General features: G+C 42.8%; 7 protein-coding genes and 2 long non-coding RNA genes across 24 annotated transcripts; 5 read left to right on the plus strand and 4 right to left on the minus strand.

The window, feature by feature from the left end:
- Window positions 1-1,086: 1,086 nt before the first annotated feature.
- Window positions 1,087-1,871, minus strand: LOC128423518 (uncharacterized). Its single transcript, XR_008332781.1, has 2 exons — window positions 1,764-1,871; window positions 1,087-1,402 (listed from the first exon to the last, which is right to left on the minus strand). It is a non-coding gene; the product is annotated as an uncharacterized LOC128423518 (long non-coding RNA).
- Window positions 1,680-49,925, plus strand: ANKRD31 (ankyrin repeat domain 31). 9 transcript variants are annotated; one of them, XM_053408734.1, is made up of 24 exons: window positions 1,680-1,847; window positions 10,852-10,883; window positions 12,727-12,770; window positions 14,158-14,718; window positions 19,002-19,267; window positions 19,562-19,698; window positions 22,219-22,401; window positions 23,631-23,773; window positions 25,285-25,429; window positions 27,203-27,261; window positions 28,480-29,809; window positions 31,136-31,372; window positions 32,867-33,055; window positions 33,822-33,964; window positions 35,771-35,930; window positions 36,221-36,333; window positions 37,233-37,320; window positions 38,377-38,473; window positions 39,345-39,780; window positions 40,046-40,360; window positions 41,251-41,391; window positions 41,920-42,013; window positions 43,680-43,868; window positions 47,006-49,925. In XM_053408734.1, the coding sequence occupies exons 1-24, from the start codon at window positions 1,744-1,746 to the stop codon at window positions 47,155-47,157; spliced, it is 5,358 nt and encodes a 1,785-aa protein (XP_053264709.1). In that variant the 5' UTR covers window positions 1,680-1,743; the 3' UTR covers window positions 47,158-49,925. The 9 variants fall into 9 exon arrangements, with proteins under 9 accessions (XP_053264709.1, XP_053264710.1, XP_053264711.1 ...); XM_053408735.1 differs by having other exon boundaries at window positions 19,565-19,698; XM_053408736.1 differs by lacking the exon at window positions 47,006-49,925 and adding an exon at window positions 45,550-45,629.
- A 3,574-nt stretch (window positions 49,926-53,499) lies between these two features.
- Window positions 53,500-74,686, plus strand: GCNT4 (glucosaminyl (N-acetyl) transferase 4). 2 transcript variants are annotated; one of them, XM_053408752.1, is made up of 3 exons: window positions 53,500-54,350; window positions 65,700-65,885; window positions 71,855-74,686. In XM_053408752.1, exon 3 carries the CDS (start codon window positions 71,856-71,858, stop codon window positions 73,209-73,211), a length of 1,356 nt encoding a protein of 451 aa, XP_053264727.1. In that variant the 5' UTR covers window positions 53,500-54,350; window positions 65,700-65,885; window position 71,855; the 3' UTR covers window positions 73,212-74,686. The 2 variants fall into 2 exon arrangements, with proteins under 2 accessions (XP_053264727.1, XP_053264728.1); XM_053408753.1 differs by having other exon boundaries at window positions 53,500-53,741.
- A 30,064-nt stretch (window positions 74,687-104,750) lies between these two features.
- Window positions 104,751-136,694, plus strand: FAM169A (family with sequence similarity 169 member A). 5 transcript variants are annotated; one of them, XM_053408747.1, is made up of 14 exons: window positions 104,751-105,044; window positions 110,079-110,114; window positions 121,549-121,686; window positions 122,383-122,482; window positions 124,310-124,395; window positions 125,572-125,743; window positions 127,321-127,500; window positions 129,730-129,858; window positions 130,002-130,111; window positions 131,922-131,976; window positions 133,431-133,563; window positions 134,587-134,749; window positions 135,553-135,768; window positions 136,119-136,694. In XM_053408747.1, the coding sequence occupies exons 3-14, from the start codon at window positions 121,552-121,554 to the stop codon at window positions 136,620-136,622; spliced, it is 1,983 nt and encodes a 660-aa protein (XP_053264722.1). In that variant the 5' UTR covers window positions 104,751-105,044; window positions 110,079-110,114; window positions 121,549-121,551; the 3' UTR covers window positions 136,623-136,694. The 5 variants fall into 5 exon arrangements, with proteins under 5 accessions (XP_053264722.1, XP_053264725.1, XP_053264726.1 ...); XM_053408750.1 differs by having other exon boundaries at window positions 104,751-104,956; XM_053408749.1 differs by lacking the exon at window positions 104,751-105,044 and adding an exon at window positions 105,236-105,273.
- Window positions 136,695-142,350: 5,656 nt separating this feature from the next.
- Window positions 142,351-147,627, minus strand: NSA2 (NSA2 ribosome biogenesis factor). The gene is made up of 6 exons (XM_053409068.1): window positions 147,465-147,627; window positions 146,200-146,387; window positions 145,659-145,809; window positions 144,295-144,474; window positions 143,738-143,930; window positions 142,351-142,612 (listed from the first exon to the last, which is right to left on the minus strand). The coding sequence occupies exons 1-6, from the start codon at window positions 147,465-147,467 to the stop codon at window positions 142,545-142,547; spliced, it is 783 nt and encodes a 260-aa protein (XP_053265043.1). The 5' UTR covers window positions 147,468-147,627; the 3' UTR covers window positions 142,351-142,544.
- Window positions 147,628-147,804: 177 nt separating this feature from the next.
- GFM2 (GTP dependent ribosome recycling factor mitochondrial 2) lies at window positions 147,805-165,521 on the plus strand. 2 transcript variants are annotated; one of them, XM_053409064.1, is made up of 20 exons: window positions 147,805-148,231; window positions 149,257-149,344; window positions 149,827-149,872; window positions 150,380-150,477; window positions 151,308-151,433; window positions 153,642-153,730; window positions 154,480-154,568; window positions 156,220-156,280; window positions 156,423-156,608; window positions 157,238-157,318; window positions 158,552-158,700; window positions 159,063-159,203; window positions 159,294-159,393; window positions 159,869-160,058; window positions 161,254-161,330; window positions 162,403-162,541; window positions 162,641-162,826; window positions 163,754-163,869; window positions 164,696-164,878; window positions 165,291-165,521. In XM_053409064.1, exons 1-20 carry the CDS (start codon window positions 148,187-148,189, stop codon window positions 165,414-165,416), a joined length of 2,316 nt encoding a protein of 771 aa, XP_053265039.1. In that variant the 5' UTR covers window positions 147,805-148,186; the 3' UTR covers window positions 165,417-165,521. The 2 variants fall into 2 exon arrangements, with proteins under 2 accessions (XP_053265039.1, XP_053265038.1); XM_053409063.1 differs by having other exon boundaries at window positions 147,806-148,249.
- Window positions 165,522-166,554: 1,033 nt separating this feature from the next.
- Window positions 166,555-216,984, minus strand: HEXB (hexosaminidase subunit beta). Of its 2 annotated transcripts, none has more exons than XM_053409067.1 (14): window positions 216,883-216,984; window positions 182,151-182,302; window positions 178,808-178,873; window positions 176,767-176,813; window positions 176,059-176,169; window positions 174,749-174,850; window positions 173,330-173,459; window positions 172,151-172,331; window positions 169,921-170,007; window positions 169,602-169,674; window positions 168,450-168,624; window positions 167,802-167,892; window positions 166,931-167,035; window positions 166,555-166,805 (listed from the first exon to the last, which is right to left on the minus strand). In XM_053409067.1, the coding sequence occupies exons 5-14, from the start codon at window positions 176,065-176,067 to the stop codon at window positions 166,742-166,744; spliced, it is 1,017 nt and encodes a 338-aa protein (XP_053265042.1). In that variant the 5' UTR covers window positions 176,068-176,169; window positions 176,767-176,813; window positions 178,808-178,873; window positions 182,151-182,302; window positions 216,883-216,984; the 3' UTR covers window positions 166,555-166,741. The 2 variants fall into 2 exon arrangements, with proteins under 2 accessions (XP_053265042.1, XP_053265041.1); XM_053409066.1 differs by lacking the exon at window positions 216,883-216,984 and adding an exon at window positions 186,335-186,673.
- Window positions 216,960-230,580, plus strand: ENC1 (ectodermal-neural cortex 1). Its single transcript, XM_053409065.1, has 3 exons — window positions 216,960-217,060; window positions 223,634-225,435; window positions 229,273-230,580. The coding sequence occupies exon 2, from the start codon at window positions 223,646-223,648 to the stop codon at window positions 225,413-225,415; it is 1,770 nt and encodes a 589-aa protein (XP_053265040.1). The 5' UTR covers window positions 216,960-217,060; window positions 223,634-223,645; the 3' UTR covers window positions 225,416-225,435; window positions 229,273-230,580.
- A 4,372-nt stretch (window positions 230,581-234,952) lies between these two features.
- Window positions 234,953-268,784, minus strand: LOC128423649 (uncharacterized). The gene is made up of 3 exons (XR_008332812.1): window positions 268,730-268,784; window positions 253,125-253,276; window positions 234,953-235,039 (listed from the first exon to the last, which is right to left on the minus strand). It is a non-coding gene; the product is annotated as an uncharacterized LOC128423649 (long non-coding RNA).
- Between the last annotated feature and the right edge of the window lie 19,574 nt (window positions 268,785-288,358).

Raw genomic sequence — 288,358 nt, forward strand, 5'->3', positions numbered from 1 at the left:
GAAGGGGACGACAGAGGACGAGATAGTTGGACAGTGTTCTCGAAGCTACCAGCATGAGTTTGACCAAACTGCGGGAGGCTGTGTAAGACAGGAGTGCCTGGCGTGCTCTGGTCCACGAAGAGTCGGACACGACTAAACAACAACAACAAACAGTTTGATAGTTGTTTGGCAGACAGAAAATTAGTCTAATTTCCATGCCACTAAAGGCTCCACCTTCTAAGTTTCTGCCTTCCAAGTGCTCTAGAGTATCTAAAGGCAGGGAGATGATTATAGGTGTGGAACTGGTTTTATTTTAATTTATATATATATAGTTGGAACAAATGTAGGAAAAAGAAAGCCCTGAGTTAACCTGAGGGAAGCTGAAGTTCACAATCTGCATACAGTATACTAGGGAAGTCCATGTGTGGTTACCAGGCAAGGACTTTTCTACAAGTTTGCATGTATATTTGTTTTTTATACTGAAGAAAATAAAATATTTTACAAATAATACAAATGATGATTGCTCCAGGTTAAATGGATTAGGGTAAATGCTTGAAGTCCAAAGTATTTTGTTATGCATCCAGATTCTAGCAATAAAATCTGACATTAGGCCAATGCACACAATCTGTTTCTGAGTTTCTTTTTCAGTAATCCACCCATACTGAATTGAGGTGTGGTAAACCAGTGGCGTGAATCAGCTACGGCAAATATAAGCTGTTGACTGCATTTTCTCAAAAAAATGCATGGCACATGAAGAGATGACTTATGATTCATAAACCATCTCTTCACATAACCAGTTTGCCGTAGCTACAGCAAAGTTATGAATAAAAAAGCTTCTGTGCTTTTATGCAGAAACTGAGCAGGGGAATGATTTCAGGGCATAAATAAGAGGGATGTGGGGGGAAAGGCTTTGCCTGTTTAGGTCATGTAGCTGTTCAAGGAACAGAAGCTATGCTCCAAAACTGTGGCAACGTTTGATGCGCAGGGAACAGAAGATGAAAAGGAAAGCGTGGAAGTGATTTTTTTGAAATTAAAATACAAGGTACTGGCCTACATCCAGTTTACCTGCAAATCAGCCCTGTGTCCCTGAACGCATTTAACGCCCTATTAAATGCATACCTTTTTAATTGTATTTCAGCAGCGGAAGTTAAGATTCAGAAATCTTGCCAAGTGATCTCTCTCGGCTGGCAATCGTCCCCGTGTTCTGCCCAGCTAATGGGTAGCACTTTCTCATCTCTTACTCGTTTGTAATTTATTTGTTTTCGTTATAAGCGGCCGCCTTGCACAGCTACCTCTTTATCGTGTTTTTAATAGTCTTTTGGGAGCCGAGCAGAGTGACTGGGCAAACTCAGCCAGATGAGTGGGGTATAAAATCATCATCATCATCATCATCATCCCAAGTCCTTTCCTCCTGTAAGGTGCTCTGGAAAACAGCAACAACGACACGTAAAGTAACTAAATAAATACGTGTTTCCGGATGCCCTTTCGCTTGACACCCTCACCACCACCACCCCAATGCCCGCACGATACACGCTCCTTGCCTTAGTCAGGGACCAGGATCTTGCGCGAAGGACTACGACCCCCGAAATGCACCGGGCCTCCCCTCAGAGAGTCTCGAGGGGCGGAAGTGTTGCCTGAGGAGAAGGCGGCTTTCGGTGGGGCGGGGGCCCTGTGGTCGTCTGCAAGGAGGGGGAATTGGCTTCGGGCAAAGAGCAAAAGTCCCTGAGAGGGAGTTGGGGGGGGTGAGGGGCGTAAGTAGCAGCCATGTCGGAGGGAGGCGGCACCTGCGAGACCGACAGCGATGAGACGATAGTGGAGGGTTCTGTCCCTGAGAGCGACGGGGACGAAGAGGAGCTGCTTGCCAGGAGGTGACACACACACACACACACACACACACACACACACACACACACACACACACGTTACAATTAGTTGTGCAAACACTTAACAGAGGCGTCACAAGTCACCCTCTGGGGCTGACTGTAAGTGTTTGAATACTGGCAAAGGGCGTGTGGCTACTCAGAAGTAAGCCGCTCTGAGTTCAGTGGGGCTTGCTCATCTGGTATAGGATTACAGTTGGTCCTGTAATAAAGGCCTCACGTTGACCAGGATATGCCAGTTGCTTCTGTTACTCATTCAGATGCATGGTAAAATTAATGGTGTGTGTGGCCCTTCCGCCCATATAACCGTGCTAAATGACTGCCTACTCTCTCCTCCACATAACACCCCAAACTGAAAACAAAAGTCGCTTAAGGTCCTAAGCATACAACCACCCACCCCTGGGATTTCAATGTGCTTTTTTTAGGTCCCTTATTTGGAAACAGTCTTCAGTCAAACGGTTCAGGTAGGGTTCACTATAAAAATGGCAATTAAGGTTCACTGAAGGTGTGTCTTGCAATCCTTGCCTCCTCAAGTTCAGTTAACGAATATAAAAGAAGGAAAGGGTTTGTGAGATCAATGGTGTTGGGGGCATAGGCAGCCGGTGCAATCCCTCTCCCAACACCACACGTCACTATTTCACAAATAACAGTATGTCTTGTGAACAGGGCTTCTTTATCAAGCTCCTGAATCTATATGGGGTGGCAAAATCTCAGAGGTTTTTGGCAAGGCCTGAGCCACTAACCTCTCTCTTACCTTTACCACACTGCAGTGGAAATGTGCTCTAAATACCACATTTCCTTAAAACTTTCATATCAGTCTAGCTACCGGTAAGTTCTTGGCAGGAGTAAACCCAGCATATCCTCCCTTTTAAATAAATAAGTAAATGATATACAAATATTTGGTTCTCAAGAAACAGGAACATAGTTTTCTTTCTTTTCCCCCGTAAGATTTTATTAAAACTTTTTTTGTGATACAATAAAACAAAAGGAATGAACCTAGATAAAAACAAAGAGAAAAGAAAATTCAGAGTCCTGACTCTTAACCAGTGCTTTTTTCAGGGGGTGCGCAAGGGTACCAGCACCTCTTTTTTAGTTGTGTGGCACTTATTGTAATATCATCATGATGAGTACCAGCACCTATTTATCTAGGAAAAAAATCATTGCTCTTAACCCTTATCTCACACAAAAAACATAGTGGACCCTCCCAGCTCTCACCTGGGAGTTTTCCTGTCTTCTTCCAGTCACTCACCCTGGGAGGTCTTCCCTTCCCTGGCTCTTATCCAGGGTCCTTCCACCCATCCATAATCTTCAAGTGTGTGTAATCCTGAACCCCAATAACAGCCCAGAGCAGAGGACATCATAGTAAAGAGAGGGAGAGAGAAGAAAAAAGAAGAGACGTATACAGTGGTACCTCGGGTTAAGAACTTAATTCATTCCGGAGGTCTGTTCTTAACCTGAAACTGTTCTTAACCTGAAGCACCACTTTAGCTAATGGGGCCTCCTGCTGCTGCCGTGCCGCTGGAGCCCGATTTCTGTTCTTATCCTGAAGCAAAGTTCTTAACCTGAAGCACTATTTCTAGGTTAGTGGAGTGTGCAACCTGAAGCGTATATAACCCAAAGTACCACTGTATAAGAAGAAGAAAAAAGTAGAGAAAAAATATAAAGGACTTATGATTTTCCGTTTGTCAGTTACATAGAAGAAATTATTTATCCTGTGTTGTCTGCTTACATTCCCAATCTCCTGAGGTAGAATGTAAAATGCATCCAGTCAGATATCCAAATGATAATTTCAAAAACAAGAGCTTTCTTCAAACAAGGATTCCTGGGATTCAGACTAGGATAGTGGTATTTTAAGAATATCAGTGAATGGCAATTAATAACTAAATTACCTTTTAGTTTGTGCACAAGTAGTAAAGGGGTGGAATTTTTGTTTTATTTTTAAGTGTAACTTATGTGAGAATGTTCCAGGTTATTTTAAAGAAGTACATATTTGCATAGGATAGTGAGAACAGTTACATAAGTATGAATTTTACTAATCCTGAGGGTGTGGTTACTGAAGAATGTTGGATTATGTTAACTGAGGAATGTAATTAACTATGTTATCCATTTTCATAGAATCATAGAATTGTAGCATTGGAAAGGACCTGAGGGTTATCTAGTCCAACCCCCTGCAATATAGAAACCCTGCCCACACCCGTCCCTGGGTGGACTTGAGCCACCAACTTTCTTGTTAACAGCCAGATGCACTGACCCATTGCACCACTGGGGGGGTCATCATTTTTTCAAAAAGAAACAAGTTATGTACTTCATGCAAATATGAAACAAACAAATAAATTTGCTGCTTTGCATGAAAAGATATATATTTCATTTCTGTATGCCTTGTAAAACATGGAATTGTGTAGACTAGTGCCTGCTGTCCTGGTTTAGGTACTGTATCTATGCATGTCCTTTCATTAAATTACACTCTTGGAAATATCAGAGTTTGAAGACAGTGTGCAGGTGGACATTTGTTTGTTCTTATGTAAAAAACTGAGTCATAATTCCATTTAGAAGTGGCATTGATCCATTATTTGAATATTGAGCTAGATTTAGTTTATTAATGTCAAATCCAGATCCAGCAGAACTTTATTTTGACCAAATTCTGCTATTAGGATAAATATAGCATAGTTTTATGATAAATATAGCATACCTTGAATCATAGACTTGAATCATAAATTCATAGAGTTGCAAGGGACCCTTGGGATCATCTAGTCCAACTCCCTGCAATGCAGGAACATTCAGATGTGCCTTATGGGGATCAAACCTTCAACCATGGCATTCTCAGCAGCACGCTGTAATCAACAGAGCTACTATATGTGTTAAAATTCACATACTCATAGATTGGTTCATGATTAAAATATTTTAATTAGATTTTTTCTACTTTGATCACCTAATCAGGACCAACCCAAGGCAACTTGCTTCTTGAGGCAAATGCTAAAGATAGTGCCCTCTGCATTCTACATGCAGAAACCAATTGATAGGCAGTTCAATCTTACTTTATTATGAACTAACAAGGTGCGTGTTTTACTGCACTACAAGACAGCAGGCTACAATAGGGAGTGCAGGGCAGTATGTGGGGCACATGCAGCTCTTTCCTCCAACACTGTGGTGCTGCTTGCTCACTGCTCCACCTGGTGTCTTTTCACTTCCCACTCAAATGCTGTAAAGCAACAGCGGCACCATAGCTACTACCACCACCAACATGTATCATGTGAGCAGAGCAATACATATGTGATGCCTGATGGAATGCCTGCTCACCTCATTAGGGGTAGGGGTGCCAACTTAAATAAAATATTGGGGGGGCAGGTAAGCCCCGCCCTGCATAATTGATCATAACACTGGGCAACAATTTTTTACTTTTTGAATGTTGTCTAGATTTCTACAACTGATTTAGGGTATTTTTGCACTGCTGAATCAGGAAATGGCATCCGTTTCTCTCCATCAGGTCAGGTTTTTGTGCTATGTTGATTTGAAAAAAATCAAATCTTGTGACAAAATCAATTACATTTTTGTGGCATTATCAGCTGATTTTTGTCAACACATATCATCCTAAATATGTTTTTAAGAGAAAAAAATGTTTTCCCAACAACATATATTGATTACCTGATAGAAACATCGATTACTGTAAACTGAATGGTGGGAATTGATAAAGGTAAGTACACGTAAATTGCATGTTGCTTCACCTTTTTTCAAACATCAGGGCTTGAACTTCCGTTTCTTGGAACTCCTGGAATGCTCAGCGGCAGGGAGGTCTTTCTTCAGAGTCCAACAGTAGTCAGCCATCATGACTGCGTCCCAGCGACCCTGATACCTGGTCTCCATCTCTTTCATGTCCTGATGGAATCTCTCCCCCTGCTTGTCACTCATTGAACCCAGGTTCTCAGGAAACCGGTCCATATGTGAAAATAGGTAGTGCATCTTGATGCTCATGTTGCAGCCCAGGTTTCTGAAAGCAGTCAGCATGTTGTTGACAAGTTCTGCGTAGTTTCTGGCCTTATTGTTGCCAAGAAAGTTCTTCACTACCAGAACAAATGCCTTCCACGCTTCCAGTTCCACTTCGTTCATTGAGTTTCCGAACTCTGGATCTCTGATGAGCTGACAGATCTGAGGACCGTCAAAGATGCCAGCTTTCAACTTCTCCATGTTCAATCCTGGAAAAGCCTGGCACAAGTAAGTGAAGCAGTCACCATTCTTGTCCAGAGCCTTGGTGAACTGCTTGATTAAGCCGAGCTTGATGTGCAGCGGTGGGAAGAGTATTCTGTCTCTGTCCACCAGAGGGTCGTTGATGATGTTCCTTTCTTTGCAAGGTACCAATTCCTCCCGCACAGGCCAGTCCTTCTTCGTGTAATGCTGAGCACGGTCCCTACTATCCCACATGCACAGAAAACATGGGTACTTGGTGAAGTCAGATTGTTGTCCCAACAAAAAGTTCACCATCTTCAGGTCAACACAAATAAACCACTTATGCTGATCATAACCAATTTTCTCCAGCACATACTTCACCGCTTCATAGTTGTCCTTCAGTGAGAACTATGTGAGCCAGGGGTATAGAGGCAAACTGGTTGCCGTTGTGTAGCAGAACACATTTCAGTGATCGCTTGCTGCTGTCAATGAACAGTCTCCAATCTTTGGGTTCGTACTGTGGCACTCCAAGCTTGAGCAGAAACTGAGCAATATCTGCACAGTACACCAAGTCCTTCTCTTCCGAGAAAAAACGGAGGTACTCTTGATGCCTGTTGCGGAAGAAGCTGATGCGAGCACTGTCAGAGAGGAGGTTTTTTCCTTCAATCTGGATGCCAACAGTTCGGCAGAGTCCTTTGACAATTCTTCGTGGGACGGCTGCCCCATTAACTTAGTTTTGATCCCCCAACTTTATGCTTTGCTGCACCAATTTATGGAAGATTTCGAGGTTTTATGACTTCAAACTGATTCCTTTTCGACATAATCACCCAGAACTATCGGACCTGAATACTTCTTGTCATTAAAATAATCATTTCCAATCAAAACAATTATTTGACATGGCATTTTACCCCCACCAACTTCTTCTAAAATGCTCCACACAAGCGTACATGTGAACAAAAATGTAAAAAAACGACATGTGGCCATAGCTCAAAAACTTGACCTGATTGAGCAAAACCAATGTGATTTTTGGATTCAGCGCATCAGATTTGTCCTAAATCAACTGAAAAAACGCAGACAACAAATTTGTTGTTGACTAGTGTAATATGTAGTACATGCATACCATTTGAATGCCAATGTCCATCAACGTGGGGCAGCCCCCCCAATATTTTATTGCAAAGAGCAAAGGGACATCGACCCCAAGGAGTTGGCTCCTATGATTATGGGTATTTCCCATCATTGCTGTTTCTGATATGTTGGGAAACATCTCACTTGCCCAGTCCAGCAACAAGCAAGCATCACTACTGGTGGGTTGCTGGCTCAGTAGGATAGGAATGGTGGAGGGGGGAGGACCCTGGGGAGTGGTTGTGGGGGCTACTCACACCCATGGCACCTCCTGCCTGGGTTGGTTGTATAGCTGTCAACTTTTCCCTTTTGCGAGGAATCCTATTTGGAATAAGGGAATTTCCCTTAAAAAAAGGAAAATGTTGACAGCTATGGTTGGTTGTCTCAATCTAATGGTAGGGCTGGGGTTTTTTTAATTTAATGCATAAAAAAGTTAGCTGTGATCAATGTGTTGTAGCGGAAGAATAAGAACCTCCTCCCCCACAACTGAAAATAGTAGCAAAAGACACAGTGGAGAAATGGATCTAAAAGAGCAAGATTCAGGAGATACTACATTATATACCGTATTTTTCGCTCTATAAGACTCACCAGACCATAAAACGCACCTAGTTTTTGGAGGAGGAAAACAAGAAAAAAATATTCTGAGTCCCAGAAGCCAGAACAGCAAGAGGGATTGCTGCGCAGCGAAAGCAGCGATCCCTCTTGCTGTTCTGGCTCCTGGGATAGCTGCGCAGCCTGCATTCGCTCCATAAGACGCACACACATTTCCCCTTACTTTTTAGGAGGGAAAAAGTGAGTCTTATAGAGCAAAAAATACAGTATATAGGATAAGATAAATTCCTTTTAAATACAAGAGAGATAGCATCTCTTGTTCCAAGCTGGGGCAGGTTATTGTGTTCACCACTCAGGTGTGGCTTCTTTTAATAATAGAAATATTGAACAGGGAAGATTTATTACTATAGGTTCTGTATTAAATATCAGATGGTGTGACATCTGTTAATGTGTTCAAGGGTGTAAGCAGATGTTTTCTGCGTTACATCTGCCAGAAATTGCATCAGAATGAATGGATGTACTTACAAGCAGGGTTTAATTAAAATCAGAAAATTATGACATTAATCCAATAATTACAACTTTCATCTAAAAATCACCTGATCATCTAATTTTGCAATTTTTCATGCAATATAACTCATCAAATGGGTTGGGCTGTTGAAATCCTTTAGATTTTTCAGTTGCATAATTATGTTACTTAATCTTAATTACAGGTTGTTAAGTACAAAATGTACATTGTTCCAATCTGTCCTGGTTCCTTCAGTCTCCTCACCTGGTTGCTACTTATTCCTTCAAACCTTGCTAAGCTTCACTTAGACTTACAGTCTAAAGATGATGCTTTCTCATTTTTCTGTCTTGGTTTCCTTAACTGACAACTCTAATAAGTATTCTTCAAGTCATCAATATAATCTGATCTTCATAGAATCAAGGGAACCATGGCTTTCACAAATTGCCTGGTTGTAGCCCTTATCCACCCAAGAATTCCATGTTGGCCAGTGAGCAAGCTGGTGGAGGATGGATGGAACTCATGAGAGAGCCCTTCTCTGTCAGTCCACTTTGTTTCTGTTCTAGCCATGAGAGAAGAAAAGCCCCTTCCTATGCAAATTCATCTGAAAATGCACAGTGCTAACCTCTTAGCAGACTGATGACTTTTGTGGGTTTATTTCCAAGGCTGAATTAACAACCATGCAGAGACATAACAAAGAAAGATCTGCCATTGAAACCAAGAACTGTTTAGTTGAGATTCTTGCATTGCAGGGGGTTGTACTAGATGACCCTTCCAGCTCTACAATTCTATGATTATATATTATCTTCTTCCCGCTGAATGTTCTGGCTGCTGCTGTCACGGTCCCCTCCTCCTCCCGTTGATAGATGCTGTCTATGGCTTGTTGCCTGATGCAAGAGGTGGTTGCATTTCTTCCATCTCTGGTACTCCACTGTGGTGTGGTTCCTTTCCTTGCTCAATCACCTGCCCGCTCACTACCACCGCCACATCTTCCTGAAAAAGAAAGTGCTTGCAGCTGGATGCCTGTGATGGAAGCAAACAGTATAATGCTCCCACCTCAGTCAACTGGCTGTGGGCTGCTTCATTCCCCAACAGGTGGAGGAAGCAGTAGTTAAAGCATAAGCCAGCAAGGAGTAGCAGGATGATATTCTAGCATTTGCTTTGCTGGAATACTGTGGGCACACATACTCAGAGAGAGAGAGCTCAAAATGCATCCACAGTGCTTTGTGTTTCTTTTTATATTTTGCCCTTAAATGCTTGTTACAGAAGTGATAGAGAACAGTTCACTTCATATTTATAAAATGATTTCAATGGACATGAATAAGTACCTCACTCCTTTGCAGGAGTAAATAAAACCAGAATGCCTTATTTTTCTTTATCAGGTCTGAATCTTGCAAATTAATTTCTAGATATCACCATAACAGGCTATTTAGAAATAGAGAAGCTACATTTTCAAGGTCATGTGTTTAGGTCATGGAGCAGGAATTCTAATAGCTATCTCAGTGCTAGATGGCTTTTTGATTGCAACTTTGCCTTCAGTTTTGCCTTGAGCATGTGCCCTTTGTGGGTTGTTATTTTTTAACTGTTTCTGTATTCCTCCTCTGTATTCCTAATCACACACATTTTTTTCAGAAGGAAATTCACCATGCTAACCTGTTTCTCAGATACTGAGAAAAATATACGGACAAACTCAGTGCTTTTTGTCTTGTGGTGTGCACTGATATACAGTACCAGCACCTCCATCCCCCTCAGAGCCTTGCACCTTTCCCCCAAAGCCCAGGAAGCTTTTGCCTGGCTTAGGGAAGGAGGCATTATGTTCTGGCAGGGTCTGAGAGCCCTCCCACCTCCTTCCTAAAGCTTGCCCAGTTTTGGGAAGGAGGCAGGAGGGCTGCAGGATCCCTCACACCCCCCCCTTCTCAAAGCTTGGGAAGCTTCTGCCCAGCTTAGGAAGGGAGGTGCAATGCTCTGGCAGGGTCTGAGAGCCCTCCCTTGTAGGCTGAGTACTAGCACCTTTTTTCTAGAAAAAAAGCACTGGACAATCTACATCTTTCATTGAACAGCCCAAGCTTCAGGACTGTAGTCAGAGAGATGGCAAAGGAGGGCTCTCGGACCCTGCCAGAGCAATGTTTTGTTATCAGCAATAAAAAGATAATGATAGATTTGAGGCTTTAGTTTTTTTATTTGAGTAAGAAATAACATCATTTTTCTAAAGCCATACTGGTAATTTGCATGTGTCATTATATCAGCCACCTGTCACGCACCACCAAGTGCAGAATTGGATGGAAAAAAGTTAGAACTGATTATTTTTTTACAGCCCAATACTGTGCATGTTTGCTTGGTAGTAATGCCTACTATACTCATTGGGACTTACTCCCAAGTAAATGTGATTACAACTGTAGCCTTAGTCTCCCTGATTTCAACTTTTAAAGTTTTAGATAACATACGTATGTTTTGTTTTAGAAATAGTGCCTTTTAAGCACTTTAGAAATCCTGATGATTTCATGCATTTGTGTGCAACAAATTGTTTCCATACATTCATCATTATATCACCTGTAAATAAGTGTGAAGGATCTGAGTAAAACAGAGATTACAATCAAGCCTAAATCACCCAAACATGCAAAGTTAATTAATGTTATCTGTTCTTTTCCTTTCTAGAGCTATGATAAACTGTCCCATCAGTGTTACAGGTATTTGCCAACTTGATCATTCACCAGCTGCTACTGTACATGGATGATACAAGCTTTTTATCTGCATGTTTATGTAATGGAGAGTAACTTGTTTAAGTATAGTTATTACACACAAAATAGTTATTGCAGAAAATATCAAACAGATGCATCTATATACAGCACAGTAAGGAACTAAATGGCTTTTGGAGTTTCAGTCTCAGAAAGGAGTTTGTAATTGGCCTCCCACTGTTACTTTCTGTGCAGTGGTTTTACCTAATGCCTATTAGCGTGGTCACTTAGAACTTCACAAGGCAGTGCAGTCCATTAAGAGGAAGGTTACCTAAATCCATTGTGAAATGATTTCTTCCTCCCTCCCACCCTGCCCTCATATTGCATCCCATAATTCTGGATTTGAACTAAATTGCCAGAGCAGAAGACTCATATATAGATCACCTGGAGGTACCTGTTCCCATAAGCCCTATTCAGGTTAAATAGGGCTTAAACGAGGGAGGGGTTACATACACAACCCACCCCCAATATATACATCCATTTCAGGCCCACCATTTAGCACCATTTGAAGGAGGATTCTAAGTGCATTTGGGTGAATGTGCTTACAAACTTCCCTGCGATCAGGACCCTTGATAATGCAGAGCTCCTAATCAAGAGAAGAATTGTAAGCACACTCACTCGTAACATTCCCCCTTCAGACTTTCATGCCGAACATGGGAAGTTGTGAAGTGGAACAGGTGCATATGGGGACATTGGGAGAGCGCCATGAGCCAAACATCTAAATAGTGCTGTAGCTGCCTTAGGACAAAGAGAACATACTTTCAAGTTCATAATTACTTTCATTCAAGGTTAGATGTTAAGCAAAATAACATACAAAAGAATGTTGGTGAATAAAATGGGAAAGTCTGCAGTTTGTAAGTTTTATAATGGATTGCACAAAGTACTTCAAGACTTAATGAGATTCAACCATCTTTGGCTGCAGGAAGATCTTATTTCATATAGCTATATAAAAATGTACACACTGCCTTTTTAGTACACATATTTTGCACAAGACTGATTACTTCTATTAAAATCACAATGTAGAAAATAGCAACAATAGTAGAAATATAATAAACACAATATATCAAGCACACATTAAAGGTATGCCAGTGACATCAGCGAACTTGTGAAAGGTTCCTTTTGTTATCCCTTTCAAAATAGAAAAGCCATCCATCAGGTCCAAATTAGATGTTACATAGAAATTCCATGATTGACACTCTCCACGCCTTTTTCTTTCTTAAGAAATGAAAGTTCCAGTTTGCTTGGGGATCAGTCCTTGTGGGGAAGTCTAACCCTTTGCCCCTGTTGTCAGTGGTCAGATCCAAATCACCCTCCCCCCAGAAGGTGCTATTAGTCATAGAGGGGGAAATGTAGAGGCACATAAATTGTGCCTGTAAAGGGCAAACTAGACACATTTTTTTGGTTATGTAAATAGCAGCCACAGGCAAGCTTGAGCAGTCTTGGGGCCATAGAGAGTCCATAGTCCTGATGACAGTTACCTCTCTGAAGCTGTTATTTGTATTTCAAGGGATGCTCCCACTGGTGCAAGGGGAAGCTTCTGGATACAAGTTCTGCTTGTTAAGTTACAGATTAATTTTAGATGACACACTAGGTATAAAGTCAATAGAAGCTTTATTGTGAAGGGAGGCTATGCTTTCCTCATAGGTGGTCAGAAGCTCTTTTTCCTTCAGTTCCAGGATGGCTAAATTTGGTATTTACTGTTTTCCCTCAAAGACCATACTATGTTTTAAAGGATATTCAAAGTGATATGCGTTGAAAATAAAGTTTAAAATTCACTTATTTGCTGTTGTTTTAGGTTTAGATTCTGAAGTGGCTGGATTTCTGGAAACAGACAGAAATGTAGGTCTGTTAGTGTCTCCCTCCACCCAAATTGTAACTATATAATCTCTGTTTTTCAATTAATTTATGCCTCATGGAATTCCCCCTTCCCCCGTGAAAGCCTATGAACATGTTTTCTCCAGATATTTATTACATAAATAAATAAATAAATAAATAAATAAATAAATAACTCTAATCTTAACAAAGATGTCATTTCAAACATTCACTTTGAGCTTGAGCTTGAGCTTGCTGTTTTTATGCAAATTAACCAGCATGCCCATAGGATGTGTATAATGATACAGTGCAGAAGTTATTGTGATACAAATTATTACACCATACAAGATTGTGAAAGAATGTAACAGGTCAGACTTGCCAACAGAGTATGCTGAGTATTGAAAATGCACTTTTGTAATTTTCCTGCAGTAGCTCCATTGGTTCTATTATGAGCACTGAACTAGATGTGATATTAATTGCATGAATGAAATTAACACACAAAATTTTTCTTATGTAACTAGCAGCCTTGGAACCTTGGGGAAGGGAAGTTTAATGTGTTCAGCAGCACATTGGAGAAAGCAAGAAGATTATTGGAGCCCGCCATATTGGCTGTGCTGATGCTCTAGTAGTAGACCTCCAATTGTACTAAAGAAAACAGTTTTTCTTCAGCTTTTTTTACAGTGGGTTATATATGTTTTCTGGGTGGGTTCCCAGGCTAATAACAGGACCAGGCTTTTAATTTATTATTTGGTATTGTGTTGTGGTACTTTATGATGTGGAGCACTCTGATATTTTATGTAATTGGGCATATAGAAATATTTTTATCAATCAATTTATTTTTTGCATTTATACTTTCCCATTAACTCACTCCTCTGGGGAGTTTTCAACGTTATGAAAAATAGAAAATACAAGACAGAGAAAATTAAAATAAAATAAAATAAAACCAATTTTTAAGCAATACAAAGCCATCTAAAGGCCAGAGAATATACATAGCTTCAGCAGTACAACTGCATCAAATGCCTTCATGTCATAAGAAAAAATATAACAATGAATGAATGATACTGAGAAAAACATTTAAATGTAAAAGACTAATAACGAGTAAAAGTTGGCTGTAAGCTCCCTGGAAGCAGACTGAGGGATCATAAGAAACCATTAAAGTTTTTAGCAAAGTGTAGCAGGGTAAACCCTTTTTCTTTAAGTATCTTAAAACTATTATGTAAATATGCAGTCTAGAAAATTGTGCACTTTTGTCTCAGATTAAAAGAAATATAATAGAACTGGGGAAGGTAAAAAAACAGCTATTTAAAAAAGCTATTTTAAAAAGAGCTATGAAGAGGAAGCAGCATTTTCTTTGAAGAAAGCTTTGCAAATGTGTGCTTTTGAGTGTTAAATTAGCATATGTTTTTATCATTAGCTTCCAGAGACTTTAAATGTTGAAGTGTCTCCAGAAATAAGCCTTCTTTCTGGTATGGATGCAATAGAGGATTCAATTCCACAAGATACAGAGATGTCAGAGGTTTTTCAAATTGTCAGTAAGGAAGATATGACAGAAAACCATCCATTTCTTGAAACAGTGCAATCAAGTATAAGTGTAGATGAAACAATGGCTGTGGAATTTGAAGATTTGATGGAACCACTTGATGATTCTGAGACCCTCAAAATGCTTGACATATTGGAAAATCAGGATGGTGCTATTTCTATGGCTAGGTCTGTAAATAAGGAGAGCAATGCCCTGCCTGTAGAGCTTCTCACAGCACTGAACTCCTTGTCAGAATCTGCAGCAGCATCTGTCTGTCAGCCAGAAGGCAAGGGAAGTTGGTTCATCACCGCAGACAAACAACCGACACCAGACCAAACAGATGGTGATTGCACACAAATCACAGCTATAAATATAAAATCTCAGCTTCATATAAAACACCTTGAAGAAACAGAAGCTTTAATGGTGACCACATTGCCATATCCTTCAGAGGAACAAGTATGTATACTTTAAAGTTGAAATGTTGGTTTACAATTTATATTCACATTAATGTTTATTGAAATGTTAACTTGCTGTTTATATTCACAAAACCATCTTATACCCCAAATAAGCCTGTTGTTTGTGTATAATATTCCTAGGTAAGTGGTGTATGTTTTTATTACCTTGCCTCTCATTAAAGTTGCATACTGCCATTGTTAGGATAAGCAACGTCGCTTCTTCCCTGCTGTCTTGTACAACAGTGATACCTGCATTGTAAAGCCATCTTATTATAAGTTTACAGTTTGCTCAACCAGCCTTCTCTTTCTGTTTCTCCCTCTGCAATCCACTGTACCCCTGACAACCCTCTCCCTGGTGTGTGCGTGTGTGTGTGCGTGTGTGTGTGTGTGCATGCTCCTGAACAGTGAACAGCAATGGGGTATGGGGCTGCAGTGGGAAGGAAGAATAATCCCAAATCAGATGGAAGAATGTTATTTAAGTGAGAGCTTTGCTGACACAAGAGTCCTCTGGTTTTCAGGTGATTCCCTCTCTCACTGCAGCTTCATATGACATGGTCCACACTTGTACAGTACATGGAGCTGCAGGAAGGAAGCAGAAGAGCAGCTGCCTTCCACTATTATTTTTAATTATTATTTATTAAATTTATATATTGCCATTCATCTGAAGATCTTTTCTTAGCATCCGTCTCTATTGAGAGACAACAATGCGCCTCTAGGGGTGAGGTCAAACTGCTGGAGAATCACAGCACCTGCTGTGGTTGAAGACTGGTAACCAGAACATTTAGCACCAGCTTGGCTGCTGGAGTTGCAGGAAGGTGGCATACAAGACACGGTTCAACCATTTTACTTCATTCCAAATTTGTCTAGGGTTTACTCCTTAGCCTTTTATTTCCCTAAGATGCCCCACAAGGCAGCGGGTATCTGAGGATGGCTTATACCATTGGTCCATATAGCTCAGTATTGTCTACACTGATCGGCAGCATTGCTCCAGTGTTTCAGACTGAGGGTCTTCCAGCTCTACTTGGAAATGCTAGATATTGAACCTGGGACTTTTTGCATTTAAAACAAAGACATTGTAGTCCCTCTTACCAAATGAAGTGCCCTTCAGACCCATTTCCTCCCCAGAAGCTACTACAAGGAAGTCCCCACCAACCTCAAGTGCAACTGAAGGTTCTTTGGTGACCAGGACATTTCGTCTTTCTTGATAATTTGCCTTTGCATGTTTGTTTCTGGTATGTATGTGTGTATGAAGAAATGTAGGTTGTGCATCGTCACTAAACAAATCCATAGATTGATTACATTTCCTCTGTATATCAGTACCGACAACTTCCCATTTACATGCATTCAAGGCATATGTGACCATTCCTGTTGCACAAAAAGGCATAAAAACAGTGTAACAATCTGATGAGCCTTTGCAAATGCAATCCCATAAGCCCTTGTGCAAACTGGTGGTTTGGAGGGTGTTTGCTGGCTTTTTCAATGGTGTTCACGCAATTTCACTTAAACGTGTGGTGCCTCCGAACACAACCCCCGTGTAAATGGGGAGCTGTCTTTATATCAAAACACCAATTTCCAACCCCTCTCTTTTGAAAGAGTGTAAAAATATTTTTAAGGGTCTACTGAAACAGTAATTGAGGGAATAGGAATAGAGAACACCATTGCTCATTGGTTTGAAAACATGCCCCCTTGTGTATATAGTCAGCATGGCTTCTGCGTTAAATGATATTATTGTGTGATAAAAGGTAAAGGGACCCCTGACCATTAGATCCAGTCGTGACCGACTCTGGGGTTGCGGCGCTCATCTCGCTTTACTGGCCGAGGAAGCTGGCGTACAGCTTCCGGGTCATGTGGCCAGCATGACAAAGCCGCTTCTGGCGAACCAGAGCAGCGCTCGGAAACGCCGTTTACCTTCCCGCTGGAGCGGTACCCATTTATCTACTTGCACTTTGACATGCTTTCAAACTGCTAGTTTGGCAGGAGCTGGGACCGAGCAACAGAAGCTCACCCCGTCGCTGGGATTCGAACCGCTGACCTTCTGATCGGCAAGTCCTAGGCTCTGTGGTTTAACCCACAGCGTCCCTTGTTTGTACAATTGCAAACTGCTGTGTATACTGTGAAAAAAAATAACCCTTGTGTGTTTCATAGGGTGTGTGTATACACAGCCCCAGAACAGACAGATGAAACTACTTTTTCACACCGCACATAGTTGAACTATGAAACTTGCTCCCGCAAGAGGCAGTGATGGCCACCCACTTGTGTGGATTAGACATTTTTTAATGGAGGGTAAGACTATCAGTGACTACTACGCATGATAGCTGTGTTTTGCCTCCACTGTCATAGACACTATCCCCCTGAAGAGCTGTTGCTGGGAATCACAAGTGGAGAGAGTGCTGTTGCATCCAGGTCCTGGTTGTGGGATTTCCATAGGCCACTCTGAGAGCAGGATGCTGGGCTAGATGGGCCTTTGTTCAGATCCAGCAGAGCTCTTCTTACATGGTTACACTCAATGGAACAGCAATTACGCAGACTATAGGTATCAACAAGGAAAGAAGCATCAGAGATTTTCTCCCCTTGGTTGCTTCAGGGAATGAGGAAGATAAGTAGCAGCAGAGCACTCAGATTTCTGGAACTTACATCATTTACAAATGCGAAGTCTGATAACTGGTTTGTGCTAATTTTCATTGCATAGTTCTGTTAAAGAGTTCTAAAACAAGCTTAACTTGTTGATTTATGTTGCTTGAATTGGACAAGGTTGGTGGCATGACATTCAGTAGGATATATCAGCAAACACTGGTTAGGAGAAGGATGCAACGTTGCACAACATTTCCAGTTAGTAATAATTGATAATCAATTTTAACAGCCAGAACTGCTAGGCTTATGCCATAGGAGGAGTGCTTGCATCTAAGGCAGGCCCTTTAGATGTTGTTTGACTCTGATCATCGCTAACCACTGCCCATGCTAGCTGGGACTAATGGATGTTGGAATCCATCAACCTCTGGAGGGGTACAGGTTCCCCATTTCTGTTTCATTAGCATGCTCTTTTAAGTGACTGTAGCTCAACTGCATCTGTAGTTCTAAGGTGCCATAGCACCATTTGGTCGTACTAGAAGATAACTCAGAAACAGTAAAATGCAGTGGCTCACCTTCTAAGTGGAGTTAATAGTCAGAGCTATGTTGGACCTGTTTTAAAAGATTTTCACTGGCTACCAGCTTTGTTCCTGTCCACCCTTCGTCACCAGTATGGATTACCTTTGCAGAGAGTGGGACAAGGGGAGTACGACTTCTTCATCTCTCGTTGACATATGATACCATCAACCATGAAATCGTCCTGGTCCAGCTCCAGGAAATGGGAATTGGGGGCACTGTATTACAGTCATTCCAAACTTACCTTCAGGACTGAATCCAGAAAGTAGCATTGAGAGTGTGCCTTTTGACCCCCTGGCAGCTACATTATGGGGTAACCACATTAACTGCAATCAACATTAATGTCTAAGAGATTCTTACCTTCAGAAGATTCAACAGGAAAGCTGTTGTCAAATCTTGCAGATGTAGTCACAGTGCTAGAAACCCCTTATAGATAATAGTATCATTCTTACGCACGTTAAATAGTTATGTGAATAAAAAATAACTGAAAATTGCTACACCTTCTTCACAGTTTCAAAAGTTATTGTTCATAACATCTGTTTTTTGCATTAAATAATCATCTGCACTGAAGCTATATGCATACAGAGAAGTAGAAGATTCTTTCTATAAAATATTTTACCTTCTAAAGTAATTGGGTATATGAAGGAAATGCAATGTGATATTCTTCCCCCCCCCCCAAAGCCCCATCCAGCTCAAGGAAGAAACACAGGATTGTGTAACTAGAAAAAGCACCATTCTTCACATACATTGTATAGCTCAGTTATCTCTTTTCTTGTGAAGGAAATGACATCTAACCTTTATCAGAAAAATATAGGGGTTACGGTAAGAGGCTGTCTCATTATAATTTGACCAAACTTATGTTGCTTGTCCTGGAAGTTCTCTAAATTTCACAGTGAATTCATTGTTCATACTTTTAAAACAGAAGTTTAAATACATATAGCTGTACCCAGGGTTGCCATATTTCAGTGGGTTTTCCTGGACATTTTTCTGATTTACAAAAATTCCACCCAGACACTATTTCTGACGACGAATCCCAGATATGTCCGGGAAATCCTGGATGTATGGCAGCCCTAAGATGTACCAATATGTTTTACTGCCCTACTAATAATTTTGACCTCTTTTATAATTGTTATTTCACAGATTGGCTTTAGTCAGAATATGCACAAATTAGTCCATTCAGACCACCAGAATATTTCCTCTCGTGACAGACCAGCTGAAAAAGGAGATTCCATTTTAAAGGATAGCAGTTCATGTGAACAAACTATCCAGGTTGCTTCATGTACATTAAAGAATTCAGCACAAAAAAGGAAGAAGCTTACTCTAAATGATACTGATCCTACTTCTAGTTGTCAGTTTCTGGAAGGGATGCATCAGAATATACACAGTTTTGAGGCTCAAACAAGAGAGTAAGCTAATGGTTTTCAATATGATATAAATTTTTTACAGTGATTAATGGGAAAGCTTATATTAAATATAACATTTTTACCACTTTGAGATATTTTATATAATGTGTTATGGAAATGGAAATAATAAATAAGTATATCCTGAGGAGGTTAAAAAAAGTTTCCATGTGAAGTTTGAGTGAGACTAAATATACAGTTTTCCTTATCCTTTTCAAGAAAAATGTTTTAAAATATATATGGACATCATGCAGAGTATAGAGAAATGCATTTGGTAATTTAAAATGTTTTGTTTGTCAGCAGATCTGACACTAAAAATAAGGAAGATGACTGTTCACAGATGGGAACTGTATTATGCCACTTCTTGACTACAGATACAAATACCTGTACTAAAGTTGAGCAAGTGAGGAAAAGTCAGAGGATTGCCAAGAAAAGAAGTAAGCGGTTTTTTTTATCTTCTGTAGCCTGAAGGACATATCCTTCCCCCCTGCTAAATATGTCACTGTGGCAAAGTGTCCCAGTTCATGTTACCATTTCTGGGCATTAACAGAAGCTCTGCGTCCATTGCTATCAATTCTCTGTCTTGTACTGGGTTGGAAGAAACTATTGCAACCGAACGTGGAATTTAATTAGAGCAAGGGACACCTTCATTTTCTAAGTCTAAGCAAGGAGGCTTCACTGGCATTTCCCCTTACTCAAATCTAAAGGCCAAAGTACATGCAGTTTATGCTCTGCATCAAGCAAATGTTTAGTTTGGCCCTCAGTGTTAAGGTCATGTTCCTCAATATTACCTCAGGTTTGGAGTAGGGAATAAAATTTGATTCAGATAAAGGTGAACCTACCTAATTTGCGCTTTTTAAAACAATATGCGATCAAAAACGCCTTCTTTTGAAATTCACATTTCTCTTAATTTTGCAGTGTTGTTCTCCACTTTATGTGTACGATAATGCTATTACTAGGGTAAAGTGTACATAAAAAGCCATATACTGGTGTTAGTAATGTACAAAAACGAATTGCAAAACTGTGTGTATTGGGCAAAATTGTGCATATTAAGAGAAATTCACACTTAAATGTGAATGAATTTCAGTGAGGACATTTTAAATTTTGTTTTGCAAACTGATGTGGAAATGTGGAGAAAAGAACTTAAGGCTACAAAAATGAGAAACTGAAAGAAACCAAAATTGATTGATTTGTCCATCCCTATGCCAGATTCAATTTCACCACATCATCCTTATTGAGTAGAAAGCTTTTAGGGCTTGGGCATGCAGTTTGCTTCTTGGCCATTAGAGTCAGTTCCTATTAGTTTTAGAAGACATTTTTTAATTGGAGCTGCATCAGCATTTGAAATCCATGATCACTTGGTTGGGCATGAAGTATTCATAATGAGGGGGGAAAACATGTTTGCCTATATGAGTTGGCGCTGTGGGGAACTTTAGTTGGTTGGGAATTCTCCACTGTATCCATTTATATCACACACACACATTTTAAAATATTAAAAGTTGCATATTTATCATGTAGGATACACATACATACTAAAACAGCATTATGAGTCCGTTCTGCAAATACTACTACTGTCTTGGTTTGTACAATAAATCTGCAAGTATCAGGAAGTAGTAATTACAAGTTAAAAGCACAATCCACTGATACATGACTTCTTGTTATCCAGCAGAGGGCAATGGTTATAGTACTTAGTAACTTTGGATTGGCAATTGGAAGTTTTGCTTTAATTACCGTACATGTATTTATTTAGTATGTATGTGCATGTGCCATCTTGTAATTTTTTTTAATGTGTGGGGCAGCTTATAAATAAAATCAATGTATTTGCTAAAACAAATAAGCTTAATTTGTTGCCTGCTGTTCATTATACCCTTTCAAATGTTTGAAACATTGAGTTTAATATGCATATTGTGTTAAATATGCAACTCAGTTATGTGATATTAAATACATGAGTAACATTAGTTGATGAGTTAACTTTTGTATTTTGAATAAATTATTATTTATTTATTAAATTTCTGTACTGCTCTTCATCTGAAGATCACAGGGCAGTTTGCAATATAAAAACACAAAAATGCATACTGTAATAATAAACCATAACAATAACCCCAATAGGTAAATGTCTTCCTTCCTTCAACTTTTATTCAAGAAAACAAAATGGCTTTGTTTACTGTTCCTTTCCATTCAGAATGTTATTAACAATTCAGTTCTAGGCATGTCTAATCAGAATTGAGCCCCAATGAGAGGTAAGGTTTTGCACTGTATTTTTTATATATATATATTTTAATTGGAAATTGTATTTTTATCATTTACGTGTAAGCCACCTTGAGTGAGTTTTACTCATAACCAGAAACACTTTAAATAATATTTATAAGAAAAATACTCCTTGGGTAAGTGAGTATAAAATAATCATTTTTATTCTTTTATTTATTACTCCTACTATACCACAAAGGTCTCAAGGGAATTTACATTTATGTAGATTGCAGCATGTCTCCATTGTCTGGTATAGGCTATTTTTGCAGCCATAACACTGTATGTAGTTTGTTCACAATCCCTCTTAAGATATTTTGTCTATGGCATTAGGGACATGGAATTCAGCTCTGTTACAACTTCAGATATATTTCTGTAATTAATGATACATTAGACCAGAGCTTTCCAAACTTTTCATGTTGGTCACACACTTTTTAGACATGCATCATTTTGCGACACAGTAATTCAGTTTTACTAGCAAACTAGAGGTTAAACGAACCCCTTTCCAGCCCTGGCAGGAGTGCAGTAAGCATTTGCATGGCACATCTACGCCCTGCAGCCAACACACTAACATGTCACAACCTACAGTTTGGAAAGCTCTGCATTAAACCATGATTGACAGGAACAGATTAATACGATTAGATTAGACAACACTAAGCAACCTGCAATATTTTTTGCTTATTGCATCCTTTTGTTTCGTGTATATTTCTCAGGGAGGCAAGCCACTTGGAACAGTTCCTCTAACTCCTCGTATAACTACATTTCACTATCCAAAATCAATAGAAGAGACAGATTTGGTCAGACATTATTGCACAGAGCTGCTGTGGAAGATGACCTAAATGGTTTACGTGCAATGATAAAAGCTGGTGGAAATGTAAATACTCAGGATTGTGCAGGTGAGCAGAATCTCCAATGTGAATTTCATCCAATGATGAAATAATAATGTGTAATAATAAACTTGAGCAAGGCACAACTTAATGCTAAGCATGTTTACTTATCATGTGTTCTGTGATATGCTAGTTTTACAGTATAAGTAAGTGCTTAGGGCTGGGCCTGTAATTTGTGTTAACTACCATTTTGTGAAATGGTAGTTAACACAAATCATCTCCTGCTCATTCCAGGAGAAAAGGGGGAAACTCTGGGAAATTGAAACCAAACATAACTGTGCATGAGTTCTGGTTAGTGCATGAAGGGGTTCAGATCAGAGAGCTGTGTTCCTAGACTCAACTAGGTCATGCCCCCACCTCCGATGAGGGAGGAAATGAAGCTTCTTCTCTTTCCTTTCCTCACCCTCTTTGTGCCATGTACCAGACCAGGAAGGACATGTCTGAGCTTGCTGCAATCTCAGATCTCATACTTGAAACTATAGTCTGTATTGTGTACCTAAGTGTATTCTACCTGTGTTCACCTAGCTGCTGCTTGGATCAGCACATGAATCATACCTTTGGATTTTGTAAGTAAAACCTTAAGTAAAAGTTAAGTAAAGTAAAGTTAAGTAAAAACTTAACAGTGTGTGGTCTGTTAATTTTCTCATTGCTTTCCTGATGGGCATGTGGAAATATGCCTTCAGCAGCTCCTGCCTATCCTTCAACCTCCGGAATTTGAAGGAGAAATGTGGGAGGGGGTGTCTGAATGCTAGGATGTTTACAAAGCACTGTTCGAAAGCACCATGGTTTGCTCTGAAGTCCTAATAATCAGGGCTTTAAAGGGAAGCATCACCTGATATCACTATGAGATCAGGTCATTGACGGTGGGCGGCCCCAGCCACCTGTCAGCTTCAGTCTGTCCGCAGTTGGGGAGATAAAGATTTGGCCCTCTGGCCAGAAAACTTCCTTCACTTTATTTGCACAGACCTTTTGGTCTGTGCTTGAATGTCTCTCACAGAATTAACTGTCTGTTGGCACCTTTAGCCACCGTAGAAGTTCTAAGATATACAATAGGTTGCTAGTGTTCCATTCATCCCCTTTCCACTACCTAAATCCTCAAAAACCACTCGTAGTCTCCAGGAGGGGAATGTTTTCTGGCCAGAGGGAAATGCAAGTCATTAGAAAATAATCCTATAAAATATATGGCCTAAATTCTAAGAAAGGAACACAAAAAAATAAGTATTTTTTTGATGCCACAGGTTGGACTCCACTGCATGACGCCAGTCTGGCTGGATTTTGGTGGACAACAAATGAGCTTTTAAAAGCAGGAGCTGATGTTAACTGTAAAGGAAGTGAAAAAATAACACCATTACACGATGCAGTTAAAGGTGGTCACTATAAGGTAATGCTTCTGTATTTGAAAATACTTTGCAAATTATCTTCTACAAAAAGCCACAAGGAAAGCCATTGTTTTTCCTTCTTAAAGGCACAGATGCTATTGTTTTGGGGTGCTGCTGCAGTGGAAGCTGCCTACCATGAAAAACCATGTGACAAGGACCAGGAGGCAGAGATTAAAATAGGGAAAACAAAGATTTAGAGGCCTGGTCTGGTCCATTTGTTTTTATATATGTATTGGTTTGTCTGCAAAAAAAAATTAGAGGGTAGCCCATCCCCAAATAATTTCTGGGTATGGAAAGTAGTTATAAAGAAGCTTTGTTATCTCCTGTTTTGAGCTCTTGACTTGCACCATCTAGTGGAAAAAAGAAAGAAATAACTGTTTGTCTTGATTTTTCAAATGCTTGAGAAGGTCCAAGAGTTCTCGTATGCAATAAAACTTCTGCAAGATTTGCCATCATTTCTGTTTGAAGATCTGTTTAGCTGTGGAGAGTCCTTATCTGTCTAAAGCTGTTCCCAAGTACTAGGAGTCTTTAGTTCGCTTCATTATATTTAAGAAATGCCCTTTCCTTTCCTTTCCTATCCTATCCTGTCACAATTGGCATTCCTTCTTTCTTTGCATGTATTTTGCTAATTTTATTATAATTAACTGTACTGTACTTAGAAGATTGGGGGGTTATTTATTTTAGACATTCAGTAAGACATCTGTGGAATGTAAACATAGACTAAATTGATCCTGTTTGTCTCTTCTAAAAGAGCTTACATATTCCATTAGTCTTCTGAGGTGGTATTCAACTGAGTTTCACCCAGAGTAAACCCACTGAAATTACTTGACCTAACTTAGTCATATTCATTAATTTCAGTGGGTGTCCTCTGAGTAAAACTCGGAATACCACTTCTGATTTGTAGATTTCTTAAACAATCTACCATATTTTACAAAAATTGTGTGAGTTTATTTATGACAGTGTTGTAACCACTCCTTTTTTGGTTTTTGCTGACAGTGGCAACGATGTTTAAATTTGATTTTAGGGATCTAACAAGTCAGAATGCTGCACAAGCTTAGTGGTGTCCAGAGCCATGGAATGTTGAGAATGTCAGTCTTCAGGGACACCCCCCTTCCAAGTACATAGTAATAAAGTGCTCAGGCTCTAAAACCAACTCCTTTCACATTATAAGTGCAGTGCAGGAAGGTTTCATGAAGATGAAACAAAAGCCTGTGTGTTTTTTGCTGAAACTTCCTCCTCTCTTCATCAAGTTTAATAAGCACTCTTGTTCCAGGCTGTCTGAGCCCCAGACAGAACCATTTCCGTTAGGGGCTGAGGATGAGCTGCAACATTTTGTTGCAGGGTCCTACTTGCTCATATTATATTTGTAACTGCTGTATAAAATTGCAATGAGCATCAGCGACTTTGACTTTTAGTTGCTGTGGAGCGACACCTGTGGCTGTTCTGTATGATGAGTGAGATACGGAAAGTGTGAAAGCGTTAGGAACAAATGTCGAAGCATCTTTACCTCTAGGTGGCAGAGTTACTACTTTGGTATGGAGCTGATCCACTGTTCAAAAATGAGAGAGGGAAGAGTGCTTTAGAAGAAGCAACTGACATGCCTATGAGGAAACTACTTGCAAGTTTTATAGCTAAATCTAGAAGAAGGTCAGCATCAGGTAAGAAAGAGCTATATTTAGACTGACACTCATTCACAAAGGAACTACGAGAAATGTTTTTACTCCAAATTTGAGATTTGTTCTGTATGCAGATAGGACTTTGTCAACATAGCTTCGCCAGAGCACTGGAATATAACAAAATGACATATGTATACAGTATTTGTGTTTTGGATTAATTAAACAGGAATTGCTGTCAAGTGACACAGTCAATTTTACAATATATAGGGCATGCATTCTTGCAAACTTCAGTGGAAGCAAGATTTTTTTCTTAGCATTTTTAATGTTACAAATCTAGTAATGTTTTCTTTGAATTTTGTTCCTCTATGGCAAGCATCAAGCTGTATCACACAGCTCCTCCAGATATGAGTAGCACTTCCAATTTTTGGTAAATAAAAAAAAATCTGATCTCAAATTCATATTCATGGAATAAAAAAAGCTGATGTAAAATTGTTGAACAAATCTTGAACCATGATGAAGTTCTGAAATTGGTGTGTGTATTGAAGGTAGCTAGAATCATACATTGTAAGTGTGAAGCAGCTGTAACATTTTATTTTGATCTGTGCAACTTTGTAACATGTGTGAAGATCTGACACATTTGATTCATTTGTTCTTTGAAAGCTCAGCAATGATTGGCAGAATGATAACACTAGAGCAAAACATGGCATCCACATTCAACAAATAGCCCCCAAAACTCCCCTCCTTCTGAGTCTTGAATGTCCACAGATAGAATGGCTACCAACAGGCAGTTTCCAAGCCTGAGAGTCACAAAGGTCATCTTGCATGGTGAGGGTCATTGTGCAGCAGCAACAAAGTGGGGCAGCCAGCAATTTAACAAAGCCATGGGAATATTTAAGACTGAGGGCTTTAATTCAATAACATCCTGAGCTCCACCCTTTGTACAGCTGTTGGTCATCTGAGCTAACACAGTTCAGGCCTACTCATGAGGAGCAGCCTGCCTCTCAGATGGGTACTGTGCCATATAGTCATTGCCCTGTCTTGGAGCTTCATGAGGCAGCATCAGGATTTGGAGGTGGCTCATTCTTAATCTCCACTTCTGAGTTCTGGTCTTGCTGTGCCAATGTCCAGGGGTCCCCAGTGCCAAAGGACCTGGGCTCAGCATCACTGTCATCACATCCTGTCTATTCCTCTGTTACAGTCTTCAGAGAGGGCTCTGGGTCCTCTTTCACAGAAGCCTCCTGCTATGGGAGCATGACAAATGTCCATGTCAGAAGAGTTCAGCCGGGGTAGGATAATTACAGTGGGACAGAGTTATATTTTTCAGCCAGACTAATTTGCTGGGTCTCTTCCCATTCTGCTCTTTCTTGCTGTGTTGCCTCCTTTGATCAGAGGTTGTGTAAGAACCAACCCAGATTGTGCATGTGCTACTTAGTTCTTCCATAATGAAATTATTGTTGTTTAAGAAGAGGTTTGACAGAACCTTTGGGTGACAGCTGATGCAATATTTAAGAACAAAGCTCAGAGACCAGCCTACTTCCATTTTTGCAATGAAAATGACTGGTGTACAGCACATATCAGTGACCTGCATGGTCATTCAGCTGTCAGTTAATATCTCTATCCCAACTTCAGACAAGCTATCAGCTGTTTCACATTTAAAAAAAATAAAAAATACCAGACACTCATTAATTCATAATTTTATAAATGTATTTTTTAAGAGGAAAACTTGGAGAGGACTTTTTCTAACAGTTTTTGTGTGTCATTAAAAATCAGGCTTAAAAAAGCAGATCCAAATATTTTCCTTGAATGTATTTTTAGCTGAAAGAGTTCTAGAAGACCCAGTGAGTGACCAAAGTAGAATTGAGAGCCAGCCTAAGGTAAAAGTTAAAATGAATTTTCAATACAAGTGAGTAGTGAAATATAATAGTCAAGTAATAGTCAAGGTATTTTATTGCAGAGGTTTTCTGAAGTGCTCTTCAAGGTCCTAACCATAATAATTAATTTCTAACTAGTAATATCAAATGCATTGAACCAGAGACACTGCCAAATTGGAGGGTATTTTCTGTCACTCCACCCCAACCCCTGACCTGGCTGCTCTGCTCTCCTTGGAAGGAGAAGGGGATGCCACTTACCTTAAATGTATGAGGCAGCCAAAGGTTGTTTAATTCTTTATTATTACTCTTTGAAAGGAAGGATTCTAACCACTTAAATCAGCGTGAATGTCTCTACACCCATTGCCCCTACCTATACTTCTTAGAAGAGCTTCAGTTCTGGAGGCAGCATGGCGCTGAAGCCGTTCCAGAAGTGTGGCTAGAAGGAAGCAGCCAACCACAGTTTCTGGAGCTGAAGCCCTTCTAGGAAGGCCTTTTTATAAAATTTAGGCAGAGGGAATGGGCATCAAGAGATCTGCACTGTGGTGAGCTATGCAAGCCTCTCTTTAAAAGGTTAAAAAATAATAATAAAAATACAGGGGGGAACCCTTGGCTACCTTGTACAATGGTACCTCAGGTTAAGAACTTAATTTGTTCTGGAGGTCCGTTCTTAACCTGAAACTGTTCTTAACCTGAAGCACCACTTTAGCAAATGGGGCCTCCCGCTGCCGCTGTGCCACCACCGCGCAATTTCTGTTCTCATCCTGAAGCAAAGTTCTTAACCCAAAGTTCTTAATCCAACTACTTCTGGGTTAGCGGAGTCTGTAACCTGAAGTATCTGTAACCTGAAGTGTCTGTAACCTGAAGTGTCTGTAATCTGAGGTACCACTGTATATTTAAAGTGAGCAATAGCCCCACTTTCCTCTCCTCTCCCAAGGAATAAGCCTCCTCAGCTTGCTTGTGGGTCCCCTTAGCTGCATGGGGTCCTCTAATTGCCACAGGGCTACAAAGTTGAACCCTTTTGTCTTGATCCAGCGGCACTACGGCATTTATTTAACATAGTGTGGAACTGATTTTTGATTGTCCTGCGGTAACTCACAATCTTTTCTTTTCCCTATTGTTATCAAAACCCATTCATGTGAATAAATATTGGGTGGGGACTAGGAAATATATCCTGGCCATTATTTCTGTTTCTCTTCTCTTATCACTGTTTTGCTTTTCCAGGCAAAAACATGCTCAGGTGAAAGAGTTCACCATACATCTAAGGAAAATACTAAGGTACTAAAGCAACAGAGGGTAAAGTCAGAACCAAGTAAGAGAAAAAGGACTTCACAAAGAAATTATGCTTCCAAAATGTGCAATAGTTGTTCACTAGTGAACGCTACAACATTTGAAGGTACGTGTCTGGTTTCAAAGGCAAAGCAGTCAGTTAGGGGAAGACCACCATCTTTGGGAGCATCAGGTGACAAAAGAAGAATAAATGGCCAGAGGAAGGACATTCAGAATGGTCCTGCAACTGATCCTACATTGGTCTCAAAAAGAGACGTTGGATCTTCAGAGTATCACCAGTATAATTTGAACAGAAGTTGTGAAGCTGAAGAAGACTGTAACATAGCAATGGGGTCAGAAATTCAGCGAGAGAGTGACTCTAATAATAGTATTGATGACTGTCCATCAGAAAGAAAAGAGGCTCTTAAAAGCACTGAACTGGCAGGAGCAACAAAAGATCAAGCAACTAATTCCCATACTGTCACATCACTGAATCCTGTTGAAGAAGAATCTGCTTTAGCTTCTGAAACTGAGGTAGTAAATGAACCTAATTTGGATTCTACACACTTCTTATGCAAAGACATCAGTTTGCCTTTGCAGGAGGAAAGCCAGTATGCAATGAAACATAATAAAGAGTCTAATAGTCTTAAAGTTGTTACTTTAGAGGACAACCTTCATACTGCTGAAAAGAAGCTTGTCTGGACAGTAAGAGAGAGCATCATTATTCTTGCTTCTGAGAAAAATAGATCACTAGACCAGTATATGCATTCTGAAAACTCTGTAGATCAGATTAATCTGGACAACCATAGTTTGGGGCATGAACTGGGTGTGAAAGAGCCTTTATCTATAGCTGAATCTACCTGTTTAGAAGAAAACCCATTTGAGTCAAAAATCCCAACCATCTCAATGTTGCAAGAAATTGAACTTCTCAGTGATTCAGATTGTACAGTCCTTTCTGAAGAATGCAGTTTAAATGTAGGCCAAAACCCAGGTGAAAACACCTCTAGAGCTGATGGAATCTGTAATGAACAAGCAGTTCATGTTTGTATGGAGCTATCCTCAACAATTTCACAGAGTATTAATAGAGCTGGTGTTTCTGAAAGTCCCGGCACTTGCAGCGTCAGTGAGCAAAGATTTTTAACTCCTCCTGTGCATGAGGGCATTATGATGGGAAGAGCAGAAGGAAATGCTGGGAAATGTTGCTTTGAGAGAACAGGAAATGGTAGTAGGACTGAGAACAACACAGTCCTCCCTTTACAGATGCTGGACAAAGACCCATTCCAAGGTAATCCATTCAGAGAAGATAGAGAGATTGCTGAAAATGCAATGATACAAAAGGAGAGGTGGAGAGAGAAAAATAGACATACGTCTTTCCATTGTGATTATTTTTAGTGCAGCATTAACTTTTTTATTTACTGTTGATTGAGGTAGTTTTATTATATTTTTATCAATAGTTGATAATCTGAACCCTTGACATTATTAATTGAAGGGCCATGTAAAAAGGATTCAAATTAATCTAATTATTTCATTTATTTATTTTAATAATTCATAAATTACAGTAGTTTCTAAGCAGGAAATTAAAATATATCCCTGATTCAACAGTGAAAAAGAGTATTTAAAGAGTCTTTAAAATGCATAAATTGCACTGTTGGCTGGTAAGAAGGGATTGTGGGGCAAAAGGTACCCCAGTTACCATCCCCAAATAGCTGATAGGTGCACTTATGACTTTCAAAGAAAGTTTAAAGTTCCCCTGTGAAACCTGAAGGCAATTAGTCTTGCGAGCATGGTGAGGCTAATTCCTGTCCATTTCACAGATCATCTTCATAAGATTCCTTGTAGTAAGATATGGTAGTAATTTTTTTAATGATTTTCTGCAATGAGTTAAATTAGTAACCTACTCTACATTAGGGTTACCACTGCATGTGAAAACAGTTGGCCCCAAATGGCTTAATACTGAGCACCTTAGTCAAAATTATGGCATTCTAAATTAGCACAATGAAACGTTTGCCTGGTTCGCACCTCACATTAAATCATTGTTAAAATCAATGGGTTTAACATGAACAAACAGCATGCAAGTGCTTCACTCCTGTGCCTCCATACTTTCTGGAAACAAGCCATGGTCTGATTTGTCACGTCGTTTCAACTCAGGCTTGTGGTTTGTTTCCCCAAAACAAAGCATGAACAGTAAGCCAAGAACTAGGTTTAGTTTCTTCTCATAGTTTGGAGAGAAACAAGCCATGAGGTCAGGTTTGGGTAGCATGAAAAGCCTTGTTTCCCAGCAGGAGCCGGGGAGGAGTAAAGCATCCACAATTCCAGCAGTAGGCACCAGTATGTTGCTCAGCCACATAAACCATAGTTTATTTTAACTACAGCTTAATGTGATGCACGAAACAAGCTATTGCTACACAATCTTTTGTTTCAGAGCAAGCAATAGAAATGTTAATAGATTTTTATAGAAGCATTTTGTAATAATTTTCTGTGGAATCTTAAAAAGTTTGGTGAATATTTCAAGAGCAGCAGGCAGCTCATACTAATCATGTCTGTAATAATATACTTTATGGTATTTTCATTAACATTCTTCATGGAGACACTGCACTTTTTTATTCAACAGATAAATCACTACAAACTCAGATCCTTGGAAAATGTTACAGTGAGAAGAATGATAAAGAAAATTCAAACAATACTCCAGATGTATCTTTACAGTCAAATGAATTAAAAACTATCCAAAGTAAAAGAATGGAATATATATCCATTGAGGATTGTCAAAATGCACATTTGTGTTCTAGCAATAGTGCAACTCCTTTACAGTTTAATTCGACTGAGGAGCAGCAAATCCCACATTCATTAGGTAAGACAGGTATGGTTAACCTGTGGCCGTCTCGATGTTGCTGAACTACAACTCCCAACTTCCCATTGGCTGTACTGATTGGGGTTGATGGGAATTGTAGTTCGGCCATATCTAAATAAGAAGAGGTTAACCACCCCTCAGGTAAGCAGTTAATAACATTGCAGAAGTGAATGTTGTGGTTGAATTGAGTCAGATTTCCCCTGTCACTTTGAGATTGTTCAGACATACCTTGGCCTCCAAAAGAACATCTGAGGCGTAGCTGGGAGAGGACTAAAAGCAGGGGCAGCATGTCCCATTTCACCAAGGCAAAATGGGAAGGTGTCACTCCCATCACAGCCTCATTTACCTGGGTCGTGCAGTGGCACCCATGAAGTGGAGATGATGGTGGTGGGTTCCGGCAACTTCTCACAAAATCTTGCCGACTGCATGAGATACCATGAGATCTTGGTGGAAGCCGCCGCCACCACGTCCCTGCCAAGGCAGGGCAGCCATGGGGACACTTTCTCTTGGGCTTCCACTGCCTGAGGTGGCTGCCTCAGCTTGCCTCAGGGGTGGGCCAGCCCTGACTCAAAGCTCATACAGTCCTTCCTTTCTTCCTTCACTAGTTTAAGATTCTAAGTTAATGGAATGTCCCACATATATTTGAAATTGGAATCTCCTTGACCTTTTACATATAAGCACAGGTATGTTGGGTGGGAGTTTTCCTGATGTTTCAATTTTATCTTAAACGTCCTAAGTTATAATGGATAAAACAAATCACTCTGTAATACTGTTAAGTCTTCTAAAGTTACTTCTCCACATTTGTTGTATGAAGTATTTACATTTGTGCCTTGCTTGGATTCATTCTCTTTTAAATCGTTGCTCGTCTCCATTTTCTCCCCAATTTTTTTTATCTGTAAGGTACACATGATAAGGCTACAGTGGTACCTTGGGTTAAGTACTTAATTCGTTCTGGAGCTCCGTTCTTAACCTGAAACTGTTCTTAACCTGAAGCACCACTTTAGCTAATGGGGCCTCCTGCTGCCGCTGCGCTGCCAGAGCACGATTTCTGTTCTCACCCTGAAGCAAAGTTCTTAACCTGAGGTACTATTTCTGGGTTAGCGGAGTCTGCAACCTGAAGCGTATGTAACCTGAGGTACCACTGTATATGAACTCATGGTTATTATATATATATACATATATATATATACACACACACACACACGCACACACACATATATGCATAGATATTATCTGATAACAGAAGATTGAAGAAGACAGACTAATGTTATGTAAACTTTAGGAGACATAATTGTTTTAAGTTTACACAGCTGAAGTTCAAAAGGTTGTTAATGTTGACACTGATGTGTGAATATTTTACACCAGTGTCTTTGAAAGCATGTTTTGGCAAGTGGTATTCCTTTAAAAAGTATTGGCCAGCATCTAGCATTTGGTGTAGCAGTGCCCCTCAAAATACCTTATGTAATTATTAATGAGTGCAAAATATGTCTTTAGACTCTTCACATTCTAGTGAAAAGGAGAAACAAGCTTCTAATCAGCTGCTGTGTACCATAAAACCAAGAATAAACAAAGCAAATGCCAAAGGAGAAACTTGTTTGCATTTGGCTGCCAAAAAAGGAGATTTGTCTTTAGTGAAATCTTTAATAGCATCTGGAGCATGTGTAAATCAGAAAGATAATGCAGGTGTGGTATTCTTAATTTATAGTTTAAATGTTTTCTGCTATGCTGTGACCCTAGAATCATCTCTCTCTCTCTCTCTCTCTCTCTCTCTCTCTCTCTCTCTCATCAAATTCTCTTCTTCACAGCCAACAACAACATCCAAACAAGGAAGCTTCATGGTTATATAGGATTAATATTATGCTCCATGGAGAAATATATATATACTGATATATACATATGGACACACACACACTGTATTCGAACAGATGTCTAGTAGATGAATAGGTGTGCAAATATGTAAAGTGGCCTGGATCTAAAGCACTTTTATAGTTGGAAAAAAGAAATTTGGGTGGGACTTTGAATTGCTTTCTATGAACAGATCATAACCAGCCTTCAAAACTCCTTTCAAATTCAAAGTCCTCTTGGGCACCTGGAACAAGCTGTACAGTTATTTGGATCCAGGCCAATGTAGTAAAATTATTACATATTATTAGATGTGGCAACATGATAATGGGGCTTTTCTTCAGTAGCTCCCCAATTGTGGGGTGCAAATAGCTTTAGACACCAGGCTCAAACTTCCCACTTCACCCAGGCTTTTGACTAATTAAAAAATTAAACTGTGTATGAGGGTCATTGTTTAGTTTGTTATTATGCTACATATTTTTGTGTTTTTATACATAAACCACCCTGTGATCCTTGAACGATGAATGGTATCTTGATAACAACAACAGCAACATTAGGTAAAGGCTCATGCATCTTACAGACTCATATCTAACTCTGGGTTTACTAGGCTGGACAGCAATTCATGAAGCTTCCAATAAGGGCTTTACTGAGATTATCGAAGAGCTGCTCAAAGCTGGTGCTGATGTGAATTCTAAAAGCCTGGATGGTGTTTTTCCAATTCATGATGCTGTTTCAGGCAACCATTTTGAGGTAATGTAGTGCTAACCAGCCTCTCTCTCGTCCACCCTCTATTTACCAGTGTGGCGATCACACAGGGTCCCCGGATGTTTGACGGTCTATTGATCCCTGTGCCACCACTGTGCTCGCTTTCCCGCTGCCACCAACCCGTTACTCTCGGGTACACACTGAGTCCAGACAGTTGTTAAAATTAAACCAAATAAACAAGTTTATTTTATAAGTATTAACAAGTTTATGGTTTCTCAGATAATTTTCTTGTCAGTTTCTTAACTTTAGTTTCTTTAGCGGCCTAGACCTTCCTAATACCTTCTGACTGATTGTATCAACTGTTTGACTGACTCCTCTTAACAGATTCTCTCACTCTCTCACATCAGACTAGCCCAACCCACAGACTTATCCTCCCTCTCTCTTCTCTAACCCCAGACTGACTTCTCAACAACTCTATCTCCTCCCCTTGGGTTCCTATTGGTTAGTCATTTTACACTTAGTTAACCCTTTCCTTATGAACCCAGTATGATGTCACAGACTTGGAGGGCAAACGTCACAACCAGCTTCAAAGCGTGTTTCAAATCCTAATTAAGAAGGACCTAATTGAATTAATAAAGGGTTTGCCAACATAACAACCATAGGGTTCACATGTTCCTGCAGAGGCCTTCATTAGAGCCCCCTGTGCCTCCTCCACCTCACTGAAACTCGCCTTGACAGAAGCATTCTGTTGTAGTCCATAGACAAGGTTGTGGTATGCACTTGGTTGCGATGTTTGTGTGTAGTGCCTACATCAGTTTCTCTGGTTTACAAGTAGGCCCAGAGGCCCCAAAATATTAGCAGCCTCTGATATAGAAAGCACCTTGTTTGAAGGGCTTTTGATGTCTATGGCCTGGGTAGGGATGGGGAAGAAATTAGGTTTGCTTGGTATTTTTGCATTTTAATGAGAGCTATCTAATTTGCAAACTGATACAGAAACTGAAACATGAGTATCGTTTTAAATTCATCACTTCTCTGAATTTTGTGACAGTTGCCCAACCAAACAATGTGTACATAAATGCTTATATTAGTGGAAAGTGTGTTTAAAATGCATGTATTAGTGAAAACAATATATAAATTGCATATATTAGTGAACACCTCATATAAATTTTTATCTTGAGGAAACTGCTTGCATAGTATTGGCATATGTATAAGCCAATACTACACTTAAATGTGTTTATCAGGAGAAATATGCACTAACATGACTAGTTTTCATGAAGTTTTTTTTTGGGGGGGAGTGCTGCAGAACTGAGTGTGGAGTGTGGACTATAGTATTCAAAAAATGAGAAATGGGAGAACTGAAATTGTCAGATTTATCCATCCCTAAGCCTGTCTCTGCATTTAGCCTTTGATAGAATAGGTAGTGACAAAACAGAGTCCAACTTAGGTTTTGCTTCTGGATTCTTTTATTTTCCCAGCATCTCTTGGAGTTACTCCCTTTGTACCAATTTATTGACTATCACAAATCCTTTCCTCTTCTTCTAATTTCCTCATCGTTTTTCAGTTAGCAACATATATGCAACAATGTATATTCTTGTTTTAAACTGGTTTTTTACTATAATGTTATTGCTGGGGTTTTTTTTGTAAACTGTTTTGAGGTTTTATTACCCTGAAGTGGTATATAAATGTTGTAAAATAAAATAAATACAATTTTAAAACGAATCGGAAAAAGGAAGCTGAATGTCTGTTTCTGATCTTAACATTTGGCCAGTCTCTGGACTATTGTAAGAGCAGAAGAACACGAAACAATGGTAACTAGACCATAGGAGTGAATAATTAAGAAATGTGTTGCAGGCAGCACAGTGTCTACTACTTCATGGTGCAAACCCAAATGAGATGGACGACTGTGGGAACAATGCCCTGGATGAAGCCACCTGTGACAAAATGAAAGAACTCCTTAAATCTTATGGTGCTACTGAGACCAAAGAGGCTCATCAGATGACTGATGTGCTTGGTATGTCCCTTCCATCATATTAACTGCAACTTCCTTTATCCTTTTAAAAAGCATCCAATAGCACGATAAGCTTCCTGAAGTTACTTGTTTTCCAGCACCCTGGTCCTATTGTAATTAATTCTCCATTTTAGTGTGTCTTAAGTGGATTTGATTTTCAGAAGAAGGTATCAAATGGCACAACCAGATTTCCCCCCCCCCGTACTTAATATATGTGTACTCAAGCTGATACTATGTTGATTTGGTACATTCATAACTTATTTTGAAACTATAATAATTATTTCTTGATTTAGGCGAAAAAGAGTTACACACTTCGAGGTCTAGAAAAATCCGTAGTAGTTGCAGTGGCTGTGAAGAGGATAACATGGTTTCACAGCTCAATTCAGCTAAACAGAGCTGTGACACAGTGAGTATAGATAGTTGAGCAGTTTTGTTTCCATGCGTTAGCATCAAATGTGGCCTGTATGAAGTTGCTGAATCGTGAATTATGTTTGTGTTATGTGAAGTTTCTGTACACCTTTTGGCCAAAAAGGCCCCAAAGGCAGCTCATAAAACTTATAAACACAAAATCCAAACAATACAATAAGATACAACGTACACAAGATTTAAATAGTAATATTTCAATAACATATTTAAAAGAAAGGAAATAAAACCCAAAGAAATCTCCCACTCCATGAAAGCAACCCCTGCCCATGCCAAAAGAGAGCAGGAAGAACCTGACTCCTTCTTTCCCCTTTGGCAGCCGTTACCCACTCAGGGAGATACAGAACAGCTCGCCCCTGACTGTTCTGAGCACAGTCTTTTTCTTGCATCAGGACTTCCTAGGCAGCAGCAGCTTATAAGAGTTCCAGGCAAAGCTGATTAAAAAAAAAGCCTTTCTGCACGCACAAGGTGTATTTCACTTAAACAAAGGATATTCTGCACCTCATGTTACTGTGTTGCACAAGAAAAGTGGAACTTATTTGAAAACTACTCTTCCACTTGTAGTTGTGTTGTTTTTGCCAGCATAACTATTATAGAATCTATGTATCATTGCACGTCATGAACTCTTCCCCTGGTGCTTGCACTTCTGCTTTTTGCTGATGGTTCTTTGGATCAGACCACATGTTTTACAGACAGGAGCAGCACAAACCTTCATAACATTAAATCACTGTACACCTTTCTCTCTTTGTAAGTTGTGTGCACCTATCCGTCCAACACAGCTGGCTCAGGTAAAATACCTGGCCACTTTCCAAGTCCTCGTGTTTTAGTTCAGTTCCAGACTGCCTGTCTTTAATAAAGCGAACAATGATTTGCATTTGACAGCACGAGTCCATCAACGAAGTATTGCAGAATATAGAAGAGAAACAGGATAGACTTTTGCTCTTTGAATTAAGAAGCCAAAGAGATGCAGGTGTGGATAAATTGTATAACCCATGAAAGATTGGCTAAATGTGTGTTCCATTGTTATGTCGGAGTAACAATTTTTTTGTAACTCCAAAGCTGCGTCTTGGATTCATGTTCATAGATGCTGGAAAGACACCCCTTGTAAAAACTGGTGAACCTACTACATTGAACAGGAGCAAACTTCTGAAGCTTGGGACTCGAACTGGAGCAATTGGGGGCTGCCTCAATATGATCCATTCCCAATCCTGTGTTGTCCTGAATTGTCCCAATTCAGTTCAGGATCCAGTGTATAACTCTAATGGAGATACAGGAAGCAAAGGGCATGGTCCCTAAAGACAGCTTTCCTTAAGAAGAGGTGCCACCATTGGGTGCTGCCTCATTGGCACAGGGTGGCAGTTCCTGCTTCATTGAGGTCCATCTACCTTCCTCATTTTAATATTTAGGAGGAATTTAAAAATATTCCTGTTCACTCAGATGTTTAATGACTGAAAGCTACTGAAGGATGCTGTTCCTGCCAGCCTTGAAATGGTTAGCTGTCAAGGTACAGTCTTACCTTGGAAGTCGAACGGAATCCATTCTGGAAGTCTGTTTGACTTTTAAAACATTCAGAAACCAAAGTGTGGCTTCTGATTGGCTGCAGGAAGCTCCTGCAGCCAATCAGAAGCCATGGAAGCCCCATCGGACATTCGGGTTTCAAAGAACGTTCACAAAACGTCCGAGTACCAAGGCATTTGGGATCCAAGGTACGACTGTATTGGATTGTTAATTTTTTTTAATTGTTTCATTGTGCTAGTTTATTAGTTACTGTCCTCAGCTCCTTTGGGTGTGAGGACAGAATAGAAATAAATTAATATTCTCTGTGATATTGGCATGGATTTTGTATTGCATACAAAATTGTATATGGTTGTAAAGCAATTTGTAGGATGAAATTTGCTTTAAAAAGCTCAAGAGTAGACAATACTAGCTGATTTCTCTGTCACATTGTTTTAACTGCCACATTTTTATTGCCTCTTGCAAATTATCAAAAGGATATTAACTTACTAAATCTGTAAATGTTGAACAGATCTATATATCCAAGATCTATCTCAGATACAGAACATTCTGAATGCTGTACTTGCCAAACAGAAATCAGAAAGGGATGATCTTGCTAAGAAATACAGGTAGGCAGAAGAAAAACTGTACGTTTTTCTTTCCTTTTCTTTACAAAATAGAGCATGGAATTATTATTTTTTACTTTGAAGTAAAGCAAAATTGTAGTATACTACCAACATTCTCAGACCCTTCATAGTTTTAAACCTTGTATACTTCCCATTAAGTTAAATCAATCCTGGTTCTACAAAAAGTAGTAAAGATTTGGTGCTGCTTTGGCATCTGTTTTTAGCTGTTGTGAGAATTATGCTTTTATTTATTTGTATTGTTTTAAATAAAAATCAATATGACTAAAATATTTCAGAATAGGATTCTGCCTTTTAAAAAATGTTTGCTACCTTCATTTAGGGTAGTTTAAAAATGCTTTTGTTATTCATTATTAGGGAAGCTTGAGAAATTTGTTATTTGCAGATTTTGATACAAACTGACCTGATCCACTTGAATGAATCTGAACTCTGTTACTCTTTTTTTTATTTTGCACATCTCTGAATATTGTGGTGCAGTTCTCAGCTTTAAAAACATGCAAAATGGAGAAGCATGCAAAATGTGTATACTTTAGGATAGAATACATTTTGGCATATATATTTGTGAGAAAGTATGTTTTGGAATACACATTTTAATGCAGATTCTTTTTTTTAAAAAATCTGCTTTTTTTAAAAAAACATGCATTTTTTTAAAATCTACATATTAATGCAGAAAGAGATGTGATGGGCTTACGAATGAACACATATGAGACTAACCTGGAATGGAAAGAGATGGATCTGATCATTATGCTTAGAGGCATGCCATATTCTTGAATGGAATGGGTGGTTCATTTTAAACAATATGTATTTTTCATGGAAGTTCAATTGACTGTTCAATTGTTTTTAAATTTGATTTCAGAGCTTCTGCAGAATCTTTTAAACAGGGAGCCCTAAGGGAACAGATAGCAAAGCTTGTTTCCAGACAAAAAAGTCTTTTGCTCATGGCACAGAAGCAGAAAGAACTAGGCCAGAAAATACAAAATTATAAGAATGCAAAAAAGGAGGCTTCACATTCAGCAAAATGTGTCCCAAGCACACATGGCTCTTGTGAACGCAACAACACAGAAGATGATCCATCTGGGAGAAGAGCACCCTCCTCTGATATAGCTATAGGCCTTGAAAACAGTTGGGTCACAGACAATATTTATTTAGATCAAGAATCCAGCCAGTATCCAAACATGTCTTTGAATATGTCAGGAGGGAATGGAAAAGAAAAAAGGCAAAAAGGACTTGGTCCCAAAAAAACAGCATCTAAAAACAAACCCAAGGAATATAACGTTGAGGAGTTAACAAAGGTAACACATGTGAAGTATGTTAGATCATACTATAAGCCATACTATAGATCAGCCAACATTGCCTTCAGAACATGTAGTTTGCCTTATTCAACAAACACACATAGAATATACTGATCATACATCAGTGGCATTACAGAGAAGCAAATTCCCAAGAATGTGTACACTAAATAGTTCAGCTGCTAAAAGTACTGTTGTCAATAATATTATTATTATTATTCAGCAAACCACTGAAAGTCAACATGTTTTCTCTAATGTGTCTTCACAGCAATACTCAAACGTAAGTGAGGATTTGCAGATGCAACCAGAATTAGAATCTACACACAGCTATCTCGCTACTCATCAGAAAAACATCCCAAAAAACAGACACTCGCTTAATGCTAATTTAGAGCCTGCAGGGATATTTTCTCATGCGCTATCACAAAGCAGAATCAGCCCAAGTTCTTCTCAATGTTCTAACAGTCAGAATTCTGAAAAACAATTAAACTTCAAAGCAAGCAGATGGAAGAAAAATCAGCTATTGGATCTGCTCAAACTGGGAAAGATTAAGTCTGGAGATGATGTTCTAGAATTCACAGTACAGGTAGATTGTTCAGTTGCAAAGCAATGTAAATATCAATGCAAAATGTATTTTAAAAAATGCAGAGTAATCTTAGCAAAAGCTAATTGATCATTAGAAGCAACAAATAATCCTGTGACATGTTAAAGCTAACAAATTTATTATGGCATAAGGTTTAATATAGGAAGTGTTATCTGACATTGCACGTATACAAATATGGTTGGGGGTGAATTGTGAGGTCAGGAGGAAATTATGCCTAAATAACGTTGTAATGATTTTGCCTGCTCCATTACCGCATTGTTCAGGCAACATATATGTTATAATACGATCAGGACCTGGTTCAAATTCTAGCATTAAAAATAAGTATTCAGAGTTTATTTTCTGGCTTCTCTTCCCCTCCACCCTGATTCAGCTGGGTGCTAAGAGTGCTCTTTTGCCCTGTATTATCAAAAATAAGCAGGAACACAAATAAAGGCTGGCCTATGCCATTTGATTGTGCTGTGTCCTAGCTTAGTGTCAGAAGAGGGTGTGGGGCAATACACAGATGCAACTAAGTCCCAACATGCATTGCTTGCAAAGAAATGCAGTGCTATAGTGCCTGTATTTTCTCTATCCTCTGGCCTTCCCTTGCAGCACTATGATGGCAGCAGACGTACAGCAAACTGCAGTTTTTCCAGTCAGCTGCTTAGCTGGGGACAATTTCTGCTTATTACAGCAAGCAAGTGGACGAGGGGGAAATTGCGAGGCCGGTATGATAGAATTAGCAAGCAGCTACCAATGACAAAATAGTTGGAGCACATCATGGTGATCTTCAGCTCAGACAATTACATAGTCTAAGAGGTGCTAGTGGTTCAAAGTGTAGGGGATTATAATTCTTAATTGTTTTGTGTTCCTTGTTTTTGTTTTTAATTTAGGATTCCAAACATAAAGCCAGCCTTTTGGGAAATGGTAAAGTCAGAGCTGACAATAACTCAGTTTACCAAAATCTAGTTCAATGGATTAAAGCACTACTAGGAAGTGACATTTCTGTAAGCTGGAAATATGTATACAACAAGGTAGGCTCATTACATTTTCTGTCACCTATTAAAATTTAATATTAGTGTGAAGTTTGTTGCATGAAAGTGAGCAGTGTAATGGTAGTTTGTCTGAGCACAGACAGGCAGGCAATGTCAGGAGTGAGTCAGCAATAAATCACATGGTGTAAATGAAGTTAACTCTTTATTAGAAGAAGCAGGATCTGCTCAGGTGGCCAGGCCTAATGAGCACAGCAACTGGTTGTTTATTATTATCATAATTATCACATTCTGTACAATTCATTCATTATTATTTTTAAGTAAAACTGTCATCAACTAAAAAGTGTATTTTTAAAAAATAAGCAAGAAAAAGAAGGGGGGAAAGCCGCAAAGCATTATAGTCCTGTGTAGTCTTCTGCATTTGACTTTGGCTTTTTGTTTTTCCATACTCGACTTGCAGGAAATGTACAAAGTAGATATATTACTTTGACATGGGCTCAATAGTTCTTGATGCATTTTTTAAAATGAAGTAAATAACATCTTCAGTGACATATATTTGCCTTTATACAGGTCACATACTGTGGAACTCTGTTGTCAAAAATTATTGCTGAAGTTCATGTTTCTGAGGAACCAGAGTTAACAGTGCAACAAAATAAGCTATTTGGTATGTGCTGACTAAAATGTGAATTCCATTTAGATGAAAATGCCCCCCAAAAGGACAGGGTTTATAAATCCTCAGACTTCTACTGCACACCTTTTCTATCTTTAATCACAAATTATGGACATAACAGCATTTTTTAGTAGAGCCATGCATGTGCCTCAGAAATGCTAACAAGACAAGTTTTCTCTGTTGGAAATGTTATGGTTTGCTGTGATTCTCTCCTGAGCGAAGCTAGTGAGTTAACCTACATGGGTTGGAGAACCCGTAAGTGCTAAGAGTTAATGGCTTAATTAAACTTGTCTTTGCTGGAAGTTTTGTTAATTTAATCCAGTGTTTGTGTGGCTGAGGGAAACAGCATTCTGCAGAAGTACTGTCCTCTAGTTGTTTTTGGGAATAAGAAATATTGGCTTCAGTCAAAACTGTTTATATACACACAAGGAAGACACTATTGCAGATTAAAATATCTATTACCAACTTGTGCTTAGAGGTATAACATTGGGTAAGGGAATATTCTGATACAAATTAGTAACTATTTATGAACTCCAAGTTATAACTTCTATTTATAAACAATACTATGAAAGAAATCTTTTAAAATGATGTCCAGGTGATATATGATCCCAGTATTGATAAGCAAAATGAATAAATGGGGCTGCTCTATTTTCTAGAAATGTCAAAAATAGTGAGGGGATTTCTGCCATATGGAGTGAACCTCACACCCAGCAATTTCTGGGAGGAAAGATATATTTCTTATTGGACAGATATATTTCTCTTGGCTTGCACATTCCCCATGACTTCTTGACATACACAAGAACAAAGCCACCCCTTGCCTAATGCACCAATTAGGAACAAATTGTCAGGCCTGGCCCTAAGTTTTTTAATAGGCCGAACACAAGTCCAACACAAGCAGGTGCTGATATGATAAGCCTGTGGTAGATGTGAAGGGCTGGGAGCTTGATAACAGATGAGACAAGCAAGAACCAAGGACCAGAGGCAGGAAGATGTAACTGTGGACAGGATGAAAGTCACATCCTGCCCAGAGGATATGATTAAATGGTTAATGAATGCCAAAGATAACCAAAATACAGGATCAGTCAGGGAACAGAAGTACCGGTATATCCATGATAAAGCAAACAAGTTGCTCAGACTGAGGAGTTGGCTTGGAAGAAAAGGTTTATAGGGTCTGGTATGTTTCCATTTCCTGCCAACCTAGCAGTTCGAAAGCACATCAAAGTGCAAGTAGATAAATAGGTACTGCTCCGGCGGGAAGGTAAACAGTGTTTTTGTACACTGCTCTGGTTTGCCAGAAGCGGCTTAGTCATGCTGGCCACATGACCCGGAAGCTGTACGCCGGATCCCTCAGCCAGTAAAGCAAGATGAGCACTGCAACCCCAGAGTCGGCCACGACTGGACCTAATGGTCAGGGGTCCCTTTACCTTTACCTTTATGTTTCCATTAGCTTTTGAGGTCAGCTGATCAGGCTGTATGATCAACTGATAGCATCCAGACTAGCACTGTCACCTAGAGGACACCCTTGATGCACAGAACCTGGCCCTCCCCTGAGGAACTAGAATGCTGGTGGCACAGGAACGATGGAATGTATTGGAGACTCTGGTTCAAGACTTCCCTTGGCTGGCATGTTACACAGATAATTTTTATCTTTTTCAACCAGGGAGAAACTCTACAAGATGCAAACACAGCCGAGGTGCTGAGTACTGCTGTTTTAGTGATAAGGCTGCTTCCTCTCAGAATGCAGAGAATATAAGGCAGGAAACTGCACCCTTTCCTCAGGAAGAAATGGAAATCTCTCTGTCCTCTGAAACAGAAGCTGAGGAAATAATGACAGCAGTCAGTGAAACAAGTAAGTAAAATAAGACCACATGCAATCCTGTTTTGTCACAAGTTTGTTGCAAGTAGAATTTTGGTCGTAGGACTATTGCAAACTCTTGGTCTTGGCACAAAAAATAAGATTAGTTTGCTGTTGAATTGTACCCTTTTTCTTTCTGCAAAGCGTGCATTTTCTGTTTACTGCTTCAGAGCCTGTGCTATTAGACTATGGTTGTCTTTAAATATTCTGTGGTTTTTCCTAATTCAGTGTAGTCTAACTGTGAAAGACACTTTACAAAGCCCTGCCTTCTACATTTATCTGATTTGCTGTATAATATAACAAATATATGTAGGACGTTGTATATCTTATGAATCCACATACATATTGGATAATCGGGAATGAACAGCAAAGCCAAAATAGAACATTTAATTATCTAAACATATGGTTGCAACCTGCATCCTCTTAGAGATACTGAACATATATAACACATCTGCAGTGAATCTTCCAAAATAAAGCTTATTGCTCTTTAAATAACCCATACTAAGGATATGCATTTATTGATGGAGTGTTAAATGCTTTTGATACTGAAAGATTTAATCAGGATTTAGTTCTTAAAATGGGGAGAGCATATGGATAGTGACATACAATATTTGTTTTAACTGAGAATCTTCAGGGCATTATTGTTTTTTAAAACATCTGTCTGAGCAGAGTTTTTCGGCCTCCTCATAAGCAGCTTCCCTAAGGGTAACCTACTACGTTGCTTTTTGTAGCTAGAGGTGCTCACACTCATGTAAACTGAAGTGTGCAAACATAATATGAGAACTGTATGTTTCAGTTTTCCCAGAGAAGATGCTGTTTTGTAAGAACTGTAGAAACAGATCCAGACAATCCTATTTCTTTACTTAGAAGAGAGAGGTCTTCCATCTTAGAAAAATTGTAACCATTATGGTGGATGAATGTGTGTTTATTGTTTATTTTTTTTAAGTGTTGCATGCCATCCAAATCCCTGAGTGGTGGGAGATTCCAGGGGTTTCAGGCACTTATCCGGGGTTTGTATTTCTGTTTGGAAATGAGGCACAATGGAGACAGCAGTGTCTTCATGATATATGGTTTATTACACATACTGTATATACAACCTGGGGACGCAGGTGGCGCTGTGGGTAAAAGCCTCAGCGCCTAGGGCTTGCTGATCGAAAGGTCGGCGGTTCGAATCCCCGCGGCGGGGTGCGCTCCCGTTGCTCGGTCCCAGCGCCTGCCAACCTAGCAGTTCGAAAGCACCCCCAGGTGCAAGTAGATAAATAGGGACCGCTTACTGGCGGGAAGGTAAACGGTGTTTCCGTGTGCTGCGCTGGCTCGCCAGATGCAGCTTTGTCACGCTGGCCACGTGACCCGGAAGTGTCTCCGGACAGCGCTGGCCCCTGGCCTCTTAAGTGAGATGGGCGCACAACCCCAGAGTCTGTCAAGACTGGCCCGTACGGGCAGGGGTACCTTTACCTTTACCTTTATATACAACCTGAGCATGCGATGGAGGGGTTCGCAGCATCAACACCCCAAAAGAGTCTAATTTCTCCCATACCTGCAGCCTTGGATTCAAACATAACTCAAATATTGCTCTCAAGCGTTGCCCTCATTTTCTCTCCAGTTTGCTGCTTTACTTCTAAGTTACATCACTGCAAACTCTCAGCTCTCTCCTTTGTCTTTTTCTAACTACTAGGCAATCACCTCAACAGGAAACTAAGCTGGCTTATATTTTAACATTTGCTGGATCCAGGGATTAGAAGGGTCTCTGCACAGTGCACACAGACTACTTCCCCCCACCCTAAACTCATAACAAAAACCTCTTTAAAATTTGCTATATGATTCGACTTCAGTTGTGTTGGTACTTCAGTGTAGATTTGTATTCCTGTTTACTAGGTGACTGCTTATATTATTTGATATTTATTTGTTTGCTTTTTTGAAATTTATATACCACCGTTCATCGAAAGACCACAGGGAGATTTCCAACATAGAACATACAATAATAAATTATATATATGAAAACAGAACATAATAGCCATACAAGAATAATAATTACTGCTTTTTTTCTGGGGGTACTCAAGGGTGCACAGTACTTCCCCACGCCCACCCCCAGAAGAAAAGGCACTGGTTAAAAGTGCAGCTCTTACTGTAACTACTTCATGGTGAGTACCAGCACCCTTTTTTCTAGTGGAAAAGCACAGATAACAATATATAGTAATAAATAATACATAATGGTGCACAGTGCTTTTTTGGTTAAAAAAATGAGGTGCCAGTACTTAAATTGATAAAAGTGTCATGGGTGCCCACACAAAATGGCTGCCATGGGCAGCAAAAAAAGAGGTGCCAGGACTCCATGCCAATGAGTACTGTCACAGAAAGCAGAGGTGAAACTAGGTTTTGTTTCACCTGGATCAAAGACCCAGTTTGGCACACCCACCCACGCACATTTGCACACACGCACACACATAGGCTGGGAGCCTCCAATTACTTCGCATTTTCAGGACTGAATCCTGGATTGCAGATATGTTCTGCTATGTTCTGATGTGCCATGACTCAAATGAAACAAATCATTTTTTTGGTATCTTGGTTTGAATACTTTGTCCTTTTAATTTAGAGAAAAATGTGTTTCGGAGAATGAATAGTTAAATTGATTTTTGGGGGTAGGAAAACAAAATGCAAATGTAAAAAAAAGTTTTCCTTACAGTTTAAAATATTTTGTGCGTTTGGTTTTTTGTCGATGGATGTGCAGGTGTAAACAATACATGAATTCAGCAATTATGTCATGGTATGGCTTTATTGCTAAATAAAGAGGTATGGAGTCAATCTGATCTGAAAATCATACTTGGATTCTCTTACGTGGAAGCTCTTTCACTGTCCTTAAATGTGCAGAAAATAATTGATTTTTTTTAAGAGAGGAGGAGGAAAATATCACTCTGCACATGTGCTATGACACACTTTCCTAAATAAGTGCTGTACAAGTCCTATTGTCATGAAAACGGCAAAGTAAAAAATTGCAGTCCCCCCCAGTCAAAATGTTGCGAGCTAGCACTGGTTGTCTTAAATATCTCACCACTTAAGAAATTGGGGGTTTAAAGCATTCCTTATACTTCATGCTAGATATTTTAATTTAGTGCATTTCATCTTTCTAACAGTGGTTCCCTACCACCTTGATTCCTCAACACCATCCAGGAGATTTCTACAGTTCAACAGCAGAGTGCTAATAAAGGATGAAGAATTTATGCCAGGTCATATAATGGATCAGTACTGGAACTTCTATGTCCATTGTGAGGGTTTTGGATTTTAAACAAAAAAATAGATAAAATGTTTTCCTTCTCTATCTAGTAAAATTTAATGAGCTTGGGGAAGAGGATTGCGTTGTGTTTTTTGAGTTTTGTTATTGCACCAAATCTTTGTTAGCATCACTTTTAAAACACAAAGGGAACCTTGTTGTGTCCCAACAGATGTAAACTGTTTGAGAGCTTTTAGTAGGAGACCAGGTGGGGGGGAAAAGATTATGGGTATAGATAAGGTTGCGAACGGCTGTGTGGTTACAGTTGCTATGCACTTTGACCTTGATATGCCTCATTATGGAAAGGAAAAGTCTGATGTGGATGAGATGGCTGAAATAAAAAAAATGGTCAGGATGGCACCTGTTATTACTGAAGCACAGACTGACAGAAAATTAAGAGCATTTCAGGTGAAACAGGTGGTGAGTTGTGGCCTGAGCTCCAGCCTCTGGGTCACCAATGAAAGTTTAGTCTGGTTATCTTAGGCAAGGTTGAATCAAATTGTCAGCATCTGCCAATTTTGATATGTCAGCCCTAATTAAAGGACAGGGAATAAATGATTATCTCTAAAGAGTCCTACACTGTTGTTGTTTTTCAATGGAAGACTCTTTCAGACTCAGAATCTAATTCTAAGAAAGCAAACCTTACAATACGGGCCTGAAAATTGTGCTCACCTCTGTTTATACACACCCACACAGCCAATAAAGGATAATTGGTTTCAGTTACTTTTGTGGCTAATGTTTGCTGTTAGTGAAAGTTTTTGTAATGCAACCTGAAATCTCATTTTCCCTCAAACTTCCATTTGTAGCAGGATGAAGCTGTCTTATTTACATTTCCTATCATGGAGCCATATTTAGCTCTTTTATAAGGGGACAAATCTTAAACAGCTTTCAATGGAGCTCCACAACTAAGTTACAACATTTTGAACCTCCATTTGAATCCCATCTGTGTGAACACACCATACAGTGAAGATTTAGAGAGCTTTCTTTTTCTTTTAATTTAAAGGAAGTAATTCCTTTGGGAATTTTTCACATGGAGCTGGTCCCAGTGTAAAGCTATTCATGGTATTGTGCGGTCTCTCTCCCCTTCCATGTCTTACAGAAAGTTGCTAGGATTAGCTGTGATTAGTGTTGGTGACACGTAACATAGCTGTGGTTAAGGGCTGTTGGAGAATTAGTATGAGAGCAGGGGAGGCTTTAGAGAAGAAAGTGTTTCACAACCTCCTCCCAATATCCTAGTCACCATAAAGTGATTGCAGTCTTTGCACTGGCCCAGTGAGATATAAAAACCCCCACACTTATTGGATTACATAAAATATCAGTATTTTATGAAATGCAGTATTTTGAAATACACAGAGGTGAAGGCTTAATTATCAGTGTCATTCAGAAATATCCACGGGCATTCAAATACAAGGCGAAAATACTTTTTAATCATTTTGATTATAATCTCTTTGAGCTTTTAAACCCGGGAGCTACTTTATACTGTGCAGTATCTTCTGGGGGAGGGATGGTGTTTGTCTTACATGTGAATTATTTCCTACTTCTTTGCTAGGGTATCTGTAGCAGATACAGCTGCCATAGCCAGAGTTGAAAATGTTTTGGGGCTCTTTCATGTCAGATTAAACAACATTTTAAAGATGCAGGATGAGATTCCTTGTTAACTCATTTTGCTGAATTGCTATCAGCCACATATGGAAGAGTTTCTCTACTGATTATCTGATTGGCATATAAGCTGGTGTACGGAAGTGACTGTTGACTGGCTTAGGCAAAAAAGATATTGGAGATAATAGAGAACAAAGTCTGTGGTAAGGAAAGTTAACAAAGTCAACACTTTGTTAGAAAGAGCGTCTAAGGTTTCAGATGTCCAAAACTGTCATGTAACAAAAAAGTAAACTAGTTTGATGAGTAAGGTACTTAAAACAATGCTATTTTAGTTGAATCTTATTTTTTTGGCCATTCAGCTCCTGTTGCGCTTTATTTACACTGTACTCTTGTTATAACGAACATATTGCATTACTGGTTGAAAGAGAGCAGTGATTCATATTCATCTTTTGTTGCAGGAGAATATTGTACTGCCGATGAAATGTACAAAAGATTTATCTGAATATTAGATTTACTTCACTGTTCACTCAATTTGTTGTTTATGTTGTTTTCTTTGATGTAAGGCACCTAATAAATTAGGAACATGCCAACTGCAAGGCCTTGTTGCTGCATTTTGGATTAGCTTTGTTCCTACAGGAGAACATAAAATCAAGATTTGACATGATGAGTATGAAGTAAAAGCTTTGGCTCGTAAGCTGGCTTTTCGGTACTAAAAAAGACAGACACCATTTGTTAAATATTGTTTCTTCTGTATTTGATTTACTAAAGTTTAAAATGTAATTACGTTACCTTCTCTTTTCTTTCTGAAAGGAAAAGGGGAAACTTTATTGTATAAATTTAGTAGATCGGTACAAGATTTTATGGTATGAGTGGCTGCTGTTCTGGTGGGGGATAAAATTCAGATTCAGAATATAGGAGACATGTGACTGTGTCTTAGTATGTAGAGTAGCAGTCTCTTAGCACCATGGTCCAGGATTTGTTGTTACAACTCTGACAGTGTTGATTAGTGAGACTGTTTTTCAACAGTGTCACTGTAACCACAAAATCCACTAAGTTCTAGATTTCCTTTATTAGGGGGGAAATCTAATTGACTTAATGTCTTTGTGATTTCTATTTTTATTGTGTAAGCTGCTTTGAGACACCCTAGTGCAAAAATGCAATAAATAATAAATACTGAAAAAGCATTTTTGTAATCAGTTTATTATCGCTGATCATTCAGAACACATTGTTCTCTCTTTCTTGATCACCTAGTACTCTGTTACCTGTAACTGATACACTGGAAACAAATAAAACTAGGCCGGTATCTAATACTTCCTTAAAACCAAAGTGCCTGTTTGGGCATACTATTCTACTGTACTACATTGACTATTAAAAATTATTCATGAAACATCTGAACGTATAAAGTGCCCATTGGGTGGGCAAGCTTTTTCTGTTGAGGGCCACATTTTTCAGGGGAAATCTGTTGGGGGCCACAGCCAGTGGTAGGAAGGGCCAAAACCAAAAGTGAACAGGGCCACCTCTTCTCTTTTTCTGCCATCTACTTTTTCTCTCTGACATCCCCCTTTCTCCATGTCCAGTCAGGCTCTCCAGGCCAGGGACAGATCACCTTTGCAAGAGATATGAACTGATTGCTTACAGATGACTTTTTAAATTACGCCAAGATATAAATAATGCTTGTCGCTGGTCTATCCAGTCCTGTACTTGTCTATCCTTTAACTAGCTCTCTAAGGGTGGTGCTCACATTACTGTCTTGGAGCACAGTGAGATTGTTTTTTCTTTCTTTTCTGGTGCATTTCACATCTCTCTGCCTCCAGCTGTTCATATCAGCATGGCTTCATTGGTGACAATTTCATTTCTGTTGGTGTACACACCAGGGGGTGTTTATGGGCAGGGATATCTTTACCTCATGCAAAGGTGTTCGTTCACACCTTGGCTAGAGGCAGATTAGAAGCTGCTTAAGAACTGCAGCCATGGTGAAGCTAGTTTGAGAAACAACTCATCAAACAGTATTATTTTATTGAAAAGTACAGGATACATAAGCATTTTTTACAATGTCATGTGAACACATTCAAAACCCAGCACTGGAAATGCAAAAGTGCACAGTGTGAACACAGCTTAGATCTCAGAGAAGAGATGAAGAGAAGAGATGAGCCAGCCATACTACTTAAATCCCTTGTTTGCTAGCGGCACCAGGGCTTGATTTTCTCCTGGACATGATATTGGTGGAAGTGGGGAGTCTGACTTCAGTTATACAAATGCAGCCTGAATTTAAGACCTGATCTTACATACCAGTATTTCTGCATCAAAAAAAATCTCATGTTGAAGCCTGTGAGAAGCTCTCTTTTATGAGCTTCAGTGTGCTGATGCTCAGTCTCTGTGCATGCAATGCAATGCACCCTCAAGCTTCTACCCATTTACTGAAGGGGGGGAAATACAGAAAGGGCAAGATTCAATGACATTACACTGCATGTGCATCCTGCCTCCTAGCAAAGTGGCATTTATAGGATTATCTAATTTTAGCCTCACAGCAACCGTGAAGACATATACACATTTAACTGTGGGAGTAAGCGCCATTGAGTGCAGTGGGAACAGGAAGCTGCCTTATACTGAGTCAGACTTATTAAACTAGCTCAATATTGCCCACACTGGCTGGCAGCAGCTCACCCCAGCCGGATGGGTGGGGTATAAATAATAAATTATTATTATTATTATTATTATTCTCCCAGCCTTACCTGGAGATGCCAGGGATTGGACCTGGGGCCTTTGGCATGCAAAGCAGATGCTTTACCACTGAGCTATGGAGTTTCAAAGTGATGCTGATGCTGCCAACTTCTGAGTTGACAGACAACATATGGCCCAGGGGTCAGCAAACTTTTTCAGCAGGGGGCTGGTCCACTGTCCCTCAGACCTTGTGGAGGGGGGTCGAACTATATTTTGGAGGGGGAAAAAATGAATGAATTCCTATGCCCCACAAACAACCCAGAGATGCATTTTAAATAAAAGCACACATTCTACTCATGTAAAAGCACACTGATTCCCAGACCATCTGTGGGCCGGATTTAGAAGGCGATTGAGCCGGATCTGGCCCCCGGGCCTTAGTTTGCCTACCCATGATATATGCTGTTACATCCACTACATCTTGGGTAAGGGAAAAAGCACTTCTGCTCACGAGAGGCTTAAATGCCCAACAGAGATGATAGGAAACCATTCAAGGATTTATTTTATTTTTCACGTGTTTCACTGCTCTCCCAGCTTGCATAAAAAGACCATTAAATTGTTTTTTTAAATGAATATTATAATGTGGACATAGTAAACCACATTTTATCACTCCTTCAGTAATTAAAAACCTCAGCACAAGCCCAATCAAAACAAATTATCGGTTGCTGCCAGTCTAGACAATATGCGTGATTGAGGCTGCATGCCATCAAAAGCTTTCCGAAATAATAAAAAAGGAACATTGTACTTGCTACCAAGCGCTTACAAAGTATCAGCTCTGGGGGCGGAAGGTCTCCCAGGAAGGAAAGAGGGAGCGATAACACGCCTCCTTATCATTTGTATGGGTATGTGGACAAATCCCAAGTTCCACTTTTCGTGACGAACAACATTTGCCTATGAAGTACGACGTCCTCTGGGAGGAACAGATTAAAAAGTCCAGCTTTGCATACACACACACGGAGGGCAATGGAATACTGGAAACTTTCCAAATTTGCAACTAGTGCAATTGGAAACAAGCAAGCTGATTAAAACACTCAAATAATTACTGCGCGCTCCCCCCGCCCGCGGCCACAGAGCAAAAGTTGGAGGGGCGAGAGGGGATTAACTGAGTGAGGCGACATAGCCAGCCCTCGGGATCTGCCAGCGCCTGGGTTGGATTTCCTCGCCCTCTTTCCTACTCCGCAGCCGCCGCGCGCGGCCCCTTGGAGTCTCCCAAAGTCGCCTAACCGAAACCTCGGCAGCCTTAGCGCTCTGCTTTCCCAATGGGTCCGGAGCAGTCCCGAAAGAGCGCCGGATAGCAGCGCAGGATGGATGTTCCGGAGGAGGCGCGGCGCGCTTCCCCGCCCTTTCCAAACACATAAACAACAAGGCTGGTTGGGATGGGAACGAGCTCGATATGGAGATTCGTTCCCAACCTCGGTCCCTGCCTATCTAGGTCGCCTAGACAGCAAAGAGAAAACACTTCCTGGAGGTGAAGCAGAAGCTTTAGGGGTTCGATGCCACCCAGGCTGTGGGCAGGGGGTTGGACTGGATGACCCTCGGGTGCCTTCCAGGCCGGCTCTAAACGTCTGTGATTATAACACTGCAGGAAGAAGAGGAAGACTGGCTTTAATATATAAAAAGAGAACTGTGCTCATCCTTGCGACACGTTTCCTTTATTTCGACATTTCGAGTTGGACTGGAACAGCCCTGCTCCTCCGGGCCAGCCAGGGAAGGCCCAGAGGGCTCCTCCCGCCTTTCCCTTCCCGTTTTTCCCCGTTACAGAAACAGGGGAGGGCAAAGGTTCGCGACAAAGTTCTCCAGCGCGCTTGCGGGACGCCGTAAGGGCTCCGTCCGAGCTCGGTAAGGAGCCTCTGGGTGGGGAGAAGGAACGGTGAGGAGCCCGCTGGGTGTTGTCGGCGGCGGAGTCTTCCTGGCTCGAGAAAAAGGGGTCACGCTGCGGCTGTTTTGGTTTCTCTTGGGCTGAGCGGGCGGCAGCGTCGCTCCACGCTCAGGAGGAAGGAGGTCCCGGGCTCGGCAGCGCCCCCTCCTCCTCCTCCTCCGACCACGTCATGGGGTCCTCTCCTTAGCGGGAGCAACAGTTCCCGCGCACTCCGTCTCCCACAGACACGCTCGCTCGCTCGCGCCCGGGTGGGTGGGTGGGGGAGGGCAGCGAGGAGAAGGAAAACTGCGCGGCGGCAGCGGCGACGGCTCTGGGTGCGCGGCCACTAAGCCAGAGGCAAACATCTGCCTGACTTCACAGCAGCCGCTGGCACCGCCGGGACAGACAGGGCCGGTGCGCTCTCGTAAGTGGCGCGTTCGCTGCTCAGGAAGGGAAATAAACTTTTAGATGTCGTCGTTGTTTGCCCGCCTTTCTTGCCTTGCTGTGAGGCAGCGGGAGGCGAGTGCCCTGAGGAAGCCGCTCGGAGTGCGGGGCGGCGGCACTGAGGGAAGGGCAGAGGGAGGAACTGGAACTGTTTGCCTCAAGAAGGAAGCGGCAAAGGGCGGGCGAGGAAGCGCGCGCGAGGTCCTCGCGGTTGGCTTTGGGGCTCGGGAGAAGGCGAAGCCTCTCAGCCCCTTCATTCCTCCCGCGGCAGAGCTCGGCGCCGCCAACTTGTGCAGGGACGACGCCCGGGAAGCCCCATGTCCTCGGGACAAGCAGGCACGTACAGGAGGAGGGCGACTTCCGAGTAATTTCTGCCAAGTGCCTGTGCAGTTGATCGCGCGTGCCTGCCGTTCGCTTCCCCCGCTGGCTAACAACAACCCCGCGTGGAGTTGAGGCGGAGCTCTGGCAAAGAAAGCGAGGGCCGGCCGGCTAGCCCCTCCCTGAGATCTCGCTCGGATGGTTGCTCACATTCCTTCCCCTCTCAGTCTGGCATGCGAGTCTCAGTTCTTGCAGAGGAGAGAGCAGACAGGTAAGGCTGGGGCGCTTCACGTGACCGCAGGAGATGCTGCTTTCCCTTCCAGAAGCTTGCACAAGTTTCGCGTCACTCCCATCTTGCATTGTGCAAGCATCCGGCTAGCATCAAACTGAAACTTTGGCGTCCTGGGAGGGCCAGACCCGAGAGGTTGCTTGAAGTAGAGTCGTCCACTGTGGGATGAAGGGAAGCTTGCTGCCGTTCAAAGGCCAGAGGCCCTTGATTTTATTAACGAAATGATGGGCAGACAATCAACAGGTGCAGCTCCTACTGTATATTTGTGCTTAGAAAAAGAACTCCAGTTCTTGCTGATTCTTTATTGGTTTCTCCTGCGGTTGCTAAAGTTGCAAGTCCTCAATCTTTAAAAAGAGTCAATCTCTTAAATTTTAAGGGGTACTCAAGGGAGTTCCACTTGGCACTTTGGGTGGGGGTGGGGGGTACTGAACTTAAGTGTGCAATGCTACAAGCTTTCCAGCACCTGAGCACGGTCACACCAATCCTCTGCCAACCTGTGTAAGGATTGTGTTGACAAATTGCAGACCATGTCCTACTAAGATGGCAACTTTGCATTTATTGTGCATGCAGTAACAGACAATAAGAAGACAGGTCTCTGCCCCAAGGAGTTCACAGTCTAAAATTTAACCTAGGGGAAAAACCTAGAGAATTGGCTTAGAGCTAAAATATTGTTAATGTGTGTCTTTGGAGATTGTGAGCAGTTCTCTCGATGGAAAAGGTAATCCTGCGAAGGGTGCTCCATAAAGAGAACAAAACCCAAAGGGCTAATACTTCATAGCACAGTGGATGAGAGCACTCTAGTAGCAATGAATTCCCGATTTTTGTTTATCCGCCCCCCCCAAAAAAACTTGTGTGAAAGTTCTGCACTAGATCGGGTCACAAACTAGAGGTTTTGTGCTACCACCATAAGGTGCTGGGATGAGGTCAGGATCTCCCTGGTTCAAAATCTCAGCCCATGAGCTCACTAGATTGTTTCTCAGCCTCAGCCCCTTCCCCAAATTATGGTGATCGTATTGCAGGATTGATGTATGGATTACTGAGATAATGTACATCAAGTCTTCTGAAGAGGCTAAATATTGTTACTGTTATTTAAAATGTCATAAATAGAGGTGTCACCAAATTAAATAACCTTCCAGCACATATATACAGGGGAAGCCCCCCCCCATTTATGCATGTTCAATATGTGTGCGACCGCACATACATGCATTGCATCAAACTTGGAAGTGACCCAAAAAGGTCACAAAAACATCACAAAAGGGATTGTGTTTCAAATATATTTCACTTAAACTTATTATGTTGCCTGATTAATTTGGGGACAGCTTTTTTGTTTAGTTTTTAAGTTGATGAATTCATCAGTTCAACTTCACAGTGTGAAAACATAGTGAGGATTTTTGTTTATGGCTCATAGAAGATGATGGCCCATTTCATATGTTATGATCCACATGTTCAATGAGCACATGTGAAAGGGCAGGTTCTGGCCGCTGTCTACACCTGTTAACTGAATGTGTGAACAGGACTTCCACACATAGTGCTTTATGTACAATGAGCCTGTTCTGGAATTCAGTGAAAACACAAATGGGGAGCGAGTGGACCCTGCTGTCATTTCCACCCCTTCCCATCCATTGGTGCATTAATTACATATGAAAAGACTATTGTGTCTAAGTCTGTAATCCTATAATCATGTGCACACTGGCTAGGAAGAAAACCTATTTTCACTGAGTGGGTCACGTTTCAAAGTACCGTACATATCTGCATTTTCCAGTTTTATAAATTTCATGATTTTTGACCTCTTGATCCAAGTAGCAGTTGTCTGCCCCACGGCAGTAGTTTGTTGTTGTTTTTAGTAGAGGAGTTCTGGAGTTCTGAAGGCAAAGTCCTCCTTGTCGTAAGATAATCAAAGGCACAGGGTAATGACGTTTCTTGTTGAAAGAGCTTGACCCCTGGGCTTTCTGCGTAGTGTATTGTGAGTAAAGTAACGTTCAGGGGAACTAAATAAAGAAAAGAAAAAAGGTATGCCTAGCTGTTGAGAAAAGGTAGCTGTTGTGTCATCTTTTTAAAAGCTGTTTCTGAACGAGTGGAAGATGTTGTAGACAAGTTGCACAATGGAGTTGAATTAGAAGCCTCCTAATTGTGAGAATGAATTAGGAAAAAGCCAGAAAAAACTGCTTATATAAATGGTGAGATTATGGTCTTGGAGGCTTTTAGTGTGATATTTATAAGACATGTTGGAAAGAACAAAAGTGTGCCTTGGTGTATGATAGGCATATGGACTAGTTACTTAGCTGCAATCCTATGAATATTTAAGTGGGAGAAACCCCCCACTGAGCACAGCAGGGCGTAAAGGTAAAGGGACCCCTGACCATTAGGTCCAGTCGTGACCGACTCTGGGGTTGCGGCGCTCATCTCGCTTTATTGGCCGAGGGTGCCGGCGTACAGCTTCCGGGTCATGTGGCCAGCATGACTAAGCTGCTTCTGGCGAACCAGAGCAGCGCACAGAAATGCCATTTACCTTCCCACTGGAGCGGTACCTATTTATCTACTTGCACTTTTGACGTGCTTTCGAACTGCTAGGAGCAGGGACTGAGCAACGGGAGCTCACCCCGTTGCAGGGATTCGAACCACCGACCTTCTGATCGGCAAGTCCTAGGCTCTGTGGTTTAACCCACAGCACCAACCGTGTTACTTAGCTGCAATCCTATGGATATTTAAGTGGGAGAAACCCCCCACTGAGCACAGCAGGGCTTACTTCTGAGTAAACACTGTTAGAGTTATGCTAGAGAGGTCCTTCTGACATCGAGGTTCTGTAATTCTCAAATACAACAGCAAAAGAAATGGCAGCATGCCATCAGGCAGGGTGCTACACAGAATTGCAGTAAATATTGTCCCTTGCCTAAAAGCACTAACATAGAAGATTACCATTGCAAGAGTTAGATTTAGGTAGGTAACTGTGTTGGTCTGACACTGTTGAAATATATAAAAAAGGGAAAAAAATGTCCAGTAGCACCTTAGAGACCAACTAAGTTTGTTCTTGGTATGCACACAAAAGCTTATACCAAGAACAAACTTAGTTCATCTCTACATTGCAAGAGTTTGTTATTTAGGTTTGGGCACAGTGAGACTTTGCTGTAATGGACAGCACTCCCCCTCTCACACTATCCAGTGCAGTCCCCTCTTTTCTCCCAAAAGCTGCCCACAATGGTCGGGGAACCCTTTGGAATAGTATATGCGGTATTGTGCAGAGGGCAGCAGTAGGTAGGCGGAGTGGGTGGATTGGCAACAAAAAATGGATGCCCTGCCCTGCTTCACACTTTCCACTACTGCACCACCAACAATGGATCACACAGACTAGGCTTTGCAATTTCCTGTAAAATGACACTGGTTTATGTCCTTCTCCAGTGGTTGCAAGTTATTACCCAAGTGGCATTTTTAACTTGGTGTGGTTCAATGGATTGAATTTTAGACTTGGGAACCCTGGACTCATTAGGTAGTCTTTACCTAGACAGCTTCAGATTCCCACCTACAATTTTGCTATGTTGAGAGCATAGACAAGTCAACAACTGCAATGTGCTTTTGAATATCAAGAGTACTTTGCAACATAAATGATTTGGCATTGAAATATTTTTCCTATCTGGAACTTAAAGTTAACTTTTCTGATGAACGGTCCCTATAATAAAAGGGCAGGGGTGGTGTTGTGTTTTTTAACGCACCATGAACTGAACATCCAAGACTGTCACCTAAGTCTAATTAATTACTGCTGTTAACCATAATTGATTCAATTAATCACTTCCTGGCTTTTGAAACTTCAGAATTTTAATTGTAACTTGTCACTTGGAAAGGATGCATGCAATCTTTGTTAGAATAATTTTCACACAGGTACAAATTCATATACACCACCAGCTTTACTTTGTCACTAGAAGATGAACCATGGAATTAAAAAACAACAATCCTGCACTGTATATCACTAGTATTTCAGTGACTTCGGCTAAGTAACTGAATTATAAACCTTTGCTTTGCTCCCATTCTTTCATTTTCAAGTGACTCCACTGTGTACATGAAGCTGCTTCACTGGTCTGTCGCTAGTCCAGCAATATCTGTTTGTAACTGAATCTCCAGGGTCTATCTCAGCTCAGAAGCCTGACATCTTTTTAACAGGAATTGCCAGGGATTTAACATGGATCCTTGTGCATTCAAAGCATGTCCTACCACTGAGCTGTGGATTGCTTCTTAATGCCCCTATAGCTGTGCTTTTAATAGCAGCTTAATGTGCACACATTAGCAGGTGATAAAGTTTCTCCATGTTGTTAAAAAGCTTTGCCTGATGATTTTGCACATCAAACACAAGAGCAGATTAGGTTGTTTTTCTTCTTCTGCTCAATTCCTAGCTATGAACAAAAGTAGAAAAAGATTTCAGTTCATTTGTGGTAAGTGGTAAGATGTACCTGGATACTTCTTGTATGATAATTTGAACTTTAAGTAAATCTTAATTACTGTAAACCTCATCTTAAAAAAGAACTGCTATTATAGCCCATAACTAGGTGCTAATTACATTTTTGCTGTTGTCTGCTAACATTCCTGTGTTCTGACCTGCAGCACTGACACACTCAGTTTCCATTGCCAAATCTTTTTTTTTTCAAAGTAAGAATTGAGCTGAATAAAGTTGCACACAGTCTTTGTAAGCAAAGAACCTAAATTTGCAGGAAAGTCATATTTGTCATTTGCAGATCTTAACTGTATTCTTTGGCTTTGCACTATTTTAAATCTGTATGCTTAACAATCTAGGGTTGCAGTCCTGTACAGTGGTACCTCGGTTTACAAACTTAATCTGTTCCGGAAGTCTGTTCTTAAACCGAGGCGTGCTTTCCCTAATGAGCCCTCCCGCTGCCGGTGCCCTTCCACTGTTCAGATTCTGTTCTTAGACCGAGGTAAAGTTCTCAAACTGGGACACTATTTCCGGTTTAGCAGGGTTTGTAAGCTGAATCGTTCTTAAACCGGACTGTTCTTAAACCGAGGTACCACTGTACATACTTCCCTAGGAATAAGTCCCTGTGACCTCAGTGGAACATACTTCTGGGTAGACATGCATAGAATAGCACTGCCGGGATGGCATTAATGTAGTTACCACTTTTTGAGAACCAGAAGATTTCTCTGACATAGTGGTGTGTGAATGGAGGAGAGGGAGTAGCATAGTATTACGCAAAGCTGTAGCTACAGGGGTGGGAGGGCTATATCTGGGTTTTTTGCCCCAGGTGAAGCCTCCAAAGGGGTGCCATTGAGGCTCCCAACTTGTGTGTGTGTACGCAAATGTGTGTGGTGTGTGTGCCAAACTGGGTCTTCGACCCGGGTGAAATAAAGCCTGGTTTCACCCCTGGTATTATGCCTCACATTGAACAGGAGGGCTTTTGAGAGTGAGGATGGAACCACACATTGCAAGGGAAACAGGATTCCAAAAGTGGAGCAAGCAAGAGGTGGGTGCTTAATCCTTTCCCCATCTGCTGATTGTATGTTGCGAATGCTTGCCAAGCAATTTTTAATCTCCTGTTCTCAAGCTGGGATTCCAAAACTAGAGACAAACCTGACTGATGGGGGGGGGGGAAATCAGCCAGTGGTGGGGGTTGTGCAGGTACAAGAGAGTACAGATTCACATCCACTCCAGACATTTAGAGCACAGTGGCAACCCCCAAAGAATCCTGCAGTTTGCTAAAGGTGTGTGGAACTGTAGCTCTGTGGGAAGTAAACTATGGTTCTAAGGTTCTTTGGGAAGCTATGTGCTTTATATGTATGGTATTAAGGGCAGTTCGAAAGCACATCAAAGTGCAAGTAGATAAATAAGTACTGCTCCGGTGGGAAGGTAAACGGCTTTTCCGTGCACTGCTCTGGTTTGCCAGAAGCGGCGGCTTAGTCATGCTGGCCACATGACCCGGAAGCTATACGCCGGCTCCCTCGGCCAATAAAGTGAGATGAGCGCCGCAACCCCAGAGTCGGCCACAACTGGACCTAATGGTCAGGGGTCCCTTTACCTTTACCTTTATTAAGGGCTGTAGAATAGACAGAGGGCCTTCTTGGTACTGGCACCCGCCCTGTGGAGCCCCATCAGATGTCAAGGAAATAAACAACTATCTGACCTGAAGGCAGCCTTGTTTAGGGAAGTTTTTAATGTTTGATGTTTTATTGTGTTTTTAATATTCTGTTGGGAGCTGACCAGCCAGATGGGTGGGGTATAAAATAATAATAGTAATCATAATTTTATTTATTATGTAGCCAGCTAATTCCCACTCCTAGTAGACCTATTGAGATTAATGGACTCATAAGTTAGTCATTTCCATTAATTTCAATAGGTCTGCTCTGAGTAGGACTAACATTGGCTACAAGTGTGAGAACCTTTAGATTGTAAATAAACCGTCCTTCACTTGCTGACACTTCCACAGAAATGACTCCCTCCTTTTTTGGCAAATATGAATTAAATTTGCAGGCGTGTCTGTCTCTCTTAAGGAGAGGGTTTTATGGGCAATTTGCTCTGTACATGTGTGACTGCGTTATACACCCCCACCCACCCCCAATGTACACACGCAGTGTGTTATGGTAATGCTGGCGCAAACCTTATGGGCGCAGCTCCTGCATGTGAAAGAGTATCCATAGGGTGGAAGAGAACCGTCAGCGTGTTTGCCTGCTCCTTTCCATTGACTGACCACACCATGTATTTAAAGCACTGTTATGCCACTTTCAACAATTCTTTGCTTCCCCCAAAGAATTATGGGAACTGCAGTTTCTTAAGGCTGCTGAGAGTTATTAGGAGGTCTCTCACAGAACTACAGTTCCCAGCATCCTTAACCAACTGCAGTTGCCAGTATTCTTTGGGGGAAGCCTATGAAGTGGTAAAGGTAAAGGTAAAGGGACCCCTGACCATTAGGTCCAGTCGTGACCGACTCTGGGGTTGCAGCGCTCATCTCGCTTTATTGGCCGAGGAAGCCGGCGTACAGCTTCCGGGTCATGTGGCCGGCATGACTAAGCCGCTTCTGGCAAACCAGAGCAGCGCACGGAAACGCCGTTTACCTTCCTGCCGGAGTGGTACCTATTTATCTACTTGCACTTTGACATGCTTTTGAACTGCTAAGTTGGCAGGAGCAGGAACCGAGCAACGGGAGGTCACCCCGTCATGGGGATTCGAACAGCCAACCTTCTGATCGGCAAGTCCTAGGCTCTGTGCTTTAACCTACAGCGCCACCTGCATCCCCATGAAGTGGTTAAGCATGGGTGGAGAGCTAGATAAGGATATGAATACACCCACAGGCCTCCTATTCCTTTTAATCGCTCTGCCAAGGTTCAAGTGTGCATTTAGGTGAGGGTGAGAGAAAAATGCAGTCTTCCATATGCCCTGTGATCAGTCTCTGTGCCCATTTGTCAGGGGATCAGGTCCTTTGTCAGTTTGTTTAATTTATAATGTTGGGACAATTCTAAATATTAAAAACCTTCTTTCCTTCTGTTTGTAAACCGAGTGAACAAGTAGGACCTTCAATAAAATGTTGCAGGGTGGCATCTTCAAATATCTGAAGGTCTGTCCCATGGGAAGCAAGCAAGCTTGTTTTCTGATGATCTAGGGGGTAGGACCCAAACTCATGTATTCAAATGAAAGGAGATTCCAACTAAACATTGGGAAGAACTTTATGATGGTAAGAACTGTTCGACAGTGGGAACGGACTGCCTCCTTCATTAGAGAAGTTTTTAAACAGATGTTGGATGGCCGTTTGTCAGGGATTCTTTAGCTGTGATTCCCGCATTGTTGGGGGATGGACTAGATCACCCTTGGGATCCCTTCCAACTCTCCAGTTCTATGATTCAATGAATCCTCTTGCTTTGGGTTGCAGCCAGAGAGCCACACTGCCTTTCAGGATACTTCATTCCATTACCAGCCCCCTCTGGTTTTCCACATCACAAAGAATCTGCCAGTATTCTGTGACCATTAAGTATTCTTAGTCCTCATCAGGCTGATTTTGAGCCACTTCCCCAATTTTTAAAAATATTTTTGCAAATGTTAGGGTTTCTCAATAACCTCCCTTAAGTGTGCGGATGTTGCTATTTTGGCAACGCAAAAAAAAAAAAGGCATTTGGAGAATAGAGTTCACTGTTCCTATATATGATTGGCTGTCTGAAGGAATTAAGGGATATGTTGCAGAAGAAAATTCTTAACTGTTAATTAGTTGATTATCTGAATGAAATTGCCCAGTTGATCATTTGAAGGAATCAAGGGACAACTTAATCATTAATAATGGAAATGAACCAAGAGACTGTTGTAGCCATGCAGTAATCTTTTCCTATAGCTAATTGAATATTGCAAATTGATTTATGATCATGAAGGTTTAATTAGATTTGAGTAGTGGAAACAAGAAAATAGATTCATATTTTGTCTCAAGGAGGCGGAAAACTGGAAAGCAATTGCAGGCAATGATGTAAATTATAGTTCTTAATTTAAAGGAAATAAAGAAATTTTGCAACCAGGATGATATTTTAAAAATGTTTTTAAATATTTTTTGCTGATATTTTTAAGTATTTCTTGTAAACTGCTTTATATTACAATCAAGTGGCATATAAAGTTTGTTGAAATAAAATAGGCACACAACATGGTTTCTTCCTGCTTTTCTTATACCCCCATAACTTACGTTTTCTGTTACTCTTCTTCTTTTTTATTTTTTGTGTGTTTTAAGCACGAAACAAATAATAAACATTTAAAAAAATAATAATGCAATGTTAAATTTAAAAGTTAAGATTTAATGTTAGCATGGTGTCAGCTTGTGCAAGTAACTGTGACAGAAGGAAACTTTAGTCTAAGACAAGCCAGATACTTTTTTTTATTTGTCTAGGGAAGGGTGAAGGAAAAAAATCTAAAAGCTGTCTTATGCAACATAATCCATCATGCTCCTTGAAACACCAAAACAAAGATACTAATGATAGGCTGCCAGGTTGAAATTCCAGTGCAAGTCGCAGAGAAGTTAAAGTATCCAAAAAAATAGATGCTTGTTTTTAAAAGGCATAAATGTTATGTGGTATTGACCAAATGATGAGGAAGCAGTATTTTTCAAGGCTGCAGTGTGTACACGCTATCCTAAGAGTAAGCTTCATTACACTCAGTGAGACTTATGAGTAGATGTGCGCAATTCAGAAAGTAGAAAACTGGACTGAATGAAAAGTTACAGTTGCTGGAAACTTTAGAAGTGTGTTCTACACTGTTATACAAAGCTAATGAAAACAGAGAACACTGAGGTATTGCCTAAAGCATCGCAGCACCACCCCAAGCATGTTTACTCAGAAGGAGTGACTCCCACTGACTTCAGTTGGACCCTGTTAAGTGTGTTTAGGGTTGCAGCCTTCTTGGCTGATAATTAGTTGGAGATTTTACAATCCATAGTGTTCCCACAATGGCTGACCATATGCCCATGGAAAGCCAGCAAGCTGGACAGGAGTGCAACAGCACTCTGACCACATGCCATTCCCAGCAACTGGTATTCAAAGATAGCTTTGACTTCCATGAATTTGTCCAATCCCTTTTTAAATCATCCAAGTTGCTGGTTATCGCTGACCTACTGTGGGAGCAAGTTCCATAGTTTAGCTGCAGTGCATGAAGAAGTACTTTCTTTTATATACAGTGGTACCTCGGGTTACATACGCTTCAGGTTACACACTCCGCTAACGCAGAAATAGTGCTTCAGGATGAGAACAGAAATTGTGCTCTGGCGGCAGCAGGAGGCCCCATTAGCTAAAGTGGTGCTTCAGGTTAAGAACAGTTTCAGGCTAAGAACGGACCTACGGAACGAATTAAGTACTTAACCCGAGGTACCACTGTATCCTGAATCTTCCAACGTGGATGTCCACGATTTCTAGCGTTTCGAAAGGGAGAAAAACGTTACTCTACCCACTTTCTTCATAATTTTCTAAACTTCTGTTATGTCACTTTTCCCTCACCTTTTCTCAAACTGAGAAGCCCCAACCCTGCAGCCTTTCCTCATAGGAGAGTTGCGCCATCTTATTATTTTGTTTGCCCTTTTCCAAACTCTTTCCAATTCCACAGTACTGCTTTTTGATGTTGGACAACCAGAACTGTACACAGAACTCCAAATGGGGCCACACCATAGATTGGTATAATGCCATTATGATATTGGCAGTTTTATTGTCAATTCCTTTCCTAATGATCCCTAGCATGGACTTCGTCTTTTTCACAGCTACCACACACTGGGTCAACATCTTCATCGGCTATCCAGTCTGACCTCAAGGTCTCGTTCCTGGTCAGTCATCGCCAGTTCAGACCCCATGAACATGTGACCTTAAGGTTTTTTGCCCCAACATGCATCACTTTACACCTGTTTACATTGAATTCCATTTGCCATCGTACTGCCCATTCACTCAATTTGGAGAGGTCCTTTTGAAGCTCTTTTTACCACCTCCTTTTGTTTTAATGATAAGGGACGTGGGTGGCGCTGTTGGTTAAACCACAGAGCCTAGGACTTGCCGATCAGAAGGTCGGCGGTTCGAATCCCCATGACGGGGTGACCTCCCATTGCTCGGTTCCTGCTCCTGCCAACTTAGCAGTTCAAAAGCACGTCAAAGTGCAAGTAGATAAATAGGTACCGCTCTGGCGGGAAGGTAAACGGCGTTTCCGTGTGCTGCTCTGGTTCGCCAGAAGTGGCTTAGTCATGCTGGCCACATGACCCGGAAGCTGTACTCCGGCTCCCTCGGCCAATAAAGCGAGATGAGTGCCGCCACCCCAGAGTCGGTCACGACTGGACCTAACGGTCAGGGGTCCCTTTACCTTTACCTTTGTTTTAATGACCCCGAACAATTTAGTATCGTCAGCAAATATGGTGACCTCACTACTCACTCCTAACTCTAGATCATTTATGAACAAGTTAAAGTTGCAATGCCAATCCTTGAAGGACTCTCTCTCTATCTCTCCATTTGGAGAACTGTCCATTTGTTCCTACTCTCTGCTTCCTGCTACTTAACCAATAACTGATTCACAAAAGGACTTCTATTATTCCATGATAGCTAAGCTTACTCAGGAGTCTTTGATGTTCCTTGTTGAAAGCTTTTTGAAAGTCGAAGCACACCTTGCCTCATCACATTCCGTGTGCTACTTCATGTAAAAACACAGAAATGTCTTTGTTGCACCATACAGTAAAATGTAGGCCAGAGCCATTGTCCACATGATGTATTTATGTATTTGAAGTCTAAAAGCTATTTCCCAAAGTAGAGTTCACAGTGGCATTCAAAATTCAGATTGTTATGTCAGTGCAGGAAACTATTTTAAGACATCTTAACCCCCTTTTTCTTTGACCTTGACAGAAAGAAGTGTTTTTCCTTCATACTTGCATAGAATGGCTGCATACTTGAAAAGAGAGATTGGTCTAGAGCAGAGCTGATACAAATATGGGAAAGAACTATTTGGATGTAACCCATCAGTTTACATGGTGACTGCAAAGTATCCTACAACCCAGCACAAAGGGAACAGGATACAGAGAGATACAAAAGGTAGGTCTACAAATGTGGTGGGTCTAAACTCTCTAGAATCCTCTTTGAAACTGAAGTTGGGATATTCAAACATCAGACAGCTTTCCGGGTCGTGTGGCCAGAATGACTATACCACTTCTGGTGCAACGGGTCACTGTGACGAGTGCCCAGCGCGCATGAAAGACTGTTTACCTTCCCGCCGCAGCGGTACCTATTTATCTACTTGAACTGGTATGCTTTTGAACTGCTAGGTTGGAAGAAGCTGGGACAGAGCAACAGAAGCTCACCCCGTCACATGGATTCGAACAAAAATTCCCGGGTGCCAGGATAGCACCTGATGTTTCCAACATCTGGAGGTGCATGCCTGGGGATCCTTGGATCTTGACTGTTTTCCCACGATAGCAACACATCCTATAGAATTCTCTCTGTTATATTTTATGTGCACAATCAGAATGAATTTCAGGAGCCAAATAGCTGTATTGAAAAATATGAGTTTCAAGTCGTCTGGCCCCAAAATGGCAACTAAGCATTATGTTTTGGTGAGGTTAACCCTGGTTTAAGGAGCCATTTGGCACCTAGCTGAGTTTCTAACACTGCTTCTGACTGCTGCATGTTGCTTTTCTTGAAATGAAACCAGCATGTCCAGATTCATGACAGCAGGAATAAACCTGTTTGGGGGTGACTCAGAGATGTTTGGAAACAACAGGAAGGCGAGCTAACAGGTTTGAATTTTGTTGGCCCATTGTGAGTAAACACGCAATTAGGAGAGGAAAGTAGCTATGTGGAGGCTTCTTGTTAACTGATAGTTAGCTTTATAAGCAGAACCCCTTATAGTGCTGGTATATTGCCTTTACATGGAAGTTTCCTGTGTCCAGTTATGCATTGGGAACTCCAGAATGCTTACAGCCTGTGCAGTGAGCCATTCATGCAGGGAGGAAAGAGTGTATGACTCAATTTCCTTTGTTCTGTATAAATCCTAACAGGGAAAGGCCAAACTATAGGCTTCCTCAGTCCTTGGTAAACTTGCACGACTACAGCACAAGCGTATTAGTCATGCCCTTGAAATGAATAAAATTGGGTAGGCCAAAGAAGCAAAAGAACCATAATGGTAATAATGAAATTGGAAGATGACATGCTTAGCTCTAGAGTTGTGAGGCTTTCCTGTTACTATTGTCAACCCCTGAGTGTCAGTGTTGAGACCTTATAAGGGCTAAAGGTGATTTGTAGGCAACAGAATGTAAAAAGTGAGATAAGCCCAGTCCTAGCTTGAAACAAGGCCTTGTGTATGTACTGTATATATGCAGAAGCATCTCCAGGTAATTAGGTATCTCCGTAGACCTGGAATAAACAAGACAAATTTATAATTTTTAGGAAGGATTTGGTAATCCTTTAGCACTTCTTCTCCTCTCCCATATAAATTGCATTCTAAATGTGGCAGGGAGAAAAGACATGAAACTTTTTTTTTTTTTTTGGAAGCATGATGGAAATCCATAAAACTGCTATAGACACAAGCCACATGAAATTTGCAGTAGATTTGCTTTAATCATTGTAGTTATTTCATGCTCTCCTTTTCCTGAAATAAGGACAAGTTAATTATTGCTCGTTTCTATAAACAAGAGATTCATGAAGCCTTCTCTCTCTCTCTCTCTCTTTCACACACACACACACACACACACACACACACACGCACGGATAACCTGTACATTTGCACAAAATGTTTGGTGCTTCATTTGTGGGGGTGTGCAACTACAAGAAATCTTGCCTGGTACCAGTTGGGCTATTTAAAGATTTGTGACTCAGCTGAGGTGATAATTTGATTAAAATACTTTAATGTCACTTAGCACCTCTTGCCCAGAAAAGTATCTAAGGTGTAAATGCCTGTTTACATCATGCAGTGTGTTTCAAACTTACGTGAGAAACCAGATGGAATCCTTCAAAGAATGAGAGCCATCTTATAGCCCAACCCTACGTAGGTCTACTCAAAGTAAGCCCTATTTTGTTCAGTGAGGATTACTTACAAGTAAACGTGCTTTCAGCCCAACCCTACAAATGTCTATTTAGAATATGGCCTACTGTGCATGGTGGGGTTTACTCACAGGTAAATGAGAATACAGTGGTACCTCTGGTTGCGAACAGGATCCATCCCGGAGGCCTGTTCGCAACATGAAAAGAACACAACCCACAGTGGCACGTTTCACTGCTTCTGCGCATGTGCGTGACGTCATTTTGTGCTTCTGCGCATGCGCGAGCAGTGAAACCTGGAAGCAACCCTTTCCAGTACTTCCGGGTCGCCGCGGGACGTAACCTGAAAGAACGTAACATGAAGCAGACGTAACATGAGGTATGACTGTAGGATTGCATTCTTAGGCTTCAATCCTATCCTTCCTTACCTGGGAATAAGCTCTATTGAGCACATTTATCTTCTGAGTTTATTCAACATGTAAGGTGGGCTAGTCCACCTCCAAAATCTCTTTCCTATTGACCTCCACAAGTTGGGGGCAACTTTGCAAATGAGGAAAAGATAAGAAGAGTCTTGCTCCATCTGGTCCAGCATCCCATTCTCACAATGGCTGACTTGATGCCTATGGGAAACCCACAAGCAGGACCTGAGTGCAACAGCCCCTTCCCTTCCTCTAATTCCCAGCACATGGCATTCAGAGGCACGCTGCCTCTTTACAGTCAAGGTAGAACATAGTCATTGTGGCTAGTAGTCTTATTTTCCATGAATTTGCTTTATCCTTCTATGGATCCACCCAAGTTGGTGGCCATCAGTACATCTTGTGGTAGCAAATTCCATAGTTTAACTATGTGATTTATGAAGAAGTGCTTCCTTTTATCTGCCCTGAATCTATCAACGTTCATCTCTATCCACATGCATAATCACACCAAAGAAGAGGCAAGTGACACATTCTAGTCAGGCAAAAACACTTGGGGTCAAGTGAGGGGGAGAGTCCAAAAGGCCAGACAGAGAGGTCTAGAGGGCCATATTTGCCTCCACCCTGCACACCTGAGGTTCCTCATTCCTGTACTAAACACAGAAGATTCTGATGCAAACCAGAAAACTAGTGCCTCTCATTTTGAAAGGCCAAGTGCTAAGTAGCCCTAGGATCAAGAACAGTGTAGACCCTCATTCTGTGGCTGATTAGATATTGTGAGTTTGGAGTTAGCATGATCTCATGCATCACATGAAACCTTTTGAGAAATGGCAGCTAAATCATTATGGTTTTTCAGTACACCAGGGTTTCTGAAGATGGTGCTGTGTTTAGAATATTTTGCCTCGTAGTTAAAACTCAGCCTTCTGGGGTTTAGAAAACGAGGTGGTCTGCTAGTCCACATGATGTTAGCTACAAGCAAATATATGGCTATATCCAACACTTATTCTGGAGCTATTCAGAAATTATGTTGGTTCACTGTTTATGTATTCATCAGTCTGTTTGAGGGCAGAGCTCTCAATTTGTAATGGGTTTTGCATAATAAAGACTGTACAATGCACCCACTGTACAGTATTTGCTGAACAAGGCATCGTCTTGCCAATCTCTGTGCATGTGTATCCTCTGCTGACGGTGTGTTTCTGAACTGTCTCTTTCAACAAATCTGTGAGGAGCCAACCCAGCTGCCTGGTGTTTCCCTCGCTGCTGACTGCATGCCCAGGCACTTGATGTGAGAGGACTCCTTTTCACAAGAAAAGGAATTCTTGAGGCTCCAGCCTTTATGCATAGTTCCATTTAAAAGCAGAGGGTTTGGCATCCTCAGTATGTTTCATCTAACAATAAATGTTTCCCGGCAATGTTGCTGCTAAAAGCAATATATTTGGGTGTGGATCACTTCATGCCTTTGTTTTCTTGTTTACAATAACAAAATTACTGAGTTTTAGGAACACCCAGTGTTGTGTTGTCCCCCACCCCACAAATACTTCATGAAGTTGAAATATTGGCACAATTTTGTTTTATTTATTTATTGAATTTACCATATATACCGCACTATACTTGCAAGTATACCATTCATCTGTTGCCCCACATGGCTGTTTTTACAAAGCAGTTATCTGTTAATGCTGTGATGTCCTTCAGCAACAAATACCCCTGAACTTATAGAAAAATAATATATGGGATACAGCAATTTCTGAGCGTCTCACCTGACACAGAAGGGCAATTAAAGGCATAATTAATAGAGACAGCTTCCAAGAAACATGGACCCCTTTCTTTAACGATGATAATGTCAAAAATCAAAACCTTCTTATACCAACTGCTCAGTTTTCTCAGTGGATGGGTTACATTAAGTAATATGTTTGATGTTGAGCATGTAAGTGTATATCTAGAGACAATGGATAAAACAAAAACCAGCAGATGTGCTGCTGGATAAGTGTTTAATGGTTCTTGTATTTGTTAAAAACAACAACCAAAAATTGTTTTTGAAATATGCAGGTTGGCACATAAAAAGGAAAAGTCTTATTATTAAGGAAATGGAGAAGAAAAGTAAACCCAGATCAAAACTGTACAAAAGCACAGTATGTTAAAAATCGCAGGGTTTTAAAATACTGCAGTGGAGGGAAAACACAACAAATAACAACTGTAATCTTCACTAATCAATTTATATAGCAGGAATAGCCAATGTGCTGCCCCCCCCCGATGTTTTAGACTACCACCAGCCCCAGTCAGCATGGCCAATGTACTGGCTTTTCTACCAGGGATGGAGAACCTGTAGCCCCTCCAGGAACTGTTGGATTCCAACTCCCATCAGCCCCAGCCATCATGGTCAGCAGTGATGGGATTGTGGGGGCCATCCCTGATGTATCCACAAAAAGTAATGGTAGACGTGTTTGCCATTAAAAGCATCTTCAGATGCAGTGTGGGGGGTGGCAGATGTTCCTGTGAGGTGCTGTGCAGATTTCAGGTTGCCTCTTGTGAAAGAGAAATGCATTGTGGCCATTTTAGTTGGTCTACTAAGGGTATTGCGCTAATACGGATTTTGATTATTCACCATTCTTCTTTGTGAAGAGCTGGCCTATTTTACCCATTTCTTTTGAAGTTTTATTCAATGCATCAGCAAAATCCTTTGTGCTACCTATGTAGATGTTCCCCCAAACTGGGAAAATTTTAACTGTGACATTCAGCCTCCAGAGTACCAAATCTCATTCTCTTTCTTGCTTGTCCGGCAATAGCACCAGCATCACTGTTGAGAGGGGTCTCAGGAGGCTCCCTGTCAAGTGTAACTTTGCTGTTTCATCACCGAGAAGGACAGGGCAGGGAGGAGCCACAGTGAGGGATGGAGTGTGGCTGTTCCTCACGCTTAGGACAGCCTGGTTTCTGCTTCAGTCTGTCAAATCAGTGAGCACTTCACTAGTTCAGCATAGTAGCCCCAGCAGATGTGGGTGGCGCTGTGGTCTAAACCACTGAGCCTCTTGGGCTTGCTGATCGGAAGGTTGGTGGTTCGAATTCCCGCAATGGAGTAAGCACCCATTTCTCTGTCCCAACTCCTGCCAACCTAGCAGTTCGAAAGCATGCCAGTGCAAGTAGATAAATAGGTACCACTGTGGTGGGAAGGTAAACAGTGTTTCCGTGCACTCCGGCTTTCATCACGGTGTTCTGTTGTGCCAGAAGTGGTTTAGCCATGCTGGCGACACAACCTGGAAAGCTATCTGTGGACAAACGCCGGCTCCCTTAGCCTGAAAGCAAGATGAGCGCCGCAACCCCATAGTTGCCTTTGACTGGATTTAACTGTCCAGGGGTCCTTTACCTTTTTACCTTTTTAGTAACCCCAGCAGTAATTATGACAGCTGATACTTCATTTCATTTACTGGTCGGACTTGGGATTCAGGAAACAAAGTTTTGTGTAAAGTTAATGAATCATATTTAATTGGTGATGGTTTGAGATGATCGTAAGGAACTGTAGAAGCATCCCATTAGAGCTGCAGTCTTGTCAGTGTTTGTCTCATATGTGAAAAGTATAGAATTGTGTTTAATTCCCTGCCTGTATCTTCTTTCTTTTCACAGGATGAAGAGACATAAATGCTCCTCTAATTATCCAACAAGACGGCATCTCTTGATCTTGTTTTTAACAGCGTGGCTGCTCTTGCTGCTGAAACTTCTCAGAGTTGAGTTGTTCCTTCACAAAAATATTTATTTTGTAGAACCTTTTTTAAGCACCTCATCATTTGTGAAAAACAAATACACATTTCCCCAAAAAGACACCCAGTATGAGATTAACTGTTCCTCCATATACAATCAGGATCCTGTGGAGATTGGGAAAACTTTAGAGATAAGGAGACAATCCATTATCGATTTAGATGATGAAGATGTTGTAACAATGACTAGTAACTGTCAGCTGTACCGTGCAATTAGAGGATATCACCTAAAGCCCGTCTCTCTGGAAGAGGAAAAATTCCCATTAGCTTATTCTCTGGTTGTTCATAAAGATGCAATAATGGTTGAGAGGCTCATCCATACAATATACAGCAGTCAAAATGTTTACTGTATCCATTATGACAAAAAGTCCTCTAGCACTTTTAAGAATGCTTTGGATAATCTGGCCAAATGTTTCCCCAATATTTTCATTGCGTCCAGATTGGAGGTGGTGGAATATGCCCATATTTCAAGGCTCCAGGCAGATTTGAATTGCTTATCTGATTTGCTTAAGTCCTCCATCCCATGGAAGTATGTAATCAATTTATGTGGCCAAGATTTCCCTCTGAGATCAAACTTTGAGCTGGTGTCTGAATTTAAGAAGTTAAATGAAGGAAACATGCTGGAGACAACCAAACCCAGTAGCAGTAAAAAGGAACGATTTACCTATCACTATGAACTTCAGAAAATGCCTTATGACATGAAGATGCCTGTGAAAACCAATATCTCTAAGGACCCGCCACCCCACAATATTGAAGTTTTTGTAGGCAGTGCCTATTTTGTATTATGTCGAGCTTTTGTACAGCATGTCCTAGAAAGTTCCATTGCTCAAGATTTTTTTGAATGGTCAAAGGACACTTATTCGCCTGATGAACATTTCTGGGCAACCCTTGTTCGTGTTCCTGGAGCACCTGGAGGGATTTCAAGGACAGCTCAGGATATCTCAGATCTTCAGAGCAAAACTCGTTTAGTAAAATGGAATTACCTTGAAGACCATTTCTACCCTCCCTGTACTGGTACACATCTCCGTAGTGTGTGCATCTATGCAGCTGCAGAATTGAGGTGGCTTATAAACTATGGGCACTGGTTTGCTAACAAATTCGACTCAAAAGTGGACCCGGTTTTAATAAAATGTTTGGCAGAAATGCTTGCAGACCAGCAGAAAGAATGGGTTGAGTTGTCTTCTGAAAAACTTTTTATGCACAGGACATTTACAGATTTCTCATAGCAATACAGCATACCTATGGTTGGACTTCTGCTATTTTTTAAAATGTGGAATTGCTGGATCGAGCCATATCACTCCTTGGAATACCTCCTGAAAGCATCTCTCTGATCTGTCTCAGTGGAATTCTAGTACACTGCTAATACGTGCAATTAAATGCAAGGCTTGTTTAGATCCTTGGAGTAGAGGTAGGATTGTGGGAAGTGAGAGGCACTCTACAGCAATTCAAAAGACCATGAAGGGCCCTGGCTTAATCCGGTGGTTCTCAATACTTTTGAACTCGGCACCCCTTTACAAATTTACTCTGCTTTCTGCCACAGGGAAACCCAAACCGTTGACCAACACAAGATGGTTCTTGCATGTTGTCATATGTGTGCATGTTGCATACAAGGATCTATAGACAAGGAGTACCAATCCAAATCCAGCATTAGAAGAAAAAAGAAGAGGACAACTCTGACCATGCCTACTCCAGACTATGCGCAGGGATGCATAGGTGAAACAAAGCAACCACTATTTCCAAATCAGGTTAGGATGGTGATGTACAGTAGAACAGTCACATCCACAAATTGAATGAAGCTCAGTCCCCTGCTAGGGCCATTCAACCCACCCAGGTCTTTGCTATTGCCTGTAGGAATAAGCGCCACATCTTTCTCTTAAATTCACCCCCTCCAGGAGGAGCCCACCTCATAGGTTGAAAAATGCTGGCTCAACCCATATAAGGCACTGTGTCAGATTCTGCTCATGATTATGCCTATACTGAGCCTTCATTATCTTTTACTTTGTGTGGTCATTTGACTATTCCTATGCAAAGTGATTGTAAAATGTTACCAAATCAATTGCCTCTTTGTTAAACTTCTGTGCCATGCCTTTGATTGATAATGTTATTATTTAAGCTGTTATGTCCTTCGAAGCCGGCTGAGTAGCTTTGGAATAGTGTTTCCTGGTGCTCGTGCTCCTTGTGAGCATGCTATCTACAAGGTGGTCAAAAAAGATGCACACCACAGTACAGTGGTACCTCTGGTTATGAACTTAATTCGTTCTGGAGGTCTGTTCTTAACCTGAGGTACCACTTTAGCTAATGGAGCCTCCCACTGCCGCCACACAATTTCTGTTCTCACCCTGGGGCAAAGTACTTAACCCGAGGTACTACTTCCGGGTTAGCGGAGTCTGTAACCTGAAGTGTTTGTAACCCGAGGTGTTTGTAACCTGCATTACCACTGTATAGTACAGTAAAATGTTTAAATCGTAGTCTAGCAGTGAGGTTCTTGTGGTGAGCATCTCTTTGAGCCAACTTGTATATATATAATTCAGCATGCATCTTCCCTGTGCAATAATAATTCTTGCCCAGAACTTGTACACGTGTTTTATTTCACGACATGATATACTTGTAACTGTTCATGTATGGGGGATACAGGTATCTCTCTTCTAGCTTCTGCCACCATTGCTGGAAATCCAGCATGCAAGCTGCAGTTTGACTTTTAAATGTACCGTATTTTTCGCTCTATAAGACGCACCAGACCACAAGACGCACCTAGTTTTTGGAGGAGGAAAACAAGGAAAAAAAATATTCTGAATCTCAGAAGCCAGAACAGCAAGAGGGATCGCTGCACAGTGAAAGCAGCAATCCCTCTTGCTGTTCTGGCTTCTGGGATAGCTGCGCAGCCTGCATTCGCTCCATAAGATGCACACACATTTCCCTTTACTTTTTAGGAGGGAAAAAGTGAGTCTTATAGAGCAAAAAATATGGTAATTCCCTTACTAGCGCTGTTACTGTTACTGAGATTCGATGCGTGAGATACGGTACCACTGTCATGGGCATCTGTTAAGACGGTGCATGGGAGCATCGCTGATGACAAGATTCACTTCTTAGCCAAGCCTGTGAAAATCTTGTTAGGAGTTCTTAGGGTTTATTTTATTTTTGCGTACTGTTTTTATACAGAGTGCTTATATAGTCAAAAGTTGCAAACAGGAGCAAGGATTCCTTCTCCCCTGCTTTATCTTTGTTTCTTTGAAAGATATACGCTCCCCTCTCAATTTTACCTGTCTCATCAAAGTATCCTCCCTCCATCAAAGTTACTTCTTTCTCCATTGTGTTCATTTAGGTTTCTTGGATAAACTTAATAGCCTTGTACTATGTTTCCTGTAATGTAGGTGCAGGATCTGGTCTAGAAAAAGCATAGCAATAAGGATGAAGCTACTCTCATTTTTAACAGCAATAATAATTTATCTATAACAGGCATAGGCAAACTCGGCCCTCGAGATGCTTTGAGACTACAATTCCCATCATCCCTGATCACTGGTCCTGTTAGCTAGGGATGATGGGAGCTGTAGTCCCAAAACATCTGGAGAGCTGAGTTTGCCTATGCCTGATCTAGATTCTCCTACAAAAAACCCTCTTGTTTTTCTTTAAAACTTACTTGTAAAGAACATATAAATGAATGTTCACATAAATGTTTTGAAACCCCCACCCAATATGGATAGTGACAAAAATAAAAAAATATGCATAAGACAATCAGGAAATGAAATCTACAGCACAGGGAATAAAATAAGTTGTCATACAAGTAAATTATACCATTTATGGATCAATGGTAAATAAGGCATGGTCTGGTGGACACTTCGAAAATAAGGCCTCCAAGAACCAGTGTATGTTACAGAACAATGTGTACAATCTGAATTCCCTCAACATTTTAAAAAGTGTGCTTGAGAGATAGATAGCTTGCCTGAGAGCAATAATAAATCAGATGGACCCCTAGCTGGAACTGGGGTTTTCCCTTTAAGGTGAAACCTTTCTGTGTATTTTCTTTATCATAATTTTATTTTGGAGTGATTATTAGGGTTTAAAAGCCAAATTAATACAGTTTTCATCTGCTTGTGCCATAATTTTGTGTAGCAGTTACTCGATGAGTAATGGTTCATTCTGTCCACTCTTCTTCCAACCCTCCAGGTAGAATATGGTAGCTATTAAAGTACAGTCAATGATGATATTGTTACTGAGATTGAGACAGATCCAGAGCTGTACTGCAACAGACTGGGGTGTTTGTAAACCTTGGAAGGTATGGAAACCAAACCACCAGGAGCTGGAACATATTCCTTATGAAGAAGAAAAGCGACTATAGAGGTACATGAAAAAGATTTGCAAAATTATGTGTGGTGTGGAGAAACTGTGAGAGTTTTCTCCTATACTAGATTTTGAACCCGGTTGAAACCGATTGGCAGGAGAATCAGGATAGACAAAGGAAATTAGGTTTTTGACATGGCACCTAATTAATTTATGGAACTTGCTGCCACAATATGATGTCATGGTCAGTAGTTTAGTTGCCTTTGAAAGGGGATTAGACAGATAAATGAACATAAGTCTATCAGTGTCTATAAAGATCCATGATGGCTATGTGCACTTTTTAAGAGGAAATAAAGTATGCCAATGAATACCAGGTGCTTCAAGCAAAATCAGGAGAGGACAGTTTCTTGCTTGACACCTAAGCCTAGTCATTGTAGAAAATGAGGTGCTGGAATAGATGACTTGGGCTAATTCAGCAGGGATCTTGCAGAGTACAACTATGTATAGTGTTACTTACTGGATAACACAAGAGAGAGAGAGAGTACCTTCACAGGAGCGACTTCTGCTACAGTGTCTTAGGTATGCTTCATATGGATAATAAGCCGGGTGGAGAAATACATGCCACGCCAGCAATTTATTCAAACGGTTTGCCACTGCACACAATGAGCTCACTGTACGAAGCTTTCAGTTTTCAAGAAGCCTCCTGTTACACACTGCTCTTTGCAGGGCCACTCTTGCCCTCCTTCTGTGGCACTGATAGGTTAGAATCTGAGAAACATTTCTGTGTGCGCGTTTTTCATGATAAATTGAAGAGGAGGAGGTTAGGTGTACCTTCTCCATGCACCAAATCTCAGCCATTCACATGGCATGAGTTGAACCCAGCTGCCAAGTGACTTGCTGGGGTTGTATTTGGGGAAAGGGGGCACTTTTAATCCTCCCCCCTTTTAATTTCTCTTGAAGACGAATAACCTTTTGCACTCAGAGCAGTTGCCTGCGTCTGAGGCACATCCCTTGCACCATTAAGCCTACTTGGAGGGAAAAGGCAGCAAGCAGCCTCCAAGTAATGGTGCCTACCCTTTGCACAAACAGATCAAGAGGAAATGGAGAGCAGCAGAAAAGGTCATTTCCTCTCTTTCAGAGGGAAAAATGGGTAAGGGTGGTTTTAGTCGTGCACTCTACAAAACAGGTAAAGTACCATGTTTATTGGATTATTTAAATAAAACAAATCATTGACTTCATAAAAAAGTATTCCTTTGTCTCCTCTGTGTCCCTTCCTGAACTCCAGAACTAACAAAATAAACGCAGAGGGTTGCCCACAAAAGGCATATTATTTTGTACACATGGAGCTAGATGTCCGCTGTGTGGCTCATGCAGCAAATGCACTGCAGGTGTATTTGCACCTATAAGCCATTGCCTCTATAGAGTGGTCCGTCTTACCTTTGTGAAGCCTTCTGCTCAAATAATCCTGCTAGGCTAAGTGGAAATTGTATGCACCCCTCAAAACTTATTCCATAGCCCCTCTTCTATTTTCATGCTTTGTTTTCTGAGAGTCCCCTAAAGAATTTAGTGCAGCAGGTGCATAGACATAACACAACTTTTACTTTAACTCAAACTTTGGATAAATCAACCAGTATAGTTTTCAGGAATTGCTCAGGAGATGGTGAAAGCTATTCATTGCGCAGATGACGACAATCAGGGCTATTCTGCAGGAATTGTGACAAATGGTGGCAACTTTGAAAATAACACACCTAGTTCTTTCTAAGGAGTGTTTTTGTATGTGAGGTGAAGATAAAATGTCAAGCTTCTGAGAATTTTTATGGTGAGAACATCTTGCTGTTGTGCAGCATTTGGTGAACGTTGGCCTTGTTCAGGATTTTACCTGGATATTATTGTGGGAAATAATTGTAAATGCCAAAATAAATCTGATGTGAATGTGATGTTGCCTACAAATGTGAGTTGATTTCTCCTCTTGGCTCTTTATACAGGCATAGATAATGGGAGCCCCCACAAACTCAGTGTTTTGTGCTTTCCCAGAATCTACTACTTAACACTCAAATACTCACCCATAAGGTTCCTATCACACTGGAAATCTCAAAGGCCTATAAATAATGCTAATTCTAAGCTTTTTTGTTTCACTTTTAAATGCACAAGTGAAAAACACAACTAATGGGTAGATAGCACTCCATTCACCCCTTGCTCTCCCTTGCATTTTTCTGTTAGTTGCCTCTGAGAGCTAACTCAGAGGGGGTAACTCACAGTGGGGTCCATTGGCCGCCACCTCTATTAATTCATTCAGTTGGGGAAATTCCTGGATTGAGCTGGCTTGCAGCCACATTGGTGGCCAGTCCTTCTATAAGCCAGCCATTCATTACAGGATAATGCCGTTAAACAGATCTGCACAGTTTGAATACTGTGTACAGCTCTGGTCACCTTGCCTCAAAAAGGGCATTGTGAGGTTGTGAAAAGGTTCAGAAAAGGGCAACCGAAAAGGTCAAGGAGATGGAGCCAGTCCCGTAAAAAGGAAGGTTGCAAACATTTGGGTTTTTTTAGTTTAAACAGAAAAGGTGATTAAGAAGTAACTTGAAAGAAGTATATAAAGCAATGCATAGATAGAGAAAAGGTTTTATCTCTTATGGTGCTAGAGCTTGTGAACATCCAATGAAGATGAAAGATTCAGGACAGATGAAAGCACAGTGGTACCTTGGGTTACAGACGCTTCAGGTTACAGACGCTTCAGGTTACAGACTCCGCTAACCCAGAAATAGTACCTCGGTTTAAGAACTTTGCTTCAGGATGAGAACAGAAATCGCACGGCAGTGGCAGCGGGAGGCCCCATTAGCTAAAGTGGTGCTTCAGGTTAAGAACAGTTTCAGGTTAAGAACGGACCTCCGGAATGAATTAAGTTCTTAACCCGAGGTACCACTGTACTTATTCACACAGTGCCTAGTTAAACTATGGAACTCACCAACTTTAAATGATTCAACAAATTCATGGAGGTAAAGGCTATCAGTGGCTGCTGAGCAGGGTGGTTATCTTCTGCCTTCGCGGCTGGAAGCACTATGCTTCTGAATACCAGTTGCTGGAAACCACAGGAGAGGAGAGAGCTGTTGTCCTCAGGTCCTTCTTGCCAGCTTCCCACAGGTACCTGGTTGACCACTGTTGACCAACAGGATACTTGACTAGATGGGCCATTGGCCTGATCCAGCAGGCTCTCCTTACGTTCTTACGATATCACAATTGAAACCACGGTCAACTTTTGGCTAACGTGGAACTTCCCCTTTTTTAGAAATGAATCCAGAAGCTTGAATAACAGATGTATGGAACACCCCTTCATTTACTTTGCCCACTGGCTGCTGCCATCCTCTGAATACAACCCAACTGAGTGTCACAAAAGTTAATGTCAAATTCTCATTAACACCATCAGTTTCAACATTTAGTACTTAAAAGCTTCAGTCCAAATGGAAAACAAATTGGGATATTCATACTTCCTTTCCATGAAGTGAAAGAAAGCTTTTGGCAACCAAAGTATCACTTATGACAGAAAAAAGGATTTCATATATTTTATAATGGAACTAAAATATGCCTAGCATGGTGAGGGAGAAGAAAATGGAATTTTAGTATTTACTTTGCTTTGGGAATGAAAGAGTTTTTAAACAGATAGTAAAAGAGAACTACACAAATATTAGCACTGAAAATATTAGGATTGAATTGTCACCTTGGTTTAAGAAAATCTATTGAAGACTACTGTATTAGAGTGTTTTATTTGAATAAGAAAATTGGTCTGATGAGATGAAAGGCATTTCTTGTGCATTAATGGTGTAACTTTGCTTTTTAATCCCATGATGACATTAATATTGATGCTTTGGAACGTCTTTAAGAGCATAAATGAAATGGCTAAGACTTTAGTAAGGCAAACCTGACAATCTAACCCTCTTCTTTCTTATGTGGTATTTAAGGTTTTGTGGCTTGGGAAGACCTTTGAAAACACAGTTGCCACTGAAGGTTCAGAAACAAGACAGTTTATTGTTAGGAAAGGAAGTGCTCAGTTAAATCATTGTTCTTTTGTGCCACAGACTAATATGCTCCTAACCTTCCAACATCCTCTTCCTGACTTTCACTTCAGACTTCCCAGATTCAAAACAATGCCCCTGAAAATAGCAACTTCCACCACTATTTCAAACTGTATAATATAGAGTAAGACAGGCTTCTTAAACTATGTTTCATGGAGCTGATAACTCCTAATTTTCATAACTGGATTTTGCTCCTGTGCAAAGCTAACTTGTAAAGATTTGGAGTTAATTCTTTCATGTTGAGAGATGAAGGCTTGGCTCAAACTTTCAAAATCTGAGTTCAATACAAAGGAGTAGGGAGTGGGAAGTCTAATTTCCATTAGTTCTTTCCTTCAATGACAGCCTCTATACCAGGGATCACCAATCTAAGGCCCATGGGCCAGAAGCAGCCCACGGAGGTTGTTTGACCGGTCCACGAGCCGCCCCCGTACCAAGGTGCCCGATTGTGTGCTGTGCTAAACCGGCGCAGCGCGGCGCAGGGACTCGCTTACGTGGTACCGGAAATCACATCTGCGCAGATGCAGACACTCCAAAAATCACAATTGGCACACAATCCAGCCCACAGAGGAATCTCTGCGGGACCGATCCAGCCCAGGCAAGATAAACTTGCTGCAAGATAAACCCAGGCAAGATAAACCCTGCTCTACACCATTCCTGAAGGTTCCCCATCCCTCAGAAACTGTTTTGTTTTTTGGTGGAGCGATGCTGCAGTGCTGTGGAAAGAAGGGGATGAATGAGCTCTATTCTGGGAGAGGAACCATACTTGTGATGGCTAGAATTCAATCCCGTTATGGATAATATTGTTGCAGGTACATACCGTATTTTTCGCTCCATAAGACGCACCAGACCATAAGGCGCACCTAGTTTTTGGAGGAGGAAAACAAGAAAAAAAAATCTGAATCGCTGAAGCCAGGGATCTGGCTTCTGGGATAGCCGCACCAAGCCTCTTCAGGGCAGCGGGATGAAGGCTCCCTCTGCCCGGAAGGGGCTAAGGCAGAAGCCAGGACAGCAAGCAGGATCGCTGCACAGCGATCCCTCTTGCTGTCCTGGCTTATGGGATAGCCGCGTGCAGCCTCTCCCGGGCTGCGGGGTGAAGGCTCCCCCTGCCCGAAGAGGCTGCGTGTGGCTAAGGCAGAAGCCAGGAGAGGGCTTTGCTGAAGGGGCACTGTGCAGAGAGTGAGAGCTGCGCAGCGCCGCTTCAGTCAAGCAGGAGGAGAAACAGAAGGAGCCCCTTCTGTTCCTCCTCCCGCTTCGCAGGAGGGGCGCTGTGCAGAGAGGGAGAGCTGCGCAACACCCCTTCAGTGAAGCGGGAGGAGGAACAGAAGGGGCTCCGTTCCTCCTCCCACTTCGCTGAAGGGGCGCTGCGCAGCGCTCCCTCTCTATTCGCAGTGCCATTCGCTCCATAAGACACACTAACATTTTCCCTTACTTTTTAGGAGGAAAAAAGTGTGTCTTATGCAGCGAAAAATACAGTAAATTCCAAGCACTTAGAGATTAGAGGTTCCTCTGGCGCTGGTTTCCTTGGAGTGATGGTCCCTAGAGACCCTGGTCCATTTATGATATATGGTTTTATTTACACATACAGTATATACAAAATTTGATAACTAACATGTAGGAACAGCGTTTGACAGTGCCATTTAATATTTGACAGTTGACACAGTTAAGCAGCAGCATCACAGAAACAAGTGGATTCAGAATCCTGCTTGTCATCAGTCAGACATGTTTTGTGAATTAATTAAAACGTATAGATACTTAAAGTGTCCAAGAATTCCTTCACTTTCTCTGAAGTCAAAAGCCAAACCATACATCTATATCAACCCTACTTGTTTCCCTCCTTTCCCCTCTCTCTCTTTATAGAGCTTCATAGTTAAGCATTTAAATTGCTGTTCATTATATCATTTTAATAAACGCTATCTTTTTTGGAAAAAGCTCTGATTTGTCTCCATTGCTCCCCCATACACTTTTTGTGAGGGCACTTCTCTACCCAGGCAAAATGATTTGAATGTTACTCATGCTTAGCTCCTCTGTGTTTTGACCATCTATGCAGTAGCAGTCAAAGATATTCATCAGTATCTGACAGCATCTAACAGCAGAAATGCAGTAGCAATCAGTATTTGACAACTCAGTATGCTAGAATGTGGTACGCTCCATATGTCATTCATTGATTACTGAGCTGGATTTTGAAGTATGACATGAAATTTCAGTTTCAACATTTCAATTCTGAGATGAAGATTTGACATTTAAAAAAAACCAAAACCCAAGCATGTTCCATGTATTTTGTAAAATTTTGTGACACTCAAACACTGGCTATGTGCATCCCATTCTACATTCTTGATCTATCTGCTTGCCTTTAGTTTCATAATCTTCTCTATTTCCCAGTCTAAGCTTCTTTCTCTTCTGAACAGATTTCCCAGCTGTAACCTTGGCTTGGCTAACCTCTGGCTTTGGTCCACTGCCCCTTTCATTAACGGCTTCTGTCCATTCACTCCCACCAAAATACTTACTATGTGACATACCTAGGGTCCTACTCACTGCAGCAGGTAAGAGAGGATAGGGGGAGAAATTGTGGCTGCTGGGTTTCCTGCTTTTGGGGAGGGTTTAAAGGTCCAGCAATGCTTTCTGATCAGCAGCCTGACCCTTTGACCCTTTTGTTGCCTTTGCATCCTTTTTTCCTGAGCCAATAGTGCTGACTGACCACCACTCCCTCCAATTACTTTCCACCTTCTGTGACTGTGGAGCTTCTCTGACTCAGAGTTCCTAGCCCAACATAACAGGAAACCCTTGAAACAGTTTTGTTAGAGATGACACAAAACAAGCAAAGTTTCGCCAAGTCCCTGAGCTCATGACAGCTTGAAGTGCTGGGATGTTCGTGGCAGAGTTCTATTGTTTGGCCTTGTGCTAATTAAATAAAAAAAAATTAAAAGATTAAAAGATTCTTAGTGTGAGTTCACACAAACATGCTTGTCACTCAGTGACTGAAATTCTTAGTGCTACTGCTGCACCTAGGGAACCTGGCATCACATATATTAATAACTTTCTATGAATAATCTCTCACTTCCATGGTTTTTAATAGCAACATTTCACACATTCAGCTGTGTGAATCACTGGGTGTTGGGCAATCAGGTGATGAAATCTTGAGCGGTGTATACAAAAGTCGGCAAAGGAAGCTCTCACCACTAAATATTGTATAAAAAAACAAAAACAAAATGAAGATCTCTCAGCAGCTCGTATGTTTTGCGTGTCCCTGCGTCTCCCACACAGGATCTATAGCTTTCCATGAATAAACACTTGATTCCTGCATTGCAGGACTTTGGATTAGATTACCCTTGGGGTCCCTTCCAACTCTACCATTCTGTGATTCTCTGATTCTGTGACTTGATTCATTCTTTTTAATGCACACTTCCTCAAGTGACACACACTTTGTACATAATGGAACAGCTAATGGGATGTTTATTTTGGGAAGCAAAAAGTTTGTCTTGCTTCAATAATGTATGTGAATGAATTATCTTTGGACATCAGCCTTGGGAAAGCCAGCCTGTCACATCGCCATGTCACTATGAGGTTCTTTCTGTGCTCTTTAATAACACCCACCCCATATTTTCCTCTTGTTCTTAGTGCATCCAAAGTGGTGTTATTCATTCCATTTTGGACTCTACAACTGCAGTGCTTCATGTGGACATTGTTTTCCCTTTTGTGAATGGCCCTACTGCAAGATCTTCTCGTCCTGATTTGACATGACAACACTAATTCACTCTCAACAGCACCTTTTATGATTTATCCAAGATTATTCTCAAGCAAGACTTTAGGAGATCCCACAGCTGCTTGTCTTGTTTGAGAGGGAATTGACCCTTGTTTCCCAAAGATGAACTAGACCAGGCAAAAACCTGTTTTATGCTTTAGTAAGGTCTGAATGAGGCCACCCCCAAGACACTAAGCAGGTGTGGTCAGTACCTGAATGGCCGCCTGCCTGGGAGGGAACTGCATGCATGTTCCTTAGGGTTCAATAACAGAATAAAGGAGGAATACAAATATAAGGCAGCTGCTCATTATATTGTTATGAGTTTGTGGGTTGTGGGCAGAAACCCCACAATTCCTGGAACCAGTAAAGGGTTAAAATTATAAGGTTGCAGTAAGGTTCTTAAGATTCCACAAGCCATTCCCCCTATTTTTTGCATTTGTTGTAACAAGCAGGGCTATGTTACATGTTATATGTGAAAACTCTCAATTAGGTAAATATTTGATTTCTTTTTTTATTTTTATGTTGAAAGGACTTGCAACCAATTAATCATCCTTGGCTATGTTTGATATGGGAACCAAGGGAAAACCAATACCTTCTGAAATTAGGTAAACAAATATACAATGAATATATTAGGCTGCATACACATTGTTGTATTTTTACTCTGGCTCACTGGAATTTGAATCATTGTGTGCACAACTTTACACACAATGCAGAGATATCCTGCTGTTTCATAAGAAATACTGCTGATCTGTGTATTTTGCCTCGAACCAGCTTCAGTCTGAAAGGAAAACCTAAACCACATTCACCCTGCAGTTAATCTGAGGTGTGTACATTCTGAGACATTCATTGTGCATACGCAGATGACTGCATCATGAACAGGAGTTCTGTACATTGTGAGGGGTGGAGAAACAAGCAGGTAATCTGCAGACATATCTGGCCCCTCCCTGGTGTGTACAACAGTGTGTATAGAGGATTGCAGCCTTTGACCTCTCTCCCTGCCACCTTTGGGCCCTGTTTGTGTTAAAAGAAGGAAGTGTCGCACTCAGTGGTGCAGCAGAAGGAGAACAAGGGGGAGAATTTCCCCTGGCCTTCATGCCCTCCCATGTCTGTTTAGCCCCTCAAGGCCTTTACACTGCTGGTGTTGCATAAAATGCTTGCAAATATGGAGAGAGAGAGAAGGTTAGAGGATCACTGCTTTCAAAGCGCCTGATAGGCTGAAATTAGAGAAGGCACAACAGATACATTTATTTGGAGAACGTATAATAAACATCCATTAGGCTTCTGCTTTTAATGTGTATGAAAATCCGGCAAAAGCTTATTAAAATGTTGCCTGAGGCATTTTCAGGGCACCTTCAGTCTGGAAGGATTATTACGCACTGCTAAACTAGGGTAATAATTTCTCTCGGATTGTCAGGCCATGTAGGAGAAACATAAGCTGTGCACAGAAGGGTTGTAAATGTCAAGGCTGGCCTGGAATTGCCCTTTCAAACCAAAGGCAACTCACAAGTTACATGATGCATGAAACGCGTGGTTGCCTTTAATACGTGCCTGGTCTTTTTTTAGCAGAATATTTTGTGAGGGGTTTAATAAGGATTGGGGCTATGGCATATGGGCATGGGAAGGGCAGACACTCTAATCCTTTCTCCATGTTGTAGTCCTCATGAAAATCCTGCTCCCCTTCAAAACTGCTACTTGGTGCTGGAGGGAAGCAAATAGCAGCTTTGAAATGGGGGGGGGGGGGTTCCATTATGGCTGCAGTAGGGTGGTGAGTTTGAAAGGGTTAATGGCACTCCTTGCATTCTCAGCTTTGTGTGTGTTATAAAACTTAGGACAGATGGGTGGATGAACTGCACACACTGATTAGTTTGCATATCTTTGCATTTTGTGTTGTTAGCTTTCCTTTTTTAAAGCCAATCTTTGTTAAGAGCTACAGAGGGAAAATTTCAAAATGATTTACAGTAAGCCTGCAAGTTATGTTGAGGGCTTAAAGGTAAAGGGACCTCTGACCGTTAAGTCCAGTCGCGGACGACTCTGGGGTTGTAGTGCTCATCTCGCTTTACTGGCTGAGGGAGCTGGCGTTTGTCCGCAGACAACTTCCGGGTCATGTGGCCAGCATGACTAAGCTGCTTCTGGCGAAACCAGAGCAGCGCATGGAAATGCCGTTTACCTTCCCGCTGGAGTGGTACCTATTTATCTACTTGCACTTTGATGTGCTTTCGAACTGCTAGGTTGGCAGGAGCTGGGACCGAGCAACGGGAGCTCACCCCATCGTGGGGATTCGAACTGCTGACTTCCGATCGGCAAGCCCTAGGCTCTGTGGTTTAGACCACAGCACCACCTGCATCTCAACTGTTGAGGGCTTACTGTATATTAACATACAAATGCATTGACAGTTCCTTCAAAATTATGTCAGGATTAGATAAAGCAAGGGCACTGCAGAAGAATATCACAATCAGGGAGAAAATAGGTATTGTAGCAGGATGAGACTTTCCAGCTCTAATCTGCTGTTTGTGTTTGTGTGTGTGTATCTAGTAATAATGGGCTGCATGTCCCCCCCCCCATGCATTAAACTGTGTACAATTCATGCTTTCATGAGCAAATGGAAACACTTGAATGGTTGCATTGTCCATTGATCATTACACATTTTTTAAAAGCGAAAGAGAAGTGGCAAGCTTCAAGACAAATGCCAGCTTCCAGAAAACAATTTAATGATTCTGCTAATGGCTCTGGAGTTTGGCACACAAACGCTCCAAGCAGAATCCCTCACTCCTTCGTGGAAAACTGCATTAGAAATTCAAAACTAGTTGAATTCAAAACTCTTGAGATATTTTTTGTTATGCACATAATTGGTTCAGTGTGTCTAAACAGGCCCTGTGATTGTGTTCACAGATTCTGTCTAACTTTAGTTTTCATTCTGAACTTTTTTTTTAATGAACACTAAGGCTATGTTCACATACATTAGTGGCTTAAAACTCAGCGAAGTCGCTCACCACCGCTCGCATTGTTTCAAGCTGCATTTGAATATTCCTGTCCAAACCAGAGAGGGGGCAGTGATAAAAATGCTAATACTACTACTACTAATAATAATTTATTTATACCCCGCCCATCTGGCTCAGTTTCCCCAGCCACTCTGGGCAGCTTCCAATCGAGTGTTAAAAACAATACAGCATTAAATATTAAAAACTTCCCTAAACAGGGCTGCCTTCAGATGTCTTTTAAAGATAAGATAGCTGCTTATTTCCTTCACATCTGAAGGGAGGGCGTTCCACAGGGCGGGCGCCACTACCGAGAAGGCCCTCTGCCTGGTTCCCTGTAACCTCACTTCTCGCAATGAGGGAATCGCCAGAAGGCCCTCGGCGCTGAATCTCAGTGTCCGGGCAGAACGATGGGGGTGGAGATGCTCCTTCAGGTATACAGGACCAAGGCCGTTTAGGGCTTTAAAGGTCAGCACCAGCACTTTGAATTGTGCTCAGAAACGTACTGGGAGCCAATGCAGATCTCTCAGGACCAGTGTTATGTGGTCCTGGCGGCCACTCGCAGTCACCAGTCTAGCTGCCGCATTCTGGATTAGTTGCAGTTTCCAGGTCACCTTCAAAGGTAGCCCCACATAGAGCGCATTGCAGTAGTCCAAGCGGGAGATAACTAGAGTATGCACCACTCTGGCAAGACAGTCCGCGGGCAGGTAGGGTCTCAGCCTGCGTACCAGGTGGAGCTGGTAGACAGCCACCCTGGACACAGAATTGACCTGTGCCTCCATGGACAGCTGTAAGTCTAAATGACTCGCAGGCTGTGCACCTGGTCCTTAAGGGGCACAGTTACCCCATTAAGACAGTGATGTCTTAACCCCATACGTATTACCCCTGTTTGGTTTCTCTTTGCCTGCAACCCCTCCCTAAAACTCCTATTCACGAAGCTGTGCACTGTGCATGTGCATATGGAACAGCTGTCTCAAATGTACACACTTCAGCTTACCTGCGACGTGAATGTGGCTCACGTTTTCAAACTGGATGTAAGCTGATTTAAGGAAAAGGTATCAAACAGCAGCATTTCTCGAGAAACTACAGCACAAATATGGATTGCAGCTGATGTCACGAGTACACAGCTTCAAACTCCAGCAGTGGGACCACACTATAATGTGTACACAGCCTAAGAAGGCTACATATTTGCTAACTTACTTTCAAAAGGTATTGATCTTTCCTTGGTCTTCATCTTTTCCTCAGACATGCTATGTACAGCCTGGATTAACAGACTGTAAAGCCTCCAAACATTTACCTAATTACTTAAGAGTACTCACTTATTTGTTCCAGGATAACCCTGTTAGTCTGTAGCAAGAAATGCAAAAGAAGGAGAGGTCCAACCTTAAAGACCTGAGTGCAATCCTATGTGTTTTTTGGTCCAAACTAAGTTCCATTGTAGCTGGTGGGATTAAGGCAATTTCTTGAACTACAGTGGTACCTTGGGTTAAGAACTTAATTCGTTCTGGAGGTCTGTTCTTAACCTGAAACTGTTCTTAACCTGAAGCACCACTTTAGCTAATGGGGCCTCCTCCTGCTGCCGCGCTACTGGAACAAGATTTCTGTTCTCATCCTGAAGCTAAGTTCTTAACCTGAGGTACTATTTCTGGGTTAGCAGAGTATGTAACCTCAAAGCGTCTGTAACCTGAAGCGTATGTAACCCGAGGTACCACTGTAATCTCCAGGAAACGACCTGCAGGCAACAGCTAATTGGAACGGGAGTGGGGCAAGAGATTAAAAGTGCTATTCCTTGCTATTCAGTGCCATTGTGGTTTCTTTGATCCTAAGTAGTCACAATATAATAACTACTTTTGTGGAAAGCTCTACCTAACCAACAATGTGTAGAAAAGTAACATGAATTTATGTGGGTTTTAATGTCTTAAACTAGATGGGAGCTGGTTCATGCTACTACCACTTTGGGTAAAGTATAAAATTATGCTATACCAACAGGCAATTAATTAGCAAAGAAACTGAAGTAACAAACAATATCTACCGCTTTTCATCATATTTTGCATGTGATACTGCTTTGAAAAGAAGGCCAGAATTTCTTCAAATCAAATCAAGCATATACAGCAAAGTTTAGGAGGCTGTGCATTGGAATGCGGGTTCTTAGGTGATTTGGCTTTCAGGTTCCTAAACTTTAGGGGCTTAGAGTTACCCCCCTAGTTCAGGGGCTTAGGGTTCACAGTTCCTACTTTTCTCCCTGACACCCTCAAACCCTGAACAAAATCCACATTGTCCTGCTCTTCCCCCTACTGCTCAATGACCCTCTATTCTTCAGAGATGCACAAAAATGGGAATGCAGCTGTGGTTAGAAAAATTACCCAAAATCTGCTTTAGCGTGAACATCTAAAATGTCACACAATAGTGAGCAAGCTCTTGAGAAGTTCTGGAGGACATGTTCTCTGACTCTTTTTCATTGCCCTGAGGAAAGCTCACTCTGTACTGTGGGTCCTAATGGGTACAAATGAAGGCATAAGGACTCCATCCACTGGCTGAGGCTGATGGGAGTTGGAAGTCTCAAATATCTGGAAAGCAGCAGTTTGTGGGAAGCTGGTGTAGATTAATGGTTTCCTTGTAGGCAACAGAGACTGAGAAAAACTCTGCCATGCTTCTGAAGGAACAGCTTTCTATTTGAATTTGTGAGCGTTAAAGGGAGGGAATTATTCTCCTGGCAGAATCTGCAGCTTTTCTTGCTAATGTGGTTGCATCTGTTGACACAGGCCTGCAGGTTTACATAAGGAAGGTAGGCTGCTTCACCTAATTGTCTAACTTCAGAGTAGGCCTGTGTTTTGTTTTGTTTTTCAAGAGAAGTGGTTTGAAGAGTGTGGCTTTTCATATAATGTTTTAAAGAGGTTTTCTCCCTTTGTGTTCTTCTTTGGAACAGGTGGGAGAAGTTGCCTTGCTGGGTAAAAGATAATAAATAATCTGTTTGTTCATTTCTTTCTGGAATTTCTTTAAAAGACTGTGGGAATTGCTCACTCATGCTCAAAAGAGCCGCCAGTGTGCAGCCCTCAAAGAAGAAGAAGAAGAGTTTGGATTTGATATCCCGCTTTATCACTACTCAAAGGAGTCTCAAAGTGGCTAACATTCTCCTTTCCCTTCCTCCCCCACAACAAACACTCTGTGAGGTGAGTGGGACTAAGGCACTTCAGAGAAGTGTGACCGGCCCAAGGTCATCCAGCAGCTGCATGCGGAGGAGCGGAGACGCGAACCCGTTTCACCAGATTACGAGTCTACCGCTCTTAACCACTACACCACACTGGAAGGGAGTGGAAGTGTAGGTGCTCCTCTCAATGAACTGAACTTTTGAAAGGGGGGGTATGGAATCTCGCCCAGCCAGAGAGCCTACATTCCCTTGTGGACCAGCCTTCCAAGAGCCATATCATGCCAGAGGCAAAAGTGGGAGTAGCAAAGGATATGACTTTTACTGTCCAACAGGCTACATTCCAGCCAGGCAGAAGCTTGAGATTTCTACGTTCTGCATTAGCAAGACTCATTATTACAGTTAATAACACATCTAGCCAGGCAAAAGCACCTGAGGAAGGTGCGGAGCATAGGTGGGGAAGGGTGTGGTCTGGGCAGAGAGGCCTGGATAAGGCCACATTTGGCTCCAGTCCAGATGCCCTCACATCCCTGCATAAATAAATAAGTAAAACTCTATAATTACTGTTCACTCATCAAGGCAGTGGGTGGGGTTTGCAATCCTGGGCTTCCTGTGCCAGGGTGACACCCCCTTTTTGGTTGCTGGCTGTTGCTCCGCCCCCTCCCTTGGTACCCAATTGGCTGCCGGCTGTGGGGTGGAGCAAGGACCAGGTATTGCAGGGCTCCAGCCGACCCATCTCTCCCATTTTATCCCATACATCTGTTGTCGTGTCTCATTATTTATGCGTTGGCTCCCAGGCCAGGGGGGGGGGTTAGTGCATGGGCTCGCAGTCTCTTCCCTTTCTTGAGAGAAAAGGGGTTGCCTTTGTCTAGTTACATTCTATGAACTTGTATGAACATGCTGCACTTCAGTGGTGTATGTGTGGATTTCTAGGAAGCATTTTAAATCATAAGGGAAAAAATATATTCTAAGGTTATGTGAGTGGGTGGAGAGACTTGTGTCCTGTGGCACAATAGTGGCACGGGAACCATGAACTACAGTGGTACCTTGGGTTACAGACGCTTCAGGTTATAGACGCTTCAGGTTACAGACTCTGCTGACCCAGAAACTTTGCTTCAGGATGAGAACAGAAATCGTGCTGCGGCAGCAGCGGGAGGCCCCAATAGCTGAAGTGGTACCTCAGGTTAAGAACAGTTTCAGGTTAAGAATGGACCTCCGGAATGAATTAAGTTCTTAACCCGAGGTACCACTGTAGCTGCTTGTTGGTCTCCATTTACATTAAGCCCAGCCAGTGTGGCCAATGGTCATGGAAGATGAGAGCTATCGACCGGCAATGGACACGTCCAGACTGTCACTATTTCACTTGGGATTCAGTCGCATCCTGGCAAATTCAGGCTGCATATTAAAGGCATGATACACACTATATATTTAAAGCACATTTACCCCCTCAAAGAGTTCTGGGCACTGAAGTTTACCCCCTACAGATCCCAGCGACGCTTAAATTACAGGGCCCAGAATTCTTTGAGGAGGGGGAGTGCTTTTAATGTGCTCTAAAGATATAGTGTGTGTGCAGCCTAAAGCTGAGGGGGAGGTCATGTGCCAGAAGCCAGCTTTCCCTAAGGATTGAACATTTTGCGCCAAGTAATTGGAAATTGCACTGAAATAGCATAATTCTTGAACAATGCTGTATAACCTCGCCTCAAACAAATCAGGATGAATGCTCACTAAACAGGTCATATGGACAGGGGCAGAGGAAGGGGTGTGTGGTGGGTGCAGGCTGCCATGGGCGTCACCACTGGGGTGTGTGTGACAAAATGCTGGGCGGCACTCACCGCGGGGCCTGCAGCGCACCCGAGCCACATGTCTCTCCTGAGAGCCACACGTCTCTCCTGGCTTGGGCACCCACAGGCTCCCCGCTACCCCAAACGATCCACCCTCCGCCTCTCCCCACTGGCAGAGGAAGAGGAGTGCGGGGGGAGCACACCACCCCCGGCAGCACAATCCCCAGAGTGCAATCACGGCAGACCCCCCCTGTGGACGGTGTGCCACACCCCCGGGACATGCACCAGCCCTGCCCCCGCCTGCTCTCCGCCCCCCCTGGTGCCGGAGCATGAAGCTCCGCCACTGCCTCCCCCCCAGCTGTAGGGCGGCTGAGGTGGAGGAGGCAGGCAGACTCCTTGGAGGCCCTGCGGAGCATCCTGCCCCAGCTGGCCACGACCCCAGGTTCCGGATTGGCTTGCTTTGCCACTGTGTATAGACTTGACCAAAACCTGGGGCACCAGAGGCTCCCTATTCCTGGGCCTTCAAATGTAAGCAGAAGCATTCAACTAAACAGCCGCAAAAGCTTTCAGGCAGGGCTCCGTCATGGAAGAAATAAGAACCTGAGATGAGTGAGTTCTTGTCCAAGAGCTCTTGAGAAACTGCTACGACTCGAACCCGTCAGAGCAGATTGTTAGAGGGTCACTGGGTCATGCAGTATTCTGGCTGGGAGGTCATATCAGTGCAGGAAAACAAATGTGTACCCTGGTTTTTTAAAAAAATTATCCTCCTTGTATACAAACATAAGTTATTTGTAGTTTTGCCAAAGGCGAGCAGATAACAAATAAAGCAATACTACAGCACAAGCCCTAGAATGAAGGGGGAATTATAGTTTTAGAATTTGAGACAATATTTCTACAGATTTCATTTGCAGTATGTTTCATAATGGAATTTGTTTCCAGTGCCCTTAGTAGCAATATACAAACAGTGCAATGAACATTTCCAGGGAGATCTTGGCACCCTTTGGTGTCCTTTCTTGAGGACACGCAGAATGCTTAGCAGTTGTTGTGGAAAATGAGCGTTACTGAGTTTCAGCCTAATATCTGATAACAAGAACAGCAATAGATTATTTATTGTCTGATACATTCAGGTGTTGGTTTGTGCGGCTGTCTTGCTCGCAGTTTGGCATTGTTGATGTGTGGTTTTTCAGATATCTATATATTAGTAAAGATAATGGGAGCATCGCACCATTGAATGCAAGTTTAATTCAAAGCTGGAGGTTTTTTTTTAATCATAGCTGGAGAAAATAAAAAACCTTTGGAAAGAGTTGAGAAGAGGATTGATCACATTATTTCACAAAGGAAAGGAAATATGCAGGAAGCAGGGGAGGAAACTGTATAACATATAGCACTGAGTAAAAGCTGCGCTTGCAGAAAAGGGTTATCTATGGATACACATTTAATAATGATTAGGAAATTATTATAATGCATTCCTACACATGTTTATTTGAAATTAGGCAGGGCTTAATCTGTGTCACTCCCAGAAATCTATCTCGAGATCTAAACTCAGCTGTTATTGAAATCGCTGGCCATGCATGTTTGCAATCAAGCAAAGTGGCTATTCCTAATAGGAGCATTGTATCGATGTGTCTCTGCATGTAAATAATTAGAGCTAATTGCTTCAGCAGCCTGCTCCACCTCTCCTTTCCACACTCGCCTCTTCCCTAGATGGGAAGGTGAGGAGATTGCCATCAGTTTCCATGGATTAAAGGAGAAAACGCCCTGTGCATTCAGGATCTTTAGTAAGAAGTTCAGCCCAGCAATCACTTCTCTGCGGTCATTCACCTGGACTTAGGAATGGCAGCCCCTGAGATGCAAAACCAAAGACAACCACTAGCCCCTAATACAAATTTAGGGAGAGGGATGTGTGGGCGTAGTAGCAGATAACCCTTAACTAGCTCTCTCTTGATCCAGTTTTTCACACAACCCAGTATTTGCCTACTGAACCCTTAAAGCAGGGGTTGCCACTGGGGGTGTCTGCAGGTGTCAGTGTGCCTGCTGGCAAAAATGTCTCAGTAAATATAGAAACCCCACAATGCAGGACTATTTGTTCTTCTTGCTCAGTTCACTCCCACTTCCCTTCTTGCAGTTCTTTTATAATAAATTAAGCAAATACACACAATATTTTTGTCACCTTTTTTTGAACAGCTAAGTTGACACACCTGTTTATTTTACACTAGGGTTGGGTCTAAGTTTTACTGACACTGGAATAAATGGGCCTAGTTTGGTCTTGTCATTCTTTTTTCAATTGGGTAAATCTGAGTATGACTGATGTTGGAAACCACATAGTAAGGAACCTGACATTTTGCCTGGTTCACATACTGTATTTAAAACACTAATTTATTTGTTATTGTAATTGCTCCCAATTGTTTGGACCAATCACTAAGTGGAAGCTCAAAAGATGTATCTTCCAGTGCCAGTGGTGTAGAGTGGGTTGCTAGCGCCCAGGGCCATGCAGAGGGGGTAGGAGGGAGGGAAATGAGGTCCGCATCACCCAGAAGATCACAGCCGCAGAGATAAGAAGAGTCATTCTGGAGAAGTCACTTCCTGGTTCACATGGAAAAGCTGTTTTCAATGGAGCCCAGCAACGGAAGCACACAGCTGTATTGAAGCAGTGCCACGTGTCAAATTTTTGCTCCCCTAACAAATTTTTGCACCCAGGACAACTGCCCCTGTGGCCGCGTTCTCATGCTACACCACTGTCCAGTATTGCTCTAGGGCTCTCGTCATTTTTAAGCTAATGTTTATAATTAGCTGTGTTTTCCTAATGCTTGGTTTACACACTGAATTTTATTTATCTGTTCTTAAAAATGCTTTATATTGCTGTATTATATTATATTATAGTTATATATTCAAAATATTTTTATTGAAACTTTTAGTTCAGCGTAAAAAAACACAAAAAAATGGAATATGCCATAAATAAACTAAAGGTTTGGTCACATTGTTCAATAAAATTTTATTGAAAGGCATCTGTTATGTTGGAAACCACCCCAGAGATCACTGTGTGTGTGAGATGAAGAGCGGTCTAAAAATCTGGTAAATTAAAAATAAATACATAAATAATATAGCCGCTTCCTTAAGATCAGCTTTTTAGATGGGACAATGATGTGGTAAAGGCTAGAGATAATTAAGTTAAACATGAGCTCCTATGCAAATCAGGTTCGAAAACAGGCTGTATGGGAAATTCATCCAGAAGACAAAATGTATATCGAGGAGTTAGTGATTCTAACATGGTTACCCTTCCTGCCTCTGTTCCTTACCCCTCCCTCGCAGCAGTTAAGTTTTTGAAGGTGTGAGAATAGTCTTTGATGTCCTAATCAGTTGGGAGGAGGTGAAGCCCCCCCCCCCCGCCTTAATCAGTCTGGGAGGATAGTGCTGGAAAACTTATTTGATGTTGGAAATGGTTAAAGTGAGGCACTGGGAGGAGGTGGCTACCTAGAAAATCTGGATGGTTTGGGCCGAGTTTTTCAGAAGCTCATTCACGGACTGATGCAAACTGAGGCCACCTGGGGGAGTCACTTCACCACTTCTTGAGGGCTTCCAAGTGGCAGGTAGAAGTGCATGCTTAGTATGTTTATACTGTTGTACCTTGGTTCTCGAACATTTTGGTTCCTGAAGACTGCAAACCCGGAAGTGAGTGTTCTAGTTTGCAAATGTTTTTTGGAAGCCGAACGTCCGACGCGGCTTCCAATTGAGTGCAGGAAGCTCCTGCAGCCAATTGGAAGCTGCGCCTTGATTTTCAAATGTTTTCAGAAGTCAAATGGACTTCTTCTTCTCACTCACTTGTGTTTTGTATTGCTTCTGAATCTCTTTTAAAAGAACCACCTTGCATTTGGCAAGACACAGGCATGTTCTTAGAAAAGTTATTCCACAAAATGAGTAGGAGTTGTTCAAGAACATGGTATTAAACGAGCTGGACGGTGACCTAAATATCTAAAGTATGGTAGCAGAGGAATTTGTACACTCTGACAGTGTCTCAAGAAACATCACAGAAAGACTGCTTTTATATTTACCTCCATCCCTTTAATTACCAAGATGCCGGCTATGATTAGGTACAAGGTACATTCCCAATTGTACGTTACAGCCTTGCGAAAGGCTGGGCTGAATGCGAAAGGCTGGACTGGATTAATCCCTAGCCGGAGTTAAGATTGCCGGAAGAAATATCAACAACCTCAGATATGCAGATGACACAACCATGATGGCAGAAAGTAAGGAGGAATTAAAGAACCTTTTATTGAGGGTGAAAGAGGAGAGCACAAAATATGGTCTGAAGCTCAACATCAAAAAAAACTAAGAACATGGCCACTGGTCCCATCATCTCCTGGCAAATAGAAGGGGAAGAAATGGAGGCAGTGAGAGATTTTACTTTCTTGGGTTCCATGATCACTGCAGATGGTGACAGCAGCCACGAAATTAAAAGATGCCTGCTTCTTGGGAGAAAAGCAATGACAAACCTAGATAGCATCTTAAAAAGTAGAGACATCACCTTGCCAACAAAGGTCCGTATAGTAAAAGCTATGGTTTCCCCAGTAGTGATGTATGGAAGTGAAAGCTGGACCATAAAGAAAGCTGATCGCCGAAGAATTGATGCTTTTGAATTATGGTGCTGGAGGAGACTCTTGAGAGTCCCATGGACTGCAAGAAGATCAAACCTCTCCATTCTGGAGGAAATCAGTCCTGAGTGCTCACTGGAAGGACAGATCCTGAAGCTGAGGCTCCAATACTTTGGCCACCTCATGAGAAGAGAAGACTCCCTGGAAAAGACCTTGATGTTGGGAAAGATGGAAGGCATAAGGAGAAGGGGGCGACAGAGGACGAGATGGTTGGACAGTGTTCTCGAAGCTACCAGCATGAGTTTGACCAAACTGCGGGAGGCAGTGGAAGACAGAAGTGCCAGGCATGCTCTGGTCCATGGGGTCACGAAGAGTCGGACACGACTAAACGACTAAACAACAACAACACATTCCCAAGAAGTGTTATACAATACTGATAATCTTTCTAACTTACTTTCGGCATTTATTTAATCTGCAGATTTACTTACGGCATAAATTGGGTCCATGCTGCACATCTGAAACCCGGGAAGTTTAAAATATACATATTACTAATTGAGTATTTCCAAACAGAGAAACACACAATGCATCACAAGCAGGTGATTAAAGTATTCTTTTTTTATTTCAGCATGTGAAACTATATCTATCTATTTATCATTTTGGTATTAAGGGAAATCATTATGGAGTTGTTAATAGAATCACAATATAATGTTACGATCTACTGCCATGCGTCCAATAACCCATCTACAGATCCTAATCCTGTTTTCTCATATATGAAAAGAAAATGTAATTCACAGGTATGCAATTCTAACACAAGGCATCACAATGGCTGTTGACAACTTTAAATAATACTGGAAAAAAATTCACAAGCAGCATTCCAAAGAGAATAAGATGCCACATATAACCAAATACAGAGGGTTGAATAGAAGGCCGGCTCTGTTGTTAGGCAGGGAACCCTGTCCCATTCCAGACAACACTCCCTCTGTAGCCTGGAGGTCCTCCTGGATCCTTTGCTGCTGCTTGAGGCTCAGGTGACCTGGGTGGCGCAGAATGCCTTCCCATCAGTTTTGGCTGGTGGTCCAGGTGCGCCCCTAACTTCTGCTGCCTATGCTCCAGTAACCTCTGGGTGTCTTGAAGTTGTTTGCTCTGGCAAATTTTATCCATTCACAAGAAGTGAGCCAAAATGAGCGAAAAGTGCCCAGAGAAACAAAGCTCAGGGGAGTTAAACTTCAAGAGGAGGGGAACAGGTCCATCATTCATGTACTGCTTTTACTATTAAAGTAGGACAAGTAATACTGCTGCTTTCTGGTATCATGAGCAAGATAGATATTATTATTATTGTTGTTATTATTTATTATTATTAGGGACGCGGGTGGCGCTGTGGGTCTCGTAATCTGGGGAACCGGGTTCGCGTCTCCACTCCTCCACATGCAGCTGCTGGGTGACCTTGGGCCAGTCACACTTCTCTGAAGTCTCTCAGCCCCACTCACCTCACAGAGTGTTTGTTGTGGGGGAGGAAGGGAAAGGAGAATGTTAGCCACTTTGAGACTCCTTAAAGGGAGTGAAAGGCGGGATATCAAATCCAAACTCTTCTTCTTCTTCTTCTTCTTCTTCTTCTTAAAAGCCCCAGCGCCTAGGGCTTGCCGATCGAAAGGTCGGCGGTTCGAATCCCCGCGGCGGGGTGCGCTCCCGCTGCTCGGTCCCAGCGCCTGCCAACCTAGCAGTTCGAAAGCACCCCTGGGTGCAAGTACATAAATAGGGACCGCTTACCAGCGGGAAGGTAAACGGCGTTCCGTGTGCTGCGCTGGCTCGCCAGATGCAGCTTGTCACACTGGCCACGTGACCCGGAAGTGTCTGCAGACAGCGCTGGCTCCCGGCCTATAGAGTGAGATGAGCGCACAACCCTAGAGTCTGTCAAGACTGGCCCGTACGGGCAGGGGTACCTTTACCTTTTTTATTTATTATTATTATTTATATACTGCCCTATATACTGGAGGTCTCAGGACGGATCACATAAAAAGATACCAAGATTTGTGCAAAATGTTCCACCTGCTCTACAAAGGGCAAGATGACACCACCCTCTTCTAACCTTAAGCTGTCTGGACTTGTTGAATTTGCATAAGGTTGTTTCCAGACACCCTATTTATTGAGCACTAGCAGGCCTCACACCCACATTGCTTAGGAATTGTAAGAAGCCAAAGTATTTGTGGTTTTGAAACCAGTTGGTAATCCAGTGGTTTTGAAAGGTTCAGTCTGCCTGCCATCTTGATTCAAAATGATGTCCAACTACATCCACACATAGATGAAAACCTGTTCCTTGGTCTCAGGAAACAACATGCAAAATTTGGTTATGATATCTTATGACGTGTCCAAATGCATAGCAAACAAACAAAGAACTTTCCAAAATGTATAGGATCAAGTGTTACCGCAAAATTTCCAGTTTTCCCTTCCGTTTCCTTGTGGCAAAAAATATATTATCTTTGGGGAAAGTGGGTTTGTGGCGCAATAGCGCCCAGTTGACTATAACTGAGCAAACCGGATTTGCTGGTGACTGAATCCGATCCAAAAATAGTGACGGTCTGGGAAGCACCCTAAGAATGGGGCTGTGCATTTTAAAAATATATATAAGCAAGGCTTTTTTTCCAGCTGGAACTCAGTTCTGGCATCTTTCAGGTGGGCACCATTGCCATTATAAGAGAACAAGGGAAGCGTTGGGGGTGCTTTTTCTAGAAAAATAGCACTGTATATAAGGATTAGGAAGTAGAATGCTTTAACTCAGGCTTCCTCAACCTTGGCCCTCCAGATGTTTTTGGCCTACAACTCTCATGATCCCTAGCTAGCAGGACAAGTGGTCAGGGAGTCAGGGATGATGGGAATTGTAGTCTCAAAACATCTGGAGGGCCCGAGGTTAAGGAATCCTGCTTTAACTGGTAATCGTAGAAAAGAAGACATGTGCACCATCTGCAGACCAACTTGATTATTGCAAGTGATTCACAAAAACCAAATGCTAAATCCTAAGGAGCGCCTTACATGACAAAGCACTGCTCATTCCTTATGTCAATTATTTTCCTTATCAATATAAGTTAATATATTTTTGTTAGTTAAATAATAATTCAGTTTTCGAATGGTGGTGCATAGTATGATGGCCTAAGATCGTGTAGCTTAGCTGAGCTATGACAGTTGACTGGAAGTTATTGTTGCTGTTCTGGTGTCTTCTTTAAGCTCTCTTTAAAGTTCTAATTTCCAAAAGCACAGTGAACCAAAAACTGCCTTGAGCTTTTTAGATGAAAGATGGGTTATAATAAATAAATAGGAGGAGGAATAAGGCTGCAAGCTAACTTGAAAGAAGGCATTCTGGCCCATTCCTGTCTCTTTAATATCTGGACATCAGACCAGTATTAGTAGTATCATGCTCACATGCACTCCATGCCAATTTAGGCCAATATCATGCAACCAACAAAGCGGGAACTAGTCCCTAAAGCTTTTATCACAATATATCTGTAGTGGTCCGTATAGTTAAAGCTATGGTTTTCCCAGTAGTGATGTATGGAAGTGAGAGCTGGACCATAAAGAAGGCTTATCGCCAAAGAATTGATGCTTTTGAATTATGGTGCTGGAGGAGACTCTTGAGAGTCCCATGGACTGCAAGAAGATCAAACCTCTCCATTCTTAAGGAAATCAGCCCTGAGTGCTCACTGGAAGGACAGATCCTGAAGCTGAGGCTCCAATACTTTGGCCACCTCATGAGAAGAGAAGACTCCCTGGAAAAGACCCTGATGTTGGGAAAGATGGAGGGCACAAAGAGAAGGGGATGACAGAGGACGAGATGGTTGGACAGTGTTCTCGAAGCTACCAGCATGAGTCTGACCAAACTGCGGGAGGCAGTGGAGGAGTGCCTGGCGTGCTCTGGTCCATGGGGTCACGAAGAGTCGGACACGACTAAACGACTAAACAACAACAACAAACAAAGTGTAGCATTGGATCCAACAGAAGCAGCAACCAGGTTGCCATGGTTCACTTGGATCACTTCTTGGATAGGCTTTCAAATAATCCTCTGATGGATGCATACGCCACTCAAAAGCGTCTGTGAACTCAAATTAACCCTAATGGGCAGGAAGTTCAATGCACATTAATTCTGCCAGTGAAGAAGAGTTGTTAATCTGATAGCTCCACCTTGTGGCCAGAAGTTTTAAGCACAGAATTGAATTAATTTTTTCCTGCTGACCTTAACGTGCGCTGGAAATTGATATGGCCAAGCGGAGCAATCAGAATACCATTTATCTTATTATGTGACCCACCTCAACATTCATTGGGTGAGATCCAATTAAATCGTATTCAGAGCAGACCCATCAAAACCCATGAAGTTTAACATCATTGATTTTAAAGCACTTACTCTATTGCTTAATTGAATGGTCAGCCACTGCTGAGTTTGTTGAAAACATGCTCAGATCTCACTTTGGGTTTTATGAATCACCCCTGATGGGATGATGATGATGATGATGATGATTTTTTGCATTTATAGGTCGCCTTTCAGAATTGCCTGCCCATGTCAAGGCAGCTCCCAACATACCCAAACACACACACACACACGTCTTTGTTTTTGTTTTTTCCCAGACCTTCCTAGGCAGGCTGAAAGCTATACATATGGGATCAACAAGCATATAAATGTCTTGCTGGTAGATGCTCATGAGGTTGGAAGTTAGAACGGACTGACTCAGTGTCAGTTAGCATTTCTCAGTTCAGAAAGTATTGATCTGATGTGTAGAAATCTTTCCTATTCTGATTAATTCAAGAGGGTTCTGGAAGTTTCTGAAAGCTGCTCTGTATGAAAGATGCTTCATGATTGTTTGGGTTATACCTTCAGAGAAGCTGAGTACAGCTGGCTTGAACTGTACTCTTATATCTTATATCTTCTCTTATATCTTCCAATTAAAGTCATGCCGACTATAAATATAGGCCACAAGGAGCCTGGGTTTTACTTTCTCTTTCTCTCGCTCTTCCTTCTGGTGTGGTATTCTGTACATAGTATGCCTGGTGTTAAGGTTTAGTCTTGTTATAAGTTTACAGGTTTTTGTAAGTGCTGCGACTGGATTCTTATGGACTGTGCCAATCCTGAATGTACTGGATTTGTGACTATTATGCTTATTTACCTTCAGTAGCAAGTAAAGCACTGCTGGATGAAATACAATTGCCTCTGGTCCATTTTTGGGCACTCTGCATCGTGTTTAAGTTTTTTCCTCCTCAGAAGAAGCTGGGGCAACACTCAGGACCGTGATTGCCACATGCTGGCAGCAGGATCATGAACAGCCCCGAGACATGAGCTTTCACACACCTTAAACACACAAAAACAGTAGGTGGTATTGTCTTTCTTCAAACCTGAGGTATAAGACTGCATGGAGTTCTCATCTAGCACATCTGTTTATCTATTTTCCTCTGAACAGAAAGATAGCAAGTCGTGAAGAACAGTTTGGATCTTTGGAATGGAATCTGAGTATAGGTGAATGAGTCGTGTTTGTGTATGGCTGCAAAAGAATGATAAAGTAAGTGGCATGGTATAGGTATGAATGGAATGTGGTATGTGTGTGAAGGCCTAGCATATCTCTGGGAAAGTGAAATTTTAAAAAGGCTCAGCATTACCAAAACCCATGTGATTAGTATATGTGTGGATGCTCAAATCATTTTGACAGCTAATTTGTGTGCTAGTTCCTTTATTTTCCATGAACACTTGCTGAAGACTTAATAGTCAAGATCAGGCACCCCCAAACTCAGCCCTCCAGATGTTTTGGGACTACAACTCCCATCATCCCTAGCTAACAGCACCAGTGGTCAGGGATGATGGGAATTGTAGTCCCAAAACATCTGGAGGGCCGAGTTTGGGGATGTCTGGTCAAGATGATCGCCACCTTTAAATATTTGAAGGGCTGAGGCATAGGTTCTGTACACATTGCCATTGCTGCAGCTCCAGTGTGCTCCCTCTGCTGGTCTTTGAAACCAAGTACACATGATGTTACCCACCAACCAACCATATGTATCCTGCAATTTCTCAAGAAATATTGTTTGATGCGTTTCCCCTCAAACCAGCTTTCATCCAATTTGAAAACACAAGCTGAAGTTAACGTGTTTGCATTTCACACATCTGTTTTACATGTCAATGCATGAACATGTGATGGGTTGACTGAATTAGGAGTTCGGTTGAGGTGTCTGTCTGTGTGTGTGTGTGTGTGTGTGTGTGCAAGTACAGTGAAACAAATCAGATAATGGTGTGTACAGCAGTGTAAAACATGACTTGAAATGCAGTGGGGGGGGAGCAATCTCACAAGCATTGTGTACGTGCCTGTAGCTGAAGGGGCAAATTTGTCTTGTTGTTCCAGATGGTGGGGCCTGAACCAAAGGTCAAAATTACAAGAAAGAGAACTGGCTAAATGCTAGGAAAAACTTCTGCTTGGCAGTAGAACACTGTCCTGAAAAAAGTTGTTCACAATGCTTAGAAATTCTGAATACACACTTCATAGAGAATGAACTCTGAGTGTGCATGTATATTCATCAGGGCAACATCATAAGGAACAAGGTAGCATAAAATACTCAAATAGGGCAATGCTTTCTTTAAAGGTCCATATGGAAGTTGGGAAGTCATACATTTAATCTGATAACACTTTGAGGTGTAGTGCACTAATACCATTAAATAAATAAAAAATTGACTTTGGATCAACAAAGCCTTCTTAATCAATTTATAAACTAAGTAACAAATCATGTACGCCTCAGCTGCTTTGCAACCATAGGCTGAGCTCTATTTTGAAAATATATTTGCAAATAAGTAACTAGGAACCAACTTCAGCTTCATGGGGAGGTGTGCTTGTGTTGGACACAGCGAAGAAGGTGGGACACCTTTGTGACACCTTAATCAGAAGAAGACAGGTGGTGCTTACCTGGGTACAATTCCACAAAATGCAAAGCTAAAGATAAAGGCGTATAACTTTGAAAGGGACTGCCCCTGATCTGGAACAAGATCCTATTAATATATCTTTACTTATTTATCTTTACAAAATTCTTAAGACGGTTCTCTAGAATTATAGTTTATTTCACATTTTCAGGGACGTAAAACTACGAAACAGATTGGGGAACCTTTGGCCCTTCAGGGACTCATTTGTATGTCATTTAATGTGAATAGCAAGCTTCCTCGACCTCCATGAAGTCTCCATGGTCCATATGATGCTCTCCTCCAAATCACTGCCTTCCCACACTTCCCCCTCCCTCAATCTGTATTTGTTTATATCCTCTCCTTTCTGGAGTATCCCTGGTATATTACTGTATTTATTGTAACTGAGGCTCATGCATATTTACTAGGGAGTCAACTCCATTGCATTCAGCGGGATTTACCTGACTTCTGAGTAAAAATGGAGAATCAAGCTGCAAGTCCCAGCGGTTCCATTTAATTTACTCCACAATAAGCATGTATGGATTGCAGATTTACCAGGACCTAATCCCACTGAGCAAAGTGATATTTACTTCTGTGCAAATGCACTGGGAGACATTGCAAAACACAGTCAAAGACCTGCAGTCCAGGAGCCTAGATGATTAAATACACTGTTTCTTAATAAATAAAACGGAGACTTTCCTTCTGTGTTATCCTATGCCAGTTTTATGGCTTATTTACAATACATGGACCATCACTAATGCCTGCCCTTTCTTTTCTTCATTGCAGTAACATACATGAACCTCCCTTCTTCCAGCTCCAAACTCCCCTTTGTTGTAAAATCATCTTTCCAATCAATTTCTAAGCATTTGCCTACTGCACGTTCAACAAAGGCTGTCATTGACGTTATAGCCCTCGCTACTCTGCCATACCCAAACAAGAGATCGCGATGCCGCCAACCCTCTCCAAATGTCTTTCTCCATCTCTGCGTTTCTTTGCCGCCTGCCCATCACTGGCAGCTATCAGTCATTTTGTTCTCTGGAATATTTGCAGCGACTGCTGTAGTGAAGCACGGCTGCAGCAATAGATTGGGGGCCTTTTGGAAGGAAAGGTAGGTGGTGTGTTGTGCCAACGTTACCCTTCATTTTGCATTCATAAATCCTTCGCCCAGCTGTGCCGTCTTTGGAGCACGACAAAAGGAAGGCTTGAGTTGATTTTACGCACAAGGTCTCGTTTGTCCCCGGATTTCTTTTGTTGTTGGAGCAGCGGCGGTGGCGGCAGCAGCAGCAGCACCAGCTTCTTGCCGGCTGGGCGATGCACTGAGGAGGGAGAGCTGCAAGCGCGCTGGAGTGGGTGCAGCTGAAAGCTCCAGACGTTGCAGAATGAGTGCGTCAGAAACAGGGAGAGGAGAGGCGAGCGCGGCAGGGGGAGGGACGCCGATGATGCTATCAGGCGCCCAGTAGCAACGGCGAGAGGAGCAGAAGGTGAGCCTAGGTGGACTCCTAGCCGGCCCAGCCACCGCCGCCACCCCCGGTCCGTTTTGCAGCCCCGGAGGAGGTAGATTTGCCCGAGGTGAGTGAGTGCAGAATGCAGGGGGCGTGATAGGAGATGGGGCAGCCTTCGGCTGATGACAACCTGCTCCCCACTCTCCCTAGTAATCCAGGCCTGGCAAGCACCGGATCCAGGATTCATAGTTGTTGCTAGGCAGCCCGGGTGGGAGTGGTGGTCAGCCCTAGGGCTCGGGGTCTCTCCTCCTTCTCCTCGAAAGGAAGTGACTGCGCCTGTCGTCGCGTAAAGCCAGGTAGGCGAGGGGAGCGGAGACCCGGCCGCTGGTGTGTGCGCGCGTCCCTCTTTCCCTGCGCTCCCCCTTGGCGTGCGCTCTAAGCCCACCCTCTCCATGTTCTCTAGGCCTTCCTGCGCTGCGCCTGCATATATCCGAGTGCCTGCGTCCCTCGGGTGCCCGAAGGAACCTGGGCGCAGCACGGGGGGCTTCCGACCCCCACCGCACCCTCTAGGGACGACCAAAGGTGCCTCCTCACACCGGCGCCCCGTCCGCCCCCTCCGGCTTTTCGCCCGCCCACGTCTCCTCTCCGGAGCGCGGCGTGCGCCTTGCAGCCTTTTCTTGCCGGCCTCAGCTGTGGAGAATGAATTAAACCCGCGCTCCGGGCGCAGCGCTGGGCGTGGGGTCACTGAGGGCGGCGGCAAAGGTAACGGGCGCATGGGATTTCGAGGGGTTCAAGTGTAATCCGGAGGGAAAAAATAATACTGTAATCGTTAATTGGCAAGGTTCCCTTTTCCGTTCCGGCGGCTTGGCGCCCCTCCCCCTTCTGCCTTTTCTTACTGTGATACTGTATGTAGGCCAATAATTGTGGTGGGAGGGTTGTTGGTGCGCGTTATTCTTGCCCAGTGCTCGTTTTAAGCCTGTTGGAGGGAAGGGGTGGTGGACTCTGAGGAGGTATTTGCAAACATCTGTGCATTTTTAAAATGTCGGTGTGAGAGAGGTTTGCTTTTTCTGGATTGTTTACGTCGGGGGTGGGTCGGTTTCAGGGTTGTGAGGTCTGTTTCTGCAAGAAATTCAAAGTAATGTACACTTAGTGTGAACGGTGGAGTCAGCAGCTGTGTATTTTACAGTATTGGGTTTCCCTTTACCATAAGGTCCCCGGGGTGGGTAATAGCAACTGAAAAAATAAACAATTACTGTATATACCAAATAAAACAGTTAGCAACCATAAAGACAAGTGTAAGGACAATGAAAAACACTTCCATGCATAAAACAATTACATATATAAAATTAGTTCCAGTGCAGACTGGGATGTAAAGATATTCAACTTCAAAGGCTTGGTGAAAAAAGGTCTTGAGTAGGTGCCAAACACACACACACATACACAAAAACAAAAACCAGAGACTGCCTGTTTAATATGGAATGGGAAGGCTTTCCAAAGGCTGCTGCCACATTAAAGGCTTGATTCCTATATCCCAAGAAAGGAACCTCCTGATAACATGGTATCCACAGGGGGCCTTCTCCTGCAGAGCAGTGATCAGTTGGGTATTATAAGTGAAGTGGTGAGACTATCTTTTCGTTTTCCTGGTTCCCAGCTATGTAGGGCTTTGTACCCCAGTACTTGGCAGCATGTCCTGTAAGCTATACACTGAGGAAAAAAGTACTGTATATGAGTACAATCTACATCTCAGTTACTACAGATCAGGGACTTACTTAAACATAGGACTCTTAAAGCTGGCCAGTAGAACTGCACAAAGACCTAGTCAGAGGCAAACACATTTCATTCATTCAGCCTTTATTGGCATAATAGCAAACACTTAATAATCAAATTTTATAGGAGAGGAACTTAGAACAAGACTAGCCATGCCAGGGAAATATATATTTTCACTTGCGTTAAATTATACGGAGTAAGAAGTAACTTTTATCAACTGCAAATCACCTAGAGTTGTAGATCCTGATGATCTACCTTTTACCTATCCTGGTTTACATGAAAGTATTCGGCAGGATCTTTTAACAAGTCACAGGTTAACTTTGGGATTTATATAGGGCTCATAGCAGGCATGTCCAAAGTCCATTTTGGGGGCCAACTTTGGGGTGAAATTATAAAAAAAAAGCTCAACAACGTAAATCCTAAAAAAAGCTCAACAACATTGGTTGGCTCTCGTGCATGTTCACTTCATCAAATCTGGCCCTCTTTGAAAAAAGTTTGGGCACCCTGTCATATAGGAATGGGTAGTCTTGCACATGGTTACAGCACAGTCCAATCCAACTTAGAGACAAATCTGGTCGGCTTCATTCCCAGGCAAGTAAGTTCAGGAGTGCAGTTTAAATTTAGGTTAATTACCAGGAGTGGTGATTCCCAAAGTGTGTGCTGGAGAGTTTCTAGGGAGGTCTGAGCTCTTGGGGCTGTGTGTGTGTGTGTTTGTAGTAGCAAGTTTATTAAATCTTTGCTGTAGTACGCTCAGCTGTTCTTGAGGGATTTCATATCTGATTCTAGCAAGATGTTTTTGTGTGCCATGTTGCTTTTGCTGGTGTAAATAAATTAAGGTGTGCTACTAACAATAGACATGATCGTGTCCCTCGTGTGCCTGCCTTTGTGCATATTGCTGTGAAGGGAAGCACCATGCAGAGGCATTATAAATTAAGAATGTGTTTCCAAAGTGGCCTGCCTTGAGCTTCTCCAATTTGTGTGGTGGTGAGCGACTACTTATAGTACAGTATGTCTAATACCCCATGCTCCCCTGGGTTGATTTCAAGGGTGACAAACAATTTGTGTCCCATCCTCCCTCACAAAGTTCTCTGATGCCATAGAATCCCTCACACCCTTCTGCTCATGGATCTTGTACGTGCCCTTTGTCACTTTATCAACTTGCCTCAGCCAAATCATCTGTTTCACATTATGTCTCAAAGTTGAGGAGCCTCATAATTCTTACCGCCTTGGGGAATTGGTTTCTGACTAAGTTGGACAACTTATGCACCATGGCAAAATTCTGTTTTGAATCCTAGGAATTACCGGGGCTCTTAATTGAGAATTACTTTAGCATGCATCCATCTCTGTTCCCCAGACTTTGGGACCTGGATGGATGCAAACTGATTTCATACCAGGGCATTGGCTGTTTCAGATTGCATTGCAATTACTGGCAGTGCTGCAATGAAGACCTGTCCTCTTGTACAGTGGTACCTCGGGTTAAGTACTTAATTCGTTCCGGAGGTCCGTTCTTAACCTGAAACTGTTATGAACCTGAAGCACCACTTTAGCTAATGGGGCCTTCTGCTGCTGCTGTGCCGCCGGAACATGATTTCTGTCCTCATCCTGAAGCAAAGTTCTTAACCCAAGGTACTATTTCTGGGTTAGCAGAGTCTGTAACCTGAAGTGTATGTAACCCGAGGTACCACTGTATTCTCTAAAGCACCATGGCACCGCCTGCTGACACCATTTTAAAGCATGTGAATGGCATTAGAGTAGGGGCTTAGATGAGCAACAACTTACCCTTAAAAGAGAACTGCTGTTGAGAAGCTCAGGAGAGGCATTTCCTTCTCCCACTAAGAACCTTGCTCTAGGAAGGGGCCAGATGCAGAAGAAGGGAGGATTTGAGGAGGTGTTGCATCTCCCTCTTCTGCACAGTTACTAAAGGAGCCTGAGCCCTTTCCTCATTTGCACCCAATCACCCTAGTTCTAGAGGACATTCTCAGTCTGTGTGGGTGTGCCAGAGAAGCCTGCTTGGTTGGGGAGGGGGGACTTGAAAATTGTGGGTAGGAAGGAAGGACTTGTTCTCCTCCTCTCCAGATTTCCCAACCGCCACCAAATGGCCATTTGGGGAAATGCAAAAAAACTCCTACCCGCTATGAGATATTTTGCTTGTTTTGGAAGCAGTGAAATGCTCTCTAGGATAATAATTTTATCTACTCAAAATGTTTAGTATGGATTTATGTGTGCAAGACAAAATACTGCTGGAGAGAAGGTTAATTCCTCAGAATTCTGTAGACTTGAGTCCTAGATGATACTGCCATGTCCTTGAGAAGAGCTAAGGGAGCCTTAGCTGCAGCTTGCCACCTCTTCCTGGTGACCTTTGATCTAGTTTGGAGATATTAGAAGCAAGCACCCTGTATCTGCTGTCCTTTTGATATGGCTGACCCCTTGCGGTGGAGCTTTCCGCCTCTCTTCTCAAAGGACTGACGCAGATACCCTAGGGGAGCATAGCGCGCAGCAGTGTGCAGCTCCCTCTCTCTAGGGATGGTATATTTTCAATTTTGCATGTACAGAATTTAAGGCATTTACAAGGCTGCAGTTCTATGCATGCTTACCTAGAAATGAGCTCCATTACGTAGAGTGGGCCTTATTGTGGAGTAAACATCTGTAGAGTTCCCTTAATATGCCAACTTGTACAATTTTATGTGCTAAGTTATAAACGATGCAAGGCTTGGGGAAACCCAGCCAGATGGGCGGGGTATAAATAATAAATTATTATATTATTTGGCATTGTTGAAGTTTTACTGCTTTAGGGATGATAATAAAATAAATATTGCATACATTCAAAATTTGCTCTCAAAATCTCTAGCCTGGCAGTGCAAATTAGAACCAGTAGCCTTCAACATTTTCAGATCTGGCATCCAGTTTCATCCAGAACGTGCATTGGAGACGGGGAGTCCCACTTCCCACCAGACATACCTCCTTCAGGAATGTGTTCCACAGTTAGGCTGCACCACAGAAAAGACCCTTTCTTTGTACTTCTAAAGATGGAATGCAGAGTAGGGTGTGGGGGACAGTTCTCTTGTTGCTACTCCAGTGAAATCAGGATGCAATTCAGTTGTGGGTCCTAATCTACCAGTTTACGACCAGTGCCCTAGAATAGCTCCTGCTGCAAGGGAAGATCAGCATCAGGGGACAAACTGGCTTCCAATCTTGTTGTCATGGAATGCCTCATATTGCTCAGAACTTTGCAAACCAATGAGCTAGAAAACAAAGCTCATTGTTAGGAAGTGTGAGTCTTAAGCTGTCTTAATAGGTCTAGCTGAATAACTTTGACAAGAGGTATGTCATACCTCCATTCAACTCAGTAAAATTCACCTCTGGATCCTAATAATTCTGTTTTTCTTTTTCCCAGCATAAACTGTCTGACCGCATCAAATCCCCAGGGACTGTGAGTATTTGTTAGCATTTACTACTCTCTTACTTTCTCTAATCTGTTTATATCCAGCCTCCATTGTGTGGGGAACAACAATTGCTAAAAATAATAAAATAAATGGCTGTACAAGAGAGGTACCCCATGCTTGGCAAAATACCAAGCATTTTTGTAAACTGGTCATTTATCTGTCTGGCAGCTTTGTGCAGCGTGGGTGTGTGGTACAAAATCTGCTAAGGTTATATGCAGAACAAGGGCTGTTTATATCTGGAAAAAAAGTACCGGTATATAAAAGTTTTCAAAAAATAAAAGGGCCTCATTGCAAAAGTTGCCGCCATTTGAATTCTAAGCTTGCTTCCTTGGAAGCAAACCCCTCTGGAGCATATTGAAATTTCCTTTGCGGTGGGCTGGGAACTGTGATTCCAATTCAGATGTGCTCTGGATGTTTGCAATGGAAGCCAGCTGTTAGGCAGCACTGACAGATTGACTGGCACTCCCTGTGTATTTATTACATTTCTATCCCAGCCTTCCTCCCTGAAGAACCTATAATGTATAGAATCAAGGCACTTAATGGCCCTGAATCTCTGGAGCAGTGCTTGTAGCTTGAGGGTGGAAGGTGGGTATAGTGGGGAGACCACTGTTTTGGAACCTAATATAAATTAGCTTAAGGAAATTCACAGAAGGATAACTTCCAGTCCCCTGAAAAGTTTTGAAGTAGGGCCAGGGGACCTTCCTGAACGATGTGGTGGGGCAGCGGGGAATTGTGTGAAGGTGGGCAGAGCGTCACATCTGCATCCTGTCAGTCTCCTCAGCCCATCGGGGGCTTTTCGCAATGCACGGATGGCAATGGCATAAGGAGAGCATGTGAAACTTCCTGTGAATTTCCTTAGTACAGCAGCTTTTCTTAGGATCCAAGCCACAGTTTTTAAAACAAGGATAAATATGCAGTTATGCTTAAAAACAAAAACACAACTATAACAAGCAGGTTGCCTGTCTAAGCCTTGAAGGAGATGCAGAAGTTGCATCTGAACAAACATTCAGTTTGTATCAGCTGAACTGTCAATGGGGGCTACCAGGCGCACCTTGTGGGTGAGGAATGTGGTGTGAGCTCTCTTTTATATTATAGAATCATAGAGTTGGAAGGGACCATGAGGGTCATCTAGTCCAACCCCCCTGCAATGCAGGACTCGTTTGTCCGAGTTGAACCCACAACCCTGAGATTAAGAGTCTCGTGCTGTATCTACTGAGCTGTCCCGGCTGGATATGTTTGTCTTCATCCTTCTCTTGGTTGTTGCTCCCAGTTAAAAGTATCCTGACAAACGTTAGTTCAGGTACACATGTGTGCATCGGCTGGAACACTAAAGATTGCCAGGCTCCTTTGGAAGTGCAAGAGGAGGTGCGTGGCATGGGGCTGCTACCCATGAAGTGTTTCTTGATTGCGCCATTGATCGTGACGTAGCGTGATGGCAAAGACCATTTTGACCATGTAAAGTTGACAAGTGACGAAAGCATTTGTTTTCAGATGGCTGCAGCCAGCAGCATATTTGAGCAGCAGGAGCTTAAGAACTTTTCTGGACACTCTTGTTTTTGCACCTGAGATGATTGCATCGCAATGGTAGTTTCGGCTGGTTTGGTATCATCCTAGCAAATTAACGCTGTTGAAGTCCATGTGTCCCTGATGTTGCCTTGGTGGAGGATGGAGAGGGGTGTGTGAGTGTGTATGCAAACTAGCCTACTGTGCAGAGGTAGAATTCACATCCATTGCTTTGCAAGCTTTTGCCTCTGGCTGCACCCCTTGCCATGTGGCCCTCTGAAACACACTAAGAAAGAAAGCGGCCCTCAGCTTGAAAAACGGTTCCGCACCATAGTGCTACACCAGCATCACAACATAGAGTTCAAAGAATTTGGAAGCTTGGCTTTGATGTTGCTTGATATTGGCAAGCACAGTTGACAACCATTATCTGAATTGATATACTTTTAATGCACAGCGTTCTTCCCTTTCCTGTGCCTTTAAAGGGGCTCAGTTTAAAGGAGGCATATCTGTAGAAGTTCTGACCCTGGAAAGATCCCTGTGTTCCTATCAATTCCTGGCCCTGTTAACCTGCCTTTGTGGTATTCAAGGCATTTAAACTATTCTGAAGACTGAAAGAGCTGTGTGCTTTCATGAGAGTAATTAATTCTGGTTACCACATGATTGTTGTTTCTCATATAAACTCTACGTCGAGAATGGAGAAAATTGTATACAGTATATATGTATATAAATCTTATAACTCATTTAAATCAATCTTGTGTTTTTGTTATTTTAGGTTTCACATATGTGCTCCAGATACCTTTAATCTGTTTCACAACTGACATAAGTATCCTTGCACAATATTTTGTGGGATCATGAAACCAGTATTGTGTTTTTAAGTTGTATGTTATATACCGCCTTGCAATATTTTATACCAAAGTGCGGTTTATAAATATTTAAATAATGATAAACTACTTTGGGTGACGTTAGATTGTCCCATCTTGATTAATTTTGCCTTGTAAAATTCGACCTGTTGATTTTATAATGCTAAAAACACTCAAAGCAGCACATTTCAAATATTGGCCAATTTAAATTGGATTAAAATATCTATCAGGATATTTAACCTGGTGCACTGATGAGATGAGCCAGCAGAACTTTTTACTTCCCTGTGCCATTTTCTAACACATGTGGCAGTTCTTAGGCAGAGCATTCCCAGGGGGGCCAATTGCCTTGAGTTAGACTTTGATCTGACAGAAGGTCATTGTTCTGCTTGAGCCGTAAAAAGATGTCAATTTTTGATTTTGACCCATATGGTTTCTGCTTGAAAGCCTTATGGTTTCCCAGAGATGGCTTGTCTGTAGCTTACAAGCTGTGTGAAAGTTCATTAGGGCAGTTTTGTATCCTCCACAATGTAAAAGTCCTGTGAGCTCTTGTTCTCCCACTGTGTGTGATTATAAATTGCTAGCTTTCACGGTGGCCGAAGGAAGTTTGGAAATGTGGTGGGAAATAATGCTAAAGGATCAGAAGGAATGAATCAAATAAGATGTTACCGGTATTTCTCTGTGGATTTTTCACCTCATCTTGATGACGTAGATAACACTTGTGTGTAGGGCTGGGCGATACTGGTTTTCAACAATGTGATATATCACTAGCTAAACACCACACTATATTGATGTATCGCAATGTATGAAATAAGGAAGGAGCGGGGTGGGGTAAATTCTATTGGGGAAACCTTCCGGCATGTGGGATTTGGCTGATAATGCAGAATCTTTAGCTGGACCCTGAATTTCAGGAGTTTTGATTGGGGCAGTTGGTGTATTCTACACTGTAGAAGTTAGCTCCTCTCCTCCAGTGTCATGACCCAACAATGTGATCCGACCCCCAACAATGCTGCTCTTAGCTTAAAAAACAAATTGTGGTTGGTCAGACTTCCTGCTGTCTCATCTAGTTTGGCTCTGAAATATGCCATTTAGTTGGTTCACGATTCATTTCCCCTTGGTTGCTGCTGAGTAAACGTTTGACCCTTGCCCCTTTTATTTTTCCTTTTGCAATTCACCATGATATATATTTGTAGCGTTACATGTCAGAGGCTTTTTCTACCAAACTTTGTTTTTCAGAAGAACAACAAACTCTTCTTAAAAAAATGAAACCTTCATGTGAGCCAGAAGCATGGCAGCTGCTGTTTCTCAGGTTTCATAAATAGTTGTGCCTTGACATAATTTAAAATCTGTTGAAACTGAGGGCAAGGAGGAGCAGGAACCAGGTCTTCATTAATTTCCCTTTGAATTCAGATCGGAAGCTATGACTTGTCTCACTTTCTAATACAGAGCAGTGTAAGCTCCTTGGGAAGAGATTACAAATAATATGGTTGGTGCATTAATCTGGTCTTCTTGGTGGATGTTGACAACCTATTTTTAAATCTGACAAACAAGACGGTGGAAAGTAATCTTGTTGTAGCATTCAGCTGTATGAAGAAGATCTTACTCTGTAGGGAAGATCTTACTCTGCCCCATCCCATGATTTTTCGTGTCTACACAAAAGTGCCGGAATAGGTTGCCTGGGGATTTGTGATTAGGTGATATCAGTGTACTGAGGACCTTCCTCCGTTATCTTCTGAGCCAGGTGAGGTGGTGTGAAGGGCCTTCAGTGGGAAAGTGGGCTATAAATTTATGAATTATTAAGTAAATAGGATGCTGGTGGTAGTAAGTGATGTAGGAACCAGAGAAGGGCATATCTTCCAGCAAGTTTGAGAGTAAAGGCTTAAAAGTTAGGCTGAGAATGAGAACTTTAAAATTTTGGGAATGTAGGGGTGGTCCCTCCCCGACTTATGTTTTGTTTCAGGTGCCTCCTGAGACATATTCTTGAGTCATGACACAATCATGGTACATCAGTGGTGGGTTGATTCTTCTTTACCTTGTTCTGTGATCCTTCCCCAATGCCAGCTCATCGTTGCTTTCTGGGAGGATATAATGCAGCAAAAGGGAGGTGAAAATAAACCCAAACATTTGTAGTATTCCATATTGTTACGTAAATAACGAATGAATGAATGAATGAATGAATAATTGTAAATTGAATATAAGGAATGAAATGTGAATTAGAGATAAATATGTAATATCAAACAGCAGTGGGGAAAACTATGGAACGTAACTATGACTAGGAGTGGGAAGTCAACTTTTTGGAAAAATTGTATTAAATTTGATGTAATTTGGCATTGATTTGTTTTTTTAAAAAATGGAAAACAAATATTATTTGGCTAAATAAATAAATAAATAAATAGTTAGTTAGTTATGAGTTTTCAGCAGGGAGTAGGCGATATGTACTGATTGCAAATGAAGCAGTGTGACTGCCACAAAACTTTTGCAGGGTTGCATAAGCTTAGTTGTACTGTACTGCATAGGACCATAGCCTTGCCTGCCAGAGCTAGGGGTCTTTTTATTAAGGGCATCTATACCCCCTCCTTCCTCTAGCTCTCTCTGTTCAATGAATGGTCAAGTTTAGTACTTCAGCAGCCTTCAATTATACTGTACTACAAATCCCACACCCATATATGTTTATCATAGAATCCCAGAACTGTTGAGTTGGAAGGGACCCTGAGGATCATCTAGTCCAACCCCCTTTTGCTCAGACCACAACTCCGAGATTAAGAGTCTCATGCTCTGCTGATGGAGCTGTCCCAGGGCAAAGCGTTTATTTACTATGCTTACACCCTGGTTTTCTGGTATGATGGAACTCAAGACGGGATTCATAGGGGCTGCCAGGCTGTCTCTTGTCCTGCTTAGCTTTAGCAAAGTTGCTGCATCATGCACCTTGAGAAACTACTCTGTTATGAGACCATTTAGAGCTTTGAAGAGAGTTAACTATACTGGACAAGTTATTGGCTTAGTTGCTTAGAATGTACACATTCCCAACACTTCCTGGCAGTTGCATGCTGCAGTGGAAGACAGATAATAGTGCCTATCTTCCGTTATTGACTGTGTCAGTGAGGTACCCCAAAGTTCCTCCAAACACAGCTGGAAAACCACTTTTCTAGGCTGAGCAGTCTTTGAGCATGCTGTATTTATTATATTTCTTTCATTTTCTCGTGTGATACTGAACTGCAGTGGGAGTAAGATAAATGACTAGGCAACTCCCATTTATTTTCAGTGACAGCAGTTTGGTCATGAATGGGCTGCCTGTGAGTTGCGCTTGTTGAACTGCGTTCACAGTTTTTTAAAAAAAGATTTTGTGGCAATTAATATAATGCACTTAAAATTAAAAATTTAAGCTAAGATGAGCTGGAATCTGCAGCCTGTTCGGCAAATTACGGATCATGTTTCCACAATTTCTTCCTTTTGCAAACTGTTCTGCGGTTGCTGCTGTCTTGCACAATTGTCATAGATGAAACGGATTTGTAAAAATGTTACATGGAAGAAGAAGAAAAATACGAGGCACTACACTTCTGTAAAACAAGAAAATCCTTAATAAAAAATATTTTAAAAAAAATAGAAGAGGAAAGGATGCTTGAATCTCCCAACCTGAACAAATGTTATTTAGGCCTCTCTGCTCTCAGACTTCAGCATTTATTATTACTCATACAGATGTTGCAGCCTTATGGGCTAGTCTTGTGTCCCTCAAAGCTGAATTCTGTGCTTGTCACATTCTGCCCTTTCCCCCTCTTGTTCAGCCACAGCCCTGGTTTTTTCCCCTAGGTAAATCCCTTTAGCTCATCATTGTATAGCTCATCATTGTATTACAGGATATTCCTGTAATCAGCCATATTGACATTGAAAATGCTGAAGTGAATCAGGGTGCCCATACTTGCTTATTTTGTGCTGCATTGAATTCAGTCTAAGAAGCCACAACAATGGCACATTCTGTTAGTGATGGACGTGCTGCTTGTAGCGTAGTCACTTTGCACGGCCACGGAGTGTGTGGAAGGTCTGTAGCTATTACAGTGAAAGCAGGCACGACTTCGGGGTCTTAGCACAAAGAACCTTTTAATGCTGTTATGTAAGCGCTCATGGTGGCGTCTCTCTCTCTCCTCTTAACGGTGTGATAAAAATGAGAGTGCCTGCTTGTTTCATACAAAAGCGCCGTACTCCTAATTAAATAATGGGTTGTGTTTGGGATTTATTGGAATTATTGTCTCTTCCCTTTTCAAATTTCCGTTCTGTATGAATGGCTGCGACAATTTGTGTTGCTTAAGGCTACATTGCGTTTGTTCAGGCAGCCAGAATATTCACTGACCGATCGGGTAGTTATCTCATGAACAGAGCACAACCCCGAGCGCATGACGAGGATTTGATCTGACAGTTTTACTGTCATGCAATGCAAAGAGGTTTTAAAGCAAGAGGAAGGAGAAGCAGCCATCTGGGTGTTGTAGGAGGAATCTGGGCTGTCCTCAGTTGTCAGAAATGATGCAAGATGCTTTCCAGCATACACAGCTGCTTCTGTCTAGCTCATCTGTCTGTCTCTGTCTGTCTGTCTGTCTGTCTATCCATCCATCTATCTATCTGTATCTGTATCTCTCTATCTCTATCTGTATCTCACTATCTCTATCTCTCCATCTATCATCTATCATCCATCCATCCATCTGGCTATCTAGCTATCATCTATCATGGATCATTGTTGGCATCCATCTGTCTCGAGAGACAATGGAAGAATGCACCTTTGGGGGTAAAGTCAAATTGTTAGGAGACTTACAGCGCCTGCTGTGGCTGTAGAGGCTAGTACTAAAGAGACATGTTTTATTGCAGCTGGGGAAGATGAAGGCATCTGGTTTCACTGTTACAGATGCACCATGGCATTTCTTCTCTCCTATCAGAGAGAGTGAGAGAGCGCTAATTTTAATATTCTCCATATTTTAAAGGCTTATTATGTAACCTCAAAAGAAAGCTAAGCAGTGACAGATACGCATCAATATGGACCATACGTCGGCTTTTGAATCCAGACTTACATTTTTACTTTCATAAGTCCTTGGTATATTTACAAACAGGCATAAAAATCACAGATTAAATTTGTTAATTGCAGTGAGTTCACTTTTGTAATGGATGGTGTTCAGGACTGGAAAAACCCTGTTTAAAGTAAAGCAGTATCTATTAAGACTATTGATGATCATGACAATGAAACACCTTTCCTAGAAAGGTGTGTGTGTTGTCTGGTCAATCTTTTTTGTCTCACCAAATCCTGGAAGCAAAGCCAGTGTATTTGACCTGAGAATAGTGAAAGACTGAAATGAGAGAACTTAACAATTTTTTACACTAGGTATTGGAATGAAATATATGACAGGAATTCATTTGGATTTTCTGGTTCTGTGAAGGAAGCAGAAGCTGAGGAAGAACTATTGACTTGTGTTCCTGAAATGCAAATGCAAACTTCTGGTTCATTAAAGGTAAAGGTAAAGGTACCCCTGCCCGTACAGGCCAGTCTTGCCAGACTCTAGGGTTGTGCGCTCATCTCACTCTATAGGCCGGGAGCCAGCGCTGTCTGGAGACACTTCCGGGTCACGTGGCCAGTGTGACAAAGCTGCATCTGGCAAGCCAGCGCAGCACACAGAACGCCGTTTACCTTCCCGCTGGTAAGCGGTCCCTATTTATCTACTTGCACCGGGGGTGCTTTCGAACTGCTAGGTTGGCAGGCGCTGGGACCGAACGACGGGAGCGCACCCCGCTGCGGGGATTCGAACCGATGAACCATGCGATCAGCAAGTCCTAGGCGCTGAGGTTTTACCCACAGCGCCACCCGCGTCCCTGGTTCATTACAAGCACACAAATGAAGCACAACATTTTTCTTCTCCTGGAACATTTCCGTAATTGAAAATGAAGCCAGAGTGCAGCAGTTAAGCAGTTGCTGCTGCTCGTTTTCTGCTTCAGTTCTGCTTTATTCTAAAAATGTCAGGAATGATGATGACCTAGAGGGTTTTGGATGGGGCAGGTGGTTCACATATTTCACTGTTGTGTAAGCCTGATGGAAACTTCCACTGTAACACGCAGGTTCTTACCCTCTCCCACTTTTTTTATTGGATGTCCTTTAGTTTGGTTGTACACAGTGCAGAGTGATTTTCATTTGCTTCCAGTTCTTCAGCTGCACTGTTCTACTCTAGTGAACTTCAGCCTTGAGCGTTTAGGTTTAGAGTACAGTTTTGAAAATACGTGACCGAGTTACACTACTCAAACTGAGCAGGTCTTAACGCTGCAAGCAGCCAGACTGTTTGGGCACCATTCCTTTAGCTGCTCTATTCTCTTCAGAAGAAGGGCAGGGTGTTACGAATAAAATGTCATGAAGCTGTTAATCTGCCTCCCAGGCTTCATACCATCACTAGTTCCTGGTGCTATGTGATGCAAACGATTTCCTCCTTAATCCTACCTTAATTGTCTTTTTATAGAAATGGGCCTACATAGGATTTGGGTCATCCTTAGCAGCCGTGTCATTTTCCTAAATGCAAAGCTGCCATTGTAGTTTCTGCCTTCAGCTGGAGTTGGGAGAAGTAGCTTCTGGTATCCGCCAAAGCTTTGTGTGAACCATTTGTCCATAATAAGTGTATACGCACATTATGCACTGTAAGCAAGGGCATATATGCTGCCTAAAAATGTTCTTTGCGTAGCTTACATTATCAATGAAATATCAAAATTACAGCTGTACTAGGTGTAGGCACTGTGTTAACCATAATAACAATTTCCCCTGCTTAAGTGTACCACGTGTGGGAGTGAGCTACCAGGAAAACAGGATATTACAAGTGTTGTCTATGGCGTATCGTATGCAGACTTTTGCTGAGGTTTTATTCCTCCTTGCTTTTGATACAGAAAAATAGGGGTGGTTGGCTTTTGCTGCCCTACTCCCCAAGGGACAGAGTCCCCTAAATCCATGATGGGTTAGAGATGAATAGATGGAGGCAGTGAAAGCAAGGCAGATCTTTTATTTTTCTGTTGCAACTGAGTTCCCTCCCCTCCTAGCAAGGAGGCAAGAGAGACCCAGAACCGCGAAGAAACATCCCTTTTAAGGGTTTACATTTTGGTGTGGAGAAAAAGGACACACCCCCTCTACAAAGAGTCAGAAATTACATCTCACATAAGGTGGGGTTACTGTGGCTCAGGCAGGCCAAGGTGTGATATTCCTGAAGATTAACAAGTTTTACATCGTTCCAGACAGTTTACACAAAACACCAGCATTTGATAAGACAACCAGAATGCAGGTCAGACATCCCTCAATGCAGAGCATGTGGGCAAACGATGACAATTAATACAAAGGAGGTTCATAGATCTAGGAGGGAAATCCCTTCTGCCTCCGTGTTCTCAGGCAAGGGGGATTAAGGAGGCAGAGGAAATACTTACGTGTCTTTAGGAGAGCCAAGATGGCTTTTGGATTGCTCTCCTGTACTATTTTAGACATGTGGTTTATATACTTACGTATGTGTGTTTACCTTGTGCAATTATCAACATTCTATATTTGAGACCTTGGAATTCCTATAACTATTTCATTTTGGGGAGCTGCATAAATTCAGCCAGCTTTGAGAAATGACAAAAGAATTGTTCTGCTGAGCTGTTTCACTTGAGCGGATATAGTAACAGTGAACTGCAAATCTCGTCAGTACATGTGTGAGGATAGCGTTTTTATTTCCCCGCCCCAGTATAAAATCATGGAATTGTAGAGTTAGAAGGTACCCTGAAGGTCATCTAATCTAACCCACTGCTAATCAGGAACCTCACAGTGCTTCTCATCAAGGCTTGGAAATTTGAATTTATTTAAAGTAGCTAAGTGTTTCCTTACCACCTCTCTTCCTGCCTTGGGCTGCAGCTCCCTCCCCGCATCATTTATTCTCTTACCACTAGCTTTAGGCACTGCTTTCCTTTTGGGTGAAGATAGAGGCAAAGTAGGTGTTGAGCAGTTCTCAGTATGCATCCTTTGAATCTCATTTGCCTTGTGATTGCCTGTCTGCTCTGTTTGGAGAGGTCCTTATTTGAAGGTCTTTGAAGTTTGCTTGGATTTTCACCATCCTGGATTATTCGGAGTCCTCCACAAATTTGGGCGCTTAAAAAGGTAAAGGGTAAAGGGACCCCTGACCATTAGGTCCAGTTGTGGCCTACTCTGGGGTTGCGGCACTCATCTCGCTTTATTGGCTGAGGGAGCCGGCGTACAGCTTCTGGGTCATGTGGCCAGCATGACTAGCCACTTCTGGCGAACCAGAGCAGTGCACGGAAATGCCGTTTACCTTCCCGCCGGGGCGGTACCTATTTATCTACTTGCACTGTGTGCTTTCGAACTGCTAGGTTGGCAGGAGCAGGGACCAAGCAATAGGAGCTCACCCCGTCACAGGGATTCGAACTGCCGACCTTCTGATCGGCAAGTCCTAGGCTCTGTGGTTTAACCCACAGCGCCACCTGCTTACTTTGACTTAATTATGAGGAAATTGAATAACAACAGTCCCAGTGCAGATCCTTGGGAGACTTCGCTTCTTACTTTTCTCCATTGTGAGGCTGTATTTACTCTTGCTGCCTGGTTGCTGGTTAAACAAAAGGAAGCAATCAGTGCACATCCTCTTATCATTTTTGTGTTAATTTCATTAGTTTTAATTGCCATGAGCTCCGGATATAAAAATGTAAACAAATCTTCCCTCTGTTGAGTTTACTAGTAAATACAGTGATTAGTGTTAAATACTAATCACTGCTGGTTAGGGACTTCATAAAATGCTTTTTGAAAGCCTAAGTAGCCTGATTGCAGCCAGCATGTTTGTCCATGGTGGAACATGAGGCACAAAATATTGAAAGGAAAAATAATGTCACAAATGAATTTTTGCAGTTCATATATATGTGAGTAGGCGTGCTTGTATTTGCTGGACTAGATTGGGATATAATTGAGGTCCTCTCCTAAATTTTGTGGCCTTAGAGTTGAAATCAAATAAAAGTTGGATTCTTGTGATTTAGTTGTCTGCCTGCGATAGCAATAAAACATGTCCTCTGTTTCAAGGGGATGGCCTTCCCTGTGGACTTACTGGAAAACTACAGTCATGAAGACCTGGAAAGTTCTGGAGAAGATTATATGTCTGATCTCAGGTGTGGGGATCCAGAAAACCCAGAGTTCCTGTCTCTTGCCAGTAACGTCAAAGTAAGATTTGAGAATTAGCTTGGCATCTTGGTGTTTTATATGTGGACTTTAGCTGTACATTTATAATGGCTTTCAATACTCTGTTACTCAGAGCCTTTTACTCTCCCAGTATTTGTCAGATGGGGTATATATGGCCTGTGTCACAGGCATTGTGTGTTCTGGATCAGCCTTTCCCAGCTTTTGGTCCCCAGATGTTGTTGGACCTCAACTCCCAGCATCCCTGACCACTGGTCCTGCTGGATCTAGGGATGATGGGATTTATAGTCCAACAACACCTTGGGACCGAAGGTTGAGAAAGGCTGTTTTGGAGGCACTGAGGGCCCAGTCTGTTTGTTTTTTTAAAAAGACCAATGTCATAGGAGAATCAAGGAGATGGACCCCCCCCCCATCCATCACTCACAATTTCCAACTTTTTGTTTTGCTTTTCTCTTTGTAATTTAATGCCACAGCTAAATCTTTCATTCTTGGATCCTGGCATGTCCTTGGTAAATTGATATGCAGCAAAGCAGAGGGAGAGACCATGTCTGGTTGGGTTCTTTCTTTAAAAAAACCTTTCACAACTGCAGCAGAACAAATGAGTCTATTGTCTCTGCTGTAGCATATTTTAATGTGTGACTGTGCTAACAATTTTACAGCAGAAGAAGAACATGAAAAGATGATAATGTTTTTCTTCTCCTTCCTGCCCCTACTCCGCAGATCCCAATTCGTCTATCCACAATAGGCTTCGTCCCCCTTTATGGCGGAGAGGAAAGGCACAAAGTCCTTGCTTTGTTTGCGCCAGAGGATTCGCTCACAGGTTTCACTTAAATTTTTGTTTCAGTATTGTAGTGTTCTGCTCTGAGTCTTTTTATTTTTACTATGCTTACTTATTTCTTGACCTTGCTCCTGAATCTCTCTGTAATTGTGCATTTCAGAACCATAATAACTTTAGTTGGTACTGATGCCAGGGTGCGGAGCAGATGACTAGGCTGTGTAATGTGTGGTCTGTAGGAAAGACCTGCAACCTGTCCGTCAGTGTTGCCTTGTGGGCACTGACAGATTATACAACCTAAGGAGGTTATCCCAGAGAACATCCCAGGCTGTTGGATGGAATAGTGCTCCTATGCCCCCTTCACTGTTATTTTGGAAGCAGGAGCAGATTGCCATTACTGAATGGAAACAAAGAGCCTGAGGTTCAGATGTAACAACGAACCGTGGTTGGATGTTACAAGTATGAGCCTTGATGCGTTCCCTCTCCACCCAAGAACAGAAGAGGTTTAAAGTTTCTGTTCCTGGATGTTTCAAACCATGGTGTCCCTTTTTCACCCAACCCACAGTTTTCCAAGTTCGGACAGAACAGGAAACTGCCCTTAAGAGCAAGCCAAGAAAAGGAGCTTTGAATCTCTTTTCCTTGCACACCGAAGCGAAGAGGTAGCAATCTGGCTCATCCTCATAACCGGCCATGGTTTGTTGTTGCAGCTTGAAGTAGGGCCTGTGTCCATCAATGCTACTGTAAAGGCCAGCTAGCTTCTCTTCTCCCCACACTGCCCCTCCTGCTGAACCCTTTTGGCTAAGGCTTAATAAGTGGCGAGGACTGAAACGTAATGCATTGAACAAGTGTTCACTGTGAATAAAAATAACCCTTAGAGCGCAATCCCAATGCTCCTAATGATGAGGGTTTATGGAGGAGGTCAAGGATTAGGATTAGGTACATAGGTACCTCTCCACCTGCAGAGAGGACCGCTGCTTGAAGGGGAGCTGGACCAGCAGGGAGGAAGCTACTGCTAGCAGTAGCAAGCAAGAAGACTCACAAAACAACAGGATGGAGGTAGAGCTTTGGCATCTTTGGATTCCAATCCCCCAAGAGGTCCAATCCCTCAGTCCCTCAGCTGCAGCAGCCAGGATCTGGCATTGCCAAAAGGAAGACCCGTCCCCCACTTCTGCTGTGGCTGGCATAAGCCTGTCAGAGCTGATGCAGAAATTGGCTCATCACTCCTCCCAAATACGTCCTCTATTAAAGTAGCAGTTTGGGACCAGTCTACTTGGAAGATTGGCCTATTCCATATATGCAGCCTTGACATCTTTGGTTCGCAGGACGATTACAGATGCGCCAGAATACTTGTTCCACACAAGAAATTTATATTTTTGTGTGACCCCCCCCTCCTCACACATCCTCTCTAGCTGGACAGAGAGCAAAGAGTGGAAGTTTGTCGGCTTGACTTCTGCACAGTGATAAGAAATGATATCATCCCATCACGTGACCCTCTGCAATAGCGGCAGTGGAAAATACTGACACCTTCACTATACTCATTCTAGCACTTGCTTAGAATATTTTTGGTTAAGCAAGTCTCTCCAGATATACAAAAGTTACATGTGTTTTATGTTTTTGGTTTTTTAAAGCTACGGTTGATTTTAACCAGATTTGAATATTTTAAAATACCTGTTTTAAACTGTTCTTTGGCAACCGTTTTAATTTTTGGAAACTTCTTAGAGATAAATTACAACTAACAGGTGTAGATTAAAAAACAACAACAACTGTAGTAGCATTGTTATACCTACTTTTATGCAACTTCACACTTACTCAACATAATTAAGACCATCGCCACCATTGTCCTAGCTTCATATTTCTCTTTTCTCATTCAAGCTGTTGCCCTTTTCCTTGCTGATCAGTGGTGGCCTGTTGATGATATTGTGAGAACATCTGATCCTTCCAGAGAAGGACTTTTGCAGGTACGTAAAGCTTTTGTTCTGTTAAGTGTGTGTGTAATCTGAGAAGCCATCTAATCCAAACAGAGATACTGCGTAATGTATTCAGAGTGTCTAATTCATATTTACTTGGAACAGAATTGGTATGTGTTGCATGCACAGAGATGTGCAGGCAGTGCTTTCTATAATTCTGATTATGTTTTCGGGTTGTGGCGCAAGCGACTTGTATGTGTCGCAGGAAGCTGACTCTTTTTTTAAAAAGCATGTATACACTACAAATTTAAGATGGCTCAGCTGATAAACAGCTTTTTCCTCAGCAAATCCTGGCAGATAATATTTTTGAGTGAGTGGTCAGGCTCCCTCACGTAATCAACAGCCCTCTCCCCGGACCTCCAGGTCCCATAGTCTCATGAAAAAAGTGACAGTAGCTTAACCATGAGCACTGTTTTGCTGGAAAGGTAGGATACAAATTTAACAACTGACAAATAAATTAACACTTTAATGTGGGTCTGCCCTATAATCAGGTGTTCCTCTAATTCCTGGCTTTATGGTGTATGTATTATGTTTATGAAGAATTGATGCTTTTGAATTATGGTGCTGGAGGAGACTCTTGAGAGTCCCATGGACTGCAAGAAGATCAAACCTATCCATTCTTAAGGAGATCAGCCCTGAGTGCTCACTGGAAGGACAGATTGTGAAGCTGAGGCTCCAATACTTTGGCCACCTCATGAGAAGAGAAGACTCCCTGGAAAAAACCCTGATGTTGGGAAAGATGGAGGGCACAAGGAGAAGGGGACGACAGAGGACGAGATGGTTGGACAGTGTTCTCGAAACTACAAACATGAGTATGACCAAACTGCGGGAGGCACTGGAAGACAGAAGTGCCTGGCGTGCTCTGGTCCATGGGGTCACGAAGAGTCAGACACGACTAAACGACTAAACAACAACAATTATGTTTATATTATCTAAAGTATTACAGTTCTCTCGAGTTAGTTTACAAATGAAGATAAAAACAAACGGAATAACCGTGTCATAACCACAAAACCCAAACATATTTTTAGAAAAAAATTAATCTACCCCTCTTTGCTACCTTGAAAGTAGGGATGTGGATTTCAGCAAAATTTAGCCACATGGCCTTTTTGGAACAATATTTTCTTCTTCTTCAATCATAGTCGTATTCTTTCTATGTGTTTACTATAGGTGAACTCCATTGGAGAGAGAGTGGTCCTCTATGTGCTAAATAGATTAATTTATCGCAAGCAAGAAATGGAGAAAAATGAATGCCCATTCCTCTGTCATGGTAGCCATGATTATGCGAAAATACTATGGAAGAAAGGAGAGGCAATTGGTTTTTATTCTGTTAAGCTTCCAGGTAAGATTTCCCTTTTAAAATAAAATCACAAAATGCCGTTTAATGCAAGGCAGAGAGAAACAAAGTCCATAGTTTTACATTGTTTGAGAACCATGCTTGTAGTCTTCTTGCATTTTTACGTTCAGGGTGATAAGTGGTAGTGGCAAGGGAGGCCATGCATAAACTGAAAACCATAACATTATAAAAGCAGCATAAAATAGAAAGCAGAATTAAAATGGTATCTATGAAACTTGGGAAAACAATGAGGTCTTTGCCGGACACTGAAAGGACAGTAAAGTTCATTTTAAAACATAACAGTAAAAAAAAAATAATACTTATTTTAACATCTTGCCAATCTAATTCCACAAATAAACCTGCAATGGATGTCTGCGAAAATAATTGCACTTGCTGTATTTGGGGGGCCGAATGGATTATGTTATATAGCCTTGATGTCTGTTGGAAACTTGATACTTGGGCAGATGGGTTTCTAGCCTGCTGTAGCTAACCACATCTTAGGGGAAAGCAGTAAGCAGATGGCAGTCTTTTTGTGTGTTTGTTCCTGTTGATACTTTGACCTTTGTGAACGGAATACACTATTTCAAAGTATATTTGAAGTTTACAGTTGGTCTCAGGGATTTGTAGCCTGTTGTTGTTTTCAAATTGTTCCTCTTGGTGGGTAGGAAAGTGATTGCTATAAAATCATCCAAATAAGTTGGCATGCCCAAGTATGCCCCCTTGCCATCACCTGAGACTAGAAGTAGTGAGGATAAGGTTCTGCAGTAAGTTACTTTCAATACTGTTTGTCCAACCTTGCCACCCCTAATTGCATCCCAGGTTTGTTATGTTAGCCTGGCACTGCCAGAATCAAGAGAAATGGGGTAAGAACAGAAAGGTAAAAGTTGATACTTGCCAGTGTTAATGTAGGACTAGCAGCAATCACAGGGATGCGGGTGGCGCTGCGGTCTAAACCATTGGGTTGAGCTCCTGTTGCTCTGTCCCGGCTCCTCCCTACCTAGCAGTTTGAAAGCACGCCAGTGCAAGTAGATAAATAGGTGGCAGGAAAGTAAACGGCGTTTCCCTGCGCTCTGGCTTCCATCATGGTGTCCTGTTGTGCCAGAAGCGGTTTAGTTATGCTGGCCACATGACCCGGAAAGCTGTCTGTGGACAAACGCCAGATCCTTCGGCCTGAAAGCGAGATGAGCGCCGCAACCCCATAGTTGCCTTTGACTGGACTTAACCGTCCAGGGGTCCTTTTACTAACAGCAATGTTTTAGATACAACTTGAACCCAAAGGGCAAAAGAAAAGTAATGAGCTGATCAAAGTAGAAGTTATATGCCTGGGCAGCAGGGAAGATTTTTCTTTTTTGTGGGGTGGGGTTTAGAGAAGAAGGTGCAAAGAGAAAATAGAACATTTTTGAGGTGCATAACCAAAAATATACCATAAGTTGCTAAGTTCATAAGCTGCCCAGATAATGATTTTGGGGATGTTACAGAAATGCATGCAGGACAGAGAGAAAGGGTTGCTTAGTTGTCTTTCAAGAACACCTTGGACACAGCAACAGAATGAATGCCAATCAGAGCTGCTGTTATGATTGCAGGAAGCATATGTGGTGCCTTTCTGACCCAGAGCTACCAGCTTCCGGTCCTTGATACAATGTTTGTGAGGAAGAAACATCGAGGGAAAGATTTTGGGCTCCTGATGCTGGAAGATTTTGTGGATTCTTTCACAGAAGATGCTCTTGGCCTGCGGTTCCCACTCACGTCTTTTATGCTTGTTGGTAAGCCCTTCCATTAGTCTCATTGCATCAAACCATACTGATATGGATAATGTATTTTTTTAGTTTCTAGGGTTCTGCTTAAAGGGCCATCCAATTATATCCAAACAGAGAAAGAAACTTCCTTGATCTCAGGAACCACAGTGCCAAATTGGCGACGGTATCTTCAGAGGTGTCCAAATCAGCACTGTTTGAAATGGTTCTGACCAGCATCTTGATTCAAAATGGTGTCAGAAGATTTCTGAACATAGGATAAAACCTGCTCCTCCCATCTTGGGAACAGTCATGCCAAACTGGCTGACGATATCGTCAGAGGCATCCCAATTGGCCCAGTTTGGAACTGTGTGTTGCGCCCAAGAGACCTGGGCCCCTTAGAGTTGGTGCCTGTGGTGGGAAGAAAGCATGAAGTACACAGACAAGGAAGAAGAGAGAAAAGCCCAAGATACAGCAGTTCTCTTAGACAAATGAAATATATTCTGTATCATGATTGGGAAGTCCGTGGCCCTCCAGGTGATGTTGAATTCCCAGCTTCCATCAGCCCAAGCCAGCATGTCTAGTCCAGCAACAACAGAAAGGCCACAAGTTCTCCATCCTTGTACTGAATGTTCCCTCCCTTCCTTGAACCAGCTACAGCCATCAAACACCCCATTTCCTTCTGCAGTCATTACTGTGGGTTCTACATTTTTGAGTCCCAGTGGCTAGTTTGACCTGTGGAAATACTGAATGGGAATATTGGTTTTGGGCCTCATATAATTTCTCTGCTCATAACTTTCAAGCAGCATAGGAATCAAGTATACATCAGAATCGGGCACATGCCTCAAAACGGTATCTGCACACAACTTGGGGAGTTGCTATGAAGATAGGTTTTTACATAAATGTTTCATACCTCAGTTACTGGATCGGATCTTTTGCATTCCTGTTGGCTTTACTTCAATTAGACTTGGCTGTATCCTTTTGCATACTTCAAAGACCTGACCAGGCAATTAAGATAAGACATGCAGTCTGCCACGAAGAGCTGTTCTGAAAGTTTAGGGTCTGAAATCCCTTGGGTGTGCCAATAGAAGAGAAAGAATTGCAGATATGCTTACTGCTCCCCAGGTTCAGGTTCCCAAAAGTTATTTAAACTGGTGGCATTTCATAGATGCTGAAGCTCCTGTTACTTTAGCATTGCTTTCAGTTACCATATTGGCCTGAATATAAGCCACACCCAAATATAAGCCACACCTTTAAAATGGGAGGGGGGAAAGAAAAAATACCCTAATATAAGCCACTCCCTTCCTCGCTGCTCCTGGCTGCATACTGGGGGTGGGGGTGGGGGTGGGGTGGCACGCTTTGTTGCCTTCCCCCTTCCTTGCTCTCTCCCTTCCCAGCCTTGTGGGGAGCAGGGGGGTGGGGCTACGCATGGGCCGGACGCCGCTTTGCTGAGCACCGTAAGGTCGTGAATATAAGCCGCACTTTAACTTTTCACGGTCGGAATTTGGGGGGGGAAGTGAGGCTTATATTCAGGCCAATACGGTATATAGTGCTAACAGCCTTGTACCCTGTATTGCTTGGGCATTCTAAAAGGCAAACAAAAATCTGCAGTTTTGAAATTGGTGGTTAAAATCTGTAGTTTTGAAAGGTCCCATCTGCCACCTTGTTTCAAAACGACATCCAATTGTATCCAAACATAGATGAAAACCTGCTCCTTGATACCAGGAACTATCATGCAAAATTGGGTTAAAATCAAAGTAGATTTGAAAGGTTCAGTCCACCATCTTGATTCCGCATAGCATCCAGTTTTATCCAATCCTAGTGAGAAGCTAACTCCTTGAGACCAGGTACCGTCATGCAAAGCTCAGTTACGATAAATTAAGAGATATCCAAATGTATAGTGAACAAACAACTTTCCAAAAGATTCATTAGTTAAAAGGTGCCTTCTTAGCTGTTCATGAAGGCAAAAAACACAGATGATTTACAGATATAGGCTGCTAAATGCTTATTGGAAAACTAATTGTGCTTATTTACACGAGACAGCTGGTGTGGTGTTGCAAATAGTAATAAATAAATAAATAAATAAATATTTTTAAAAATTCAAAATATTCTTATGTAGGGCAATTATACTGTCTGTGACAGAGCTGACACTTCCTTGGAGAAGTCTTTAAAATAAGTTTGTCGTCATGGTGAGGAGGAAAAGTATTTTGTAAAGGAATTATGCAAGTACTGAACCCATTTTGTTAATATTTTTCCCAGCTTGCCAGAAGTACTTTGAACGGTATCCAGGGGATCATGACCTTCTGTGGGAAATTGAAGGCACTGGCAACATTCACCAGCGGAAAACTGTAGCTAGCATTTTGCAGAGAGAAAGTTTCAAATGCATAGGTATGATGGCATGGTTTAAGCATGGCTGGGGGAGGGGAGGGGATGAGGTGCTGAAAAATACACGGTTGCTGATGTGGACCTTGAAGAGAGGCTGTTTTAAATTGCTGTTTGCATATTCTTTTTCTGAATTTTTCCAAGAACAGAAGGCTCACAGAAAGAAAACAGTGGTTCTCAGGCTGATGAAAGTTTTCTGCAGACTGCCATGAACACCACAAGTGAGCAGGCATCTGAGCCCAGGGAAACACAGTTAAGTGTAGGTACACAAGCTGTTTTCTCTGTTTTAGTTTGGAACATGTGTGTCCCCTTTATTTTTAACTTCTGAGCAGTTTTACTGAAGTGGGAAGAAACATCAGGGAACACTAAAAAGCAAGTTTGCTTCGGGTTGGGTGCTCTGCCCCTCCTCCCAAATTTACTTCAACTACATTTGGTGATATTCTTCTTCTATAATTAAAAATTAATGTTTGGAAAGGATATGTGAAGTGCTTCCGCTGTTCTTAGAGGTAACAGGTGCTGCATGTGTAAGCGTGTGACAGGCTTTTTACATTTTTGCCCCCTCATAAAACATTGTCGTTCATGTGATGTTGTTCAGCAGCATGTGTATGTTTAAAGCCTTTTACCTAGCCAGTCAGTTTAAGGATTACTTTGTTCTGTTTTTAATGGTTCTATGTTTGGTTGTGTATAACAAAACACAGAACCATTAAAAATAGAAAAAAGTAATCCTTAAACTGACTGGCTAGGTAAAAGACTTTAAACATACACATAGACATTCAGTCGTACCTTGGAAGTCAAATGGAATCCGTTCTGGAAGTCTGTTCGATTTCCAAAATGTTTGGAAACCAAGGTGCGGCTTCCGATTGCCTGCAGGAAGCTCCTGCAGGTAATTGGAAGCTGTGCCGGACATTTGACATGCAAAGAACGTTCGCAAACTGGAACACTCACTTCTGGATTTGAGGCGTTCGGGAGTCAGAACGTACAAGTGCCAAGGCATTCAGCTTCCAAGGTACGACTGTACATACATACATACATAACTTGATTTGTATATTGCCTTCTCATAGTTCAAACCATGCTCAAGGCAGCTTACAACATGGAAAAAATACATAATTTCAAACATAACAAGAGTAGTCATAAACTAAAACATCAGAAAGTACACAACCAAATTAAACAATTTCCGCATACATCATAATAAGATCGAAAACAAAGATACAAAAAATAAACATCAATAATAGCAACAACTTCCCCTAAACAATTTCACAGCCCAAGAGTCTGCAGAGGGCTGTTGCCCCAAGGTCCAATCTAACCTATCCAGATGGCACATACTTAGTCAAACCACCTCAAGGTGCTGCTAGACAAGCAGCACTTCACAAAGAACAAGGGCTTGTGGTCTAAAATAGACCTAGAGAAAGGGAAATAATGGAGGGATGGGAATGTACGGGAAAGAATGGGATTATATAAAATACACATACTTCAGCTTAATTACGATGTAAGGTATAGAGACTGGGGGGCGGTGAGGGAGCAGCAGTTTCTAAAGGATCAGGAAAAGAAATACAGGGCGAGGGATGTGGAAGTGGAACAATGAACAGAAATGAGATTAGGATAGAGACTGAGAAAAAGGGGGTTTGTGGGTGCCATGAAGTTTGCCAAAAAGTGTCTCTGGCAGAACCCAGAGTTCAAGCAGTCCTGGCACACACAGACTCTTCAGGGACCTTTGGCTGTTGCCACAGAGCAGCCACCTGGGCAGAGGTGAATTGGGTGAAGGCTTTGCCTTAGGTAGGTGGTGGAGGGGAAACTTTGACTCCCTTTCATAAGCTTGCCTGTGAAAAGAAGGAAGCAGCTGGCACAGCTTGCGCTTTTCAGGGTGGTACACATGAAAAGGGTAAGATAATACTGTCGTGTATCCTAAGTATTTCACGCAGACAACAAAGGGAATTAACTTTTTTCAAAATCCAGATGGTGTGTATAATTGAATAATAATACGAATGCAAGAAAATGTGCCAATAATGTCATAAGGATCTTCAGTAGTGTGTCATTTATTTATTTTTAAGTTTGTTGTTTCTCTCTTCCAGGCTGATGCTCATAAAAACAAAGATGGCTTAGAAGTATTTGAAGGCACATCTGAAGGTAAAAGAAGTCTAGCTTGCATGATTTCTGTTAGAACTTTCTTGCAGTCCACAATATGCTCCATCACCACCTAAGCTTTGTGTTCTTCACTTTTAACTAATGCCTACCAAAGAGAGATTTCTTTTTTAAGAAGTCAAAAACCATGCATGGAAAAAATTGGCACATTTTAACTTACTTTAATGGAGCCCTGGGTGGTGGGGGAGGAGGGAAATTAAGTAAAGCGCTTAGTAACTTGTGTATTCCTAAATTTTTTTTAATCGTATAAAGCACAAAATGCAAATGAGTTGAGTACAATCCAAATAAGAACCAAGATTCAGAATACTTAATTAAATTGCTCAATAGGAAATAGAGTAGTTTATGATCCAGAAAATAAAAATATATAAACTGATTCCAAAACATTTCTACTTAATCTGGAATATCTGTTATGAGTGCACATCTTGATTGTTTTTCAGGTTCCAAAAAGTTGTTACAAATTGTTCCAATTATAACACAAATCCTTAGTTTCCTAATACACTCCCAATCGTCTCTGACCTTCACTAAATGAATGAGTTTAGCCAGGTAGAGGATTTGCCAAATAGGCTCCAATCAGCCCTCTACTTTAGGCCATTTACTTGATTCCACTTGCTGCACCTTGAACTCGCTGCTGTCAAAACAGTACGTAAAAGTGAAGGTTTATTTCAAAGATAAAATGACCTGGGAATAACTCCCATAGAACTCAGTGGAGTTTGCTTCTTAGTGCACAGTATATTCATAGGAGTGCAGTGTGGAACTTGCACAGTCATGGGAATAAGAAAGTTCACCCTCTTTGAATTTTGTGGTTTACATATGAAGACTTAATAACAATCTTCTGTTCATTAGCAGGTCTTCAAACTGGGTAAATACAACCTCAGGTGAACAACAGCACATAACATATTACACCGTCTCATGATTTATTTAACAGAATTCAAGCCAAAATGGAAAAACTATAAGTACACCCTTACTGTTTCCATAGGAATTAAGGGACTAAGCAGCAGATAGGTGCTGCTGATCAAATGCCCTTGCTTAATTGATCATCAGCAAGTCTGCCCTTATACACAGAGTAAAGATTCTTAATTTGAAGAATGCTCAGATGATAGTGTTACCTCTCTATTGCATTTGCTTTGGAGAATGGGCAGTTCTTTATGATGCTTCCCTCTGAACCTGCAAAGGCATATGTAAAATCTTTGTTCCTGTGGATGTCACTGAAGGAGGAGCCACTGCCTATACCAAAAAGTAAAAAGCCTAAGAAAATGTGCTTCAAATTCCTAGGAACCAGCACTTGATTTTTTAGATGGCTACACAAAACTGTAAAATACTTGATTTCTAGCGCCACCAGAACAAGGTTAGCGCAGGCTGGGTTTCTAGGCATGTTCAAGCTTTGTGACATTATTTACCTGTATTCAGATCTGAGTGTGTGGGGTTTTTCTTCCCCTCAGAACTTAATGCTGCTCAGCTTTCTACACGATCACGAGGCAATAATCTCAAACGTCCAAAGTTGGGGAAAAGGTTCCAAGAGCCTGAAATGGTTGAAGATGAAGATATAAGTGTTTTTCAAACACCAGAAAGCAGGTATACTTATGTGTGTGTGTATGTGTTGTATAAGAAATGTAAGGTCTCTGTTGTATTGAATTGTACAAAGGAATAGATAATATACTTGGGTAGTTGTAGATGGATTGAAATCTTGGTATGTGATTGTCATTATTATTATTATTATTATTATTACTACTACTACTCATACTATTTATTTATTCAGTTGATTATTTCCCTTTACCCAGGAGAGTTTCAACTATTTAAAGTACAGTATTAAAAACAGTTTAAAACAAAGGAAATTTGTTACAAGGAAAGGCTTGTTAATGTTTATTTTTTATTCCTCATCATCAACCTATCAGAACTAAAAGAGACTCTGCATGCCAGATAAAGTTTTTGACCCTGATTTTTCACCCATCTGACAATGTAATCTTATACATGACTGCTTGACATTAAGTCTCGTTGCGGTCAATAGGAATGGAGCCTTTACCCAATTTAGTGTGTATAGGGTTGTAGCCTCACTGAGCAAGGTCTGCTTGCTAGAGGGAGTTAGGATTGTGTTGAGGTGTTTTCCAGTGGAGAAGAGCAGTAGAAAAGAGCTCATTTAGCAAGGTGGGAAACTCCACTGTGGAAGCCGTTATTTCACCTGCAGAAAGCTCCACATGCTTGGCCTACCACCATTGGTGTTATGTCCCAAAAACAGGTGTTTCGGGGGCAGTATAGGAGAGAGGCAGCCTTGGATCTGCTGGATCCATTCCCCTTTCATTCTCTGAAGAAGCCACGGGATCAGGCTCCTTCATCCATGGCAGCGTTGGCATCAATAATTTCTGCTCATAGGAACAAATGCAGTAAATTGATTTCTATAAAGTGTCATTTGAAATGAAATACTTCCTTGATTTTTAAAAATGTTTCGTTCGATGAAGTTACTGGTTGGGTTTGTCTCTATGTCACACTGTTTTATTATCCGCTGCCTAATTTCATCTGCGTCCCTCACACTAAAAGTGTGCATTTCAATATTACATATACCTTGAGTATTTCACATTCAATGTTCTTGTTGCTGCACAGACTAGAACCTGATGCACGTGTATCTGAAAGTTCGGAAGTGGTGATGGAGATGGAAGAAAATGTGGTTGAAAGTGAGCAGGAGGTGTTAGTTGAAAACCAGAAACAACCAGCCCAAGAAGCGCCACAGATGTGTCCTGCATCTGAGAAGCAAGAGGATAAAGAGGTGTGATTTGAATATATTAAGAACAATTTGTCTGTTTGAGGCACTAACAACCCTTTTTCTGCCAAGTATGACAGAGGAGGAAGCCATGGGCTTCTGCCTGCTATTGCCTTCTCTGCTTGGACAGAAGACTTTGTATGCACTGAGATAAGCATCTAGAAAAATCTAGGGTACATATGACCCCCTCATGGTGTCAAGTTTATATATTAATCTAAACTCTGGAAAGGATGTGCAAGGTAGCTTTACTTGGAAGGGACGCGGGTGGTGTTGTGGGTTAAACCACAGAGCCTAGGACTTGCCGATCAGAAGGTCGGCGGTTCGAATCCCCACGACGGGGGGAGCTCCCGTTGCTCGGTCCCTGCTTCTGCCAACCTAGCAGTTTGAAAGCACGTCAAAGTGCAAGTAGATAAACAGGTACCGCTCCAGCAGGAAGGTAAACAGCGTTTCCGTGTGCTGCTCTGGTTCGCCAGAAGCGGCTTAGTCATGCTGGCCACATGACCCGGAAGCTGTACGCCGGCTCCCTTGGCCAATAAAGCGAGATGAGCGCCGCAACCCCAGAGTCGGCTACGACTGGACCTAATGGTCAAGGGTCCCTTTACCTTTACCTAGCTTTACTTGTAACAAGTGGAAAAGGAGTTGACTGAATGATGCGTGCATCCAACCAGGAAGCAATATTTTTTTCTTTTGTTGTTTTTTATCCTTTTTATAATTTGAGACTCTTGTCGCTGATGTATTGAATTCTGTTGTTAACGTTACATGATAAAAGTGGCTTTGCGCCATTTTAATGTGTACATGCCATTTTATAGGAAATGGAAGTGGAGCCACTCAATGGAGAGCTCGTGGAAGATGCTATCAAGGTCTCAATAGTGGCTGAAGGACAAACAGGAAGTGAAGCGGTGGATGGAGAGTCAAAGCTGCAGTTGGAAAATCCCGAGGAAACAACCCTAACCTTACTTGTCCCATTAATCCTTGATTCGTCAGTAAAATCCACTGAAGACAGTGATGACAACGTTTCTGATAAGGTGAGGGGAAATATATAAGCGATGCTTAAGAGTTTCTTCTCTGCCATGTTGGTACAATCATTGGCAATATTATAAAAAAATTAATAATAATTAAATCCAGCCCATTGGAATGTAGCATGCCGTACAAGGGAAGCTTTTAATGTTTAACAGACTACTGTATTTTAATACTTTGTTGGAAGGTGCCCAGAGTGGCTGGGGAAACCCAGCCAGATGGGCGGGGTATAAATAATAAATTATTATTATTATTATTACAAAGTTAAGAATCTCATCTGTGGCCCTCAGAATATTGTCAAAATGTTTCCTCGACTTTGACTTAAAATGGCTAACAAGAGTTTGTTTTTCTCCATTAGGTTGACAGTGTGGCAGATGCAGAACTTCCACCCGAAGAGGAACAACAAGCAACGCAAAGGAAAAGGACCCTTGTTCCAAATGCAGATCCCGTCGCTGCAGCCGAGAAGGAAGAACCCTCCAACAACGGCCTTTCGAACTCTGTAGCAACCACTGAGGCTCTGGAAGATACCATTTCTGAGAATGTGTCTCCTAACACAACTTCCTCTGTGGAGGAGCAGAGTGAAGAAGGAGGCTCTGACACTCCAGAGGCCCCCGTTGTTCTAGGCCAGGGCGCTTTAATGATGGTTGAACTGGAGGATATCTCGTACTCGCATCACCCAGAAGGGCAAAAGAACCAACTGGATGAACAGTCTGAAGAGTCAGCTGAGCCCACCTCTGAGAAAGCCGCAGACAGCAGTTCAGAGGATGTGGAAATTGAAGTGCCCGTAGTGGATAGGCGGACCTTAAGAAGGAAGGCCAAAGGATACAAAGGACCACCCAAGAAAAAAGGAAAGCTCATTTGAAAAGGGAAGAGGAGCATTGTTTCCACCCAGCTGGATCACTTTCCGTATTTTTCTTAAAAAACAAAACAAAAACAAACAAAAACAAAATATGAAACTACATGGAACACCAGAACACACGTGTATTCAAACACTGAAATCACTCTGCATTTCCCGGTTCAGTTATTCGTTTTGTGTGTTTAACCACTATAAGAGGAGAACAAATTTGGAGGTAAACGGTTAGTCTTTTAAAAAAATAGTAGGACCTATTTTAGCCCAGTTCGTTTAGCCACAAAAAAAGCTTTCCATCAGGCCACGGTAGAGTTGTGGAGAGGCCAAACAAATTACACGACAAATTGTAAATTACCAAGCCTTCTGATGTGGCTTTTGATTCGTAAGCCATTATTTACAACAGCTGTTCCCCTAGAAGTAAGTAAGTGCCACCTATTTGTCCTGTATGTTCTTATTATGTGTACTTCTCCGGTTCTAGCTTAGAGAACATGCTGTGAATCTGCCCCTTATGGTGTGGAAGTAGACACACCCTGGTAACTTCAGAGTTAACTTTCATAGGCTTATTGGGAACAGAAGCTATGACTAGTTATTTTTCAAGCCGGGAGCATTATTTTGTAGCGAATTAAAATCCTGTTTTAACACAATTAGTTGTGAGAGTTGTTCCCTGTTGCATCTTTGGCTCTTCACGGATGCTATATCCACTTTCATTAAGTCAAGCGTCAGCCACTCCCAGCTATGGATCAGATAATCCTGAATTCTGTTTTATATTGGGAGTCTTCTTGTTATTTCACATTGTGAATAAAGCAGATTGTTTTAACTAACGAAGCTTCTAAAATAACAGATGGAAACTGAAGAGTAATTAAGAGTTAACGGTAAGATAAGAACCTCAGATTTGTACGGTTACACCTTTTTATAAGTAGCGGCAATTGGTAAGGTTCGTAAAAAAATGTTACGTTTTAAATTTGAAGCAATTTCTTTTTTAGTGTTTATTAATAAAAAGGTTCACTTGAATAGCGTGGAAAGATTTTGATTTCAATGTGCTGAGGATTGGTCTGTTTTGGCTTTCTGATTGTACAGAATTTCTGGCTATTTTCTAATAGCTCAGTTGACTGGTAGGGCTTTTTTATTTTTTAAAAAACTTCTTTTTCTTGTCTTGACAAAAGTGCTGGGTTGTTGTTTTTTTAAAGCATGTCATGAGAAGGTTTGGGACATGCACAGAATTGCCAAGTTGAGTGGGTTTTTCAGGGTGTTCTTTTTTCTACCAATGTACATTCTGTATTGTGGATTAGGAGTGTATGTTCAGAAATATTAGTTGTTTATAAACAATATATTCAAGTGAACCTTCAGCATTTTTAATGTTTGATTAAATACTTTCTTACAAAGCACATTAAAAACTGTTTAAGGCTTGTCTCTTGTAGTACTAAGCTTTTTTTGTAAAATACAACATCATGACAATTTAAGAATTGTCTGCAGCTTCTGCCACGTCACTAGGACTGGAGTTTTTGAGGGTGATGATGGGGTGGGTTTAGAACCTTGTGTACAGAGTTTTAACAAATATAGGCTATGAATGTTAGGTGTGTTGGGCTAAGCATTATTAAAGTAAACATTTTGTGGGACTTTACATTTCTTGCTCTGTAAATCAAAACTGCGTTTTGTGAGGTGACTCAAGTCTGTATCCCTGTCATGGCTTCTGGATTACAGTGATAACAGTTTTAAGTGTGCTTTTAAATTGGTGTGCGTTCTCCCCAAATCAGACATTGGTCCTTCTGCATTTAAAGCTATGGAACTTTGCTAGTGAAGTCAAATTTTTGTCTTCATTCTGCAACTTCAACTGGTCTGTGGTGGCATCTTACTGCAAATGTATATTTCTTCAGTTAGAGCTCAGCTTCTCCACACTACTTGGGTGTGTTTTAAGGTACCATAATATTCATGGAAGTGGGTCCAGGAGCGGTTGCTTTGTGCATAAACCGGAGTAGCAAGTTTTTTTCTTTTTATGCAAACATAGGAAAGACTTGCCCATCTGCCATAGCCTATCAGGACTCATTGTTAAAACCGTGTCTATGGAAGACAATCTTACTCGGCTATAAGTGATTGCCAAAGAAGAAAGAAGAAGAAGAGCCTATCATATGTTAATTAGCCGTGAGTGATTCTTGTTTGCATGCATTTGACCAAGATAAGAATATCTCAAACCATGCTTTGTTGATAAACTAAACACATAAGTCAGCCTTTGTGAACCCGTTGCTCTCCATATGTTTTGGATGACAGCACCATTGGTCCCAGCTGGCTGTGGCAAATGGGAGTTGCCTTCCAAAACATCTGGAAGACACCAGGATCTCAGAAGTTGTGAAGACCCTCTATGGATAATGTGTACCTTGCAGTTACAGCTTCTCCTTCTTGCAGAGCCACATCTGGATGGTCTCAGTCTAGTAAGCACCACAACTAGATATGTGTTCCTTTTCACCAGCTTATATTTTTTAAAAATGTACCTATTGCTACAGAGTACATCAAATTACTAGAACTATGCTGAAAGGATCAGTTAAGAACAGGTCTGTAAAGTTGAAAGAAGGCTGTGTGACTGAAAGTTTATGCAACATTGAAGAACAAGTGCTTGAAGTTTATTTACTTGTTCAGCACTGAAGTTTTGTAGACAACCATAGAAGACTTAAGACTCTTTGAAAGGAAGAAAAGGATCAATTCTTCACTGAAGGTCAGAGCAAATGTGACTACAAAACATGTGGACCATTGCATACAATTCAAACACAGTATTAATCACTTTTTAAGTTGTAGGAGATGGCCAAAAGAATGTTAGTGTGTGGACTCAACTTTGTTTTTAGCTGTGCAGTTCTGCTGGATCTCACTACTACATGTTTGAATGTCTTACTGTTTCTCCTAATGTCTGAAATGTGCTTTACATCCCATGCTCACTTCACCATTTTCAGAAGGTTTTATTTCATGCAGAACTGCTTTGCTTCTGAATCTGTTGCATGAAATAATGTAGGACCTCATCTTGTGTTAGGAATAAAATGTTTTGCCCTTTTAGCTCAACATAAGCTTTTTTGCTGTTTCTTTGTTTCTCAGCGCTGCTATCTCGGTACACAAACAAAAGCAGTACAGTGGTACCTCGGGTTACAAACACTTTGGGTTACATATTCCGCTAACCCAGTAGTAGTACCTCAGGTTAAGAACTTTACCTCAGGATGAGAACAGAAATCACGTGGCGGCAGCAGTGAGAGGCCTCATTAGCTAAAGTGGTACCTCAGGTTAAGAGCGGACCTCCAGAACAAATTAAGTTCGTAACCACAGGTACCACTGTACATAGTTCAGGTTTCAGCTCCTTGTTTTCAGTACTGTTGCAGAATTGTCTTCAGTTTAAGGGAATCGTCACAAACATGGCATTAATTGTTGTTCTGTCAATCTCTTCATGTGATGCTGTTGTACAGTAGCGTTATTTGGTGTCTTTCAGTTTGACCCTTCTTAGTATATATTGTGTTTCAGCAGTAATTAAAATTGTTTTGTAATTTTCTCATTGGTTTCAGTGGCTTGAGGTCTTCTCTCTTCTAAACGTTAATGTGCTTTTTATTCTCACCTATGTATGTAATGTATACCCGCAAAATAGCTTATACAGTGGTAGTCTCAGAAAGCCAGGGTTTCCCAAACTTGGGTCTCCAGCTGTTTTTGGTCTACAATTCGCATCATCCCTGACTGCTGGTCCTGTTAGCTGGGGATGGTGGGAGTTGTAGCCCAAATGCAACTGGGAAACCCTGCAGTAACTAACAGGATGCCCTTCAGATTGGACACCCATCAGCCATAGCCGGCATGACTGACAGCTGCTGGGTACCATATTGAGTGCTCATCCAGGAGGCAGTAGCTGCTGCCTGTTGCAAGTTGTAGACTGGCACTGTTTGTGTTAGTCTACATCATGGCATCTACATCATGTTAAACACTGGATCAAATAACCTGTGCTGAATGGAAAGAGTTCTAATGAATCCCAAGTAGGGCTGCATATGATTTCTGTCAATACCTTGTGATAAGTTCATTGATATGAGAAAAAGGACATCTAAACAAACCACTTGTATAAACCGATGTGCTAGGGTAGAAATTGTACTCCAGTTACTACTACTAGGAGTTATGATACTGGTCATCTTCTACTACCCCACTAATAAGACAACACACAACCTCCCCAAATATTTCCTTGTATAAAATAATGTTGGCTGTTTCTTGTCCCCAGGCAGCCAGTGCAACTTCAAAATCCAGTTGGGAAATACCTTTTTTAAGGACCAATCAAAATGTCCACAACATGGTTGGCAAGTGAGGTCTCCAGGACTCTTGATGAGGCAAGTTGTTACACAAAAGCAAATGGCTGGGGAGGGGGGAACCTAGGCTCTTATGTTATAACCATGAGGTTAGCATGTACTATAGACTCAGTTCCAAGATGGAGACTGCTTATTCTTAGCCAGACTAAAAATCTTAAAATGCCTTCTGTAAGCTTTTAAGCTTAATCTTTGTTTAACGTGCAGCTAGTGGATTATTTATTTTAAATAGTTACACAAGCCACAGGTATCAGTGTTCCACCTGCACTTCCATATGCGCAATATTCATGCATCACACAAGCACTTGGATATATGGTAGTGCATATGGCAAAGGTAGGTAAACACTTACCTGTAGTCCACCTCAAACTATTTAGCTAACTACAAAACACACTTTATGTACCCACTTCTGTTCTTTTTCTTAATCGTCTGAAGCCATGCTGTGTATGCTTCCACCTACTGAAGTTTGGATACTGACTAGCTGTAAGAGGTTTCTTGGTTCTGGTGCCAGGTCTATGGGATGGTTTATAGGGAGGACTGTAGTGGTCCATTGCAACTTGGCTGTTTTTAATTGAGCTCAAAGGCTGTCATGAAAGTCTGTTGGGTGCGTTCTCTGCTCTGCCATTTAGATCTGTCTTGCTGCTTTTGAAACCATTAATGCTGATGTTATTTAACTGCATTTGTATTTTTTACTGTTTCTTTTATTATGAGCTTCTTTGTTTCAGTACGAATTTTTATTCTGTATCCTACTGTACAAGATATAGGGCTATTATGCTAGACAGTTTTGCTAAAGTTAGACAAGTGGAACTTTGAAATGCATTTAAACTTTAGGCCTTGTTAAATGTGCTGTAACACTTTTCACTTCACTGTTCCACACAAACTACTGCTTGATCTTTGCTTTGACATTTGGCATTTCTGTACCTATTAGCCTTTGAGTAGCATTTTCAAAGAATTCTATCTTTGGCACATTTCTAATTTTCTTAAAATTAGGAATAGGTAGCAGATGTGTTTCTTTCCTACTTCATTTATGTGGGAAAGGACTATGCACATTACCAGCATGAAGGGGAGACGTTTGTATGGTTCCTCTATTGAGGGCAAATCTTAGGACAAAAAAAGATTTTCTTGGGCTGAAGGAGCCCTGCATGTTTCTGATGCCAAACATATATGGCCAGGACAACAGGCACATGTCTGCCTGCAATCCATCTTCATGCATTCACAAACACTGACAGTAATGTGAATCCCCCCCCCCACTTTGTGTTTCCCATATCAACTTCACTTGTCTTTGAAGTCTTAAGTATCTGATATTACTGTCCCTTCTGTTCTATTCTGACCTCTACTCATGTGTTTACCAAGAGTAGTCTCCTAGAATTTATCTAACTGCTAAATGCAGAATAAGCCACTTCCAACAAGTCAAATACTTGTAGTGATTGGGATTAGCTACTTTGGGCCCACAATGGTTTCCTTTTATTGATTGTAAGGTTCAGTGAAAAACAGTTCTTAGAATCCATTTCTTGACTTCGCATACTGATGCTTTGACACAACAAGTTCTTTATCTGCAAATGTTTTGAGGAAGTCATGGTTCTCCTTGGAAAAGTAACTGTGTGTATCCAAGACTGTAAGATGCCACTTAGACAAGCAGAACTGCGTTAATGCACCCATCATTTTCTGGATTGTTGGTTACTTGTGCATATTTTCCTGAAATGGGAAAGAACTATATTAGCACTTACTAAAGTGAGAATAAGCTGCACTTATGTTCCTAGAAATGGCACATGCTCATGCATTTATTTTCCGCACAGCAATTGTAATGTAGGAGGTGAAATAGCATCTGGCAGAGTTCTCCCTCTACCCAAGGCTAGGACAGAGGCATGGCCTATTGGCTAGTCAACCTTGGTCCTTGGTCTACAGTGGAGATGAGAAGTTTCCACTGTTCACTCCCTCTCATGGGAATAGGCCTCATCTCAGAGATGCAAAAGGTGCAGATGTCAAGTTGTGCAGAAGTGTTAGTGGTCCACAGCACTAAACCACCCTCTCACAAAATAATGAAAAGGAATTCCGTCTCCACAGATGTGGATATGTTTTATCAAATACACAAATAGAAACCTTAAAAGGCCTTAAAGGCAAGCTTAAAGGCAAGGAGGCAGCACTTAAAAATGAAACAAAGAAAAGATAAGAAATTTAAACAGAGGACCTAGGGAAATAAGCTGTTTTGAGAGGAATAAGTTGGAAGAAAAGGGAACTTCAAATTTCACATCCTAAAGGGGGAGAGCTCTGTTATCACTGAACTAACCCATTATCTAGTTAGCCTGATTCTGTGGCTGTTATCCAGCAGACATAGCCACCTGTGAGTGCACCTTTCCACCAAGCTCAAAGATAATAAGGCTTCATACTGAATGGCTAATTAAGTCAGGTCTTGATGTAAGAGTTGGGGCCTACAATTAGCTATGGACAATGCAGTTTAATGTAACATGTAACAAGATGCTAGTCTTATTTAGACTAGAAATAAGACTAGTTCATTCACAATGTAGTTTCAGGCCAAATTAACGATACCACAAGACATGTAAAAATATATTCTGACTTTGACTGAGAGAACTGTACATGGGAGTGGGGGGGTTAAAATATTCTGTATCCTTCATGCTGGTGTTGGGCAGTTAGGCAAGAAGGCAGAATATAATTTTGTTCTCCTATTGCAGGTCTGAGGAAAATCACTCATCTCAAGGTACTGTTTGCATTGAGAGGAAACTCCCCCTCCCTATTGATGCAATAAAAAACCCTACACATAAGTTTAACATTAAGATTGGTAACTGATATTCCAATACTTACCCCAGACGACCTTGCCTCCTTGTGTCACGAGACCAAGCTCACTCACATTCACCTCGATGACGGTACCTTTTGTAATTACCCCCAAAGATGTATACAGAGGAGAAGAGGGATTCTTTTTTACACCAAGAATAGGTAGGCAAAAGGTGGCTTTAAGTTCAGGATGTGTTACGTGGGCCTTCTTGAATCGTAAACCCTGTTAGGTAACAAAAGATTGCTGTAACACTAAATAGAGATGAAAACATAACTAGCCATGATGGTGCTTCAATAATCAAATCAACAGTGCAGAAAATTAGAGGCATCTCTGTTAGACGTTTGGTATTAAATGCTAACTTTTTAGTGTGTGTATTACTGTAAATTACTCTGCTATCCAATACCTGCGAATAACAAAAGGTTTTACTGGCTATCTAGTTCTGAAGTGTAGATAAGACTATCAGTTCAAAGAAAAAGGTTCTATTACAACATTGTTGAAACTGCTAATGTTTTCTCCACTCAAGGATGATAATCGTGAAGTGAGCAACAACTTATGTAAAGAATAATCAATCAATCAAATCATTTACCATTGGCCGGATGAAACGTTCATATTTAGGTGGCTTTCGGGTAAAGCCATCCCCAACAAAACACACTTTAGTAACCATTCTCTTCCAAGCCTTCTTCTTTCTCTTTCCTGTACGGATCACCTTGAGCACTTCTGTTTCTCCCTGAGCACGAACCTTGGGTACAGGAACCTCCCATTTCCCCTGCAAAGAAACAGCAAGAAATGGTTAGAGTGCTAAAGTCGGAGAACAACTAGAATGAACAACATGCTGTCTTAACTAGTCAAGACCAACTACTTGTTAAAAATTGACTGCCATCTGATAACATGAAAAAAATAATAATATAGTTGTGCAGGTGTGTAGGGATATTGCCGAGTGGACAGTGGGGTCCGGAGGGAGCACACTTTCCACCAGCAGGCAGCCACGTCTGCCTGCACGCGTGACCCTGGGGTGCAGGGAAAACCCCCCCTCAGACAAGCCACGGCTGTCGGAACATCGTCCCGTGTCTGACCTTTTGCGGTCTCAGCAGTGTCCTGTCTGTAACCTTTTTCCTTAGAGACCTTTTGTCTCCATTCGTCATACACTGTGCAAGGGGAAAATGACGCTGTGGAACAGCTCATAGTGACCTGGGTTTTGGAGCCGAGAGAAGCACAGCATGTATTACAGTTCTTTTGCCTTCTCCAAAGTTCAGTGCAACAGAGTGCTGCTACCCTCTTCACTCTCACCTGCACAGGGGGTGATTTTTAAAAATGTTGTACAGTGCTTTAGCTTCTACCTGCTCTAGATCTCTGTGAAATGTCTACCTTGCAGAGAAAGGAATTACACTGCTACTGCATGTTGAAACTTGTTTGGGGGGGGGGTCATCTCTGGCAAGGTGCAAGTCCATAGCTAGGGACATTTCCCCTTCTGCAATGCAATACAATGCACTGCCCCTTGCCCCTCATCTGCTCTGGAGCACTAGGCTGTGTGCATGACCCTACCATGGGGAGAAGTCCCACTGAATGAGTTTGCACAACACTGGATTTTACCCAGAAACCTAGACCAACTAGGTCTTGATACAACCACATGCAACCTTTTTTTTTAAAAAAAAAACCCCACACATTCATGAGTAGAAGTTAAATCAGCTTTTGGAGTATGATATGCAGCAGAGAGTTGCTAAACTGCAAGTATACTGCATGCAGTATATTAGCGCAAGTCATAGATTTGTCTTGGCAAGTCCAATAATTCCTCACTGGATATACACAGGAGAGTTTGCCTGGTTAAAACTGAAAACGGAGAACAGTATGTGTGTACTTCATACCCTGAACAGATACCAGAGCCACCACCTTGAAAATCAGTATTTTTACAGCTTGACAAATAGTGATAACCTGAACTTCTGCAATACTTACAGCTTTCTCTTTTCGCTTCTGTTTAATCATGTTGGAGAGAACTTTAGCTCGGGACTGACCCTCTCTGTCCAGCAGATATGCTGGCACAGCTCCTTCTGGGGTCTTGTCATCATTTTTCTGCTTGGTATTTCTCTTTTCATGCATCTTAATACTAGATAAATAGAATGTGCACAAATTATTTTTTTAAAAAATTGAAACGCAAAGTTTCAGGTGGGAATCAAAGGCAACTGAAAATAGTTACATCAACACATGCTTTATACTAGTCACAATGTTTTTCCTAACCAAGAACATGACTAAATCAGCAGAACAAGCTATGCAAAATTAATGTCACCTGAAGACTAACGGTTGTCTGAGATAGTTACACAGTGCTTAAAAAGAAGAAAGTGTACATTTTGGCATAGGTTTATAAAAGCCCAGTAACAGGCAAACAGTAAGTTTAAAGGAGTAATCAATAGTTTGTCTTCCAGTGGAGCTAGTTCTGAACTATATTAGTTTTTCACTATACCAAAGAAGTTTAGTTGAACAAAAAAAGCCCACTCACGTCTTTTTCATCTGTATCTTCTCTGCATGGCGCTGTTTATGATAAAGCTTAGCTTTCAGTCCAATCATTTTCTTAGCTTTTTTTGAGCGTTCATGAGCCTCACGGCCCTCTTTCTTCCTCTTTCTCTCATGGTAATCCAAACGATAACCATATCGCTTCCGATGTAACTCTATGTACTCGTTTTGTGGCTGCAAAGTGCAAGGAAATTAAATGTTCAGAAGTTGTTTTTTTTAATGTCAACAGTAAACATTTTAAAGAGCTTTGTTTTCTATATATATAAAACAACCATATATATATATATATATATATATATATATATATATAAACATATAACCATGAAATACTTTGTGAAAGTTGTATTTACTATTACCACTTTCACTTCAGAAACGTTTCAGTAAGAAAAATCCCTTATTCATCCTAATAAGTTTCAATTATTTCAATGTGATTGTACCACTGTGCACTGTTATTTTAGCTTATTATGTTTTTATTGAGACCTGAAATTACCCAGGGTTCAAGGGTCAAAGACTGCCCATAGAAATTGATGCAGTAGACAATAATAAAAATGAAACCGGTTTAACTACTTTGTCAGTTGGTGTAAGAAATCCTGCTTATTTTTACTTGGCTATCCATCCCGTTGAGTTCGATAGGATTATCTATTTATTTATACTGCTTCTATGCTGCTTAGTATATTAAAAATATATATACCTCTTAAGCAGTGTACAGAAAACCAAAACAAATGACCACTACAAAAGTAGTTAACATACAAAAATCCTAAAAATAGCAATGTACTAATGTAACTACCGGTAAGTCACCCCTCTGCTCTTGGTTTTTTCTCCAGGGAAGCAGCCTTAGCTATAGCGTAATGAGAGATGTGCCTTGTCTACGTTATAATAATGAGCATAAGCTGTTTGCATTTTGATGCGTTTTAAAGTTAAATAAGGACGTAAGGGCCCAATTGTATCAAACCAAAGGCCCATCTAGTCCAGCAAGGCCAACAAGATGCCTATAAGGAAGCCCACAAGCGGGTATTCAGAGGCAGGCTGCCCTCCAACAGCGGAGAGCGGAACATAAGCCAGCACGGCTAGCCTTATCCTCAGTGAATGGGCCTCGCTTTCGTTTAATGATAAGCAAACAAACAGCTTTAAACCGGTGTCGCACGTCTTAATGTAAGGCGGAGACTGATAAATCTAAAGGAAGAGGTCGCTGGCCCCCGCCCTCCCTCGAAGAAGCCCTTCGGAGCCGAGCCCGCCGCTCCTGCTACTCACCATGGCGCCGCGGTGCCTCGGAATGGACTAGACTCGGCGCGGGACTCTCGGCGACTCTCCTTCCCGGCCGCCGAACCCGAAAGAAAAAGGAGAGTTCCACCGCGAAGCGGCCCCGGCTCGCAACCCGTTCCGCTTCCTGGCGTTCCGCTTCCAACGAAGGAGACCCAGGTGTCGGGCGTCCCCCCGGTGCCGATCGCGCGCTTCTTCTCCCCACCCGCTGCTCTGCTCAGTTTGGAGTCCGGGAAAATGGACAGAGGCTGATTTGCGAAATCCAAGGACTTCTTTTTTTAAAATAAAGGCCTTCCGGAACGGAATAGTAAGGAGGGCGGACTAGAAAGGTGAGCATCCGGCGGAAGTAGCGCGTGTGGCACGCTGAGACTAAACCGGAAGTTTCTAGGAGTGCTCAATGAGTCCTTTTCTGCTCTTCTCGGAGGTTTTGCTTTATTCTCAAGAGCGAAGCGATGGGCGGCGGTGAGGCAGAATTTCACGCAATAGTAACCTGACGGAGGCGGCGTTTTGGCTGCCGAATAGCCGCTTCTTAAAAGGAATGTTTGGACTGTTTAATTACCAAAAAGAAAGAAACAAAAGCCGGTTTTAATTCGGTGCCTGTTTGTGTTGAGGAGAACTTGGCCATCGATTTCAATATTCTTTTTAAAGCGCTTGCCTCAACTCTGCGCCGTTACCCGTAGCAGTTGCTTATGTGACCAGGATACTAGATAGATATGCTGCGAGATACAAGGAAATTGTTACTGGGTCCCCTCAAAGTGGTATGTTTACACAGTGTGGTAAGTCCCCCCCCCCATCGATTATTTTTTTAAAAAAACTAGAAAGTATGTTAATAGCCAGTGTTACACAGATAGTATTATGTAGGCTGTTTTTGCATTTATTTCTATTTATTAAGCACCTCCCAGAAAATATCTCAAGGTGACATGAACAATAAAAGCAATTAAAAATTCCATTTGTCAACAGCATATGCAATATTTCAATTTCAGATTGAATAAATAAATTTCACTTAAAAGCCTTATTGGATAAATGAAGGTCTTCAGTAGGTACCAAAAAGAGAATACATAAATAGTGCCTGTCTGATGTGTAATGGAAAGAAGTTACAAAGGGTGCAACCACACAAAAGGCTGTTTCTGTACTGGACAGACCTTCTGATGAGATGGTATCCACAGGAGGTCCTGTACTGCAGGGGGCAATGATTAATTGCATATATAAGGTCTGAGGATACCATAAGATATCCTGGCCCCAAACTGCATAGGGCTTTGTATCCCAAAAACAACACATTGATCTTAGTTTGGTAGCTAATTGGCAGCCAGTACAATTTATTCCATAGTAGACTTATAATATGTTGCGGCTTCTGGTCCAACCTCAAGGGCAGCTTCACATGCAGCCCAATTCAGTAATCCAAACTGGAGGTTACCAGTGCATGGATGATGGCTGTCCTGGCCCACAAACAGCTGTAACTGTGTTACCAGCTGAAGCTGTTAAAACTCAATTATAGCTGCTGAGGACACCTGGGCCTCTATTGCCAGGTGGATCTATGAACCTGCTTTTTCAGGAAGAGTATGTAATTAGTCAAGCTTACAAGTTTTTTTGCTGGATGTTAACATTCTACGTTTGCTTGACCTAGGCTGTATCTGTGATTTATGCTTAAGATATCTAAAACTAGCTAGCTAGTTCTAGCTGGAAAAATCAGCATTGGTCTTCTGACAGTGACATGTATTGTGTAGATAAAATTATTTTGGTGAGGTGTGTTGGCTTTCTCTAATTGTGATTTTCCCTTTTGAAGTGTATGTATTGCAGAAAATCAAGAATTATAGCTGTAAAATGCTTCAAAGGTTCTTTGACTCTTCAGAGAAGTTACAGTTATCCAGCAGGTAATTCCTTCCTCCACTCCCAGCTTACATTTTCTGTACAGATCTACTATAATATGATAAAAAGGAATGAGATGTACTTATGAAAATATGCTTCTGTCCATAACTGTTACATGCCAGTATTATTGTTGCTGTATGTAAAGGTTCTGTGTGTGGAATTATTTTTGTAGCTGATAATAGGAACATAGGGAACTGCTTTATACCAAGTCAGACGATCTGTCTAACTCGGTATTGTCTACAGAGTTATCCAGGTTTTCTCATGGGGGTGAGAAGACACCCTTCAGAGTTGTCAGGGTTGATAATCACATCAGCCAGAGAAAAAAGTGTGTGTGTGTGTGTGTGTGTGTGTGTGTGTGTGATCCTCATGTTCAGTAGTAGACGCAAGTGCAGGAGGATCTCTGATTGGTACTTATGCTTGTGCTGTGAAACATAACTTTTACTCATTGGAAACATTATAAATGCTCTGGCTGCTTCTCTTTTAACAGGTGAAGTAAAATCTTTGTGCTCTATTATCACTCCACCTGCCTCTAAGTAAGTAATTAATTTTCATATATTCTATTTTTCCTATTTATTTTTTGCCCTTCACACATTGGTATTAAGGTAGGCTACAATAAAATGCAACAGAAAAGAATTCATTCAGTAAAACCACAAGAAATAGTGTACTAAAAAAGGGCTGGGAACCAGGCCAAGCAGCTGGATGTGGCCCTCCAGGTCTCTCTATTTGGCCCTTGCAACTCTCTGTAGGCCAAGCCCCTGTCCAGCCGTGCTCCATGCTCTCTTTGTGTTTTGTCTGGCTGGAATGTCATTGAACTATAATGCCTCTTACTTGCCCAGATGAAGAAATGCGTGTGTAGAAACCTCTACACTGCTCTGCCTGTTTGTGCCTCTGATCCTACTCACCACTGGAATGCAGCCCCTAGGGTTTAAAGACTGTTCATGTACAGATGAGCAAAGTTATTTTTTATGTATTATTTGTAAAGTTATAATTGCCTTAAATACTTGGGTGCTAAATGGGAATTCTTTGCTTTTCTTAAACAGAATCCGCAACATTGGCATCATGGCTCACATAGATGCAGGAAAAACAACTACCACCGAAAGGATGCTGTATTATTCTGGGTACATAAGAAACCTAGGAGGTTAGTTAACAAAATCTGCTATGGTTCATTCTTAGAGAGGGAGAACACACATATAAAGTATTGAACCACTCAAGCCTCTGCCACAGGTTAAGTTGGCTGTCACCTTTCTTGTGCTGGTGCAGACTGGGCAGTCTCCTATCCTTCTACTTGCCTAGTTGTCATTTTATTTTTCCCTTTCTGGGGTCCCTTTCCAGGGTTCCTGAGTAATAATCCTGGTGCTTTCCCTATGAGGTCTGCTCACTGCCCTGTCCCATGTTTGGCACAGGAAGAGTTTCTGGGCATGTCCATGGAGGTTACGGGGCTCTGTTTGCAGGTGTCTTTTTTGGGTTTTTTTGTTCTTTGTATTTCTGTTCTTTGTGTGTAGGAGGATCTGTTCTGCTTGTTGTATGGGCCTCTGCACTGATACTAAGGTTTGGCTTAATTTATCATTTGCATTTTTAAAATGCAGCCTTGCACACATACAAAGTGAGGTTTTGACCGTGGCATTAAGGATGAGCTATTTACTTGCGTTGCCCCTGCCATGACTTTCTTGCAATGCATTCTACCTCTCCCACCTGTCCAGCACCTTGCATGGTTCACCTATCCATTCAATGTTTCCGTGCTTCTGTTTCCGTTGGTGCAGGAATACTGCTGCCCTTATACAAGGCCACGTACTTGGCATCCTAACCAGCTTTCCCGGTCTTTGACATTAGATAGGAGAACTGGGCCTTAGGCATTTTGTTTTATAGCTTTTCCCCTGTGATACATTGCATTCTGATAAAATGAATCAAGAGCTAAGATCATTTTACAGCGGCCAAACTGAAAAAAGCTAAATTCTTTTTATTAATCAGATGTTGATGATGGTGACACAGTCACAGATTTCATGGCACAGGAGCGAGAACGTGGCATTACCATTCAATCTGCTGCTGTAACTTTCGATTGGAAGGGCTACAGAATAAATCTGATAGACACACCAGGTATGTTATTTTGTTGTTATGTTATTTTGAGTGAGTCAAGGCAATCGTGACCAAGTAACCTCAGATGGCATTGAAAACGTGTAGCTTTGAAAATTTTGATGAAGTCTTGAAAACGTCCACTTTTCAATTAATGTACTTATATAGTGAGTGTAATTCTCCTGGGAATTTCCCCTGTGTCGTGTCAATTAAAAAGAATAGGAGCTCTGCAAGAATGTAAAAGTTCTCTATCTGCTGGAGAAATTCCTGCTGACTATGGTCTGTTACTATAAAAACCCTCACATCATTAAGCAAGTTGCTTTCATAATGTAACTGGCTAAATCCACAAAGGCCATATGCTTGTTCTTGGATCATCTGTTTGATGCATGTTGTGTTTATAATTTTGTCTATTTCAGGATCAGAGTCCAGGAAAACTTGGGTAGACATAAGTTTTTAACAGACATTTAAAAGCATTACTGTCTGTGGCTCTTTTCAGAGAGTGGGTGCTATCACCAAGTGACAATCCACTGGACATGGAATGACATGTAGGGTTTTCTTAGAAAATCTTAACTATCAGTTTGGTCTGTACCATGGGAGGTAGTCTGCTAAGTACCATTGTGGCAAGTTGTTTAGGATTTTAAATGTCAGCAACAAAACTTTGAACTTAGCTTGGCAGCTAATAGGCAGCCAGTGCAGATCTTTCAACCCACTAAGCACTGCAGTAGCTGCATTTTGCATCAGCTGCAGCTTCTGAACCAGACACAAAGGTAGTTCCACATACAGTGTGTTACGGTAGTGTAATTGCGAGGTTACCAGTGACACAATTTGGCCTTAAATTCCAAGGTACTTCATGTCCTGGTGGATATCAGTGCTGCAGAAGCTTGTTTGGAGTGGATGTGTCTGGTTCTTGATAAATCACACAGAGGCAAAGTTCATTAGCAAAAGAAGAAATTTTACTAAAGGTTTTCCAACTTCGTTACAAAAAGAAAAAAACCCTTCAGAAGGGTTAGAAAACAAAATTAAGAATGAGAAACCAGCCCACTGAGCTCACAGATTTATCTGTCTGGTTCAGCGTAACCTTGAGATAACAGAACATAAATCAGAATATCTCCAGCTGCCTCAGCAGAAAAGAACAGAACTTTCCAGAATGAACCAATATTTCCCAGTTTGTGCCCTCAAAGACTTTAGTCACAACAACCAGTGCATGGACCATACTGGCTATGCTATCTCTGTGCAGGTAATGTGTAAGCCACTGAATTCACCAGGCTAGTGACAGTGATTTACAGTGGTACCTCAGGTTAAGTACTTAATTCGTTCCGGAGGTCCGTTCTTAGCCTGAAACTGTTCTTAACCTGAAGCACGGCTTTAGCTAATGGGCCCTCCTGCTGCTGCGCCGCCAGAGCCCGATTTATGTTCTTATCCTGAAGCAAAGTTCTTAACCTGAAGCACTATTTCTGGGTTAGCGGAGTGTGTAACCTGAAGCGTATGTAACCTGAAGTGTATGTAACCCGAGGTACCACTGTATTTAGGATCACCCCTAAGCTAGACTTCTGCTCTTTCAGATGCAGTGCAAACCCACCCAGAACTGTTACACAACTCAATTCTAGGAACTTGGAACTACCCACCATAGGATCTCAGTCTTATTAGTTACTTTCCGTCCTGTGACTGCACCCAAAGACTGGTTTAGGACATGCATGGCCTTTCCTGATTCAGATGTTACAGAGAAATAGATCTGATATTGTCAGCATGCTGGTGACACTTTCCCTAAGATTGCCTATAAATATTAAATTGGGGGAAAATCCTCCCCTTTGGCACTCTGCAGATCAGCTAACAGAGGGCTCAGGTGTCTCTGGAACTGACCCTGTAAATAGGAGCAAAGCCACTATAAAACGGTGCCCTCCCATTTCACAAAGATGATCCAGGAGGAGACAGTGATAAGCTGGGTCAAAAGCTGCTGAGAGATCCTGGAGAATCAATAGGATCACGCGCCTGCTGTTGCTCTCTATTGAAGTTCCTCCACCAGGGTGTCCCCAAACCAGGCCTGGGTGCAGCCTGGAATGGGTGTAGATCATCAGTTTCATCCAAGAGGGTCTGTTGTGGTTTTAGACTGAGTGCCTATTCATCACAAACCAGTAAAAAGTTATTAGGTGAAGACATGCTGCCTTTCTAATATTGTTAAAGCGTTACTATTCTTATGACCTCTGTTACTTCTCTGTGCAAATTGTATGTTAGGTCATGTGGACTTTACAGTGGAGGTGGAACGTTCACTGAGAGTGCTGGATGGAGCAGTGGCTGTATTTGATGCCTCGGCTGGTGTGGAAGTAAGAATGACCACAGTGTGCTGTGACTTTACCTCACTTTAGTCCTGTTTCTATAGCCATGATTTTAACTGATGAGAATTTAAGGCCTAGATGCTCACTTCCACCAGCAAATGCTTGCCTCACATTATAAGGAGAGCGTATGTCATCAGATGGAGGTAAAGGCAGGACAAGAGCCTTTTGGGGGTGGTTAGTGATCTGCTGCCCATGTGTCAAAGCTGCCCCCATTTCTGCAAAATGCAAGCCCCACAGCTATGAACGTTTATCCTGAGGATCTAATCTGAGGATCCAAAATGGCAGCATCTGCATGATAGCATAAGAAATGCTGTGTTGGACTAGCATTCTTTCCAGTAGAAGCTAGTGAGATGCCTCTTGAAGTATGCAAGAAGAGCATGTTCCCTTGTTTGCCCAACAAGTACCGTACCCAGAGGTTTTAATGACATACTGATTTCAGTGACATATATTGCAGATTGACTATGGTTGTTTTTTTAAAAGAGCTCCAGTTCTTTGAAGGTGCCTGCCAGCTGCCAACCAAGTCCCCCGCTCCATTCCTCATCCATCTCATTTGCCACTCAGTCTCTTGACTTCTCCACATCTTGTCTCATCTGTCTTACTGCAAACCTCCTTAGTAGGAGCCACGGCCATTTTGATGCCTCATACATTGCAAGTGTTAAAGAAGCGTTTACACAATTGTAGGTGACATCAGGCACCCGTTTCGCCGAAAGGATTGACACTTTCCATTTTTGCCTTAGGCTCAGTCTTTGACAGTGTGGAGACAAGCAGACAAGCACCACATACCACGGATTTGCTTCTTAAACAAGATGGACAAAAATGGAGCAAGGTACTAAGATGTCTATTTCTTTCCAGGGTTGGTGAAGCAAGGAAAGGCTGATCAATTGTATTATATTTTAGGGTGGTTTCTGATTATACAAGATTCGTGTGACTTAACAACACATGAACGTTAACTGTGCAGTGGTTGCTTTAATTCCTTTTACAGTGGTACCTCGGGTTAAGTACTTAATTCGTTCCGCAGGTCCGTTCTTAACCTGAAACTGTTCTTAACCTGAGGTACCACTTTAGCTAATGGGGCCGCCACGCTGCAGGAGCACGATTTCTGTTCTCATCCTGAAGCAAAGTTCTTAACCCGAGGTACTATTTCTGGGTTAGCGGAGTCTGTAACCTGAAGCGTCTGTAAACTGAAGCGTATGTAACCCGAGGTATCACTGTACGTGAAATTTACAAAAATGCTCACTTGCCTGGTTGCTTGGGATGCTTCCTGGTCATCAGACAGGGTAACTTTACAATGTTTATTTGATTTATCATTTGATTCTACAAATAGATATAAGTATGTATGAAAAGGTGAGCTTGAAAAAATAATGGTGTGCGTTAAAAAAACCTCTGGATATTTGCAAGACAGTTTTAAAATATTCAGATAAGGAAGTTAAATGCTTGCAAAATATGTACTTAATCTGCATATCTGACACCCTGGTCCTATCATGTTTGTGGAAAATCCCAACTAGCGTACATATGGTCCCATCAATTCAGGTCTTCAGAAAGGCTCTAAGGTCCAGTTTGTTTTGAGTTGCTTTCTCTTGGACTGAGATGGGCTTAGCTGTTTTTAAATAGGCTTTGTGTTGGCTGAAATTTTTTTAAGGTGCTTATGCTGGTTGTTAACTGCATTTGGTTTTATTGTTGTCAGATTCAATTTTGGTATTGCGTTTTATACATTAGAAGCTGGTTTGTGAAAGTTTGACCTTAACAGGCAACCTAGAGATTTCTTTAAAAGATTGAGCTGCTTGAGATGCAGTGTCTCAAATGTTTATGGCAGCCTGCCTTGCAAACAGAACTCCCTGATGGTGACTGTTAGTCTGTTCATTTATTGCCCTGGTTTTCCTGTGTGTCTAGCAGCTTCTCACGTGCCAGAGTGGTACATGTGACTGTGTACATGGGCACAATTTCTGCACCGTGACTTTACCTGATGGCTCCAGGTTATCACCTCTATTATTAAATGGGAGTTGGGCAGCAGCTTGTTCCTATTAGCCAGTATAGTAAGCTGCTGCCCAACCAGTAGCTGTGGCTGCTGATGCTCAGGCCTAGGTTCTGCTTCTTTGTTAGTACAGCTACATGTTGTGGTGGATGTGCTGGGTTTGATGGGCCTTCCTGCTAGTTATTAGCATGTGGTTTCTTGCACTCTAACTTAATGAACCATTAGGCTCACAAGTGCATATTATTTAAAGATGAATTCTTTGGTATGTGGCTAAAAAAATCAGACTGTTCAGTGAGTTGGGAGGGTTGTTATTGAACTTGAGATTTCCACATTTGGATCCTTTCTCAGATGTTTAGTTTTTTGGCGTGTTTTTAAGCTAAAACACTGCGTTTTTATTTAGTTCCCTATCTTACGTCTCAGGTGGGGTTTTTTGGTTGGGAGGAGTGACATATTGGATAAAGATAAGGACGTGATTTTCTCTCTAAGAGTAATAATTTGTCTTTAGTTTCACCTATGCAGTTGAGAGTATCAGGCAGAAGTTGAAGGCTAAGCCTCTGCTTTTACAGGTAATGTAAAAAAAACTTTTACTTTTAAACAATTAGCATTAGTTACAAATCATGATGCATTTTAACTTTGGTGTTTCCTTCATACTACTATATCTAATTGGGTTTATTTATTTTTTTGTTCTCTCCTTCCCGCTGCATCCAGTTGCCAATTGGAGAAGGAAAGAACTTTAGGGGAATAGTTGACGTGATGACCATGAACCAAATTATTTGGAGAGCTGCAACTGAGTTTGATGATGGAAAGAATTTTGAACAGAAACCCTTGGAAGAAACTGATGATCCTGACTTGCTAAGGGATGCCAGGGATGCAAGAAATGCCTTAATAGAACAAGTAAAGTTCTAAAGTAAATACGATATGAAACAGTTGAGACCTTTGATTAATGCAAATATGTCTGAAAACCAAAAGTCAAGTGACTGATACTGTTGGCCATACGAGTTGAGATTCTGATAAAATTGTATATTGGGATGTTTTAAATACTGATACACTAGATACTTTAATTATCAGATTTTGTACATTTGACTACTGGGAGAGATAAAACTTCTATATTTCCATTTATACATACTGCATTTTAATTTGCAGATTTGTACACTCCTACACAATTTTGAATTTTGGTTCACTATAAACAATGTTCCCTGTTTAGTTAGTATAAGCAATGTTGTGGTATCGGCAGCCTTGTCATTCTCCAAGGAAAACCTGAACTGCCTGTGGGAGTTTCTTCCCCCCTTTGCCCAACCCTTGTTCTCTCGGGGTTGGGGATAAAAAGGCTAAAAATTTAAAAGCAGAATTAGGGAAGTTTATATTTTCACTTTGCTGAATACTCTAAAATTCTATATTTTTAGATTTCGTATATTCTTTTACGTGCCAATTGGTGATTTACAGGTGGTCAAACAGACATTTGGTGGACTAACTTGAATAGTGTGTAATGGCAGTAGTGTAGATTTTTTTTCTCTCTTCATAAGGTTGCAGACCTGGATGATGAATTTGCTGAGCTGGTCCTTGGGGATTTCAGTGAGAATTTTGATGCCTTGCCAGCTGATAAGGTACATGGCTCTGGGGGTTGTTTATTATATAACTGCATATTATTACAGTTTTATTGTGTTTGTACATAACAGGATAGAGTGCCTTTTTCCTGCATGTGTGATGCAACCAAATTATTAACGCTTGGTAGAGAATGCTAGGATACTGTGGCAAACCTGCAGGAATCTGATTTGGTAAGGGGAGTGATGAGATGGCAGCAGGCAGGGAAGGAAGGAAGACGAGAGTAAAGCTGTTGTGAATCAGTAGGTGCATGACATGTATTGACAGTATTTAGAAATAGTTAATAAAAGGGTACTGCCCCCCTGCAGTTGACGGGATAGTTATCTTCTGCTCCATGTCAGTATTTTAGTCCAGACCAAATATTGATACAAGCCAACATGCAGAGCTGCACAACTAGTTCATTGAGTCCAGGGGAACTTTGAACTGTCAGGCTGCAAACAGTTGCCTGCACCGCTTCCATACAGTCCCATGACTTTTGAAAGTTTCACAAGCAGCTTGGGACACAGTGGATGCGGCTAGGGCCCACTGTGCAAATAAAAATAGTTTTTAAAAAGATATTGGGTGCACTTAGGTCTTTGGGCATACCTTGGCAGCACTGGGGTTCATAATGTTAAGCTGCATGTCTTACTGGTATTAAAACATTTTTTATTTTTAATAAGGAAGGCAATTCTTTCTAGAAACTGCATGGTTTTATGGGAAGACCTGATCGTAAAATGTTTTAAAATGATATCCTACTAATATGTTCTGTTTATAATGGGAAACAATCCTTAGGTTGAAGCAAGAGCCACAAGCCATAAAACCAAATGGCAGCTACAAAGCCATAGAAAGGATAGGTTTTTTTTTGTGGGCAGCAATATTATAAACCCCGAGGGTCAAGGGTATATTCAGGAAGGTGCTTGCAATGCCTGCAAGGTGAAGTCTGAGGAATATGGCCAGAAAGCCTATTCCATAGCACTCATCGGTTGCTTTGATTTTTAGGGTGGCTTGAGAAAAGAATATGCCCTAAAAGAAATTTTCTGAGGTCTTTGATAAATATCACATAATGCATATCAAGCAGAAGCCCATAACTTAAGTATTTTTTCATTAGGACCTGGAATAATGTATATGATAAACACCTTATGACCAAAACAAAATACCATCCAAAGGTGCAACTCAGTTAATGCTTGAGCTGTATACTCTTCCTTTGACTCTTAAGTAGATCATTGTTAAAATTATGAATCTTTGTGCCTCTGTAGTTGCATTCTGCTGTACGAAGAGTAACCCTAGCACAGAAAGCTGTACCTGTGTTCTGTGGAAGTGCACTGAAAAACAAAGGTGTTCAGCCATTATTGGATGGTGTCACCAGGTATTTGCCTGCACCGGATGAACGCAGCTACGACTTTGTGTGAGTAAGAAGATGACGCGTTTTAATAAGTTTAAGCATGTGTTAGAAAAGCCATGAAAAAGAAACCGTTTATTAGCATCTTATGGGAGATTACAAATAGGCCGGGTTCTTGGGAAGGAGAGAGAGGCTCTAGTGAGGCACAGACCTAGGAAGCATGCACAGACCACACATTGTAAGTAGCAGCTGGTGTGCTGCAATGTGCACTCATAGCCTAGGACTTGGTAATTCTTATGCAGATTCCTAAAAGCTCGGCTAAACTAGTACCAATAAACAGATTATTCGTATAGCCAGAGAAAATGCCCTATTTTTTATCATCCAAAATATCCATTAATGTTATATTTTTCCTTCACTACTTTTTGCAGGCAGTGGTATAAAGATGACCTGTGTGCTCTAGCATTTAAAGTTATTCATGACAAACAACGTGGGCCGTTGGTTTTCTTCCGTATTTACTCTGGCACAATGAAGCCTCAGTCAGCTGTCTATAATATTAGCAAAAACTGCACGTGAGTAAAAAAGGGTGAGGAAAGGATTGTGAGTGTAACTGTTCAGATTCCTCAGTAGGAGTAGCATTTAATCTGAGCCATTCCTTGCAGGGAGAGAATGAGTCGCCTGCTTCTGCCTTTCGCTGATCAGCAAATAGAAATCTCTTCGCTAACGGCTGGCAATATTGCCCTCACAGTTGGATTGAAACAGGTGAAGAAATATGAATCCCAAACATTTTTGAAAAATTGCGTCAACTTTAATGTAGAGAATTACATTTTGCTGATTGCCAATATTACTGGGAAAAAGTGAAACCAATTCTCTAGTGACTTCTTTATTTTTTAACGACATAAGTTTTTTGTTGGTTCTGTTAGGGAATCTCTCTGCAGCTATAACCTGACTAGCAAAGGGTTCACTTTGTAGTAAGGAACAATGTGTTAAACATCAAAGAAGCTTTTGTCGCAGTTTTTTCAATTTGGTTCTCTCTACTGGCAAAGAAAAACAATTAGAGAAGGTGAGTTGAAGCAAACCCAAAAAGTTGCTCTAATTGCTGTCATCCCAAATTGGTTTGTCTTTTGCCTGGGAAAAGACCGCCTTCGGCAGTTGGCTAATTTTCTGTGCTTTTTAATGATGAAAACCAATTACATGTTGACAAACGGCATGCCATGTGCTTTTTGGCATCCCCCAGAGTGCCACTGGCGACACCATTGTTTCGTCAAAGGCTTCAGCAATGGCTGCAGCTCAACAAGCTGGAAGAAATGTGGGGTCAAAGCACGGTCGAAGCAGCGAAGTAGAGAATCTTATCTTGGCCGGCATTGAGATTCCAGAGCCAGTCTTCTTTTGTACCATAGAGCCGCCTTCCATGGCCAGGCAACCAGGTATGAGGCAATTACTGAAAGTGCTAATAGTGTACTCTTAATTCATACGTAGTCCTGACGAAATGGAACGTTCTGTGGTTTCTCAATATGCACAATGTGTTCAAGAAGACATATTAAAAAGGCCCAGTCTTCTCATTTAGATCCAGGATGAGGGAGGGGATGAATATGCTTTGCCAGTTTATAAAAAGTTCTTTAAAGTACAGTCGTACCTTGGATCTTGAATGGCTTAGTTGCTGAATGTTTTGGTTCCTGAATGATCGAAAACCGGGAGTATTCTGGTTTTTGAATGTTTTTTTGGAAGCTGAATGTCTGATGGGGCTTCCACAGCTTATGATTGGCTGCAGGAGCTTCCTGCAGCCAATCACAAGCCGTGCTTCGGTTTCTGAACATTCTGGAAGTTGAACGGACTTCTGGAACAGATTCTGTTCTACTTCCAAGGGAAGGCTGTATTGACTAAAATGCCTAATTCAGAGTCTAGGACAGAGCTTTCCTAACTTTTCATGCCTGTGACACACATTTTAGACATGCATCATTTCGCGACACAGTAATTTAGTTTTACTAGCAAACTGGAGGTTAAATGAACCCCTTTCAAGCCCTGGGAGTGTTCACACAGCACACACTGCAACTGGTACACTAATGTGTCGCGACACACAGTTTGGAAGGCTCTGGTCTAGGAACAAGTTCTGTACTCCTAAGCATGAATGTGATTGGCAGCTCCTTGTGTGACAAAAGATTTCTTGAAATGGATTCAGGGGTTTCAAAACCAGCTTATGATGGACTGGTTTTGCCAGTCGATGGACTACGATGCAACAGAGTGTTCAAAGGGGAAGTGAGGGAGAGAGAAATTATCATTGGGACCATAAGCATTTGAATTATTTTCCTTCCATCACATTGGTGGAATTTTGATCTATCTTTTGTTGGAAGCTAGAATCTTTTAGTACAGCAGTACAGAAACATTAATAGGTTGATTACAGCTAAAGATACTTTAGCTATATTTGGAAGGCTTTGCTATTCCTATATATTGCTCTTTACTCCAACCTTCCTTTGATGGAAGGGGAGCAGGAACACAGCAACACAGCTGCCTCTTCCCTATCCTACCTTTAATGTCCACATATTATTTAAATTCTCAGCAGAGTCTACTTAAACCCCAATTGTGCTCTTCATATTTGATATATAGTCAATACTTTTATTTTAGATCTAGATAATGCCTTGGCTTGCCTGCAACGTGAGGATCCAAGTTTGAAAGTCAAGATAGATTCAGACACTGGGCAGGTAAGGCCTTTGGTGCCAATTACTAAACTTCTCCCAATATTATAACGTCGATGCTTCCTTGACTGTGTTTTTAATGTCTATGGATGCAACAACTATTGCGCTGTCTTAGGCTAATTCAAGTCTGTAATGTAGATATATCCTAAGTGCCATGGCTTTCCAATGAGAAATGTTGGGAATTTGTTTTCTGTAACAGTATTATTTTCCCTTCTCATAAATAAGCAGTTCTGCTGCTTCTGTGGAAGCCATTATGATTCAACTGGTTTAAAACCAATTTGGGTTTGTATTACTAAGATGTGATTTAAAAATAGAAACAAAAATGGAGGTTTAACAAGCAAGTATTAGTGTTACAAATTTTACAACTTTACTTTTTATAGCTGTGACCTTTTACCTGTAAACTGCCCACAGCTTGACTTGGCACCAGTTTACTTCATTGGGAAGTTGTTTAGATATGTTAAGAGGCCATAAGTTTATAACATGTGATAATATTTCTTTAAATATTGAGAAGAATATAAATGAAGCCACATGAATGCTACCAGTGTAAAGGATATTCTGAGGGTTCTTTTGCCTTGTTTTGTGGCATAAAAAACATGTATCTCAAACTGGTAACTTTAATACTGACCTGCATTCTGTTTTAGATTATGAAGCTGTCCTTATTTATTCTGTTTTTAAATCCAGAAAATTTTATAAACTCGTATATTCCCTTTATATTATGTCACTTTTTCACAAGCCTTTAATTCTCCAACCCATAGTTCATTTCTGGCTTGCAAATTGAAATTTTGGATTTGCCATATACTTTTCATATACTTTTGAGATCTGTTAATGAACAATATAGTTTAAGCTAATCTATTTTGCAGAGTTCTCCCACTATTCTCAGTTGAGTTAAATGAACCAATGTAGGCCGAAGTCACTGAAAAATGCAATCTGCTTCCTGCTGTGTTGCTGTTCCCCTTGATCTAGGTTTTTCTTAAAATCTCATCTGAATTATCCTTTTTGAAAGAAGATAAAAGTAGCTCACCTCTGTACCCCATGACTTTGATGTAACTGTTAAGAATACTTTCACATTTTTTGCCAGACTATCCTCTGTGGCATGGGAGAGCTGCACATTGAGATCATTCAGGACCGAATCAGACGTGAACATAAACTTGAGACCTATCTGGGACCTCTTCAGATAGCTTACCGAGAAACAATCCAAAACTCTGCTAAGGCTATAGGTAAAGTAACTGTCATCTTGGACCTGCAAGTGAACGACTTAAAATTTTGTTGGCAAGAAGTTCAGTGTGATCTGTGGGATTTCCATTATTTTGTCACAGACACGCTGGACAGAACTGTAGGAGAGAAACGGCACCAGGTGACTGTAGAATTGGGAGTGAGACCGTGGGCGGGAGAAACATCAGCAACAGCACCGGTCATTGAGTATGCAGAGAACGTCTGTGACTCGCTCCAGCCAGATCTTCGTGAAGCTATAGCAAACGGAATCCATACATCGTACCTTCAAGGTAAGAGCCACCTCAATCCTTATTTTGAATTTATTAGAATTGTTGTTTTCTGAGTGCCTAGCCCAAGCAAAGACATTTTGTGAAATGGATCCAACATAATGATCAGAATCTTCCTCCCCATCTGCACCCCACTTGCCTGTCCCTACCCCCTTCCTTCTGGGTTTGATTATGAGTTGTTATGAAGAAAATACTGCAAAAAGTAAGTGTTCTGAAATTTGTATGTGAAAATCTTTTAAGTTTCTTTTTTTTAAACAAATAAACTAAACACATATGGCAGTGTGGCCTGGACTCTGAGCTCTGCAACCCTGATAATTCTGTGAGAGAGATTTTAAAGTATGTTTAGCAGTAACCATGGATAAAAGTTGCCTGAGGTAGCTCAATCCAGTCAGTTGATGGATGAATCATGGCAGTCAGTTCTGGTTTCTGATCAGAGTTGGTGTTCTCTTGGAGGTGCAACAAGTTAGCACAGCCTGACTAAATATTGAATTATTCATACCTATTATTTTCCCATTCCATGGGTTAGTAGAAAATTGGAAACGGTAAATTAATGCAAGTATATTCCTCTATTTTGTTTGATTACTCAGTTTCTTTCTTTTTAAAGAAAAAGAACAAAGCTTGTGTGTCTGGTGCCGTTTGCCAGGGTTGTCTTTACCTAATGATAGGTAGATTATCATTAGTGATGACTGGGGTGCTTTTACTTTTTCGAGGCTAGTAAGACGACCAAAACAAGAGATTCCCTGCCATTCAGTGTAGACAGCATTGAGTTTGATGACCAATGGCTTAACTCAGAGTAATGCAGATTTCTGTGTTCTTGGCTACTATCAGTGTCAACTAAATGTTATGCAGACATTAAGAAATGTCCTTTTCCTAGCTTCCTAAGAAATGTTCGTTTGGTGTTAATGCATTCTTTGTATTTTCATGTTGTAGGACCACTGCTGGGGTTTCCAGTTCAAGATGTAGTAGCGACGGTACATGCAGTGACTGTAAACTCCGATACATCTCTGACGATGGTTTCTGCTTGTGTTTCCCGTTGCATGCAAAAGGTATAAGCCCAACTGTCTTTCTGAGGTCATTTGCAGCAGTCTTCATTCAAAGTAACAGAATTACAGAGGGGTTAAAGAGTCTCCCTTAATTGTATTGTCCAGTGGTTCCCAAATGGTGGTCTGAGGACCCCAGGCGCTCCATGGTACCATTCACATAACAAAAACTACCATAGACATATTGAAACTTTCCAAAGTAGGGGGTCCATGGCTTGGCTTTTGAAAAACAGGGGGTCTGCAGTACTTAGCTAATTGGGAACCACTAGTATAGTCTGTTGGTGGCATCTTCAGGATCGTAATATGCCCATTTTCAAATGTACAGGAGGCCCACACTTTATACAGGGGCTACATTCCAGGGGTCCATGTGAAAAGGCAAAATCATGTAAAGTCAGGAAGACCCCTGGAAACCACGGCTCAAGCACCCCTACCTGTCCAGAGCAGGCCTTGTCCCTCCTTGCTTACTGCATCCTTCCCAGAGCCTGCTGAGCAAGGCTTTGTCTGCCACAGAAAGAGTTTTGAAAGCCTTGCTTAGCAGCTTCTGGAGGCTCTTGTGAGATCTCGCACAGCCCCTTCCAATGGTTTCTTCCTTCTGTTTATTTTTTGATGACACGCACAAGGCTGCGATGGCATAAGTAAATTGCGTGTTAAGTTCCAGGCCTATTGTATATTCAATTCCATTATTTAATTGCTTTACTTCTGTTTATATTCTCATGCACAACCAGCAAAGGTGTGATTACAAATTAATTATGTGATATGTTAGTGTCATGTATATTGATGACTGTGCTGAATAAGCATTTGCCTTTAAGAATGTTCTTATTCTGCTTGTTAGGCTCTGAAGAAAGCTGATAAACAAGTGCTGGAGCCTCTCATGAACCTGGAAATAACAGTGGGCAAAGATCACCTTGGTGCCGTACTGGGTGACCTTGCACAGAGAAGAGGCAGCATTCAGGAAATTCAGGGTCGCCAAGACAACCAAGTTGTAATTGCATCTGTTCCATTGGCTGAAATGATGGTATGTGCGTAAGGTGCTCAAAACGGATGCTGCATATTTATTTTGTTTTGTGTTATCAGGGTGTTTTGCAGCTCTGTTGAACAAAGCAAGGCATGCCTACACTACAAGTGTGAACTTTAACTACTGTTGCTTTTCATGAAAAGTAGGAACCATAATTTTTGATGGTGCTAGGATTTCTGTATAAAGTTGTCTTATTCTGTGGTAGACCGATGGTTATCCATCTTGCTAGTTCATACTGTCCAGTTTGATTGGACTGCAGTTAAACCAGAGCGGGGGCTGCTTTTCTAGGAATTAAACTACTTAATGGTTCCAGTGGAATGATTTTTTTTAAAAAAAATAAGGTAGTAGTTGTGTAACCTAGTATGGATCAACTTTCATAAAAGTAATTATTATCTATTGGTTTTTGTTGTAGGGTTATTCAACAGCTTTGCGCTCTTTGACATCTGGCTCTGCGACGTTTACATTGGAATTGGCAAGCTACCAAGTGATGAGCCTCCCAGAGCAAGCTGCTCTGCTTAAGAGGAGTGGTTTGCAGTAGTATCAGCATGGAGGAACAAGGAATTGCCTCCAACAAGGCAGCAGTGGATTTTTGTAAGTTTCCTACCATCAAAGCACGTGGCTTCAGTTTAGCATGCACACAGTGCTAGTTACAAAATTTGAGCAGAGTATTTTCACAGAAGTAGTAAAACAGAAGCAACTACCTCTTCCAGGCTACTGTATTACTGCAGTTGTCTGCTTTCAGTGATTACGTAGAACGCTGTGCAATATTTGTGTCTCATTCTGAATACCGTATTTTTCGCTCTATAGGATGCACTTTTTCCCTCCAAAAATTAAGGGGAAATGTGTGTGCGTCCTATGGAGCGAATGCAGGCTCCTTGGCTTCAGTGATGGCAACAAGAAGCCTCCGAAGCGCAGAGGGAGCGCTCCCTCCGTGCTCCGGATGCTTCGCGTTGCTTTTGCTGAAACCTGGAGAGTGAGAGGCATCAGTGCACACCGACCCCTCTCGCTCTCCAGGCTTCAGGGATAGCCGCCTGAAGTCTTTGGAGTGCAGCGCGAGTTACTGCTGTGTTCCGGAGGCTTCCGGTTCCTTTCGCTGAAGCCACGAGAGTCTTGCTCTCCCGGCTTCAGCAAAAGGAACCCAAAGCCTGAGGAGCACAGCGGGAACTTGCGCTGCGCTCAGAAGGCTTCAGGGATAGCCACGCGCAGCCCCTCCAGCAGGGAGAGGCTGCGCGGGGCTATGGCTTCTTAAACCCCCCGCAGCCTCTCCCTGCCGGAGGGGTTGCGCGCAGCTATGGCACAAGCCAAGACAGTGAGCGGGATCCATCCTGCTCGCTGTCTTGGCTTGTGCCATAGCCACGCGCAACCCCTCCGGCAGGGAGAGGCTGCGAGCAGCCTGTACGCTGCTCTTTGGGACTGGGGGGGAAATAAGATTTTTTTTTCTTGATTTCCCCCTCGAAAAACTAGGTGCGCCCTACGGAGCGAAAAATACGGTAATTTACAATGACAAATGTGTATGCTATGTTCCCTACTCAGAGGAACAAGTTCCTTATTATATGCATTCTTAACCCTTGAATTATAGTGTCCTTGCCTCAATAATTCTCCATCCATTTCTTTGGCCCAAGCTTTTAAGTCATGTAGATCAACCGAGCCATCTGCAACAAACACATACGCACAGGTTCCTTTTTCGAATGAGCTACTTTCTCTTAAAAAGTTCAACATCATTTATTTTTTCCACATCTATAAGAAATTAACCTCCTCTAAATTTCTGCATTTCAAAATGAGAGTGCTCCAGTGCAGTCTTCAATAGGAATGTGCAGGTTTTTCTCCCCAAAAGGCACTTCTGGCAATGTCCTCCTACAGCTGCTAGGGGTCTCTTGCTTCCTGCCTGCAGTATCCAGTAAACAAAGGCTGCGCTGCTATTCCACGCCTGTGGGGGAGAGAAGTGTGACTTGCTTTGCCTTTTGAGATTAATAAAGTTCCATGTTTAGATGTAAGAAATCTACACTGATTATTGATGGGATTGTACCTGCTGTACTAGATTGTATTGCTTACCTGAGCATGCGGCAACGATGTTCATTAAGCCTGTTATAAGCATCTTCAATATCGGTTACATTTTTACTGCTCCAGAGTCTCTCCCCAACAGCACTTGCCCGAGGCCTGGAATATGAATATGAATAAAGACAATTTTTTAAAAAATAAAATCTAATTTAAATATAAATTGGTTACTGTCCATGCAAAATAAAAGTATTTGCAACATGAACGTATGCCAGTACTCCATTTCTTAAAGGGGGGGGGGCAGATTGTTTTATCAAGCACACCACGTTACAGCATTGTTCTGTGCAAAATGAGAGCAAAACAGTGAGATATAATATTAAAAGTGGCACACTAGCTCAGCCTTCCTCAAGCTGGTGGCCTCCAGGACTTTTAAACAACAACTTAAATCATCCCTGCCTATTGACCGTGTTTGCCGGGGCTGATGGGATTTGTAGTCCAAAACATCTGGAGAACACTAGGTTGGAGAAGGCTGCACTAAATTGCGTACTGCAGCCTTGAATTCTGCAATTCGGCTGGTTGATCAGGAACTCAATGCAGGCAGGTGAGGGGGCGGGGCGTCACTCCAAGGAAACCTCACTTTTCTGTTACCAGCTGAGGCTGGTCATTTCATAAAAAGCAAGAGCCTTGCCATCTTTTTCAGCTGGCCTTTGTACACCCGAGTGCCATGCAGTATCCATGGGTAAGTGGGAACTATGCCAATCACTAATATAGACAGAATTAAGAAGAAGGGAGGAAGACAACTTGGGAAAGTAAAGTTTAAAAATCATGATGCAAGCGTAGTTTTGTCAGATGTCAGTATCAATAAGGTTAGATCAAGATGGTTAGCATTTCTGTTGGGGAAAAAAATCAGGTGAGTGATTAACTATACCAGAGTCTTGGTGTGAGATTAGTTGCATCCACATATTCTCCCCAAAGACAGGCTTCTCCACCAAGCACCAACTCTTTCTGGGATTGCCACCCTGTGTTTGAGGAAAAGAAGTATTGGCTTGTGTCTTCCTTTAAAAGCAGGCTCAGTCTGATACAGGTACAGTATTTTACACTTGCAAGTTAATTAAGTCATACCAAATCTTAATGTCATGACTATTAAAATAAATCCAGATGATTTGAGTTGCAGCCTATACATTATTATCTACACAGCCTATACATTATTATTAAAAGCCCATATGACCAAACATAGTAATATTCTTTGTATTTATAAGCTCACTATCTTTTATTTAACTCTACTTCAGTGACAAAGTTCATTCCCCTGCAGCCAGAACTGAAATCAATAAAAAGGAAATAGTTCATTTTTTAAAACCACCACCACCAATAATTCGTCTCCCCTTATTAACAGTATAGAATGCCATCTCCACCAACAAACTGGGGAGATAACTTGGGTGAAAGAAGAGTATGGAGGAGTGTACAGGAATATAATTTTATCATTCATTAAAACTGGGAGTCACAGCAACAAGGCCATGCAACTTTCCCACTGGAACCAATGCCTGGATAACGCTCAAAGAAAAAGGAAACTACAAACCAAGGAAGTCTAGTGGCTCCACGCTGTAGTATTTCTTCCAGTCCTGGCCGTAACTAATGAGGTCTAGGTACCATGGTGCTGCCAGGATGGCGCTGTGCCCTGCTTTGGTTACTCTTCTTAACTCTTCTTTATACAAGGTCCCAATCCACACTTCAACTATTGTGTCTGACTGTAGCTGAAGACATCAAAAACATAGTGTTCAGACAGCATGAAAACAATCTGTTCAGCTACAGGCATCTCCTCCAAAGCATATGCAGATAGTAGCATGCCAGGTTATGTGATACGGTTATGTGAAAACTAACGTCACTCATATCGAGTCCCATTGGGATTTGTCCACATATTGGTGTGACATCAACTTGTTCCATGGTAATTATAGCATCTTTGCAATTACCCCAGTGACAAGATTTCAAAGAAGCCTCTTAGAAATCCTAATATGTGGACGCTCAACCTGAAGCTACTTTAACCTGAGGTATGACTGTATACAGATGGCTGAGACAGGGCTGTCAAGCCTGGAGGAGGTCAAGGCAGGAATACAAGCAGGTGATCAAACCACTTGGACTGCTCCTTTGCTCAACCCCTCCTCCCCACCAACAACTTAAAGTACTGTGGAAAAGAAGGCTGGCAAGCTGGTAGGCTAAACAGAAACACTCATGTAAGAGATGAGAATCCACAGCAATTTAGTGTTGCATGTTCCACTTGTGTGACTGGTTTGCCAAGAGCATTTAGTTATGCTAAGATGAAATGGTGAAAGAAACTTAACTGGTACTGCCTAAAATAATTAACCTTAACATAAAAACAGCAGGCTTAGAGACAGTCTGCCTTTTTAAGGGTTGCTTTGGCATATTAAGTTCTACAAGACTGATGCAATTTTAGAAAGGCATAAGCTATGAGACAGCCACATATGGTATGTCACCTTTCCAGCATCATATTGTATGTACTTTTGAAATATACAGGACAGTCACATTTCTATTACATTTGACTTATAATGTATTTGCTTCTTATATTGCCTTGATGAAATTGATCCTTAGATCAGATCACACAATTCTGAAAGGCTTAAACATTTCAGATAGTGCTACAGGTGTCTTCTGGGTTACTCTAGCACATGAAAATCAAGTTTTCGCAGAACAGCACAAATCATCTCTCAGTCCTTACCTTTGCTCCATGATCAAAGACTTCCTGCCACACTATGGATTTCTTGTTCAGAGAAGACACCATCTCCAATATTCTAGTAGTAATAATATTTTAAAGATGTTATGTACTTGCTATTTACTTGTTTCATTTACACCCCTTATTTCAGCCATGATTGGCTCCAAATGATTAAGAACAGCAAGTTACTAGCACTAATTGTGGCTGTGATCTACTTTAAAACATGCAAGGACATGGTTTACTAAACCATGGCTTACTAAACCATGGTTTAGGCATTGTGTGCAAACAGTCAATAAGCAGGCTCTTGCCTGAAAGAGAAACTCACTTCTCAACATAGTGGGATTCCAGTTTAGCATAGGTAAACCAGATCCCTTGCTTCTTCATGAATTCTTGTATATCAGGATTGGACCTCCTATAAGGGAAGAGAGAAAACACAATTATGCTTCTTGCCAAGATCAGCAGCATACTACAGAAGTACCAATGGGATTTTGTACCAAGACTTAGTAGGAAATAACATGTTACCCACTGACCACCAGAATCCTCCAATATGCATTCTTTCAGAACTCTCACCCCTTATGAATAGGAAATATCTGGCAGAGGATGGCCACAGACAATGGCTTTACTGAAGGAAAAATAAACAATAACTAAATGATTACTATTTATTAAATTTGTTAGTTGCTTTATCTTACCCAGGGCAACCCAAAGCAACTTACAACCAACCAGCCAGACGAAAAACCCCACATGGATACATTAAAAAAGGAATGCATTAAAAAACATCCTGCCTGCTTCTAAAAACCCACAGATAGTTAAAGGCCAAAGGCCTGGTAATAGAGGACAGATTTTGCCTGGCACCTAAAGATATGTAAGAATGGCGCTAGGAAAGCCTCTTTGGGGAGAGCATTCCACAAACAGGGAGCCATTGCAGAAAATGCCTGTTCTCATGTTGCCACCCTCTGGACCTCCCATGGTGGGGGCACACGAGAAAGGGACTCAGAAGATGAGCACAGGGTCTGGGTCAGTTCATACGGGGAGAGACGGACCTTGAGGTATTGGCAGTGACCCTGCATCTCCACGATAGATGAGCAAGAGGAACAAAAACCAAGTAATTCAGATAAAGTCAGCTTATGATGAGATTTTGTAACTTGCATAGGATAATAAATACACGGAGGCAGGCTGATCAGTGGTTGTAAGCCATGGTAATGGCCAGATTTGTGACCCAACAAGCTAAGACACTGTCTACCTCACATGTACGGCAACCTGTTTGTGGTTGCCGTACCAGGTAGGCTCCAGAAGAGAGAGAAGGGGGGGGGGGACAGCGTCTATCACTTTGGCTGTGTTTTGCTTTATGGGGCACAGCTTCTACATGCCTGCTGTGCTTTAACCAAACACTGAAGCTGTTCTCTCTATTAAGATCTGACGTTGCTCTTCCCAGCATCTATCAAATGCTAGCAAGTCCATGCCCTACTTAATGAAGTGATCCAAACTACTGGCTCTGGAAAGGCTCTTGGGCTAGATGAGCAGTAGTTCACCTCCTGCCAGGGGCTTCATCTGGCTGCCTAGACAATTTATTTTTCTGGCCACCCAAGACAGTAGCAGCAAAATGAAAGGTTAAAGCAGACAAAGCCTTGGGTTGGGTGGAGAGGCTTAAACCTCTCCTCTCCCAGCCCAACAGTTTAAGGGATTATCCTCTCCCCAATAATCAAATCAACCATTAGATGAGCAGGGGAGGGGGCAATAACCTACCCCCCTTCAGCTGGTTTGCAATTTTGGCCACGCCCACCAATGACATGCAGCCCCTGGAGGGCTGGTCAATGATGAATTTGCTCTTGGGGTAAAAATGAGTATCAACCCCCCTGAGCTAGATGGACCAGTAGTCTGCTCCAGTATTGCAATTCTTCCGCTTTCAACAGTATGCACAGAAGTTCTAAGCTAGCCAGAAGCCATGTAGGGCTGCCTTGTGCAAAGTCTTTCCCCAATCTGCTAGCCACACCCAGACCAGGATTCAGTTCATCCAATGTGAGCCACTGGCAAGTCCCACTATATAGTCATACCTCGGGTTACAGACGCTTCAGGTTGCGTTTTTTTGGGTTACGGACCGCCGAAACCCAGAAGTACTGGAACAGGTTACTTCCGGGTTTTGGCGGTCGCGCATGCACAGAAGCGCTAAGTCACCCTTTGCACATGTGCAGAAGCGCCGAATCACAACCCACTCGTGCGCAGATGCGCCACTGCAGGTTGCAGATGCTGTGGGTTGCGAACGTGCATCCTGCACAGATCATGTTCGCAACCCGAGCGTCCACTGTACAATCAGCTGCACCCCTCCAATTTATTGTACAACACTATTGTACAACTTTGTCTAACAAGCCACAAGCTTGGAGGAACGTGGACCCCAATCTAGTGCAAAGGGCTACAGTCTGGTGGGAGGTGGGGGTGGGAGAGCCACACTTGAAGGGCTTGAAGGATCCTTGCCTATCCTATTACCTTTCCTGTCACAGTTTCCAACTCAACAGATTTCAGGTGAATAAGCAATGTAGACTCTTCATGTTATACCGTACCAACAACTGAAGTCCACTTCGTCTCCTCCCAAGTGGATATAATCATCCGGAAATACACTGCCAATTTCTTTGAATAATTTAGCCATGAAATCATATGTTGTATTCAAAATGGGGTTTACAGGCCCGTAAGACCCACTCGGATGTGCTCCATTGTAGCATGGTGTGAGGATGTCTTTTTGTCCTAAAATAAAATACATCAAAACAAGATTAGCTTTGAAAGGTGCATTTGTTGTTGCTGCACCATATAAAGTTGCATTCTTATGCTAGTTTTAAAAACAATTCCAAGAACTTAAATACAAGGGGTCCCCCCCCCAAATATGGTCAAGAACACAATGTTTTTTAAGCTTTTAAAAATTTCAGCGTTCTATAGAAGATCAGATTCTGAAAAGTATGGACCAGTAGTCACAAGAGGTTTGCATTCACTTGCCAGATTTGTCATTTTACTCCAGAGATTAGCACTTTGTTTCACATCCCGGGCTACTGAACATTTTGTTTCCCTACTAAATACTCCCCCCCCCCCCCGCCCCCATTTCCTATTATTTTATTATTGGCATTGCTAGAAATGTTGTCCATACTAGCAACATAGGAAGCTGCCTTATCCTAAGGCAGACCATTGGTCAATTTATCTAAGTATTGTCTGCACTGACCAGCTATGAGTTTACAATACTATTTTACTAGATGTCAGAACAAAAATAAAAAGAACTGATCAGCAATATAGTACAAAGGCAGATTTATCACAACAACAAAGTTAAGAAGTTCAACCCACTTCTAGGTTATATATTTAAAGGCCAATCTTAAAAACCCTGAAACATATAGTTAAGCTATATGTAGCATGGTGAAAACTGAACTGATTTTGGAATTAAATTACACTTCACAATAAATCTGTACTTGCACTCAGTTGTTTTTCCTTTCTTCATAATGGGAGGGTGAAATCCTTCGGCTGGACTACTTCCTATAGTAGGTTCAATACCCCACCTTTTGTCACTAAATGGTCTGAAGGCAGTTAATAACAATGCAAATACAATAAAAATTAATACGATAGCAATAATAGAAGCATCTTGAAAATAAGAACAAAGTGGGTAAAATAAAGTAAAATGAAAAAACATAAATGCACCCAACTAAAGCCAGTTCCTACATGTTTACAGTATCAATAGCATTTCAGAATAATATGCATCTTACCTTTCCCCCAAGATTGGGTATGTCCTGGACTGTCAAATTCCGGGATAATTCGAATCCCCCGTAACCGAGCATACTCTATCACCAGACGGATGTCAGCGGGAGTGTAAACATGATTGTATGAATAGGCCCCCTGTGAAAATGTCCACACATGTTGTTCTTTTACAATGTGATGCCAAGAATATGCCAGTAAGGCTGAAGAGCCAATTACACTTGACAGGGTTGTGTTACAGCACCCAAGGACTACTGGCAGTGTAGTCTAGCTTTTGAGCAGTTTCAGTGTCCCCATCTGGGGGATAAGTCTGCACTTTTGCAAATGCAGTCTGAAATAAAGTTGCAGCTGGTATTGGCCAGAGTGTTGTTGTTCCAAGGTTGGATAATGTTGTACAAAGGCCTGGGTGACAACTGGTTCAAAATAGTAGCCCATGCCAGTATATTATATAAAGCAAACAAAGCAAAAGCGGGAATCACCAAGACTATTTGGTTATTTAACCTGAACTGTTGTCCCCTGGGGAAAACAGGATACTGGATTAGGTGGGCCTTCAATCTGATGTAAAAGGGCTCCACTTATGTCCTTAAGATTTAGGAGGTGGTACCAACCATGGGGGAAAGTAGCTAGGTGACTGAATATATATGACATTTCAGATTGTTCATTTCAGATTGTGTGTGTGTATATATATATATATATATATAAGCTTGCTCCAGAAAGCTTGCTCCAGAAAGCAAAAAATAGGCAAAGTCTCAAAATGGTGCTATGATTTATAAGAAACTTTAATCCAAGATATACATTATTTAATGTTTCTTATATATTTCACTGCCATTTTTGCTCACTTTCTTCATTTCCTTTCTTTTTTGTTCTTTCTTGTGTTGTGTTGTCCTGTCCTTTCTCCGCCATTTTAAATTTCCCAAAGGAAATGAATCTTAAAAATCAGCAGCCCATTACAGTGGTGTTCTTGGAGCCAGGCTGTAAAGTGCCGAGCTGCTAGGGAGCCAGAGGCGGCGATCTGACTCCCCCAGATGTGCCTTCCATGCTTTCAGTGTTTCACTGACTCTTTGTTGCATCTGTTCCAACAGACTTAACATGGTCGCCTCTCAGAAAGGTGCAACAATGCTATTCCAGTGAACCGCCTGCGCCAAGAACTTTCTCATTTTCCCACTGACTGGGAGCCATTGGCCCTCCAGAAGCTGTTGAGAGTACAACTCCTTTCATCCCTGAGCACTGGTAATGCTGGATAGGACTGATTGGGTTTGAAGCCCAAAAATATCCAGGGAGCCACAGGTTCCTCTTCCTTGTATTATGGCTTTTAAACAGCAACTAATACAACGTAATAGACTCATGTATGGAAAAGGCTATTTATTAAAATAACAATAAATTTATTGGGCACTAAATTTTCAGAATGTTCTACAGGACCATTTACTTACCTGGCGACTCAGTTCAGGAAATGTGATACTTTGATAAGGAAAGGAAGGGTCGTCTACAATGTGCCAATGCAGGACATTGAACTTGTTAAATGCCATAGCATCCTAAGAGAAAAAAAGGATGGTGTTTCAGTTAGGTATCCTGCATGGAGAGGCAAGTCGTTTTTAAAGAGGGATTTTTACATAGCACTTAGCAAAGTCCCCCCTATAACTGTGTTCTTCAGTGCCATAAATTCAGGCTGCCACACTTCCAAACAATACTGGGATTTCAAAGGCGGAAGTGACATCCTGCTGGCTGTTTATCCTGAATCTTCAGGAAGTAAACAGAGAAATCGTGGCGGGTTTTTTTTGTTTTGCATTTTCATAAAATAAAAAGTCAACTGCTTTGGTGTCTTAAAAAAGCTCAAAAACTTCCGGTTTTTCCTAAAAAGATCAACAACTTTTGGGGTGTCCTGGTTTTTTACTTTTTGAAATATGGCAGCCCTACATAAATCAGAGCAAAGTGACCTTACCATTGCTTTTCCAACACCTACATTATTCTGAAACACCATAACACCTTTACCCCCAATCCTAAATAAAGGTACATTAAATCTGCTGTTAAGGAAGTGCCACTGCAATGCTCTTTGTTCCTCACCATCCATGGTTCCATTACTAAGCAGCCAGTAAAGAAGAAGATTGTAATTGCCTGGCAGTAATATAGTTGCTAAAGCAAGCATTCAAGGTCCTTTTTTCCAGATATTGCGGTAGGCTGAGGCGGGAGAGCACAGCCATTTAGAGTAAGCACTTCCCCTGTTTCCTAGCACTAAGTAAAACCCAGGTGCTTGAAATAGCTATCCTTGACCCAGAAAGGACAAATATGCTGAACTGAAAGGAAGCCCCACTCAGAAGGTGCCTGTGCCTTGATTTTCCGTGATTTCCTCAGCCTCCTGCACCATTTCCCACCCTAGTCAGTCTGGGGGGGGGGGGATGTTAGGGATGAGACTCAATGACTGTCAAGGAGAGAAGGGGTGTGTGAACTTCCATGGCGGGATTTGATTCAAACAATGGACTGAAAGTAGTACTACTTCAGAGTCAGCAACAAGGAACACAGCCATTCTCCCACCTGGCTGATTTTTGCCACCAATTACAAAACTGGGTTGATGTTTTTGCTTCCCAGAATTCCCGAGCAACACCAAGTACAAGGCTATTAGTATCACGTATTTCAAGTGATTTGAACTTTAATCCTTTTCTTGCTAAGGAAACAGGTGGCTTCATTTAAACTTGCCACAGTAGCGGAAGACAGGCGGGGGAGAACATGCCGATTGCCAACTTACCAAAGTCATTAGGATAGTTTTCAAAGGCAGAAAATGCCTTGAGCTATCAATCAAGATCCCTCGATAAGCAAATCTTGGGAAGTCAGTAATGTCGGATTCATTGACAAATAGCTATTAAAATATAAGAGAGGAAGAGAAGATTCAACAGGTTCCCAAATTATTTTTTGTGATATGACACTGTAGCAGCAGCTCCCAAACTCTTTTTCACCAAGGACCACTTGAAAACTAATGATTTTTCTACCTGTGGTAGCAACTGTAATTCACTGTGCTAGATGCTGTATGGTTTTTAATAATATTTTTTAATGCTTTTTATTGTATTCCATATAATTCAAAGTGCAATACATTTAAGAAAAAGGTAAAGAATAAGAGATGCAATTAGAATCTGAAATGAAAATGGGCAGAATATGACATTGGAATCCCAGTTCTATGGTCTGACATGCAGATGTAGCCATGCAGTCAGCTATTATCTCCTGGTCAAAACAGGCAACTGGACTTATTTCAGCAAGGATATAGCAAGCCAGGGCAGATGCTGCAGAACAGATTTAATCTGCTGCTGGTACCCACCACCTGGTACACCGCAGCTTCCAAACAGTCTCTGAGGCAACCTTGGACACAGAGCAGCCTGAAAAAATTAATAAGCAGTTGCTGAAGTCCAAACTTGGGGAAAACTCCAAAATAGCCCACTGTACAATGAAGAGAAATACTCACACTTCCATAGTTGTCTTCATTTACTAACTGACTGAATGTTTCTAAACCTGGAAGTCAAAACAGATTGAACTGTAATCCATAACTGGCAAAGTAAAATGGATGTCATCCAACAGCTACTTTGGATGTTCCAAGGAACCCGAGAGCACAAATGACTAGCACTTTTTTCCAGCTTAGCTTCTAGGCTGGCCTTCCAAGGGTTGGCCAGTGGGAGAAGATGGGGCCCCTGTGTGGGAATGTTTGCTTTTCTTATTCTGGGACAGAATGTTTATCTCCAGTGCCTCCTGTATCAGGAACAGTATGAACAGCAGTTGCGGGAATCAAGAGTGTTGTTCATTTCAGCAAGGCATTTGACAAGGTGCCCCATGATATTCTTGTAAAGAAGCTGGTAAAATGCGGTCTTGACTATGCTACCACTCAGTGGATTTGTAACTGGCTGACTGACCGAACCCAAAGGGTGCTCATCAATGGTTCCTCTTCATCCTGGAGAAGAGTGACTAGTGGGGTGCCACAGGGTTCTGTCTTGGGCCCAGTCTTATTCAACATCTTTATCAACGACTTGGATGATGGACTCAAGGGCATCCTGATCAAATTTGCAGATGACACCAAACTGGGAGGGGTGGCTAACACCCCAGAGGACAGGTTCACACTTCAAAACGACCTTGACAGATTAGAGAACTGGGCCAAAACAAACAAGATGAATTTTAACAGGGAGAAATGTAAACTATTGCACTTGGGCAAAAAAAATGAGAGGCACAAATACAAGATGGGAGACACCTGGCTTGAGAGCAGTACATGTGAAAAGGATCTAGGAGTCTTGGTTGACCACAAACTTGACATGAGCCAACAGTGTGACGCGGCAGCTAAAAAAGCCAATGCAATTCTGGGCTGCATCAATAGGAGTATAGCATCTAGATCAAGGGAAGTAATAGTGCCACTGTATTCTGCTCTGGTCAGACCTCACCTGGAGTACTGTGTCCAGTTCTGGGCACCACAGTTCAAGAAGGACACTGACAAACTGGAACGTGTCCAGAGGAGGGCAACCAAAATGGTCAAAGGCCTGGAAACGATGCCTTATGAGGAACGGCTAAGGGAGCTGGGCATGTTTAGCCTGGAGAAGAGGAGGTTAAGGGGTGATATGATAGCCATGTTCAAATATATAAAAGGATGTCACAAAGAGGAGGGAGAAAGGTTGTTTTCTGCTGCTCCAGAGAAGCGGACACGGAGCAATGGATCCAAACTACAAGAAAGAAGATTCCACCTAAACATTAGGAAGAACTTCCTGACAGTAAGAGCTGTTCGACAGTGGAATTTGCTGCCAAGGAGTGTGGTGGAGTCTCCTTCTTTGGAGGTCTTTAAGCAGAGGCTTGACAACCACATGTCAGGAGTGCTCTGATGGTGTTTCCTGCTTAGCAGGGGGTTGGACTCGATGGCCCTTGTGGTCTCTTCCAACTCTATGATTCTATGATTCTAGGTCCTGCCTGTGGCCTTCCCAGAGGTTTCTTGGTTGTACACTGTGTGAACAGAATGCTGAAGGAGAAAGGCCTTTGTTCTGATCCAGCAGGGCTCTTCTTACCTCCCTGCAAAGAATATGCACTTGTCTCTACATTGGACAAAATCCAAAAGTTTAAGTCTCCCAACTTGCTTTTTATCACCACTTTTAAAATGTTTGGAGAAGCTCCACCCTTTTTCATTTTGTTTAGAGTCATAAAGATAAAATGATGGCCACCACTGATTAAATATCTCTAACACACAAACCACTTACGGCTGATTTACACAAGAAAATTTGGGGCTCCTATTCCAACCAAGACAGAGATTGTGTTCCCCCAGATTACAACACACACCACTGCAAAACAGGTCATGTCACTCCGGCTTCAGCCATGACTGTAAGTTGCTGAATTCTGCAGCTTAGGGGGGTGCCATGGAGAATGCCCTTTCCTAGGCCAAGACCCCCACCCTTGAGCCGCTGAAGGCGATGTAAACACGAAGGGAGCCCCCTCTGCTGAGAGGGCCTGATGGAAGGAGAAGACCTTTCAGTACTCACCTCTCAACGCTCCCCAAACTTTGTCTGCCTTCAGCACAGCTGTAGGTCCTGATACCTGGAGCTGATCTTTAAGAGCAAATGACAATTAATTATGAGTTTTAGTAATGAAAATAATGAAAATATCAGTTTACTTATAAAGACAACCAATTATAAGAATTTGGGAGCAGTCCTGTACAAAGGCTGCTTGTATCCAAATGAAGTCAGGATGTCTTAAGCAGTCTCTGGCTTGGAACTGAAAATACATTCATGGAAGCAAGTTCAGCCATCCTCTCCTTCCTTTTCAGCAACCATCTTGCCCCAAGCAAAGTTTGTTCAAGAGGGGCCCCTCCCCTCCAGAGAACGTGGGGTGGCGTTTGGGAGGTTGCAGGGAAAAGAGGGCACGGGAAATTTTCCTTTCATTAACTTCTGCAAGTTAATTTGTATCAGGATCTAAGCCCAATCTCAGGCAAGTTTCCTCTACCCACCCCACATTGTTCAAGAGGGCCCCCAAGTCTTCTAGAGAAGATTTTGGGTGGCCAGTGTGGTAGGAACTCCCTAGGTTAGCTAACCTTAGGATCCAAACCTATGGGGTTGGATTGCAACCCTGATAATAAGCTAGTCGTTTTAAGTCCTAGGTGCCTTTTTAAAGAAAAGCTGACCATTGGCAATTAAGGAAAGGTGAAAATTAATTCTAGTGCACCTCTGGTCTTCATGCAACTATAAAAAGACTTGTAGGAATAAGGATTTCTCCAAGTCAGGTCTGCATCACTTGTGGCCCCAACACAGCATCCCAAGCCACATACTGCAGCCACCTGAATGCTGCTTAACGACTCCTTTGTTTCTGCACTAACAACAGCAAAAGCCCTGAAAGGGCTACAAAGAGGCCTATGAAGTTGTGCAAGCCTACTCTGAGCAGTTTCTTAAAAACAGCCACACTGCTGAACAAAAATGCAAGTGGAAGTGTGCTGTTATTTTAGAAATCACTTCCTTCCTGCGTCAGAGAGAAGCATGCACCATCACTCTTGGCTGCCTAAGTGTCATGATGATGCATGCTTCTTAATTAAAATAAGCCAAACACCATTTCATCTGCACAGCCAGCGATCTTTTAAAACAGGTTGGGAACCTTTTACAGCTTGAGGGCTACACTCTCTTCTGGGAGCCAGAGGCAAAAATGGGTGCAGAAATCGTTGTTGTTACCCTGCCCATCTGACTAGGTTGCCCTGGCCACTCTGGGCGGCTTCCGACAGAATATAAAAACACAACAATGACTGGCCCAAAGCCGCTCAGTGAACTTCATGCCTGCGTGGGGATTTGAACCCTTGTCTCCCAGGTCCTAGTCCGACCCTCTAACCACGACACGACACTGGCTCCTTAGCGCTAAGTAACTGGTTCCATCGGTGCAAGGATTTCTCTTTGCGCAACGGAATGTTTTCCACCTCTCCTCCACCAACGTCCCCCCTAAATCTGTTCTGGGGGCTCCCCCAGTACTCTGGAGCAGATTTGGTCCAACTGTTTGGTTCAATTCCACCTTTCCTGCTCCAAAGCTCAGCACATCAGGAGAAGACACCCCCCTGCTGCTGCTGCCCCAGTCCTTCATGCCACACTGTAATCCCTTCATGGCCTAGGACCCTCGTACCTACGGGACCGCCTCTCCCGGTATGCCCAACGGAGGACGTTAAGGTCCATCGATAGCAACACCCTAGTGGTCCCAGGCCCTAAGGAAGTTAGACTGGCTTCAACCAGAGCCAGGGCCTTTTCAACACTGACTCCGGCCTAGTGGACCGCTCTGTCTCACAAGACCAGGGCCCTGCAGGATCTGATTTCTTTCCGCAGGGCCTGTAAGACAGAGTTGTTCCGCCTGGCCTTTGGCTTGGAGCCAATTTGATTCCCTCCCCCTCTTTCTTTTTCCTTTCTCCTCCTGTGATGAGGCTGCATTTTAATATTTTAATGTGGTATTTTAATCTTGTCTTTAAGTTGTATTCATTCAACTTGTTTTTATTATTGTTTGTTAGCCGCCCTGAGCCCGGCCTTCGCTGGGGAGGGCAGGGTATAAATAAAAATTATTATTATTATTATTATTATTATTATTATTATTATTATTATTATTATTATAACATGGGAGCTACGTCCTGGGGATCGTGCCTAAAGTCAAAACCGCATATAGTCCAAACACACTGGGTGCAATGGTGGGTGGGATTGCCGAAGTCTTTTCCCCACCCCCTTTCTATTTTATTAACTGCCAAGTGCATAAAGCTGAATGCACACATGGAGAAGGAGAAGCAGCCCAAGTCTCCAAAAACGATTGGGAAGGGGGAACGTCTTGTATCCTACTGGGCTCTGGAGCAACACAACTATCTTGTGCTGCCTCTGTCTGCTTCAAAGCCCTGGCTGAGGACCTGAGATTCCCCTTCCAATGCCCTCCCCTGAGACTGACAGTAACCACAAACAACATTAGATGCCTCTATCTCCAAAACTTACTCAATTGTGTATTCTTATGCAATCAAAACAACACAAACCATTCAAAAGAAGGAAGCCTCATCAGGTCTGGATGAACCTGAAGGTTCCCAGAATTACAAAAGATGTTTAGAATAAACCCTCAGCAGGGGACCCCAAAATAGCCTAATTAGGATTGAGTGTGTTCATTAACTATGGAATGCAAATTGTTCAGGGCAAAAAAAAAGATTTTAAAAAGGAATGGCTCAAATCTGGAACACTGATTAGGAGTGTTCCATGCTAAAATATTCTGTGGAGGCTCCACTTGTGTTCTTCTAAACTTCCAGTTACACAGGTGTACTCAGTTTCAATTGATGAGGAAGAATCAGCAATGTGGCTGGGTATATATTGGATTACTCCATAAAGCACCAACAAGTGTCAGGCATTTGTCCCTGATTTTCCAGAATGCAAGTCTCCACACCCATAATTTAGCACCCCAGCCAATCTTGGTTGCGGGGGAAAAATGCATCAAAATCATGAATACAGTACAGATATTAATACCAGTGAGACACATTCAAGACTCTTATTTTTAACTGAGTCAATCTATTTTCTTCAATTACTCACAGCATAAAAGTTCATTATTATAGCCAGCTGTATATGCTAGGGGAAAAAACCAGTGTCTACAAGCCAAACCAGTATAAGAAATAAAATGATCTGGTGTGGGAAGCCTATAGCCTCTCAGATGTTGTTCAACCCCATCAGTCCCAGTTAGCATGGTCAATGGTCAAGAAGGATGATGGGAATTGGAGGAGAGGGTCCAGTAATATCTGGAAGGCCACAATTTCCCTACCCTGATCGATAGAACACTGTAATTAATCCACAGCTAGGAAGGAAGAAGGCACTACACACATTTACACCATCAGATACTTACAAGATTCATCAGATGCGATGCTGGGAAATTTATCACATTCAGAATCTTCTGAAGTAATAATCACCTGAAGCGAAGATAGCTCCGTTTCCAAAAGAGGTTTCGTCTCATCACCATTCTGCCATTTGGAATACCCAAATATGTATTCATAGTACCTGGAAGTGAACCCAGAAAGATGTTATGCACAGCATAAATCTATATATTCCAACAAGATCTTTGTTAGGGGAGGCAGGTCTTTTGTTGAGGGGGGGAGAACCTAAGTTTGCTATGTATTTTTATTGATGGGAGCAGCTGCCCCTCCCTGTCCCTCCCTGGCTACACCCATGTATTCCAGTTTGACTACATTTCTTACCGACTGAGCTCCTATCAGGCTTGGCTAACCTGTGATCCTCCAGATGTTGCTGGATAGCAACTCCCATCATCCCTGATCACTGGCCATGCTGCCTGGCGCTGATGAGGTTTGGGAGTCCAACAACATCTGGAAGGCACAAGATTAGCAATCCCTGATTTATAGAAATGCTTACAGGCTTACAGAAAGCACAAGTAGGATGAGTGCAGTTTTTAAACCCCATCTTGACTTCAAGTTGATACAGAGTGTGAATTGAGGGGTGGGCATGTTTTGCAAACCCATGTGTCGATCAGTATAGCAGTATGTGGCGGATGAAAATATGCAAGCTGGTTTCACATATTTTGAAAGAATAACTCCTCACTAGGATGGTTTAGACAAGTAGATTTTCAGGCTGCCTTCTGGACAATCCTAAAATTTTATCAGGCGTTTCACCGAGAAGGTTACGGGAACACTAGAAGTGGCCTTCTTAAACAGAGTCAAAACATTCTTCTGCCTGGGCTCAGTGCTGTCACCCCATATGCATGAAGCTGGGTGAAGCAATTAGCTTCGGGAAACAGATCTGACCCCTGCCCTTCCCTGCCACTGTGCCACTACCAGCCCCACTGAGGCTTCGCCTGTGCTACTGCTGCCACAGTGCCTTGCCCTCACTGCTGCCACAGCATCATAACAGCAGCATGGGTGCAGCTTCAGGGAAATTATGACTAAAACTACAGTGGTACCTTGGGTTACATATGCTTCAGGTTACATACACTTCAGGTTACAGACTCCGCTAACCCAGAAATAGTGCTTCAGGTTAAGAACTTTGCTTCAGGATGAGAACAGAAATTGTGCTCTGGCGACGCAGCAGCAGCAGCAGCAGGAGGAGGCCCCATTAGCTAAAGTGGTGCTTCAGGTTATGAACAGTTTCAGGTTAAGTACGGACCTCCGGAACGAATTAAGTACTTAACCTGAGGTACCACTGTATTTCAGTTGAGGGTACAAAGGGTACAAGGTTGTTGGCAGTGCAGGCAAAAAGGCCCTGATCTGTGGCAGGCAGGCAGGCAGGAAGGTGATGTGTGTGAGTGTGTGTGTGAGCAGCAAGATGTTTCCTACAGTGGTAAAATGTTTTGGGCTGCCCCTGGTTGTATAGCAGTGGCTCACCAAGGTTTCAAAACAAGAGTCTTTCGTGGCCCTACGTGGAGATTCTGTAGACGAGATCTGGGGCCGCAGCCCTTCCCCAAAGGTCAATCTTTCTTGGGAGACAGAAATTTCACAATATTCAATGGGAATGTGCAGTCCCACAATTGTGTTGGGCATGCACTTTTCCATTTACACAGGAAAACAAGAACAGGCTATAAGGTCTGGACAGCATGCTGCTTGAACTGGATGTGCTCCCTAAAAACAAACCATTCCATGATGTACCAACATTGCCACAGCAAGGCAAGTCTGAACACACGCAAACCTGGTCCAGTTGTAATGGATCTTGACAACCTTCCACACTAGGTTTACCAAAGTCACTCAAGATCAAGATCCACAATCCAAAACATTGTCCATTTTGTTTCCCTAACTGCCTTGTGTTTGTGGCTATATCTACTGTATCAGGAAGGGGAACTTCCTTGTTTGTGATACTTTAAACTATGTGTTGTAAACCAATAAAGTGTAATTTTTTAAATAATAAAAAAGAAAAGGTTTGAAAGCCACTGTTTTACTTCATCAGGATGATTATTTCCTTGTTTGTATAAACAGCAGTGTTTAGGGTACTAGTGTTTGCTCATTTTGTTGAAAAATTCACATGACACTGGCCATCATTCAACACAAGATTCATTGGCGTGCGTAGCCAATGAATCCAAGCACACCTATCTCTGTGCAAGTTCACACGACAACCCTGTTCTTGTTTACATGACCATTATTTATCCTAGGGTGAAAGAGGCAACTAAAGAAACTTCGATCCTGTCAAAAGATACTGACTCATATCATTTCAGCTGATGCCCTTAGGTTATCCAAGTAGCAATTACGGTACTCTCCAACTACCCATTCAAAAGGAAAGAGAGCAAGTAAGGTTAACAAAATAGAACCTGGTGGTTGGTGGCTCACTGAAGAACAATGGATACCCCCGACACCAAATTTGTACAAGCTCTTTTTTCATTTTTGATGCTAGAAAATAAAAAATATTCTGTGCAACTCTACTGTTGAGAACAGATCCTCCAACTATTCATATTAGGTAAGAATAGCTCCACTCCCTCTTGCATCTGTTTTCATTTAGAAGGCGGTTCTCTCTCAACTTAAGGTTAGCTGATTATTTTTTCAAGGTTTTTTGTGTCATTCTGATTATGTCAAGGTTTTTTGTGTCATTCTTTTATTATCTATTAGATTTCTATCCTGCCCTTCCTTCCCAAAGAGCTTAGGACTCAGTGAATAGATGGAAGACAGGCATGAATCCTGTCCCTTTAAAAATTCTCCAGGCAAGAGAATTTGGAGCAGGTGCAAATTGTCATGGCAAAGTATTACAGGTGAGAGAGATGCTGTTACGGTGAGATTTCCCTTGCCTACATACACAAACACTCAAAGGTACAGGAGCTCCACCCCTCTTGCATCTGTTTTCATTTAAAGGACGGTTCTCTCTCAACTTAAGGGTAGCCAATTTTTTTCCCTTATGTCAGGGTTTTTTGTGTCAGTCTTTTATTATCAGATTTCTATCCTGGCCTTCCTCCCAAAAGATCTTAGGTCTGCAAACAACCAAGCAGCAGAACAACACATACGGTATATATAGTTGCTGTGGTGAACAGCAGCATTTTCAAATTGCTCCTGAATGTTAGTAACAAAAGAGATGGATGGACACATCTCACCACGGAAGGTAAGACCCAGAGAGCCTTCCATCAGCTTCGGCTGGTTGCCCAGCTACGCTCCTATCTGGACAGGGATAGCTGTCCAACAGATAACTACTGTTGTCTGTGCTCTGGTAACCTCAAGGTTAGATTACTGCAATGCGTTATACGTAGGGCTGCCTTTGAAGACCCCCCAGAAACTTCAGCTAGTGCAGAATTCAGCGGCCACGTTGCTCACTGGAGCAAGATGGTTTGAGCATATTACACTGATCCTGGTCTGTCTCTTTCCACATGAACCTACCCTGACCCCGAGATCATCTTCTGAGGCCCTTCTTTGTGTGCCTTCTCCTCGAGGCCCAGAGGGTGATAACACGATAACTGGCCGCCTCTGCAGTGGCTCCTCGTCTGTGGAATGCTCTCCCCAGGGAAGTTCGCCTGGTGCCTTCATAATACACCTTTAGGCACCAGGCAAAAACGTTCCCTTTTAAGCTTCGTTTGATTTGATTGACACCCTATGCCCTTTTAAAATGTTGGCGGGGGGGGGGGTTATTGGGTTGTTGTTTTTATTTTGATTATATATTTTGTGGTTTTATATTTTGATTCTGTTCCGTGAACTGCCTGAGACCTTCAGGTATAGGGTGGTATATGAATTCAATAAATTCAATAATAATTTAAAAGCTACACATTTAAAGCACATCACACCTCCTAAAAGAGAAACAAGGGGTTGCTTAGGGTGCTGACATCTGCAGCTCTATGCAAGCTACAATTCCCATGATTTTTCTTTTTGTGGTGGTAGGAGGGAAGATGTATATGCTCTTAATTGGATGGCCTGCATCTACACATCGGGTCAACGCGTCCCCTGTCAGATTTTGCATGCCGCGGGAGAAAAACACAACAGCCCTTCCCGGAGAAAGACAAGAGAACAACTCGAGCGGGTGCAGCTTGCAAGAGCTGAGGTGGAGCAGGGCGGCTTGGGCTGGGGGTACGAGGAGGCAGCCCTGCCCGAGTTGAAACCGAAAGCTCTCGCAGCTCACCTCCGGAACGCATCTTGCAGCAAGGAGCAGCTCGGCCCCGCCGAGGAGCCCGGGCCGTGGACGATCTGGAACCGCTTGGGCGCCAGCTGCAGCCGGGCTGCGGAGACGCGGAGCGAGCGGGGCAGCGGCCAGAGGGAGACGGAGGAGGAAGCCGCGCTCGGCGGCCTCGCCGCCTCCGGGCCCCAAAGCAGCTCCTCGGCTTCGGGCGGCCCCTGCGGCTGGTGCGCGAACGAGGCGGCAGCCAGCGCCGCCGAGACCCACAGCACCACCGCCAGCAGCTCCATGGCTCCTCTGGCTGCCGGCAGCCGAGGAGCGTCGAGGTCTCCCAGCCGCCGCAGTCACCTGACGGACAGGGGGCCGGGCTCTCCCCGGCAACGCCCAGCGCCGAAGCCTTACTCATCCTGCTTGCACGCCCCGAGGAGGAAGTGTCCTCGCCCCCAAGAGTTGCTCCTCCAGAGGAAGAGGCAGGCAGAATTTGAACTCAGAGCCCGGGCAGCGCCTCATGTGCTCAGGGAGAGCCCCCCCCCCGGCCGTCTCCCGGCCACCCTACTTCCCAGGCCAAGGAAAGGCGAACGCTCGAGAAGGGCGGATTACAAAACAATGGCCGCTCTGTTCTCTCCCACCCGCGCCGCTCCACCACTGAGGCGTGGAGACGAGGCTTGCCCGGAGACAACCCAAAGGCGTTTTGAACCCGAAGGCAACCCCCCCTCCAAATAATATCATCATTATTATTATTATTTAGCTGATCTTAATCCTAAAGGCTCCCAGGGCTGGTTACAGCACAAAAATAGGTTGACTTAAAGGCCAGTCCTTGTTTCAAGGCAGAGGAAGCACACAAAACCACCTTCAGGTTTCAGAGTTTTGTGTTGTGTAGGCTCCTATTTGTTATGTGCAAATGGCTTTAGATACCTATTAGGTCCATAAATTACCATATAACATATATTCAGCACAAAAAACAGCGACAATTTGTTCTTGACAAAGGACAGCTGGACACATAAAGAGCCCCATTACCTTCAGTAGCTTAGGGCCTCATTAAACCTAAATCCGGCCCTGCTTCTGCACATGGCTTCTCTGCTCTTTCAGATCATCTGAAATGGGTTGAATTGACTGCGAACATTTATGGCAGTGAACATAAGTAATATGGAAGGTTACATGAAAAGTGAGATCAAACGAAAGCAAGGAAATTTATTTGTGAGCACTGAGTCACAATTCTGCTGGAGCAGTAAACATGGTCTCAGCAAAAATTAGATTTTTCACGTTTGCCCCTTTTCTAGCCATTATGATCAGCAGCTTTTCTAACATTGTGTTTCCATACTAGCAAAAGCTACAACTGCCTGTCAAGCAGCTGCTAAGAGATAATGCCACAATCAAGAAATAAGATGGAAAACTCCCCCCCCCCCCGCGTGGTTGCATGTCAAATTCAAGAACTCTGGAAGCTGTCAGGGAGGAGTGTTCTGTCAGCATCCCTCATCATTGTGTTGTGAAGTTGGAATTCATTTATTAGCACATTGTTTTGAGAAAGCATCCTAGATAGTATTTGCCCAGAGGCTCTTCCTGTTTTAGGAAGAAAAACTCCCAGGCCCCATTCCGTCTGTGACTCATTCTAGGTTTATGGACCACACCATATTTGTAATATGTTTTCAGTACTGTATTTAAATGTAAGAAGGAGGGTGTGTTGTTTGTTTGACTGAGATTGTTTCGTGGTCACGTTCAATCCAGAGAGCTCCTTCATGTTTGAGGACTTGAAGAGGGAAAGTCAAAACCCCCAACAGACATGTCCAAGACAATTGGACTGGGGCATTACTGTAGTTATTTCTATCAATTATGATTGCACAAATTTGAAGACATAATGGCAAAAGGTGTTGTGTGTGTTCCTAGATTGCCCATTCTGCTACACATACCCCAAATCTAGAAAGGTTTGCTTAAGAATAATATCATTATTAAGACAATAAGTGCATGATTTGATTTTGCTCATTTCTGGATTTGGGACCTCAACACTGCAGTCAGGTTTCAAGTTTACCTCTGCAAGTTGAAATAAGAATCTTGGGACTTGATCTACAGCTAGATTAAAGGTAAAGGAACCCCTGACCGTTAGGTCCAGTTGTGGACAACTCTGGGGTTGCAGCGCTCATCTCGCTTTACTGGCCGAGGGAGCCGGCATTTGTCCGCAGACAGCTTCCGGGTCATGTGGCCACCATGACAAAGCTGCTTCTGGCAAGCAGCACATGGAAACACTGTTTACCTTCCCGCCGGAGCGGTACCTATTTATCTACTTGCACTTTGATGTGCTTTCAAACTGCTAGGTTGGCAGTGTGAGATTTTGACCAGCTTCGGCCCATCTCAAGCTGATACAGGCTCATCTTATCTTGAGCCCAAGCAGAGTAGTCCACACAGCAGAAGGATAAGCAGTATGTGCCACATTCTTAACTTTATTTCCACTCTATGCTGAGAGAATACAAACATGCATCTTGCCTCTGTGAGAGCAGAGAAGCAACTCCTCTCGGAAACAAAGAACACTGAGAGAACACTGAAAAACAGGAAACCAGTGTACGTCACATCCAGTCTCCCATTCCCATGGGAATCCAACAGTAACTTTTACTGTGGAATGCAAAACAATGTCTTGTGACTGGAGTTGCTGCTCAGTGAGGGAAATAGAAACCAACAGGCAGGAGCAGGGCCAAGCAATGGGAGCTCACCCCGTCGCGGGGATTCAAACCGCGACCTTCTGATCGGCAAGCCCTAGGCTCTGTGGTTTAGACCACAGCGCCACCTGCATCCCTAAAGCTAGATTATCCGATTAATTTTGGCCACAAAGCAGTTTTCCCTGGTTATTTTCATGGGATTAAAAGCTTTGTTCAGATTTCCAACCCTCCAAGAGAGCAGACATTTGCCTGGCATGATAATTACCAGATTTCACTGTTTGGTAGCATAGGCATTACAGTGGTACCTCGGGTTACAGATGCTTTAGGTTACAGACTCCACTAACCCAGAAATAGTACCTCAGGTTAAGAACTTTGCTTCAGGATAAGAACAGAAATTGCACGGTGGCGGCAGCTGGAGACCCCATTAGCTAAAGTGGTACCTCAGGTTAAGAACAGTTTCAGGTTATGAACGGACCTCCAGAACGAATTAAGTTCTTAACCCAAGGTACCACTGTACACAGCCTGGAAACATATCATCCGATATAGCAAAGACTGAAGTGCAGAGTACAATGCCCACCCAGCAGGGCTGGCCCAAGACATCTTGTCACCTGAGGCGAACCACAAAATAGCACCCCTATGCCTGTCAGGGAAGAAGGGACAAGCGCGTGCACCAAAGGTGGATATAAAGATCTATGTCAGGCTCTGCCGCACCTGTGGATCCTGCTGCCTGAATCGGTCATGTTACCTTGCCTCAAAGATGGGCCAAACCTTGCCACTCAGTAAATAACTTAAAACAAACCCACCATTCACCTACCAAAACTGTCTGAAGAAACAGAGTTCCCATATTCACTTAAACAGCTCTTCTAGTTTTCCCATTTGGTATTACCCCAAACATTTCCCCTTAAATGAGATGATAGCCCTCAGTTCTTACACCTCAAGAGGCAACTGATCTATAGCTAAATCTGTATCCAACCTGTATCCAAAAGCGGGCTGATGAGAAGGTAGCAAATTGGATACAAACTATCTGGTGAGGATTCGGATGGGATGCCAGTGATGAAACGAAGCTAAACATTGCTTTTGCTATGATGTTGAATACAAAGAAGCATGAGAAACGGAAGCTTAATCCCTTGAATGGCTACTACATCTCAGGCAGAAGGTATGCACCAAGTAGGTCAAGAATAATGATACAGGCCTGGAAATACTCAAATCAATACAACAAAATTGCATGCATAAACAGGAAGTCAAACATGGCATGAATCAGATGGGTAAATACATAGTTCTTCCGAAGACATCAGATGAATCAGAGACTTCAATATATACTGATTTAACTAGTTATAATCTTTGCAGTAGGTAACCCTAACTATGCAGTTACGTAAGTCACAATTGTCACCCACACATGTAACCACACACCCAGTTCCACCTAAGCCTTCACTTCATAAGATATAATTGCTTAAACATCCCTGGGATCTGAACACATAACTGGTTACAGGTTTCTGTGTGCTCTTACAAAAGGGACCCACAAAAGGCAGTTAGGTCTTTCAGATGATGGTTTCATAATCAAACTTTAAAAAAAACTAACATCCTAACTATTGTATGGACCGAACTTACTATAACACAAATGCTGGTCATTCAGAGCAATTAGCCAACTGATCAATAATTCTTATTACTTTTTTGGCAAGCAGAACGTCTAGGACGAGACTGAGGAACGTTTGGTCCAGCTGATGCTGCTGAACTACAGCTTCCATCATCCCTTGCCATTGACCATGCTTTCTGGGGCTGATGGGAGGTGAAGTCCATCAACATCCAGAGGGTTCCTGCTCTAGGATGAGACCCAGAAAAAGAACACAAATGGTATCATACTAGGCAGATGTGAAGGGAGCAGTGAGAGAGGACAGCTGTTTATGAATGTCCCATCATGTTCCCTGTTACTGGTCTCCGCTCCAGATGGTGGATAAAGCTATCAATGGCTACTACTTGTTTTTAATGTTGTAACCCACCCTGGGGCCTTAGGGTGAAGGCTGGGTAGTAAATAAATAAATAAATAAAACTGATAATTGTTGTTTGTTGGCATCCATCTGTCTCAGGAGACTAGTGGAGTGTGCCTTTGTGGGCAAAGCCAAACTGTTGAAATGTTACAGCACTGGCTGTGTCTGTAGATGTGCTGGTCCAGGGAGGAGGTTACCGTGGGGCGAGGTCCAGGGCCTGAGTTGAGGGTCGGCAGACAGTCCTCCTTGGGCGAAGTGGGGTCCACAGCGAGAAGCCGGGCAAGGACAGGAACTCTGGGGGAACAGGACTGGATGCTGGCCAAAACAGCTCATCAACGACGTTGCTCCCGCAACCTGGGACCGGGCTGACTGGCCTTTATCTTCTCTGAGGCCAGGGGCGGTCCCGACCCCCAGGAGACCCGCCTCTCCTGGCCTTAAGGCGAGCACTCCTCCTGCAGTTAAGGAGAGGCTGAAGGGTTACTGGACCCAGGGGGAAACTCACCTGTAGGCACTGAGTCCTCAACCACCTCCGGAGCCAGAGTAGATTCACCTGGTGCCTGCTCCTGAGGATCCGGCACAGGTGCAGGCACTTCAGAATCAAGGCCCTGCCCCAGTTCAGCCGGCCCTGGAGGCGGGGACTCCTGTGCAGGCTGGGATTCCTCCGGTTCAGCCTCTGAATCAGATTCCCAGGCCATCACACCAGAGAAGGGTCAGTAGACTTTTTCAGCCGGGGGCTGGTCCATTGTCCCTCAGACATTGTGGGGGGCCAGACTATAAGCCATCCCCCCATGACTCTCCCCTCCCTTCTCCACAACACCGGACGAGCCCAGGTGGCTGCTTACTTGTGTCTTGAGAGCAGCAGGGGCTGGTGGCGGCGGAGGGACAATGAGCGGTGCGTGAAAGGGCTCTGGAGAGGGGCTGCTTAAAATGGCGGCCGCTTGAGCAGTCAAGTTGTGCTGCCGCAGATGCACCATGGCGTTTCTTTTCTCTGCGTTCCTCCCAGCGGTCACTTCCCCTCTGGTCACTGCTACGGATGCACAACTTGACTGTCTGTCTCCAGGCACTGCAGTCGTCTGCAAGGGATTCCCACATGGCAGGGTTGATGTTGCCAGCCTTCATGTCACGTTTGTAGGAATCTTTGTACTGCAGAGTTGGTCTGCCAATGGGCCTGGTGCCTGAAGCCAGCACCCTGTACAGCATGTCCCTGGGGATCCTGCCATCTTCCATTCTGTGGACATGACCAAGCCAGTGTAGACATTGCTGAGACAGGAGTGTGAACATACTGGGAATGTGGGCTTGGAATAAACTCCTCCTCCTCCTCCTCACAATAGCTTTGTTCTACCTTAATTGTGGGAAGTACCGGTAGCATGCCTCTGAATACCAGTTGTTGAGAATCACAGGTGCAGAGAGTGCTGTTGCACTTAGGTTCTGCTTATGGGCTTCATAAAAATAAAAATAAAAATGCATCAATCATCTTGACAATCAAGGATACAGACACAACTGTACACATCATAGCATCTCAGTGCTGGGGTGAAATGGTCTCACTCATACACTGCTAAAGACCACAGAAATGCCAGAAGCAAAGGTGGGAATCCAAATAATGAACTTACTTGAACTAGGTAGTTTTCTGTGTATTCCTGACTAAAGTGGAAATATTATGAGGAGCAGACTTATTAATATTTGGAGAAATGCACCTATGCATATGAGAAGCTTGTCAAACATGGAAGCCTGATTGTAGCTCACACCACACCAACATAAAACTTTTGTGAATCATTTTGAAGGTTCCAAATGAGAAGACAAAGAGTCATCAGTGTAAAATCTCAACCAGTAGGTGGCAATAGACACCTTTGAGTTTTGTAGGTTGCTTTCAGTTCATTTCAGGTACAGTGGTACCTTGGTTCTCAAACACCGAAAACCCGGAAGTAAGTGTTCCGGTTTTCAAATGTTATTCGGAAGCTGACCCTCCGATGTGGCTGTCGGCTATTGTTTCTAGGGCGCCTGCACCAATCAGAAGCTGCACCTTGGTTTTCAAACATTTCAGAAGTCAAACGGACTTCCAGAATGGATTGAGTTTGGTGCTTTTGTTTTTGGTATTTATTTTGCCTTTTTGTTTTTGAGGCTTTTATGGTTAATTTGTTTTTGTGACTGTGTGGAACCCAGTTTAGCTACTGATTGATTGTGTGACTGCAGAAATGGATAAAAGCCCCCCATCCAAACTGACTATCATCAGTGCAGGTAAGAAAAAAATGTAATTTTAATTTTTATAATCTACAATACTGCCTTATTTATTTTATAGTACAGTACATTGATTATTGCTTTCATTTCATGGATCAATGGCCTCGTTAGATAGTAAAATTCATGTTAAATTGCTGTTTTAGGGGTTGTTTTTAAAAGTCTGGAACAGATTAATCCATTTTGCATTACTTTCTATGGGAAAGCGCGCCTTGGCTTCAGAACACTTTGGTTTTGGAATGGACTTCTGGAACGAATTAAGTTTGAGAACCAAGGTAGTACTGTAGGATAAACTGTGGAATGAGCTTTTTTGGGGGTTGCCAAACCCTGAAACAATCAGGGTTTGGTTAGGTGCACAAAAATTTGTTCATCAGTCCTCAGCCGCCTCTCATTCTCCACCCTCAGCCTTATAGCTATCTTGGAAACATATTCCTGGAATCTTGCATTGCTGTACACATACACCAGCAGCCCTTTGTAAAGTAGGGTGTCTGGTTGCAAAAAAAGGGGGGCAGGCCTCCCACACCTTTAAAAGTTGTGACAAATAAAGAATTTCAGTTGGTGAAATTCCCTCACTTGCTGAAATGCCGTCTTCAACGTTAAGTATTAGAAACCCAGGACTCTGTCCTCTTTTGTAATTGGCCAGGCGCTGTGGGTGAGCTGCCCCTGCGCCTGCCAACCTAGCAGTTCGAAAGCAGAAAGTGCAAGTAGATAAATAGGTACCACTCCGGCAGGAAGGTAAACGGCGTTTTCGTGCGCTGCTCTGGTTCGCCAGAAGCGGCTTAGTCATGCTGGCCACATGACCTGGAAGCTGTACGCCGGCTCCCTCAGCCAATAAAGCGAGATGAGCGCCGCAACCCCAGAGTCGGCCACGACTGGACCTAATGGTCAGGGGTTCCTTTACCTTTACTTTAAGGTACCATTGTGCCTCCAGGTGTTGTTGGCTTCAGAAGTGGCTTTCTGGGTACAGTGGAGCTGCTGCTACTGGGCAGGAGGGGAGAGCTGGGGATAGCAGCATGGTGGAAACAGACTGGTGGAGCCAATCCACTGCTCATTGTGATATGTCCCCATGCTGACCTCCCTGTCACAACAGCCCTCACACATTTGGTAAGCAAGAGACATTTGCCTTCTAGAAAGCTAGCATAGCAGCTCAATGTCACCTGGTGAGTCCCTTCTGACTGTCATGGCAAAATAGTCAGGGATGACGAGAGTTGTAGCCTAACATCCGGAAGGTCACACCTGTTCCCCGTTCCTGCCCTAGGAGGAGCATTCAGTCAAGTAGACCGCCACCTGCAATCTGACATGATCCTGCCCAGACACAGGGCGGTATATGTGGCTCTCCCCATCTCTTATGGCCCGCACAACAAACCTGTGAGGAAAGTTAGGCTGAGAGTTGATGACTAGTCCAAAGTTACCCAATGACCACCATGGCCAAGTGGGGATTTGAACCCTGATCTCCAAGGTCCTAGCCTGAAACTCTAACCACTACACCACATTTGCCTTGAGAACCAGGTCCCTGTCACTTTGCAAACGGTGTCTCTCTCTCCTTTCCCAAATTCTGATCATGTTTATATTCACTGGATTGAAGGAAAGATCCCAAACGTTAAGGACCATCCGGCTCCTTTGGCTACAAGTTAGCCTTGCTCACCTGGCAAGAACCACTAGGAGAGGCCCCATTCAAACTGAGAATACCAAACTCTTTAAGGCCACTATTACATGAAACAATTACACATCTAATTGAGCAATCTGACAACAGAAAGTCAAGGGCATGATGGCCAATTAGTTGTCTATATGAATTTACTGCCTCAGTTTCAAGATAAAGAAGATGAGGTGGATAATTCCTGCGAAACCCCAGTGTTACAGCATTAAAATGAGATACAGAGCATCATGCTTATATCCCAAAAGGTCTATCTTTGAAATACATTCTAGGTGTGCCTTCTCTGGCACAACTGGTAATGCTGCTGCATGAGTGATGGAAAAGTCTAGTCATGCTAGGTGTAGAGATCCTTCCACCGGAAGTTCACTGGGAACTGATTGGAAGGAGTCACTACAAATACGGTACCAGGAAGGGTTCCAAAATGTGCTGGGAATTTCCATGAGTGCTTCACACAAGCTGGAATGTGAGAAGAATGTCAATGGAGAAGGGTGGAGTTGACACACTCATCCTCACTCATATCTCCCACCATGTTTACTTCCTGATATTTGTATTACAGTAGTACCTTGGGTTACAGACACTTCAGGTTACAGACTCCGCTAACCCAGAAATAGTACCTTGGGTTAAGAACTTTGCTTCAGGATGAGAACAGAAATTGCGCGGTGGCGGCGTAGCCAGTGGCGTAGCGTGGGGGGTGCCAGGGGTGCCGGCCGCACCGGGCGCAACGTCTGGGGGGGGCGCGAGTCCAGAGGGAAGGGACAAGTTCCTTCCTCCGCCGCACACATGCAACACACACACACACACACACACACACACACACTTCATCCCGTCGCCGAACTGCTTTTAGCCCACATACAATCGACTGGAATAGGATTATGTTACGTTTACTGGGCTGGGATTTGACAGGGAAAGCAGCGCAGCGCAGGTAAAGCTGTGTAAACAGCCCCGAGCGAGGCATCGGAGGGTTATGGAAGGGACACGGCCCAGGGCTGAGATCTGAAGGCTTCTCTTCTCCCAGCCCCCAGCCCCCACCCCATCGCGAAGCAAATCGGGTTCCCCGGGAGTGGGAGGATTCGGGGACAACTTTTTTTGCGCGTGGGGGTCGGGAGAAAAGGGCGCGTGGCTTCTTCCTTCCCAAAAGCGGCTGGACTGCGCACGCTTCCCTGGCGAAGACAGACGTGAGATACAACAATCTCTGCAAAAGCAACCCAAACAGGCGAGCCCTGAATCCCTGTTCGGGGGGCGGGGGGGGAGGGAGCGGTTGTTCAGAGGCCGAAACGTCGATCAAAACCAAACACCCAAAAGGGGAAGAGGGGGGGGTCGCCCTTCCGCGCACCCTGGTGAGCTCTGCAAGCCTGGACCCAGGGCTTCGGCTCAGTCGCGCGATCCTAACGCAGGAGTCACAACCAGCGAGCCTGACGGTGCCTGCCTAACGCAAAAGAAGCAAGTCCTATTGAATTCAATGGGGGGGCTACTCTCAGGTAAGCTTGGCTGGGATTGCTGACTGTCTGCCCTGTGGAGGCGCTGACACCCCTAGGCCAGCCCTGCTCGGTGGTGCCGGCGATCAAGGAAATAGCAGCTTTTCAAAGTTTCAAAAGAGCATCAGCCTCATGGATCTCAGGCATGGCAAAGGAGAGCGGTTCCAGCACGTGCTCCGGTGCTTCCATTGAACTCAACGGGACTTTGTAGATGCTTAATTCAGGATGCAAGGCTGCCCCCCCCTCTGTCTGAGCGCGGAGAGAGGATAACCCCTTCACCGCTTTCAACTTGGCTTGCCCTTCGTTCTCATTGGTTTTCTGGCGCTTTTTCCTATCATGTTTTCCCTCTTTCTTTCTTTCTTTCTTTCTTTCGTTCTTTCTTTCTTTCTTTCTTTCTTTCTTCCCTTTTCTTCCCTTTCCTTCTCTTTCCTTCTCTTTCTTTCTTTCTTCATCGATTCGCCATTCTCTGCCAACTGTGGAAGCCTGGAAAGCACCAAGCCTGACGGGTCAAAAACTGGAAATTCGTGCGTATTGCAGGGAGAAAAAGAGGAAGCGAAATAACGCCTCAGCAGTGGCGTAGCGTGGGGGGTGCAGGGGGGCCAGCCGCACCTGGCGCAATATCTGGGGGTTAGGGTTAGGGGGCGCAAATCCACGGGTTAGGGGGCGCAAATTACTTGCCTTGCCCCGGGTGCTGACAACCCACGCTACGCCACTGGGCGTAGCGGCAGCAAGAGGCCCCATTAGCTAAAGTGGTACCTCAGGTTAAGAACAGTTTCAGGTTAAGAACGGACCTCCAGAACGAATTAAGTTCTTAACCCGAGGTACCACTGTACAGTATATATATAAGAGTGCTCATGGCAGAGCAATTAATAACTATCAGGATAGACAGAAGCAGGGAATAGCTGCCCCATGTGGTGAACAACTGAACTACAGGTAGCAGTTTAATAGTGAAGGACTGATGTCTCCCACCCACATGGGTGTAGCCAAGCAGGGGCAGTTTCCCCCAAAAAACAATAAAATTTGATACAAATACATAGCTAACTGAGGTTTTGCCCCCCCCCAACAAAAGACCTCCCCACGAAACAAAAGTCCTGCTCCCCCTAACAAAAATCCTGGCTACGCCCATGCCGACCCAGGTTGGCCATTGGATCCTCCAGGACAAGGCCGGCCCACCTGTGAGGCAAAGTGAGGAGACTGCTTCAGGCAGATCTTTATTCCCCCTTCTTCCTGATATAGATCTTCACTTACCCCTTCTTCTCTAGGCTAGCTCTGTGTGTGTGTGTTTGTGTGTGCGCACGCAAGCTCCATTTTGTGGTTTGCCTTAGGTGCCCAACTGCCTTGTACCAGGCCTGCTCCTGGACAGTAAAGGTCTTCCTGGTTCATACTGAGCCTTGCCTGAGCAACAAAGTTTTGATCTATGCCAGGCCTCAGCAAACTTTTTCAGCAGGGGGCTGGTCCACTGTCCCTCAGACCTTGTGGGGGTGTGTGGTCAGACTATATTTTTTTGGGGGGGAATGAACGAATTCCTATGCCCCACAAATAACCCAGAGATGCATTTTAAATAAAAGGATACATTCTACTCAGGTAAAAACATGCTGATTCTCGGACCGTCCACGGGCCGGATTTAGAAGGCGATTGGGCTGGATCTGGCCACCGGGCCTTAGTTTGCCTACCCATGATCTATTGGTTCTGACTTCCGATATGTTCTTCGGTTCCTGGCTTGTCCCACAGATTCAGGTTCCCACAGCCCAGCAATCCGAGTCAGCCACCTTCTCCTCTGAGTAGATACCTTGGGCTCTGATACCACGCAGTTCAGCCTAGCACTTACCACACTGACTCCAAGAAGCTTCATTTTGCATAGGACAGTGCAAGACAATGAGCACACATGACAGTGGACATACGAAGAGCCCAGCTGTATCAGACCAAAGGCCCATCTAGTCTAGCATCCTGTTTTTGCAATGGCCAATCAAATGCTTATATAGGAAGTCTGCAAGGAGGACCTGAGTGCAACAGCAGTCTCCTCACCTGTGAATCCTAGCAAACGGTATTCAGCACTGCCTTTGACCGTGGAGGACGGACGTAACTTTTATGGATAGCCACCAAAATGAACAGTGGCATAGACTAGCTGTCTTCTTCTAGTGTTGTTGCCTTGAAATGTGGTTTGGAAATCTTTTAATAAATCAATGAAAAGAAGAAGGATAGAATTGTAGAGTGGGAGGGGACCATGAGGGTCATCTAGTCCAAACCCCTAAAACACTGGAGTCTTTTTGTCCAACGTGGGGGCAAAGATTAAGAGAGTCTCACGCTCTGCTGACTGAGCAATCCCAGAAAGAAATAAGATAAGGAGCACATGGCGAGAATGTAAGAAATTGATGTATTGTGCAAGTCAGAACATTAATAGTACTTTATTAAAATATACTGGCCTGTTAATGTACTGAATTAAAATGGCTTTTTGCAGTTATGGCCCATCTCACAAGTAAATAAGGTTCATAAATAAGGAACCGTTCCTTGAAATAAGGAACAGGTGCACAAACACAACGGCAATGCTTTCTTTTCCTTGCAAGTGGGACTTCTTGCTGCCATATGCAGAGAGATCTCCTGGAGCAATGTAAAGCACATGCTCTCTGTGAACAGGCCATGCCCAACTATGTGGTCGCAGCCAGCCATCTGCTTTGCCATGCTGTGGTAATGCAAAACAGCCATAAAATCTACACTGGCGACACCGTCGGAACAGGTTTGCATCTGCATTGAATTTCAAGAACATAACAAAGTAGCCACAGTGTATGGCTCAATCGGGGCAATATCCTAGAGGAGCTGAAAACGGTGACAGATTGCCTCCATCTATCTGGAAGAAAAACCCACCAGTTCTCCTGATATAATTTAATTTCCAGTCATCCCATTTAGGGATGTATAGGCTAGAGACATGCATTTCTAACAATAGGGATTGGGAAGTCACAGTGTTGGAAACAAGAATGGGCATAGCCGGGATTTTTGTTAGGGGGGCAGGCCTTTCGCTGGGGGGGGGGCAGAACCTGAGTTTGCTATGTATTTTTATTGATTTGGGGGGGGGGGCAGCTGCTCCTCCCTGTCCCCCCATGGCTGCACCCATGGAAACAACCTTGACTTTATGGAAACAAACGGGGAAATGTGTAGGGTTTTTGTTTGTTTTAACTTGCTGCAAAATATCTAATAAAGAGGCATCTGCAAAGGGCAACGGAATGAATTACACACACACACACCAAATAGCAGGGATCTAGGATGGTGATAAGGAAAACAACAACAATTCTATTTCACAGCACAAGTAGAAAATGAACTTTTGATTGTACATTCTGGATTGGGTCCAATTGGCTGTTGGTTGTGTTACTATGGATTCAGTGTGTAAAATGTTATATAAGGAGCAGCTTAACCAGCAACAATTGTGGTGGCTTTCCTTCTTCCTACCAAATGCCCTGACCTCCCACAAGGAAACATGTAAAAATCTATAAGGGACTTAAGTGATGACTCAGCAATGGAATCCAGAGCTCAGATCAAATACTGTGAAGTCCCTGTCAAGGCTGGCAGTTTAGAGATAAGCCAGGAAACAGTTGAGTAAATACATAGAGATTAGCACTCTTAAGAGCTTGTTCTGTACCTGAATGATGAATTGCTTTAATAGTCACACCAAAGTTAGCAGCTTTAAAAGGATCAGGTGCAATCCTAGAGGCCTTTTTGTCCGATGCCCCAGAGTTTTTGGACTATAAGTCCCATCACCCCTGCCCATTGGCCACGCTGGCTGGGGCTGATGGGTTTTGTAGTCAAAAAACTTGGTTGAGGAAGGCTGTTATGTCTAGCTTTCGCTCTCTGTAATGATGTTCTTGAGGCACTGGAGATGACAGGTGAGTCACTCTCTCTTCTAGCAGGCTGCCCTGATGGCATAGGTTAGAAAGTTAGGAGCTTGGGACACACGCTGCATGCTGTAGTTTGCAGCGGGCAAGCATGCTGGCTGGATTGGGAGCCCTGCTGCAAAGCTGCTCAGTGCAACCTATCTAAATATAGACCCAGGCCCTTGCCCACCATGCTCCCCCATTGAATATCATTTGTGGTCCAGTCCACTTTCCATCACGATTCTAGATGCTGTAGGAATGTTTTGTTCTATTCCACCTCTAAGAAAGCCAGGGTGGGCAGGATGTGACCGGTGAATGGATTTCATGTGTCTTGTGGTGTCTCTCATAACCCAACCTCTTCAATCCTGAACCATACCTGTGGAGAAGTTGAGACCAGGTAGAACTTTCAAAAGGCATCGCAGGGAGAGCAGAATGCTTTGACAGCAGGGCTGTGGCTGGATCTTGCAACTAGTTCTGCTGCCCAGGCAGGAAATGGAAGGGGCGGTGGTCATGGGAATAGCCAGGATTTTTGTTAGGGGAGGCAGGACTTTGTTAAGGGGGGGCCAGGACCATCAAGACTGGTCAGTTAGTTAAATATTTATATTGTTTTACTTGATGGGGGGGAGGCAGCTGCCCCCTGCCCCCCCCCAGGTAGGCCCATGGAGGTGGTTGCTTTCTTGGTGATGGCAACAGTGGCTGTGCAGCAGTGGGGCCAGAGAAGGAAGAAGAGAAGAACACAGGGAAAGCTTGCTGGTTCTGGCCAGTGGCCCATATTGTCCAGCTCTGACATGGGCCACCCAAATGCCTGTGGGAAACCTGCAAGCAGGACCTGAGCACAACAACACTGGTTTCCAGAAACTGCTATTCAGAAGCATTACTGCTTCGGACCATGGAGACAGAGCGTAGCCATCATACTCTGGGCATGGACAGAGAAAGAAATGAGCATGCTGGAAACGGAGGGAAAGGGGGGCAACAGAGAGAGAGGGGTGTGGGAGAGAGAAAATACATAGGGAGGGAGAGGAAGAGGGAAGGAGAAGGGTGTGCCAGAGAGAGGGGGTTCTTAGAAAGAGAGAGAGCAAGAGCGAGAGAGCGGTGGGAGGAGAGGTGTGTGTCAGAAAGACAGAGAGAGAGGGGTGTGTAAATTTGGTCCTCAACCCAACACATATTTCACAGAGCTATGCTTATGTGTAGGGATGAGGGAGAAATTCATTTCAGTTTGCATTTAATATTGAATTTCTCATTACCTATCCGTGGCTTAATACGCATATGCATTTTATCACATTTATAGTTTGCTTCAACGGTTAAATAGATCATTGAGGCTCACTTCTAGATAGCAAGAATGGCAAAAATACACCTTGGGTGAGACCTACATTGGCTCCCAGTACATTTCCGAGCACAATTCAAAGTGTTGGTGCTGATCTTTAATGGACTCGGTCCAGTATAACTGAAGGAGCATCTCCACCCCCATCTTTCAACCTGGACACTGAGGTACAGTTCCAAGGGCCTTCTCTGGTGGTTCCCTCACTGCAAGAAGTGAGGTTACAAGGAACCAGGCAGAGGACCTTCTCCGTAGTGGTGCCTGCCCTGTGGAATGCCCTCCCATCAGATGTCAAGGAAATAAACAACTACAGTGGTACCTCTGGTTACGAACTTAATTCGTTCCGGAGGTCCATTCTTAACCTGAAACTGTTCTTAATGCGAGGTACCACTTTAGCTAATGGGGCCTCCCGCTGCCACCATGCCGTCGGTACACGATTTCTGTTCTCATCCTGAGGTAAAATTCTTAACCCGAGGTACTACTTTTGGGTTAGCAGAGTCTGTAACCCGATGTGTTTGTAACCCGCGGTACCACTGTATCTGACTTTTTGAAGACAGCCCTGTTTAGGGAAGTTTTTAATGTTTGATGTTTTATTGTGTTTTTAATATTTTGTTGGGAGCTGCCCAGAGTGGTTGGGGAAACTCAGTCAGATGGGCAGGGTATAAATAAATTATTATTATTATTATTATTACTTTCAAGATGCAAAAGAATCACCAGAGCTCAGTTACACTTACTGTTTAATCTTCTTTTCCCGTGATTCACCTGCTCTACCTGCCATTGGCTCTGGCTTACCTGTTGTTGGGTCTCCCTACCTTCCACCCTACACACCAGCCACCAATGGACACCAGCCACCACTCACTTGTGGACACATCCTAATATTTGCTGTGATTAGAATGGGGTTGGCAAATGACTGGCCCTCCTACATTTATTTTACTTCTGTTTATTTACAGATCTATAACCTGCTTAACAAACAGTACCAAAGCGGTGCACAGCAAAATAAAATCAGGTAAAAGAGACAAAGCCAATAAGCTAAAAGCTCTACAATGGTTGGGTCAAAGTAACATCTTTAGTAATCACCTAAATATCAAGAAGCTAGGTGATGGTCTTAATTTCAGTTGGCACACAGGATTCTTGAGGGCTACTGCTATGGTGTGGTATATAGCACGGCACCACAACATATAATGCTGTGCAGAACCATACAATGTGATGATGATATTGCAGGGAAGTGTGCCACTGTTTAAGTTATACATTTTGCTTGCAAGGCCATCTGGAAATTTTGCCAGTAGAGCAGGCTAAAAGCAACTTTTCATGCAATAAAATTACAAGTGAATTAAATGAGGGTCCCTATCAGACAACAGTTAACTGTTTCCTTTAGCTTAACCTTAACCTTAACCCTCGCTTCTTCAAATAAATATACTTCAATCAACTGCTCAACAACACTCGTGTCTGCAAGTTACAACACATCTGGAAAATTAGACTAAATGGAGAAAACAGCACAAAGTTTGGAGTATCTGGCATCCATACAAACTCTCCACAATGCACAATTTTATGGTCCAGATGTGGCATTTATGTGTTATGAAGAAAGGAGGCATGTTCGCTCATACCTTTTATTGCATTTAAAATGTAAGGTATATTTTAATAACTCACAATGGGAATTGTATCACAGTGATTAGAGGCTGTCAATATGTCACGCATAAATATTTGAAAAGTGAGTGTATCTGCTAGAAAACAATAGGTATAATTTGAATGGAAGTTTAACTGTACACTTATGGGGAGCTGGCAAACTAAGGGGAATGCTTCTTATAAATTTCCACTGACTATTCCAATGAAGGTGATCCATGAATCCTTTTGATCTTACAGTTGTGTTTATATCCTGCGTAGGCCTGTGTTCTGTTACATTTACTGCCCTATGAAATAATTACTTCTTTATGCTTATTCTTCAGCCTTTCCCATTTTCTCATTAAGATAATAACTTTGCACAAAAGCCACCTGCAAAATATCCATTTTTACAGACCTCCGCTGGGGGTTCTGCAGGGTGAATTTAACATATGGGTCTTAAAGAGCTGGTTTAAATCCACTCAGCCTACCTTAGCTTTTGACTGCTGTTTTCAAGAACATTTTAAAGGTCAGTAGGGTATCTTCTTTCCTTACCCATTCAGTTTTCCTGCTATATTCTGCATTGCACATTGGGTTCAAAAGCCTAGCACCTCTGGTTAAAAGGATATCACCTAGGAAGTACTGGGAAAGACCTTTGTCCAAGACCGTTGAAAGCATCTGGCAGTCAAGAGTAGACAATATAGACGTAGAGCTGTATAAGGCAGGCTCCTATGAGAACACAAGAAGAGCTCTGCTGGACCAGACAAAAGGCCCATCGAATGCTGTTCTCATAGTGGTCAAGCAGGTGCCTATGGGAAGCCAACAAGCAAATCATGAGTGTAACAGCACTCTCCCAACTTCTGCTCCACAGAAACTGGTAGTCAAGCTATACAGTGGTACCTCGGGTTAAGTACTTACCGTATTTTTTGCACCATAACACTCACTTTTTTCCTCCTAGAAAGTAAGGGGAAATGTCTGTGTGTGTTATGGAGGGAATGCCTACGGGTGGCATGCCTACGGATTTTCCTCCTCTAAAAACTATGTGCGTGTTATGGTCGGGTGCGTGTTATAGAGCGAAAAATACGGCAATTCGTTCCGGAGGTCTGTTCTTAACCTGAAGGCACCACTTTAGCTAATGGGGCCTCCTGCTGCTGCTGTGCTGCCGGAGCACAATTTCTGTTCTCATCCTGAAGCAAAGTTCTTAACCTGAAGCACTATTTCTGGGTTAGCGGAGTCTGTAACCTGAAGCGTATGTAACCTGAAGCATATGTAACCTGAGGTACCATTGTATTGCCTTTGACACTGGAGGTAGCATAAAACCATCATGACTAGTCAGGGCTGGCCCAAGATATTTTGCCACCTGAGGTGAATCAGAAAATGCCTCCTCAGGAATTGGAGTTTTTTTTTAAAAAAGAGTGCGTAGATATAAATGAGTTTGACCAAATTGAGGGGGGCAGTGGAAGACAGAAATGCCTGGCGTGTTCTGGTCCATGGGGTCACGAAAAGTCGGACACAACTAAACGACTAAACAACAACAGATATAAATATTTATAGATAATGAAAAGTCAATCCCCTCCTTTGCCTCTTGCCTTCTCCGCACTGAGCGGCAGCAGGAGCAGAATCGGCAGTGGCATCAGTCAAGACTCTGGGTGGGGCTCTGGGTAGGGCTGGCCCTGGGGGCTGGCACGGCTGAGCTAGTGACCAAGGGCGGCAGGAAGGGTGTTGGCTGGGGCCTGGGCACCTCTCCTCCTCCTGCACCCAGAGGCAGCCTCTACAGAGAAGTTGAAGAGAGTGCCAGGAGACAGGTGGTGTGGAAGCAGCTGGGATTGACCAGCTGGGGAGGGCAGGCTGGGAGCCAGTTAGAGCCACTAAATATTGGCGCTGCTCTGGAGATCTCCCCCAAGGAAGCAAAACGAAAACAGGATTGAGCTGCAAGAAGGCTTGAAAAAGACTGCTGCTGCCAAAGTAAATCCTTAAGCTGAGAAGCACCTGCAGATGTTGTGGGGAAAAGCTCAAGCAGGACCTAAGAAGAGCACTTTCTGTTCCACCAATTGGTATTCAGAAACATTACTGCCTTGGACCTTCAAGGCACACTAGAAGTTTAGCAGTGTTAGTAGAAATAACACCCAGTCTCAGATTATCTGCGGATTATGGCTCTCGTGGAGATTTGCACATTTTCTCTCTCTTTGCAGTGTGACTTCCTGGACCTTTGGTTTTATTGCTAACTATTTCAGCTAGCAACAAGGAAAGTTCTGTGCTGTCTTCATTGTTAACTATGTATTCTGCTCCCCGCCTGCACCTGTTCTTTGTACATCCTCATATCCTGAAGACGTTAGGGGGCGCTCTTGTTTCACCCAAAAAGGCTAAAGTTGCATTTTCACAGTAACATTACTGTCCGGAGGAGAAAGTGTCAAGAAATATGGCAAGACCATATTTCTTGCCTGCCTAAACTTGGTACTGATAATGCTGATAATTCTTAGTTTTTAACCCCCCGGAATGTTACAAGATACAACTGAAGGACTAAGGGAGAGAATAACACTTCACATTTGGGATGTATACGCACAGTACATTTAAAGCACAATGGAGGAAGCAAAGATTCCTGGAAATTGTAGTTTGTTAAAGGCGCTTGTAATTGTATCTTTCTGAGGGGTGAACTACAGTTTCCAGGAGACTTTGGGGGAAGCCATGTGCTTTAAATGTATGGTGGATTTGTGTCTGTGTGTATTTATTTATATTTATTGTACAATTTCTGTTTATTTCAGACTTTAACTGCCACCCTCCAGAATGAAGAAGGGAGAGAAGGAATGTGAAAGAGGTGGAAAGTCTTTGACCTGAATCCTGGAGACATGGAGTATCGCTGTGACTGCTCATCTAGTTCAGTACTGTCAGCACAGACAGCGGCTCTCCAAGGTTTTAGGCAGGGGACCCTACCAGCCCTGGCTGGAGATGCTGGGGTTGAAACTGGGAAGTTTTGTATGTGAAGCACACACTCTGCTACTGATCTGCAGTCCTTCCCTGCTAAAGAGAGTGGCTTAAAGGTAAAGGTAAAGGTACCCCTGCCCGTACGGGCCAGTCTTGACAGACTCTAGGGTTGTGCGCCCATCTCACTTAAGAGGCCGGGGGCCAGCGCTGTCCGGAGACACTTCCGGGTCACGTGGCCAGCGTGACAAGCTGCATCTGGCGAGCCAGAGCCGCACACGGAAACGCCGTTTACCTTCCCGCTAGTAAGCGGTCCCTATTTATCTACTTGCTCCCGGGGGTGCTTTCAAACTGCTAGGTTGGCAGGCGCTGGGACCGAACAACAGGAGTGCACCCCGCCGTGGGGATTCGAACCGCTGACCTTTCGATTGGCAAGCCCTAGGCGCTGAGGCTTTTACCCACAGCGCCACCCGCGTCCCTAAAGAGAGTGGCTTAGTAGATTTCAAAATGAAATGAAATAGATAAACACATCAGAGTTGGTGCTTGCCAACTTCCTGAACTTCGGGACATAGCTGTCAACCTTTCCTTTTTTTGCGGGAAATTCCCTTATTCCAGCGCCGTTTCCCGCTGCTTCCTGCTGCTATCATGGATTGTTAGATATCCCGTAGACTGTCCCCGGGACAGGTGAGGCTGCTGATCCCTTATTTTCAAATCTGAAAGTTGACAGCTATGCTTCAAGAGGGAGACAGTTCCTTAAGATGGGTTCCACAACAGAAAAGGCCCTCTCCCAGGTTGCTGCAAGATGAATTTCAGCCGACTTTAAAACAATCAGGAGGGCTGCATCCAAAGCAAGCCTCTGTGGGAAAATATCTCCCAGGTAGCCAGGTCCTAAATTGTTTACTGCATCAGTAAGTCAGGAACAGAAGCTTAAACTTGGATCAGCAGCAAATTGCTGGAGATCCAGCAACAACTTGTGGCTATCTCAACACCTGAGCCTGGGGGAGAGCTGGCTCCAGCCCCAGGGCAGTTCTTTTAGAGATAATGCTATGTGCTGCCTGTAATAGTTCCACTCAGTAGCCTAACCACTGCATTCTGCACAAACTGCAGCTTCTAGACCAGTAGTAAAGGCAGCTCCACATAGAGAAATCCAGTTTTGAGGTTACCAATGGATCATTCTGGCCAGGCTATCCCTGGCCAGGCTTTTCCTGACCAGGAATGGCTGTAACTGAAGCTGGTAAAAGGCACTCGTAGCTACTACAGCTACTCGGATCTCCTGTGACAATGATACACCCTGTTCTTTCAGGGAGTGCACAACTTCATCAAGAACAGGCAATCTGCCCAGTCCCTGGACCTGAGAACTACTCTTATCAGGATCCAGCTTACCGGCCCTCATTCAGCTGACTGCTGGGTCCAGGCATGAGTCCAGGACTTGCATGGCTGCACCTGACTCAAGTGTAACAGAGAAACAGAGCTGGGTGTCATTGGCATACATATTTTTGTTTTCATGGGGAGAAGGGATACAGATCCCTATGCTCTATCCCCCCCATGAAAGAAGAAAGAGGCTGGGCACCTCAGTTCTGAAGGTGAAAAACAGCCAGCAGGAAAATAATTAAGCACCCTTCCCATCAGCCTCCACTCCTTTATTGCAGCCGCCTCCTCAGGCTGCTTTTCCTTGTAGAACTGCCCCAAACCTGCTGAGCGAAAGTTACACATGTCTGTAATGTCTTGTTTGGCCCTCAGAGAAGAAGTTTGGCCATGGGATCTGCAGCACACATGCAAATTCCACATTTCAGTGCGTAGCTTATGGCCGACTCCAGACGCCATAACCCATCATTTTAGATGACAGGAGGCAATAATAGGACTGCTATCTAAACACAGATTTTCACACGGTCTTATGTAACCACTGCTTTCTATGTTCTGCAGTGATCCAGTACCTGCCTTTTAAAGAGCTGTGCTGTTTTCATTTCCAAACAGCTTTGAATGGAGCCCTTTAATTAGACCAATATATACACATACATTTTGTTCCCTACAGATCTTTTCTTTCAGGTGCGGGCATGTCTGGACGTGCCTGAAAGGTCTGCATATTGCCAAATGGTATACAAACTCAAAATATCAACAATTTGCTGCTTTGAACGGCAATCAGATGTGTAATATAATTAAAAGCCAATCATCTGGTTTCCAAACTAAACTAAACTCAAGTCTATGAAGGTCACACAGTTTTATGGATTCGGATCGATAGACTGTATGGATGGGTTTGATCGATCATGTTATACAAAGCCTTTCAAAGGCCTGCCAGCAAAACATTCATTAGGGGCTAAGAGTTGCTACATCTAATCAATAGTTAGAAGAACACAAAAATAATGGCCATGATCCTGAAACCATTTCGTCCTCCTGCTGCCACCACTAATGGCTCTTCTTATGAGTTGGTGATTTCACAACTGTTACTAATGTATGCAAATGCACTATATACGACTTGCAAACTAACGACTTTATATCTTATTCCCAAGATGGAAATAAAACATACGAGATCATTTTCATTTATAGTAATTCCTAACTTTTTTGTGGGTATATTATTTTTCATCAAGGCAGCTTAGTGATGTAAATCAGAGATGGGGAGCCTATGGGCCTCTCTATGTTGTTGAACTCCAACTCCCATCATCCATTATCCATGCTTACTGTGGCTCATGGGAGTTTGAGTCCATCAACATCAGGAAGGACACAAGTTCCCCATCCCTGTTACACATAGAAGGAGAGATCAAAATAGCATTTATAGTAACACTGTGAAAGAGCTGCTGAAATTTGTATACTGGGGGTATGTGTGTATCCATGTCAGTGTTCATTGGTCTGTTTGGGGATTAAATAACCCCTCCCACACCATTTCACTCACCCTGCCCCCAGCTATGAGTTATACCCTCCCAAACTGACTTTCAAAAAATGTTAATACAACATTTAGGACCCAATCTCTATACCTGTATAAGGCCAGTTGAAAACATTGGTAAATATATATCAGTAAAATAGGACTAGAATCTAACTATGGAGTTAGCATATTATACTGATTTTTTCTTTCTTTCAAAAGAGTATACTTTTTATTGAAGTCACACCTTATAAACTATACTTTTGGAATCATAGTCTGGAAAATGTCAGTGTCTTTCTTTATATAAATAGGAAAAACACTGAGCCAAAACATTTCATGCTTTTGATGCCAAAATTCCCAAAGCTGTGATGATCACTAGATTGTATGGGCTGTGGTATTGCTTAGCGGGGTTTGTTGATGTTCATTTTTTGTATCTTTATTTCAGATCTTATTATTTATGTGGAAATTGTTACATTTGGTTGAGTACTTTTTGATGTATTGTTTATTGTTCATGGCTACTTTTGTTATGTTTGTAGTTATATGCTTTTTATATGCTTTAAACCACCTTGAGCATGGTTTTAACTTTGGAAAGGCAACATACAAATATAATTATTGATTGATTAATATTAATATTTTCTTGGTGGGGGACACACATAAAACAGGAGAATTCTTACTCCTCCTTTAACTTCCAGATGTAAATCATCTTCATCTTCAGCATTAGAAGTGGTCAAAGGACTTCACTAAAACAGCCCTGTAAGGTGGGTCAGTATAGTCATCCCCATTTTGAAAATGGAGAGCTGCTACTGAGAGACAGTGGCTTGATTCAGGACTACCTCTATCTCTCCTTTAAATCAGAACCAATGAAGGCGGTGAATGTCCTGTGTGAGTGTCTCTAGATTCTAGTTCACAATTATGTACTACACCTTACACTATAATTCTCTTTTGAACCAAGGAAAAGGACCTCCATCATTTAAACAAACCTTGGCCTAACAAATTATATACTTTTAACTGGACCAGCCTCAGTGCTTCCCAGTACAACAGTATAGAATGATGTCTGTGAATCATGTTTGCACTGCACTGATTTCGTTCCAGTGACATGTCATTAGGGATATTTCCCAGAGTCAAATGTGTCCTTTCAGTGCTATAAAAAACATGAATGGAAGATGGAAATGTTCATTGTCTAGGTGTCTTTAGGAAACACAGCTCTATGTGCTTCCTTAAAAAGGGACAGGAATGCAGTCTGGGGAATGAAAAAGGGCAGTTCTGTTATGATGAAGTAACGAAAGCGGGTTTGGCAGTGAGGGCATACTCAACTGAGAGCTGTAGCTGATCCCTGCTTTCTGGCATAAAAAGAGCCCTGCTGGATCAAACCAAAGTCCCATCCTGTTCTCACAGTGGCCAACTACAGTCATACCTCGGGTTGAAGTAGCTTTGGGTTGAGAGTTTTTGGGTTTCGCCGCTCGCGCATGCGTAGACGCTCAAAATGATGTCACGCGCATGCGCAGAAGAGGTGAATCGCGACCCGCACACGCGCAGACACAGGTTGCGTTCACTTCAGGATGCGAACGGGGCTCCGGAACGGATCCTGTTTGCATCCAGAGGTACCACTGTAGATGCCTGTGGAAAGCCTGTCAGCATGATGGTAACAGCGCCCTTCCTATTTGTGATACTCAGTAACCGGTATTCAGAGACATATTGCCACCTTCTGACAACAGAGGTTAGTGGCAGAAAGCAGGGAGCCCAGAAGCAGGTGGACCCAAATCCAATGACAGATAGAGGCTAAACTAACTCCAGTTTTGTCCCCAAGCCAGTGAGTTCTACAAAAGCAACACTGAGACTCAACTGAATGTAAGAAAGGCGGCAGGCACTTGGGGGCAACTGAGGTTGGTAGAGGTAAACATGGCCACAAGAAAGTTGTGTGCGAGAGAGAAAGGGGCGTGTGTGTAACCACAAGATACAGAGGCAACCTAAAGAAAACTCATAAAAATAAATTGATATGCAAAGCAAGTGTTAGCCACTGTGGGGGTCTGTGGGGTTGTATTCCCCAAGGAGGCCTCTGACCCTATTAGGTTTGTAGCCTAGCATTAATTAGATCAGTCTAATTAATTCAAAGTGTAAATTAGGAAACCATGAAACTAAATTATGTTTGAAGGCTCCTAATACATTTAACCTCGTGTTGTTTACTCAGCAGTTTTTAAAAAAACATTAAAATGGTTGAGCAAAGCAAAAGCTCAGGATCTATCTGCTTAATGGCATTGAAAACAGGACCTACGTCGCCCATGCAACTCTGTGAGGTGTTATATACATTGATGGTGCAGTATCAGTAGGTTACTACTACTAATAAAAATCCTATAGTGTGGTCTTGGAATGCAAACGCGGGGGCCCCTAGTGCTATGGTTGTGGCCAATCAGTGTAGATAGTACTGAGTTAGGTGGACAAATGGGGGAGTCAATGTGGTGCAAATCCACTGGCAGAGCCAACCCAACATTCCTGCTGGTGTGTTTGCACAGTACCAATCTCTCTTATGCCTTCTCCTCTCCCTCCTGGTAAGCAGTAACAACTCAGCTGTTAATTGGCTAGAAGAATGCCACCATGCTATCCACTTACTGATTTGTACCTGACTGTTCAGACATTACAGAATCATTGATTTCTGGTTGCTTGCCTATACATAGATTGCTATTTAGTTTTTGTGAGTTTACTTGTTTTATTTTATTTTGCTAATCAGAGGGTATACTTTTAAAAAAACAACAATGAAGAGTATACTTCGCAGAGTACATTATGCCTTGGGTTCTTCTTGATACACCTCATTGTTGTTCTTGATATTTGAAAATAAATTCTGTTTAAAAACTTTTTTTAAAGTGAGTTCAAATGGCATTGCCATTATTTTATGATCCAGCATGCTTTTCTCCTTCTTTTTTTTTTGGCATAAGGGAAAAAAAGAAATTGCAAATAGCCAAGTTAAATTGTGAACTTCCTCCCGGGGAAGCCTAAATGGTTTATTCTCCCTTCCTGTCGGGTTATTTTTAAACTCTAGGATGGTTTGCCACCTCTTAGCTGGCCTGAGGCTCCTATACCCGGGCTTGGAAATTAAAACTCTGACTTAAGGAAGGCAGAAAAACATCAGCACTCAAGTGTTAAACGTTAAGTATTTTAACAGCGCTAGCCAATCATCAGTTAAGAAGCAGCAGCCTTCTTGAAAGTTATTTAGTTATGTCGATTGTGGAGACTCAGCTGGTGAGCTGTCTTCCACTGGGACTGAAGAGTCTCAGCCAGTTGTTGCTTTTTCTGTGAAAGGCTCAAGGATGTTGCGTCAAAACTTTGGCCTGAGAGATGTGCTCTCACGTGCAAATCCAGTAAGACAGTAGGTCAGCCAGGGTTGGGGGTATGTGTGTGGAATTTCATTCAACCACATGCTTAATTTATAATGCAAGGAACATTCAGCTGATTTCAGCAAAACTCCAAGAAGAGTGTAAACAAGTGTCAGTTGGAGCACCTTTGTCCACAATCTTTTCTTTTTTTTTACAGTGATATTTATGTTGGACTTTTTCACCAACACAGAGTGTGCACAGCGACTGGAGTGTAGAAATAAATGGCTGTTCGCAATATTTTTGCTAAGTTTTATTTTTGAAAACATAACAACCAAACGCTGCAAGCCATCACTCCTCCTCACCAACAGCATACACAACATTCAATCAACTTCAATACAGTTTTCAAATAATCAATTATCCTATCACATCCCTTCCTGCATCCAGTGCAGAAAGTAAACCCCCCTTTTAATTAGTCAAATAGTCAAGAGACCACAGGTGTGCAGATAAATAGGTCAAACTGCAAACATACACCACTAAGTAGCACCATTGACCACCTTAAGATAAAGAAAAACCAACAGTTTATGCAGCATGCATGATGTCATAAAAACCTACGTATGCTTTATATACTGCTTAGTGCTTTACTTTCTAAGCGGTGTATAAGTTTAGAAACGCTTGCCTGCTGAAATAAAGGTCTTCACCAAATCTATCTATGTGTGCACAAACAAACCACCTTCTCCTCATCTCATTTATTTCTTTTCCTATCTGTTCTTATGGGCATTGGTGAAAGTAAATGAATAATCCCAATGAAGAAGGTTTGCTTTCTGTATCAGTTTTCTTTCTTTCTGCCTAGCCCTTTGAGGGGCAAGCGTGTTTGTGTAATATGCATTAAGGCCTAGGCATTGCCATTAAAATGTTACAACTCCAAAGAAAGGGCATTCAAAGAGCAACAAATTTATCTCTGCAGAATACTCCATCCAGCATGCAACATATGAGAGCCATTTGCTTTGATTCAAGCGCTGCCAGCTATTGGCCGGGAAACAAGAGGGGGGTGGGGAGAGTGGCTGGGGAAAGTGGGTTGGTTGCAGCAAAAAGAGTGGAGTTTTTGTTTTTTTTTGCTTTTCTGGGACTGGTTGTTTCCTAAAGAGAGGAGACATCTATATCAAAACCAGAAGGATCATGGCAAGTTCCAAATAGATGGAATCACAATCAACTGCTTTGTTCTTTAATGGAATTTAAATGCTGATAGATATGCATATTTGGGCAAAAGTCCCCCTCCCCAATATATTAAACAGGATTATATCTTCTGTTTTAAATTCCTCCCTCCACTTTACCTCTCTCAGACAAAATCGAACTTTTCCTTTGCTGCTTTTTGACAAATCAAGATTCCATCACTGCGTGCAGCCATTGTACATTGCACAGTATAGACAGTTCCCCTAAAAGTATTGTTTCCTATTGCTTTCACAAATAGGTATTTATCCTAGATAGCCCCTGTGCACATTTCACCTTTTCAATAAAATATCACTCATAATAAAACAACTACAACAACAGTATATCCAACTGAACCACACAGTCTAACAGGGTATTGTGGCACATGGCTTTAAAATTAGTTGATAATAGATTATATAGTACAGTGGTACTTCAGGTTACATAGGCTTCAGGTTACATACGCTTCAGGTTACAGACTCCACTAACCCAGAAATAGTGCTTCAGGTTAAGAACTTTGCTTCAGGATGAGAACAGAAATTGTGCTCCGGTGGCGCGGCAGCAGCAGGAGGCCCCATTAGCTAAAGTGGTGCTTCAGGTTAAGAACAGTTTCAGGTTAAGTATGGACCTCCGGAACGAATTAAGTACTTAACCCGAGGTACCACTGTACATCCTCTTGGGGCCAGGACTATTCCTCTGGCCTCTGGATATTGATGGGAAGGGAATGGCCATCATTTTTATGGTTTCTCATCGGAGAAGCTCCTGAGATAATCTTTATTCTGCATTCTTCTCTTTGCTGTTTTCTCTTCTTGGGGTGCACTGATACTCCCTGTTCTCTCCCCCCCCCACAAATTAAGTTATTGTGTCATGCATCGCCAACAGCCTAACAACCATCCTCCTGCAACTCCTGCTGCCTTCGGACTCACCATGGGGGAACTATTACCACATTATCTTATAATTACCAATCAGTTACAAGCTGCAAAAGGATACATCACTGTCAGTCCCCTGAAGCAGAGACAGTAGGAGGTGCAGTGAAAGCAACACAGTTCTTTTGAGGGTAAACAACCATCTTGCCCTGATCATCATGGAGGAAGGGGAGGAGATCACAAATAAATAAGCAGAGCCTGCAACAAAACGTCAGTGTGCAGTGCTCCTATTTAGGGTTCTAGGCAACAAGCATCATCCTGTCCTAGGATACTCCATTACCTGATTTTGTGGGTTCTCATCCCCCTCCAACAGTCAAAGGGCATTTGTATGGCTCCTGGTCATACATTGCTCAGCATTCATTGAGAAGCTTGCTGTTCCCCGCCCCCTGAAGAGTTTCTGCAAACCTTGGATTGCCTCAAGCTTGCACAGAGAACTGAGTTCACCACCACTAAACAATATGCTGTATTTTAAGTTGTTGCTATGCAATGAACTTGTACCAGAGGCTACATCTCTATAGCAACCCCTGTGCTCTTTATCTGGTGCTCTAGAATACAACTGGGGAAGACCAGCCATGCAAATTGCACAGATGGCCACAAGCTCTTCTGTTGACTGTGGAAATGAGGAGAGGTGCCACAATTGGCTGAAACCTACTGTTGATGTGGACTGCAGGAAGCTGAGGTGCTGTGTGAGTACAACTGCAAAAACAAGTAATAGTGCGGATATGCCCCCACTCTTAAAGAGCTTACCTAGAATAAAAGAGGAGCCCTGCTGAATCTCATTTGTACCAGAATCCTGTTCCCACAGTGGCCAGCTAGATGCCTATAGGAAACCCTCAAGCATATACTTTCCAATACATATTTACCCACCAGCAGGATTTTGCAGCTTTGCTAGTGCTTTGTACAAACTTTTGAAATGCACAATATTAATGCATCCTGCCCTATCCTTACCCCAGTTGTGAGACAATTGAAATGTCTATGGGTGCTTCCAGCTGGGGGCTTAATACGACAAACTTACCATTCAGAAATTGCAAATCGGATACTGGCAGCAGGTGTGGTGTTGCTGTTTTTCTTTTCTTTCCTTAAAAAAACTTGACTGATTTTCTGTGAAAACTGTGACAATGAATATAAAAGGTATGAAACACAGCCTAGCATTTTGATGCTGATGTCATGGGGGTGTATGTGAGAGCAGTACCAATCCCACAATAAACACCTGTCTGGAAGCAACCTATAATATACCAGGATGCGGAGAAATAGGGAAACGTATCTTTTAGCTCTTCAAAAGTGCAGCAGCAGCACATATGACCCTCCCATACGGATGAGATTGTAACATGGTAAGATGATCCCTGCTGGATCCGGCCACCTAGTCCAGCATTCTGGGGCTTGTCCACACCCAGGGGCGTTCTGAGTGGTGGGTGGGTGGCAGTCCGCTCTGGGTGCCATTCCAAAGGGGGGGGGGCAAAATGCTGACCCCCAATCGGCAGCACCCCCTGGGGCACGCGCCGCTCGCCCCCATGGGTGTTGTGCCACGCCCTCGGGACGCACACCATGCCCCCTGGGATGCGCGCCATGCCTCTGTCCAACACCTGAATATGTGGCTTTGCACCTGCCTCTCTCATTAATATAGGTATGTCCACATGATGTCCTCCCCATCCCAGTGTTGTTCCAGATTTCCCCCCCTTTAAATGCAAAGATTTTCAAGCTTTGAAAAGTCAGAAATGGCCATCTTGTGTAGTGCATTTTTCTGGGGATACTCAAGGGTACGCAGTACCCACGCCTTCCCCCCTCCCCAAGTTAAAAGTGTGGCACTTAATGGAACAACTTCATGGCGATTACTGGCACTTTAAAAAGAAAGAAAAAAGCACGGGGGCTCCCACATTTAAAGGGCAGGAAGGTCGTAGACAATACTGGGATGGGGAAGTTTCCCTGAGCGCTGCTCTCCTCGGTTGTGATTCCTGGCCTTGCAGCCTCCCACAGAATCTCCCGGGCACTTGCGGTTTTTCCCCATGAATTACCTTTGGTATAAATTACTTAACATAAATTTACTCTAGAATTGGGTGCCTTTGCCTCAGCTTTCTCTATATATTGGGGACTAGCGCTGAATACCCCCCCCCCCCACACACTGAGGCGCCCTTGAGATTTGTGCGCCTTCATTTTGCATGCAGCGACCACGAGCGCAGCTGGCAGGAAACCGCCTCGGGAGCCCGGCCAGCAACGCTCCTCCCGGCTTCCCCACACGCCGCCCGCCGGCCCCCAACGGGACACCCTGCCTACGCCTCCCGGAGCCTCTCGGCAGCCTGGCCTCCCCGCCCCCTGCGTGTCACAGGCGCTCTTTGCATAGGCGGCGCTCCCCGCCGGCAGCCCCCTTTATAGGCTCTCCCCTCGCGCCAGCCGAGGCCAGAGCAGGAGCGCGAGGCGAGGCAGGCAGGCAGCGCGCCGCAGCCCCACCTCCTTCGCCGCCGCCTCCTCTTCTTTCTCCTCCTCCTGCTGCTCCTGCAGCAGCGCCGCCGCCACCAGCGTCTCCCTCAGACGCTCTGAGGCAGCTGCCCAGGCAGGAGTGGCGCGGCGTCCCTTACCTTGGAAGAGCGAGGACAGCCTCTCCTGGCTCGGGAGCAGGCGGCTGAAGAACCCACACGCAGAGGGAGAAAGGCGCCGGCGGAACCTGGGGCGAGGAAGGAGCGGCCTCGTATCCATGCCGTGAGCTGCCCCGGTCTCGGAAGGCTGGACGGGAGCGTCCCCGAGGAAGCGCCGGCTGTAAGTTTCTCTCCAGCCTCTTCCTGCGACCTGTTGCGTCGCGCGAGGGTTGCTGGTGCCCGGAGCGGCGCGCGCCGGGTCAATCAATGGGATGGGGGGGGCAGGGCGGGGAACGGACGGACGGACGGTCTACGTTCCACCTTCTGCCTGGCTCGAGCGGGCAGCACTTGCATGTTGCCCGCCCGAGCCTGGGCAGCCTTACTCGGAAGCAAGCCCCTCCGAATTCAGACGGACGTGCCTAGGATTTGCAGCTTTCAGCCCTGCGACCCACGTTCGCGAAGGGTTGCAACGCGCGCTTTTTGAGCATGCACAGAGCGCACCGCCGAGTGAGCACCCAGAAGCAGCAGCATCCACGAGTGTGGGATGGAGGGATAGTGAAGGGTGTGTGTGTGTCGGAAGGTAGAACTTGAAAGTAGGATCGAGGCCCCCGCCCCCTTCACCGTAGTTCGCTTTTTGAAATGCAGCTCTCTGTGTGTGTGATGCGCCTGGGGTTTTGTTCCGAGGGGACAATTGTTTATACAGCGCAGAGAAAGGGAGCCGGGTTGCAGACAGGGCACGTTTCTGCCTTTCCGTCCCACAGGAAGAGGGAAGGTCAGAGGGTGTGCTGCTTCCTTCCTTCCTCTCTCTTCCGAGAGATGGCTCTGGCTTTTCTCTCCCTCCGCCCCCCCAAAGCTTCACTTCAAAGCGGAGGGAAGTGTGAGGCAGCCGTTGACAGAGCTTTTGTATTTCGTAGAGACGCACATGGCGCGCTGCTCTTCCAGGCAGCTGCTGAATGGGCACGTTAGGCGAGGAAGTCGGCTCTACATGTTTTAACATTTCAGGCGTCATAATCAAGAAGTATTTTGATCGGCGGAACCGCAAAGTAACAACGTGATCCATTGAAACATGAAACCTCCCCCCTTCTCTCTCTCTCTCTCTCTCTCTCTCTCTCTCTCTCTGCCCAAATCACTGGGAAATTTGAAGTACTGTACTGTATCTTATTTCAATAATAAGAGAGGCGAAGGCGTGTGTGTTCTATATAATTTTATGAAGCTGGGATTTTATCCACTATGCTCAAGTTTTCTGAAATAAAGAAAACTTAAAAATAAAGGATATTGAGAAATCCTAGTTATCACTTTTTCACTTGTGGTCACTATGGAGGGGTGTTTTAAAAAGTAAAAATATATATATTTATCTATACTTCATTTGAATATTTAAAACCCAATGCAAAATATTATCCAAACAATAACTTTCTGAGCTGGTTCAAGAAAGCCGGCTCATCTGTTTCTGCATTACTACGTTTATTGCTACCCTGATAAGATGATAGAATACTGACAGGTATTTGTATGAACTGTTGAACTATGGCTATGCATTTCTGTTTACCAGAAAAAGATTAATATTTTGCACTGACCAGGAGGTCTTTTTGAACCAAAATCAGTTTATTTAACAATATAATGGAATATTTTCCTAACCATACATGAGTACATGTGATAAGGAACGATGAACTGTATCAGTATTTGCTTATTATTATTGTTAAATTTATATACTGCCCTACACCCACAGTTCTCAAGGCAGTTCACAATAACTTGAGTCCACCCCTCATGCAGCTCCTGTGAAGTTTGAGAGGGGGCTGCACACAGGAAGCAAAAGAAGATTTTAGCCTTAGGGTATTTTCTTTTTCATTGGGTAAGGTATTATTGCTGCATATGAAAAACAGATAGTAAGGTGATACCCTTATTGGATCAGCTGCTTAGAGCAAGGTGTGTGTGCAGACCTTTAGTTTTTCCAGATTTCATCCTAACACCAAAGAACTCAGAGACTTTCAGCTAGACTGTGCTTACCGGTGTGTTTCTTAAAAGTTACTCAGGAATAAACACTCAGCTGAATTATTGAATAGTCATTGGAGATAGAATTTCAATAACATGTTTGTTTTATCTCTACCTGTCTCTACTCTTAATCTATTCTCTGCTCATTTGCTCATTGATTTGGCCAAGACTCCCAGTTGTCACAGTTTCTCTTTGGAGACTATGTGGAGCCTCCCTGTTCAGTGGCAATATATCTGTGAATAACAGGTGTGGGTGGGTGGGTGGGTTTGTGGAACAATGAATAGGCAATAGCCATTGGCACCATGACTTGCTTGTGAGATTTCAGAATCATCTGAATGCTATGTAGTTTGTAGGCTGGTGCTGGAAACAGATCAGACTAGATTTGTCTGGTCCAGCAAAGTATTTCTTGCATTCTAGAAAGCTTTAAGAATGAGGACCATGAGCCATCAGTCAGGTGTGTAGTTGCTTTGATTTGCTTCCTACTGAATTCCTAATAATGCAGCAGTGTTTCAGTATGAGATGCACTATGTGCAGATTACATGTTGTTAATTTTATGGGGGGGGGGACTACCTGAAGGGTGTTGCCTCATCTTTTTTGTTCAGTGTCTTTGCCAAGCTATCTTAGCTAAAATATTTGTGGCTTGCGTAATCTGCAGCAACAAAGGAGCAAAGTGTTTCAACTGATAGCTTCGAATGCAAAATGATTTATTCTAGTGGACTGTAGGACACCCCCATATGTCCAGATAAGCAGAAGTTCATAGAAATAGATGTGTTGAGATGGAGCCATATGAGAGATAACCAGTTAGCCATAAGGTCATACTTTTCGTAACAGGGTTCTGCTGCATTCTTAGAACCCTCTGTAATGAAATTGTATTAAAAAGCATTAGAATATTTATTTAGGCATTATTTCAAAAATAACAGTGATACTCTTGTATCAGTGTATTTTGAGTTATTGTTAGAAGTGTATAAGGAAGTGAGCATAAGGAAGTTGTGTGCTTTTTTAAAAATCCAGGTTTACTTGTTCTGCTCAGAATTCTTCTGAAATTGCAGTTTTATTATTTTTCAGATTCACAAAAGCTTGGCACAGCACCCCTTTACAAGGGCATGGATTGCTGAAAAACCATACTGGCAGGTGACCTTCAGCAATCTGTATCGATGGGCTCTTTCCTGCTTTTGTTCCGTTTATGCAAATGCTGTCAGATTACAAATTGTTAATCTCTGCTCAGAGGAATTTTTTAACTTGAGACATTATCTTGTTTAGCTTCAGGCTTTTAACTTACTTGTTAAGGACCTCCTCTTACGTGATGCTGTATAGCCACACCTTGGAGAGACTTGACTTACAAGTACTACATGGAACCAGACCTGCTGCAGCTTCAAGTATTCCTTTTTGTATATTTTAAGTTTGAGCTGGTTTGCATGGCACAGTAAGCAAAACCTTGGCTTAGCAGGAGCACGTGAATGTGCCGGCTCTCGCAGCTGCTTTGCTCTTTCATTGTCCCCTTTGCTCCTGTCCTGGCACTGAATTAAGCCCAGGTTTCGCAAGGTGTGGTGAGCTCTCTCATCACTAGCCACAAGCCGTAGCCATGGTTTGCTTTTTTGCAAGAGCAAAAGGGACAGAGGAGGAGCCAAGTGGCTATTCTCTGGGAACATTTGTGTACCAAGGTTTGGCTTAGTGTGTTATGCGAACCAGGCCACTGTGTGTTAATCCACAGACTTTCTGTCTTCCTGCCCAGGACTACTTTTAGGAAGGTTTGATCCCTTCATAAATTTTTATGTGAGTAGAGTAGTAACTCTGTCTAGAGTTTGTTTCACAAGCACAAAGGATCCTATCTGCAGAGGTCAAGTCAACATTATTTGTAGGATCAGATTTGATAACTTTACTTACCTAATCTGAGCAGGTATCTCAGATTTCTTAGGCTTCTTTTTCTCATGCTTTCTGCTGGTGACATAAATCTGGATTCAGATCATAATGATTTTCTGCAGTAGGCTGAAATGAGGAATGGATTCCTTCTAGATGTATGATGCCAACTGAGTTCATTGGCTAGGCCTTAGAGGTTTTGGGGGATTCCTCCATCTGGCAGTAGTAAGTTATAAATACTAAGGAAAAACTAGGCTAGTTCCACAGTACGTGTTAGGTTCCAGCTGCAAGTTTTCACTTGATGATTCTAACTCATGGGGTGATAACATCATCTAACTTTCCGGTAGGTATACCGGGGACTCCTTGAGGCAATGAGGTAAATGGTAATCCAAGATTAGTTTTTGGGGCTTTTGAATGCCAGGTTAATGTATGATTGTTTGTCAGATAATTTGCTTAGCTGTAAGAGCTAATAACAGTTTTATTCTCTGTGTCTAATTTTATATATATGGTGAGACAACACAATCTTAAACGTTTTTACGCTGGAGTAGAATCAGTGTGGTTTACTCCACTGTAACTGTGCTTAGGATTGCAGCCCGGGTCTTCATTTTCTTAATTGCTCACACTGAACCATGTTAATGGAGAAATGTGAAACATTAGACTCAGCATGCAGATTATGCGACTGCTTTGCAAGATGTATCTCAGAAATTCACTTGCAGTGCTGTTCATTCCATACGAAGGCTGCAAATCCAGGTAATAAAAGGATTACTGCATATTTCACCATCAAGGTACGCCACATCTGTAATGCTGAGGTGTGCCGACAGTACATTGTGGTGACCCACTGATGGATTTCCCCTCAAACTGAGGCTTTATTTCCCAAATCAAAGATAACTTCGTTCTGAGTAAATATTATTATTAAGATTGGGCTGTAAAGCTTGAAAAGGTTCTAGTCTCATAGCAATTTCCACAAGTGCTTAGCAGGGATCAGCACCTGTACTACAGAGGCTTCAAAAGCCAGCATAACAGCCAACACCTTCTCCATAAGGTGATATCAAATAAGGAAAACCTGCAGAGCAATCCAAACCCCTGATCTGCCATGTTGAAGGAGGTTTGGATGCAGTGGAGGTGTACCCCCCACCAGCAGGGAAGCCCCCACTAGCAAAGAACACCCCCAATACACCTATCCAAGTGGCAGGCCGGTTGAGCTGGTGCTGGTGTCATCATGATGGGATGACTGCGGGCCCAGTCTGGACCACTTGTCCTAGCCTGGCCTCTCATTTTGTGCCCTAGTTGGTGTTTCCAGTAGGGCCGTGATGGTGCCGTTTCTCCACTGTTGCTGGCCAGAGGTTAGAGATGTCAACTAAATACTCAAATATGAGTTGGTTGGTGGGCTGTTTCCTCCCCTGTAGCGGCTCTTTGCCTTTGCTCAAGGGCATTGTGCTTCTAATCAAGCATTGTGGACATACTGTATTATGAAACATACCTACTTTCCCTGAGCTTTATGTGTGTCTAGGGTATGGTCACGTCCAGTGCTTTTTTTCAATAAAAATAGGTGCTGGTACTCACCAAAGTTGTTAAAGTAAGTGCCACACTCTTTAACAACAAGGAGAGGTGCCGGTACTGCGTACTTTTGAGTGCCCCCTGAAAAAAAAGTCACTGGCCGTGTCCTTTCAGGTGTCCTTTCATATCTGACTCATCATCCAGCTGCAGATTAATGAATAGTTCAGCTTCTCTTTCTTCTGTTGACACTTTCTGCTTGGGTGACAGGCTTAGTCTTGTGGGAAAGTTTCGTGGAGGCCATGCAAATTATAACTTTCTGCTCTCCAGACTTCCTTCACTCCTACCTCTGGACTGTGAAAACTTACTTAGGCTCTTATTCTGTGGGCTGTGGTTGTTTCTATGAAACTTGAATCAGAGCTGGTCTGACCTGCACAGCAAGTAGACCCAACCCCACTGGACTTTAAACTCAGTTATGAGTGAGAGAACTTTTTGCTGTGGTGTGTTAAATCTTCCTCTCCTACCTGTGTTCTCTTGGTGCCCCAAAGCCTCCTCTATCTCTTGTGTCTTCCTAATGGGACAAAATGTTTTGACTTGAACCTGGAACCATTAATAAAGACCTATCAGGCTGCAAGGATCTATTTTGTTAGGGTGCTGGCTTATAGATCTCTCTTGCCATGGTTTTGTATCCCTTGTCACTAAATCTGAACTTACATGCGCAAGGGCATAACCCACTTGAGATTAATGCAATAGTTTTTGCTCTCAGAATTGAAGGATACTCCAGAACTCAGGCTCTATTTTGTTTTAGAATATTATTAAATCACAGTGCTTGCCATCTTAGAATATCTGCTACTCATAACAGAAAGTAAAATATGCTAGGCATGGTTTCGGTCTTTCCTTTTACATACCTTTTTGGTGTGTTTGGAACGGTTGTATGAGGATAGTATCTTAATGAGTTTCATTTGTGAATGCTGGTGCTCCAAGCAGTATTTTTACATTCCTGAATGTAGTGTCTCTTGTTGCTCATCCTGCTATGATTCAAAGCACAACAATGTTTTAAATATGTGTATCTGCATATTTGGTGAATCAGCTGCTCTGTACTGGGGAGGTGTAACAAAAATCAGAGCTGTCTCTTTCCCCCCTTTTCTGAGTTACAGTGCCAACATATATTGCCATGAAAGTAGGCTATCTAGTTTGCCAAGATAAACCTGCTATCTTGAGCAACAATTTTCAGAATATGCCAGTTAAGAAATTTGTATCGGAAAAACACAAACAGGCTCAATAGTCTGTGTCTTCAGCTTCTGTTTAGAATTGCTCAGAATTCGGTTACGTTTTGTAAGATGTGGGCGGTGGAGGAAAAGAGAATATCATCATCATTTTTATCTCCTGAGACTTAACTGTATTTTTTTATGTTTAGGTGTGGAAGAAAATGTCAGTCAGCATGCATGAGAATCGCAAATCTAGAGCCAGCACTGGCTCCATAAACATATATCTGTTCCACAAATCTTCATATGCTGATAGCGTTCTCACTCATCTAAACCTTCTGCGCCAACAACGTCTTTTTACGGATGTGCTTCTCCATGCTGGGAGCAAGTCATTCCCTTGCCATAGAGCTGTCTTAGCTGCTTGCAGTCGATACTTTGAAGCCATGTTCAGTGGAGGACTCAAGGAGAGCCAAGCCAGTGAAGTCAACTTCCATAATTCCATCCACCCAGAGGTTCTAGAACTTCTCTTGGACTATGCATACTCCTCAAGGGTCATCATCAATGAAGAAAATGCTGAGTCTCTTCTGGAGGCTGGAGACATGTTGGAGTTTCAAGACATCAGAGATGCTTGTGCAGAATTCCTGGAGAAAAATCTCCATCCTACTAACTGCCTCGGCATGCTGCTTCTGTCTGATGCTCACCAGTGTACCAAACTCTATGAGCTCTCTTGGAGGATGTGCCTTAGCAACTTCCAGGCTATCAGCAAAAGCGAAGATTTTCTCCAGCTCCCAAAAGACATGGTTGTGCAGCTCCTGTCTAGTGAAGAATTGGAGACTGAAGATGAGCGTCTGGTGTATGAGTCTGCCATGAATTGGATTAACTATGATCTGAACAAACGCTACTGTTATCTACCAGAACTGTTGCAGACGGTGAGACTGGCCCTTTTGCCAGCCATCTATCTGATGGAGAATGTGGCTACCGAGGAGCTTATCACCAAGCAGAGGAAGAGCAAAGAGATTGTTGAAGAAGCAATAAGGTGCAAGTTGAAGATTTTGCAGAACGACGGTGTAGTCACCAGTTTGTGTGCGAGGCCTCGAAAAACTGGCCATGCCCTATTTCTTTTAGGAGGACAAACCTTTATGTGTGACAAGTTGTACCTGGTTGACCAAAAAGCAAAGGAGATCATCCCCAAAGCTGACATCCCAAGCCCAAGGAAAGAGTTCAGTGCATGTGCTATTGGCTGTAAAGTCTATATTACAGGTGGCCGGGGATCCGAAAACGGCGTCTCTAAAGATGTTTGGGTGTATGATACGCTTCATGAAGAGTGGTCCAAGGCTGCTCCCATGCTAGTAGCTCGGTTTGGACACGGTTCTGCTGAACTCAAACACTGTCTATATGTTGTTGGAGGGCACACAGCAGCCACTGGTTGCCTCCCAGCTTCTCCTTCAGTATCCTTAAAGCAAGTAGAACAGTATGATCCTGTGACCAACAAATGGACAATGGTCGCTCCACTTCGAGAAGGAGTAAGCAATGCAGCTGTAGTCAGTGCAAAGCTGAAGCTGTTTGCCTTTGGCGGTACCAGTGTCAGCCATGATAAGCTACCCAAAGTTCAGTGTTACGACCTTTGTGAAAACAGATGGACAGTACCAGCCACCTGCCCCCAGCCATGGCGATACACAGCTGCAGCTGTTCTGGGCAACCAGATCTTTATTATGGGTGGAGATACTGAATTCTCCGCATGCTCGGCTTATAAATTCAACAGTGAAACTTACCAGTGGACTAAAGTGGGAGATGTTACAGCTAAGAGAATGAGCTGCCATGCAGTAGCGTCGGGAAACAAGCTGTATGTTGTTGGGGGATATTTTGGCATCCAGAGATGCAAGACGCTAGATTGCTATGACCCCACTTTAGATGTATGGAACAGCATAACCACAGTGCCCTACTCCCTAATTCCCACTGCATTTGTGAGCACATGGAAGCATCTCCCTTCTTAACTGCATGGGTGCCTATACAGGTAAGAAACCACACCTGCAAGTTACAAGTTGCTATATATCTTACCCATAAGCTCAAGAGATTCATTGTTGATTATAATGCTTTTTGTTAGTGGAATAGGAAACAGACAAGGCTGGTGTGATTCAGCCAATGCCATATCACGTTGACAGAATCAGGAATAGAACCCCACTGTCTTAATTAAACCTCACTGGCTTGCAATATAAGATCAGTTTGCGCAAGGTGTTTTGTTCAGCACTGTGAGCAGTCCTAATTGTCCCCAGCTATGCATTTGTGTGGGCAATATAATGATGGACTAGTCAATCATAGATAACAACCATTAGTAATTCATGGCACAAGAATTGCTTTTGGATGTATTTATGATTATTTGCTTCACATGTTATCTTCCTTTGTGCAAGCAGGTACTTGAGGGTAGTTGGAGACCGCTTGCACATAGATATAAAAATGAAAATATCAAAACTCCCCCCCCCCCCGATACTGGATAGCATTGTCTGAACTGCATGAGATTTAGCTTATTCATGAAATTATCTACTAGACTCCTGTTACAACTCCTATTACTGCTTTGCTAACTACACTATCTGGAAATAAGTTAAATTGACTAATTGCAGGGAAATATATTTGCAATCATGGAGCAAGCAGGATAGTTGTTGACCTTAAAGGATAAATAGGCAACTATCATCTGTGTGTATGGACTACATTTTTCAAAAAATACATTTGGTATATAACATCAAAGGGAAAAGCTGTGGGCTTAGGTAGTTGAACTTGGTGGAAACACGACTATTTATAACATTTAAGTAGAAAGCTTCTGCTTGTGAAGGAAAAAAAGAGTTTAGTTCCTGTGCCCAATGGTGAATCACGCTGACCTTATGCTTAAAAGAAGACATGCCATTTGGTTCAAGTAATAATTTGGTCTGCAAACTCAAGAGCGTTCCAAAGCCCATAAATTCTGCTTTATAGTATGGTGCAGCGGCCCAAGTTCTCACCTGATGATGTGGGCAGGTGCATTGCTGGTGACTTCAACGGAATGGCATCTGCCTACAAGCAACTCTGAATTTCCGCTTGGTCATGCAGGTGCTTGTACTGTTCTCTTGCTGGTGCAAACATTTCCCCCCCTTTTTTCCTCCAATTTTGAAATGCCAGTGAAGCTTCCTCAAAACATAGCCTTTTCTTAACAGTTAGCCCCCTATCACTGTCTTTTGCTGTTCCAAACTGGTAAAATATATTTTAAGGTAAATTTGCAATCCTAAGCATATTTGCTTGGAAATCTGTGCCCTTAGAACTCAGAGGGGCTTACTTCTAAGTTAACTTGTACTTCCAACACCCAAGTGTGGGTGTTTTTGCTTGGGATGTGTGCAGCCCAATCCAATTCATAGCTGATTGTTGGCTTTAAAAAAACAATTAAAAGAAAACAACAAAATAACCAGACTTGGTTATTAACTAGTAGTGAGGCTACTCCAGTGTAAGTAGTCTGAGAAATGCAGTTCCTGCTACAAGATGCTTGCACTGTATTTTCTTCCAACATTTGGAAGCAGCATAATAGGCCTGTAAAGCCAGCCAGGTTGTAAAGACTCTTTGATATTCTTTCCTTGTGAAGGTTACAATTGGTGGGTAGATTAAAAGGAACTAGCTAAGTGGTTTTTGCAATAAAAGTTGGACAAACTATTGCCTCTATAACATAGTAAATAGCAAACAAGGAGAGCCATTAGACATAGCAATAAAAACTATTGCAAATTGGGCCACCGAAATGTAGAAACACCAGCCAATATGGTTGCAGGATCACAGCCTTAATTCCAAAGAACTCATAGTGGGGAACCTGCAAGCTTGAGATTCTCAACCATTGGCCTATAGATGCTCTCAGACCATTCACTGATATCACTTGTATTTGAGGATAACCTGCATGCCAAAGATGATAATTGTGACTGTCCCTTGACTAAAACAATTAAGCAAAATAACAACAATAGCAACAGCAGCAACAACAAAAATCACATCAGCCTTCCTAGAGTGCAGTAGTGTTTCTTCAGATCACGCTATTTGTAGTCTATTGTTTTAGTGGCCATGGATGTGATTGTCTTGCGAGTAACTAATCCTTCACTCCAAATTGTCCCCAGAGAGACAGTGATGCGGTCTTTCAAGATTTCCCCGAATTGTTCTAAAAATAACCGTAATAAAACAAATGGGTATCGTGTACATAATCAGAGGACTGCCCTTTCATGTTAGCAAGGGCACAGAGCAAATTTGCTTGCTGTGCTGCCCATCTCGGATGTCTGCTCCCCCATACACTCTGTAGACACAAAGCCATTCCTTAGCTTCTGTAATGCATTAAGATAACTGTAGAATTCAGTCTCTAGGGCTGCATATACATCCAGCAAATAGATCTCTTCTCTTCTTTTTTTTTACTGTCTCCTGCTGCTTTCTCAGTGGGAGGGAGGGACAGAAAGGAAATTGCTTCTGATTGCGCTCTGTTTTCATGGTGTTGTGTGGCCCCAGCCTGACAGCAGTTGGGAAGATCTTAAGTGTGCTTTGTCTCTTCTCTCAGACTTGTAGGCTCTGGAGCAGGGGACCCTATCCCACCCCCCACAAAAATGTGAATACTGGTTTCAGTGGCTGGAGTGGAAGTTGAGGGGTGGGAGGGTGGGGAATGACACACCAGGCACAAGAATGTGTAGAAGACTCTGATCAGCAGGAAATATTTCAAAAATAATGAAGGGGCTGTATCTTTAATCTGCAAGAGGCGATGAGCTAGGGCTGCAGATTTATCCTGAATGCACTCTTCTGTACTGCGGTTCTAGTACAGTGCTTTTAGTTTAAGGTTGACTTGAGCTTTCAGTAACACACATGTACATTCAAATCAGTCGCACCAAGTTAACTGGAGCAGTTCTGCAATTACCCCAGCGGAAATCCCATCAAACTTTGCCTCATACATTCTGGCAGAGCTATTAATTGCTACTTTAAAAACCAGCGTGGTGCCTGGTTTGAAAACTGGCTCTGAGCATAATAATGAAGTGAGAAGGTGGAGTCTGGACGCCAAAAAAACGGCCGGGTCCAAAGCCAATATTTTGCGCTGCATAATCAACGCACGGGGGTGGGGGGTGGGGAGAAGGCTTCAGTGCAGAGGCATTGAAGCATACTACATTGTCACATGACAAAGCACAGCAAAGCAGAGTTCTGACATAATGAATAGCAGAAACGTTTTAAATAAGGGGATTAATATGTCTGCCATTCATATGCTGAATCAATTCTATTCAGGATTCTCCGTGGTTAACAGAGGGCATTGGTTAGAGATTTTCTTTCCAACAGGCTGGCTCCCCCCCCCCCCCCCACTTCTTTCCTTGGCTAGTTTGATTTGGCTCATGACCAAAATGACTGTCTTGCTACTTCTGCCAGCAACTTTGCATTACATGAATTTTTATTCTGTCTCTGTCACATTATCTGTTCATGCAGCTCACAGGAGAGTTCCATACTGGATCAATCAATCAATCAATCAAATTGAACCGCCCCCCCTCCCCGTGTTACTTATACAGTGGTACCTCGGGTTACATACGCTTCAGGTTACAGACTCCGCTAACCCAGAAATAGTACCTCGGGTTAAGAACTTTGCTATACATGTTTACTCGGATATAAGACATATTAAGCTGAATGAGATTTACTCCCAGGTAAATTTGCATAGGTTTGCCACCTAACTGGAGTCTATATAACTTTGATATTTGTAGTCCTGTGAGCTATCGGCTGCTGGTTATTGGACAAGTTCTAAAAAAAGGCACCAGTATAAACTAGGCCTGACATTGAAAGTCTTATGGTATGTTGTTTCCCCCTAAACTTCCTTCTTTTTTCTTTCTTTTAGCTTGTTCCATTATTTGGTGAAGAAATGTTGGAACTGTGGAGAAGCAGCTTTAATGAAGAAGAAAAAAACTGTTCCTTTTTATTTTGAGTTTGAAGAAAATATTCTGCACCTTCTAAATTCTTAAAAAGTTGGAAATGAAGGAATGGGAGGGAGAATATTGTCTTCAGTATATCAGCACATAGTTTAACTATGAATGAATGAACGAACCTATGATCCGATCCCTGTGTTAGTAATTGTGGATTAATGTCAAGTTTAATCAGCCCTTCAAAGCGGGGGGAAGCTGAACTTTTCAGAGCTGCACAACACAGCACAAACCCTCGATTTTCATGGACTTTGCTGTTTGTGTGCAAAATTTGAAATGGTTGTCACCTCTCCTTTGTGACAGCTTGAAGTGTCAGCAGCAGCTGCTGAGGAAATGGGCCAGGTCTGGAGCAGCAAGATGTCTTTGTGAATGAAGATGCAGCTGTATCCCCTGCCACAGGGAAGGGCTTGTTCTCTTAGGCAGTGCCTGGAGCATCGGTTCAAATTGCTGAGCTGCATTGTTGTAGCTGCAGCGAGTGACCTTCTACTTGCTAAGGAGCAGCACACCTATTAAAAAAGAGAGAGAGAAAGGAGGTTTTTTGCAGCATTTTGTGGGCGAAGGGAAATAACTCCATTTTCCCCACTCCCCACGCATATGATTTCCTCTTGTATTTATTAATTACGACTGTCCTACTCTTAAATTGTTACTTGTTGTAGATATAGCTATTTATTGTTCAGTGCTTGCATGCGGAGGGAACGATGCCTACAGTTGTCTTTTAAGGGCTTATGTGAATCGTATGTTTTGCACATTCTGTGGTCTTGTGACTTGCTGTGCTGCACAAGAAGAAAAAGTGCTGAGTAATATTTAGGGAGAGGAGAAATGAGGTAAGGAGTCAGAAATTGAAGGATTACAAAGTAGCATCTTAAATTACACGTATACTGAAGGAGGAAGCCATGGAGGTCACTTTCTCAGGCCACTGTTTTGTGTGGCTTGCCAGTGGTATCCCTGTTACACTTGATTTGCCTAGTGTTACCTTTTTTTTTTTTTGAAGGAACTCACCTGGAAGTAGCCACTGTCACTTAACAGTTTTCTTCTTGTGCAGCCTCATCGCTACTGGAAAAGGGGTGTGTGTGGAAAGCCCCTGCAGAATCAATTTACACAGAGCCCTGTTCATGGCATTATCCAACATTTTATTTTTGTTTATTTATTTATTTAAAGTTAGCCGATGGGATGTCTACTATGGACCCACTTCATCCAACCATGGGAAGTATTTTTGATTCAGAGATGCACAGCAAAATAAAGAAGTGCGGAAGCGTTTTTAAAAAAAAAATTCCTTTTTTTATTTTTTAAAATTAACACCGACTCTTTGTCCATCCACTTTTGAATTTAAATTGTACACCCACACCCACACCATCAGTGTCTTACAAGGTTTGGCATGATTGTTAGGATGACAAAGGAGAAAAATTGCTCAAACATTGGTTTAATAATAATAATAATAATAATAATAATAATAATAATAATTCCTTCATTAATTAGCAAGTTAAGCTTTCAAATGCATACTATCTGGAAGCATCACACAGGATCCCGATCAAAGTCCCATCCCCTGGAATTTATTTTTTCAGTTCTTACTTTCAAGCCTGATCATTCCATTCCATTCTTGGTTGGTTTGTTTTTTCACACTTTGTGTCTTTGCCAGACTTTTAGTTGTGCTTTCCATGAGAATCGGTGCAGCTCAACCAGCGTAAAGCTGCCAGTCCTCATCGTGGTTGGTTGTCTTGTCTTAATGTTGTATAAGCAAAATTACTTTAAAATGCATGCATGCATGCCTAAAAGGAATTATGATGATGATGATGATGCCTGCCTACATAATGATGATGATGATGTAGCTCAACTCTTCACACTCTTCACCATATGGGAAACACAGTAATCTTACATTGCATTCCTTTGAGTGCTTACACAGAAGTAAACCCACACCGCATTGCGTGGGGCTTACTTCTTAGTAAGAATGTTTAGGATGGCATTATCAGTCTTAAGACTCTTCTCATGCTGCCATAGGCTAATTCTGCAGACTCAGTTATGTGCATTTCTTATGTATTCCTATTCGCTTTAATGAGAAATGGGTGTGTGTGCAATTTTGCAAATAGCGAGTAGTGGTTCTTAGCATGGCTAGCCAGAAAGGTTTTTAAGAAAGTCTGAACAATACGCACCATATAGTTTGATTTGCAGACCACTGTTTTGATTTGCATGTTTTTGACCAGCTTTGACATTTTCGGCTATTACAGCTGTATCAAAGGAGGCTGTTTGAGTGGATTCTAGAACAAAACTCTTTTCAAACTTTGATTCAAATGTACCGAGTGCCTGGGGTGGAGGAAAAATGAAAGTGTTCCTAAACACCATCAATCATTTTTCAGTGAAGCCTAGTGTATTGGCTATTGAGGGCCAGTGCCCTCAGGACAGCTGCACTGGGATGCAGTAGGACTGGTGATAGGATTTGCTGCAGGTCACTCTTTGCTCTAGAAAGGGTTGTTGGCATTTACTGTTTGTTGGTTTAAGAATCACTGCTGAAGTTGGCTCTGAAGAGGATTCTTTTACACAGCAACAACATAAAATGCCAGTAAGTTTAGTAAGAAATTGTGAAAGATGGGAAACCCTCTTTCAAGTAATGCATAGTGGATGACTTAAAAACCTGGGGAAAGCTATAGAACATTGCTTTTGCAAACAAACACAAAACTACCCCAACTTAAATTTGGTTTGTATAAAGTCTCCCACCACAAACCCTTTATGCAAGGGTTGTCTCTCACTTTTGGTTTGGAGGTGCCTCTGCCCTGCCATAAAAGAAAAAGTAACCTGTAAAGCCTTGCCAAACTCTAATCATGTTTTTGCATTCACTTAACACAGGCATGCATTACTCCCAAGGTGTTCTGAGTAAATGGCTCAAAACCCTTTGTTTAGGGAAGTGACAGAATCCTGTCTGCAGCAGCTCTCTCTATAACTGTTTAGCTTATGACACAAATCTGTTTTGTAATACCATCCAATTTCCTGAAGCGCCCGAAGTCTCCACAGTTGTATTTCAAAGCAGTGGTTTGCTTTCAAGTCCTTGGATTTAATTCCTGGGCCTAGGTTGAAGAAAACAAAAAACCAGGGTGGCCCCTAGCCCTGCAGGCAAATATTTTGGGTTCCCGCTCTTTGAATAGACGTGGGAATCCTGGCTTACTACTTGGCGATTCCAGTCCGAAAAACACCCTACACTTCTGAGAGAAATGCAATTCACACCAGAGTACACACAAAAACCTTGGCATAAGACGAGAAAAGTTCTTATTTTGTGGGCTGGTTGCTGTGGAAACGTGGAACAAAGGACAGCCTACCACTTCTGGTATAATTGTGTAGGCCCTTTTTTCTAGGCCTGACACCTGTCTGAATAAGAGTGATTAGAGCTCAATAGTGTCCCTTGTCTGACAATTGAAGATGCGGTTCACGTACAAAAAAATGGGGGGGGAGGGGGGAGGAAAGCCGTACCAGTGAAGAAGTAAAATATCTATGTTGTCTCTCTTTGTTTGCTACTACATTTTGAGGTTTTGTAAAACTGCATTTTTTTTTTCACAATGTGAAACTGAAGGTCAATAAATTATTAGAGATTTTCTCTTCAATGAACAAGTTCTCCTGAGGTTTTATTTCACTAGCAGAAATGTTTGGGTCCATTTAGACTCTCGCCTTAACAAAAAACAGGGCATCTCCAACAAGGAGCTTGCAGATTTCCTTTAAATGTCTGCTTCGGTTACACTTGGAATGCTCCCCTTTGTCCTGTCCTGTCACTCTTGCTATGAACTAGCTCTGAAAGTTCAACAGCTAAAATGACAGGAGCTTTAAGACAGCTCTGTGGACAGGAAATGCAAGAGTTTGTAAAAATCCCCCTGCCCCATTGCTCTTGAAGCATGGCTTAGTGACTGATATTACTTCAGAAGGAAATTATGCAAGTCAAATCCTGCAGTATTATTCCTGAGGGGGAGAAGGAAAAAAAAAGATAATGTGGGTTTCTATAAAATGCATGCCTTTTAGTTTTTAATGTGTCGTAAATAATGTTGAGTTTCCTATTTCCTTAGCACTCATCGAGTCCAAATCAGGGATAGGCCCCTTTCTGATCATTGGGTCTTCTGCAAATCCACTTTTTTTAACGTTGTTTTATGTATTCATGCAAGCGTACAGGTAAAACTACAAAAAGAATTCTGATGCCATCATGGGATAATCTGCTCAGGAAATGGTAAAGTCAGCATTATGACACAGTAATCTTGATGTAATCATATAGATGTGGTTGGTTTTTGTTTTTTACAGTGGGGTGGTGGTAGATAAGACATAAAGGAAAAGAAAGCTGTGGTAAACTGCATGCACTGCATTATGTTTAAAATTTGGAAATAATAAACTAAGCTATGGTAAGTTCTGAAAGCCTTGGTGGCAGTGCAGAAATAAGAGACCATGAAATTCAAAACACTAAAGTCCAGGGAGAAATTTGGATGAGTTGAACTTCAAAAGCATTCTTAGTCTTTACAGTTAACAAACTGTGAAATCCAGTCAAAGATAGCCATGTTTTGAGTCCCAATGTCTTAATTTATTTCTGAATGAAATTTCACGTAGTTCAAATACACTTAATTTTGGATTGAAAGTTACCGGTACTTAATTTTGGTTAGGGAGGCTTTTGGGATTTATTTATTTTTAAATTAAATAAGGGAGATCAACTCTTAAGTACCCTTCTTTTGAAGGACACTCTTTTTGTTTAAAACAACAACAAACCAACAAAACAATGTTCAGTTTCTCAGGAATCATAAATGTGATCACATGAACATTTGAAGAGCTAAAGACTGCACACTGAAACATGAAGAGTATTCTAATGTTACAGGAGGCTCCTATTTTAAGCCTTCTGAGGTGCAATTTCTTTCCTTCCCATATTTCTACATATGAGTTTTTATTAATAAATTATTACTATTTATTAAATTGTATACTGCCCCTCACCTGTAGCTCTCTGGGTGGTTCGCAGCATAAAAATACAACTTAAATTCACAGAATACATAATAAAAACAACAACAAAACAAGCCAATAGCCTCCCTCCCCCTCCCATAAACACATTTAAAATTTTATAGGATGCTAGTTGGCTAAAGGTCTGGTTGAAGAGGAACATTTTTGCTTGGTGCCTAAAGGTGTATAATGAAGGCGCCAGGCAAACCTCCCTGGGGAAAGTATTCCACAAATGGGGAGCTACTGCAGAAAAGGCCCATTCTTGTGTTGCCACCCTACAGACATACAAAAAGACTTAGTTATAGGTCACAACCAGCGTTTTGAGTTGTGCCCAGAAATGGACTTGCAACCAGTGTAGCTGTTGCAACTTGGGAATCACGTGCTCCTTATAATTGGTCCAGGTCAAGGGCTTGATGGCAGCAATGTGTTGTGCCAAACAGAACAGAAGTAACATCAAGAACAAGCCAAGGCCAATCCTTGGGTCAATGTACAATGGGGGCATACTTCATCCCTAGACCAGGGGCGGCTACCTTCACTACATGGCAACCCTCTGATGCGCACTTGCCAGCAGTGGCCATGGCCAAAGCAAAACCACTGGTGCCAATGAAGTCTTTCCTTCTAAGCCTAACTGCAGCACGGGGCGTGGGGATTTTCATTGTGATCATGGTGACGATGGAGAAGGTTAAGCCTACCTTCTCAGATGCTGCGTTACCAGTGAATATTGTCTTGTCCCAATGCCTGTAATCAAATAAGGAAGACAACAACATGATTGCAGGCTCCACAGTTAGCATTGCATGGAGCTAGGCCCTCCAACTTAGGGATGGGCCAACCTGTTGGTTCAGTTCTCTCTTTTTTTAAAAATGATATTTATTCAGAGTTTCAAGAATACAGAAAAGAGAAGGAAAAAAAACAAAAAAAGAAGAAAAAACACATAAAAGCCAATACAACAACACCACAACAAAAAAGAAAAATACAAATCCCATATTACATCTTTCATTTGCTTATTTCCTTGACCTCCTCACACCTCCCTTTTTGTATTCTAGCTTAATTAGTTGTTTCAGCAAATTCTTTCCATCTTTCTCAATTTTTATTTGAATAATTTATCTTGACAATCTAGCCTATTAATTAACTCAGCAAATCCTTTCCATCTTTCACCATATTCTGTTATTTAATTTGCCTTAATTTGTTTAACCTTATCTTACCATAAAATACCTTAAAGTTTAAAACTTAATACTTATTTATACATAACTCCTTATATCATTTCTACTAAAGCCAGATATTTTCATTCCAACATTTTCCCTAATATTCATTAATTTTACACTAATTCCCAAAATAAAAATTTTTCTTTATAGACTTTCTTCTAATTTTCATCCAACGTCCCTTCTTCCTGGTCTCGGGTTATGTCAGTCCTTATTGTCCATTCCATCCAGTCCATCAACCTGGTGATCTTATGTCCGAGGCCCTTAAGTCTCTTCCATGCCCCTTCTGCAGATTTTCTTCTTGTTTATACTTGCACTTTTCCTTGTCCTTTGTTGATCTCTTTCTTAATTTCTTTCCTTTCTCCTTGAGGAGTAGATCCCTGGGGGATTCCAGCCGATAGTTATTTCCATCTCCCCTCATCAGACCAGCCCATTCCCCACAGTCCCACTCCCCGCAATCATCAATGTGATCCAAAAAATAGTTAACAGCATATTTCCAAGTCCCTCCAAAGTTAAGAGCCTCCTCAGCTCCAGGCTCCCCCTGGCCCACTCCAAATTCAATCTTCAAAGACAGCAGCTTATGCTCCTGCAGGGCCTCGGATCTCTCCATTTGCATTACTTGAGGTGCATCCGCCACCTCCTCCATTATCATCTGCCCTTGCACTTGCCCAGTCGAACCAGTTTCCTGAGTTGGTCCCTGTATGATTTCTGTGTCAGTATTCCCTGTTTGTCCAGATTTACTGACTACAACAGTCATCAAATCCAACTTCTCATTCATCAGATCCATCTTCTCATGCAAATGCTCCAGCAAAGCATTTGTTTTACAAAAAGCCAGCACCAAGACTTCCTCCCAACACATTTTTATTCAAGGTCAGAAGACTGGTCCCATGATCTTAATCTCGCAGCTGTAAAGTCCCCTAGTGGACTGCAGCAACAAATTAACAAGCTCCCTCTAGAGGAGACAATTTCTATTTGTGTCCATCTTTTTAAAACATAGCCAACAAAGGAAAGTTACTTTCATTTTTCAAATATTTTGTTTCTTTAGGATGCAAAAGGCAACATTGGAATCAGTTTGTTTCTCTTTTTTTTGCTATCTGTCAAAATGTTCCATTCACAGTCAATGAACGTCTCCAACAATTTCTGTCTCTGACACCCCGTTCCCAGGTTTGAGACGGTGGAAACTTACTTTTCTTTTACTCTTTCTCCTGCAGGCTTCAACAGTCAAAATTCCCCCCCCCCCTTTTCTCCTGCTTCCAAGGGGTTTTTAGTGGTAATAAATGAAGGAGATTTCGACCTTTACAAACAACTTTCCAGGCTATTAGCTTACAAGGTTTTTGCTTCAGTCTATTTACAAAAAGCGGAAGGCGGACTTCCTGTTTTAAACCTTCCCGCTTCGATGCCAAATTAGAATGTTTCTTGATCCAATTTTCCATTTCTACTCACGGGTACTTGTTTTAGAGTCCAATTGTCCACAGGAAAAAGTCAGCGCTCTCTGGCAATGGCTATGCGGCTTCCCTCTGTGAAAGTAGCAATCAGTTCGCAGCACCACGCCGCTCAGCCCACTTCGCTCCGGAGCCCCAAAATGGGGTTCCCCGCGAGTAGGGGAGGCGCTCCTGGTGCCCTGCCAAACCCCACGTTCCCAGGCTTCCTCCACCTGGGATTTCCAGCGGGCCCCACCTTCGCCGCAGCGGGAAGACCCAGTTTCCACGGAGCCAGTTCCTCCAGTTGGAGGAACTCCGCCATTCGCCGATGGCGCTAACCCGGAAGTCCTCCTGTTGGTTCAGTTCTCTACATTTCTGCAGCAATTTGCAAATGTTAGTTAAAATAATCCTCATGAAAACTCACCAGCATTTTGGTGTGAATTTCTCTTAGTAAACACATTTTTGTATGCCGTTTTGACTAACGTACACATTTCTGCGAGCAATTCTCCCCCCCCAAAAAATATTATTGTATGTTATTTCACTAATATATGCATTTGTATGCACGCTTTACAATAGTATGTCCATTTTTTGTACACATCACTTGGCTGGGCAGCTGCATTGCAAAATCAGGAGAAGTGCAAAATTTAAAGGATTGCTGTCTGTGTTTGATTCAGAAAGGATGAATTAGCTAAGTTCACCTTTAAATTTCTCCTCCATCCTCAGACTGTCTGAGAATCATATAATTGTAGTGCTGGCAGGGACCCTGTACTGAAACAACTCCCTGGTCCACATTGTACTATCTATCTTGACTGATACAGTCCTCCAAGGTCTTAGACACAGGACCGTCCCTACCCTGCCAACAGGCATTTGGCAAGGATTGAATTGATGCTCTTCTACATGCAAAGCATGCCTGTGCCACCTGAAGCTCCCTTTGCACACGAAGCTCCCTTTGTAAAAATGCAAAAGATTCCATGTGCTCCAGCGCTTAAAATGTGCATATTGACAACAAGGCCATCTGTCTTGTATGTGACTTCCATAACAGTTCACAAATGGAGAGCATCCTTTTCGGTTGGAGACCACACAGTTAAGAGTGTAAGTTAACCTCAGGAGCAGAAATGTGTGTAAGACACGGCCAGGCATTCTAATGTATTTGGTTAAGTAAATTACAGGCCCCTTATAATCAGGTTTGGGCTACGCTTTGGAACTAACAGTGCTCGGAGAACCTCGAGGAACTAATTTAGGCAACATTTTCTCCCCTATGCTACTTTGCTCAGTTACCTTAGCAACCATAATCTTTATCTCTGAAGAGGTGGGGAGCCGTGAAAGAAGGAAAGCAGGAGAAACTGCAGCAAAGACTCTTGCTAATCCTCTTCTTATGCCGTCAGATTTCAGCTGCTATTATTTTACACTCGCATACTAGGTGGTACTGGGGAATGTCCTCTGAGATGGTGTGCTGATGCTGCATGGCTTTTGTTTGATGCTTTGATTTCACAGAAAAATCTCACGGCTGACTTCACGCTGGGTGCTACTCAGATTATACATTTCAGTGGAATTATACAATCCAACACATAAATTATCGTTCTCCCAGCTGTTGCACCACCAGTCAGAAGAGCTGGAAGAATTTTGCAAGAATACGTGGGAACCTCTGTGTAGTTGTGGTGGTCAGTTCCGAAAGCTGGCAAGGTCAGGCAGCTCCCAAGGACAGTGGATGGATGGAAATTTGAGGGATCTCCATGTGATGCTCCTCTTTGTCCTCCTAGCACACAGGAAGCTCAAGGTCATCCCTTGCAGGTCTGAAGCCAGTCTAAAAGTTTGGATTGGGGCACCAAAGAAGAAGGGAGTACAGTTGCTAAGCTGATTGGATGGTGTCTTCTATGCCTCCTTCTGGCAACTCCTGCAGCCAAGCTGGTGCCAAACGTATTGCCCTGCTTTCCAGCGAGGCCAAGGAGGAGGTATTGTTGTCTGGGCAGCCCAGGACCTCACTTTTGCTAACGCAACAACGCAGGCGCAGTGATTCTCCAGTGGTTTGACTTTACCCCTAGAGGCGCACTCCATTGTCTTTCAAGACAGATGGATGTCAACATTATTATATTATATTATAATGATCATAATGATCATTATTACTGTTACCTGAACAGGTCCTGCAGCAGCAGAAGGCCAGGTTGGAGGGCAACTATTTTGGGGGTTAGCAGAGCACAGCATCCTCCTACTGCCCTTCCCTTCTGTTCTTCACCTGTTTGTTTTTATCCTTCCATCCATCCATCCATCCATCCATCCTCTGGCTGCCTTGGCTTTCCCTTTACTCTTCCTCAGTTTTCCTTAGCTCTGTTCACTTCCTTGTTCTCTCCCATCAATCTTATCCTGTGATACATAGAGAAACCTGAAGATTGGTTTCAGGCCCACAAAAAGTTGTGTATAGACAAGCTGAACTGCTATGGGAGGGACATCTTCATTCAGCTACTTTAGAACATGGAAGTTTGATAATTATATAACAAGACAGTGAGACTGAGACTTGACTCCTGTTTCTTTAAACCTGTGTGAGGTTTAAAGCTCAAAGTGACAATTTCCCCCTTCCCTCACAGAATTTGGACTGCATGTATTCTGACAGTTTTGTGTCCTAAGCAGTTAGAATGTTCACAAACATTTAATGCCGCTATATCAATCAGTGTCAGGGCCTTTACTGCCAGAAGAGCAATAAACTGACACTATTGGATAGCAAACAGTCAATTTCACTCCAAAGATGAACTTCAAAATACAAGAAAATGTCCTGTTATGGAGAGACATTACATTACTGTGCAGGTTTTTTTTCTTTTTAAAGAGTGGCATGTATTTTACTAAACACTCTCCCTCATGATTATGTTCTTGTTTGCATCAGAGTTCAGAGAGCATTTGTATTACCAGCAATGGTAGAGACCATTTGCCCCATTGCCAAGAATAATGTCAGTCTGCACCACACAGTTTTAAAGTCTCTGGGTACCTTTTCTTACATTCTCACTTCTTTTGATAAAAACAACAGAAACTGAGTCTGACTTAAATCTGGCTCTGGGAACACAGGGGTGGTAGAAGGAGTCTCTATCTGATTAGCAGCTTTATTTGTCACCATCTAAAGCTGGACACAGGTCTAGAGTCATGATCTGCAGCCCCCTATAAGTTCTCTAGCATTGTAATTGGACCTTGACCTCTCTGAAAGCAGGAGGTGCCTTGTTTTCATTCAAAGAAGTTTCTGAGAAATCAGACCTTCTAATCTGGATGAAGGCCTGAATGAAAGCCTTGTTAGGGAAGGGATTAAATCCCAGCAGGCCTTGCCACCTCTGTGGGGCTGTTTGCAAAGGCCTTTGGCGGTCTTCTGCAGAAGGCTGGAGGTGGTCCTTCTCAGTTTCATCTGGACACACAGGAAGATTGGAGTTCTCAGCAGGTACCCAGGAAAGATGTCACTTGGACCGAACTATCTTTCTCATCTGTAGCTGCTGCCCAAATGCACCAACTTGGCTTTTTCTCATTGTCTTTAAAAGACCACCAGCCTTCGATGCTGCTGCCAGCAAAATATGTCAATTGAGAAGAGAACTCCCTTACGCACTATACGTGGTTGAAAAGCAGGCGCAGATCCAGGACTTGAAATGTGTCGAGATAATTTTGCTCCATGTATGCCAAGGCTAAAAATTTAGGTTTTATTCTGGTAGTGAGAAAACCTTTTCTACTGCTATCAAAAGTAAGTGTATCTAATGATGCACTGGATCAAGTCTAGTAAGTGAGAGTAAGTACTGCTGTAATACATGGGAGTGTTTTCCTGTTACTGAGAGCTACTATTGAGAGCAGTAATTAATGTGCTTAGGATGGGGTGTGGGGAAGAATAGTCATCCTGTTTTTTATTATGAACAAACCTTGGAATAAATCGAAACAGATCTTCCCAGCTGCCTGGATGTTTCAAGGAGAAGGCCCAGCTCCTGTGAGAAAGAAGACAGAAGGAGCTTTTCAGGTCAAAACTGCAAGTTAAGAGAAGGCTTTATAACATCTCGAGCCACAGTAACTGCCGCCAAGCAGCTCTGAAGAGTGACATGGAGACTTCAAGGCAAAACGTAACATTTTTGTCATTGGTGCAAGAGATTTTTCTTCCCAAAATAACCAGTATGGAAGGGGCTATGCTGGATCAGAGCTGGGGATGGGGGCTTTAAGCCTTTGCAGTCACCATGGCCATAATTAGAATGCCCCCCCCTTCTCGACCTTCAGTTTGCAATGGAAGGAAAGTTTTTTGTAGCAGTATTTCAACAGCTATAATGTCAAGTTCTGGTCATAACTTTGCAGATAATATAACAGACTTTATTCAACAATACAGTGGTACCTCGGGTTAAGAACTTAATTCGTTCTGGAGGTCCGCTCTTAACCTGAAACTGTTCTTAACCTGAAGCACCACTTTAGCTAATGGGGCCTCCTGCTGCTGCTGCGCCGCTGCACAATTTCTGTTCTCATCCTGAAGCAAAGTTCTTAACCCGAGGTAATATTTCTGGGTTAGCGGAGTCTGTAACCTGAAGCGTATGTAACCTGAAGCGTATGTAACCCGAGGTACCACTGTAATGGAAGAACATTGGGGCTCATTTTGATGCCGTGCTGTTTTATTCATAGTTCTTTATTTGAACAAAACCTCTGCTTGAAGGGATGTCTGGTCCAATGCTGGTTTAAAGATAAATAAGTTTAGGAAGGGCAAGCAGGCGGGACCTTAAAGTTGCCTGTCAATAGTGAGCGCCCAGACAGCGGACAGGTTACTTGGCTACCATCTTTCCCCCTATTCAGATTGCAGTATTTCCCCCCCTAAATTTGCATCTTTACAAGTAGCATATATATATAATGAAAATCTGTCATATTCTGTCCTCTTTTGGAGGGGCGATACATAAGTGGCCATTCTGCTCAATAAACAGTTAACAACACATACATTGTCTAGGTTCAGCCCCTGCTATGAACTCTAATGGTAATACTCTTTTGACTGATAAGAATCAAATTCTAGGGGGCAAAACCCTTTAAGAACATCCTGCATCATGACTCATTTGCCAGCTAAAAGGCTATACAGGAATTACCTCAGTGTGATACAATCAGCTTCTGGCCCAGGAATCTTATATGGCTGAAACCAAAGAGGCCATTAAATCGTTATCTTACAGAAAGGCAGCTGGTACTGATGCTGCGATGCCGCCTTAGATTGACTCAAAACTATCCCCCAATATCTTTTTTAACCTCATGCTGATTTCACCACATCCCTCAACGAATGTGGCATCATGAAAAGATACCTGGGGCGCGTAAAGATACCTATGTCGTTCGGCGGCATGAAAGGAAAGGAAATTGTTTCCTCTGAAATAGCCACAGAGAGATTTCCAGCTGCAGATGGAAAGAATCATCCTCCTAAACAACTTGGACCCACAGTACCTTAAAGACCGACTGATTCTTCATGTTCCACCTCATTCTTTGAGATCTTCTATTGGGGAGCATTTAGCGTAGCAGAGCCTGCCCTGTGGAAGTATTTGGTGGTAGAAGTCTATCAGGAGCCATTCCTGCCTTCTTTTAGATGCTGTTTGAAATTTGTGCTGTTCAGACTTTGCAATGTTACTTTTTTTAACCATCTTGTATTTATTGCCGTTATTATTTAGATTACAGTGGTACCTTGGTTCTCAAACTTAATCCATTCCAGAAGTCCATTTGACTTCCAAAACCGTTCGAAAACCAAGGCGCGGCTTCCGATTGGCTGAAGGAGCTTCCTGCACTCAAGCGGAAGCCGCGTTACACGTTTGGCTTCCAAAAAACGTTCGAAATCCGGAACACTTACTTCTGGGTTTTCGCTGTTCAGGAGCTGATTTGTTTGTCACCTAAGCCATTTGAGAACCAAGGTACCACTGTGCTGTTGTATTATATTTTTATATTGTATGCCAACTTGTTATCTCCCTCTCTCTCTCTCTCTCTCCCTCTCTCTCTCTCTTTGTAAATAATGTGTGTGTGTGTGTGTGTGTGTGTGTGTGTGTGTGTGTGTGTGTGAATGAATAAATAAAGTGTCTGACTAGGACCAGGGAGGCCCAACTTAAAATCTCCACTCAGCCATGAAGCTCGCTGGGTGACCATGGCCCATTCACTCTCCCCACCTTTCTTAAATTACAATAAAGCAGAATAAAATATCAAGTCTATGAATGCTAGCCAGTCATGATGGCTATATGAGCCCTCCAAGGTCAGAGGTCACTGAATATCTGTTGCTGCGGAACAACAATGAGAGAGGTCTAATGCCCTAATGCCCAGCTTGTAGGCTTCTCAGAGGCATTTGATGGGCCACTGTGGGAAGCAGGATGTTGTACTAGCTGGATCTTTAGTCTGATCTGCCACTGGCTCTCTTATTTATGAAGGAGCTGTAAAAAAAAGGGAAAAAAGAATAACCGGCTGCTAGCACAAAAACTTGCCTAAATAGATGTGCTGACTATTCCTCTAAAAGAAGCCAGAGGACAAGCCAAGTGGCCTTCTTGAGCCAGACATTTTACAGCATAGTAATGACCACCAAAACAGTTATTCTTGTATTTAATCTTTAAAGTACTTTGAACAAGGCTTTACTGAAGGATGTTAATGTGTGTACCATATACCTATGGTAACACATACTCTCTGTTTTTGGGGGCTTGCAGGGACGTGGACTGTATCAGGCGAAACACAGTTACCAAGAACAAAACACTTGGGTATTTGTTGATTTTATAGAGGCATGTATGGTGTGTATGGGACGCGGGTGGCGTTGTGGGTTAAACCACAGAGCCTAGGACTTGCCGATCAGAATGTCAGCAGTTCGAATCCCTGCGACGGGGTGAGCTCCCATTGCTCGGTCCCTGCTCCTGCCAACCTAGCAGTTCGAAAGCACGAAGTGCAAGTAGATAGGTACCACTCCGGCAGGAAGGTAAACGGCGTTTCCGTGCGCTGCTGTGGTTCGCCAGAAGCGGCTTAGTCATGCTGGCCACATGACCCAGAAGCTGTACGCTGGCTCCCTCGGCCAATAAAGCAAGATGAGCGCCACAACCCCAGAGTCAGGCACGACTGGACCTAATGGTCAGGGGTCCCTTTACCCTTTACCTTTATGGTGTGTGTATGATAGATCCATTCTTTGGCCCTACCTATGGTTCAAGAAGATCCTGGTTGCAGGACAGTCAACTTCAGAACTTTTAGTGGGCAAGTAGGCCAGCCGCATTCTTGGAAAAATAAGCTATTGAAGCACTATAGAAAAACAACTGTGTAAGACAGGAATGGGGGAACCTCAGCCTTGAAGGCCAAATTCCAGGGCTTTCTATCAGACCCCCCAGGACTCTCCTAGGCCATGGTCTATCCTCAAGTCACATACCTACAGGCTGTGCTCTGCATCCTATGTGAGTACTTTCCCCTGTTGGAATGGACTCTTGAACTGTGAGACTGATAAGAGTCACACCTATTATGATGACCACTTTTGCATGTGGCCCCCGGAAGGTCCCCCATGAAGATATGCAGCCCACCCCTGGCATAAAACAGGATTTCTCCTGTAGGAGAGTCAGTAGGACAGCAAGCAGCAAACAGAATCAGAGGCTGCTTGTTTATCTGCGTTGCATAACAGAAATTAAATGCAAACCACAGGGAAGGTAGTTCTTTCCTGCTTAAGGAAAAATATTTATATTATCAGAGACAGGCTTCTATATGGTTATCCATGACCACATAACCTGTAGGCTGAATAACTTTGCTCCTTTTGAGCAAGCCACAAATGCAAATAATCTGTAGGCAGAACGGTGGTAACGACAACATCCCGATAACTGTGAGGCCTCCAGCCCTTTCACAGACATGCCACATTCTAATAACATCCTTCCTGGTATTTTAAAAGTTTTTCATCACAAGGCAATTTCCTTTGAACGTAATCATTGTTTTAATTAAGTTCTGCATATGTAGTGCATTGTTATAAGCTCTCATAAAACACTGTGTACAATTATGTTTAGAGTGTACAACTAAATCAGAATTGCCATTAATGAAATCCCTTATCAGAAGACAAAAAAAGAAAATAAAAAAAGCCTTAGCTAGAGCTTAGGCAATGCCTCTTAAAAATGCATTCTGCATGGAAGGAAATAATTTGGCCATCTGAAGGGCATGGGAGAATCTAGGAAGGATAAACAGGTTGTGGGGAGGAAGTAGAGAGGATGGAGGGTGGTAGCAAAATTCTGAGGGGGCCCAGGATAAAGGGTCCTTGCTTTGTTTCCTAGATTTAAAAGAAGGTATGATAGTCACTCCCAATTTCTCTAATGTTCTAATAAGTTAAAGTAATGGCAGGTTTCAGCAATTCTAGGGGAAATAATATTTTTACAGGCAAAGTTCCATTAGGCATTGTTTGACATTTATTGCATATATAGCACATTGCAGAAAATCCATTAGCAACTGATGGGTTGTTAGGAAGGAGATTCGCCAGGTTGTGTTTTTACTCCACTTCAGGTAATTAGCACAGAATGACTAGTGGTCTAATTTTTATAGAAATGTTAATATGTACGACACCTGGAACATAGGAAGCAGCCTCACAGTAGGTCAGACCACTAGTCTGTCTGGCTCAGTGTTGTCTACACTGATTTGCAGTGGCTCTCTAGGGTTTCAGAGCAGGAGATTTTCCCAATCTGACCTGGAGGTGCCAGGATTGACCTTGGGACCTTCTGCATATGAAACACACGCTCTTCCACTGAGCTTATCTTTGCACAAATGTTTTTGACAGAGGACTAAAATAAAAATGTATTAAAAAATATTTTTCATTAGACTATCAACAAAATATATTCCAATAATGTATTAGGTGGCTGGGGCAATCCAGTCAGATGGGTGGTATATAAAGTTGTTGCTGTTGTTGTTACTATTTTCTTTGCATGAGCCCTCTTCCTCCAGTTTTAACAGTGGAGTGAGCTTGTCCCATTGTAAGGGATAATAAATAATTTTATTTGTTCACATACTTTCTTACAGAACTAGTAGTCAAGAAAATGGGAGGGCAAAGATGGAGCCCAGTCCAGATGGAAACACTGAATTTCCAAATGCTTGTGCATACCTGATGCCCTTAGTAGCTCAGTTGGTAGAGCACGAGACTCTTAATCTCAGGGTCATGGGTTCAAGCATGTTGGGCAAAAGACTGCTGCATTGCAGGGGGTTGGACTAGATTACCCTTGTGATCCCTTCCAATTCTACAATTCTATGATTCTACTCTCTGCCTCAAAGGTGCACAATCCAGAGCAAGGACTCTGTTTTACTCATTGTCCTGAGCATGTGGTTTTGCATATGAGACTATGGACCGCTCACCTTGGTCAGAGTGAGCTGACCAAGCTTTCTGGTCTAAATAAAATTTAAAAATATTCTGTAACATTTCATAATCCAGCTAGGTATCTCAATGATTTTGCCTTTGGGAAGGAACATTAGAAAGTGGGTGCAGGTTTTACTGAGCAATTAGGGAAAATACCAACTCTGTGTTTTTTTTCTTACTATTCTGCCTGTAAAAGTAAATAGGAAATAGTAAAAAAATAAATAAATAAATCCATAAATTTTAAAATGAAAGCAGATTACATTGCTTTCCACAGTTCCCTACCCCTATTGGCTATAGGCCCCAGACAACTCCTCTTAGGAATCAAACCCCTGTGAACACACACCTTGGGAGTAAACTTACATGAACACAAGTGGAATTTAGGCATCTAAATAATCAAGCCAGACTGGTTAAAGCTTTGGAGTTGTCTCTATCTCCCCTCCCCCATCTCAAAAAAACCTTCTACGGAATAAGGATGCATCACTTGGGTCAAAGGAATAGAAATGGGATGCCTGTGGTATTCACACTTTTACAGCCATTTTTATACCACTTTATCTTCACAACAGCAATGTGATTAGGCTGAGAGTTGGTGACTGGCCCAAGGCAGGAAATGAGTTCATTCAAAATGTGAAACTGCACATGCTCAGAGTATATTTTGTAGTCCGCAAAAGCTTATGTTGAAGCCTTAGATTAGCAGTACCCGGAGGTCCAGCGGTCCGCCAACCCCGTGGCCAGAGGGGAAAAACAATTCCAGAGACTTCTTGGTCAGAGAAAAGAGATTTATTGAGATCTGCGCAGAGGCAGCCAGTGGAGTCCTCTCCAAAGACTGGCTACGCCCAATTTCACATTTGCAAACTTTCTTATACCTTGAAAACACCCTTCCCTCCCCCAAGCTTCCCCAAAACCTCCTCCAATCAGCTGGCAAGTTTTAGCTTACTTCCTTATATGGCATATGACTAGCTAAGCCCCCTCCCTCCCTTGTTTGTGTGCTCCTTGTCTCTTGCGTTTCTGCAGCTCCCTGCTAGCCGGCAGAAAGAGGAAGTAGCTCCCAGCTTGCAAAGCCGCTGCTCGCTGTCTGCTAGCCGGCAGAAAGAGGAAGTGGGCCTCTTCCCAATTCAGCAAAGCAGGATAATATGCAATTTTAACAGAGCAATTTAGAAAAGCAACTTATCAGAGCAGAACAATTTACTTAAATATAAAATACAGGGAATACCTTCCCTGTCCCTTCATTCCCTCCTCTTCTTTTGGGACAACCTATCTCCTAGGTTCGTCCTGATCTCTCGGGTTTATAATCCTGGGGAAGAGCAATAAGGGCCATGATTCTTTTTGCATCACACCTTGTAAGCATTGCACGAAGCAGGATATACAGAAGCAAAAAAAAAAAAAGCAGAAGGATTAACAGCGGCCCTGCTAATAATACCACAATATGCCTGAGCCAACTGCCATGAGGCAGCCAGGAATATAACCAACCCCATAGATCACCTCCTGTAGTTTTCAGCGGGTTCCTGGCTATCATTGTTTCCATGTGATCAATGGTGACTGAAATATTATCTAGGACATATCTATTTTATTGCTGAAGGGCCCACTGATACTCGTGCTCTATCAGCTGCCTTGCTTTTTGGGAGGTTGTGTCCCACCTCTCTGAGGAGGAGCCTATTATCTTAACCAATTTTCCCACCTGTCCTTGTGGATGCTTAATACTCTCATGATTTCCTCCCAACATACTGTATCCGAAAGGGGCTTCTCCCTCTACATATATTAACATATACCCACAGGAATATATATATCCACCCTTGCAGAGGCCTGACACACGGAGTGACCATATCAAAGAGTTCTGGCCCCAATATCAAAAGTCCTGGCGGTGCCTTAAAATTTGCTGGGGGAAAAAAGTCTCTACGTTGGGGACGCTGCCCGCGGGCGTCCCTCCCATCCACTTGTCCAGCCGTCTGGCGCTCTTCTGGAGATGGTTAGCTTCAGAGGATCATCAGGATTTGGTGTAACTGTCCAATCTAAAATAGCCTTCTTCACTTAAGTGTGGTGGACCCAAGGGGTGAGGTAACAGCAGTGGGCCTGGGTCCACCTGTTAAGAAAGAGACAAAATCTCGGGAGAATTACTGCACATAATTATTAAACTGCACATTTTGACTAGCATGGGGGGGGGGGGTTATTGCAAAACTGAGTGGACAAAGGCTGGTCCATTGTCAGATCCTATTGACCTAGGTAGTCCATAGCGGGGAATGATCTCCCTAAGCAGGCACCTGGTTACTTCAAATGCCTTTTCAGTTCTGGTGGGCCAGGCTTCAACCCATTCTGTATACGTGCAGATCGCCACGAACAGGTAGCGGTATGGTCCACAGCGGGGCAATTCAGTGAAATCCACAACAAGGTCTTCCATGGGTGCAGTTCCACTATGCTGAATCCCCGGGGGAGCCAAGGGTCCGGTTCTAGGATTATTCTTTTGACACAGCAGGCATTTCCTGGAGATCTGGGCTGCCAGTTGATAAAGGTGGGCTATATAGAAGCACTGCTTCAGCTGTCTGGTTGTGGCATCTGGTCCCATGTAGGTGGACTCATGGTATCTCTGAGTAATCTGCTGAGAAAGGGACTCTGGAATCCATATTCTGTCATCATGAGTAAGGTACCATCCTTCTTTGGACATAGTCAGCCCCTGGGCATCTGCAGTGTCCCTTTCCTTTTTGGTGTATATTGGCTTATCAGCGGTGTTCAAGATCCTTCCAGGGACCAGTGCTCCAATAACTGACGCGGGAGCTGGTTCTCGGGCTGCTTCCTTGGCCACCCTGTCTGCTAGTCGGTTTCCTCTGGCCACTTCTCCTAGTCCAGTTTTGTGTCCATAACAATGGATAACTGCCACTGCCTTGGGCTCCCATACAGCATCCAGAAGGTTCAATAAGGCTTGTGGGTGGGCCACCTGGTTTCCTCTGGAGGTAAGCAAACCTCTTTCCTTCCATAAGGCTCCATGGGCATGTAAAGTCAGAAAGGCATACTTAGAGTATAAATGTTTATCTTCTGTCCCTTTGCTAGGGTCAGGGCTCTGGTGAGCGCTGTTATTTATGCCAGCCGGGCCGACGTTCCAGGCGGGAGTGGCTGCGCTTCAATCACTTGGTCTTCCAAGGCTACTACTGCATAGCCTGCCTTCCGCTGTCCAGCCTTAACAAAGCTGCTTCCATCCACAAACCATGAAGGCCAATAGGGGTTTGCCTCCTCTTTGAGGTCAGGCCTGCTAAAATATTCTTCATCCATTACTTCAATGCAATCGTGCATCTGCTCCTCATCTTCTCCTACCGGGGACAGGGTAGCTGGGTTGAGGGCGGTGGTGACCTGAAACTTCAAACGCGGATGCAGCAGTAACATCTGGCACTTTCTCATCTTCGCTTGGGAGAGAAAATAGGTACCCTTCATGTCAAGCAGAGCTGGGACTGCATGCGGGGTCACACAAACAGTGTCTTGGCCAAAAATAAATTTGTCTGCTTTGTTCAGTAGGGTGGCTACTGCCACAACTGCTCTCATGCACGGTGGTAAGCCTTGTTCTGTAGGTGTCAGGCGCTCAGATAGGTATGCCACTGGCTGTTGCCAGCTTCCCAATTTTTGGCACAAAACGCCTTTCGCTGTCCCTTGGTCCTCATCCACGAATAGAGTAAAGGGTTTCTCAGGGTTTGGGATGCCAAGCGCTGGGGCTTGCTGTAGTGCCCTCTTCAAATCCACGAAGGCTTGCTGTTGTTCTGTGCCTCAAACAAAGGGGTCTCTCTCAGTTCCTCTGGTTGACTCATGTAGAGGCTTGGCAATGATGCTGTAATTAAATATCCATATCCTACAAAATCCTGCAGACCCCAGAAAGCCACAGAGTTCTCTGCAGTTCTTTGGCTCTGGTATCAGGATAATAGCCTGCTTCCTTTCTTCACTGGTAACAAAAGGGTGTTCCACTGTGATTGGCATTGCCTCAAGATCCTATGTTGGAGCAGTCGCTCTAGATGCACCTACACTCCTTCAGTCGCCCTTCGTGGGATGGGATACTTATTTACTGCAACAGGATTGACAAATGGCTTGGGCTTCACAATTATTGGTGGGATATTCTTTGCCATTCCTGGGGGGTTCACTTGTTCCAGAATACTGGCGGGGATGGGTCCCTCCTCTTCTTTTACCATCATGAGGCGCCAGTACTCCCTCAGGGGTGCCTCCACAACCAGTTCCCCAAGTGACATAGTGGACAATGTGGCTTCTCCCGATGGCTTAAAAATAATTTGGGCTTGCAACTTTGCCAACAAATCTCTTCCTAACAATAGAATAGGGCATTCTCTCTTCCAGTGCCCTTCCTGTCGGCAGATGGCGCACTGATTCCTCCCCAGACGGCTTCGCCCTCCTCCCCGGGCACTTCCTCTTTCCTGAGGGGTGGGGGCGGCTGCCTGTAATGTCATCAACTTCCTTGTTTGATACTTCTCCTTTTTTCTCTGGGCCTCCTCATCTCTCTGATTGTAAGTGGTTTGAGCTATTTCCAACATCTATTCCAGCCCATGGCCGATGCACCCCTCAGGCTTCTGGATTTTTTCTTTTGGCGAATATCGGACGCTGCCTGAGCTACAAAGGCAGCCTTTATAATGGGGCGTTGGCAATATCATCTGGGTTCTCCTCAAAGGTAGGGTTCTAATTTCTCCAATTGCACACATCAGCACTTGAAAAAGGCACATGTTGGACTGTATAAGTGCATGGTGGTGCTTCCCCACCCTGTCCTGGGGGGCTGGTGGGTCATACACTCTGCGTAGAGGCATCATTGCAGTCCCACCCTTTTTCTGTGCCTTATGGGACTTATGGAGGGACACCCTGGTTGCTGCTAACAAATGGGAACTAACATCCACTTCTTTCACATAGGGTTGTACATACTGTTGCAATCTCAATTGTCTGATACTGTGTCCACATTTTTCCTTTCTTTGCTAACTCAATTAGTCCCTTCATAAACTCCTCATCATCCTCTTCCTCTTCGCTCTCTAATTCATCAACCTTGGAGGGTTCAGGCTGAGGGCCGGCTCCTCCCTAGTCCTGGGGCCCTGGGCCTGGGGGATTCGCTAGAGGGGCAGTTGGTGGAGCATAGGGTGGCGGCGGTTTAATGACTTCCCCCTCTTCTCCTTCCTCTCCTTCCGGCTCTGATATCACCGGAGGCTTTTCTGACTTCCCTGCCGGTCAGACTGCACAAATTGTATTTTGTGGGGCGTCGCCTCGGCAGGCTTTCAGCCACGGTGGATTATTTTCTACATTGATTTTCCAGGTAGAAATATAGGGGATCTGGTCTGGGTGGACGTTCAAGATATTTTGATATAGTGGGTTGATTAGTTGCAAATTAAATCTGCCCTCCGAGGGCTAATTAGTTCCTTGGGTGGGCCAATCAACCTCACATCCTCTCTCTTCTCAATTTGAACCCAATCATCATGCTTCGTAGCTGCTTTCCAGTTGGTTAAAAAGCATTTCAGAGGACTACGTTAGCTTGCCCCAGACTACATTTTTTTTTTTTTTTCAGATACTCCGCTCCTAACCGGGCTTAAGATCCTTTCACACACCAACCACTACAGACTGTGACTTGGCGAACTCGCGTTGCTAAGAAATGCACAGCCCTGCAATCGCTCGGCCAAGGGGACGCTAAGCCCCGGCCCACACTTGACAATTCAACCACTGGAGTATCTGACATGCAACATACAAAACACACCCCAATATAATTCCAACATGCAACACACAAAACACACCAAAATAATTTTCCCTCTGTTTCCCCTTTCCCCAACCTTACTGGCGGCACTCTACTGCTCACAGCCAGGGGAAGCTGATCAGGCTTCCTACCACGCCCTTTCCCTTGGGCTTACCTGTTCCGCTGCGGACCCCTCCTTCGGCCGTCCTCTTTTCTCTCCCGACTGGGTGTCTCGGCTCAGGCACAGCGTGGCGATCTCCCCCTACAAACTGGCAGGGTGCGCGCTGGAGATTGCGAGCGCTGGTCCTGGTTGCTCACCCGGTCGAGTCTGGCCCCTCGGTCCACCTTTCGTGGGGTGGGGACCCATCCCGGACGAGCCCCCAAAATGAAGCCTTAGATTAGCAGTACCCGGAGGTCCAGCGGTCCGCCAACCCCGTGGCCAGAGGGGAAAAACAATTCCAGAGACTTCTTGGTCAGAGAAAAGAGATTTATTGAGATCTGCGCAGAGGCAGCCAGTGGAGTCCTCTCCAAAGACTGGCTACGCCCAATTTCACATTTGCAAACTTTCTTATACCTTGAAAACACCCTTCCCTCCCCCAAGCTTCCCCAAAACCTCCTCCAATCAGCTGGCAAGTTTTAGCTTACTTCCTTATATGGCATATGACTAGCTAAGCCCCCTCCCTCCCTTGTTTGTGTGCTCCTTGTCTCTTGCGTTTCTGCAGCTCCCTGCTAGCCGGCAGAAAGAGGAAGTAGCTCCCAGCTTGCAAAGCCGCTGCTCGCTGTCTGCTAGCCGGCAGAAAGAGGAAGTGGGCCTCTTCCCAATTCAGCAAAGCAGGATAATATGCAATTTTAACAGAGCAATTTAGAAAAGCAACTTATCAGAGCAGAACAATTTACTTAAATATAAAATACAGGGAATACCTTCCCTGTCCCTTCAATGTCATAATAATTGTGTTCATCTTTAAGATACCACAATATTTCGGTCACATTGATGCATTCCTTGTTGGGAGAAAAAGGGTGTTTTGGGAAGTGCACAAGAGCCCCCCCTCACTGTAACCCCCCCTTCTCCCCCCCTTCAAATATGGAAAATGTGACGCTGTGTATAGATGTTTTATCTATGAAGGCCTGAGCCACTTACTCTAGGAATTTAAGAGCATGAGAGGTTGAGAGCTAAAGGTTTTGAAAAATTATCCTGCAAAGTGATTTACTGTGCTATGTGGCGTACCTGCAAAAGGAGTTAAAACACCCTGGGAAGTTGCTAGGGAACAGAAGTTGCTGCATCATTGACCATCCAATGAGAGATCGTTCTGATGATGTAATGCTTCTGTTTGGTCTGTGCTGATATCATTTTAGGAGAAGCCAGGATGCAGTATTGTTCTGAAAACACAGGAACAATCCAACTTGATTTAACTATTTTTTTAAAAAATTGAAGCTGCTTTGGTTCTGCTCATTGCACTGCTACTATTCCAAGGTAGGGAACAGAACCTTGCCTAGCACCTCAGTGTCCACAGAAATGCATAGATGTGACACAGTTCACCTAAGATTAAAAGCTGAGCTATATTTTAAGCTCACCCTGGGAGATGCTGAAAATAGCAAGTCTAGAGATGAACTGCTCTCCTTCATGCCATAACAAGTTGGAACATTCACGGTACTGTGAATACTTCCTGCATAGTAAGTTTCCTTGCCCCTGCCAGTATTGGCCACATGGCAAATGGGAATGAATAAATTATCAGTGTCGTATAGCGGTTAGAGGGTTGGGCTAAGACCTGGGAGGCCAGGGTTCAATTCTCACTCAGCCATGAAGCTCCTTGGGTACCCTTGGGCCAGTCAACCTCACAGGGTTGTTGTGAGGATAAAATGGGGGGGGGGGGAGAAGGGTGTACACAACCTTGAGTTCCTTGGAGGAAAGATTGGAGACCAGTGAAAATAAATAAATAGTGTGCTGTGTATTCCTAGATATCATGGCCAAGAGGGGGAATCATCATAATCTACTCCAAAATTATGTATGCATTCCATTTCACATATAAGTGACCCCATCTCCATGTGCAAACTACAGACAGGCTCCCAGGATTTATTAGACAACCTGTTGTGGTCAGAGGAACTCTGTAAGCACACCTGGGCTTCCATGCTTTGAACCAATGTTTCTCAAAATTGGCTCCCCAGCTGTTGTTGGACCACAACACCCATCATCCCTAGCTAGCAGGACCAGTAATCAAGGATGATGGGAGTTGCAGTAGTCCAACAGCTGGGGACCCAAGTTTGAACAGATCTCTAGCTGGGCTGTGTAGCTTCAGTGTGACCCAAGCAGCATGGAAGGGCTTCTCCACACTAGAGCAAAATGGGGGTTTGCACCAGCTTGTCTCCCCATTAATGAGGTGACATCATCCCCATCCCACTGTTGCCCTAAGCCAGGGGTCAGCAACCTTTTTCAGCTGTGGGCAGGTCCACCATCCCTCAGACAATGTAGGGGGCCGGACTATATTTTTTGGAGGGAAATGAACAAATTCCTATGCCCTACAAAAAACCCAGAGATACATTTTAAATAAAAGGACACATTCTACGCATGTAAAAACACGCTGATTACTGGACAGTCCGTGGGCCAGATTGAGAAGGCGATTGGGCCGCATCCGGCCCACGGGCCTTAGGTTGCCTACCCCTGCCCTAAACCTTCCTTGCCCAAAATGTATATTGTTTTGTTATATTGTAACATTATTTTTTAAAAAAAGTCTGTGCCCATTGTTTACTGTTGTTATTACTTACAATATATAAAAGGCCATCAAAGTTTTATAATGAATATGAGTGTAGATATAAAATCTGTTCTTTGTTAGACTCAATGCCAAACATTTCTACCTAAAGATAGCATCTTAAGTACTCACCACAGAATCTCTTTGGTTTTTGCTAGAATGCAATTCTTCAGGTTGTTCTTGAAAAGCACAAGAAATCATGTAACATCACAGCTGTTAGATTACTGGTAGTGACTGATGTAATTACATGACACGCCAATTACTGTGCATTTGGCATTGCTGTTTGGATAATTTCAGCATTCAGAGTGAAGCTAAACAGGAAGCTAAGAAAAACAATGCTAGTAATCTGTGGCTATCCATGTGCAATCTGTAGTTGCCTACATTGACCATTGCTGCTACTTTACCATTGAGGAAGGCCAAAGAATTGACCCAGGTCTTACGAAGTAATAAATAATGGTGTGATGGAAGACGCTTGACGCTTGATGGCCTTTTCTCTTTGGTGCAAATGATAGCAATATTATTGCACATCAGTTATAGTACTGTGGAAACCTTGGCAATAGGACAACCAAATTGTGTCACTGTGGCTTTATTACTTAAGCCTGTGGGATGTAATCCACTGGGAGCATTCCTTGTTTTGCTAGAGTGGACATGCAAGGGAATGTTTGGTCCAGCCAGTCAAAATTTCCTGGCTGGAACATCCTTCCTTGCATGTGACTAGTGGGTGGGCATGACCTTTCCAGACCTGGTAAAAGGCCAAGGCATGTTGGCACTCTCTCTTTTTCCATTTTCTTTTTGTCCTGCGAACTTCCTGGAATGAACTGCTGGCTGCCAGCCAAGCAGTCCCCCAGGTCATCTCCCTTATGGGATAAACCTGTTAGTATAAGTTTGTAACTTTAAGCCTAACGCCTGCCTTCAGGGATCACACATTGCTCGGCCTGATTGTGAATAAACTTTCTTTTTTTGCTTATGAATAAGACTGTGGTGTCTTTATTCTTTTAGGAGGGATTCAAAGGGGATCTTACTAAGAACATACAATTCAATCTGAGGGAGATTGAATTGCATAATAGTAAGAGGTTCTAACAAACCTGCAACTAGATTTCTGCTGTGCGTGAGAAGGGGAATGTAAACTCTGCTAAGTAAAGGAACTTGCTAGCGCAAGTTAGGAAGGATATTAATAAACAATATATCCTCTCCTGCCACCCTGAACATTCCTACAAAGTCTACTACAGGGGCCAGTAAGACCAATGCAAAAAAGAGGCATTTTTTACGTGCAACAATGCAAAAACAAAACAGAGAAGAGCTGTGGTAGAACATATGCTTAGTGTGCAGAAGGTTCCAGGTTCAATTCCTGACACCTCCAGGTAAAGATGTAGGAATGAAGGGACCCATTGATGTCTGGTTCATCCCAGATCTTCATGATGATGGCAATAAATCCATCCTATCATGTGTTTTTTTTTTTTTAAGAATGATGGACCATAATCAATTCCCGTTGCTCCCAGGGGCACTTCTGTTCAGATGGCAATATGTCCCATGTACCAACTTCTTCAGGTAGTGTGTGGCTGAATTGCCTGTTTTTAAACGACCCATTCCCGACCATGATCTGTCAATCCGGGGATTGCACTATGAAATCTGAGTTTCCTCCCTGATCCTTCACCTCTAGCGAGTCTGTATGGAGCTTGATGGGAGCCAATGCTCTGACTTGGTGTAGCTTCCTATGTTACAAAATACCTCACTTCCACCCAAACACATCAGCCTTGGTGAGGCTCAAGGATTCCCACTGCTGTGCTGACCAGGAATGGTGTATTTAATCTTTTCAGCTACCCCATCTATTGCTGACATTCCTAAGGTTCAACGATTCCTCCTCTGCTTCAACACCGTACATTTAAAGCACTGTTATGCCTCTTTAGCAGTCATTGAGAATCCTGGAAACTGTAGTTTGTTGCTGACCGGCATCCTGAACAAACTACAGTTTCCAAGATTCTCCATGATTGCTAATGGTTTCAATATACAGCATTGATGTAACCTAAGTCTTTATGGAGGCACAGTTCAGCCCATGAGGGCAGGCAGAAGCACGTTTACCTTTGAAGTGGGCAGAAGTTGAGCAGCATAGGGAGGTAATGCTCCTTGACTTTCCTTCCTACAGGCTCTCTGTCAACAGGATGCTGTTTGGTGAATAAGATGTTCCTCCTTGTTCCTTTCTGCTGAGGCAGAGAGGCATCAATATGAGCTGGTTAGCAGACAGGCAATTGCTTAAAATTTGTGCTGGCTCTCTGTCAAGTCTGATGCTGGACCCCCCCCCCCTTCAAGCAAAGACTATTATTGGAAGGGATGCCTCCGACTGCTCAACCCCTGCCCATTTTAGTGACATCCATTTAGAGAGTAAGCATTATTCAAAATGTCCTAAATCTAAAGCTCTGTAATCCTTTTCGGCTGGGGTGTTGGTGGGGGTGGGAGGAGAAGCTAATTTCTACAAAGTCCAATTCATGTACACAACCACCACATCAAAACATATAAAAACAAGGAAACCCCATGCACCAGTTTTGAACCCTTTCATGTTACGACATCTAGTTCATTTATACAAATGTTATATCTTTGCAACAGCCGGGAAGTCTGCAGTTTATTCGTAAGTATACGAAAGTTGTTTAAAAGCAGCTTAAAACATGAATGTGTGTGCCATTTGTAATAAATTAGACCCGTTGCTTTTAATTAAAGAGGCCGACCGATAATTTCAGCCATGTTTATGCAATTCTTCCCCCCTCCACCCATGACACTTTTAAATCTCTTTCCCTTTGTTTTCCTTTGACTGAATAGCTGAAGAAACAGTCTTTAATTAACTAACTGAAATGAGCCTCCTAACACTGAGAACTAGATTAAGAAAATCCTTTTAATTACTGGAACCAGATTTAAGTTTGATGGCGAAGGGTGGTTAAATACCCTCTTTTAAATTGGGCCTTAATTAAAAGCAGTGAGGTGCTGTGAAGGCCCTTTATTTACATGAGCAACCAGTTTGAGCCGAAACTTTGGCTTTGGTGGAACCTGTGGGAGATCCATTTTCAAATCTTTCTTTCATTTAAGAATTAAATAAAAGAAGTTAGTTAAAATAGGAAGGGATTGACCAAACATCGGGTTGCCATGTAAATTCCATGAGTTCCTCTGCCCCGCAAGCAAATGAATATCTTGGAATTACCACTTGCCTTGTGGTTGTTAAAATAACCCAAGAACATGTTTATGATTGAGTTCATTATCCAACAATATGCTTTCTCCTGACAAGTAATAAGAAGCTGGAAATTTAGCATCTGCATTATGGAAAATTTCAGATTTTGCATTTTTGTACATTAACTGCATGATTCTAGATATGTCTGCTCAGAAGTAAGCCCTACGGAGTTCAGTAGAGCATACTCGCAGTTAAATATTGGATTGTAGCCTTAAAATGTTTTTATTGCAAACTTGGTGTGAGATAAAGGTCAGGCCTAGCCCAATACGTTTTGCTACAGGGAACCAGGCAGAGGGCCTTCTCGGTAGTGGCGCCCGCCCTGTGGAGCGCCTTTCCAGCAGATGTCAAAGCGATAAACAACTACCTGACATTCAGAAGACATCTTAAGGCAGCCCTGTTCAGGGAAGTTTTTAACGTGTGATATTTTACTGTATTTTTGGTTTCTATGGAAGCCGCCCAGAGTGGCTGGGGAGGCGGGGTATAAATAATAAATTATTGTTGTTGTTGTTGTTGTTGTTGTCACCTGAAGTGAACCACAAAATGGCATCCCTGTCCCTGCCACAAAAGAAGGGGTGAGGGACAATCTTCTTCAGGAACAAGGAGGGAAAGAAAGATTAACTTTGGGATCTGCTGCCCCCATGGATCCTGCCACATGCGACAGAGATAGTCACCTCATCTTGGCTCATGGGTGGGCAGGCTCTGAAAGAGGTTCAAAAACAGCAAATGAAAATTGTGTGGCCAAAATCATTCTGCCTCATCTTCAACCATTTCTTTCCTGGGTGCCAGGAAGTTTCCAGTGACTTTCAATCTGTCACCTTTGTTGAGTACTATATCCCTTTCCTTCTTTGTCCAAACATGCCTCAGTGCTGCATCCCGTGATGTTTTGCAGCTGGCACAGTCTAATCTTATTAGTCGGCAAACAGCTGCCCGATTACAAAGTGGAGACTGCAACCTACTTGAAGGCTGGCCTTCTGTAGCAGGAGCATCCTTCTTTCAAGGTGTGCATAGTACATACAGATGTGTAAAATTCAAGTGTTGAGTGTGCTATGGAAGTGCACTCATAATGTTTCGTTCTAGGGTGGTTGCTTATGCTTTGTCAAAAATGCAATACACTCCATCTGAAGCTTTCCTTGTGCTTGATCCAGAAACTGCAACTGTGCTAGGTACACATTAGTGACTTGAAACACACCAATGCCATTCTCCCCTGCTCAGGGGCGGCCTGAGACATTTTTCCACTGTAGGCAAAAAGCCTACCCCCACCCGGCAGATCTGGGTCCCCACTCTGTGCCTGTCGCGTCCGTGCTGCTGCCAGCCCCATCACTGCAACTGTACCCTCATTTGTGACTGCACCCGTGCTGCTGCTGAAACACAGCAGCAGCTGTGAGGGTGCGGTGTCAACAGTGAGAGCAATAGGACTGTGTTGGTGAAAGGGTGCTGTCCAATGGCAGGATTGAGGAGGGGCTCAGATCTGCTACCTGATGCAAATAGCTTCACCTGCCCCCTTGCAGCGTTTCAAGTCACATTTGCGCATACACTGTCACCTGCACATGTGCAATGGCTTCCTGAAGTGTACACACCTCAGTTTCCCAATCGGATGGAAACTGGTTCAAGGGAAAGTGCACCAAACAGAGTATTTCTCAAGAAATACTACAGTATGCCTATGGGTTGTGGCAAACGTTGCGTGCACTTGGCTTCAGACATCAGTGCTAGAGCTGGAGCAAGTCGGATTGTGTACGCAGTCTTAGTGCAGCACAATTGCTGAAAGGAGTAAGAATCTCAGCATATTATGCCTGTGCTCCAAGATCTTCACTAGCTCTCAATTCATTGCCAGACGAAATCCAAGGCAGTCGAGATTCAGAGGTCGAAGTGGAGGCTGGAGAGGAGTAGGGAGAGGCTGCTGAAGCAGTGGCGTAGTGTGGGTTGTCAGCACCCGGGGCAAGGCAAGTAATTTGCACCCCCTAACCCGTGGATTTGCGCCCCCTAACCCTAACCCCCCGATGTTGCGCCCGGTGCGGCCGGGCCCCCCTGCACCCTCCACGCTACGCCACTGTGCTGAAGTACCCCTCCTGCTGTCACTAGCTCCCCTTCCCCCTAGTCTCCCATAATATGAAGAGGAATGAGGAGGGCGGAGCAAAGAGAAACAAGATGAACAGCCTCAGGTTGCTGGGGAAGGACCCAGGGGCGGAGTCTTAGAGAGGGATGGGACCTTCAGTCCTTGCAACTGCCTCATTGGGGCAAGACCTACTGGGAAAAGTTGCTATGATCACTAGGTCTGCACTGTTTTCCTTTCTTTGAATAAAGAGTTAACTTTACTGACACTGGGTGCTTTATTACTAACCTATTCCTGGCTCAGACTCCTGACAGTATTAGGCCAACCAAACATGTCACAAGGTAGTGTACTTTACAGCATGCACACTATTTTGTGACATTTTAAATGGCCTAATAAAGGTATTGCCTTATTATGTACTGTGGAATCTCCCTTTTGTTTTTCTGAAGTAGTAGTGAAACCTCATGGCAGCGGAGAAAGGAAAGTTTTACCCAGCGTTAACTGGGGAAAAAAGTAACAGAAAATGCGGGTGCCAACATTAAAGATTCCCCAGGCATAAACCTTTTGCTCAAGATATTCATATCTTAATGGACTCTTGTTTCTCTTTAAGATTTTTGCTCCTGCTTATCCTTTCTCCTAGCAGCCAGCAGGGAGGCTGGCTAAACAATTGCCTTTCATCTGCATAACATGCCTTTAGCCCTAAGCAAAATTTCATTCCAGAAGCAAAATATCAAGAGCATCATGGTCAAACTAAGCAGGCACATCCAATGTTGTTTATCCAAAGTTTTAATTTGCAAAGGAAATTGTTCTATTTGTGTGTACATGCACACAAATCGGATTTTTTTTTAAAAAATGCTGCGTTTGTCTTTTTCTTAGGAAAACAATGTCCTTACATCATTAAAATGTAAATGTCTCATTCAACTGATTTACTCTAGTATAAACTGGGAATAAGCAAACTGATTGAAAGTAATTTCACTTCACCCTGTAAGAGGAGAATCAGACTCAGGCAATGTTTTAAGACCATGCCATTATTTTACTCTGTCTTGCATCTATGGAGACTTCTCAAGGTGATCTTTATTCATTATTATTCTTATTTATTAAAATTGTTATATTGGTTTATACCCATAGATCTCAGGGTGATTCATAACATGAAATTTTAATATATATAAAAATATGCAATAAAAATAAAAACAAAGTCAACTCAGTGAGTGATATTAGATGACATTTTAAAAAAATATTTCTTATGTTACTTTCTCCTTCAGATAGCCCAGTGCTATTTTTGCACTGCTTAAATATTCATAAGCCATTTATATTTTATGGGGGGAGTTTAGCATTTAAGTTCCTGTATTTCTTCCATCCTGTCAAGCACACTTTCGTATAATGAGAGCCGCTTGTCTTCTACGATCAAAGAAATGTTGAAGCCTTCTTCTCCCAATCTGTTTTGGCAGAATGTCAACAAACTCAATCACTCCTTCAGCTGTGAAATATAATTTGCAGCTCTGCACTGCAACCAGGGAAACAGCCAAACAAAGTTGATTTGGTGAAGGTTTCAGTCAGTGATGCTGCAAGGGACATGGGGATGTTCTAAATGCAGAGTCTTTCACCACAGTCCTGAAAACATGGCGGCTAGGAAGCTTTATGTACCTTCTGGAGCTTCGGATTGATATATCTCAAAACCCAGTCCCATGTTCCACAAAGGAAATACCTTTTGAAACTTTCAAAAGCTGATTGCAATACGGCATGAAGATATGCAGTTCTAAGATTAAAAGTAAAAGCTGCACAGCTTGTGACCTCCTTCATCTGCCTCCTCCACGAGAGGTCTGGAGGGTGGCAACACTAGAAAGGGCCTTTTGTGCAGTGGCTCCCTGTTTGTGGAATGCTGCCTCCAGGAGGGTTTGGCTGGTGCCTTCATTATAAACCTTTAGGTGCCAAGCAGAAATGTTCCTCTTTAACGGGGCCTTTGGCTGATTAACATCTTATACCCCTTTTAAATGTGTTGTGGAAGTGGGGATTATTGGGTTGTCTTTGTTTTCATTTTTATTATGTATTTTGTGTTTTTTATATTGTAATTTTATGTTGTAAACTGCCCTGAGATCTGTGGGTACAGATCTGTGGGTATTAAATTTTAATAATAATAATAGTCACTGGACATGCCGAAACAGTCTCTTAATTATAGCCCTTTTACTTTAGAGCAGGAGTGGGCAGCTTACAGTGAAGAGTCGCATGTGGCCCTTAGCCTAATTTCATGCTGATGACAAAGAGGGGAAAATAGGAGTGGGGATAAAGGAGTGGTAGAAATGGAGAAAAACGAGGGGCTGAAAGTGAGGAGGAGATGGACCACACCATATATTTAAAGCATACAACTCCCTCCCCTTAATCCTGGGAACTGTAGTTTGTTAAGGGTGTTGGGAATTATAGTTCTGTGAGGGGTGAACAACAGTTCTCAGGATTCTCAGGTGCTTTAAATGTATGGTGTGGATGTGACCATGGGGGGGGGGGAGTAAGACGAACCCTGCCGGATCAGGCCTAAGGCCCTTCTAGCCTAGCATCATGTTCTCACAATGGCTAGCCAGATGCCAAGGGAAGCCCACAACAAGCAGGAACTGAGTTCAACAGCGCTCTCACAATTTGCAGTTTCCTGCAATAGGCATTCAGATGCATTCTGCCTCTGAAGGCTGAAGCCTTATCCTTGCCAGGGAATCGTTTGCCTGCGTCCCCAGGGCCGAAGAGAGAGCAAAAAGCACCAGGAAAGATTCTTCTTTGGAGAAAAAAGTTTTATTGAAATCTGTGCACAGAGGTGGCCAGTGGGATCGTTCCCAAAAGACTGGCCCATAGATACAAATAAACAAGCATCTTTATACCTGAGAGTCTGCCCATCTCTTCCCACCTCTTCAGATTCTCCAATCAGCTGGCAAGGTTAAGCTTATTTCCTTATATGGTATATGGCTACTCGGCTAGCTAAGCCCACCTCCTTCCCTTGTTCGTGTGCTTCTCTCTTGCGTTACTGCAGCAAAGAGCATGCGCAGAGAGCAGTTCCTGGTTTGCAGAGCTCAAGCAATTGCAAAAAGGAAGTAGCTCCCAGCTTGCAATTGCGGTTTTTTGCTAGCTGCTTAACCACAACTGCAGAAGTTAGCTTAGGTGCAGATAGTATTGAGATTAACCCTTTCAATTCCCTCCTCTTCTTTTGGACAACCTATCTCCTAGGTTCGTCCTGGCCTCTTGGGTTTATAATCCTGGGGGAGAACAATAAGGGCCATGATATTTTATTTTTTTGCATCACACCTTGTAAGCATTGCACCAAGCAGGGTATACAGAGGCAAAGAAGCAAAAGGATTAATAGCGGCCCTGCTAATAATACCACAATATGCCTGAGCCAACTGCCATGAGGCAGCCAGAAATATAACCAACCCCATAGATCACCTCCTGTAGTTTTCAGCGGGTTCCTGGCTATCATTGTTTCCATGTGATCAATGGTGGCTGAAATGCTGACATTATTATCTGGGACATATCTATTTTATTGCTGAAGGGCCCACTGATACTCGTGCTCTATCAGCTGCCTTGCTTCTTGGGAGGTTGTGTCCCACCTCTCTGAGGAGGAGCCTATTATCTTAACCAATTTTCCCACCTGTCCTTGTGGATGCTTAATACTCTCATGATTTCTTCCCAACACACTGTATCCGAAAGGGGCTTCTCCCTCTACATATATTAACATACACCCACAGGAATATATATCCACCCTTGCAGAGGCCTGACATACGGAGTGACTATATTAAAGAGTTCTGGCCCCAATATCAAAAGTCCTGGCGGTGCCTCAGAATTTGCTGGGGAAAAAAGTCTCTACGTTGGGGACGCTGCCCGCGGGCGTCCCTCCCATCCACTTGTCCAGTCGTCTGGCGCTCTTCTGGAGATGGTTAGCTTCAGAGGATCATCAGGATTTGGTGTAACTGTCCAATCTAAAATAGCCTTCTTCACTTAAGTGTGGTGGACCCAAGGGGTGAGGTCAGCAACTGTAACAGCAGTGGGCCTGGGTCCACCTGTTAAAAAAAGAGAGAAAATCTCGGGAGAATTACTGCACATAATTATCAAACTGCACATTTTGACTAGCATGGGGGGTTATTGCAAAACTGAGTGGACAAAGGTTGGTCCATTGTCAGATCCTATTGACCTAGGTAGTCCATAGCGGGGAATGATCTTCTATAACAGGCACCTGGTTACCTCGGACGCCCCCTCAGTTCTGGTAGGCCAGGCTTCAACCCATCCTGTATACGTGCAGATCGCCACGAACAGGTAGCGGTATAGTCCACAGCGGGGCAATTCAGTGAAATCCACAACAAGGTCTTCCATGGGTGCAGTTCCACTATGCTGAATCCCCGGGGGAGCCAAGGGTCCGGTTCTGGGATTATTCTTTTAACATAGCGGGCACTTCCTGGGAATCTGGGCTGCCAGTTGATAAAGGTGGGCTATGTAGAAGCACTGCTTCAGCTGTCTGGTTGTGGCATCTGGTCCCATGTGGGTGGACTCATGGTATCTCTGAGCAATCTGCCGAGAAAGGGACTCTGGGATCCATATTCTGTCATCATGAGTAAGGTACCATCCTTCTTCGGACAATGTCAGCTCCTGAGCATCTGCAGTGTCCCTTTCCTTTTTAGTGTATATTGGCTTATCAGCGGTGTTCAAGATCCTTCCAGGGACCAGTGCTCCAATAACTGACGCGGGAGCTGGTTCCCGGGCTGCTTCCTTGGCCACTCTGTCTGCTAGTCGGTTTCCTCTGACCACTTCTCCTGGTCCAGTCTTGTGTGTCCATAACAGTGTGCCACTGCTACTGCCTCAGGTTCCCATACTGCATCCAGGAGGCTTGTGGGTGGGCCACCTAGTTTCCTCTGGAGGTAAGCAAACCTCTTTCCTTCCATAAGGCTCCATGGGCATGTAAAGTCAGAAAGGCATACTTAGAGTATAAATGTTTATCTTCTGTCCCTTTGCTAGGGTCAGGGCTCTGGTGAGCGCTGTTATTTATGCCAGCCGGGCCGACGTTCCAGGCGGGAGTGGCTGCACTTCGATCACTTGGTCTTCCAAGGCTACCACTGCATAGCCTGCTTTTCGCTGTCCAGCCTTAACAAAGCTGCTTCCATCCACAAACCATGAAGGCCAGTGGGGGTTTGCCTCCTCTTTGAGGTCAGGCCTGCTGAAATATTCTTCATCCATTACTTCAATGCAATCGTGCATCTGCTCCTCACCTTCTCCTACCGGGGACAGGGTAGCTGGGTTGAGGGCGGTGGTGACCTGAAACTTCAAACGCGGATGCAGCAGTAACATCTGGCACTTTCTCATCTTCGCTTGGGAGAGAAAATAGGTACCCTTCATGTCAAGCAGAGCTGGGACTGCATGCGGGGTCACACAAACAGTGTCTTGGCCAAAAATAAATTTGTCTGCTTTGTTCAGTAGGGTGGCTACTGCCACAACTGCTCTCATGCACGGCGGTAAGCCTTGTTCTGTAGGCGTCAGGCGCTCAGATAGGTATGCCACTGGCTGTTGCCAGCTTCCCAATTTTGGCACAAAACCCCTTTCGCTGTCCCTTGGTCCTCATCCACGAACAGAATAAAGGGTTTTTCGGGATTTGGGATGCCAAGCGCTGGGGCTTGCTGTAGTGCCCTCTTCAGATCCACGAAGGCTTGCTGTTGTTCTGTGCCCCAAACAAAGGGGTCTCTCTCAGTTCCTCTGGTTGACTCATGTAGAGGCTTGGCAATGATGCTGTAATTAAATATCCATATCCTACAAAATCCTGCAGACCCCAGAAAGCCACGGAGTTCTCTGCAGTTCTTTGGCTCTGGTATCAGGATAATAGCCTGCTTCCTTTCTTCACTGGTAACAAAGGGGTGTTCCACTATGATTGGCATTGCCTCAAAATCCTATGTTGGAGCAGTCGCTCTAGATGCACCTACACTCCTTCAGCCGCCCTTCGTGGGATGGGATACTTATTTACTGCAACAGGATTGACAAATGGCTTGGGCTTCACAATTATTGGTGGGATATTCTTTGCCATTCCTGGGGGGTTCACTTGTTCCAGAATACTGGCGGGGATGGGTCCCTCCTCTTCTTTTACCATCATGAGGCGCCAGTACTCCCTCAGGGGTGCCTCCACAACCAGTTCCCCAAGTGACATAGTGGACAATGTGGCTTCTCCCGATGGCTTAAAAATAATTTGGGCTTGCAACTTTGCCAACAAATCTCTTCCTAACAATAGAATAGGGCATTCTCTCTTCCAGTGCCCTTCCTGTCGGCAGATGGCGCACTGATTCCGTCCGAGACGGCTTCGCCCTCCTCCCCGGGCACTTCCTCTTTCCTGAGGGGTGGGGGTGGCTGCCTGTAATGCCATCAACTTCCTTGTTTGATACTTCTCCTTTTTTCTCTGGGCCTCCTCATCTCTCTGATTGCAAGAGGTTTGAGCTATTTCCAACATCTATTCCAGCCCATGGCCGATGAACCCCTCAGGCTTCTGGATATATTTTTTTTGGCGAATATCGGACGCTGCCTGAGCTACAAAGGCAGCCTTTATGGCAATATCATCTGGGTTCTCCTCAAAGGTAGGGTTCTAATTTCTCCAATTGCACACATCAGCACTTGAAAAAGGCACATGTTGGACTGTATAAGTGCGTGGTGGTGCTTCCCCACCCTGTCCTGGGGGGCTGGTGGGTCATACACTCTGCGTAGAGGCATCATTGCAGTCCCACCCTTTTTCTGTGCCTTATGGGACTTATGGAGGGACGCCCTGGTTGCTGCTTCTATCCATTCCTTCTGCCATTTCTTCCCTTGTGTTGGGGAACATCCTGCTGATACTGTGTCCACCTTTTTTCCCTTTTTTTTTACTAACTCAATTAGTCCCTTCATAAACTCCTCATCATTCTCTTCCTCTTTGCTCTCTAATTCATCAACCTTGGAGGGTTCAGGCTGAGGGCCGGCTCCTCCCTGGTCCTGGGGCCCTGGGCCTGGGGGATTCGCTAGAGGGGCAGTTGGTGGAGCATAGGGTGGCGGCGGTTTAATGACTTCCCCCTCTTCTCCTTCTTCTCCTTCCGGCTCTGATATCACCGGGGGCTTTTCTGCCGGTCAGACTGCACAAATTGTATTTTGTGGGGCGTCGCCTCGGCAGGCTTTCAGCCACGGTGGATTCTTTTCTACATTGATTTTCCAGGTAGAAATATAAGGGATCTGGTCTGGGTGGACGTTCAAGATATTTTGATATAGTGGGTTGATTAGTTGCAAATTAAATCTGCCCTCCGAGGGCCAATTAGTTCCTTGGGTGGGCCAATCAACCTCACATAATGTCCTCATCCTCTCTCTTCTCAATTTGAACCCAATCATCATGCTTCGTAGCTGCTTTCCAGTTGGTTAAAAAGCATTTCAGAGGACTACGTTGGCTTGCCCCAGACCCCATTTTTTTTTTTTTCCAGATACTCCGCTCCTAACCGGGCTTAAGATCCTTTCACACACCAACCACTACAGACTGTGACTTGGCGAACTCTCGTTGCCAAGAAATGCACAGCCCTGCAATCGCTCGGCCAAGGGGACGCTAAGCCCCGGCCCACACTTGACAATTCAGCCACTGGAGTATCTGACATGCAACATACAAAACACACCTCAATAATTTTCCCTCTGTTTCCCCTTTCCCCAACCTTACTGGCGGCACTCCACTGCCACCTCTGTTTCCCCTTTTCCCTTTTCCCGTCTGGCGGGGCGGCACCTTATTGCCACGGCCAGTTCCTTTGTTCCTTTTCTGGCGGCACTCTACTGCTCACAGCCAGACCCTTTATCCCTTTTCTGGCGGCACTCTACTGCTCACAGCCAGGGGAAGCTGTCCAGGCTTCCTACCACGCCCTTTCCCTTAAGGCTTACCTGTTCCGCTGCGGACCCCTCCTTCGGCCGTCCTCTTTTCTCCCTCGACCAGGTGTCTCACTCCGGAGCGGTGTGGCCGGCTCCCCCCACGAACAGGCAGGGGTGCGCACTTGGAGCCGCGAACGCCGGTCCGGGGCTGTTCACCTAGGTCGGGCCTGGCCCTCCCCGGCCCCCTGGGGTGGGGCAATTCCCGGCCAACGCACCAAAATGAAGGCTGAAGCCTTATCCTTGCCAGGGAATCGTTTGCCTGCGTCCCCAGGGCCGAAGAGAGAGCAAAAAGCACCAGGAAAGATTCTTCTTTGGAGAAAAAAGTTTTATTGAAATCTGTGCACAGAGGTGGCCAGTGGGATCGTTCCCAAAAGACTGGCCCATAGATACAAATAAACAAGCATCTTTATACCTGAGAGTCTGCCCATCTCTTCCCACCTCTTCAGATTCTCCAATCAGCTGGCAAGGTTAAGCTTATTTCCTTATATGGTATATGGCTACTCGGCTAGCTAAGCCCACCTCCTTCCCTTGTTCGTGTGCTTCTCTCTTGCGTTACTGCAGCAAAGAGCATGCGCAGAGAGCAGTTCCTGGTTTGCAGAGCTCAAGCAATTGCAAAAAGGAAGTAGCTCCCAGCTTGCAATTGCGGTTTTTTGCTAGCTGCTTAACCACAACTGCAGAAGTTAGCTTAGGTGCAGATAGTATTGAGATTAACCCTTTCACCTCCAACAGTAGAATGGGAAACAAGGGGTAAAGATAGAGAAAAGTGGGCCGTGGCCACCTTTGTCTCTAGTTCTGAGGGAATTTAGCCTTCAAAAAAGGGAAAAATAAGGTTCCCTAGGCCTGACTTCCAGTGTATCCACATCATGCTGCTGATTCTGTGCTTTAAAGTCAACCTAGAAGTTTGCATTTCCCCTCCAAAGCAGTGCTATTTTTCTAGAAAAAGAACTCACCATGAACACTTCCCTCGTTCTCTCAGAATGGCAATGGTGCCCACCTGAGAGTTGCAGAACTGAGTTCCGGCAAGTTCCGGCTGAAAAAAAGCCCTGCCCAAAAGTAAATACCATATGGCACTATAACAGCTTATCACCTTGACTCTTGCCCACTAAGACCTGGAATTCCAATATAAATCTGGCTTAGAAATATAACATTAGTTTATGAGGTATTAATAACAACGCCAGAATTTAGTAAGACTGGTTGCTCAACCTTGTCCATCTCACAACATTTCTTTATTTGAGACAATCATCCTTTCCCCCCAATATTTTGCTTCATAATCCAGCTGAAATGGAGGCCGTTTACATGTTATCGGCAAGTCAAGTGACATCATTCAGTAAACTCATTTTAAATGAAAATCACAACAAAATGCAGAGTACATTGTCTTTTCGAATGCTTTTTTGTTTTTATTAAATATTTTCACGGTTAACAAAAAATGTGCATTGTCTTTTCTCAAGTTGTATAGTTGGGTTTTTTTACATCTGATGTGAGACACTATATTGTTTGCGAATGTTTTGGCGAGGTCGCTGACCTGCAAACTCCTGGATGATCCCTGTGTTGTGAGGAGAACGCTAGGCCCAATGTTCTTGTGCTGCCTTCCTAGTCTCAGGAAAACCCACAGGTCAGTAACCTTTCTCTTTCTGACCTTTTAACTGGCTCTAGTCGGCCATGAAGACCCAAATGCCATTTTCTTTCAGATTCTCAGGAAGCTTCAGGCCTCTTTGAATCTAATTCTCCCTGAGAGTTTTGCTCTCATAAATTCAGGTCACTGATATTGCAACAGCGACTTTCAGTCATGTGTGAGAGGAGAAACTTTTGGGGCATCCATGCGTTACGTGACACAAAACAACCAAAAGAGCTGAGTCTCAGCATCTCACTCTCAGTAGGCAAGAGATCCGGGTTATCTCATCTGCTTTCATTTCCACAGCGAATAGTTTCTATATAAACTCGGTGCAAACATTCATTTGAAGAACTATAGCTCAGTGGCAGAGTATCTGTTTTGCTTGCAGAAGGTCTCAGGTTCAATCTCTGGCATCTTCAGGTAGGACTGGGAATGTCTCCTGTCTGAATTCCTAGAGAGTCTCTGTCTACAGGTATACAATACTGAGCTACATGGACCAGTGGTTTGTGTTATGTGCTGAAGTTCTCACCCTGGGCCAGCAGGGGGATACTGTAGATAGTTTTCACTCAGGTCCACATATGCAAATAAGGGACTGAAATTGACGTTCAGTGATTGGATAGTTACAGAAAGTGGTTACAGTTGCGTTGTAGTGGAGCTCTATATAAGCAGGCTGGCTGAACCCTTCAGTTCAGTTCAGTTCTGGCCTGTGAATAAACAAGAGCTGTTTGAAGAATCGCTGTGTCGTCTGATATGTTCACCCACAACTTAACAGTTTGATTTAGTACAGGGCAGCTTTTTGGGTTTTGATGGTGGCACTGATAGGCCATGCCCACACCTTCCGCAGGTTTACAATGCACTGGGATTTTTTAAATGCAGATTTTCCAGCTGCACAATTTCCCCTTCAGGTGCCTCCCCTTACACACACAAAACTGAACAGATATAACATGTGCTTTGCTCCTTGCTTACACCCTGCTGACGTGAGCACACATAACTTATATGATGAAGTAGGAACGGAGGGCCCCTTGTACATCAGCAGGCTGCTCGAGTTCTTAAGATGTCCAGAGGAGGAGAGTGGCTTTTATTTTCCACTTGGCAGTCAAACAGCAGCTGCCTGAGAGAAGTGTGGGGTTTTCTTAGGAGCAACAGGCACCTCCTTGTTATTTACTTTTGCTCAATTCAGTCAACATTACTGTAGATAGAGGCATTTTCACACCATATCTCTCTCTCTCTCTCTCTCTCTCTCTCTCTCTCTCTCTCTCTCTCTCTCTCTCTCTCTCTCTCTCCTGCTGGGATATAAGGTACCCAGGACCTAAAATGTTCAGGGCTTTGTATTCCAAAGGTGAGCAGTTTTGTACCTGAGAGAGTGCATACCCTCCAACATGTATCTGATGAAAATAGGGACGTCCCATTCCATAATGATAATTTTACTATTTATACCCCACACATCTTACTGGGTTGGCCCACCCACTCTGGGCAGTTTCCAACATATATAAAAACATAATAAAACTTCCCTATACAGGATTGTCTTCAGATGGCTCGGGGGTGGGGGGTCGGACAACTCCATACCCTCTAACATTTCTCTAGTGAAAACAGGGACATCTTAAGGAAAAGTGGGACATTTTGGGATTAAATCAGAAACTGGGACAGCTTCTCTAAATCAGGGATGTCCCTAGAAAATAGGGACACGTGGAGGGTCTGAGAGTGCGGTTCATCTCTCAGAAGCTGCATTCATAGCTTTGTAATTGTGGTTGTGCAAGTGCTTTGTAGACATATTTGGGGACACTGCTTGTTGTGACAGAGTGACACAAGTCACCTCCCTTGTTCATCTGCATTCCATTATGGCTTGAAATGCTTGCTCAAACATAGCCACACCATTCTGTGAAAGTTGTCTGGAAGTTGTTGCATAGTTCCCAGAGCACGTTTTTGAATGTGAGCTCAGTTATTTTACACAAGAGCCCTAGCAGTGGTCCTTCACTTGGATGCATGTCTTCAGTTCCATAGACCCAGAATAGATAAAAAGTTTACCATGTAGTTGCCTATCGTGGTCTTGGTGTTTTGACAATAAATTGCATCTCTCTTTGTGTATGGGAACCACAGTAGGATGCATGCAGACAGGTAAGAAGGGTCTGACTTTTCCCATAGAAAATTGGAGTTGCTTGAAGTGTGAAATAGAAAAGTTAGAAGTTATTAATCAAGCGTAGCAATGCAACTAGATCAATAGGTCTTTAAATACTTTTCTTTAAATGCTAGACAGCTTTAAAACCACATTTAAAAAAAGAAAAGAAAATAAGTTTGCATCTGATTAATGATTTGTAATTCCCAGGTGGAACTTTTGCCTATGATAAAATCCTTGATAACACTCAAGATAAAAAAAAATCTATGTGGAGTTGATAAATTAAAAATGTCCTCACAAATGACAACAACTCTCTTTCCCAGTGTTTGCTCAGTAGCATTTGATAACAACAAAAAGAAACTAAAGATTTTACTAAAACAACCCAGCCCAATTCAGAGAAGCCAGAGGATGAGCGAAGAATCATTGGGACCATTTCTCCCCCCTTTTGCTTAAACCTGACCAGGTTTGTACATGGCTAATTATTTTGTATATGAATATGTCCATGGCCATTGTTATATTGATATGGGCACCAGCTTTGTTCAGATGTCTCTGAGCAATGGTGTGCTCAGTTGAATCATGATGACTCTTATAAGGCCTTCACAAATGTCAGTGTGAACTGATTTCATCAGAACCTTACAAACAAGTGAGGTTGGATCCCTGTTAATTTATTGTACACACTTCTTGGGATATGTTCACATTGCCACATCTGCACCCAGTGTGCTCCCACTGCTGCTTTTTAAAGTTAGCCACAATTCATATTGATTCTGTAGTTTCTTGACAAACACTGCCTTTGGCTGCATTTTTTCTCCAACCAGCTTTAATCTGACGAGTGAATTTGATGCAGAGTATGCAGTAATGTGAACATTTGAGGCGGCAGTCATGCAAGGCCAGATGAGCATATCTCTTCCCTATGCAACCCCCACCCACCCCACATGTTCAGTGCACTTGAATTCAGTGGGGCTTACCTGGAAAGTGTGTATATGCCTAAGTCACTCCTGTTGGAATAAACTGTACATAACTTTGACTGGATATGCCCATTATACTCAGAATGTTCTGCTGGCATAAACCACATTCGGTGGCCATAGGATTTCATGCTCAGAGAGATCTGCTTTGCCTCTTCCCTAAAAGTCTTCAGCTGCAGTGTAAAAATCTTTCTTTTCTGGAAGGTCTTTAGTTGTCTGTGATTTTTGTAAGCTTGTGATGGATGGGGGTTTTTTATCGGTGTTCCTAAGCTTTTATCTTTCTGAGTTTTGCTGCTCTGTTTCTTCTTTTAAACAATAGTGGTTTAATGGCTTTTCCCTCTTGATAATATTTTTAAAAATATATTGTTGGCCAACTTGAACTTTTTTGAAAAGACAGAAGGTAAATATTATAAAGTACGTACACATAACTAACTAGAATCCATCACAGAATTGAAGGCACTTATGCCAATGGATGTAAATGCACCTGTCTTGGTGTGGGACTATAGAGATCTGTACTAATCCATCGGGAAAGGTTTGTGTGCAAGGCAAGTTTCCACACCTGCAGCAAGACACAAAAGCCCTTATGCAAACTCTGAATGGAGCATAAATGGAAGGATGCTGCTCATTTGGATCCCTTGAAGTGGGTGGAGGAGGATGTTCCCTGGGGAGCTAACAGCTTCTGCATAACTACCGTAGTTAGGAATGACTGCACCTAGACTGGGGCTACTGACTCTTGTGGGACTTTTGGTGACAGAACCCTTTGTTTCTCTGGCTCTAAAATCAATATGCCTTGTCATTTACTCAATAACTCTACTGATTTATAAACTTAGATTTTATACACCGGATCCGATGTCACTGTGACAGGAGGAATGAAAAAAAATAAAATGAAATGAAAATGTCGTTTATTTATTCCATACCTGGGTGAATTATGGGTTTAAAAGTGTGTCCCGCTACAGAAATGAAACAGGTTTTCTTTGACAGATTGCTTTGCTACTGTATTTGATTTCAGTTTTCCACCGAATTGTTCTGAGCAAAAATCTGTTCTGCTTTAACTTGTAATATGACTTTCCCTAGCAACACAATTGTATCAATCATCTCAAGTCTTTTAAGTCTATGTTTTAAAATGAAACAAGTCCAGCGGACATTTTTCAGCTTGACCTTGGGACCCAAGCCCTAAACATGTAGCAGAGCATAATGATAAACAAATGGAACAGAAGGGTTAGTCTTCCCTAATGCTTCTTGCATTGCGTTTTGGTGCAAACAGTCCTACCTTATTGTACACAGTTGGGTGAAATATATTTGGTTTAAGTCCTTCTAACATTCAATATTTATGGAAGGGCTTTCTACTTCTGCTTCTTAAGCAACTGCCCTGACCTCCTGGATTAAAGGGGGATATTGAAATGAAGCAATAAATAAATAAAATGAATCAACTAGCATCAAAGGCCCTGCAGTTGCAGAAGTCCTTTCTGCTGACCCATTCCACCAGCAAGAGCCTAGTGAAAATACTAGTATCAAGCTATTTGCATTTCTGAATCTTCATGCTTGGGTAGTCTGGAGCCCCTTTCATAATGGGTGATTATAGGTGGTTGACACATATGTGCCTGTCACGAGAGCCAGTATGATGTATTGATGTTTACAGTATTGATGTTTACGTGCGTACTCAGAAGTGGGACTTACACCCAAGGAAGCAAGCATAGGGTGGGAGTCTTGGGCGCTCACTTGCAATGTGTTGAATTTTAGCTGGTCCAATAACAATATTGTCTTCCTTGATCTGTGCTTTTGTTTCTGCATCTGCCCTCTGGCTTAGGCTTCATACTTATTTGTGACCTAACTCAGACTCTTCTTTCATTTCAGTTTAAAGGTTTTTCTTCTCTAGATATGACTATCACCCTGATTCTCTTTAACCTTGCTATTTTCTCCCTACTCACAGAGAGACAATTGTAGAGAAACATCAACAGCTTCGAGAATCAAACGTCTCCATTTCTGACAGCAACAGGAAATGCTAAGCACCAGTTTACACTGATCCTGCCCTGGCTTCTAAGACTCATTTAATTACTGTGTAAAAAAGGGAGGGTTAAACCAATTTAGTTGAATTGGGCAAGCCCTCGATGAGAGAGGGGAAATGTCTAAGCAGAGCAATGTGCCCTGGGCAATTCCTGCCACAGTTACAAGCTACAGTTGAGATAATAAGTTAATTTTAAAAGACTTTTGAAAGGAAATGATTCAGGCATGAACCCTTCTGCTTCCAGACTTCTTTTTGATTGTGTGTGTGTGTGTTTGGTTGCTGCTGCTAAAATCAGTAATGCTGGATGAATTTTTTTTCTCAGACAAATTGCATTTTGGCAGGTAATAACTTCACAGGTACAGGAGTTATTTCCTGAATACCCAGTTGGCTCGTTTCAAAGGCCTGTTTAATGAGGGAATTATATACCCATGAAGAGCATAGACACTTCCTCTTGCTCAAGGAAAGAAGACACCCAGGGAACCAAGCGAAAAATTTGGAACTCATTAATAAGTTTCTGTTTCCTCCCTTGCATTGTTCTCAGCAATGGCTTGTGAAGCAAAGAGGGTTAAAATGGACGTTCCATAGTCTCCTATCAATTGCAACAGGGAAAAGCTTCATAGAAATCTACCCTAATATAGAGACAATTAGTTACCTTGACACCCCTTGAAATTAATGGGGTTGTCAGTGTTGTGCTGTGCTGTGCCCTGATTCTTTTAAGTACCTAGCAGTGCCCCCTGATATCCACACAAACATATAGTTTAGATATGTATATGTATAGGTGCATCTGTACAAGAACTTTAAGAACCAAACTCTTGTTCTTGCTGCCAGTTCTTGCTGGGCCGTTATTGATTTGTCCCTTTACAAACCTCAATCCACTCACCATCTATTGACAAGAACAGACAGACCCTCCAAGTGTCCCTATTTTCCAGGGACAGTCCTGGATTTACAGAAGCTGTCCCGGTTTCTGATTTGATCTCAGAATCTCCCGCTTTTCCTTAGGACGTTCCTGTTTTCGTCAGAGAAATGTTGGAGCGTATGCAAGAATGGATGATGGTGTATATATTAAAAGTAAAACAGATCTTCTCCAGCATGAAGTTGACTTCTCTCCCTCCCTCCCTCTCTCACACTTAACCCACCCATTTCCTTTCCCGCCTCCTCCAGCTTCTACATGAACCTCTGGGCAAGTTAAGGTGGTTCATGGCTGGGACTGCGCACCACATTGTGTTATGTGCCTAGCCACTCTGTAAGCCAAGGTGATGGTTTTCAAAAATGAAGTTTACAAAGGGGGTAAAATGCAGAAGAGCCAGGGCCCAAGCAAAGGGCTCAAGTTATGGGCCTCCTAGGCTACCCAATATCATGTTATCTCCTTTCTCTGTCTGCATCCCGTAGCCTGCCCTCTTCTCTCTGTACTCCAACCAGTCTCTGTACACCCCATCTCTTTAACTCCTATTTTTCCTACTTGCTCATCTTATACATCTTTTTTCCAGCTTCCTCCCTTTTCCTTCACTATTTTTGTTCTGCTTCTGCCACTCTCACATTATGTCCATCCCTTGTCATTGAGTTTGGTGGCAACAGCGCATGAGGCTTTCATTCTCCTGTCAGTGCACACCCATGAAGGACTTTCAGATATAGGTGGGCTACCTAGAGAGGTTGGCTGGCAGGTTGAAACTGGGAACACTGATGCCAACTCCATGCATCTTGGAGACCGGGAATCCCCTACCTGCTCTCTGAAGTGGTATGATCCATTCTAAAACTCTTGCCACTGCATTCCTTCCATGGGTAGACCAAGCCTGAATCCAAGGAGAAAAGGAGCAGCAGACATATAGGATGCAGGCATTGTCCCGTCCCATCCCATCCTTTTGATGGGTATAGCCAGGCCTTAGAGGATGTGGGAAGATGTGGGTTAGGATCATACACAATGTGTGTTTGGAATTCTCCCAGGGGACTGCAAATGGGAAAGGGAACACAATAAACCTGTCATGCAGGCCTAATCTAGGGCAGAAGGTGAAATACTACTTAGAATCATGGAAAGCAGATTATGACATCAGTGGACATATCACTTCCTTTAATTTATTTTTGCGACAGCTTTGCTATGACTGAAACCTTGACGAGTCCTTACACAAGATTTCATGGTATTTGTGCTATCATATTACTGTCATCAAAAAAGCTATTGTTTTTGCCAAAAATATATTTAAAAAACTGTTGGCTGGATATAATGAGAAGAGGCATTGTGATATTAATTTACAAAAATGGCCGAAACAACTTTCTGGTGTTGGTGAGAACAGGGAGGGAAAAAGCTTAAAAGAGAATCACTCTTTATCTATCACACTGTTTACTTATCTGCTGGCAAGCGATCAAAAGTGAAGAAACAGAGTACATAATAGGGGGCAGACCCAGGGAAAGGAGGCACAGATTCAAAACAAGTCTGTGAGAACTAACAACCTTCATTGTGACTTTTAGTTCCTCCTCATGAGAACTGCCTGAACCGTAAACCTTATCAACATGTGGGGGGAAATCCCAGCCTTTCATTCCGTCACCTCATGGCCAACAGCTGTTGTAATGAAATGAACCTACATAACATTTATCTTACAAAATCAGATACTTATCTTAGAAAATACAAAATATGCCAAACATATTTATTTTCTTGAATGGTCATTAGACTGTATTGGAGTGTTATTTTTTTAATGGCTACCCAAAATAGAACCTTGTTGGTTTTTTGGTGTGGCAAAAACAAGGAGCCTCGTAGTACCTCAAAGACTAACAAATTATTATTAGGGCTGTGTGTTGTTATCAGTTAGATCAGATGCACTCCAGATGTGGTTGGACTTCCAACTTCCATCTGCCCCAAACTGCATAGCCATTGATCAGGGAGTTAAAGTCCTAAAACATCTGGAGGATCACAGATTCTGATTTAAAGTGGGAAGACGGCTTAAAAAATATATGAGATGAATTTATGGAGGATAAGTTAATCAATGAATATTAGCTGTGAGAACTAAATGGATTGCCAGTATACCAGATATTGGGACAATCAGGGGGAAAGGCACGTACAGAAGTCAATTGGACTGGTAGTTGAATTTACTCCAATACTGGTGAAAAGATAGAATCTTCCACTGCATTTGAGGGCAGCAAGCTAGTGTAGGTAGTAAGGGCAGGCCACACAGCACTCACAGCTCTGTCCACTCCCTGTTCCTCAGCATTTGCCACCTGAGGCAACTGCCTCACTTTGCCTCGTTGTAGGGCCGGCCCTGCCCTGCTTACCCTGTTCATTGTATGTGCTTATTCATGTCCCAGCACTGACTACCTGATAGGGCTGAATTTTTCCTATCTCAGTGCAAAATTCAAAGAAAGGTCTGTGAGCAGCTGTATAAAAAGGCTCATGTGGAATTATTTAAAGTATAATTTGCAACCTAGCTTCTACATTTCCTTTACCATGTTTTCCTTCAGGGTTAAGCTTTCTATCACTTCATGGGGAGAAAAGCAATGCTTGAAGAACTGCTTATCATGTTTATGTTAAAACAAACAAACACATCCCCCCAGTGCATATGACCTACAGAAGAAATGACAATTTATTTGGAAGGACTAATGGTTTTGGTTTTTCTAACAGACCCAATGCAAGAATGCATCTCGTATATCCCACATCCTGCTTCACAAGAATCAGGCATTCATTCTTCATTAATAGCATAACTCCCTGGAGCCAAGCTTCCTGGAGCATGTGATAGCACCATCACATTTCAAATTATCTGGTGATATTAGTACATAGTTTGTGAACAATGCTTTAAGCAATGGAAAAATGAAACACCAGCCTATTTTTTGGCACAAATGGGGAACCCTTTTTAAACTGAGGGCCATATTATCTCAGTGGAAAGCTGTTGAGAGCCAGACTCTAGCAGACGATTGGGTGAGACTGGCACATAATCAGACACCCTTAGTGCGCGCGCGCACACACACACACACACACACACCAGCCATAGCTTTAATTCTGAGTAACTGCACTTAAGATTCACTTTCCCATGCCCCCCAATTCTCCAGTACCCTTTAGCTGTCCTGCGTAAAAGGCAAAAAGAACTCCGTAATCCCCCCCTGCCAAAAAATAAGAATGCAAACAAACCCAATGCGAAGCTGAACTACAAGTCCTGCCATAGAGGTATGTAAAGACTCAAACTTCAAAATGCAATTGCATTCCCCAAATTGCACATGTGAAATTGCAAAACGTATGGGTGACTTTTTGCATACTTTCAAGGAACACAAGTCTACCGTTTTGCTGGCAGATCTTGTTCTTACAACAGATACCCTTGCAGAGGAAGTAGCTGCAACTGGAAAGCATCAGAGACCCTTTACCTTTCAGCTTATAGCCCAGAGGAGGCCCAGAGGGCTTGATGACATTCCACTGAGGGTTGCATCTAGCCTGCGGGCTGTGCTGGGGCTGTGTGTGTCCCATCCCTTTTCTCTGGTTTTGAAGCTTGCCTACTCTACTTGTTGCATGCAGACTTTGCAAGTTTACTGGTAATTTTCTAGGTGATCACCCAAAATGGACTTGGCTAACTTGAAAGAGCTATGTGAGAAATCTTATGTTGGTGTTCCCTGAATTCTTCTTCCTCGTGAATAAGCAGAGGACTTGAAAGTCCAGAATTTTTACATATTTCCCTTTTCAGACTGGAGCTGTTTATAATGAGCAATAAGCAGATGCACAGATCACAGGTGTGCTCCTTTGCAGATGGTATAAATACCCATGTAATTATTAAAACTATGGACAGTGTGAAGTGGCAGAAGGGAACTGTTATAGAGGGACAAAACGGCTCCCCTTTTTAAAATAAACAATTTCAACAGTAAATCTGCTTAGAAATGTGAAATGTTGGGTGGGTGGGTGAGGAATGGAAACCTTTATTTTGGAGGGGGGGGGAGCAAAGAATCACATCTGTTTCTTCCAAAGTGTAAGAGAGGAAAAATGTGGTGGACAGGACATAAAAACACTGCAATATTTTTTCTGCTTCAGAATGATGCTTAAGTATTTTTTTAAAAGCAGAGTCTCAAAATAATATTGAAACAGAGCCAAGTCACACTGCTGAAAAGCTTTCAGAGCCAAGACTCAGAGGTATAAATGTTAGAACCAATAATGCTATCATTGTGACTTCCTGGATTGTGAAATAAGCAACCACTTCTTCCCACTTCCTTCAGATTCCTCCATCTGCTGCAGCAAGTGAAATAAACTGATGGATGTAAAAACACAAATGCTCTCCTCAGGCATCTTCCTTCTTCTTCATGTGATAAACTCCCTCCCCACACCACTTGAAAATTGCTGAGAGTTTTCATGTACTACTTAATGATTTGTGTGTGTGTGTGTGCTTGTCGTAGCAATTGTAATGCCCTGTGCTGGATGCTGTGTGATATTTAATAGTATTTTTATTGCTTTTTATTTCTTTTATTGTGTTGCAACTCGAATTCCATGGAATTCAAATGGTGACACAATGGAGTGCAATAATATATCACAAAGAGGGGAGGCAGTGAAAATATCATTATTGAGGCTGAATACTGACAAGACAGAAGTACTCTTTTTGGGGCACAGGAGGCGGGTGGGTATGGAGGACTCCCTGGTCCTGAAGGGGGTAGCTGTGCTTCTGAAGGACCAGGTGCACAGCCTGGGAGTCATTTTGGACTCAGCTGTCCATGGAGGCGCAGGTCAATTCTGTGTCCAGGGCAGCTGTTTACCAGCTCCATCTGGTATGCAGGCTGAGACCCTATCTGCCTGTGGACTGCCTCGCCAGAGTGGTGCATGCTCTGGTTATCTCCCGCTTGGACTACTGCAATGCGCTCTACGTGGGGCTACCTTTGAAGGTGACCCAGCAACTACAACTACAACTAATCCAGAATGTGGCAGTTAGATTGGTGACTGGGAGCAGCTGCCGAGGCCACATAACACCGGTCCTGAAAGACCTACATTGGCTCCCAGTACATTTCTAGGTACAATTCAAAGTATTGGTGCTGACCTCTAAAGCCCTAAACGGCCTCAGCCCAGTATACCTGAAGGAGCGTCTCTACCCCCATCGTTCAACCCAGACACTGAGGTCCAGCGCCGAGGGCCTTCTGGTGGTTCCCTCACTGCGAGAAGCGAAATTACAGGGAATTAGGCAGAGGGCCTTCTTGGTAATGGCGCTTCCCCTGTGGAATGCCATCCCGTCAGATGTCAAAGAAATAAACAACTATCTGACTTTTAGAAGACATCTGAAGGCAGCCCTGTCTAAGGAAGCTTTTAATATTTGATGAATTGTTGTATTTTAATATTTTGCTGGAACCCGCCAGAGTGGCTGGGGAAACCCAGCCAGATGAGCAGGGTATAAATAATAAATTATTATTAAAAATAAATATGAACATTGAATGCAGTGAATGTGCCATCTCTTGTCTTCAACCACAAATCCACAGGCATGGAGGGGAGAGCTAGGCTATCAATGGCTGCTAACCATGATGACTATGTTCTACCTCCACTATCTGGAGGCAGCATCCCTCTGAAGACCAGGTGAGCAGAGTGCTGTTGTGTTCATGCCATGCTTCCAGGCTTCCCACAGTCACTTGGTTGGCTGCTGTGAGAACAGGATGCTGGACCATTCTCCTGATCCAGCAATCCATTGAGCAGATAGATGGCCAACACTGGATGTCACCCAATGTAGATTTCAAAACCTATGCTCAATTTTGGTGTTTTTGTTTAAAAAAAGCTCAACATTTTTGGGGTCTTCCTAAAAAAAGCTCGACAACTTTTGAGCAACCCTACAATATCTACATTATAGGGACGCGGGTGGCGCTGTGGGTTAAACCACAGAGCCTAGGACTTGCCAATCAGAAGGTTGGTGGTTCGAATCCCCGTGGCGGGGTGAGCTCCCATTGTTCAGTCCCAGCTCCTGCCAACCTAGCAGTTCGAAAGCACGTCAAAGTGCAAGTAGATAAATAGGTACCGCTCCGGCGGGAAGGTAAACGGCGTTTCTGTGCGCTGCTCTGGTTCGCCAGAAGCGGCTTAGTCATGCTGGCCGCATGACCCGGAAGCTGTACGCCGGCTCCCTTGGCCAATAAAGCGAGATGAGCACCGCAACCCCAGAGTCGGTCACGACTGGACCACGACTGGGTCCCTTTACCTTTACCTTTACAATATCTATATTATGATATTGTTATATGTTTTAATAAAGGGGTGGGGTGAGTTTTGATGTGGGAAAGGGAGATTTAAATTTGAAACCTGTCTGTCTATCCATCCATCCATCTATTATAACAACGTACTTTTCAGACACAAATTCAAGGTAGCTCAGCACTATACGCTGTTGAATATTTCTTTGAGAGATGTGAATTGCTTACTTGTTCTGCTCGAATGCATAGCATAAAATGTGTAGCTCTGATTATTCACTTCCTTATTTGTATACCTGTTGAGTTAAATCCTTTACGCCCATATTCCCTTTCTCTATTCCAAATTATAACACAATTGAGAAAGGGACGTGTGTGTGTGTGTGTGTGTGTGTAGAATTAAGGTGTCACAAAGGAAGGATTGGTTCTAACATTCTCCTTCGTGTTGGTCAGGAGGAAATCCAGAGGCTGTAAACAAATACAAAAGCCTTTTGGGACTGTCACTTGAATAGCCAAGGGACCAATTAACACCTTATTGTTAGGATTAAGCATTAGGGGTGTTTGCAGCAAGGCCCTTTAAATTGGTACCCTTGTTTGTAGTTCAAAGTGTGAATACATGGCAGTTTGCAAGGGAAGTGAAGATCAAAGCCCCGCAGAACAAATAAATTACATGAAGGTAAATTCCATCTGATATAGGAAACGGGCTCTAAGGGCCTTCTCCAAAGGGTGGCTAATACTTTGGCACAAAGTAGCATGTAGGAGTTGTGAGCAGTACAAAAGGCAGGCTGACAAAGGGGAAAAAACACCTCCTCTCAAATGAATGAATGATTTCAGAGCAACCCATTCATTTTGCCTTGCCATAGGGTGGCTGATTGCTGAGTCAGCAGGTTCCTTAGGAGGCACTTTATATTTTAGGGGGTGGTTCGCAACTCAGCTGACTGACACCATACGCTTAGATGCTGCACCTTAGAGCCACTGGTTAATTTAGAAAGCCCATGTGAGGTCTTTTTATTAGTCTGGTTGTTTTAAAGGTGTGGGTTTTTTTTTAATTAAAAAAAAACAAGAAAGCAACATGCGAAAGAAAAATTCCACCAATTGATTTGTTCCACTGTTTTTCTACCATCATATGGTAAATAATCCTGCACACCAACCCCCTTGATTTTATTTAAGAACAACATTCCTCTTTTCAGTGGAGATTAATATGCATTAGAAAATCACATAGTTTTCATCAGTACAGTGTTACCTCAGGTTAAGTACTTAATTCATTCCGGAGGTCCGTTCTTAACCTGAAGCACCACTTTAGCTAATGGGGCCTCCTGCTGCCACCGCGCCGCCGGAGCACGATTTCTGTTCTCATCCTGAAGCAACGTTCTTAACCCAAGGTACTATTTCTGGGTTAGTGGAGTCTGTAACCTGAAGCATATGTAACCCGAGGTACCACTGTACTATAAGCTTGGATACAATGACAACAGCCAGTTAAATCCACTGGTTCAAAAACGGTGAATCAAAACACCATAAAGTGTAATCACTGATATTGAAAGTTTTCATTCCCCTTTTTGCACTTTTTATTTATGACTAAGGTGATCACTCTGTCCGTGCAAGCATCTCTTCTCTCTCCCCCCCCCCCACGGCATGCTGTTTGGGGCACACACGCAGACACACAGGGGACAGAAAGCGGGGAAGCCCTGTTGCAACAGTGGAAGTTCTTTAAAAAAAATATTTCCCCCCATTTTTCCATTTTACAGCATTCAACAATGAATAAAAATCTACCCAAATCAAACAATGTTTGCTGTGACTTTCCTCCCTCCCCTTCTGTGGTTTCTAATTTTTCTATCGTTTTCTTACTGCATATCCAAATTTATCCTTATAATTCCTTTAGATTTCTTACTGCTTGTGTTTGTATCAATCCTGCTAATGTTTTTAACTGTTTACAATTTGTTTTCATATATTCAGTAAATTTCCTCCATTCTGTTACAAAAAGTCTTTCATCTTGACCTCTTAATCTTCGAGTAAATTTTGCCATCTCTGTGTATTCTATCAATTTTAATTGCCAGTCACCTCTTTTGGGGCTTGGCAGGGGGGGGGGGAGATTGTGGTGCGAGATCACTGCGCCCAAAATGGCCTCTGTGTTCTTGTGTGAAGAAAACCAGTTTTCTCAGGACAGTTGCGTGGGGTCGGATCCTGTACCTTACCTGCGTGTAAGCCCCAGTGAGCTCAAGGGGACTTTCATCTGAGTAGATGTGCAAAGGGATGCACAGTCCATCAAGTTTGCCACTATGGAGTTTCTGCAATCTGTTAGTTTATTCTTGGGAAGGTAATGCTATAGCCAGGTAAACCCAGGTAAGAAAATCTGTGTTATAGCTGAGTTAAAGTGCAGCTGACAAGGCAGTTCTAAAAGTGAGCCAAAGGGGTACATCTTGATTTGCCCTGGGCCCATCTGGAAACCCATAATTTCCATTTAGTTTTATTTTAAGGTCTTTCATGTTTCTGGGGCAGTTTTCAAAGGATAAATGTGATGGCATTTAGCATATGAAGATTGGAAATAATAATAATTATTTGAGCATTTCTACATCACCTTACCAACAAAGGTCCGTATGGTAAAAGCTATGGTTTTCCCAGTAGTGATGTATGGAAGTGAGAGCTGGACCATAAAGAAGGCTGATCGCCAAAGAATTGATGCTTTTGAATTATGGTGCTGGAGGAGACTCTTGAGAGTCCCATGGATTGCAAGAAGAACAAACCTCTCCATTCTTAAGGAAATCAGCCCTGAGTGCTCACTGGAAGGACAGATCCTGAAGCTGAGGCTCCAATACTTTGGCCACCTCATGAGAAGAGAAGACTCCCTGGAAAAGACCCTGATGTTGGGAAAGATGGAGGGCACAAGGAGAAGGGGACGACAGAGGACGAGATGGTTGGACAGTGTTCTCGAAGCTACCAGCATGAGTCTGACCAAACTGCGGGAGGCAGTGGAAGACAGGAGTGCCTGGCGGGCTCTGGTCCATGGGGTCACAAAGAGTCGGACACGACTAAACGACTAAACAACAACAACAACAATGCATCATTTACTTTTTTTGTTGACAGTTTTGGATGGGTCCATAGTTTTGGCTGCAACCCTACGTGCACACTGAACTGGAGTCAGCCCCGTTAAACAAAATGAGCCTCACTACTATGTAGACATGCATAGGACTGCACTGTGAATATGTGTTTTAGGGAAGCCTAGAGAACTGCTTTAATTCCCTTCTACATTTTGCTTCATGGTTTCATTTACAAGTGAAGATCCTTTGAAGTGACCGCCACAGTAACTCTTTACCTTATTTCAAGGCTGCTTCTCATGCAGGAAAGAAGCTGATGTTTAGCTAAAGCAAATGTTTTGACATAAACTGACAAAAGCCAGGAAACTGACACTTCATGGTGACCCAGAATAACTCACTGGGTCTTGGTGAGTGTTTTTGTTTCTCAAGTGGAGCCGGTTAAAGACAGAGACTCAACTGCAGCTTTTGAATATCTGAGTTTTTGCTATGCAACCAGAACAGTGCTTAACATTTATTCTCTCTATGATATTAATGCAGAAAAGGTACTATTTATTTACAGTTAACAAATGTTTAAGGAGCGAGGAAACCGGAGAAAGTTTTTCTTGGATTAGAGGAAAGAGAGAGCTGTTGAAACCAGCAATAGCCCAAATGAGTTTCTGGCAGGAAATGATCCTTTATATTTTTACTCCTAGGGCCAGCTTCCTTTAAAAATATAAATCCACTTTTGTTCTGTGAATGCAGTTACTGCAAATATGTTTAGTAACATTGTTTCTTTCTGGGAGATTGAAGCTGTGCTATTTCTGTCAAAAGACCCAATCACAGAAATCTTTAACAGTCTATTTTCAAAGAACAACAATCAGATTTATAGGGACATTAGCAGGAAAAAAAAATCACTGCTGTTTATTTTCACTTTGCTGCAGTATTGGAGTAATTGGAGCATCTCTGGATAACTTATGGGTAATTTCCTCTTTTAAGTTGCATGCAGGAAAGCATGCAACCCCCATTAACCTCACTGGGAGTTAATCCCTCCCTGGAGGTCAATGAAGTTTCATCAGGGATGAATTTGCCCCCATGGGATGGGGAATGCTTTGGAGAATTCACAGAAGGACTACTCTGCGTTTTAGGTAATAGAAGTTTTATATGAAAGGCAAATGAGATTGACTCCCTTGAGGACACACTTGGGAGGGATAGGCTTTCATTGCGACTGTGGTTTCACAGGAATTAAAAGGATCAAAGAAACAATCACAAAAATAAGCATTAACAAGGAAAGCCTTTTGAAACTCCTAAAAACAATCCTATCAGCAAGAAATTGGTCATTCCACGCATGCCTGCGTGTTAGCAACTCCCCAGAGGGGTGAACACAGCATTTGCGCAGTTGTTACATGTCAAATTGTTGGTTTTCCCTCGGATTGACCATCACACTGAATGCAGTTCATTGTGATCTATGGGCTTGAAACACTCTGTGATTTGGAAATATAGGAGTCTGACCATCTAGCTCAGAACTGTGTGCACTGATTAGCAGTGGCCCTCTGGGGGTTTCAAATGGGGGTCTCTCCCAGCCTTACCTGAAGATGTTGCTTTGGAACAAACTTATCAGAACAGTATTAACCACAGTTTTGCCCCAACAAAGTGCATGTTAGCCCTCTTTGCACAAAGTACAGTGAATGACCTGAGGCCTTACTATTTGTGTACATAATAACAGTTTGCCACACCTCATAAAACATGTCCACTTGTGCTTGGTCTTTAGAGATTTGGATTTGATGAGGTAGCAATAAACTACATTTTTATGTCTATATACCATGTTCCTAGGGTGACACCACCCTGCCACAAAAAAATCCAGTGTTTAGAAATAACCAAATGAGCCACCACTAACATGAAGCTGAAGAAAATTGTGGTTTTAAATCACCACTTTCCACCTCTCAGTGTCTCTTCCCTTCTCACTTCCATGTCATGGCTACTGCTGTTGTCCAACCGGCTTTCATTTTTGCTCCTCTACCGTGCCTGACACAATCTGGGATTGTGACGAGGTACTATAAATCCTCCAATGGGAGCTGTGTGATGACATTGTTACGTTTTTATTATATAGAAAATTATATAGAAAATTATTTATTATGAATAATAGGAAGAGGGATAGGTAGGGCTTTTTTCAGCCAGAACTCACCGGAACTCAGTTCCAGCACCTCTTAGGTGGGCACCATTGTCATTACAGTGGTACCTCAGGTTACATACGCTTCAGGTTACAGACTCCACTAACCCAGAAATAATGCTTCAGGTTAAGAACTTTGCTTCAGGATGAGAACAGAAATTGTGCTCCGGCGGCACGGCAGCAGCAGGAGGCCCCATTAGCTAAAGTGGTGCTTCAGGTTAAGAACAGTTTCAGGTTAAGTACGGACCTCCGGAATAAGACAAAAAGGGAGGCATTCATGGTGCGTTCCGGCACCTCTTTTTCTAGATAAATAGCACTCGGGATAGGGATAGATATCTAAACAAACAATGAGTAGACAATATAGCATCAAAATAAAGATTCCAAACTGCAGGGAAGCCATTGCATTGTACTGGCAGCGAAGCAGACAAAACACAGATCTTACCTGTTAACCATAAATTGGCTCTAGGCTGCTTGTGCATTGAATTCTAGCCACTAGATTTGAAGGAATGCTACCCAGTGCTGATGCTTTGCCACATGAAGGCAGAAATGCCCATGCTGAACCATCCAGAGGAACTGGGCAGTATCAGCTTTTGGGATGAATTAAACCCTTGTTCTGCAGAAAGACCTCTTTTTTCCATTATTCTAAAATAACTTTGATAAAGCTCTTCTGTACAGAATTTGCCCCTCTTTCCGCTTAGAGAAACTGGTCCCTCCCTGTTGGCTTGTTTTCCTGAACTGTAGATAGGGTAGGCACTTATGCAGCATCACTCAACACCCCCTCCAAAGAGGCACAGAGATTTGCGTGTGCTGGTTTGCATGTGCTAATTTATGTCTACAGGTGAACATTTAGAAATATAGCCGAATGCTTGAGCGTATGGGGTGTTAGGGAAAGGGTAGTACCTCTGGTACGACCTCCTTCTGGGGTAGTTTGCCCACCTTTGGTCCCCACCCTGCACTCAACTCCCACCTGTGACTCTTAGAAGCTGTCAGCATGTGACAGTGGCCACACTCCAGGAAACCACATTGACTAGCCAGCTAAGACAGGTGAGGGTAGCTGATGGATCTCAAACCCCCAGTGAGTTAGGGATTTCCTCTGCATGCAAAGACAGGCTCCAGTGGCTTGGGTGAATGAGACCAATCATGGGTCCAATGGTTAAGAAGGCGGTTATTACATGTGCTGTAGAGGGAAATGTGGGTCAGATGGGGCTTGTCAACCTGGGAAGGTAGCCCATCTAAGTCAAGGAAAACTCTGATCCTAAACCTCTGCTGCCTTGCAGCTATACTCATTCATGAGAAAGGCTTCAGGAATAAACCCTGGGGAGCAATTTGGAAAGTCTAAGAAGAAAACCTTACACGGATCCAGAGAGGAGTCCTTAAGACAGTTGGATGGCATCTTGTATGCCTCCTTCCAGCAACTCTTGCAGTCAAGCTGGTTCCAAACGTATTGCTCTGCTTTCCTTTGGACCACATCAGCAAGGCCGAGAGGGCAGTCTTGTCATCTGGGCAGCCCAGGATCTCCATACATACTGCCCAGGTTTGTGCCCCAGAAAGGTCACTTCAGTGCCACTATTGCAGTAAAAACTATGTGAGAGGCAGAGTTACAAGTAA

Source organism: Podarcis raffonei, chromosome 11, assembly GCF_027172205.1.
Source record: "Podarcis raffonei isolate rPodRaf1 chromosome 11, rPodRaf1.pri, whole genome shotgun sequence".
NCBI lineage: Eukaryota > Metazoa > Chordata > Lepidosauria > Squamata > Lacertidae > Podarcis > Podarcis raffonei.

Excerpts from the sequence above, each read along its gene's own strand:
- NSA2 (XM_053409068.1), bottom strand. Across the intron at positions 145,810-146,199 it reads AAGATACAGATGAAAAAGAC|TATTAAGATGCATGAAAAGA; the intron begins GTGAGTGGGCTT and ends CTATTTATCTAG. Across the intron at positions 142,613-143,737 it reads AGGAGGCAAGGTCGTCTGGG|GAAAATATGCACAAGTAACC; the intron begins GTAAGTATTGGA and ends TTCCCATTTCAG.
- ANKRD31 (XM_053408734.1), top strand. The coding sequence starts at position 1,744 with ATGTCGGAGGGAGGCGGCACCTGCGAGACCGACAGCGATGAGACGATA. Across the intron at positions 42,014-43,679 it reads GCAACAAAATAAGCTATTTG|GGAGAAACTCTACAAGATGC; the intron begins GTATGTGCTGAC and ends TTTTTCAACCAG. Across the intron at positions 43,869-47,005 it reads GACAGCAGTCAGTGAAACAA|TGGTTCCCTACCACCTTGAT; the intron begins GTAAGTAAAATA and ends TCTTTCTAACAG.
- GCNT4 (XM_053408752.1), top strand. The coding sequence starts at position 71,856 with ATGAAGAGACATAAATGCTCCTCTAATTATCCAACAAGACGGCATCTC.
- GFM2 (XM_053409063.1), top strand. The coding sequence starts at position 148,187 with ATGCTGCGAGATACAAGGAAATTGTTACTGGGTCCCCTCAAAGTGGTA. Across the intron at positions 150,478-151,307 it reads GTACATAAGAAACCTAGGAG|ATGTTGATGATGGTGACACA; the intron begins GTTAGTTAACAA and ends TTTATTAATCAG. Across the intron at positions 151,434-153,641 it reads AAATCTGATAGACACACCAG|GTCATGTGGACTTTACAGTG; the intron begins GTATGTTATTTT and ends ATTGTATGTTAG.
- ENC1 (XM_053409065.1), top strand. The coding sequence starts at position 223,646 with ATGTCAGTCAGCATGCATGAGAATCGCAAATCTAGAGCCAGCACTGGC.
- HEXB (XM_053409066.1), bottom strand. The coding sequence starts at position 186,618 with ATGGAGCTGCTGGCGGTGGTGCTGTGGGTCTCGGCGGCGCTGGCTGCC. Across the intron at positions 173,460-174,748 it reads TTCCTGAACTGAGTCGCCAG|GGGGCCTATTCATACAATCA; the intron begins GTAAGTAAATGG and ends ACATTTTCACAG. Across the intron at positions 170,008-172,150 it reads GAAGTGGACTTCAGTTGTTG|GAGGTCCAATCCTGATATAC; the intron begins GTACGGTATAAC and ends CTTCCCTTATAG.
- FAM169A (XM_053408747.1), top strand. The coding sequence starts at position 121,552 with ATGGCCTTCCCTGTGGACTTACTGGAAAACTACAGTCATGAAGACCTG. Across the intron at positions 131,977-133,430 it reads ATTTGAAGGCACATCTGAAG|AACTTAATGCTGCTCAGCTT; the intron begins GTAAAAGAAGTC and ends TCTTCCCCTCAG. Across the intron at positions 134,750-135,552 it reads AGAAGCAAGAGGATAAAGAG|GAAATGGAAGTGGAGCCACT; the intron begins GTGTGATTTGAA and ends GCCATTTTATAG.